At 42.4% G+C, this 288,358-nt stretch overlaps 2 protein-coding genes and 1 pseudogene across 9 annotated transcripts in view; 1 reads left to right on the forward strand and 2 right to left on the reverse strand.

Moving 5' to 3' along the window:
• Window positions 1-290: 290 nt before the first annotated feature.
• Taf4b (TATA-box binding protein associated factor 4b) lies at window positions 291-149,595 on the forward strand. Of its 3 annotated transcripts, none has more exons than XM_076554765.1 (15): window positions 291-645; window positions 14,436-14,584; window positions 17,191-17,298; window positions 19,587-19,727; window positions 19,826-19,948; window positions 21,931-22,020; window positions 28,459-29,067; window positions 41,670-41,787; window positions 42,349-42,460; window positions 59,761-59,930; window positions 64,275-64,405; window positions 69,975-70,100; window positions 74,215-74,271; window positions 86,705-86,809; window positions 149,448-149,595. In XM_076554765.1, the coding sequence occupies exons 1-15, from the start codon at window positions 306-308 to the stop codon at window positions 149,505-149,507; spliced, it is 2,439 nt and encodes an 812-aa protein (XP_076410880.1). In that variant the 5' UTR covers window positions 291-305; the 3' UTR covers window positions 149,508-149,595. The 3 variants fall into 3 exon arrangements, with proteins under 3 accessions (XP_076410880.1, XP_015857086.3, XP_076410881.1); XM_016001600.3 differs by lacking the exon at window positions 149,448-149,595 and adding an exon at window positions 120,186-122,247; XM_076554766.1 differs by lacking the exons at window positions 17,191-17,298; window positions 149,448-149,595 and adding an exon at window positions 120,186-122,247.
• On the reverse strand, window positions 35,771-37,441 carry LOC102908248 (claudin-6-like; annotated as a pseudogene).
• Window positions 149,596-223,239: 73,644 nt separating the features above from the next.
• Kctd1 (potassium channel tetramerization domain containing 1) overlaps window positions 223,240-288,358 on the reverse strand; it is a 208,493-nt gene continuing 143,374 nt past the window's right edge. For 5 of the 6 annotated variants that reach the window (XM_016001598.3, XM_076554768.1, XM_016001599.3 and 2 more), the window contains exons 2-5: window positions 274,897-275,075; window positions 244,141-244,285; window positions 228,020-228,325; window positions 223,240-223,826 (exon numbers count right to left, since the gene is read on the reverse strand). In XM_016001598.3, coding sequence (XP_015857084.1) covers window positions 223,668-223,826; window positions 228,020-228,325; window positions 244,141-244,285; window positions 274,897-275,075 — 789 coding nt within the window. In that variant the 3' untranslated portion in view covers window positions 223,240-223,667. The remainder of the gene's footprint in view (window positions 223,827-228,019; window positions 228,326-244,140; window positions 244,286-274,896; window positions 275,076-288,358) is intronic. The other variant, XR_013045977.1, reaches the window with a different exon arrangement.

Genomic DNA, 288,358 nt, shown 5'->3' on the forward strand with positions numbered 1-288,358 from the left:
CTGGCGGGGAAGCAAGCGCAGAGTTCGAGCTCCCCCGCGGGTGGGAACCGAAGTGACGGCCCGAGGGAGCTGCCGGTCCGGGCGCTTCTGCGGCGGGACCGGCCGGGGCTCGGGCGCGCACGTGCGGGCGCCGCCGAGGGAGTGCCGGGCGGTGTCGCCGGCGGCCGGGCCCGGAGCGCGCGCGTGTGCTGCGCCCCGGGATGCTGCGGCGCCCGGACTGCACCCGAGTCGGCCGCCGCCTGCCCCGGCTCGCCTGGCCTCAGCTCCGGCAAGGGCAGCGCCGCTGCCGCTGAGTCCCCGAGGGGATGCCGGCGGGCCTGACGGAGCCGGCGGGCGCCGCTGCTCCGGGGGTCGCCAGCGCCTCTGGGGCCGTGACCATGGCCCCCGCCGCCGCGCTGCCCGTGCGGGTGGAGAGCGCCCCGGTGGCCCTGGGCCCTGTGACTAAGGCTCCTGTCAGTGTCTGCGTGGAGTCCGTGGCGCCCCAGCCCCTGCCATCCCCAGTGGGGACTGTAGTGACCAAAGTGGTTCCTGTCACCGCTCTTCCTAAACTCGGCGGCCCGAGGCTGCCCGCTCCTCAGATAGTCACCGTGAAAACTCCCGGCACCACGACGATCCAGCTGCCTGCTAATTTGCAGCTGCCTCCAGGTATGTGGATCGCCTCTGCTCGCCTGAGGTGACTCGGGGACGTGGCAGCACCCCTGTAACTCCGAGGAACTTAGAGCCAATTGATGTTGCGGCGAGCGGGCGGGCGGTGATTTGGCCTTACCGTTCCTGTAACCTCTAGGTTCGTCACTGCATTTCGTATTTAAGAGAACGCTCTTTCCACCCAAGTCACTTACACAGTCAGATCTGGAAGACTCACTTTCTAGAGGGCCCTGGAGGCATTGCCTGGTACCAGGGTGGGGACATGGGGATTAGCTGAAGTTAATTTTCACGTGGAAAAAGGACCAGTAAAGAGATGACTTTCTTAAAAAAAGTTTTTTGAAACTTAAGGCAAAGAGGTTTTATTTATTTATTTATTTAAGCAAGTTAGAATAAGTTCACAGCAGAAGTGATTACTTTTTTTTTTTTTTTTCATTTTATTTTTCCTTTGAGACAGGATCTCTTGTAGCCCAGGCTGGCTTTGAGCTCCCTGTTTAGGGGAGAATGACTTTGAACTTCTCTCGTTTCCTTCCAAGGTGCCACTGCACCTGACCAAATGCTGTTTCTACACCGTCTTAGATGTGCAATAAATGTAATTTTAAGATTCCTTCTGGTAGGGAGCAAGTGCCCAGGTTGACAGATCTGAGCTGTGCAACTGTTGTATTTGACACGATGTGCCGAGTGATAATGATTCTTTGGTTGCTTTTTATCCACTGGAGGCTTCTGTTGGGCTGTTTTGCTTTGTGATAATTTATGTGTTGTAAATCTCTGACTGTTGGGTTGTCATGTTTTCCTTAATTGAAAAATACCTTGAAATTTGTCTTCTATTAATTTTGCTAAGCAGAAAGTGGAAGTCGAACAAGTTGGTAGTTAGCCCTCAAAAACTATCTGGCAAGAGAACCAAGATTCAACCAAGAGTGGTGGTGGTGGCGGCAGCAGCGCATGCCTTTAATCCCAGCACTCAGGAGGCAGAGGCCAGCCTTGTCTACAGAGCCAGGGAGTTCTAGGACAACCAGGGCTACACAGAAAAATCCTGTCTCTACCCCCTCCTCTCCAAAAAAGAAAGAGAACCTTGATTTGGGTGGTAAAGAAGTGGAAACATTAATCGAAAAGATTTCTTTAGTGTCCCCTAGCAAAAGGACAGGGACTCTTTTTTTTTTTTTTTGGTGGGGTAGGGGTAGGGGGCTGTGTAAGAATAGTTTTGTGTCAACTTCACACAAACTACAGTCATCTGAGAGGAGGAAGCCTCAGTTGAGAAAATGTCTTCATACGATAGGGCTGTAAGCCAGGCAGTGGTGGCTCATGCCTTTAATCCCAGCACTCGGGAGGCAGAGCCAGGCGGATCTCTGTGAGTTCGAGGCCAGCCTGGGCTACCAAGTGAGTTCCAGGAAAGGCGCAAAGCTACACAGAGAAACCCTGTCTCGAAAAACCAAAAAAAAAAAAAAAAAAAAAAAAAAAAAGATAGGGCTGTAGGCAAGCCTGTAGGGCATATTCTTAATTAGTGATTGATGCGGGAGGGCCCAGCCCATTGTAGGTGGTGTCATCCCTGGGCTGGTGGTCCTGGATTCTATAAGAAAGCAGGCTGAGCAAGCCATGAGGAGCAAGCCAGTAAGCAGCACCCCTCCATGGTCTCTGCATCAGCTCCTGACTCCAGGTTTCTGCCCCATGGGAATCCTGTCCTCACTACTTTTGATGATAAACCCTTTCCTCCCTAAGTTGCTTTGGTCATGGTGTTTCATCATAGCAATAGAAACCCTATTTAAGACAGGGAGCTAATGCTGTATTTGGTTATGGACATGCTGAGCACACTATGTTCTGCACATTTCACAAAGCTCTTTCAGTACAAGTGAGTACACGAGGTACCTCCATTTGTAAAAACCTGTAATCATTGGATACAGTGTTTGCCAGTTCTAAATTGCTATCCTGCCTACAGTCTTACAAAGTAGTGGGTGAATATATTTGAATGAAATTACCTGCTGATTTGTTACAATATACATTCTTGTCTACTCATTGAATTTTTTTTTTTTTGTTTGTTTTTGTTTTTCAAGACAGGGTTTCTCTGTGTAGCTTTGCGCCTTTCCTGGAACTCACTTGGTAGCCCAGGCTGGCCTCGAACTCACAGAGATCCACCTGACTCTGCCTCCTGAGTGCTGGGATTAAAGGCGTGTGCCACCACTGACGAAATTTTTTTTTTAGAAACAGTCAAAAAAGTATTAAGATAGAAAATTGCCAAGGGGGAAAGCTTGTTGATAAGTTGTAGCAAGTTATTTACTGAGAGCTTGCCATGGTCGCCACTTTTAACGCATTATTTATGTTCTTTTATTCTCTCCTCATAGTGGGCAGCTAGCAATAAGGAAAAGAAGCCTGTAAGGGTAGACCATTGCCCAATGCCAGGCAAGAAACTCATAGAAGTCAAAGGGGATCTGAACCCAGGTCTTTTTAGTATACTCTGTAGACAGTGCTGTGTTTACTATATAAATGTGTACAGAATACTTCATGGAACATCAGTGCTGAAAGGTAACTTAAAGATTTTGTAAGTAAAAACTTGTATTTTCTAAATCAAGAAACTCAAACTGAAATGTCCTTGAGTTTCATTATAGCAAAATAAGATCACAGCCTAAGTCTTTGTAAGAGTTGCTTGGGGGAATTTTCTGTTGGTGTGTAGCATACAAACCAATAGAATGAAATGACATTGACTTACTGTAGGTTATAAGTTCTATACAGTTCAGATGTATTGATAATTAATAGTTGGTTACTCAAGAATGTGTATGTCAGTTCTTTTTTTTTTGTTTTTTGTTTTTTGTTTTTTGTTTTTTCAAGACAGGGTTTCTGTGTCATTTTGGTGCCTGTCCTCGAACTCACTCTAACCCAGGCTGGCCTTGAACTCACAGAGATCCACCTGCCTCTGCCTCCCGAGCGCTGGGATTAAAGGCATGCGCCACCACCGCCCGGCTTGTATGTCAGTTCTTAATTTACTGAGGTAAATACTTTTGAGTACTTCTTTCAGATTTTCTTTTGACTAGAACTTGTTTTTAAAAATACAAATATTTGTCCAGGTCTGAGGGTGCACAACCCTGTAATTTGAGCACTCAGGAGTTCAAAGGCCATGCTCAGGCCTATAATCCCAGTGAGGAGGTTGAGGCAGGAGGATTGCCTCAGGTTTGAGGCCAGACTGGCCTTCAGTGCACTCTGAGACCCCACCTCAAAGCTAGGAGCTGGGTAAATGACTTGGCTGCTAAAAGCCTAGCAACAACAGCCTGAGTTTGTTCCCTTAGAGCAGTGTCTCAACCTTCCTGATGCCGCACACCTTTCATACAGTTCTTCATGTTGTGCTGACACCCAACTGTTACATTATTTTGTTGCTACTTCATAATTTTGATTCTGTTATGAATTGTAATGTAAATATCTGCTATGCAGGATATCTGATATGTAACCCCGTGAAGGGTCATTCTACCCCCAAAGGGTCACAGCTGTCACGTTGAGAACCACTGCCTGAACAGAACCCATGTCTGAAGCTGGACGCAGTGGTATACGTCTTTAATCCTTGTCATCCTAAAGTGAGATCAGAGACAAAGACAGGAAAAGAGACGCTACTTCAAAACAAGGTGGAAGGAGAGTAGTGACCCTGAGAGTTACCCTCTGCCTTTCCATACATGCTCCTCTCCACACTACATAAGGAGTTACCCTCTGCCTTTCCATACATGCTCCTCTCCACACTACATAAGGAGTTACCCTCTGCCTTTCCATACATGCTCCTCCACACTACATAAGGAGTTACCCTCTGCCTTTCCATACATGCTCCTCTCCACACTACATAAGGAGTTACCCTCTGCCTTTCCATACATGCTCCTCTCCACACTACATAAGGAGTTACCCTCTGCCTTTCCATACATGCTCCTCTCCACACTACATAAGGAGTTACCCTCTGCCTTTCCATACATGCTCCTCTCCACACTACATAAGAGAACCTTAAACACATCCAACGACAGGGTCTATAAACAAAAGATAAAGGGGCATTTGTGGGGAAAGAAAAGGTTTCTGTCTTCAGTGTTTTCTTTAGTAAACATGTAGGACTTTTAGGTCCAGTTGTGGCCATTTCTGAACCACTTTAATCATAGTGTAGTGGCATGGTTCATTTTTCTTTTGTATCTGTAGTTATCCTTCCAGAGAAAGTGACAGCAATCAAGTTTGCCCTAGTGTGTGTTCCCAGTCCTCCACTATGATGGTACTTACACGCATGAGTGTTACTGCTTGCTTGTGCTCTAGTTCTGGCTACCCTAAACCTTGCTGCAGCCGTAACACACTCTTTGTAGGCTAGGCTGACGTTAGCTTCCCTAGTTTTAGTATTACAGGCATTCTGGGATTACAGGTGTGAACTACCTCCCATTCCTAGCTTCCTGAGTTGTGTGTATGTAGAGATGCATGTAAGAAGTTTTAAAGGTTTCGGCTGTGCTGGGGAGTGAATACAAGGCCTTGTGTGGGCTAAGCAAGTGGTCTACCACTGAGCATCCCAGGCTCCTTAATTTTTAAATACCAGCTTCTAGGCTGGGCATGGTTGTGCACACCTTTAATCCCAGCACTCAGGATGCAGAGGTAGGCAAACCTCTTGAGTTTGAGGCTAGCTTAGCTACATAGTGTGTTCCAGGACAACCAGGCCTATGTAGAGAGACCTTGTACTTAAAAAAACAACAACAACAAAAAACCAGTAATAGAAATAATAATAATATCAGCTTCATTGAAATGTAGTTTTTGTAATTATATTTCAAAATTAGAGCCTATTGCTGGGCACTAGTAGTGCATGCCTTTAATCCCAGCACTCAGGAGGTAGAGGCAAGTGGAACTATGAGTTTGAGGCCAGCCTGGTCTACAGAGTGAGCTTTAGGACAGCCAGGACTACACAGAGAAACCCTGTCTCAAACAAAACAAAGCAAACAAAGGAACCCATTTGCAGTGTCTGTTAAATTTTGATTTAGCCACCTAAGATGTGTAGTCTTTGAAAGAAAATACATGTATACCTTCTCTGTTCTGTGATGCCATTTTTATGTCTGCTTTTCATTTACCATTATAGGATAACAAGTTTTGTTATAAACTCAAAAGCTTAATATTTATTCTTTTCTCTCTCGCCTCTGGAGACAAGGTGTTAATATGTAACCCAGAATGGTTTTGAACTTGTGATCCTCTTGCCTCTGCTTTCGGAGTACTAGGATTACGGGTGTGTTCTCCTATGCCCAGCAAGAGCTTACTTTTAGTTACTTATACTTTGAGGGGCTGTGCTCACATGAAAGTTAGAAGACAGCCTGTAGGAGTCAGTTCTCTATTTCTACCATGTGAGTTCCAGGTCTTTAGTTCATGTTCTTAGGCTTGGTGGCAAGCTCATTTACCTCCTAAGCCATCTCAGTAGCCAAAAAGTTTAATTTTTAATGGCAGCATAATTTCTTATTTAATAATTACATTATTGTTCATATAGATTGGTTTTGTTGTTGTGGGTTTTTTTTTTTTTTTTTTTGGTTTTTCAAGACAGGTTTTCTCTGTGTGGCCCTGGCTCTCCTGGAACTCCTCTGGTTTATAGACGAGGCTGGACTCGAACTCACAGAGATCCACCTGCCTCTGCCTCACAAGTGCTAGGACTAAAGGCATGCATCACCATGCCTGGCTGGTTGCTTATTCTTTTTTATTATTTACTAAAGTAGATGTTTTTGCATTTAGGTTTTGTTATGCACTATGATTTTTTTTGGTTGGGATAGGTAACATGGCCAACAGCATATTTGGTTATTACTGATAATTGCAGTATAAGCTGGAATATGAGCTTAATACTATGAATACAACAATAAGTGAGGTAAACATTTCTCTCTTGAAAATTCCAATAGATTTTCTGGGTTTCCATAGATAACTTTGGCTTAATTATTCTCTTAATACTGTTATTTCTGAAAAGTAATCATTGCATGCATAAAACTAGCAACAAATATACAAAGTAAGTCACTTGAAGTCTTACATGTCTGATTTTTTTTTTTTGGTTTTTTTCGAGACAGGGTTTCTCTGCGTAGCTTTGCGCCTTTCCTGGAGCTCACTTGGTAGCCCAGGCTGGCCTCGAACTCACAAAGATCCGCCTGGCTCTGCCTCCCGAGTGCTGGGATTAAAGGCGTGCGCCACCACGCCCGGCACATGTCTGATTTTTAAAGATGAAATTTAATAGAGAGAAATAAAACCTGCTTTGGCAAATCAAGCTCTGTTTTGACCAGTAAAGAGTGGTGATTTAATTTTCTTTTTTATTCAATTTAGGAAATGAGAAGAGGGCAATATAAGTGGTTTTAAACTCTGTGTAGGAAATTATCATATGAAACATTGGAGGAATTTGACCCATGGTACCTAGAGAAGAATACAACTTAGAGATACGTATTTACAGGACTAAGTGTGAAAATGTAATTAAGCTAATTTTGTATGGTTGTAAAAGTAGCCATTGTGTCTTATGGATGCTAAAGGGAGATGCGTCGTTTTGTTTGCACATTCAGGAGGGCTTTGTGCTCCTAGTCGGCCTTTGGAAGAGCGACTGTTGTGTATCTCGTTTTTCCTAACTCTGGTTATCTGAGAAGAAACTAGAAGGTCAAGAGTTTTTCTGGATCTTGATTTTTATAGATCTGCTATTCTTTCAGGGCATTATTTACAAATGCCGAGAATATGAAAAAACCAAAGGGCTTCCATCCAGATCAGACTATGCCGTTTGAAACAAAAGAGTTCATAGGGTAAAAAAATAGATCTTAGATTATGTGTGAGGGAGAGAATAGATACTAGTCCATTTTAAAATCTTATTATTTATAGAGGAAAGGTAATCTGTTACCCAATGTATGATTTCTTTTTCTTTAGAAAATAGAATATCTTTTATCCCTTGGCAATATCTTACAGGGTAAACAATGTGTCTTCATCATATCTACCCCAGTACCCCTTCCATTCCCCCAGGCATCCCCAACATGCCTACCCTTCCGTTAATGTCCTCATTTTTTTTTAAAGCAACCACAGTTGAGTTAATTAATGCTACCTGTTTGAATATTGACTGATGTTGTTAGCTTGCTCCTGAGCAGTTCTTGTGCAGGTGACCTGCACTCACTCCCCTCCTCTGACTTACATCCTATTCACTCCCCTTCCTTGGTGTTCTGTGAGCCTCGGCAGAGGCTGAGGGTGACTTAGTGCCCATTTAGCACTGAGCGCTCAGCAGTCACGTATTCTCAGCACTTTGATCGCTTGTGAGTCTGCATTAACTGCTGCCCACTGCAGAGAGAAGCTGTTCCGGCCCAGGTCGAAGGCGGCACTGATCTGTGTGTAAACAAGTATTTAGAAGGCAGTTTGACAACTTGGGGGTTTAGGAAGACAGTAGTAGTAGAATACCTTACCTTAGGGCTTATGACCTCTAAAGCTGTGAGTTTTGACAGGTTTACAATTCCAGGCATGAATTCCTTCCTGTGGAATTGGCCTTTTAAATTCAATCCCAAAGTAATTGGTTACCTTCAGCTGTCGTATCTCTGTTGCCATGGTGGTACATCTTGTCTCATGTATGGCTTGACTCTGTTACCATTGACTTCTCCCCTGTGTACCTTCTGGCGCTCTGAAAGTTAGTCAGCAGGGAAGATGTTTTCAGGTCAGTTCTAGCTTAGTTTCTCTGTGTCCTATAACCAAAGTGTGGAGTATCTTCAGCAATAGGGTCTTGCCGGCTAGTTCTCATGGGCTACCAAGAATAATGGCATTTGCCTGTGTTGTTTGGAGGGCCTCTTGGGGCCTCAGTGACCAATAACTTCTTAGGGAGATATCTCATACATGGCACTTTAATAATTGAGGGAAGCATTGTCCACTCATGCAGGATAACTGTATTTAAACTTTCTGTTGCAATTATATTTTAAAATTAGCTTTAAATTAGTGGATTTTTAATTTTTTTTATAAATACATTGTTATTATTATATATTTCTATTTTGCTTTCCCTATTAATTAATTAATTTATTTATTTATTCTCGAGATGGTTTCTCTGTAACAGCCTTGGGTGTCCTGGAACTTGTTCTGTAGACCAGGCTGACTTTGGATTCATGGAGATGTATGTGCCTGTCTCTGCCACCCAAGAGCTGGTATTAAAGGTGTGCACCACCACTACCCAGTGGATTTTTAATTTCTTTTTGAGACCAGGTTTCTCTGCATTACTGGCTGTCCTGGAACTCTTTGTAGATAAGGGTGAACTTGAACTCAGTGATCTGCCTGCCTCTGGAATGCTGCGGTCAAAGGTGTATGCCACCATGCCTGGCCTAAATTAGTGAATTTTCCTAAGAGTTTTTCATACTACCTCAGTTTAGATTAATCCACCCTGTACCCTCTCCTCTTCCTTGTTCCCTGTCCCATTACTACATCTTTTAACCTCCAGTATTTTCCTTTTCTACTTGCATATGGTATGTGTTCTACTATTAATTTACTCTTTTTTCCGTCTATCTTATTTATTTATTCATTCATTCATTTTACATCCCAGCGCAGTTTCCCATCTCTGTCTCCTCCCAGTCCCTCCCCATCTCTCCCTTCTGTTCCCACCCCTCAGTCCACTCCTCCCTTTCTGTTCACCCCCATGGATTTCGACAAAACATGGCATATCAGGTTGTAGTAAGACTAAGCACCTCACCTTGTATTAAGGCTGGACAAGGTGACCCAGTGTGAGGAGTAGGATCCCAAAAGCCAGGAAAAGAGTCCTAGACAGCTCCTGTTTCCTCTGTTAGGAGTCTCATAAGAGGACCAAGCTACACACCTGTAATATATATGCAGAGTGCCTAGGTTAGCCCCATGGAGGCTCCCTGGTTGTCTGTTCAGTCTCTCTGAGCCCCTGTGAGCTCACGTTAGTTGGTTCTATGGGTTTTCTTGTGTCCTTGACCCCTCTGGCTCCTACAATACTTCCTCCCCTCTTCTACAAGATTCCTTGAGCTTGGCCTAATGCTTGGCTGGGGGTCTGCACATCTCTCCATTAGTTGCTGCATGACACCTTTCTGACACTTGGTCTAGGTACCAGTCTCTGAAGATAGCAGAATATCGTTAAGGGTGGACTTAACTCTCCTGACATGGGTTTTAGGCTAGACTAGTGATTGATTGGGCACTTCCTCAATCTCTAGGCCACCCTTGCCCCAGCACATCCCATAGGCAGGATAGACTGTAGGTCAAAGGTTATGTGGCTGGGTTGGTTACCCAATCTCTACTAGGAAGTCTTGCCTGGTCACATGAGATAGCCAGTTCAGGCTATGTATCTGCTATTGCTAGAAGTCTTAGCTGGGGTCACCCTTGTAGATTTGTGGGAGTTTCCCTTGCATCAGGTTTTAATCTGTTCCTGAAAAAAACCCCTTTCCAGTCATCTCTTTCAGTACTCTCCCTCTCCATCCACCCCCAACCCAATCCTTCAGGTTCCCATGTCTGTCTGCACCCAGTCCACCCAAGAGATCTCTTCTATTTCCCCTTTCCAGGGAGATCTGGAAATCCCCCCTTGATCCCTCCTTGTTACTTAGCCTCTCTGGGTCTGTGAACTGTAGTATGGTTATTCTTTATTTTACAGCTAATATCCACTTAGGAGTGAGTACATACCACATTTGTCTTTCTAGCTCTGGGTTACCTCACTTTTTTTTTTTTTTTTCTGGTTCCATCCATTTGCCTGCAAATTTCATGATGCCATTATTTTTAACAGCTGAGTAATACTCCATTGTATAAATGTACCACATTTCTTTATCCATTCCTTGGTTGAGGGACACCTAGGTTGTTTCCAAGTTCTAGCTATTATTACGAATAATGCCTCTATGAACATAGTTGAGAAGGTGTCCTTGTGGTATGATTCCCAGTTTTCTGAGAAACTGTCACACTGACTACCACAGTGGCTGTACAGTTTGCACCCCCACCAGCAATGGAGGAGTGTTCCTCTTGCTCCACATTCTGACTGATGTAAGATGGAATCTCAGTCATTTTGATTTGCATTTCCCAGACGGCTAAGGATGTTGAACATCTCCTTAAGTGTTTCTCAGCCATTTGAGATTCTTCAATTGAGAATTCTCTGTTTATGTCTCTACTTTATTTTTTAATTAGATTGTTTGTTTGTTTTTTGATGTCTAGGTTCTTGAATTCTTTGTTTTGGAAACCAGCCCTCTGCCAGATATGGGGTTGGTGAAGGAAGATCTTTTCCCATTCTTTAGGCTGCTGTTCTGTCCTATTGACGGTGTCCTTTGCCTTACAGAAACTTTTCAATTTCATGAGGTTTCATTTATTAATTGTTGATCTTAGTGTCTGTGCTACTGGTGTTATATTCAGGTAGTTGTCTCCTGTGCCAATATGTTCAAGGCTATTTCCCACTTTCTCTTCTATCAGCTTCAGTGTAACTGGGTTTATGTTGAGGTCTTTGATCCACTTGGACTTGGGTTTTGTACAGGGCAATAGAAAAGGATATATTTGCATTCCTCTACATGATGACATCCAGTTATGCCAGCACCATTTGTTGAAGATGCTTTCTTTTCCATTGTATAATTTTGGATTCTTTGTCGAAAATCAGATGTCTATAGGTGTGTGGATTTATATATTGGTCTCAATTCAATTCCATTGGTCACCTGTGTGTTTTTATGCCAATACCATGCTATCCATTTTCTCTTTAAGATCTCTTGTTCTTCTCTCATGGGCCTTTCTGGCTGCCTGAGCCCTATAGACACTTCACATTTAAATAGACAAATCTAAAACTTCAATTAGAATCCACATAAGAGAGAGGGTATGCAGTGTTTTTGGGGGAATAGGGAGCTCTGGGATACCTCACTTAGTGTAATGTTTTCAAGCTTCATCCTTTTTCCTGCAAATTTCCTAGGTCCATTTGCTAAGAATACTTCTATCAGACCCTATTGTAGTATCTGTCTTTTATGGTGAGTCTGGTTTCTTGGAAGTAACAAACAGATGATTTCTGCTTTTTGATCCAATATACGAGTCTGTGTCTTTTGATTGAGGAAATAAGACCTTCAATAAAGAGGCAGGTGAATCTCTGTGAGGCCAGCCTGGTCTACAAAGCTAGTTCCAGTCTTGCCAGCGAGACCTTGTCTCAAAAAGCCAAGCCAAATCAAAGCAAGCTAGGTGTGGTGGAGCATATATTTAACACCAGCATGATCTATGTGTCAAGTTCCCAAGACTGCCAGAGCTACATAGTCAAACCCTGTCTCCAAACAAAAACTCATAGAAGCCAGTTGGTGGTGACAAATGCCTCTGATTCCAGCACTCTTGGCAGAGGCAGGTGGATCTCCATGAGTTTGCAGGTCTGGTCTACAGAGGAAATTCCAGTACAGCCAAGTCTACACAGAGAAACCCTGTCCTTTATGTGTTTTTAAAAAGCAATTTTTACCATAAATTTATCTGATTTATTGATTTACATTTGATTAGGAGTCTTCTCTGTGGTTAGTTCAGAAACAGAGAATGCCTGTTGAGCAGCCACTCTTGGCTCTGAGGTCATAGTGGGGGGAATAATAGGCCACATTGACTGTACAGCTGGGTGCTGAGGCCAAGTTGAAAGGACTGCCCCTCAGTCTTTTCACATGTTAGTCATTTCCGAGTCTTCTTTTTACCTAATTTTTCAGGGTTTTTTGTTTGTTTGGTTTTTTGAAACAGGATCTCACTATGTAGCCCTGACTGTCCTGGAACTCAAAGAGATCCTCCTGCCTCTGCCTCCCAGTCGTGGTTAAGATTAAAGACTTGTGTTACACCACACTCTTCAAGTTTGTCAGTTTTGATAATCTTTTCAAAGAGCCAAGTTTTAGGTTCATCAATTTTTTTGTTCCATATTATATTTGTCTTTGTTCTGATCTTTATCACTTCTTAAGTGTAACTGTATTTATTTTGCTCTGCTTCCAGTGTCTCAGATGTCATTGTGTGTCAGAAAGACATGTCATTAACCACAGCTGGCCATGTTGCTGCGAGTACTAAGGACCTAAATATTTGTGTGGGGCTTCCTTTTGCAAAGAGGGGTCTGGTTACTAAGGGATTCAGTTTTGTTTTGATTGACAGACTTGGATTATGTCAGTCTTCACTCACTGTGCATATCCCTTTTCTTGGTGAATGTCTTAGTTAGGATTTCTGTTGCTTTGATGAAACACAGTGACCAAAAAGCAAGTTGGAGAGGAAAGGGTTTTTTCAGCTTACACTTCCATATCACAGGTCATCTTTTTTTTGTTTTTGCTTGACTCTGTTTTGTTTGATATTATGACTTACTTTATCTTTCTTCTGGTTGCTGTTGTGTGATATTTTTATTTCTTTTCTCTTCTCTTTCTTGAGAGTAGGTCTTCATATTTAGCTTAGACTGTCCTCAAACTCACTGTATACATCAGGATACTCTTGAATTTTCAACCTCCCATGTGCTGAACTACTATCATACTGATAGTAGTTTAAACTTTCTGTGTTTCTAAATCTAAGTCTTAGGAAAATAGCAAATGATTGGGTATTTGTTTTATGTAGTCCTATACTTTTGATATAGTTAATTTAGCTTTGATATTTTTGTTTTCTATTCCCTTGTTTCATCCTTTTGTTTGTATTAAGAGGATTTTTTTAGTATATCATTTTTTTCTTTATATAATTTTTCAGCTTTTTAGGGGGCATCAGTTCCTTGAAGGAGATATTTTGGGTGGTGACAAGATTGTGGCATACTTCTCTTGGAGTGACATCTTTACTATTTAGGGAACAGACTACTGTGTGGACCTTTCCTACTGTTTTCTCCTAATAGAGATATACCTTATAAAAACACTGGAGTTAGGTTCCTTGGGGTCCAACTGTTCTTTTAAGGGATACCACTGGGGAGTGGGAATTGTGGGAAGGAAAAGTACTTTATCTTATGGTGAACCTGCCTTCCTATTGATGATCCCTTACCAGATCCTTAATCCACCCAATGGAATTAACTCTGAAGGGAAAATGGCATGCCTCTATCTAGAGTAGATTCCATTCTTCACTATACAATGTCATGCTTGGAATGTTTTGCATTTTTGAGCATATTGGCTTTCATTGCTTGGGGTTAAAGATGTTCTGGAAAAGTCTAGGCAAATATTCTAAAAATCTGCAGAGGCATTTTGGATGAGGGAAGCTCTATCTGTATGACATGTCTTCTGGGGTTTTTCTGTTCTGTCTGTTTGGTCAGCTTATGTAGTTGTTGGTAGCTTATGTGCTGTTCCCATACCATCTTTTAAAAAATGTTTTATGTGCATGATTGCTTACCTGCATGTATGTCTGGACCACTTGTGTGCATTGTCCTCAGAGGCCTGAAGAGTGCATTGGTCCCCTGGAACTCAACGTAAAGAGAGGGTTGTAGGCCTCCACATGGGCGCTGGAAACAGAACTCCAGTTCTCTGCAAGATCAGCAAGTGCTACTGAGTCCACATCCATCTTAATATAGTTTTATAATATCAGTATCATCGAGGAAAAGTATTTTTGCCTACTTCAGGAATATCTTTTCATATGCTTATATTAAAAATATTTTTGTATAGCTTATTCTTATTTTTTTAAGACAGGCTCTTACTGTGTACCCCACTCTGGCCTTGAGCCTATATTCCTTTTGGCTCAGCTTACTAGGCCTAGAATTACAGGTATGTGCTGCATGCTCAGCTTAAATAGCTTTGAATGAAAACATTTTTGCCATCTTATGGTATTTAGTGAACATGGAGTTCATTATATGTTAGGCATTTATTCAGAGCATTTCCCAGTGTTGGAATGGGAAACCAAAGTATGTGATGCTTGTGTTCATTTATCAGCTTTAGTCACAGTTGTTTTTCTTTTAATTATAGGAACGGTTTTGATCAGAAGTAACAGTGGTCAGTTGATGCTGGTATCTCCTCAGCAAGCTGTAACAGGAGCCAAGACCCCAAGTAATGTTGTAACTCCAAGGCCAGCAGTACCAGTCAACACGCCAACGGTCAAGATCTGTACAGTGCCGGTAATCTACCTGCATTTTCTTAGTCTCCAGCCACTATCTTCATATAAACGTGGACATGTTCGCCAGAAAAAATTTGAGATAATTTTGCCCAACTTTTAAAATCAAGTGCCAACTTGGTTTTGATACTTGGTAATTGCTAAAATAATGAACTGTACCTTCATACTCAGTGATTTCATTATCCTCAAAGAAATTGTTCAAAGAGGCAGTATGCGTCTGCTGAAAGAAAATAACTATTCTGAGTCAGGGTTTTGGAATGTGTGTATATGTGGTTGTGTGCCTTATGTGTTCCAAGTAATATGGGAATCTGCTTTAATATTTTGTTTTGCCTTGTTTGAAGTGATTTTTGTATATAGATGTTGATCTTTTTATGTAATTGAAATTTAGTTTGTGTCAGTAAATTTAAAAATATTCTTATGAGGCCCGACAGCGGTGATGCATGCCTTTAATCCCAGCACTCAGGAGACAGAGCCAGGCGGATCTCTGTGAGTTCGAGGCCAGCCTGGGCTACAGAGCGAAATCCAGGACAAGTACCAAAACTACACGAGAAACTCTGTCTCGAGAAACCAAATGTGTGTGTGTGTGTGTGTGTGTGTACACACACACACACACACACACACACACACACACACATATATATATGTATATATATATATACATATATATATATTCTTATGAATATTCTTAGGGTTTCTATTGTGTGAAGAGACACTATGACCATGACAACTCTTATAAAGAAAACATTTAATTGGGGCTTACATTTCAGAGGTTTAGTCTATTGTCATCGTGGCAGGACATGGCAGCAGGCAGGCAGACATGGTGCTGGAAAGGAGCTGGGAGTTCTACATGTGGGTCCACAGGCAGCGGGCGGGTGACTAGCCAGACTTGAGTATCTGAGACTCCAAGTCTGCCCCAAGTGACACACCTTCTCCAACAATGTCACATCTCCTCCAACAAGGCCACACCTCCTAATAGTGCCACTCCTTATGGGCGTGTGGGGGCCGTTTTCATTCAAGCCACAACATCTTTATTTAACTCAGAAATTCTGGAGTTGGGGAGATAGTTTGGTTGGTAAAGTGCTTGTAGTCCAAGCTTGAGGATTTGAGTTTGATCTCCAGCAGTCACTACAGAAACGACTGCCAGGTGCTGTCACGTGCACCTGCAGTCATAACACTAAAGTCAAGAGCTTCCCAGGGCTGTCCAGCTGTTGGAGTCAAATTCAAGCTCCAGGTTTAGTGAGACACTGCCTCAAAAATTAAGATAGAGAACAGGTGAGGTAGACAGTGTCGAAGACTGACTGCCTTCTTGCCTGTGTTTCTCCCTCTCTCCCCTTCTTTTCCTCTTTTTAACTTCACTACATTTATTTGGTGTGTGTGTGTGTGTGTGTGTGTGTGTGTGTAGGGGATAATATTCATGCCATGGCTGCACTGTAGAGGTCAGAGCACAGCTTTCAGAAGTCATTGCTCTCCTACCAGGTGGAACTCAGGTCATCAGACTTGGTGGCAAGCTCCTTTACCCTTCATGCCATTTTGCTGGTCCTACTTCAGTTTTGATACTAGTTGCTCAACTGGTTATTTTTTCTGTCAGTAGTATGAAGCGTGATTCTGATTAGTCTTAACAATACCAAGAGGGAAAGCTGAAAGAGCAGAGCAGCAGCCACCAGACACCTACGAGTCCTCCAACTGAATGGACTGAGATCCCTGTCTCCACCTCTCTAGTGCTGGAATTAAAGGCTTGAGCCTCCCATGTGCTGGGACCAAAGGCATATTCCTCCCAAGTGCTGGGATTAAAGGTGTGTGCCACCACTGCCTGACCTCTATAGTTAAACTAGTGGCTAGCTCTGCCTTCTGATCTCCAGGCAAGCTTTATTTGTCCGAATACAAACAAAATATCATACAATAGTAGTACATTTTCCTTCTATTTTGGTTTAGCTATGGGTTAACAGATTTTTGTTTATAATTAAATAAGGAATCTGTATGTTTTCTGTATAACATCAAGTTTAAAATTTTATTTTTTTATTTTCTTATTCTGTGTATGAACCATGTGTGTGAGTGTGGGAGCACACATGCTGCAGTGCTCATGTGGAGGTCAGGACAGCTGTAGGGCTCAGTTCTGTCTTCACCATGGGTTCTGGGGTCACACTCAGAGTGTCAGGGTTGCACGGCAAGGGCTGGACAGTGTTCTGGGCCCAAGTTTAAGATGTTAATGCTGAATGTTGTAGATCTTACTTAATTGGAAAATTAACATAAAAGATTATTTCGTCAATCAGTTGCTTCCTTTAAAAAAATCTCAGCTGACCAGCTGACCACTTCGCTTTATAGTATTGAATGTTCATAAAATACAGTATATAGCAAATGCGTTTGTTGAAGTCTTTTCATTTTGTTCACAATACTGATTGATTTGAAGTGATAATATTGACTGGGCATGGTGGCACATGCCTTGAGGCAGAGACAGTTAGAGCTCTGTGAGTTCCAGGCCAGCCTGGTTTATGTATTGAGATTAGGCCAGCCAAGGCTACATAGTAAGATCTTTTCTCAATAAAAAACAAACAAAAACCAACCCTCAAAATGACTAGTATCAATAACTTTGTTATCTTGTCCTTTTCCCAGAATTCCAGCTCACAATTAATGAAGAAAGTGGCAGTGGCTCCTGTCAATAATTTGACCCAGACAGGAACTACTGTGGCCACCACTGCCCCTGGTGCTTCCTCAGGACAAGTGAGTGGTGTGTGTGCATGTGTGTGTACTAGCTGTTTTCTCACTACTGTTCAAGTATTTCTTGCCAGGTATTTAAGTGTCTAACTATGTGACGTTGAAGGCATATATATATGATGTTGCTCATCAGACTGAACCATTGGAGATGTAGAAACAAGAAACCAGAGTATCTTATCAGATACATAATACATAAATGCATTAAAGTAATATAAATACATCTAATAACCATGTATTACAGTCTCTAGAATGAGGTGCTAAAATAGAATATGGATAAGTTATTTTTTTAGGAATCAATACTTGTGAAGAGAAGGAGAGTAAGCTTAGGCTAGATTCATGATTGGTAAAGTTTTAGGCAACCTAATAGAGAATGTTAGAGCATATGTACCTTGTCAGCCTTGTCCCACTGTGAGTCATCATGAACTATCCTGGGAAATTTGTGCTTTGTGCAAGGTCTCTTTGCAGCAGAGACCAAATTAATGGAGCTGATAACTGAAAGTCATCCCATAGAGCAGCCAAGACATTAGAAATCTCTCCTTGCAATGGTTCATTGACACCTACATCTTATGTCACTTGTATATGTGCTTCTCGAACATGTTACAGACAACTGTCCAGGGATGCTAGTGGACTTCTTTCCTTTGGAAGCAAAGAGGTTAAAGAATAGACTATGTAGCCTTACTTCTGTAGCCTACATTAAATCATGTCAGTTCTCTGCTGTCCACCTTACATTACTCTTACTCTTGCTTACTACTATGCTGGTCTTGGGAGTTGCCTACTAGTATAATCAGATTTTCCTCTTAGGAATCTCTCTAGATTCCTCTGTGGATATGTTCCTGCCCTGTCTTGGGTTTTCTGTTTTTCTCCACTTGTAATAGATTAGCACAGATTGAGTAATTTATAATGAATAGAAGTTTGTTTGACTCATTATTCTGGAGATGGGAAGTCTAAGATCATGTTGTTGTGGAGGCCAGAAGAGGGGGTTGGATCACCTATAACTAGAGTTAGAGTTAGTTGTTAGCCACCTTGTAAGTGCTAGGAATTAACCCCAGGTCTTCTGGAAGAACAGCAAGAGGTTTTTAACTACTGAGTCATCTCTCCAACCCCCTAATTTTACCCAGAATTTCATCATTGGTTTTAGTTGTCATTAATTAATATTTTTAATTTACTTCCCATTTTACCAGAACATTATGTGTGATATAAGTACCAGTTTCTCTGAAGGGAAAATTTGGGTGTCCACTCACCTATCTTAACTTGTACAGAAAGGGTTTTCCTTGAGATTGCAGTCATGCTGCAGGTGTCTTCTCTGTGCATATTATCCCCCCACCCCGCTTTTCCTATGATGTGTAATCTTTAGTGTATTTGTTGCTTTATCTCTAGTTTTCTAATTTTGTACTTTAACTTACAGTTTTTGTGTTAAACTTTCTGTCCTGCAGGTGGTGCTAGAGTCACACCACCTCATTCTGATACCCGTAGAAATTAATGAAATTCCTTTCAAAGTGGAAATAAGACATCCCTCTCTCGTAATGCTATTATGCTTATTCTGATGGTCCACAGAAGATCAGTATAGCTCAGCATATGAAAATTAGTTGATAACTCTATTTTAATTTATACTTAAGAAACAGCAGAAAAGTGCATAAAAAGTATGAAGATTTGTTATTACAAGTACATTTATGTGCACTTGTGTGATTACCTGTGTACGCATGTGTGTTGAATAAAGTTTTCCTCAATTGATCTCTACCTTATTTTAGACGAGTCTCACTGAACCTGTCATTTGATCTACAGTGGCTGTTCAGTGAGGTATACTCCAATCTGAGATTACCTATCTCCACCTCACAAACACTGGGATTACTAGAGTGCACCACCATGCCCAGCTTTTATGTGAGCACTGATGATCAGAACTCAATACCTTATGCTTGCATTCAGCCATCTTCCCAGCTCCATTAATAATATATTTTTATTAACATTTTAATGACTTTTTTTGTGTGACACTGTTTTTCACAGACCACTCTAGATTACATTCCTATTTTTGCTTTTGTGTTTGGGCATCAGGATTAGAAGCTTAAGTAACTTGCTGGTAACTAATAGTGTAGTAAATGACAGTGAAGAGGAGAGTGGTAGCTGACAGTGAAATGCAGATCTCCTCTAGTCCAGACTTCTGATAAAGTGCCGAGGGTTTAGAGTGCCACTTGAAAGCAGAGATGTCCAATTTATTTGTAGTCTTCTCAGTGTGAAGTGAAGTTCCCACTAAGATGTCATGGCAGTACGTATTTAACTTTATGTTGACTTAATTTCAGTCTGTGGCTGTACCTCCTGTCAAGCCAGTGAATACTGTAACTATCCTGAAGCCATCAACTTTGGGAGCAGTATCTACACCCTCAAATGACTCCAGTCTCAAAGCAGAGACCTCAGCAGCTGCTCAGACTAGTCTTTCTCCGGTAAACTGTCACTTGTATCTTTTTTTTGTTTGTGTTTTTTGCTATGTGCTTTTTCCTGTAAATGTTTGTTAACATTTGTGATTATTTTTCTGTATTAGACAGTGCTAGAAAATGTGAAAAAATGTAAAAACTTCCTTTCAATGTTGATAAAACTAGCATGTAGTGGATCACAGTCTCCAGACATGGGGCAGAATGTGAAGAAGCTGGTGGAGCAACTTTTGGTAAGTTGATATTGTATAATTTTTCAAGCTGTGAGAGTCCATAGGACATGTGTCAAATGGGCAATGATCTTTCAATAAAATTTGTTTTAAATGTACTCGCTAAAACTTTTTGCTTCATTAAAGCTTCGTTTTGTAGTTGTCACTGCCATTAGAAAATAATCACTGCAGTTAGAAAATCACGGCAGTTAGAAAATCACGGCAGAAAATCACCGCAGTTAGAAAATCACGGCAGTTGGAAAATCACGGCAGTTGGAAAGTCACGGCAGTTGGAAAGTCACGGCAGTTGGAAAATCACGGCAGTTGGAAAATCAATCACTGCAGTTGGAAAATCAATCACTGCAGTTGGAAAATCAATCACTGCAGTTGGAAAATCAATCACTGCAGTTGGAAAATCAATCACTGCAGTTGGAAAATCAATCACTGCAGTTGGAAAATCAATCACTGCAGTTGGAAAATCAATCACTGCAGTTGGAAAAGCAATCAATCACTGCAGTTGGAAAAGCAATCAATCACTGCAGTTGGAAAAGCAATCAATCACTGCAGTTGGAAAAGCAATCAATCACTGCAGTTGGAAAAGCAATCAATCACTGCAGTTGGAAAAGCAATCAATCACTGCAGTTGGAAAATCACTGCAGTTGGAAAATCACTGCAGTTGGAAAATCACTGCAGTTAGAAAATCACGACAGAAAATTACTGCAGTTAGAAAATCACTACATACCAAAAAGTAAATCTCTAATGTGTTTAATTTTACCATATATCTAAGGTGGACATGATATTTTGAATATGTATTGTTTTTATGCCAATCTTTTTATGTGTATTTTGTGGACAGATAGCAACAGTTATAAACTCATCAAATAACCGTTTTAGTTTTAGATCTGTTTATCTTAGACCAACAGACAGCAGTTCTTAAAATTTTGACCTCAAAATATTAGGATACCTTAATATTCTTAAAAATAAATAACTCTTCAAGTTATATATAATTTTGGAATTAAAACTAAGTACTAAAGCTATTTATTCAACTAAGAATAACAAAGCCATTATATGTTAACATGTAAATTTAAAGAAAAACTACAATTTCCAAAATAATGAAACTGAGTGGGAAATGACATTGATTTGCATTTTGTAAATTTGATACTGCACTTAATAGAAAGCAGCTGGGTGTTCTTCCCTTATTCTGTTTTGTGATGGGCTGTTAGAGAATTTGTTGACAGAGTTAAAGAATTACTGTCTTACAGAGAGGTTGGAATATTGGGCATTTTAGTAGCCTTTTCTAGATCCATGTGGACATTGTTTAGTAGACTACTTAATTATTACACTGTTAATGAATCTCTTAACTCATGTATAATTTTTATAGTAGCATGCAATGCTTAAAACGGAATGCTGATTCTTAGAATTATGTAGCTCTTTCTAAAAGTTTCCATATATTTAATGAATTAAGGTAATTGATTCCTAATTTCTTCCAGCCTTACACATGTACATCTGAATAAAGCTATAAATCTATACCTCTGTCTACCTACTCGCCTATCTTCTTCTTCATGAGAAGAATATTGTCTTCACTGTATTCTCTGATTGGACATGTCTATGTTTAGTTCTCTGGCATGAGATAAAAGGCCTTGTAAAGGTGGTATTTTACCACTTAGGAAAAGTTTATCTTCAGTCATGAATTAAGTACTTTGCCTCTTCTTATTTTTTTAAGTTCATTTAATTTTTAAGAGACTGGCTCCCTGCTGTTTATGCTGGCTTACAACTCCTAGGATAAAGTGATTGGATTGCCTCATAGAACATTCACCACTGCACCTAGTTTTGTTTCTTTTTTCTTTTTTTGGTGGTGGTGGTGGGGGTTTCAAGACAGTGTTTCTTTGTGTAGTTTTGTTTCTTAAACTATTTTGTAGATTGGGGAGACTGCAGTCAGGATGTAAAAGAAAGAAAGAAAGAAAGGATATTTGCAGATCTGAAAGTATCTTCTTTCTCCCATTTCTTAGGATGCAGAAATTGAAGCAGAAGAATTTACTAGGAAACTATATATTGAACTCAAGTCTGCACCTCAGCCACACCTTGTACCTTTTCTTAAGGTAGGAGTGTGTTTCTTTGGAGAAACTGGGTTAAATTACTTTAGTTTAAAACCTGACTGTTTTAATGTGACTGGAAATCAATGGGAAGATACTACTGATTAGAGAAACTTTAACACTTTTGTAACGTTCTGTAAGACAACATTCATTTGAGCAGTTTAGAAAAACAGGCATAACAGTAACTTAAAAAAATTCACTGCGTTGAGTTACTTAGTGGGGTGGCTATGTCACATGTAGCCGTCAGAGGACAGTTTAAACGAATAGGTTTCCTTCCACATGGAGGTTCATGTATAGAGCTCTGTCTGCCAGGGTTGGTGGCAAGCACATTTACCCAATGAGTTATCCCACTGGTTCCCTCCAAGAGTAACATCTTACTCATGAGTATAACTTGATGACTTGGTAGTGTATAATGTTTGTATTGGAATACAGTCAAAGATTTTTGTTTTGAGAGAAAGAGAGAGAGGGAGGGAGGGAGAGGGAGAGGGAGAGGGAGAGGGAGAGGGAGAGAGAGAGAGAGAGAGTTAGTTTTGAAGCCAAACATTGTGGTTAGGCATCGCCCTAAATTGTTCTCCACCTTGTGTATTGAGACAAGATCTCTCACAAAACACAGCTCATGGATTTGGCTAGTTTCATAAGCTAGTTTGCTTCAAGAATTCCTTGTCTCTGTGTCCCAAAAAAAAAAAAAATGCTGGGTTTCAGGATATTTACTTGGGGGCTGATTATTTTTTTCCAGATTCATAAGTGCTTTTAAATTCTGAGTCATCTCCCTACTCTTCTTAGTTTTTTTGAGACAGGGTTTTATTTATTTCAGGCTAGCTTCTACTTAGCATGTAACTCAGGAGTACCTTGAGTTTCTGATAATTCTGCCTCTACCTCACAAGGACTGGGATTATAGATGTAAGCCAACGTGCCTGTCTCAGAGAGAGAGAATATATGAGGTCTTGGTGATCCATGTTAAAATAATAAACCAAACATGGTTTATTAGAGTCAGATTTAATATAGTTATAATTTAGCTAATTTATTAGTAACAAATTAAGTGTGATTGTAATTGTTAATAATTTATAATATTGACTTTCCTCTTCTGAGTTACTGAAGTAAATTCATTTTTGATGAAGAACTATATCTTTGATAACAAGAACTTATTTTGACAGAGTAAAAAAGTTTCATTTAGATTTTCAGAAGCTAAAAAGGAATTAAATTGAAATTATAAAGTAATTAAAGACCCAGGACTATAGTGAATTAAGTTTGCTCTGTAAACATTGAAGTAATAGAATGAGTAGTTGCTTTTTAAGAATGTTGGGATAATGATCCAGGAGAGATAAAAGACAGTTCACAGGGAAGACGTGTTTTGCTTTGTGAAGGATGAGTGGGAAGGAGGTGGGAACACACCAGTTTCATAAAGGATATTTAAACAGTGGGAACTGTTTGTGAGTAACTGACCAAATTGGTTAGGTGGGCACAAATCATGGTAAGAGGAACCAAGGGAACTAGAAAGTATTAGCCAGAGACTTTGTATTAGGGTAAGAAAAGTTGAAAGATGAGCACAGTACCAAGTATTACATTTAAATAAGGTGAAATATTTGGTCTTTGTGCATCTGGAGCCATAGCTAGGATTGGGCAGATTTGTCTAGAATATGAAGTTCTGTTTGTAAAAATCACCCGTGGACATGGTCTGGATTCCATGATCTACCACTTACTGAGCAGTAGAGGCATTACCTCCCAGACTCCTTCGTTCCTAACACTTTCAGTTGTAGATGCTGTTCATAGCAGTGATGTCCTTTGTCCTTTGCTTTGCCCTGTTGTATGCTAGGGGGGAGAAGGAGGAAAACTGATGACAATCTGCTGTGTCACAGCAGATGATGTCAGTCAGCTTTCAATTGTAATATGGTGAGGTGATAAACTTCTTAAGAGAAAGGCATATTTTAGCTCACAGATTTTTAGAGTCTCCTATTTGTGATTGCCCAAGGTGTTAGCTGTATGACAGCAGCATGTGATAAAGTCAAACTGCTCCTCACATGGCCTGGAAGTGAAAGAGAAAGAGACCAGAGTCCTACAGTCCTGTAAATGGTATGCCCCTGTGGCCTTGAGATGAGGGCTTACATTGGGCCCCATCTCCTACAGACGTCTACTAGTACTTTTCCATGGTGCCAAGCTGGGGACCAGCCCTATAACATACAGCCTTTGAGAGGCACTGGAGATCTATCCAAACCGTAGCGCAGATGACACAATGTGCATTGTTTGCACTTGCTTGTCATATGACCTTTTGAGAATAGATGCCAGATAGTGTTTCCTGTTTTAGAGAGAACAAAGCCATTCAAATTGCCATTTTTTGTTCTCCCCCAGGATTTATTTTTATTTTATGAGTGTTTTGCCTGCGTGTATGTAAGTGCACAACATGTGTGTCTGGTGGACCAGGAGGTCAGAACGTGTTGGATGCCCTCTAACTGGAGTTATGGATGGTTGTGAGTTGTTATGTGGGTGCTGGCAACCAAACCTGAGTCATCTACAAGAACAGAAAATGCTTCTAAACACTGAGCAATTCATGCAGCCCTTTCTCTTTTTGCAAAGGTTTACATTGTGTACATTTGAGTAAATGGGGTGTGTGTGTGTGTGTGTGTGTGTGTGTGTGTGTGTGTGTGTGTGTTTTACCCTCAGAGGCCAGAAGAGGGCATCTCATACCCTGGAGCTAGGGTTACAGATGATTGTGAGTTTCCCAGTGTATGCTGAGAACTGGAGTCCTCTGGAAAAGTAGCAAGAATTCTTAACTTCTGAGTCATCTCTTTAGCAGTTTTTTTTCCCTTTTTAAATGTTTTTATTAGTTATATGTAGTAATGGGTTTCATTATGATATTTTTAACACATATATGTATTTTGGTTATATCTAGCCCCACTAATCCTCTCTTGTCTCCCTCTCATTTCTGATGATCTCCTTCACACCATCTCTAGTATTTCATGGGTTTGGCTTGTTTGTTTTGATTTGTTTGGCTTTTGATGACCAAATGAGTTTCATGAGAGTGGCTTACAAGAACATGAGTTAAGTAAGCTCTATTTAAATGAAAGTGGCGCACACCTTTGATCCCAGCACTCAGGAGGCAGAGGCAGGGGGGGGATCTCTAAGTTCAAGGTCAGTCGGGTCTACAGAGTGAGACCATGTCTCCCAGAAAACAAAACAAGGTGGTACCTTACCAGTGGCCACAGTGAAAAACACAATTCTCCCTCCCCCATCAAACATTAATTCCAAGGAAATCTCCCAGAGAGTAGTGGGGGTCCCTGTGCCCTTCCCCTCCACTACAGAATGTTGAAGGGACAAATTTTGTGCAGATCATTTTCTTAAAACACGCCTTTGTGTTTTGAGAATTTCATCAATGCGTACTGTATGTTTTGATGGTTTTCACCGTGTGCCTCCCATCCATAGTTTGATACTGTGTTCATTTTGTAGTCCCTGTTGCCTACTCTTCCCAATTTCATGTTCATCTTCTTTTTGTTTTATAAAGCCCAGTGAGTTCGGTTAGTGCCACCCTTATGCTTATGGGTGTAGGACAGTCTCTGTTGTGAGGCCATCTTACCAGGGGCCACACTCCTGCAGAGAACTGACTTTCCCTCCCCCAGAAACCATCAGCTGTCAGTAATTCCTCAGTTAGTGGTAGGGGCTTGGGAGCTTTTCCCCACTTTATGATGGGATGTTGATGGCCTTGATTTTGTGCAGGTCTTGTATAGGCAGACAGAGCTGCTACTTGCTCCTGAGTGAAGTGGTCCTGCCATGTCCAGAAGACTATTTCAGTGCAGTCCTCCTGACCTGGTCCTTATTCTTTCTGCTCATTTTCTGAGATGTCCCTTGAGCCTTTGAGGGAAAAGGTGGTTATGTAGATGTCTCATTTGTGTCTGAGTACTTCACATATTTGAAGTTTTGATTTTCTGTGCTGTCACCCATTGCACAAAAAAACTTTTCTGATGAGGTCTGAGAGCTACACTAATCTGTAGTTTAGAGATAAAACATTTAGAGAGTAGTTTGATAACTATGTTCATTTAGCAGAATAATAGTAATAGGGTCACTGCTGGGGCATATGAGCTCCTCCCTCAGACATTGGCTCCTGGCCAAGGTTACAGTGTTATTCCTGTAATATCCTTGCCAGTATTGCACCCCAGCCACTTGTTACTGTAGTTCATAGGGTACTCTAGCTAAGATTGTTGATGACTTATCCCCAGCAGCATGCACAGTACCTTCCAGTACTGTGAAAGCTAGCCAGTAGTGAGAGGTACCTTCCTGGTCAGTACCAACTTGGTTTCTCCAAGTCCTGTGGCCAAAGTATGTGCTTTAGGGTCTTATCAAATGGAAATAGTCTATATTATTGCTTTAGGGGCCTCTGGGACAGCCTTGGCCTTGGATGTATCCCTCATTTACTGTTTTTTTAATTATTATTATTTCTTCATTTTACCTTCCCATTCTTCCCACTAAAATCTCTTCCCATTCCCCCCCCCCTTCCTTTTTTTTTGGAGACAGTGTTTCTTTGTGTAGCGTTGGCTGTCCTTGAACTAACGCTATAGACCAGGCTGGCTTAAAACTCACAGAGATCCTCCTGCCTCTGTCTCCCAAGCCTTGGGATTAAAGGCGTGCCCCCCCCCACTGGCCCCATTTCTCCCTCTTTTATGCACATCTTGTGAAGGTAATCACAGCTGGGATCTATTTTCCACATGGGTCCCCTTCCTCTGGTGCTGTAACATTCATCACCCCACTTTTGTGATATTCCCTGAGCCTTGAAGGGGTTGATGTGCATGTCTCAGTTATAACTGGCCATTCAATGGCTACTTATTCTTGGCACATTGACCAATTATTAGTCTCTTCAGACTACTGACTACTGCAAAAAGAAGCTTCACTGACCCAAAGCTAACTGCAGCACTAATCTAGGAACACAAATATAGTTATTTTGAAAGCAGTTTGGTGGGTATAGAATGCTCATTTAACAAAAAACAGCAATAACATTGTTACTAGTGCCTACCTCCTCAGCCAGAGAATTTTGAACAGGTTTACAGTAGCAGGGCTCAGATCTAGTCAGAAAGCAATTGATCTGCTCTGTAGTGGAACTGCCACTGGTGCTCTGATGGCTGCATCTTGCATGACTTGGTGCATGCAGAATCCACAGCTGAATTAAACCTTTGGTGACTTTTCCCTGGAGTGGCCTAAATGGCACATCTGAGAACTATGAGGGAGGAGCCTCCAGCCCAGTTTCAATTTGTGACCCAAGCATATGGCCACTTCAGCACTAGGGTCTTATCAGATCTAGGGAGCAACCAACAGCAGCGGCAATTGCCTGTATTGTTCGGAGGCGTTGGGACTCTCTGGCCAACAGCTTGGAGCAGTAGCCCACTGCTGGCAATGAGAAGTTCGTTTAATGGCCGCTGGCTGCTTTCTGCAAGCAGCTTTATCCACCACACCTGTACCTCCATTCTAGCGCTTACTGTTTTTCGATAGCTTACCAAGCATTGGGTTTTTGTTTTCCTCATACTTTGCTAGTTTTAGTTGACTCTCTCTCCCTCCTCTGGCTTCTCTCTTTGTTCACCTCTTCACTTAAACCTTTCTACCCCTAGCATTACCTCCTGTATCATGTGTTCTAATATGTGCCCCTCCCCCCATAAAGAATCTTTTTTCTTTTTTGCAGTATTAGTAATTGAACCTAAGGCTTTGAACTCTAGTACTCCAGCTAAATTCACCATCTTTTCTTCCTTTTTTTTTCTTTTTTTCCCCCAGACAGGGTTTCTCTGTGTAGCACTGGCTGTCCTGGAACTCAATGCTGTAGACTAGGCTGATGGTGAACTCAGATATCCTCCTGCCTCTGCCTCCAGAGTCCTGGGGTTAAAGATGTGCACCACCACGCCCGACTGTATCTGCTTTCTAATGACCTATGAATCCTCCTTTTCCTGTTTTTTTTTTTTAAAAACAACACTTGATATCTCCTGGCTTCATTGAAAGAGCTTGGTAGTTAAATGCTACATAGAGAGGATAGATTTGGCATTTCAGCTTAATCCTGGCCATGATTAAGAAATAATTAATTAAATATATACATATTGTTTGTTTAACTCTCATTACTTTAACATTTGTTTCCAATTAGGTTTTTCTGAGAGCTTCCTTTTGCATTTCCTGTTGAGACATAATTAAATCCTTTTTTATTTTGATATAGAGGCTTTACATCTAATGTTTGAAAGCTATTTAGCAATATAATCTAGATTCTTCTGTGTTATAGATACCAAAGTAATAATCAATCTGCTTGGACATAGATGAATAGAGAGATCAGTTTTATCAAGTTTATCATTGACATACCTAGAATAAATTTAATATTGTCTCACTCAGAAAGTATTTTGGCCTTTTTATAACTGCTAAATACAAATTTTGCTTTACTTTTGGCTTATTTTGTGACCTTTGTCTTCTTTCCTCTACTGTTTCTAGAAGAGTGTGGTTGCCTTAAGACAGCTTCTCCCTAACTCCCAGAGCTTCATTGAGAACTGTGTTCAGGAGGTCTCTGGGGAGGTGGTCATTGCCTCCTGTTCCACAGCAGCCACAACTTCTCCTGTGCTGACAAGTACAGTTGCCCCAGTCCTTGTCTCCGGAGCAGCAGCGGCAGCAGCCAGAGCACTGTCTGTCCAGACTCGGAATCCCCTTTCTGGTCCCGGAGGAGCAAACGCTGGAGCTGGGGCACTGCGCCCCGTGGTCCCCGCTGCGGTGGCAGGAGGAGCACCTGCCACTGTTGTGCTGCAGACCTCCAGACCACTGACAACACCGGTTCCCAGTGCAGTGACAGCCGTCTCCCTGCAGCCCGAGAAGCCAGTCGTGTCCGGGGCAGCAGTTACCCTGGCCCTTCCTCCAGTGACCTTTGGAGAAACTTCAGCTGCACATGCTCCTCTTTGTCTTCCGTCTGTGAAGCCTGCCGTTACCTCTGCTGGGACCCAACCTAACACACCCGCCATTGGCCCTCCAGTCCAGATCAGACTTGCACAGCCAGGCCCCCTTCTTCCACAGGCAGCCGGCATTCCACAGGCGGTCAAAGTCAAGCAACTAGTGAGTACCGTTTCATTTCTTCCCCAGCTCCTTACGCAGAACACTTCACACGTTCAGAAGCCTGGCAGGACTTCGTATGCTTCCCAGACTTGACTAGTTGAGATCTTTTAGCCTTACCTGTTCATTCTTCTTCCTATAGTGGCAGAGAGAGAAGCTCACACATAGTGTTTCCTGAGCTTGTGAGAGGAGTTGGGGGAGTGGGGACTGTGTGTGTTCCTCTCTCCCTCCCTCTTTTCTTCCCTCCTTCCCTTTCTTCTTTTCAGTGCTAAAGATGGTGCTAAAACACTTAAGTATTCTAGGCGAGCGTTCTACTACTGAGCTGTAGCACTGGTCTTTCTTTAACTTATTGCCAAGTTGTCTTTAAATGTGTAGACCTGGGAACACATGATTGTACGATCATGTGATTGTGTCTCCTAATGAAAAGGGTGGCTTTTAAATTAACGTAGCCAAACCTGTTGTCACCCCACCTGTTGTCACACAGGGGCATTGATATATTTATTAGTTGTCCCAGTATTAATCTTAAAAAAAATTGTTTTTAACATTTATTTGCTTTGTTTCATGTGTGTGAGTGTTTTGCTTGCATTCATGTATTCGTGGAACTCATAGACCCTCTTCCCTCTGATTGCTAAGTGTTGGGATTACATTAAAATGATGATTTAAGTGCCTAGTCTAGTTATTTGATAGAACTCTCTTTGTTTTGTATTATTGCTTCAATGTTACCTTAAATCTAAATATTTTTGGGAGCTATTACATAGGTAATTATGATGACCTTATTAGATTGAAGCTAGGGCATTGTACATTCTGAGCAAGCGTCCTATCATTGAGTTGTAACTACAGCCTTTTGTAGCATGTGCTTGTTCGTTCTCTCTCTCTCTCTCTCTCTCTCTCTCTCTCTCTCTCTCTCTCTCTCTCTCTCTCTCTCGTACACACACGCACGTGTATTTCTGTATATCTACAAGTATGTGGAAGCCAGAGGTTGACATTGGATTTTTTTCTTGATTTTGGTCCTACTTATATTTATTTCTGTTTATGTGCGTCTGAGTGAATATATGCCACCTATTTTCTGCTGCCTTAAGAGGCCAAAAGTGGGAGCTGTAATTACATGAGGTTGTGAGCCTCCTAGTGTGGATGCTGGGAAGGACCATGTATCCTCTGGAAGAGCAGGAAGCACTCTAATACAGAGCTATCTCTCCATCCACTTCACAGTTGAATCCTCCTCTTTCTGCCTCCAGTATTGGACTTACAGGCATGCTCTACTATTCCCAGCTTTGATGTGGGCACTGGGAGCACTAGCCATTGAACTTATCCTTTCACATTTTAAATTTTTTTTTTAAACAGGGTCTTGGCTTGGCAGTGGTGATGCACACCTTTAATCTCAGCACTTGGGAGGCAGAGGCAGGTGGATCTCTGTGAGTCCCAGGCCAGCCTGGTCTACAGAGCAAGATCCAGGACAGGCACCAAAACGACACAGAGAAACTCTGTCTTGAAAAACAAAACAAAAAACAAACAAAAAAATGCTAAGGAGTAAGGGAGTGCATGTAGGAAATTATACAGGAGTGTATTTTTTCTTATTCCTGGTATGTGGAATAGATTCTTTGGTTAAAAAAAAAAAAGGAAATTTTAGCTGTTTGATTAGACATTGTTTAGAATTTACTTCATTAAGGAAAAGACACTTTATTTACTTATCTATCTATCTATCTATCTATCTATCTATCTATCTATCTATCTATCTATCTATCTATCTATCTATCTATCTATTTTTCCAGGCAGGCTTTCTCTGTGTAGCCCTGGCTATTCTCCAACCCAATTTGTAGACCAAGCTGGCCTCACACTCACAGACCTGCCTTCCTCTGCTGCCCAAGGGCTGGGGTTAAAGACGTGGTCCATGACCAACTGGCAGATTAGATACATTTTATCAGAAGACTACAAATATTGTTAACTCATGGAAGCTACTACATGGTGAATTAGCTTAAAATCGCTTTTAAGTAAAGTGTTTTTTTTTTACAAGACAGGGTTTCTCTGTGTTGTTTTGGAGCCTTTCCTGGATCTGCTCTGTAGACCAGGCTGGCCTGGAACTCACAAAGATCCGCCTGCCTCTGCCTCACGAGTACTGGGATTAAAGGCGTGCACCACCACCGCCCTGCTAAGTAAAGTTCTTAACACAGCTTGGTGTTCTTTTGATTATTTGGTGATGTTCTCTTTTGTAAACTTTTGTGATAGATGCTGTGTTTTGGATCTTTTTGATTTAGTTCACTCTGTTCTATGCATGCCTTCTAACCTTGCTTGTGTGAAGAGATAGAGGCTGCATCTGCACATGATTGTCTTCTAAGGCAGCTTCAGGCACAGCAGGTGGCCAGAACTGAAGGGCAGTCTAACTGTTGGGTGGCTGAAGGAATAGTCATTTAGAGAACTCTCACCTTTTTACCCCTTAACACTGGGTTTGAATTTCAAGTGGAGAAATGTACAAGCTGTGGTAAGATTTCACTGGGTACCTGAACTTAAACCGAGAAATGAAACATTCTTTTTTGTTTGTTTGTTTTGTTTTATTTTGTTCTGTTTTTCAAGACAGGGTTTATCTGTGTAGCCCTGGCAGTCCTGTAACTCACTCTTGTAGACCAGGCTGGCTTTGAACTCACAGAGATCTGCCTGCCTCTGCCTTCTGAGTGCTGGGGTTAAAGGTGTGTACCACCTCCGCTGGGCATGAAACATATATATCCAGTGATTCTTCAGTATTGTTCTGGGCAGTGAGATTGGGAACCAAAGAATTGGAGGAACTGATCCAGGCAAAAGTCTCTTTGGTAGAACTGAGGGCAATTAGAACCTTCTGTACTGGTCATTACTAGTTCTTCAGTCAGTGCTAAGCTTATTGATGGACTGTAGCATAAAGGTCCATGAGCTTAAGTAATACTTTGTCTCTTGCATACATTAAAAATATATATTTAATATATTGAGTTTAAAGCTAACTTTATGATGAGGAATCCAGACATCGGAAGTGACTCATCTAGTGGTAGTCCATTGGGTTAGGTTTCTAGACTGTCCTGAAGCAGAAACATGTCGGCGATAACATCTTGACAGCATTGTAGGGTTGGCATATTATTCACTGGAAATCATCACAACTGCAGAAAAAACATAACTGAAAAATCTAATGATAAATTTTAAGGTATTTTTTTCCTTCCTATTTTCATTCTTTAAAGTAAAATTTCTGCTTTTTTGTATGTTTTTTAGGCGTCTAATTTGATGTTAGCCTTAACCTGTTAAGTAGGAAGAGCCACAGTGGGAAAGATAGTAAAGTTGTATTATAAATTTATTTTATGACATTTACTTAGGACAACTAGAATCACAGTGCTCCAGATTGAGCTAGGACATGCTTTTAAAAACTTACCCTGAAAATTGGTATTTTAAGTCCAACTATTGAAAATTTTTGTTTTTAGTTTTTTTGTTTAAAGACTTACATCTAATTTTATGAGTATTTTTTCCTTAATTTATGTGTGTATACTATGTGGGTGCCAGTTGTCTGTAGAGGTCAGTAGAGGGCATAGGAATCCTCGGTACTAGAATTACAGATGTTTGTGAGCCACCATGTGGGTGCTGGGCATCAAACCTGGGTCCTTTGTAAAAGCAACAAGTGCTCTTAACCATTGAGCATCCTTTGTAACCCTAGAAAATGAAATTGAATTTAAAGTTAAAAAGTAATTAAAGAATACATTGAGTCTATTATAAACCATAATCCAGTTTAATCCCGTGTTTAGGTAAGGAATAGAATGCTTAGGAGAGCTAAAAAGAAGCAAGCAAACACTTCTTTATGGTTTATAAGAAATACCACACACACGTGGTTATTTAAAAATGAAAATCTCCACATTGGATCATATCTGTGGTCAAGCTACTCACTATGAAGAAGATGCACATTTTAAAGAATATGCAGATGAATATCCTGATTAATGTCAGGATATTTCCTTTAATAACTGTTTGGCGAACTGTAACTTTGTTAATTAATTCAGGGTATGTCTTGCCTGGCACTGCCTTGAAGTAAGTAAAATTCCAGCATCATTAAAACCATACACACACACACACACACACACACACACACACACACACACACACACACACATTTTGACAGAGTATGACATAAAGTCGATTGTTTATGATGTCTTACTTGTATTCACTAAAAATCTTAAAAAGACCAAATCCACCTTTTATCAATTATCTTACTTCAAGAGGAAAATAGAGCATAATTCCCTCAGGGTTTTGGAACAATGATTTGAGAAGACTTGGCTTTGAAAGAGTAAGGTTTCCTACAAATCCAGTCACATGTGGACTGTACTACCTCCTGGGCCCTGGAACTCCACTTAGCCCCTCTCTATTACTTTTCTTTAATAAACTTAACATAAATAGCATCTTTTTACATCATAAAATGTTTTATCTTTTTGGCCTCCTGATACATAAATGTGGCATTGGTGAGATATCCAACAATACTGCTAACCAAAAGCTTTATCTCCTTCAGCTTCTCTTTGCCAAAATAGCCAAATCTTTATACTCTTTGAACTGCAGTCAGCTGATCAATGACTGTGTCTATTCATACCATTATCATTCATACTATGATAATTCTTTTAATAGTTGATCAGGAGCTTAAGATGTTCTTTTGTTGTTGTTTTTTGTTTGTTTGTTTGTTTTCGAGACAGGGTTTCTTTGTGTAGCTTTGGAACCTGTCCTCGAACTCACTCCGTAGACCAGGCTGGCCTTGAACTCACAGAGATCCACCTGCCTCTGTCTCCCGGAGTGCTGGGCTTAAAGGCATGTGCCACCACCACCTGGAAAGATTTTCTTAATATTTATTTTTGGTTAGAATATTGGACAATTTTATACCTTTAGGCTTTTGTATAAGATCTCTAACTATACTTCAAGTTGTGAGAATTCTTCCAAACTACCATTACATGGTTTCAATTCATATTATTTTATGAAATTATACATTTTACCCACCACCACTTTAAAAGAAATTATTACTGCATGCTCTCTTTTCTTTATATGCTACATTTTTTCCTTGTTGACTATTTATTGTATATTATAGTCAGGGGTTCTATGAACTAAAATTGTTCAGTTTCTTTTAGGTGTAAGCTTTTTATTTTGTACTCAAATACTTGAAATGTGAACCTACTTGGTAGTTCTGGGAATTTTTGTAAGAATTAAGTTCTTATAAAGGCTAATGTTAATGGCTCTTCATTTTTCCTATAGTAATTATACGCTCAAAGTAAATACTAGGCTTATTATTTTACGCTTAACTCTTTTGTATAGAAACAATCAGATGAGTTTTGTTACCATCTAGGGATTTTGATCTGGTTCATTTTCTCCAACAGTTAAGGATTTGAAGGGCAGGAAACCTCTCCAGTGAAGCAGGTAGCAGCAGAGAACACTTACCACAAACAGGAACAGACAGAATCAGCAGTTGAAGAAAGGCTTTCATTAAGGGTGAAGAAACACATACCCGTAAACACACAGAGAAAAGACCCCCTGCAAAGCAGAGGAGGCACACAGGAAGCTGACAATCCAGTCTGTAGGAGCTGAGGGTTTTACATCTCTGAAGAGACCTCAGAGTTGGTCAGTTGGAAGTACAGGATGGCAGATTGAGTCACAAATGTTGTGTTACTTTGCCTTGCTTTGACCCAGTTGAGACAGTGCCTCTGCATGGGGCCTCCTGGGAGAGGAGGAGCCCAGGAGGCCTTTGTTTAAGGCTGCCATACTTTTTTGTTTACCTAGGGTCAGGAGAGGAAGAAGCCATACACTTAGAAGTTCATCATCTTTTTACCTACCTACCAGAGAATCTAAGTCCTGGTCTCTCAGTTTGAAAGTTCTCTTTTGGATATTTGTGTGAAAACAACTTTATTCATTTGAACAAAAGTTAAATTTCAATTTTATTAGCAAAAATAATTTAATTTAGAACAGCAAAATTGTAATTTCAGACAGTTCATTTTTAAAATTTAAATTTCTATAATTAATTTTACCAGATAAAATTAAAAGTAAAATCACACAAATCCACAGCATTTGCAAACAAAATTCAAGAATAGAAAGTTAATTAAAAATCCCTGGCCTCTCCCCAGAAAGGCAGATAATTTTAGAGAGTAAACTATATATTGTGTGGAGATGGAAAAGTCAGAAATAAAGAAATTTATTGTTCAAGTCTTAGATGGTGTTATTAATAGAAAACCGAGAGCCAGATAATGGAGTGAAAGCTGAAAGAAAGATCAGAGAAGCAGAGCAAGCCACAGCTACCACCTATTACCTCACCAACTCCACAAATCCTCTGACTGAAATCCTCCAAGTCTTCACCCAAAAGGATCTCAGCTAAACTGCTTTAGTTCCTGTTTCCTCACACCATATAGCCTTTCTCCACCCAGCCATGTCATTTCCTTCAATTAAAGTTGTGTGTGCTTCCCACTGGGATTAAAGGTGTGTGTTCTTCCCACTGGGATTAAAGGTGTGTGCCACTACTGCCTGGCTGTGTTTCTGGTGTGGCCTTGAACTCACAGAGATCCAGATGGATCTCTGCCTCCGGGTGATAAGGTTAAGGGTGTGTACCACCACTGTCTGGCCTCTATGTCTAATCTAGTGGCTGGTTCTGTCCTCTGATCCCTAGGCAGGTTTATTAAGGCACACAATACATCACTACAGATATCCTATTTTTTTTTTTAATTTACAAAGTAAAGCTCTATGTGGGCAGGGAAATGTGCAAAGTTGGAGGTGTCTAAAGCACAGCTGAGACCTGATTTTGGGGAGAGTGCATGGTAACTTTGGTAATGGGATGCAGAGACCAAAGGTTGGAAGACTTTGGGTAGAAACTTAATTAATACCTGCCCTTCCAGGACTGGAATGAAAAGTCTGACCAGGAAGAGTGTGTCTGTCCTGAGTCACCTCCAGCAGCAGCTGTAGCGGCAGCAAGAACTCTTTGGACAGACCATCTTGAGGACGACAGAGGCCAGGTTCACAGGCAGTCTCAAAACAGGTTCCACAGAAGATGCCCAGAGTAAATAAAGACACTAAAAGTATCACCTCTTCCGATGCACAATTTAAAAGTGACAAATGCCAGCAGCAGAGCTAGGTGAAGTCTGGACTTAGGTTGATGCAGGGAAACTGGAGCTGGAGGTCAGTCACAGCTGCATGAGAGCCTGTCTCAAAAAACAGATGGAACCCAGCTAGGGGCAGGGTATCATACAGCTCATTGGTAGAGTGCTTGCCTATCAAATATGTGGGGCCCCAGGTTCAATACCCAGTATTGCAAAACAAAAACAAGAAACAGAAAACAACCCCCAAACTCTTAGACATATTTTCTTGATGGCTCAGCTCAGGGTCCTGAGGTTCCCTGGCCAGTAGAGCCTCGCTCCCCAGTGAGTATTGGACATAATTCTTGGTGGGGTATTTGAAGGGTCCTGGAGAGGCTGAATGTGGGACAGATGTAGAAAAGGCCATGTAATGGCCAGGTTCCCTGGGCCCTCCAGATGAGCAGGCACAACACAGCAGCCTGAGGCTGCCCAGCACAGATAGAGGGAGGTACCCTGTTCTCAGTTTTGAACATCAGATACCAAGGAGTGGTAGAAGTCCTAGATGATGGAGTGGGCCATCCAGCATACAGGAATGAGGGTCAGGACCACAGGGATGACAAAAGATGATCCCAGAGATGAGCACCAGTCGATACTTGGAATTCTTGTCTTCCACACAGGTAGTGCGCTTGGCTCCAGCAAGGTAGACCAGCAGGCCAAGCAGGCCAAGGAGGGTGATGACACCGAGGGCTTTTGCAGCTTGTAGGTCCTGGGGCAGTGCCAGCAGTGAGTCATACACTTTGCACTGCATCTGGCCAGTGCTCTGAACCACACAGAATGTCCACAGCCCCTCTCATACCATCTGGGCCACAATGATGCTGTTGCAGATGAAGACTGTCACCTTCCCCATGGGCAGGGCACAGGACACCAGGGCATTGACACAGCCAAGTGGAGTCAGGATTATCCTCAAGATTGCAGACTGGTAGAGGCCAAGATTCCTAGGTCAAAAGAGAGATTCTTTTCTTGATTGTCAGTCTTAATGCATAAAGGTGCATTCATGAACTTGAAGGCCTGGCCCTAGTACTTCAGAATATGTATGTGATCTCAGATCTCAATTTATATCTGAATTGAAAAATTTATTTTTTTAAGAGTTATTTTCTAGCCTGATTGTGTGGTTCAGGACTATGATCCTAGTCATTCAGAAGGTTGAAGCAGAAAGATCACACACTTTTAAAGCCATCCAAACTAGTTAGTTTTGATACTGTGTCTCAAAAACAGAACAAGCATATAACACAACTTTTATCAAAGAATGATGGCAAGTGAATTATTCCGACTTACATCTCCATTGCTAGGAAGCCTCTTTTACCAATAGTGACAGTAACTGAATTATTTCATCCTATGTTTATTCTCAGTGGAGACACTGGAATGTGCTGTGGGATAATGCTTTTGGACACTGGTTTAAGAAAACACTGATTGGCCAGTAGCCAGGCAGGAAGTATAGGTGGAGTAAGCAGACAAGGAGAATTCTGGGAAGAGGAAAGCTGAGTCAGGAGTCACCAGCCCGCCGTCCAGGAAGCAGTGTGTAATGGCACACAGGTAAAGCCATGGAAAACGTAGCAACATATAGATTAACAAAAATGGACTGAGTTTAAGTGTAAGATCTAGTCAGTAGGAAGCCTTAGCTAATGGCTGAGCAGTTCTAATTAATGTAAGCCTCTGTGTGTTTACTTGGATGTGAGCGGCTACAGACTAGGTGGGGCACAGGAAAACTTTCAGCTACAAATAGTGCCTAACATGGGGCGAGAATTTCCACCTAAACCTGAGAAAGCTTTAAAAAATATGATTCTAAAACAGCTAAAAACAGCTTCGTAGTTGTGTGTCTCAGGCAAGCCCTGAACTACAACATGGTGAGTTTGCAGCAGTGTGTGGGCTTGAATTGCAGCGTAGTGGATTTCTACCACAGTACACAGAGGCATCTCCAAACTGTGCACTATGCTTAGTGGTGGATATAGCTTCTGCTAATACAGACAAGGAAAAAAAGAGAAAAAAGAAAAAAAGGTATCTGGGCTACACACTGCTTTAATGGAGGCCTAGGCCCACTGCTTCTGAGAGTTTAAAAAGTTTTAAAAATAAAGTCTTTAAAGAGAAAGTAAAGGTAATATAAAAAATAAGCCATGTAAAGATAGAAATCACACAGAGTCTGGATCATGTTGTCTTTAGGATTTTTAACTGCAGAGAGACATTTGATTTTAAAAGCTGTTGTGTTAAATTAATATGTATATTTTAAAGGTATCTCAATTTCAAAATTTATGTCTAGGGTACCTTGCTTTGGAAAAGAAGTTATACTTTTGTTTCCACAGAAGATTAGAAACTATGGATTGTTTCCAGGCTAATATGGTTTGACCAGCCAAGACCCCCTGAAAGGTCTCCGATGACACCATGGCCCAGATGATCCAACATCCAGAATGGTTTCAAGGCAGCTGGCTCAGTCAGTATAGCCTCACATACTATTTCAGTCAGGACTTGACCATAATTCTTAATTTTCTCAGGATCCCCATAAGAATACAGTGCCCTTTTCAGCAGGAAGTAGCCTAGAAAACTATGCCCACATTCTCAAAAAATGGATTATGAATGTTTGTCTTTGTTTAGGTTGTTGGTTACAAATTGTTATTGGTCATAGTCAATGTCTTTCTAAAAGAAGAAAGGATATGATATAGAAATATAGGATATAGATATGATATGGTGAAAGGGTAGATTATTGAATCTACTTTAAAAGAGCAACAACTTGTTTGAAATGTTTTACATTCCTATGGATTTTAGTTTATTGACACAAATTTAAAGTTAATTTTGTTATACTGTATGTATATTTCTGCTCTTGTTTAAAGTATTTTGTTTGTGCAACTCATTTGAAATTGTAGTGTATAGTTGAGAAATACAGATTAATAATTAGTTATGATAATCAAACTTATAGCTATGTTAGTTATGTTTTCTAGGTATACATAGATATATTTCAATTAGGTAGGTAATCTTCAAACACTGATTCAAAGACCTACAGAATTTTTAAAATGTTTTAAAAACTTAGATTTTAGCCGGGCGGTGGTGGCGCACGCCTTTAATCCCAGCACTTGGGAGGCAGAGCCAGGCGGATCTCTGTGAGTTCAAGGCCAGCCTGGGCTACCAAGTGAGTTCCAGGAAAGGCGCAAAGCTACACAGAGAAACCCTGTCTCAAAAAGCCAAAAAAAAAAAAAAAAAAAAAAAAAAAAAACTTAGATTTTCTGGACAGTGAGACATACCTGCTCCTAGCAGCACCAATTTACTTCAGAAAGAAAGATAAGCATTGAAGACACTCCATATGGAATTTATCTTCTTGGCAAAAATAGCCATTTGAGCAAGAAACTGCTCTTGCCTGGACTGCTTGAGAAAATGTTATATTGACTGGACATGAAGTACTCATGAAAAAAGTAATCACTGAACTTTGCAAGGCAAAATGGTCCATCAGATTCCTGCTTTGCAAAAGAAACTGCCAAACATTCTACAGGACACAGAAAAAAATGACTAAGAGACTCTAGGCCTATATGGCTGAAGATAGATGCCCCAAAGTTACAGAGGAACTTTGGATGACTGTCTAGGCAGCCAGCTGTCTCTGTCATTCTAGATTTTTGGAAGTTGCTTACAATGCACTTCCTGTTGACTTAGGTAATATTATATCTTTCTGGGATCTTTGATGAAGTTGAATACTAGATAGTTATAATTATAGTTTTCCTTGGTTATGATAAGAGATAAAATAGATATGAAAATTTAGACTCACAAATATCGGATAAATAGAATATCTTCTTTAATTTTACCAAATACAAATAGACTAGATATTGTAACTGTAATTCTTGCTTGATAACTGTTCTATTATATGTAATTTCACTATGTTAAAGTTAAAACCTTCCTTTTTAATTAAACAGAAAAGGGGAAATGCTGTGGCATAATGCTTTTGGACACTGGTTTAATAAAACACTGATTGGCCAGTAGCCAGGCAGGAAGTATAGGTGGAATAAGCAGACAAGGAGAATTCTGGGAAGAGGAAGGCAGAGTCAGGGAGTCACCAGCCTGTTGTTCAGGGAGCAGCATGTAATGGCACACGGGTAAAGCCCTGGAAAACATGGCAACATATCGATTAACAAAAATGGGCTGAGTTTAAGTGTAAGAGCTAGTCAGTAGTTAGCCTGAGCTAATAATGGCTGAGCAGTTTTAATTAATATAAGCCTCTGTGTGTTTACTTGGATGTGAGTGGCTGCAGACTGGGTGGGACACAGGAAAACTCTCAGCTACAGGAATGCTTTGTGTTTCTTATTTTTTGAGACAGGTCTTACTATGTAGCCCTGGCTGGCCTAGAACTCGGAGAGATCCTCCTGCCTCTTGAGTGCTGAGATTAAAAATATGTGCTACATGCCTTGCTTGCTACATTTATTTATTTTTTTTAGTTGCATACAGTTGATTTGTACATTTTTATTACAGATAATTATACAACAAATTGTTTTGGTAAATTTTTACTCAGAAGTATGTATCTTGGGCAGACCTTCACCCTCTGTAATAAACATAGATATATTTAAGAACTTCTAATTATCTTGTTATCAGTAGCTGGCTCAAATACATGATGACTTTTTCTTCTTTGAAGTGAAAGTATTACACTCTGCTTTTCTGTCTGTTCTTTGAAGTTAAAAGTACTAATCTTTGTAGCACTTTAAGTTCTGTTTATCCATAATCATTACTGTATTTCTGTAACTATTATTTGGGAGAACAGTACTTTCTGAAGGGTTTAAGAATGAAACTTTTTAAAAATAGTACATAAAAGTCCTTATCTTTTATAGATATATTTTGAAATATTATGAATAAAAAGGTATTTCCTAAGCAAGGTGGAGGTGGCGCACGCCGTTAATTCCAGCACTTGGGAGGCAGAGGCAACAGATCTCTGTGAATTTGAGGCCAGCCTGGTCTACAGAGCAAGCTCCAGGACAGCCAAGGCTATACAGAGAAACTGTGTCTAGAGAAATAAAAAAACAAACAAACAAAAATTTCTTATATTTGCTATAAAATTGGGAAGTGAGTAAAAGGTATACGTGAAACATGATTATGCAAGAATTAATCATTGTTTAATCTGGATAGTGGTATAAATGGTTTCATTTTCTCTATACTTTTGCATATATTTGAAATTTTCCATGGTAAGTTAAGAAATAAAAACAAGATTTGTATGATTATTTTCTGAAATTTGAATTTTTCTGTAAAAAACAATATTTAATGTATGTGATAATGTTTTACAGTTTTGAATGAGATAATTTTGCTGCATACAAATTAAACTGGGTATGGTGGTATACATCCAAACCCTAGCTAGCATTTAGGAAGCTGAGGCAGGAGATTCCCCATGTTTCAGAGGCCACCCTGGAGATAAATTTTAAGTAGGCATTCTTTCTGTGATAGAGAGAGGTATATATAGCTAGGTAAGAACGAGCTATTACAAATGAAAGCTCTTGCTCATTGCTAAAGCGGGCTTCCTTGGGTGACTGTGATGAACCCTTACTGTTTCAGGTAGTCCAACAGCCTTCAGGAGGCAATGCAAATCAAGTGACCGCCATTTCCTATTCCTCACCATTGACCACTCAGAAATGTGGTCCGAAGACGCCAGTGAACGCTATAGTGCCTACTAGTAAGTTTCCTGCATGTCCATGCTGGCATTCCAGCTTCATCACAGTGCATCTGGAACATGACAGGGCTTGTACCTGTTGTATTAAGAGAAGACTTAATGATTACAGAAACACTATTTTAGGGGTATATATTGTTTTGAAATAAACAACTGCTTATGATATTGTATTGTTAGATAAAACATTCTAGTAGTAAATATGTGTTAAAAATATACCAATATAAATAAAATATTATCAGCATTTTTCTGTAGCTTTTTGTGCATGATGCTTTTTATAATGATGCTAATTCTAAAGACAATTTGAGACTACATAAAAACATAATGTAGAGATCTTTATAACATGATTTCTTATGCAGTCATTACATTCACAAGCCTATTATAATTTAAACACAGTTCTATGGTAGTTTAAGATAGTCTTTGATTATTTCATCTTTACTAAAAACTGCCCTGGATTTTCCTAATGTGACATGATTGTTTTTGTTTTTGTTTTTGTTTTTTTCAATTCTATTTTCTTTCTTTCTTTCTTTTCTTTTCTTTTTTTTTTTTTTTTTTTTTTTTTTTTTACAGCTTCCATCATAAAGCAAATTACTCTGCCTGGAAATAAACTTCTCTCACTTCAAGCTCCAACATCATCTATTCAGAACAATAAAATAAAAGAGAATGGAGCATCATGCTTCAGGTAAAGGAAATCAGCAGTTAAAACTGGGTCTGATGTACGGAGGTAAAATTTTAGGGGGAAAGATGGTAAAGAATAATGTCTAAATAAACAGATAGGAATGCCCTTTAAAAATCCTGACAGAGAGCCATGGTTTGATTCCTAGCACCCACATGGCAATTCCTAACCTTGTGTAACTCCAGTTTCAGTAGATCCAGTGGCCTGGTCTGGCCTCTCTGGGCACAAGGCATTCATGCAATGCACAGACATAAATGCGGGCAATGTAGCAATATACTAATTAAAAATTACTGAATGTAACTTACAAATAACAGGCACAGACCTTCCCTGCTTTTTGCAGTGGATTGACAAACCTGGGAGTTGTCTAGGCTCAGGCACTCTGAGCATGTCCATTGTCACTGCATGCACCCTTCAGGTCATGCACCTCTGTCTCCTGCTTCTGCCAGTCCCTCTTCTTAAGCTTGTCACTGTAGGTACAGGTCATTTTTATTTATTCTTGAATACAAGTCGAATATTATTACTGTTGTCTTCTTTTATTTCCAGTTTTGCTTCTGTAGTTTCACATAATGGCAGTTAGGAATGCTCTGAAAATATTAAATGTAAAATTCTAGAAATAATCCATGTTTTTAATGTGTTGTTCTGAATGGCATGACCAAGTCTAGTGCCATCATGTTTAGCAGGTGACCCATCCCTTGTCTGGTGTGTGCAGAACTGATAAGCTGCCCACTGCTTGGCCAGTCAGGAGGCACCTCAGTTATCAAGGAGTCCGTTCAGGTAGTCTGGGCTGCATCCCGTGCCCTTGTTTCTCTCTTCGCTTTGTCACCTTGTGTAGGCATTGTGTCTTCCATCCGGGTTCTCCAAGGATGAGCACAGGTTAGTGTGAGGACTGAGAAAAACACATAAAACTCTTATTGAAGGGTATTGTTAGAATTAGTACTGATTAGCCTCCCTGTGCCTAATTTACAAACTAAACTTTATTCTAGATTTTTTTTTTTTTTTTTTTTTTTTTGGTTTTTCGAGACAGGGTTTCTCTGTGTAGCTTTGCGCCTTTCCTGGAACTCACTTGGTAGCCCAGGCTGGCCTCGAACTCACAGAGATCCGCCTGGCTCTGCCTCCCGAGTGCTGGGATTAAAGGCGTGCGCCACCACCGCCCGGCTTTATTCTAGATTTTTTATGTGTAGGAAAAAAACATCCTATTCGTATGTAGGGCTTCGTTCTAGGACCCCTTGTTCAATTCCAAAGTCCTTCAATGTTTATCTTTTTATGGGCTACATGTTTTTGATAAAGAGTCTTTTTATTGTAGTTGGTAAACTTTATTATAATAGTTTATGTATAGGAAAAAAACATTATATACGTAGGGCTTAGTTCTAGGACCCCTTGTCCAGTTTCAAAGTCCTTTTGATGTTCATCTTTTTAGGGGCTAGATGTTTTTGATACAAGGTCTTTTTATTGTACTTTTTCTTTTTTATTGTAGCACTCTGAGTTTTTTCTAACTTTAATCTTCAAAAACGGTGTTTCTCCTTTTACATTTCTCTTGCAAAGAATCTCTTTCCATTTATTCTCTAACTTGGACTGTGTTTGCCTTTCTCTGATAGTGTATTTTGTCCTTATAGCAATTGCTACCTCTCCTTTCTCTTTCCTGAAGCCTTTGTTCACCACAAGGCTTGAGGTAGATGCCCATGGCATGTGGGGCAAATATCAGGCATCATAGATAAGTAGCTTTACATTGAGATTTATTTCTCTTTTTCATTTAGGATAGTTTGTAGGTTGAATATTCTGTGTCTTCAGGCTGTGCAGAGGCTGTAGCTATTGTTCTGCATTGGTTTTGAAGGAAACATTGGAAGACAATGCATTTATGCAATAGTGTTTTCCAGTTCAGTGAGTTTTGACAAAAGGCTAAACCCGTGTATGAGGTGCCATAATCAAGATAAAAAGAATATTTTCAACAGCTCAAAAAGGTTTTTGTTCTTTTTTTTTTTTTTTTTATTTTATTAACTACCCAGTCCTCACATTCCACCCTGGGACCCAGACTACCACTGATCTGATTCTTAACATAGGAAGTTAGATTCAGGGTCAAGGTGCTCCCATGTCCTAGCCTCTAAAATTGGAAACTTAGTTCATTAAATCAGTTTTTTCTTGATCTAAATATTTAAAAATGCCAAATTTCCCCAAGTACTGAAGATGAAGAGTTTTGCTTTCCTTTTGCTCTCGTCAGTACTCTGCTTCTTATTTAGTAGTGAGGTTATCCGAGACGATTCTACGTGTTTTGTTTTTCCTTCCCAAGCAGTCTGTGATCAGAGAACATAACCTGAACATTTTCAGTCTTTATAAATTTGCTAGGAAACCTCATTATGGTAAGTCTTGATGACTGTCTCATGAACATTTGGTTTGGGTAGGTTTTTAAATGTTATTTTGTTAAAGGTGGCCAATGCTACCAATGTGATCTGCATCCTAACATTTGTAAAGACTTTTGTAGCTTTTTCTATAACTTACTCAAAGTGAATAATAAAATACCTAACTGTTTGTCAGCTTGCTTCTTTTTCTATTACTCTTGTCAATTTTTACATCATGTATCTCAACTTTTGTTCTTCGGATCCCTCAAGGCACTAGGAATGTGACAGCATGCATAAATGGAGTGGTCAGATAACAAACAGGAATCCACCTGTTTCACTCAATCTGTTTCCATCCCCCAGGGGTTGACATCCTTTCATTTTTGCCTACATTGTTTGTTTGTTTTTAAAAGTGTTTTATAATTGTTACTAATTAAACATTTTGCAACTGACAAAAATGGAAGCCCTCTTTCTTTTTTTTTTAACAGATTATTGTTTTGAGGTATAGTTATTCATCTTTCCCTCAATGGGAATAATTAATAATTAATCAAGTTACTGTAAAGCCAGTGCCTACTTTTTCTAATACTCAGGTTATTTGGAAAATTTCTTATTTTTCTATTGCTGTGAAGGGATGCCATGACCCAAGCAGCTTATAAAGAAAGCATTTAATTGGGGACTTGCTACAGTTTCAGAGAGTAATTCCATGACCATCGTGATGGAGAGCTTGGCATCAGGCTGTATGTCTGTCTGTCTGCCTGCCTTGGTGCCAGAGCAGTAGCGGAGAACCTACATCTGATGCAAAAGAGGAGGCAGGAAGAGAGCTGGAGATGGGACCTAGCATAGGCCTTTGAAACCTCAAAGCCTGCCTCCTGTGATCTGCCTTCTCTGACAAGGCCACACCTCCTAGTCCTTCCTGAATAGTCCACCAATTGGAAACCAAGTGTTCACACATAGGAGCCTATGGGGGCATTCTCCTGCAAACAACTACAGGAGGGTTTTGTGGTTTCCCTCTAGAAAGAATTAATTCAGAGGCCTGAAGGGAACCCTAAGGGGTCATCTCAATCTAAGCTGTGAAGCAGCTCCTTTGAAGCCACTTGTCAACTTTCTAAGACATTAACTTTGGTGACCCCCATCAGGTAGTCCCTCAAGATTTCAGTGGGGACGTATACTGCTTTTCTTTCCTTGCTGGACTGTGAACCCCAAGTTTCATTGCCCTGGTACTTTAAATTTATTGTACTTTGCATAGAACTCCCTCCTCTCCCCACCAGGGGCTTGGCTTCTTTAATATTTCCTTGAATGCTTCATTAGTAAACAGCTCACTGCTTTATATGGTTCATAGCCCATGCCTTGGACACTCTGAGTTCTAACTTTCTGTCTTTGTCTTCACAGAATTACCTGGTGCTCTCTTTGCTTTTCTGCCCCTTAGCTGCTGCTGGTTTTGTGTCTGTTTAGTGTCTTGTCCATATCATGAATTTGCATATAATCAAGGAAAAGACTAGATTGAGAAATGGATCTGCTTCAGTGAGGCTCTGGGCTTGGAACTGATTCCTCAATATCTGGGTCCCTTTGCAGCTTCCTAATTAATCCCTTTACAGAAAACATTGAAGAATAGTTGTGCTTTATCAGTTTTTCATATGTATATACATATGAATACACACACACACACACACACACATATCCTGATAAGATACTAGTCTACAAACAGTCAGTTGTGTTTTAGCATATGTAGATTGTGTATAAACCTGACAGCTTTCATAGTTTTTGTTCAGATATACAGTTAGTGTTTTACAGGTCATGTTTATATGGTATAGTTTGGTCTGACATTTTTAATTTTAAAGTAATTGAATTTGCTAACTTTTTGAAGTCCTTAGACATTGTTTAAGAGAGCCTCCAACTAGAGTGTGAGTAGTCTTTACTGTTGCCTTTTCCAACTTTTACTTCTATTTAAATATTTAAATATTCCTGTCAGCAGGATTTGTTAAGTTTTCTTGTGTTGTGGACTAGGGTTCCTCTTTCCAATTTGGAGAATCACTGACCCACACCATCTCTTATATGTATTTCAGGGGGCATTTAAGGGCTTAAATTTTCAGTTAGCAAATAACCCACCTGGCGTCTTTCCTCCCATCCTTGTTATCATGCCTACTATTGGGTGGGGGTATGATCTTGCACTCTGTAGCCCACGCTGAAGAATAAAGTGCTGTGCAGAACACAGTGCTTTTGGGGCCCTCTACAAGTGCCAGGTAAATAGAAAAAAACACTTGCAGTTCTCCTGCTGTGGCCTTCTGATCTCTGGGGTTTCTGGCACCTGATACCATGCCTGCTGCCTCTGCCTTCTGTCCTTGTCTTCCTTGTTTTCATTCCTCTCTCCCTCTTCCTTCTTTTGGCTGTACGTAGGCTTTTGCCATTCCCTGTACACTGAAAGCTCAGCTTGTTGAGTACCCCAATCTCTGTAGGGTTTTAGTTGGCCTGACTTTGAGTTCACAGGTCTTTTTAATACCTTTAATAAAGTTTTGTCATTTATTTATATAGATGTATACGATTTTGTTGTAAATATCCAATAGATGTGGTATTTCTAAGTACCTTTTTGTTATTGCAAGTAATAGTTTTGATAATTGCCTTTTCTTTTACTAATATAAAGAAACTCATGGTTGTAAAAAGATTTTACCAATGCTCTTTCTTATCATTTCCAATATTCTAAGATTATTTTAGGTTATGTAGACTGATGTCAGGAATAAGATTTTAATTATGGATGTATGGATGACATTTGTGGGGCTTTCAGCGCTTTAAAGATGTCATTACATTGTTTCATGGTGTTCATGTATGTGTTCACATTTAGAGATGGGGATGTACAGCAAAGTCATCCTGAGTCACATTATAGGGGGAAGCAACATGGTTGGAATTTCAGTGACTTCAACCATTGCATGATCAAATGTTGGATACTAATATTTAAATCTGAGTATGTATTAATGCAATGATTATCTAAGGGGAACATTTAGAAATGAAAACTGTAGTTGAAATTTTAACTTTAGTGTTTGGGTAAGTCAGAATTGACCTGAGGATCTAAATTTGGTTTTCTTAATTCCATACAAGATTTATCATTGTGGTAGGAACCAGAGACGAATGGAGGCCACTTTATTCCAGTTCTCATCCAGACAGCTCAAGATACTTCTTCCCACTGTGTCAGAGACTTGTATTAGCCACAGGGAATTGCCTAGGAGGCCGTTCTTCAGGATGTGCTCACTGCTGGTTTTCATGGTGCTTTAAAAATGTTTTTTGACGGATTCTGTGGCTACAATGATGATTTACGCTGAGCAGTCTAATTCTGGTGTTGTATAATTGCTCTTCAGTAAATCTAGTCCACCTATATGCAGAAATGTAAGAACAAGAGGTTTCTAACCTTTTGCTCACTTTTGTTTTGATTGCTTAATTCCACATATGTGTGTAGGCAGTGAGCAGTAATGCATTATTATTATGTTGTAAATTTCTCCCAATCTTTTAGCTTTAACTTTGTTTATAATGTCTTTCATATAGGGAATTTTAAAATCATGTTATGACTTTTGAATTCTAAAACATCTTCCCTATTTTGAGCTCCTAGTGATGTGCTTCTGTGTTTTGTTTTTACTTTTACACCTTCAGTTCTTGATAGTAACTTTTCCCAATGGATTTTTGTCTTCAACATTAGTCACTAGGAGTGCTTTACCTTTCTGATTTGAAATGCCATCATGGTCATAAATTTGTTTTATATGAAGGCACATTTCATTTAAGTAACACTACTTTAATTTTATTTTATGTTACTATTTGGATGTTTTCAATTTTGGGGTTTTGTTTTGTTTTTGTTTTTCAAGACAAGGTTTTTCTGTGTAGCTTTGGAATCTGTCTTGGAACTCAACCCATAGAATAGGCTGGCCTCGAACTCACAGACATCCACCTGCCTCTGCCTCCCAAGTGCTAGGATTAAAGGCGTGTGCCACCACTGCCCGGCTGGATGTTTGCAATTTTAAATTGATGGGGGGGGGGGCGCGGCAGCATGTGTGGAACAGCATGTATGTAGAAGTTAGAAGACAACTTTGTAGAATTGGTTCCCTCCTTCCACCTTTACATGGGCTTTAGGAATTGAATTCCGGTGGCTAGGCTTACATTGTAGGGCAGCAAATGCCTTTACCTGATGAGCTATCTTATGGGCCCTCTTACTGTTGTTATAGCTGATCTCCTCACTGGGGCTTTTTTTTTTTTAAGTTAACTCCCTTACTCTGGTACTTTTTTAAAAATCAAAAGTACCCTGGTATTATTTGTTCTTTTCCTCTTGAACATGAATTTTAGGATCAGCTTCAAAGTCCCATGAAAATAATATATTGAGATCATTTGATTAGGTTAATTTAGGAAACACTGACTTTTTGATATTTAGAGGATTTTGCACGTAGATCCATGGTTATATTTATTAGATTTTTTTTTCGTAGCTAGAAGGAAACCTGTTCACAGTTACATAAGTAATTTGAAAGGTTATTTTCCATAGTCAGGGAAGTTAATCAAGAGTGTTAGTATTAGAGTCCCAGTCTCTAGGTTTAAAATTTTGTTCCCACAGTGGTTGTAGTCATGGAATATACCGAAAGCTGCCCCTAGTCTTCATACAGAGGCCTGTACATTTCACAATCCTTTAGAGAGACTTTACCTAGCCAATTACTATAAAGTTACTTCTTCAGACATCTGTGTTGTGTCTGAGGTATTTACCTAACTTACCCATTTGTTTGTTTATCCTTCTGTGTATATTTCCCTCTCTCCTTTATTATCTATGAACATTTACATTATTACTTGTGCATGTGTGTGTTCGCTTGAAAATTAGGAGTGTTTATAATCTTACCTATTTTTAGATACTTTAAAAAATTTTATGAGTTCTTTTGTTCAGCTTCTATTTAAAACATTTATAAATTATTATATATTTAGTATTTATTGTATGTGCAGTGTGTATTTGTGGGTGTGTACATGTGGATGCACGTTTATATGTATGAATGTGGGCACAAGTGCCAAAGTGTGAGTGTAGAGGTCAGAAGACAACCATACATGTCAGTGTCTACCTTCCACTTTGTTTGAGATGGGGTTTCTTTATTGTCTATCCAGTTAGCTGTCCTGAGATTCTGGGGATTCTCTTGTCTCCATCTGTCATTTCATTATGAACCCTGAGATTACAGGTGCTTGTACTACACATGTGGCTTTTGTGTGGGTTCTGAAAATTTGAATCAGGTCTTCACACTTAATGTGGCAAGCACCTCCACCCACTTAGCAATCTTCTGAGAGTCCCCCCCTCTTTAAATATACTTAAAAATATTTTTCAATGAATATATTCATTATATATAATGTTGTACTATATAAAAGTATATTTATATGTATATATTATATATTGACCGTATTCCTCTTATGCCTACATTTTCCTTTCTTCTAGTAATCTTTTTTGTACCCTTAGAAAATTTTGCCACTAATTTATTGTCATATATTTATAAATGATTTTATGTAGTTATAATCTAGGAATCATAAAAAAGAGAAAACATATTTGTCTTTTTGAGACCAGCTTAATTTGCTTAAAATGATTATCTCCACCTGCATCCATTTTCTTAAAATGATAAAACTTCTTTCCTTATGTCTGAAAAATATCAATTGCATTTTTCGTTTCTCCTCTTCAGTTGTTGGCAACCTGGGTTGGTTCCATAATACAGCTATTGTACATGCAATAATTTGATGTGCATCTCTGTGATGTGTTGAATTTGGAGTCCTTTCTGTAAATACTCAGCTGAGTCATATTGTAACTCCATTTTTGCCCATTTCAGAAACCTCTATATTGATTTCCATAGTGTCTGGACTAGATTGCATTCTCGCCAGCAGTGTATAAAGTTTCTCCTCTATTCATGTCTTTGCCAACATTTTTTATTTACTTTCTTCTTGACTCTTATTTTGACTGGGTGACATGAAATCCTATTGTAGTTTTAATTTATTTTTTATTCTTTGAGAAATGTCTTTTCATTTCATAAGCTAATTTATTTATTGGGTTATTTGATTTCTTTTTGTTTAGTCTTTGTATGTTCTAGATATTAATACTCTGTCAGATACCTATTCAGCAAAGATTTCCTCTCATTCTGTAGGTTGTGTTATTACCTTTTAATGCTTTCCTTTTCTGTGCAGAAACCTTTCAATTTCATGAGGCCCCATTGGTCAGCTGTTTATATTATTTTCTGAGTGTTCCCCTACATTTTCCTCTAATGATTTCAGAGTTTTAAGTCTTACGTTAAGGTCTTTGATATCCTTTGAGTTCATTTTCTTAGAGGGCAAGAGGTAGAGATCTACTTCCATTCTTCTCTGTGTGGATATATTAGTTTTCCTAGCACCATTAAAGTATATACTACAGTGTTTTATTTTTGGTGTCTTTATTTAAATCAGCTGTCTTACTTTGCACTGAGGTGTGCTTTAAAAATATTTTGTAGTAATTTGGATCATATGTAATCTTAAACATATTGCAGTGTGTTTAAGAAATTTGTGCTTTTTTGGAAATAGTATTACTGCTGCTTATTCCAAATGAAACTAAAAAACAGACCCTTAATGTTGACTTATATTAAGTAAGAAAGAACAGTAGTATAATGCCATTAGAACCAGTCTTAACTAAACTAGATTGGATTTAGTAATACAGACTGATGTCTTCATTTTTTTTTGTTTTTTTGTTCAGAGGTATCTCATTAATCTAAATTTATGTTGTGGATTTGTGACTTTTTCACTAGGAAATCCTATTTTGTATTTAGTTTCTTGGTGTATCTGGGATGATTTTTAGAGGTCATATAGTGTTTAAAACACCAGAGGGCACCAGAGATTCAGGTTTCATTTAGAACAAGATGATAATGTTATTTCATAGTTTGTATTACTGCTAAATCTGATACTCAGTTTTTCCATATTGCAAGGGTAATCAAGTTCTCTAATATATTTTAAATGTGTTTAAACATATGCATCTTGCCTTGTGTATTGTGTGTTGTGCATACAAATCCATTAATAGTATGTATTGTTGATGTGCTGCTGATATAGTGTCATTTCAGGCTAGTGATTTTTTTTTAAAGGAGGGAAAACAATGTTTGTTGGAGCTCCAAACAATGTTTGAAGCTAGTAAGGAGGCGGAGAAAACACATTCATGTTAGCTAAGCCCACTTTAGATTAGACATGCTGTTAAAATCCAACTAAAAGATGGAAGCTAGACGTCTGACATACTGACATGGAGATGAGACCATGAAGTCTTTCAAAGCTGTTGAACACTATTCTGTACAGAACACTATCTACAATTACCATACATTTGATATTGAGTGAGTGAATTTATTGTGCACATGGCAATTAAAAGAACATAATAAATATCAGCTAAATACCACCATCAAATCAGATATTTACAATGTTCAGAAATAACTGGGGAAGCCCTGATAACAGTCGTGCTGGAGTAACCATTTGAGAGTCCTAAGCAGAACAGAGAGTTCTCTCCTTGAATGAGCTTCCAGCTTCCCATTCTACTGTAGGGATTTTTATAACATAGGATAGCAAATTGTAACTGCCATTAAAAATTCTAGGTGCAATTTCTTAACGCCTTAGCTGCTGTTGTGTTTCTTTCTTTCTGTCATAAATAGAGGGAGTCAACCTGCCACAACAAAGGGTCTTGAAGGCACTCGTGATAAACCTGCTTGAGTCTGAGATTAGCGGACCTGTCTTGCTTTCAGAAGCAAGTACAGACAATACATGGCAATTTACTAATATGATTTGTATTGCAAACTTAGTTTATCATGGTGAATGATGTTTAGGAAAAATTACTTTTTTGCTAAACACAAATATAACATAAACATAATGAACTGATGAAAAACCTTAGAGGTGAGCACACCATGAGCAAAGGTTAAAGCTGTGTGGGCTGGAGTTAGTTTTGTTGGTCATGCCTATCCCTGAGAAAGATCAAAGACATTGATAATGCTGTTGTTATTCATGCTACAAATTTCTTAGCAGAACTAATGTAATAGGTATAAATGTAGGAAAAGACTAACAGATACATTTTGAACTGCCTTAACATTTGCTAGTATATCATAATTTCAGAATTACCTAAGGAATTTGAAGAATTTTTTATTCCAGGCTTACCCAGAATGAAATATCCGGAGACTAGAATAACTGGAATCTGTTTTAACAACATTTTAGGTTTGTCTGCTAATTGCCACAGTTTAATAAGTACCTACTGTTCATTATTAGCCCTTTGCACTGTATAAGCTGTTGATGCTTCTAAAATGATGGCGGTGAAGCATCTGCTTCCTCAGAGACTAGCTGTGGCTAGCTTGTGCCACCTCAGCGTGTTAGCGGCCACTTACTCTTTATCCTCGACACATTCACTTACATTAAATAAAGAGAAAGGAAAGGGGTAATTAAAAGAGAAAGATTGTTCTTAATGAGGTAGTACAAACCGTTTTGTCAGCCCTTGACACTGGGGACATACCTGTTTAATAGTCAGGGTGACAGAACCCTCTGCTGTATGTTATGGTGATGTGATTTTCTCAATAGTTTCTTGTGCTTGCATTTGGATTGTGAGCTCAGTTGACCACTTTTTATTATACACCATTTGACTGAAATGGACAAATGACAGACAAACTACTGTTATGCTTACTAGAGGATTTAGCATTTTAATGAAAATGAATAAAATAAAAATTTTTCAATAATAAAGTTTGGGGTTTTAAGCAAAATTAAAATTTTGGAAAAAGTATGTCTACCATCATAAAATTGATAGCTTATCAGCACTTACATATTCTAACATAGTTGTTGGAAATGCTGGTATGAGTTTAGTTTTGTATAGTAATCTTAATTTAAATAACTGAATGAACAGCTGTTTTCCAGTTTGCGAGTACATAATTTTACTAATGAGTGTGAAAGTATAAGACTCAAAGTGTATTTTAGGGAGGTTTATGAAAAGAGAGGATGGCACTGGTTCTACTCTTTTTTGCTCATTTTTAAATTTTATATTGCTTACATTTAAAGTTATTTATTTTTATCATGATAGGCTTATTATTTTATCCTTAAATTATATACATGTTTAGTTTCTAATACAGTTTTAATTTCTAATGGCTTTCATTCAAGCACACTTAAGAGATATGGTTTCATCTTCATTTTTTAGATGGGACAACTGATGAGTAGAGATGAGAACATTCACACTTACCATTATAGGGCACCTTACCATTATAGGGCAGAGTCTACAAACCTTGGTGTCTCTAGCTCTAGAACCAATACTCTTAATTTTTATAGCTTGGCGCGTTCTTATCATACAGGTGTGCTTTTTAAGGAATAAAACAGGGCTGATGATGAGGTGACTGAGTAGATAAAGTGCTGGTCGTTTGAGTCTGGGGACCCGAGTTGATCACAGGAGTAAAGATGGAAGGAAGAAGTGACTCCACAGAGCTGTTCTTTGACCTTCATGTATGCCTCCTCTCTCCTCACTCCCACTCCCACTCCCTCTCCCTCTCCCTCTCCCTCTCCCCCCTCCCTCTCCCCCCTCCCTCTCTCTCTCTCTCTCTCTCTCTCTCTCTCTCTCTCTCTCTCTCTCTCTCTCTCTCTCTCTCTCACACACACACACACACACACACACACACACACACACACACACAATTTTAGAAGTTAATCTTTAAAAATCACAACATCTTTAAACTAAAAACCTCTTAGATTTCTGATTTTCATGATACTGATTAGAAACCATGAGTGCTGTATATGGGGATTTCTGATCGAGTGACCTTCATTTTAAATATTCTTTCTAGCTGATCCTAAAAACAATAGTTGCCTGGAGAGATGGCTCTGCACTTAAGAGTACTTGTTCTTGCAGAGGACTTGGGTTCAGTTCACAGCATTTGATTGGCCCACAACTCTGATTCCAGAAGGACCCAACACCCTCTTCTGGCCTCCACTGGCATCAGACAGTCACGTGGTATATATATAAACATACATGCAGGCAAAAATACTTATACACCTATAATAAATAAATTTAAAAACATTCAATTCTGAGAAATATTTCAGTATGTGATGCTACATTTTAGTTAATAAAAAGCTGAGGAGAATTTCCCGTGTGGAAATTAACTTAAATCTGTATAGAGAAATGTTCAAGTTTATGTGAGTGTTTATAAACATGTCATAGTTGAGCAGAATGACTACTGGGGAGGGAACTTAGAAGGCCAACTAACTTCACAGGCAAGATGCTGAGGGGCTGAAACTAGGTGTGGACCACGCTCCCTAGCTTACTTTGTTGGTGGTTAAAAAGATACTTATTTGACTCCTATATAAAGCATCTTACATACTACTTAGCACAAGACTCAAAAGGTGATACAGCAGGAAAAGTTAGACCCACTCATGCTTTTGCTCCACTGCCCCGGGTGCTAGCCCAGAGCCTATTACCATTTTCCTGGGCCTTTCTGTAGTCTCTTTTTTTGTTTCCGTACCCTCTCATTTTATGTAGTTTTTGCCATAGTATACTTTGCCTAGCTATAGAAAAGTGGAAGTGTTCTGAACTGTTTACAGGAGGCTAAGCTAACCTATGATGTGTGGTATATTAAGTTTATTTCCAATTTATGAAGCTTATAGTTTACAAAGGACTTGTTGGGAGTGCCACCTTCATAATAAGTTGAGAAGCATGTGGACTCACTGTTTGTGTGATATAAATTCCTTCTTCAGTCCCCAGTCTAAGGGTAGGAATTAGTATTCTACCCTTTTACCGAAAGTACAGTTTCAGAGAAGTTAAACCTTAGTTTACTTAGTAATTGGCAGAGTCAGGATAACAAAGTAGACAAAGTCATTCAGAGCTGCCGTTTTTTTACTCATCTCTGGTGCTCATTATATTATCCTAGGCAACCAGCACATTATTGTAAGGCACATAAACATTCTTTAAATATCTATGTGCAAGTTATATACTGCTTTGTTAGGAATATGACCAATAAGGGTAGTTTTGTTGTAAATTGAGGCAAATACTTTGAACATTAGATTAGATACCATAGTAAGATCTATTGTAATGGGCCAAAATATGTTCTCAGAAGTTTAAAAGTTGTGCCAATTTGAGAAGTAATTGAACTATTTAAAGACAAATTGAGCAAATGTTTTTAAAATATGTAATTGAAGTTGAACCTAGCATATAGATCAGGCTTTGGCTAAAAATAAGAGAGCAGGACAAGCTGAAGATTAGACAAGAATCAAGACTAACAGGCTGGAAGCTTACTGACAGAAGATAGAGGGGAAAACCAGGGTCCTCACGTGGACTAAAACAGGAAAGGAATGTAATTCTGTCTCCAGAAGAATTCCGTCTAGTGCTATTGCAGAGCTTAGTAGTAGAAAAACTTTAAGGCAGTAGACACTGGGAAGTATTTAACTTCATCAAAAACACGTCAATTAGAGGAGTTTCAGAGGACAACACACGGCAAGTGGGTCTCACCTAATCTGTGTGATGTGCTACTCCACAGACTCTTGACAGTGTTTCTACTGAACTACTCAATTTTCTTTCTTGGGTGTCTTTTAAAATAATAGATTATATGGCATAATACCTTCATTGGAAGACCTTGTGTTACACTGGAAGACTTGGCGCTGTGGCTTTTACTTATGACAGTCTTGCGTCTGTCCCAGTCTGTCTATCTTTTATCAACAGTGCTGCCCCCAGGGCTGCCTTTGTTCTCCTACAGTCTGCCCCCTTCGCTGGAGGAACTTTGAAAAGGCTTGAGTACTTTGACTGTGGCACCTTCTCTTCTTCCAGTTGAGGGTCCCCTGCTCCTGTGGCAGTGCTCACTGTTAGCTGTACCAGAGGAACTGTGGTTAGGTTGGGACAAGGTGGGCAGAATGTAATTACTGGGTATTTAGTTTCCTCTTTGTCAGGAAGAGCTTCTCATTGAGTTTTCTGGTACTGGTTTTTGAACTTGTAACACATAGGCCTGGAACTGATCTCTAAAGCCTGTTTGAGTTTCCAATAGGAGCTATGCAGGAACTCCTTACAGAAAAGCAAGATGCTATTCACATGGGTCTGCAAACAAATCTCATTTATAAGCATTCAGTCTCAGTTGTTTCTATGTAGTGATTTTTATTTATTTTGAAAGATTCATTTCTTTTTATTTTATGTATATGAGTCTTTTGCCTGCATCTAAGTAAGTGTAACACATGCATACAGTGTTCACTGAGGTGTCTAAATCCCAGACTTGAGCCAGAGACGGTTGTAAGCTTCTATGTGGGTGCTGGTAACCAAAGCTAGGTACTTTTCAAGAGCAGCAAGTTCTCTTAACCACAGAGCCATCTCTCCAGCTTCATAAACTTTTAATTTATTTATAATTTTTATTTTTTGAAATTATATATCATTTAACTCCTTTATTTTTCCAGCCCTTCCCACGTGCCCCCCCACAGCCTTGCACTATCTCAAAGTAATGAACACCTTTTCTTTGTTATTATACACACACGCATACATTCCTAAAGACATAAATATAACCTGTCCAGTCTGTATAATGTTACCTGTATGGATTATGATCTCAGTGCTTATCCTACATGCCCCAGCTCTACCAGTGAAAGCTGTACTATTCTCCCTTCCCAAAGAGATCCCTTGGATCCCTCCTTGTTATTTAGCCTCTCTGGGTTTGTGGGTTGTAGCATCGTTATCCTTACTTTACAGCTAATATTCACTTACAAGTGAGGACATACCATGTTTGTCTTTCTGGGTCTGGGTTACCTCACTCAGGATGAGGTTTTTTTCTAGTTCCATCCATTTGCCTGCAAATTTCATGATGCCATTGTTTTTAATAGCTGAGTAATGCTCCCTTGTGTAAGTGTATCACATTTTCTTTATACATTCTTCAGTTGAGGGACATCTAGGTTGTTTCTGATTATTATGAATTAAGCTATAACCATAGTTAAGCAAGTGTCCTTGTTGTAGGATGGGTTGTCCTTTGGGTTTATACCTATGAGTGTTATATATAGTTGGTTCTTGAGGTAAATTGATTATATCTTACACCTGTCAGAACAACTAAGATCAAGAGCACAAGTGACAGCCCATGTTGACTAGGATGTAGAGCAAGGGGAACACTCCACCTTTGCTGGTGAGAGTGCTAACTTGTATAAACATTTTGGAAATCAATATGGTTGTTCCTCAGAAAACTGGGACTTGATATACAGTGTTACACATTTATGAATACTGTGTTATGTTTTAATAATACATACATAGTATAATGTTCAAATCAGAGTAATGTATTCAATCTTAATCAATTGCCATTTCTTTTTGGTGAAAACATTCAAGATCCTTGTGTTTTTGTTTTGCAACATATATTCATTCTTGTTTTCTGTTGTCACTTAACCATACAGTAGAACATCGAAACTCATTACTCCTGCTTACTCGTAATTTACTAACTGGGATGCTAGGCTCTACTTAGGCCTTTTTAAAAGATTTTTTTTTTTTTTTACTTAGAATCTGATCCTTGTTTAGGTAATTATTTTTGCCATTCTTATTCTTTGTGTTTAAATATTTAAATCTGGAAATTCCACTTGATTTATATCAGTTGGAAGTCGATTTTTAGAGCCATTGAGAACTTTGTGACATTTAATAGATGGAATCTACTTTCTTTATTATGAATGTGTTATTAGTAGTTTGTGACATTATTTATTCTCTTTTTCTTTTCCCCTAGTACAGACACACTTTTAAATGTTGAGCTGTTAGTGGGCTGCATGATAAAGCCATTGTTCTTTTTTTTACTTTAAGCTGTGTGTCTGGCACCTTTCTTTCATTTGGCTCTCTTGTGTATGTTTTATGGTCATTTTTTTCCTCCTCACCTTTAATGTGCTACTTTTTAAAAATGTACACCAAGGGCCTTCATTTCTTGAGTGTTTGACAAATTTAATTTATTCTCTACACAAATGCATCATCACCAGGGGATATATGATTTAAATCTATTTGACACAGACTCTTGATGTGCTATTTGCCCACTTTTTATGGACTACTCTTTAATAATCACTTTTGTATAATTAGTATATGAGTCATGATCAGTAACTAGACTTATTACATATGGTGGAAAGGATGCTCAGCGGGAATTTTATTGTGTTTCTTCTTTTAAATACTATCCTATGAGATTAATTTTACTAGTGTGAAACAAGGAACCCCAACCTATTGCATGTTTGTTTTGTGTGTGCATATATATGCATGTGTGCATTTTTATTTGTATTTTGAATATAGGTCCTTTGTAGCCAATCGCTTGTGAGTGTGGTTTAACGTATTCATTTGGTACAGAAGTATACAAAGAATGTGAATCATAAGAACAAAATTAATTTAAAAATTTGATTGCAGAATAGCTAGGCAGATAAATAGTTTCTTAGGGGACTTTATATAATATGACTTTTTATGATCTAGTATTTCTGCTGCCATTAAGTGGAATAGTGGAGTGCACAGGGGAAATCTTGAGGAGCTTTTAACAATCCTGGATGAAAGCAGAGTCCGTTTTCATTTCCTTGTCTTTCATTGTAGAGGATTTGTGGATGACTGGGCTAAGTCCCATCCCTCTTGGTGTGTCTCACTTAGCAGAGAGGAAAAGATAAGCTCTGGAACACAGTGGCTCCTGATCTCTCTTCCAGGGAACTTACTCTTCTGTGAGTGATGCCAGTTTAATTTTAAAAGCTTAAGGAGAAGGATAGCGTTCTTCAGCTCACTTCATTGATAGACTCAATAACATAATACTAGTTATAAGAGAGATCTGTTTATGTCTGACCTTGAACTGGCGGTGTAGCCAAGGATGACATTTAACTCCTGGTCCTCCTGCCTCTGTTCCCCAGATACTGGGATTACAGTGGGCACTGCCATACTTGGCTAAGACCTATGTTTCTTTGCACCCTGAAATCACGTATACACACACATGCACTTGTACAGGCATTCATGTGCGCACACATGCACACACAGACACACACACTACCACAAACTATAACTTTTTGTCCCTTTAGAGGTGAAGATGATATCAATGATGTGACTTGCATGGCAGAGGTCAACCTTGATGAAGAAAATGCCTGCATCTTAGCAACACATTCTGAATTTGTTGGCACACTTATTCAGTCATGTAAAGAAGAACCATTTCTTTTCATTGGAGCTCTACAAAAGAGAATTTTAGACATTGGTAAGTATAGAATCATGATTATTGACCTGATAGGAATGTTTGTTGAGGGGAAATGTTACCTAAAGACATGGCCAGACTCTAAGGATTAGGTAGGGCTCTAGAAATATTCTGAGATTTCCTGAGTATTACATAATGAAGCATTTTATTTTAAAAATAATTACTTCAGCCTTTTGTTTCTGGGATAGATAATAGAAGTTAATATTTTTTCGTTTTTTATGATTGAGTAATAGAGATACATATTTCACATGAATATGTGTATTTTTTTTAAAAAAAATCTTATTCCTTATTGGTTCTTAGTAATGTGTGTATACAAATGGAAGTTATTATTAAATGTTATATTTGTAAATTATAGGAATATGTAATAAGAACCAATCCCGTTTTCCGTCTATCAACCCTAAAGTTTAATTCCACTCTTACTGAAGAAAACTGAGCTAGAATATTAAGATTTTTCTGTAGGTACAGGGTGATTTTTAGGTGGCTGTGTGAATTTAAGAAAACGAAAGAGAATGTACTCTTATTTGGAGCCAGATTTCAGTATCTTGTGAAAGACTATATGACCCCATATTAAGTGGAATGAGAGACAGATAAGAGGTTTTGTATGAATTATACCACATTTGATCTATTTCACAATTAATACTTTAGCTGTGAAATGTTGAACACTTTTATAATTAAAATTAAGGCCATGTTATCTTTTTTTTTGTGAGCAACTACGATTAATAATAGTTTTTCCTGGCTAGGTTTTTGTCAGTTAGGCACAAGCTAGATTATCTGGGAAGAGGAGCCTCTGTTGAGAAAATGCTGCCATCAGTTTGCCTGTAGTGCCATGTTATCCAGAGCATTGGCTCAGTTCTCTTCCCCTTCCACATACTTTATCCAGTTTGACTTAAATCTTTATTAAGTAATATATTTTTAAAATTAAATATTATTTTTAATTCTGTGTATATTGTGTCCTGTGTATGGGTATATACACTAGTGTGAGGATGCCTACAGTGGCCAGACATGTAGAGTCCTAGAGCTGGAGTTGCTGGTGATTGTGAGCTTTACAGTGTGGGTATTAGGAACTCCATTGAATCCTCTCCGAGTGCAGTGTTCCTAACTACTGAGCCATCTCTTGATCTCTATATGACCATTTTCTTACGATTTGAAGACATCGTAAGATAGTCAGCAGCAGCTTTTTTCCACATAGGGACAGATGGTATTTGCCACTTGGTGCCCTGTGATCTCTGTCACAGATGTTCAACTCTCTTGTTCCAGGTGGGAAGCAAACATGAGCAACATAAGAACAAATGAGCAGGACTGTATCTTATTGGGTTCTGGCTTCCATAACAAAATACCATAGCCTTGATGGGTTCAGTGACACGTACTTATTGTCACAGTTCTGGAGTGGGGGCCTCAGATCTGGATGCTCATCAGGATTTCTGGCCAGGGCCTCCTTGGTGTTCTTTGGACTGCTCTCTCTATGTTGTCCTCGTGTGATCTACTCTTACCTCATTTCTTATGATTAATTATTCCCAAAAGCCTATACTCCAGTTGTCATAACCAAGTGACGGACATGCATTTTGAGGGAGAAACAAACTTTTAATCCATTGGTTGGATTCCTATAAAATTTTGTACTTAAAAAGAGATGAGTTTTGACCTGTTAGCTGTAGTTTGGCAACCCTGTTTTAGGGGAATTTGAGAAACTATTTGTTCTTATCAGTTCTTAATGATGAAACACAAACAATATAATAATACAAAATGTTAACTGTAAAAATTCTCTGAATTATCTAAGCTTTAAGGAAACAGCCAAATGTTGAATATTCATTTATTTCTAGAGATGTTTTCTGTTTATGATAAAATTCCTTCCTACAGAATAGTTACCAACTGAGGGCATTCCTAAAAATAGAAATTACACATTTTCCAAAAGAATTTTTTAGACATAATATTTTTCCTGTGTGAAAATTGGCTTAAATGTCAGTATTCTTCATTTTTCCTCTAATTACCTAAATTAAATTGCAGACATTCAATAAAGTCAATAGTAAGCAGGCAAGCACTAACTAGCTCTCCTTAATCAACTATGTTGGCTTTGTTTTAAAGTATTAAAAGTGGGAATTAATCTGTAGTTTTTAACTTGTGCTTTAAGATTTGCTGCTTAGTGAAGATACGTTTGAACATTTGCTATTGCATATACTTAGGAATTATGAACACCTGTTCATTTCTTTTTTTTTTTTTTTGGTTTTTCGAGACAGGGTTTCTCTGTGTAGCTTTGCGCCTTTCCTGGAGCTCACTTGGTAGCCCAGGCTGGCCTCGAACTCACAGAGATCCGCCTAGCTCTGCCTCCCGAGTGCTGGGATTAAAGAATATTTTTTTTTGTTTGTTTGTTTTTGTTTTTTCAAGACAGGGTTTCTCTGTGTATCTGCGCCTTTCCTGGAACTCACTTGGTAGCCCAGGCTGGCCTTGAACTCACAGAGATCCACCTGCCTCTGCCTCCCGAGTGCTGGGATTAAAGGCATGCGCCACCACGCCCGGCTTCACCTGTTCATTTCTAATGCTTCAAATATATTACAGATTTTTAAAAACAAATACCATTTTTTTTATCTGTTTCACTGAGCATCAACTCCAGAGCCTTCTATTACAATATATAGCTTTTCAAATAAATTACTTCATCTTTATAAGTACATAGTTATTTTCAAATTCTTCCTCCCCAAAAACTAATTTTGAATGCTCTTTTTTAATTTAATCTTAAAATAACTTGACTTCCCCTGCCTACCCTATGTTTAGTTGTGATTTATATTTATTTTTTAAGTTTGTATATGTGTGTGTCTGTGAGTATCTGCATGTGAGTGCTGGTGCACTTGGAGGTGGCTGGAGTTACAGGTTGTGAGTCACCTTCAAGTGTGCTAGAAATTGAGTTCAGGTCCTGGAAGAGAGTGCACATGCTCTTAGTTACTGAGCTATCTTCCAGCCAGTGTTCAGTTACAATTTTAACCATTTGATTGTTTGGAAATTTTGCTCTTCCTCGTATAGAAGGCCCAACTAGTTGTTTATGCTGAGTGTTTAGAAGTAGTTGTGCATTTGTAGTGGGTTTTTCTTTTCCCTTCGTTTCATTCAGAAATTGAAAATGAGCTCAGTTTGCCACAAAGCAACGAATTACATTTTGAAGGCTTAGTTTAAAAGAAGTCAGATAATTTTAAATTATCTCCCTACTTAGTTTACTTAGACTACATTTTAAATCAAAATTTATTTTGTAGTAATGTCAAAGTATATTTGACTTGTAATTAAATTATGATTTTTGCTGTAGTTTAGCCTTTGAAAATATGAGTATGTATGTATTATATGAATTAGCATATAAAATCAAATAGTATTTTAAAATTACTGAATATATGTGTGTGTGTGTGTGTGTGTGTGTGTGTGTGTGTGTGTGTGTGTGTGTGTGTGTTGAAACAACAGAGACCTGGGGAAATGGCTCAGTGGATAAAACACTTGCCCTGCAAGTAGGGGGACTGGATGCCTAGCACTGCACACACACGAATACACAACCCCACAGGAGCCTTCACAGTCCATCTGCCTGCGTTCCTTAGCTGCCTGCATCTGAGGTTTGCACATGTGCTCCTGCAGACGGTTCTGTGGTCCCTGGGAAACGCTGTTGGAAGGCGGTAGGATTGTTTGTAGGGGAGCTGCTGCTGTTGTCGGTCACGCAGATTCTTTCCCTAAAACTTCCTTTCTTACTACAACTTGGATAAAACAAGTTTCTTTTATTTGTTCATAAAAGAAACAAGTTATTGAAGTTGATGGTGAAATGAAGAGGTTTTGAGCATATTCAACTTGTAATTTAATAGGTTAATTTATGAAAACATGAGTAGTGCAAAATATAATTGGTAACAGAGAAAAAGAATATAGGTTTTTTTTATAGACAAGGAATTAAAAGATGTATAATTTCAGTTCACTGAAATAAATGTCATGAATTGTTAACAGTGTCAAACAGGATAAAATGTGACTTTCCATTTTTTTTTAATTACTAAAATTAACAGAATATAGCACTAATTTCTGCAGTTACCATTTTCCTCCCTGAACACTAAACTTGATTTGTGTTCTTATTAACTTTGTCCTATAAATGACCTTGCAAGGAGAATGATTCTAGAGGCTAAGGGAAACAATGTCTATATTTTCTGAGGCTCCAGGCTAGGTTTTATTAATGTAATGTCTAAGATCTTTGAAGTTGTGACTTTACCAGGAAAATCATAATCTCCAAACCTTTATTCATAATGGGTATGACTTCCAGGGGGAACTGAATACCTGCTGTGCTAATTATTTCAATTATAAGCCACTACTAAAACATGTAATGGATTTTCTCTGCCTCCACAGGTAAGAAGCATGACATTACGGAACTTAACTCTGATGCTGTGAACTTGATCTCCCATGCAACACAGGAGAGATTACGAGGCCTTCTAGAGAAACTGACTACGATTGCTCAGCATCGAATGACTGTTTACAAGGTAAAGGAAATCATTAAGCAAGTACAGACTGTCAATTCCTGAGCAGTGTTTAAGTAGTTTCATGGACAGGGGTCCATATCTGGATTTATTTTTAGAAGAAGGACTGAGACTTATATTTCATGTAAGTAGGAAAACGGTTCCCTTAATTGCTTTACTTGAATATGCTTACATACTAAGTCAAATTAAAATAGGATTTGAAGTAGTATCCAAAGTAGGTTTTTGTTGCATATCGGCATATGCACCTGTTTGACTTGAGGTGGCTCCTCAAGGCTCGAATAGGGAGGAGGTTGTGTTAGGATGGAATAAGGGCTGTGTGTTCTCTTTGGTGGTCTGATGCTGCTAGATATGGACCTTAGTTACATGATGACAGTGAGTGCTGATACTAGTGTCACTCACTGCTGTGCTTGGCTCCTGTTGGGAAAGACCAAATGCAAGAAGAACCTGTCTAATTCCTAGTGGTGTAACAAAATGACATGCTGTTACCAAGACAAAGGCACTTAGTATATTTGAATTATAGTTTTTCTTGCTTCTTGGCCTTTAGGGTATGATCAATTGTGAATTGTAGTTTCAGAGGCAGGCAAATAACTGAATGATTATGGATTTTAAGAAAAGACAATGGGATGAAAAGGAATAACCCTTTTCTTTATTAAAAAAATGTTGAGAGTTAGATTTCCAACATGTTGGTAAATAGGTAACTTCATGAGGTTTTAAGTTTGCAATAGGATCATTCATTGCCAAAGCTTCATAGCCAGCCATACAGATGAAAGGAAATCCAGAATATCTGCTGCTTGCTGTCTTCCTAGTAAGCTTGATGGAGAAACCATCTTACTTGCATTCTGCTTCATTTGAATTTTCGAAGACCTATAGCTATTAAGGTCCTTACTTTTCAAAATTTTTTGTGAGAATTTTTCAGACTGACTTAAAAAATCTGCAATCAGCATCATAAGAAGCTGTAGAAAACAATGTCAATATTCCATTTTATGTGAGTCTAGGAATTTTGTCCATTTTTGTAGCTTATCTATTATTTATGTCAGTTCAGTAGGTGGTAGTAGTTGTACCTTTGTTTCTGATTCTTGTGTCTTCCCTTTTCTTTTTTTCTTCATTATTCTATCTAATGGTTTCCCTATTTTATTAGTCATTGCAAAGAACCAGACATTTTTGGTTTCTCTAATGATAGCCAAGCAAGATAGCAGAATATCATTAGGAGTCATTTTATCACTACTTTTTTTTTTTTTTTTAGGCCAGTAGTATTTGGCTTTACCTAAGTCACTGGGCTGTCTAGTCTCTGGTTTTTGGTCACCCAAGCAGTGTTTAGGTACAGGTTTCATCTCGTGGAGTGATCCTTAAGTCAAATCATAGAACATCCCAAATTTTAAAAATCGTAGTCTTGAAAAGAGCCCATCACCCAGAAGTCTAACTTTTCTTTTAAAGTCCAAAAACTCTCATCTGTAGACTCCTATAAAATAAAAAAATAAATTATATACTTTCTTACTTTGAGAGGAAAGAGTCAGAGCACAGTTACAATCAAAGCAAAGCCCAAGTAAATGGCTCAGTGTGGCCATTTGATCTTCTGGGCTCCAAAGGCTTTCCTTTCTCCAGCTCTGCTCCACAGATGCCACTGACTTCTGTTGTCATTGTGTGGTCCTGGCATCTCCCACAGGCTGGGGGCTCCATGGGCAGCACCTCCATCAGTGGCCTCCTGGGCTGTCTTCAGAGACTGACCATGTTACCGGTAGTCTTTCTCCGTGACCCCTGAGGTCTCCACTGCAACTGAAACTCTCTACCTTTACTAGTGGCTTCTCCTGGCATCTTGTTAGGGACACCAGCCCTTGTAAACAGACCTTTTTACTCTGTGACCCTTCATACCTGAATCTTACACACACATTATCAAGTTTGGCTGTCAGCATGAGACACCACCTTGGCCTGCTGTGGACCACAGCTTCTAATCCCAAGGAAATACTCAAAAGATTTCATTTCAGTGTGCTATTCAAAGCTTTTCTATCTAAAGGTAGAATCTTTTTATTGTATCAATTGCATGTGTTACTAGGATTTGATAGCCATAGAAACTGGGTAGTATTTACCTTATCTGGAAGACCTTAATCACTTAGCTTAAGGATAAATACCTTCTTAACTTCCTGTTATACCAGTGGTTCTCAACTTATACCAGTGGCTCTCAATTTATACCAGTGGTTGTCAACTTTCCTAATGCTGTGACCTTTAATATAGTTCCTCATGTTGTGGTGACCCCCAACATAAAATTATTTTTGTTGCTACTTCATAACTATAATTTTGCTACTGTTATGAATCGTAATATAAATATCAAATATATAGGATATCTGATATGCAACCCCTATGAAGGTTGTTCGACACCCCCCAGGGATCGTGACCGACAGGTTGAGAACCACTGTATTATACATTTACTATTCCTGTTGATTTATCCTGCACCCTTTCCCTACATTCATTCTTTAGCATAGCTAGTATTGCTGCCTGAATATTATGTAGTAAGAAAAAAGTACCCTTTTTTTTGGGGGGGGGGGCGTTTCGAGACAGGGTTTCTCTGTGTAGCTTTGCGCCTTTCCTGGAACTCACTTGGTAGCCCAGGCTGGCTTCAAACTCACAGAGATCCACCTGGCTCTGCCTCCCGAGTGCTGAGATTAAAGGCGTGCGCCACCACCGCCTGGCTAAAGTACCCTTTTTTAAGAAATAAAAACTACTTAATTACCTTTGAATTTACTTCAAAACTTAGCTTATTTTATAGACTTTAATTATAATAACAGTATTTGTATCAAAAATTTGGCCTGGTCCTTCTATCTCTTGGGATTTATTTTTATCTGTCCAATAAAGGAAATTCTACTACACAAACTATTTAAAAATGAGCCACCATTATTAGAAGCAAAAAAATCCCATCTTTTCTACTCTAGACATTAGTTATTTTTGAAAATCTTGTACTTGGTTACGTATAATGTTCTAACTAATCATAGGTCATAAACTGAAATTTAAATAAAAAAAGAAGTAATCTTTTTGGTTGTGAGCCTAGCCTTTAATGGCTGAGCCATCTCTGGCCGGGCGGTGGTGGCACACGCCTTTAATCCCAGCACTCGGGAGGCAGAGCCAGACGGATCTCTGTGAGTTCGAGGCCAGCCTGGGCTACCAAGTGAGTCCCAGGAAAGGCGCAAAGCTACACAGAGAAACCTTGTCTTGAAAAACCAAAAAAAAAAAAAAAAAAAAAGAAGAAGAAGAAGTAATCTAGTATGTAGTCTAATGCTTTTTTTATCCTGCTTGGTGGTGTTTGTTTGTTTGTTTGTTTTCTGGAGACAGGATTTCTCTGTGTAGCCCTAGCTGTTCTGGAACTCACTCTGTAGACTAGGCTGGCCTTGAACACAGAGATCCACCTACCTCTGCCTCCATAGTGCTGGAATTAAAGGTGTGCACCACCATTGTCCAGCTCTGCTAGGTATTCTGTACTGAAGCTGCAGTCAATGCTATGGCCGTGGAGAAGTTTCCTCTCCAGCTAAAAGGTACTGTGAGAGTTCCTTGAGATGGATTCACCTGATGGTGCTAATATCTGTTGAGTCTGGATATCTAGTGGCTTTTATACTTTTGGTACATGAAGTCTTTTAGTTGGTTCACAGAGACAGGAAGGAACATAATAATATTGGGGCTACCTATTACTTAACAAGGTGGTAGGGATTCAGTAGGTTAAGGAAAGGCACTCATTTGCTGTAGCTGAAAGAAAAAGGAGAAATTATGCCGCAGTCAGTTGTATCTGAATTGATTGGTAAAGGAAACAGCATGAGAATGTGATATGGTTAAAATTTAGAATGTCTGTGCTTCTTTTTAATTTAGTGTTTATTGTCCCTTTTAAATTAAATTTCTGTCCGTAAACTGTCTCCAGAGTTTGTGAACACAGAAATGGTAAAGATGAAGTAGTTAGGAAACCACTGTTACTGTGCTTAACCTCTGTGCTTGGCCTCTAATGTGCTCCACATTTTATCTTGTATTATTTAACTTTAAAGACCACTTGGGAATTCTTGTATTAAACTTTAAGTAAAATAAGTAGCACTAATACATCCTTCTTCCTTAAACCATGTAATACTCTTTTGATCTAGTTAAATGCCAACAATAAAAATTTAATTTAAAAAGAATCTTGGGCATATGAAATCTCTTAGTCTAAGCTAATTGAAGCAGCCATAAGCATGAGGATAAAGTGGAGACGGAGATGGAAATAGTGTGGTGCTGAGTTCCAAGCCAGACGCTTATGCTGAGCTCAGGCTTTAGTTGGTTTTGGCTGTAAGAGTCTCCCTCAAGTGTTGACTCTGAGATGAGTAGATGGCGGGGTAAGTATTGATTGGTTCAAACCTTCCTGCTTCACCCTTAACAACCCACATATATGGATATTTGTATTATAGAGGGAACTAGGTAGCCATAGGTAAAGAAAACTAGAAAATACTTAGATTTGAAAGCACTATTTTTGTATTCTAGCATACCCAGGTAAGTAAGACATTTTTAATTGTGTCATTTTGTGGAATACTTAAGATAAGAAATTATAGTTTTTTGTTACAGTTTTCATTTATAAAAGTTTCTGCTCTGGCCGGGCAGTACTTGGGAGGCAGAGGCAGGCGGATCTCTGTGAGTTCGAGGCCAGCCTGGGCTACCAAGTGAGTTCCAGGAAAGGCGCAAAGCTACATAGAGAAACCCTGTCTCGAAAAAAAAAAAAAAAAAAAAAAAAGTATATGCTTTCCCACTACTTGGGAGGCTATAAGGCAGGATGACCTCAAATTCCAGAACAGCCTGGTCTGTATAGTGAGAACCTGCTTATAAATAGATAAATGATAAATAAATTATACACAAAATTATTTTGAGTAAGGTTTCTGTCTAAATTTAGATTTCATAAGGGAATCTCTAAGCCAGACCTTCATGTTTTTGTTTTTGTTTTTTTGAGACAGGGTTTCTCTGTATATCTCTGGCTGTCCTGGAAACTTTGTAGATCAGGGTTGCCTCAACTCAGAGATCGCCTGCCTCTGCCTCCATAGTGCTGGGATTAAATCATGTGCCACCATGTGATTTTAATGTCTCCCATTTTATGTTCTATTAGGATAGAAGTGTTTTAGTTTATTTTAGTTAAGATTAAGCCAGACTACCCATGGTAGCTCATTTCCTTAGCTGTCTTTTTCAGTGAGGTGATTGTTTCTTGCTTTTCATCTAAGATTTAATTACTCATATTTATGTCAGTAGATAGGAAATAATTTGACTACAGGAGATTGAATTATAGGTAATGGTATATTCGACTGGATTCTTTTTCCAATGGTTAGGATTGGTTTGATTCAATTCCTTTTCCTGTTTATGAGTAGTAGGCTTGCTAAGGAATTCTTTCTGAAATGTAAATACTAATCATTTCTCAAATTTTAAGGACAGTTAAAGTTTCTGGCTTTTATTTTGTTTGCTTGTTTGTTTAAAATAAAAGAAAAATGTAGTTCCCTTAGTGTGTTGAAGTTACTCAGTTTTGTATTGTGTATCATAGTGCCTAATGCAAATGTATTGCCCAAAATCATGACTGTTTTTTTCCCAGGGAAGTGAAAATTACATTTTGTCTACTGATACCAGATCACAGCTCAAATTTCTTGAAAAGCTGGATCAATTGGAGAAACAGAGGAAGGATCTAGAAGAAAGAGAGATGTTACTAAGAGCAGCCAAGGTAAAGCACTGTGTAGCTTACAGGAACGTGGCCTGGCAATGTGATCGTAATCGGCTTCATCATTGACTGACAGTCTTGCTTTTATTAAGCTTTAGATTTCTCTTGAGAATATCCTAAATGAAATCACTGATAGGGTGTTTCATAACCAAGATGGTGTGAGGTGGTAACTTTTTGTTAATTTAGTCAATGAGTCATAATCTTTGTCTCCCCCACCCCCTCATATTCCGGTGTACCTAATACCATTCCTGTCCACCTGTCCCTATTCCCAGGTTAAACTTTTATACAAATTTTTGATTCTGAGATAATATTTGGTATATACCTAGTTGAAGTTAACAAGAACAATTTTTAAAAGAGAAGAAGATAGTGGTAAAATTAGGACTAATTTGGAGAATATGGAATAAAATATAAGTTGGTGGAAAGGGGCTGAACACACACACACACACACACACACACACACACACACATACACGCTCCCACTTTAGTCTTTCTACCTTAGTTGAGAGGTTTTTAGTATATTTAAAGTTACATATGACTGTCTTGTATCTACAGTTCAGAGAGTCTTTGGAAAGCAGTCCTGAGACATAATGACCCATCACCCTTAAACATTCTCGTGTGTATTTACACAAGTCAGGACATTTCGCCTTTTCAGGATGCTAGCAGTGTAACACTGTTGTGCGTTGCACAGATCCTATTCAACTTTCATCAGCGTTTCGCTTGTTTCTTTTCTTTATGTTCCATTTTTCTTTCTCAGAAATAAGTATTTCATTTAGTAGTTATCGCTTTTCACATTTCTTCTGGCAATCCCAGTTTTTCTTATCCACTCATTCCCTTAGCACTTTCAGGACCTTACCTTCAACTTACTTTCTATATCATGACCTTCACCTGCATTCATTTGGTATTTCCTTAGGGCTTTATGTAAGTCATGGACTCCTGGCAGTAATACACAGAGGTGAGGATACATTTTTCTGAGCTAATAATCTCAAAAGGCAACCTGATAATCCAGGCATGTAGCTGTCTGTGAGTTCTTTCCTTTTTAAATTGATCATCTTCCTTTGTAAGTTTTTAGTTTTTCACGGATTATTTTTATGTTCACAAATTATATCAACATCTTTCCCTCATCTAATTTTCATGCATCAGCCTTAGCAAGTTACTGGATCAGCCACTTCCGTGGGGATTGCCTGATACTAATTGTTTATTCCCATTAACTTTCCTTCACATATTAACCCTCTGTTGTATGAAAAGGCTTTCTTTTCTTCCCTGTTCATGAAAATATGAACCTGTGGGTTTCTGTTTAATTCAGCTGTCTGTACTACCTTACTCTGAAGATTTCTTTGGATGCTCAGTACACCTCTAGGTGTGAGACCCTTCCACATGGGCACTTTCTTGTCATGCCCCCGTCGCTCACTGAGCATGTCCTACTTCCTGCCATTAAGATAATCCAGAGCGCCGGGCGGTGGTGGTGCACACCTTTAATCCCAGCACTCGGGAGGCAGAGCCAGGGGATCTCTGAGTTTGAGGCCGGCCTGGGCTACATAGCAAAATCCAGGACAAGCACCAAAACTACACGGAGAAACCCTGTCATTCATTCATTCATTCATTCATTCATTCATTCATATATTCATATTCTTCGCCTCACTTCCTCCTTTCAAATAGTTGCAGAATTTTTTTCTCCAGGTGTCAGAAAGTTGGCTTTCAATATTATCCTTAGCATACTTAGTTTGTGTCCTTAGTCAGTGTACACATTTGATCAGTGAGATTCGTATCCCCACTTGACTCATTGGCCCTTGACTACTATGTCCTTCATGCCTTTTTTTGCCATGCTCCTTACCATTATGACCACTGGCCTGTGTCTCACTGAGACAGACGTCCCAAACCTCCACAAGGATGGGGGCGTCATTGTCACTGCCCTGCTGTCTTAGCTCCAAACTGACCCCTGTGCTAAGAAGGGCAGGGAGATGAGATAGGAAAATACTCTTTCTTGAACTAGAAATAGTATATACAAGAACTCAACTATTACAACAAGGGAGTTTACTGGTTCTGTTCTGGTTGTTATTTATTTAAGATATACTGGTTCTTACGGGGTTTCCTTCCTTTTTGAGACAGATTACTAAATACTGGGACACCCTGGGTTTCAGTCCTATGCCTTGTATGTGTTTGTGCTCCTAAGATTGTATTTCCAGCTCTGTCAACATTCTGAAACCTTTGGCATGTACAGTTTACTCTTGTTTGGTATCGTTTTCTGGCTAATAGGACTTTCAAATTGTATATGTCCAAACAGACTTCTGATTTTTCTCTCCTTTAATATGGCTTTTTCTAACTCAGTCAGTGATGCCCTCGTTTACCTCAGTGTCATCTTCGCTCCTTCCCTGTGCCCATGCCCAGTGTACTCTCCCTCTAGTCTACAGTGTCCACCCTCTCTTCACTACACCGTCACCACTCTGTCCTGAGGCCCCCTTTCCTTCTATTTTTATATGTTCTAACTGATCTTTTACCTTCCATATCCACTCATCAGAATGGGCTTCCTAATAAGAATGCATGGCTCATGCCTGAAATCCCAGCAGTTGGGAGGCAGAGGCAAGAGGATCTCTTTGAGTTCAAGACCTGCCTGGTCTATACAGTGAGCTCCAGCACAGCCAGGACTACAGGACAGACTGGGTCTCAAAGCAAAACAAAGCTTAGCTTTTAGTGATTTCTTGTTGGCTGTCCTTCCCCAGTCTTCTTACTGGACTTCACAAATGCCTTACATTGTCTAGTACCTGGCTCCCTCTTTGAGTTTGCCTCATGACACTCCTTCACTCAGTCCACTTCTCATACTCAGGCATCTGTTCCAAGTTGTGTCCACCTTAGGGCATTCAGCCTTTGATTGGCGTCTGAAACTGACAGTTGAAGTCCTTCTCCCTCGTTGTGTACTCTTGATTAGAACTCTGCCTACAGAAAGTTAGAATTCCTCTAGGTGGCTTAGGCCAGAATCCAGATATCAATCATTGTTGCCCCTTCAGTTTGTGCCTTGTATCATCTACCACAAATATGGTTGACTTGACTGGCAAAGTGGCATTTGAATCTGTCTGTCATTGTCATCATTGCAGTGCTGCTGTCCTAGACTGCTGTCATTGTTTTCTCAGTCACCCTCTTCATAGCAGTTGTTTGAGAGTAGTTTCTGCATTATATGGGCGCCAGTGCCTTGGGTGGTAGATCTGTGTAGTGAACCCTGCATGTCTGATGGAGGCTTTCTAAGGGCTGCTCCAGTGTGCTCTCTCTCTTATGCTGGGCAGTAGTCTTCCTCCAGTGGCTGACTGTTTAGACTGCACTTAACTCTTCTACTTCTTCAAATGGCTACAAGGCAACGCAACCTCCTTCTCCCCTTCATATTTTCTGTGTGCTTCAAACACATGGTCATTCTCTGTTCTCAGGCTTGCTATCCTTTTGAGGCCTTGGTGTTTACTGTGTCTTCTGTGTGAATGTGATTGCCTATTTCTTGTTATTCATCAGAGAGAGATGTCTAGTTAGAGAAGTACCTACCATATTCCTCATGCTCATTTTTATCACATTTTGTTTTATTTATAGCATGTATAGGTATAGTAGTATTAGTTTATTAAGTGCTATAGAGGACCTAAAACTCTAATAACACTATTAGGATGTGTTTCCTACTTGTATTTTCAGAAATTACTCTTTTAAGAGATTTGATTCAAGGCTAGTTGAGTTCTTGATTTTAATAGCTGTTGAAATAACATATGCTTTTCCAAAATGGCTTCACATAGAGATGAGCCAGTATTGTTTGTTTAAATTCATTTGAGCCCACACTTCTTTTCTCTCTCTTCTGTTCAGGCCAGTTTTCATTTTGCCGTGTTCCAGCAAGAACAATGTCATGCCTTGACTGGACCTGACTGACATTGTTAGCATCATTTTCAGTTGTGTTTCCTCCAGGCTAGAACTGCAGCAGCCGGCCCAGATGAGGAGGAGGAGGGGCCGGGGCTGGAGTGCAGCTAGACTGGATGGAGGCATTGCCCCTGGAGCTAGGGTTTTCAATCACAGGAGAAATCTTCATTTATTAAATATTTAACAGCAATGCTAGTGTTTAGATGATTTCTATTAAAATTTTCTTTTCCTTTGACAGAGCCGTTCCAATAAAGAAGATCCAGAGCAGCTGAGATTAAAGCAGAAAGCCAAAGAGGTAGGTAGGACTTTCAAGTTACCGTTCTGGTCATGTGTTTGAGGGAAGGTTGGCAGCCTCTCTCTTGGCAATTAGGTCAGGGTTTATTTTACTGTTGCATACCATTTGCAAAAGCCTTGGGGAAGGACAGGAACTGCTGAAGGCAAGGGCAGGACTTCAAATGAGGTCAGGGAGCTGTGTGCTCTCCTTTTAAAATTTATTTTCAAGGCTTAGGCCTGTCTGGAAATGGCTCTTTGTAAACTGAACCATATACTTGGAGGAATATAGTATGGGATTAAAAGAAAGAAAGAAAGAAACTTTGAGATTTAGCATCTGGGACTGTACAATAGGCTACATTTTTCCAGGGTAATTGTTCGTTTTGTAAATCTGATACTGCTTATAATTCTTTGGCTGGGAGGCGGTACTGGGATTTAGTTTTAAATGGAAAATGCCTCTGGCTTTTAATTTTCTGGGCCCAGCAGTTTTCTGTTCTGGAATGGAGCCCTTGTTTCACACAGTTCATGTTTAGCTGCAGGGGTTTTAGTTTATAGCTTAGACTGGTTAAGCTTTTACTCCCAGAGGCCTCTGCATAGCAACTGTAGAAATCAACAAATAAGTTCATTTATGTCTGCAGCCTCCTCTCAGTAGCTGACTTTTTACATTTCCCAATATCCATTTCCTGACTTCTCTAGCCTCAGAGAAAAAAGCTCCACTAATTGGAGCTTATTTTAATTGAGCCTTAATATTGGATCTCACTGGAGTTACCCCCAGAGCTACTGAGAACAGAATGAAATGAAAGTACCTAAGGTTGAAGGAGTGCGTGCATGTGACTGTGTGTGTGTGTGTGTGTGTGTGTGTGTGTGTGTGTGTGTGTGTGTGTAAGAAAAAGAATTTTCACTTGATCTACGGTTTCTTTTCCTTCCTGAATAAATCATCTAGCCTGTTCACATTCCTGGTTAAGAATCTGACAGCAGACGATAATAAAGACAATTGAGGTGGGAGGTGTGTGATATGGAGCTGAAGAAATCGGTTTCTATAGTTACTTGACTGATTCCATGCAATTTTTAAGCATCTTTGTGCTAAATAAGAGTGATTTCCTGAGCGACTTTTTCTTTCACCGTGCCTCTTGAACTATGGAATCTGTTGTCCTCAGCACTGCTGCCCTCCATGTCTGGGTACCAGCAGCAGCAGCAGCAGCAGCAGGTTATTTATTAATGTTCTAAAGACCCTTATTGTTTGCATTAATGTAGGAGCTGAAACAAAACACACGGAAATCTAGTAAGATGCTTAGCCCCAAATTGTTGTATTTTCTTTAACATAGAAAAAAAAAATACTCTGGGTAGAGGGGTATAAGGATCAGGGCAAGCACATTGAAATGTTAGAAACAGTCATTTTAAACAAAATGTTCTTTATTCTAATTTCCTTCCATTGGATATTTATTTAACACCGTTAACCTGAGAACCGTTTCTGGCATTCTTTTTAAACAAACCTAGATTAATGATAGGTGTTTGGAGCTGTGCCACTTGTCATTGCGGAATGCTGGATATCTCTTCTTTAATTAAGGACTGATTGGGTGCTTATCTCTTTCTTTGAATGGTTTCTCCTTTTGGAAAGTATTTCTCGCAAAGTTAATTATCTTACCATGGGTGTTGTTGCTTCATCAACGTGGGTACTTAGATTCTTTTTCCCTTTAGCTTTGAAGGAGATGGTTTTATTTGTTTCATATTGTTTGGTATTTTGTTTATTCCATGAAGTCAAGAGATAGACAGCAGTCTAAACAATACCGTGGGGTAGGGTGTGGTTTCTTTTACTGGAGATGAGTGATAGCAAACCTGCTTTTTTTCTGTCCTTTGCACCTCTATTTAGTATTCTTTTTCAAATAAGGTTAAAAGAAATTATAACTTCCTTCCAAACTGTTTTTGAAGTCTTAGTTGTTTTTTACTGTAAGTCTTCTATGATCAAAAAGGAACCAAATGTATTGTCCTGGGTCCAAGAAGAGAGCCATTATGTGTTATTTATTGGCTGCAAAATGGTTGTTAGTTTGAAAATTAAATATTGTCATTTTTGTCTTCCTTCTGTCCTGTAGAGATGTAACTTACTCTAAGTAGCTCTCTTTCAGAGTCACACACGGGTTACTGCATTTTGAATATAAAAATATTATCCCTGCCTTACTATGGAGTTGAAGTATTCCGAACTATAGTAATTTATGAATTTATGAACTTGTAGAAGTTGTAATACTGTGGTTTGTGCTTTTGGTATAAACTAGGAAGTTTTCTTGGTTTAATTGGGAAGATTAGTGCTGTTTTGTAGTGGTTGCTTTATTAGAACAGCTTTGGTTCCTTTTACAAACTGGTCACAGGAAGAGTGGGCTAATGACAGAAGTCCCAAAGAACTGCTTGGAGAAGTTGTGGGCTTTGTTTATGCTTGGAGATATGTCAGCAGGGGTGTTCATCGTGATGCAGATCATGCCTGAATCTGAAGTTTGGATTGTTAATGACTAGAGTTTTGATATTGATAGTTCTCTTAGGGTTTTTCATTGTTTTTTTTCTCAAAAATAGTTTTAGAAACTATTTTTTTATGTTCCGTGTATATGGGCAATCTGTTAAACTGGCAGGTTTTTTTTTTTTTTTTTTTTTTTTTTTGGTTTTTCGAGACAGGGTTTCTCTGCGTAGCTTTGCGCCTTTCCTGGAGCTCACTTGGTAGCCCAGGCTGGCCTCGAACTCACGGAGATCCGCCTGGCTCTGCCTCCCGAGTGTTGGGATTAAAGGCGTGCGCCACCACCGCCCAGCCAACTGGCAGGTTTTTATGAAGGTGTCTCTTCGGATGTTGCCATTCCTATCTGGCTGCCTTTGGTTTGCCTTCAGCCTAGTCTCAGTCCACAGCAGTGGCTCCTGCAGCACACTGTTGCCGTTGACCGACCGGTCACCCATTCGGAAGCCTTATTGCTGCCCGGCAGATGTCTGGGGCCATCCCTCTAACTCAGACGCTTTATTGTCCTTTCTCATTTTCAGTGCGGTCTTTGTTGTTGTTATTGTTTTCTTTTTGTTTTTTCTCTCTATAAAAACAATTTCATTCTGTCTTCAAACTTTAAATTTTAATACCTAAGGTTTTCACAGCTGCAATTTAGGAGTAAGTAGATACTTTTTCTAAATGTGAATAGTGATATTCTTTCATTTTACTGGTTGCCAAATTCTGATTCCAAATAAGGAGGCATAGTACAGCTGCAGACTTGTCTGAAATGTGCGCTGTGTATTGTAGAACAACATCTTTCTTACCCTCAACGTTTCTTCTTAGTACATCACCCCAAATTCTGCAGAGCAAGCACTCTGAAGTTCAGAGTTTGAAGTTCAAGCACTCTGATTTCTTAAAGAGTTTTAAAAATAAGTTTTTATGTCCTTATATCCATTTGGATTTCTTTTTTTCTCATTTGAGAAATAAGAGTTTAGTGGATCTGTGTAGAGGGAAGCAAAGAATTCATTTTTTTTAACACTTCAAGGCATTCTCGCTTTCATTTTTATATCAGACAATAAAGGGGAAGAAAAGGACTACAATAATGTATATGCTGGCACATTGATTTTGTATAGCAACCTATGGGGATTAAAATGCAGAACAGATTAGAAACATACTCTGAAATAGGATTATTTTTCTAAATAGATTATGGACTGAAAATTCAGGGTACTCTTTATAGGCCATTATTGTGTAATTAATCGAGTTTTGCATATAAAGCCTCATTTCTGAATAGAAAGTATAAGAAAGGCAGTACAGAATTTGTTGGTTTGGTCTTTTGCTGTTGTTACAATTTATTTTTTTTTTAATTTTTATTTTTTGAGATAAGTTCTCACTATTTAGCCCTGGCTACCTTGGCACATTCTGTATACATTAGACTGGCCTGGAATTCATAGATATCTTCCTGCATCTGCCTCCCAAATTCTAGGATTAAAGGTGTGTACCACTGCACCTGGGAGGACATTTTGTTTTGTTTTGTTCTGTTTGTTTGAGAGAGTTCCCCTTATGTAGCTCTGGAACTTTCTATGTAGACCAGGTTGGCCTCCAACCCATAGAGATCCACCTGCCTCTACTTCCTGAGTGCTAGGATTAAAGGTGTGTGATATCATACCCAGTTTTTATATGAGACAGGTCAGCCTAGAATTCATAATAATCCTGCCTCAGCCTCCCAAGTGCTGAGATTTTAAAAATAAACCTTTATGCCCAGCACTGACATATTTTTAAGTGGGAATTTAAAAGATATGAAACAATAAAACATGATACTTAAAGATAACTGTTTAATTGTAGTATTTTGTGTTTAATGCTAGCTTTGCATATGCCAAGGACTTGTGGAATATAGATCAAGGCAATCAAATTTTTCATTAAAAGTATATTATAAAGATACGTTATGTTACAGAAATCAAAATAATATGATGAAGACATTCTTAAAATGACAAATTATAAAGGACTTGTGTATGCCATCGCAAAGAAAGAGATTATTCAAAGCACTGACAGTCTCAGAATGTGGTTTTCAAAGTCTAGTGTGTATGAAAATTTTCTGGAGTGTTTGTACAAGTTGTTGGGCCCTGGATAAAGAAGTTTATGATGGAGCAGGTGTGTGGCAGGACCTGGGAATGTGCATTTCTGGAGGTTCCTGTGTTGCTGCTGCTATTCAGCATAGAGTCATTGATCTAGGAAGAGAAGAAGGATGTTTTAAAATTTATAACTTTCATATTCCCTTTTGAAGGTATAACATTGTGATCTGGGAATCTGAGATGTGGCATCTTGAACTGGCAGTATTAGATTATCATCCAGTGATTTTTCGGTAATTTCTCTGGGGACTAGGAAAGCCAGCACACAATTTTTCAAGTGATCTTTTTGCAGAAGATCTTTACTGAGAGTCGAGATTCACCAGAAGAATCCACAAATTCTTAATTTTGAGAAGTAGGATCTGTGTAACTTAGACATAGTGGTTTCTTGTTGGAAGAGGCAGGTACATTTCATAAAAGAAGTAGCTGTAAGATGGAAGTCAGGAGTTTCAAATTCCCTAATCAGCCTTCTATGTATCTAGTGCTCACTGTTGGTATGTTCCTTTACTTTGAACTTACCTTTGTTCTTTGTAGTTAAATGTAGCATAAGTGTATTGCTTATAACAGGCAGTCATAATCACGGGAAAGATGGGGCCTAAAAGGCTTAAAAACATGAGCCAAGGGACCATTTCAGATAATGTTATGCCATCAAAGTCTTAGCATTAAGCTTCAGACTAACCCTGGGTATTTTATTTAATTTTTCCTCAGAAGACATTTAAAAAAAAAAAAAAGCAAAGAAGAGGCAGGAGTATATGGATGAAGAGCTACGGGGAGGATGGGAGAGATAAGGAGATTGCTATCTAGGGTAAACTAGGATAACTGTATCGCGTTTTTACTCTGAACAGTTTGTAAGTATTACGTTTAAGTGAAGGTGACCTAGCTGTTGTAGTCTGACTTCTTTTTGCTCTGATCAAATACCTTAGCAAAACAATGTGTGAAAGGAAGGATGTTTTGGTCTTTGCATCTCTTGGTTCTAGACTCCTAGCAAGAAGAATATCATAATGGCAGTATATGTGGTAGAGGTTGCTCAGCCATGCAGAACTGAAAGCAGAGAGAAGGGTGAGGTTCAGGACAAGATTAGCCTCAAAGAACAGGCTAACTTTCTGGAGTTAGGTTCCACCTTCTTAAAGTTTCCAAACATAGTGCTAAAATATTCCAACATAGTGCCAAAAGCTGGGGCCTACCTTATCAACACCTTAGCCTCTTAAGGGACATTTCATATTTGTACTCTACCAATGTGTATTTGATTAATGTTTCATTCAGTGTTTTTAAAAATATATTCCCTTTTAAATTACTTTATTTTATATGCATTGGTGTTTTGCCTCCATGTATGTCTGTGTGAGGTTGTCAGATCCTGGAATTACAGTCAGTTGTGAGCTGCCGTGTGGGTGCTGGGAACTGAACCCCGGTTCTCTAGAAGAGCCGTCAGTGCTCTTAACTGCTAAGCCATCTCTCCAGCCCTGTTTTGTTTTGTTTTGTTTTTTCCCCTGCAGTTATTTTTGTTTCATTTTGAGCACTGTGATAAACAACTAAAGAGAGGAAAGTTTAGATCCCTGGAACTTAATGGCCAGCCAGTGAGAGACTTGTCTATATAAGATAATTGGCATTCCTGAGGACCCAAGATTGTCCTGGATTTTATATGCTCTCTACATATGTGTATACATGCCACATATATGTGCATGCATGAAATTTTTAAATGCTCAATTCAAATGCAGTGGCTTAGGGTATAGTTTAAAAAAAAACAGAAAAATGTTTCTATTAGGTCAGATGAAAGACAATTGATCTCAAGAACGAAAAATAGGGTATCACTGCAGACTCTGCAGATGTCAACGGATGAAGGAAGTACACAAAACTGCATAAAAATTATGGCAGTTTACCTGAAATTACTGAGTGGAAGGGAAAGGGAGAAGGAAAGGAGATGAACATGACTGCTCCTAAGTATGGTGGAGGAGAAAGTTTATTGTAGATAAAATGGAAAGCATAGCCAGAGGCAGGGGGATATCTGAGAGAGTCCAGAGTGGACATACCCTGTGAGGAGAGGGAAGAGAGGGTGACCAGGTGCAGCAGCCAGGAGCGACAAAGATACAAAAGGGATGAGTAACCAAAATGGTTGGATTATATAGGGAAGAACAGTCCAGCCTCCTGGGTTGGAGAGTTCAGGGTAGTGGGTGGGGTATGCCAGCTGGGAGGGTCTTGTAACTAGTAGGGTGAAACCTAACAATTACTAACTCAAAAATCTAGAACCCATAAAAATCTTGGTCAAGGCAAAATAAATAATCTCAAGTATTTTATAGTTATTATATCTTTAGAAGAATTAATAGCACTTTTATACCATTTCTTTAAAAAAATAAAAATATCTCCATTTCATTTATCAAGAAAAGCATAAACCTAATATTCAAAACCAGAAGGGTATTTCAGAACAAGAAATCCAGTATCTCCCTGGAGACATCAACCAAATAAGAGCTAGTCAAGTCTAACAACATGTAGAAAAGAATGGTAGACCAGCACCACATAGCATCAACCCTAGAAAGGCCAAGTTGTTTTAATATTTGAAAAGTAATCAGTATAATTGTCTTAGTTAGGGTTTTTATTGCTGTTAAAAAACACCAAGACCAAAACCAGGTTGGGAATGAAAAGATTATTTCAGCTTCCATGTTCCAATCACAGTCTGTGATGAAGGAAAGTTGAGACCGGAACTGAAGTAGATGGCGTGGAAGGTCACTGCTTACTGGCTTGCTCTTACAGCTTTCTTATAGTATCCAAGACCACCAGCCCAGGGTGGCACTGGCCCCAGGGAGTTAGGCCTTCCCACGTCAATCATCAGGAAAATGCACCACAGGTTTTCCCAGAGGCCAACCCAATGGGGCGTTTTCTGAATTAAAGTTCTCTCTTCTCCAATAACTACAGCTTCTGTCAAACTGACATAAACTAGCGAACGTACTTAACTCCTTGTCAGCTTGACATACAACTTCATCACTGTTAAACCATAACCATTTTTGTCTTGTTGTTCCCAAGATGTCATATTAATATCACAATATAAAGTATATTCCGAGCTTTTAAAATTTGTCCTTAAAAATTAAAACACTTTAAAGTTCTGTCTCTTTAAAACATCCAAAGTCTCATTTCAGAGTTCAAAGCTCTCTAAAACACTGAACATCTTTCCAAAAAAAATCCAGTGTTCTCTGAATAGCCAAAGTCTCTCTCAAATCCCAAAATCTCTCTAAAACTTCAGAGTCTATCAACTGTGGGTGCCTATTAAAAAAAAAAAAAAAGTTACATACTTTCTTATTCCAAGAGGGACGAACCAGGGCACGCGCACAATCAGATTATAGCAAAACTAAACTGTAGCCCAGTATATTACTCACTGTCAAATGTCTAGCATTCAAAACCTAGTCACACTTCTCTGGCTCTGGCATTCGTAACACATGCAGCTTGTCTTATAGGTTCAGAGCACTCCACTCCCAGCGCTGCTATCCTTGATGATTGTCCCATGGTGCTGGCATCTCCTAAATGCTGGGGTGTCTGCCACTGGACTTTACCTTCCCCAGGAGCCTCTCTTCAGGAGCTCTATACCTGCCACACAGTGCCAAGCCTTACAAGCCTTAGCTGCTCTCCACGACCCCTTCATGCCTTCAAAACCAGTGCCGTTTGAGTGATATTCTCTCTCTCTCTTCCCTCCTTCCTCCTTCTCTTCCCCTCCCTTCCTCCCCCCCCCCCCCCGTGTGTGTGTGTGTGTGTGTGTGTGTGTGTGTTTAGACAGGGTATGTAGCTCTGGCTTTCCTGGAACTCACTGTAGATCAACCACCTGTAGATCAGGTTAGCCTCAAACTCACAGAAATCCATCTGCCTTTCTCTCTTCAGTGCTGGGATTAAAGACATGGGCCACTACACCCGGACTATCTGAGTGATTTTTACACATTACCAAGTTTGGCTGCCAGCATGAGATAAAGCCTCAGCCACCAGTGGATCACAGCCTCCCTGTGCTATCCCTGAGTAAACACAGATTTACACGCTTCAGTGGTGCTGGTCTCTTGTTAATCATGGCTAATTCTTCAGCCCTGCTGACCAGAACTACAGATTCTTTCCAAATGGCACATAAATGATCCCAGCAGTCTGCACTTCCTCTGAAACTTGACAAGCCAGGCCTCCATCATCTGCAGTGCTCTCTGCATTATCTTCCCAGCTGCTACAACTGCCCATTAAGCTGAAGTTTTCATTGGCTTTTCCAGTCCAAAGTTCCAAAGTCCTTCTACAATCTTCCCTAAAATACACGGTCAGATTTGTCAGAGCAATACCTATTAAAAACAAAACCTGGTTCCAGTTTCTGTCTTAGGGTTTTCATTGCTGTTATTAAGACCATGACTATAAGCAGCAGCTTGGGGAGGAAAGGTTTCTTTAAGCTTATACATCCCAATCACATCCCATCATGAAGGGAATTTGAGGTAGGAGCTCAAGATAGGAAACTGGATGTCAGAACTGAAGCAGAGGCTGTGGAGGATTGCTACATACTGACTTGCTCTTCATGACTTGCTCAGCCAACATTTTTATAGCACCCAGGACCAACAGCCCAGGGGTGGCACCACCCACAGTGAGTGGGCCCTCCACATCAATCATCAGTTAAGGAAATGCACCACAGGCCAGTCTGGTGGGGGCATAAAATGACTTCAGCTTTCATCAAGTTGACATAAAACTAGCATTTCATTTTCTTAAATGTCTCTATCCCAGATCAGAGGACTTTAATTTTGATGGAGATTGGATTGTCAAGGCTTTTATGGATAGATATGCCATATCTAAGTCTTTGCTAGACTCCCAACTCATGAATATTTTCTCTGTGCTTTTTATGGAAATTTATGCTTTTCACACCTTCAGTTAATTTTTGTATAACATTTGAAGTTCGGGTCCCAGTTGAATGTTTTTCAACTTTATTTTATACATGAATGTCCACTTACTCCTCCATTTCTTCAATGGCCATAAGGTCAGACATTCAGGTAGTAAGGACAGATTTATTGTGTGTATAATGGAAAGGAATACTTTATTTTAAAGGGGAGGGGCATTTCCAAGGTAGAAGTGGATCAGTAAGCTGGAAAGGCAGGTATCTAAAGTCTTTGACAGGAGGTCTGACCTTTGTCATCATTTACTTAGCACCCAGCTTCCAGGAGGTCTCCAGGGCTCTATTTGTCACTTATAGCCTGGTGAGGACCATAGCTGCATTTACTTTTGCCATGCTGAGTAATTCCCATGTATGCTAAGCAAGTGCCCTCTCTTGAATTATAATTTGATCACCCATATAAACCTTAAAATCAATTTGTCCCTATTCACCAGAAATACTTACTGGAATCATGTCAGATACTTGAGTTGATTGTAGAAGATCCTTTGGTGTATTATAAGGTAGGGGTTGAGTTCTGGGGATTAAACCCAGGGCCTCCTCACACGCACTAGATAGGTGCTCGGGCTTTGAGCTGTGACCCCAGCTTTCAAACTTATCCAACTTAGCAAATCACCAACTTAGTATGTCTCTTCATTTGTTTTCTTGTGTGATTAGTCTGTGGCTCAAAGCATACAGATAGCTGTAAATAATTGATTTATTCCCCAGTACTTCATTTCAATGTGTCTGTTTCCACCTGTTTCTTACTGATTAATACTTGGGTAGATGATGATTATTGTTTGTGGGAACTCTACATCTTGCAATTTTGTTGAATGCCTTCATTAGAATTGGGGAGACTTTTTTTTCCCATTTTGTCTTACATTATTTGTATATGAGTGTGTGTGTGTGTGTGTGTGTGTGTGTGTGTGTGTGTGTGTGTGTGTGTACATACTTTCAAGCCACAGCTCACATGTGGATGTCAGAAGACAACTTGGGAGGCTGATTCTCTGTTCTACCATGTGGGTCCTAAGAATCGAATCTCAGGTCATCAGGCTTGGCAGCAAGCATCTTAACCATCCATGAGCCATCTTGCCTGCTGGCCATGATTTGTGTGTGGGTGCCACGGGGGTTATTGTTGTAGTTGTTTTCACAGATAATTTAGCTTTTCTGCATTGATAATCATGCAGTCCTCCTGAATTTCTTCTGAGCTTCATGCTGTCAACTATTTATACCAAACCTATATTAATGCCCAGAACTTCCTCTTGATCCAATTGTAAGTGTCTGAGTTTCTTTGCTTTGTGCTGGCTAAGCTATTTTGTTTTTGAGAAAGTATTAGAACTATAGAAGCAATTAAAACTGTGGTCAGTTTCTAGGTATTTTTGTGAGCGTGGCTTTTTTTTTTTTTTTTTTTGAAAAATTTTCTAAAACATGTGTAGAGGAGTTATTTACATGGTCAGTTTAAAAACCTTTCTTGCAGCCGGGCGGTGGTGGCGCACGCCTTTAATCCCAGCACTAGGGAGGCAGAGCCAGGCGGATCTCTGTGAGTTCGAGGCCAGCCTGGGCTACCAAGTGAGTTCCAGGAAAAGGCGCAAAGCTACACAGAGAAACCCTGTCTCGAAAAACCAAAAAAAAAAAAAAAAAAAAACCTTTCTTGCAGTGGGTAGGAGGGAATCCTAGTTTGATATGACTGTCTTTAAGATACCATATCTCTATAGGGAAGGTCTTTTTTTTTTTTTTTCTGTACATAGAAGTTTTGGATTGTGGCAGCATCAGACTCTTGACTAGTTTTTATTAAAAAGACCAGCAGCAACAAAAAATTTTACAACTTCTGAAAACTCTTATCTAACTATTTATAAGAAAGCCTACAGCTTAAAAAGGATTTCTGTCCAAACAAAACATAATTCTTAGTTTACTTACTTTGATTAATTGTTGTCTAAATATATTTATGCTGCGATATCAAAAAACCCTTAGTGAATAGCTTATATTCAACAGGATTTCTTTTCCACTGCTCTGGAAGCTAGGAAATCTAAGATGAAGGAGAGAGCTGATTTGGTGTTTGAAGAGGACCCATTCCTCATAGATGGACCAGTGTTCTCATCCTGATCTTCTCTTAGAGTGTGTTTGAAGTTTGGTTCATGTGGTCTTTCTTTTTTTCCTAAAGAATATTCCCAGTGTATGTTTTTCGTAGTGGACTGTCTTGGTGCTGTTGGCATGTGACTATCATTCAGTCTCAAGGACACTTTTGCCCTATGTAGCAGTAAGATTTTTATGAGTATTGAACATTTTTCCTCTTCTAGAAAAGCTGAGGGGGCTTATGCAATGGTATTTTATTTTTACTTTGTCTTTATAAAAAATACATAACTATTTTCTTACATAATCACCTTGATGAAATCCTTTTTCATAAAACATTGTTTGTAGTTAGTTTCTGTACTGTTGCCCAAAGACTGAAAAACTGGACCTTATAGTTTTGGCTATTCCAGACTAAACTACATCACTCAAGATTTTTGCTATGAAGACAAATACAGAGTAAATCCATGAGTCTTCTTTGTAGATGTTTGTAGTGAGATCATTTGTCTCTGATGACTGACTGGTTGTCCTGCGTCTTTGAGTGGCTTCTATGAAGTTGCCCTAATCTCTTAGACCCTCACTGTGCAGTTTTTGTCTGTGTGAGCAGTCAGTGAATACTCTTTCAGTGTGTCTATGAGAATTAGGAGAGTAATTTGTAAGCATACAGTATACTAGAACTGTGCTCTGTAATGACCAAGCGCTGTTCCGATTTCCTTTTCTTCTTCTGTCTGCACTTCCTCTTCCCTGAGCTCTGTCTCTTCTTATAAAGATTAGGGACTAGGATTAGTGGGGCTACGACATCAGGAATGTGCCCTTGGCTGCAAGGGAGTCAATATTTATTTTATTCTATAATTTTATTGGGAATAAATACAGAAACTGATTTCATGATCATTTTCTTTCTCCCTGAGCATCTGTGTAATCATGGACTTTCTTTTTCCCCATCTTCTAGTTGCAGCAACTTGAGCTCGCCCAGATCCAGTACAGAGATGCTAATCTCACGGCTCTTGCAGCTATTGGACCACGGAAGAAGAGACTGCTAGAGTCAGGAAACGAGGTACCGAAAACAGTGTTTGTTATTTAATTGTTTTAATGTCCAGAAAGTAAGCCAAAAAGAAAACAAAAGATGAAAGGCATGGACATAATCTGTCCTGCTCTACATGCTGCCAAGCTTTTCTTGAAATTCTTCTTTGCCACTTTTATAAAATGGATTTTGCCAGTTTTTTTTTTTTTTTAAACGTGTTTTTAGATCCATTCCTACATATTCTGTCATCCTTTCTAGTCGCCATCTCCAGGGATACTGAATATCACTATTTCCATTTTAAAAAATCTCTGTAGGTTAACATTGGCAAATATTTATTTTAAGTGTGTGTGTGTACACCTGTGAGTACAGATGACAGTAGTGGACAGAGGGTGTCAGAACCCCTGGAGTTACAGGTGGTTTTGAGCCATCTGACATAGGTGCTAGAAGTTGTACTTGGTTCTTGTGCAAAAGCACTATTTAAGGGCGGGTCCATCACTCCAGGCCCCTTCTGACATCTTTATATAATCTCTCTTCTATTTATCTAAACCCATCCCACTACTAAGACTGCACCTGCCCTCTTATACCTGAGCACAAAACGTGTTTATATGGCTTAATTATTGTCTTATTCTTTCCTAAATACCATTTTAAACATTTTAATTATTTGTGCACATTTGTGTGTGTGAGTGGGTTATATACATACTCTTGCCAAAATGCACATATGGAGATCAGAGAACAGCCAGCAGGACTCAGTTCTCGCTTTCCACTTTCTCAAAGCAGGGTCTTTCTTGTTTTTGTTGCTGTATTGCTTACTCCAGGTTATCTGGCCTGCAAGCTTCCAGGTGCTAATCCCATCTCCATTTCCCCTTAGGAATGCTGGGATTACAAATATGTACCACCATATCCTGAACTTTTTTAACATGGGTATATGCCAGTACTGCATTTAAATGAATCATAATTTACTCAACCGCTTGCCCTATAAATACTCAGGTCATTTTCAGGTCTTTGTTTTCATCACCTCTTAGGATTCTTTTTACTTAAATTGTGTAAGTGAAATTCTGGAAATACTTAGTTGGGTTAGAAAATGTCCATATTGGGAAAGAAATTGACTAGAAAAGCTCAGGCATGCACAAAGGTAGAGAGAGCAGCATGGTGAGCCCCTGTCCACCTTTCTTACCTGTCTACCTTACCTCTTCTGCTCTGTCAGCTGTCAGTTTACCTGCATGTTTTCTTCACGTCTGTACCAACTCTCTCAGGGAAGGAAGGTGTCAGTCCAAGAGACAGTAGCATTTTATTAATAAATACTATTTGTTGATTTTTGATTACTCATGATAGTGTAAATAAGAAATAACTAGACTGATTTCTTATCATTTGTCACTTTTCAATTTTTCTTTTTCCCACGGAATTCTGCTTCACAGTTTATTAAAGAAATAGAAACCTTTTCCCTCTCTTTCTGTTCTTCTGGTCTTTATTCATCTAAAGTGTACTTGTTTGTTTGTTTGTTTGCTTGCTTTACATTTGAAAATTTTAATTTTTTTTAAGATCAGGCATCTATTATTGTCTTTTCAGTTTAACTTCTCTTTAGGAATCCCTATATGTTTAGCTTCTTTTATTATTATGCGAGTTCTCACTGTATAGCTCAGGCTGGCCTTGAACTTGGATCCTTCGGCCTCAGCTTCTAAACTCAGGGATTGTAACCATCCTGCCTATGAAAGCCCTTTCTGATTTAGAATTACATTCTAATACTTTTAGCATTTTCACACTGTACTTTGTAGGTCTTTTTTTTTTTTTTAGCTTTTTCTTATGGTGCTGGGTATTGAACCCAGGGCCTCCCACATTTACCCAGTGTTTCTTTCTGGCTCAGTGTATCGAACTCTGCTCTACCATGTTTTCCCTGTCCTGATGAATTGACCTTTCTGAAACTGTGAGACTGAATGAATCTTTCCTCTCAAAACAAGATGAATCTGGTTTAAGTTTATTCCTAAATCTCTAAATAAGAGCTGAAGTGTAGATTAGCCATGGTAATGGTGTACACCTACAATCTCAGTGGAGCCAGAGTTTACAGCCAGCCTTGCTTCCATAGCAAGGTTGAGCCAGGTTTGGCTCTATAGTGAAACATTGTCTCAGAGGGTGGGGAAAGTTGTTAATGTATGTTTAGTTTAATTTCCTTGGTCCTAATAACTAGTCAACACTGTGTATTCGATAATTCTTAACTTACTGATTTGAAATGCCACCTTTACCAGGTATAGTTTTGAATTGAATCTGTCAGCATGAGTGTCATTATGCACATTGTGAACCTGTCCTAATAGAATTTGCTGTGAGTGTGAAAATTTTTTGTCTGTTGCATTTGTTGTTCTGAAATGAATCTAGCTACATAAGGGAGAAATTCTCAACTTTTAAATGAACATGAATTTTAGTATTTACTAGTGGCTACTGACTATTTTATTGGACTATTCAAAAAGACTGTTCTTCTGGCCTGTATCTTAGTTTGTTAGTTATTTTGTTAGTTCTGTGGATTACATTGAGAGCCTCACATAGTTTGCCAGTGAGATACATTCTTGCTCCTGTGTATCTATTAATATTTTATTCCTGAAACCTTTTTCAAATACCATTTGAACCATTTTAAGTGTGTAGGTAATTAGTATTGAACATATTCACATTATTGAAAGATTTCACATACTTTTACATCTTATAAGACTAAAACACTGTACTGATCAAACAATTCTCCATTCCCTAAGACCCTGTAAGCTTCACTCCACTCTGCTTCTATAGATCGGACTACTCAGATATCACACATAAGTGGGATTAGAGGATATTCTTCCTTTCACTACTGGTTTATTTGACTTAGTATAATGTCCTCAGTGTTTCAGATCCCAATATACTTAAAAATGTGATAAAACTAGTTCATGAGAGAAATTATTTTCTACTTTCCTAGCACTGAACAACTCACTACCCTTTGTTTTTTGTTCATATGTATGTAAATCTAGGTAAATATCAATATGTAGCATGATATTTCATCAAGTATATGACTGTGAACAGGCCTTCTTACCATACTTTTGCTTTTGTATCAAGAATATTATAAAATTTTTAAACCCACTTAGTAACTGTGTTTAATATTGTAACTCATTTAAGAATGGTTTCTAAGCTCCTGACCTACTTTCCTGTTCTAGTGATATTATATAACAAAGTCTGTTAAATACTCGTAGCACATGGGGTAATAAATAAGTACATGTACAGGTCTGAGCTTGATTCTTAACTGTGGTAACCTTTTAAATGTGGAGAAGTCCTTTAAGCTTCGTTCCTCAATTATCCCAGTCGGTTGAAATGGTACAGCACTTGCTTTGTCATGCTTTATGAATTGATTTTTATAAACTCTACTATCAAGTAAGTGCTTAATAGTTTATCTTTGTCATCATAATAGAAATATCATTGTTGCAGTTCAAATGGCTCAGAGTGAGTTTGAAATGCTGACCACTAGACTCTCTAGGTCAGTGGCTCTCAACCTTCCTAATGCTGCATCCCTACCCATACACCATAACATTTTTTTTGCTGCTTCATAACTGTAATTTTGCTACTGTTAGGAATCATAATGCAGATATCTGATATGCAAGATATATGGTATGCAACCCCTGTGAAAAGGTCTTTTGACCCCAAGGGGTTACAACTCACAGATGATCTAGGCCTTCACTTTAGTCACATTTGACTTTGTTGTAAATTTTAGAGATCTTAAATCCTGGTTTCTTGTAGGACTTATTTTTAAATTTATTTAGTATGAATAAATAGACACTGCGTGCCTATGGAAGATAGAGGAGAACCTTATAGAGTTGGCTCTTTCCTTCCAGCTTGTTAAGACCAATGAGCTTAGTGGGCTTGCTTACACAGCACAAGTGAGGGGCTACTTATAGGAGTCCTGAAATAGCTGCGTCATCTCAACCCCCCCCCCCATCTTGGATGGCGACCTTCTAGAAGCTGCATCATGAAGCCATGTTTTCTATTGACCTTACACTTCTGTATAATCTATTATCTTTTCAGATGTCCACCTGTGGGAGGGAGTAGTACCTGGAATTCCGGATTAGAGATCCATGACCCTCCTTTTCTCCCTTTACTAACTGTGGCAACAGGATAAAGTCCACGGTGGCAATATGCCATACAGAGGAAAAACCACTGTACAAACTATCAATATTAAAATGCAAAAATACTAATGTTTACTTTCAGAAAGATATTCTGTACCTTTTGAAAAATCTTATACCACAAACTTTCCTAGCACTTTCTGTTGTAGGTATTCAGATAGAACATTTTAGAATAATACTTAGGATTCTATTAATATTAGTGATTGTAGTAGCTTATTTTCCCCCTAACTCTGACTTATTCAAGTTATTTTTGAGTAGTTTGTTTGGGGTGATAGTAGGGAGAGGAGAAAGAGGATTTCCAAAAGTTTATGAATGAAGAAACAGCAATAAAATTAGGATAAATGAATGATGGTGCTATAAAAGAATCATGTTTAAGAATCCTTTCTATGCCGGGCGGTGGTGGCGCACGCCTTTAATCCCAGCACTTGGGAGGCAGAGCCAGGCGGATCTCTGTGAGTTCGAGGCCAGCCTGGTCTACCAAGTGAGCTCCAGGAAAGGCGCAAAGCTACACAGAGAAACCCTGTCTCGAAAAACCAAAAAAAAAAAAAAAAAAAAAAAAAAAAAAAAAAAAAAAAGAATCCTTTCTACATGTTTTCTTTGTCATTTTTGGGTCCCCATACCTGACTCCAAAAAACTCCAAAAAGTCATACTCTACTAAATAGCTCTAGGAATGAGGTGATCTTATTAGACTCTACTGTATTTTAAATTAAAAATACAAAGATACACCGGGGTTCTAAAGTCCACCAAAATTTTATTTTGCATCTGTTGTATGTTAAATATAATAATAAAGAAATGATGATAAAAACAACAGCAGTCAGTCCAGGGAAAGAGAAGCTGGTACATGACTTCTTTAAGGAATGGGGCTATTTGGAGAAAGGGCCTCCAGGCCGCGGTGGGGCTCCAGGCCGCAAACATAAATCAGGGGCTGCTGTTAGGACACAGGGCAAAGAACTTTCTTAACTCTGTGTTAGGGGGAGCTTTCAGGGAAGCATGGCCTGATCTCTGCAGTCTGTAGGACCTGTCTTAAAGGGGCAAGCATACAATTCTTTATATATAGGAAGTAAACTGAGCCTGTTTAAAGAAAAATTGAAAGTTAACTATAAATCAGTGTTGAAGTAATATAAAAGTAATAAAATGTATAGTATGTTGGACAAGTTTTCTTTAGTTTTATTAGTTCCTGACCCCTTGAGATAGCTGAATAAAGTAATAACATTGGTTTGACAAGTTAGTATTGAGTACTTGCTATTTTAAAATCTTTAATGAGTTAATTACTTTTTTGCTAGCAGTTGAACCCAGGGCTTTGTGTATGTTAGGCAGGCACTCTACCACTGAGTTACAACCTCAACCAGAAAAAAAAAATCAATTTTATTCTTCTACAAAAGAGAAAAATATTTGAAGTCCCATTAATAGCCCTAAATTTCTTATACAATAATTTTGGGGGAAAATTCTCAGAGTTATAATGGTATAAACTTCCCCATCATTTCCTTGTGATACTATATTACAAATCAGTATCTTAGCATGTTGTAGGCACTTACTAGAGAACTGCTGATTGGATTCCTAAACGACTGTGGCTTTGTGAAGAAGTCTGTGGAGTAGGTAGCTAGCCCCTACTCTGTTCATCTTTGCAGCCGTATTCCTTCCACCTCTCACTCCTGTTATTTCTATACTTTGGAACTGCAAGCCAGCTGCTTTAGTCCCTAGAATCATGCACTTCATTTTATTGATACAATGTTCAGCGTGGGTTTCCTGCTCATAACCAAAAAAGAATTCAGGAGAGGCTAGAAGTTGTGTCCTGAAAAGCCCTCGATGGTTCAAAGTTGGGTAGAATTCTCTTCAACATTGATCTGCCCATACTAGGTAGGGAACATCAGGATTCTTCAAAAACACATGTGTCATTTAACTTGAATACCATTGACATGAAAAGCCCAGATTGAATTTTTATTTCCTCAAAGGGCATAGATAGTAGGCGCTTTTTCTGCTATCTGTTTTCACTATGCTACCAAGACCAATTTTCTAAGTGTTCCTCATGTAGCTAAAGTTAAATAACTTGGGTAGTTAGCCTGGAGTACTTAAAGCAGCAGTGATGGGAGAGACCCTGCCTCAACAAGGTGAAAGGCTAGAACTGATGCCCAGAGACAGCCCTCTGACCTTCTCTGCTTGCACATACATGTGTGCATATTCATGCGCACGCACAAACACACACACACGCACACGCACACACACTAGTTTTTAAGAAATAAGCAATGAATAGGAGAGTTATGAATTTTAAAGTTAGGATAACCCAAAAACATTCAAGAAAGAAAAAGGTGAAGATGGTATGCTGACATTGTATTATATTATATTGCTATTGTTACTGTGTTTCCCAGAATTCCTTTTCTCATATAGCTTCTGGTTAGCATGGGCTATGAGATACTACCTGTATCATATTTAATGTTCTTTTACCAAGTACTAGTCAGAAATGTGTGCCATAAACAACTGTGAAAGAGTAGAACATTAAGGATAAGTTCTTGAGTTAATACTGGGTTTTATAAAATTGGTTCTCTGGTCTAATTAGACAATATTCACCCTGTTTTTAATGACAGCAGAGACACAGATGACACTCAGTGGCAAACAAGGTACATTTACACTGTGAACACTACAAATAAGGAATAAAGGTTTGTGGAGAGCCAAGTCTTCCCTAACAAAAACAGCGTTAATGACATAGATTGTTCTCTTCAAAATGTACTGCAGAACTTAAGGAAAAAGAGGCTTTAAATTCTGAGCTCAGAAACTGCAAAAGGAAATTAAAGCCCTTGTTTGCCCTAAAAGAAACTTTTACCGTTTGTAGCCAAGGGCACAGACTTGTTGAGACCAAATCCAAAGTCCACAAGGATTTGAGTTACAATTCAAATCGAATTTCCAGCTGTGTAGTGTTAACGTTTAACACTTTTGAGGAAAGGATGGGAACCTTGAACTCCTCAGTGCTGCATAAATTTAAACCAATTCTTCTAGCCCTGTGTGAAGGAGGTTAGTTTCCCAAGTAGTCTGTTTTGGCTTCTCTTAGGGTCTTGTAATGACTAACTGATCTTCCTTAGAACTAGCCTTGGCCACCTCTTACTGCTTTTATGTATTCCCAAAGGGGAGATGTGAAGTGTGACCCATGAGAAGATGGGATACACCAAACAGACTGCTTTTCTTTTTTGCCTCCCGTTGCCCAAGAGCTAGTGTGAGAATGGATCTGAAATGGTGGGGTCAGAGGAGAAGGAATATATAGATTGGATCAGGCCAAATTCATTGATAGAAGCTTACTAAGCACTGATTGCTGATAGGTTTATGGCAGTGGGCTAAGAGTGGCTTGAGCAGGTTTTCGGTTGGTTGACTTAAAAAGCTAGATGTGTAGGTAGTCTACACCATGCAAAACAGATATTCCAAGTACTTGGTTACAGAGGCTGGGGAGATTAAGATGCTGGAGGGGATTTACCATGTTAGAATTGATCACTTGTCTTCTGGGTAGATCTAGAGGACAGTTTTGTTGTTTGTTTGTTTAAACTTACTCCTTTATGTTATGTGCCGTGTGCATGCCGTGGCATGCATGTGGAGGTTAGAGGACAGCTTGTGGGAGTTGGTTCTCTTGAGAACACTCTTTTAAAAGTCATAGCTATGAGAATATACACTTGACAGAAGGCTCAACAGTGTTGAAAAGCTCTGTTGTCTCTTTGCTTTATGCTAATAATGATAGGCGTTTGCACTGTCAGACTAGATTTCTTGAACTTATTGGTAACTATGGGATTCCAAGTGATGGTAGAAGCCAGTAGTGGCTCTAAATTGCCAAAGACAGACAAATACAGTGACAGTAGTGGCCAGCAAAGCCAATACAGTAGTCACTTTAGTCTGAGCTACAGAGGTTCTGAGACTTCACAGGTAGGAAATCAATAAGCAACCTATGGAGTCTTCCTTGACTTTTATAAACAAGAGACTTCTAGGTCTCATGGCCACAAGTATGACTTGAATTAATTTGGTAAAGTCAGTCTACAGACATAAGCCAGTTATGTCTTCACAGATGTGAAGACCTTTAAGTGAAGGGAAAAGCAGTTTTTGGGGACAGACCATGCTACACAGCTAGAAGTTTGCACTTTAATCTCCTAGTCTTTTCCTCTGGACTTGAAACCATTTGCCAGTGTGAATGCGCATCAGCGAAGGAAATAATTGGACTTTTAAGGAATTGTTAGGTATTGGTTCTGAACCTTACATGAAATCTAGAAGATCCAAAGTAGTGATGTATTCCACCAGTGTCAGTGGAGTTTAGGCTTCAGTCATTGCACATTTCCATGTTTCTGGAATGCATAGGGTTTTTTTTTGTTTTGTTTCTTTGGTTTAGTTTGGTTTTTGGGGTTTTTTTTTATGTTATGTAACTTTATTTTCTGTGCATTGGTATGGAAGTGTCAGATCTAGAACTGGAGTTATAGACAGTTGTGAGCTGCCATGTGGTGCTAGGAATTAAAACCAAGTCCACTGGAAGAGCGATCAGTGCTCTTAACCACTAAGCCCTCTCTCCAGCCCCTAGAATGCATAGTTTTAATGAACAACTTGAACAACTTTTAAATTTTCATATTGGTTCACTGGCCCATGAAAATGAAGAAAAACAAGTGAAGCCACTCAACTACCTACTAATATGCTAAACTGTCTCCTGGGAGGATTGTAGAACCACCATCAGGGACCTGAGAAATGCAGTCATAATGCCTATTGAGAGTCACAGTGGATTGTCATGCCTTTAATCCTGAAGTCATGTAAATTAGAGTTGTCCCACATGTGATTTTGTTGGAGAAGAAAATGGCTGCAGCCCCTGGCTTTTAGCATGCTGGGCTTATCTGGCACATCCTTTTCTCCTTCACACCTCTGAGTAAAGATGCTAGAAAAATGTGTTTTCTGCAGCCAGGTCAGCAGTGTGCCTTCATTAGTCTCGTCTGCTCTCAGAGTTACCTGAAGCCTATGCACACACCCTTCCAAGGGTGTTCTGAACATACGTGCCAGCATATGGATACCATGTTGACTTATCTGGTAAGCAAGAAGTAACAACTCCTGTAGACATTTTCGTAAGGTACATGTTTGATAAATATTAAACCCACTAAAATTCTTAGTGAATTTCTCAGTGATTGAATGGTGTAGATCATGTTGAAATGCCTTTTCTAAGATTAATAATAATAATAATAATAATAATAACAATAATAATAAATCTAGTCACTGACATCACAAAGAAGAGGTGCATTTGGTCTTTTAAAGGCAGCATGCTCCTTCTGTGATAAAAAGAGATTGTCCTCTGAGCCTGCTTTTTTCTGTGGTGCCCCCAGTGACTCCAAAGCCAGCCCCTTTCTTGTTAGTGACTGTGGTAAATCCTGCCTTATTCCTAGCAAGCTATTCATTTTTACTTTTCCCAGAGCACGTTCCTTTTCTTGCCATATACCTTTTTAAGTCCTTCTTTGATTGCTGCTGATTTCACCACCGACAAATGGTGAAAGTAGTATGTTCCTTTTTAGCAGCTGACCATTAGATGCTAATGATTAAACTGAAAATTTATATCTTCCTTTCCTATTCCATTTTAATGTTTAAGTTAAAAATTTAATGTTTAAAGTTAAAATTTTTACTTTCATCTAAAAAAGTTGTATTATGAGAAATTAAGACTTATCCTTATTCTGTTAGTAGGGTTTTTTGTTTTGTTTTTTGAGGCAGGTTATCATGTAGCCCAGGCTGGCCTTGAACCTGCTGTGTAGGTGGTGGCCTTAAGCTTCTGATCTTCCTGCCTTCAACTACTGAGTGCTATAGGCGTATTTATACTACTACTGTCAGCTTCTGTTATGACTCAACGAGATTCATTTTGTTATGTTATCTTTGGTAGCCTACTTTTTTATTTAATGATCTAATCTGTACACTTCCCAAGTCATTAAATGCTACTTTATACATTTCGTTGTATAATTTATGCCTCTCTGTGTTGTTAAGTATGTTTAGTTTCTAGAATAATGTGTGATCCTTTTTGTAATGAAATTTTGGGCCATGGTTTTTGACTTTTTCCTTTCAAACTTCAAAAATAGAATTGATAGTAAAAATGAATGTTTTAAGCCAAGGAGATGGCTTAATAGGTAACTGTGACTGCAGTCAAACCTGATAACCCTGCGTTTAATTCCCTGGATCACATGATGAAAGAAGAGAACCTATTTCTGTAATTTGTCCTCTGACCTCCACAGGAACACCAGAGCATGCCCCTCTCCCCCAATGAATGAATGAGTAAATAAATATTATTTTAAAAATTGAATGGCTGGGGACTAACAGATTAACTCAAAAGGGAAAGATGTATTAGGTACAGTGATGAGAAGAACAGAACTAGGTTTCCATTTTCTTGGAGCGCAATCATCTAAAAGTTAGCTTTTTTTTTTTTTTTTTTTTTTTTTTTGAAGCAGTGCTGGATTTGTGTTCTAGCATTTTCTGAATTTTAATTCAGAGCTATGACGTGGACACAGACAAATGGTGAAAGTATTATGTTCCTTTTTAGCAGCTGACCATTAGATGCTAATGATTAAACTGAAAATTTGTATGATGTGGGGGGGGGGAGGCTGAAACATCTTGGAGCAGTCTATGAGCCTTTTAGGAATCCTTTCTACTCTTGAGTGTTTTATTGTTAGTACTCTATTGCTACATTAAGTGTTTTGGGTAAGGTTCTCCTGAGGGCACATGGTGTTTATATGTAGCATTTAAGAACTTACATTGTAATTTTTTCTTTGAAAGTGTGTTCATTAACGTTAACTTAATGGTAAGCTTATGCTGAGAAAGTTGCTTGCTTAAAATTGCATAGCTTTACATTTATTTCTGTGAGCTTTCAGGATCCCAGAAGCATTTCTTGAAATGTTGTGTCTATCTTATTATATGCATGTTTTTTCTGTAATTTAGACTAATGCTACTCTTATGTTGTAGCATTCTTACTTAACTCACTATATTGTTGCAAATATTCCTTAATGCTTTGTTTCAGACTCTTATGCAGCTACTTGGCTCAACTTTAGTGATTTTTAAAAAGGATGAATTGCTTGTTATATAGGATTATCTGTAATAAGTATTAGTCAGGTTTTAGAGAGCTTTCCAAAATGATAGGTAAGTACTAATTAACAACAAATCACATTGTCAGAAGATTACTACAAGTGGCTTTCCTTAATTGAAATAAATGACAGTTAAGTTCTCTGTGCTGTTTGCCCAAATTAGATGTTTGGGTTTTCAATTAATGTTACCTGTTAAGAAAAAAAAAAGTTAGCCGGGCGGTGGTGGCGCACGCCTTTAATCCCAGCACTCGGGAGGCAGAGCCAGGCGGATCGCTGTGAGTTCGAGGCCAGCCTGGGCTACCAAGTGAGCTCCAGGAAAGGCGCAAAACTACACAGAGAGACCCTGTCTCGAAAAACCAAAAAAAAAGAAAAAAAAGAAAAAAAAAGTTTCCATCAAAAAACAGTGAATCTATTTTAGATATGCTTATAGTAGTAACTTTGTGACATTAGAACTCCTGTTTTTACTTTATCCACAAGAATTCCAGAGTATTGACTAGGAGAATATAATTGATTTTGAAATGTTTATTTGAGCTTATTTTTTGTTTAGACTTTGCAGCACCTACAAATTTTTAGTTTGAGAGGGTTGTTGATACTTGATTTATAAACAGCAAATTCACCATTTCCCCTTTTTATTTATTCTTTATGTCTTTCACATCATGTATCTCCATCTCATTCATTTCCCCGTCCCTTTGTATCTACCCTCTGCCCTTGCAACCTCCCTCAAAATAAAATAAAATAAAATTTGAGAGAAGAAATGAATCTCATCATGAAAGCTGTAAGCAACACAGTCATTCGGTAAACCCTTTTATTCATTTTTATCTTTATTTGCAAGTGTTCATTGCAAAGAGTCATTGGTCTGGTTTGAGGCCTCTGGTTTCTGCTACACTATGGATGCTGACCCCTCACTGGGACTCCTCTTGGTTATCCTGTTGTCGATCCTGCAGCTTTAGGTCTGCAGGATAGGTCCCTTCACATGCTCCAGCAGATCATAGATGGGGTGGATATTGGGGTGGGCCAACTCATAACCCTGCTTCTGGGCCTGAGTAGTTAGTTGCAGGGTTGGTCAGCCCGCCAGCTCTCCCATGTCCTCACCACAAGATCGAGCTCTCCTGCACTGTCCTGGACAAGTTCACCCTTGCCGTGATGAGCAAGGGGCGGGGCCATTTCTCCTGCTTTCATGCCTTCAGGGTCAGATCTCCCGCACCTACACCTTCAGGGTCAATTCAGCTCTACTGTGTTGCTCAGCTGTGAGGTGATGTAGGGGACCACTAACTCTCCTGATTGCTGAAGCTGGTGAGGGGCAGGGCTAGATCTCCCATCTGCTTCAGAAGTTGATGGGGGATGGGGTGGCAGAGAGAGGCATCTGCTCCTTATGGATGCCACCACACGATAGATGGGTAATAGGGACAGCTCTCCCATGCTCACAACTTCGGAGTTGGCTCACCCACACCTCCATCAATGGGGTTGGCTCTGCTGTGCTGCCTACTCGAGGTGCAGGGCCTGCTCTCCTGAGTGTTGCAGCTGGTGGCAGGCAGGGGCAGCTCTCCCGCCTTTATGAACTCAGGGCCTCAAGTGTTGATGGAGGAGGTAGGGGGAGATTCACCATTTTAAACTGCACAACTCAGTCATTGTCAGTATTTTCACCACACGGTGCAGTTATCACCACTCTAACCCTTGAATAAACTTGTCACAACTAGTCATCAGCTTTGGGACTTTTTCTTAAAATTTTGTCTCTTTGAACTGGATATGTTGGTGCACACTTCTAATTCCAGCACTTGGAGGAAGATGCAGGTGGATCTTTGTGAATTTGAGGCCAGCCTGGTCTATGGAATGAGCTCCAGGGTAGCCAAGGATACACAGATAAACCCTGTCTCAAAAAATAAAAATAAAAATGTCTTGTTTGGAATAGTGTCCATATAATCCAAATGTAAGTAGAATTGTGTCATGATTTGCCTTTCATGTTCAGCTTTTTTCACTTAACATGTTTTTATGGTCTGTACATGGTGTACAATAAATCCATCAGCTGTTGTTTCTGGTTTTGTTGGAATAATCCATTTTGTGAATGCACAGTGCTTTGTTTATCCTTTCGTCAACTTTTAGACATTAGGTTGTTTGCACTTTTGGAGAACTAAGAACAATGCCATTCTCATTCATAAACAAGTTGATATATTCTTGGTTTTCCTTTCTCTTGGTATGTCTCTAGTAGACGTACAGACTCAAATGAAACCTGATGTTTGATATTTTGAGGAGCTGAAAAACTGCTTTTCATGGTGAATGTACATGTCATTTACAATACAGGATGGTTCCAGTGTCTCCTGGATACTGATACCGCTTACTATCATCTGAATTTTAAAACCATAACCCTCCTAGTGAGAGTGAACTGTATCTCACTTGTGGATTTGTTTGCATTTCCCTGATGACTAAAGATGTTAAATATGTTTTCATGTGCTTACTGACCATTCATCCATTTGTGGAAATAAAGTCCAGGCTAGTCTTGATTGTTTATGCTTTGAGGATCATAACTAAGAAACTATTATCTAATACAATTCTACAAAGATTTATATCTCTGTTTAACTTCTTAAAGATTAACACACTCTAGCCCTGATATTTACTCTATCTTTGATTTGTTTGACTTGTGAATCAAATCAAATTCATTCTTCTAGATGAGGGAGATGGCTCAGCAAGTGTGTTATGCCTGATGAGCTGTGTTCAATACCTGGGACCCACTTTGTGGAAGAGAACTCATTCCCCTGGAGTTGCCCTCCAGCATCCACACATGAGCCGTAGTGGGCGTATATGAACACACATAAACAGAATGAATGAATCAATCATCAATAATTTAAAATACTCTTTTTTTCTATTATTGAAAATAGCTTTTTTTTATATACTACATTCTGATTATAGTTTCCCCCTCTCCAAATCCTCCCAGTTTCTCCCCACCTCACCTCCCATCCAGTCCATGGACCCTTTTGGTCCGTCATCAGAAAACAAACAGGCATCTAAGGAATGATAAACTAAAATAAGATAAAACAAAAGCAAACAAGTTGAAATAGTACAAAGCAAACAGAAGAAAAAGCCAGAGAAACAAACATAGACACAGACACATTCACACAGACAGGAACCCCATTAAAAACACTGAAAACCATAATATATGCAGAGGTGCTGTAAGGTTTAGAAGAAAAAAAAGCCTGATACAACATTGTGTAACCAAGAACCTCTAAAGATGCCATTGAGTTCATTTTGTGTTTGCCGTCTCCTGCTGGGTATTGGGCCTGCTCCTAAAAGTGGTTTCCCCAGTGAGACTCCCTGAGAAAAATATTTCACTTTCACGTGTTTGTCAGTTGGAGCTAGCTTTTGGATTAAGGATTGGAGCATGTGTTCACTTCCCCTCTCAGCTCTGGGACATCTTCTGGTATAGCCCCAAGCATGCTGCTACAGCCTCTGAGTTCCTATGTGCATCAGTCCTGCTGGGTTTAGAAGGCCTTGTCTGCTGGTGTCCTCCATCCCACTGGCTCTTAACACTGTTTCTATCTCCTCTTCCTTAGGGTCCCCTGGTCCCAGAGGGGAAGAAGTTGATAGAGACATTCCATTTAGGGCTGAATGTTCCAAGGTCTTACACTCTGCACATTGACTGTGGGTCTCTGTATTTGTTCCCATCTGCTTCAGGAAGAAACTTCTCTGACGATGGCTGAGCAAGGCACTGATCTGTTTCCCTGGCCATTGGCATCCAGTTGTCTGGCATCAGTTTATAAAGACCATTCTTTCCCCGCTGAAGGTTCTCAACAACCTTGTCAGACTCAGTTGATAGAGTTACTTTTGGTCTGTCAGTTTTACTCCATTCATCTTTATGCTGATCACTTCATTACTGTAACTTTTATAGTAAGTCTTGAAATTGAGAAATGAGAATCCTTTAACCTTTTTTTTTAAACTTTGAAGTGTTTGGACTATTATGGATCTCTTAAATTTTCACATATTTTAGAATCAGATTGGTATTTTTATCCAAAGATGTGATATTTTGCTAGAAATTAAATTTAATATATAGATTAATTTGAATAATATTGCTATCTAAACAATATGAAAGATTTCAGTCAGTGAACATGGTGTGTGTGGCGGGGGTCTTTTCTCATTGCTGTGACAGGATACCCGGCAGAAACAGAGAGGGAAATACAGTTTTGATTACAGTTTCAGAAAATTGGAGTCTACTGTGATGGGTAGACATAGCAGAGGGCTTGGTCCATATGCCAGAATATACGGCTGTTGTTTTTTAAATGGTGCCTACCAGGAAGCGACCTGGGGTAAGAATTAGGACAGGCTACAGCTTAAGGGGGCCCCTCAGCGACCTAATTTTCCAGGTTGGTCCCATTTCACCTCCTAAAGATTCCTAGAGTTTCCTGAAGCTGTACTACCCAACTAAGGACCATAGAGAAGGTAATTTATGCTTGATTTAGTTTAGAATGTGTTATTCAAGGAGGTTTTAGTTTTTACCATGTACTGCTATCGAGGACTCTGGGAATACCATGTATGTGTTTATATGTTTGAGCCAGTGCTACACATACATGGGTCCTTCAGAAAGTCCTGTACATATATTATTTCACTCTAATCAATTTCATTGATTTCCAGTGGTATTTCTTATGTGTTTATTGGTTTTAATTTTTCTAGAAATACCAATAAAACCAATATTCCTCATTTGCTTGAGTCAGTCTTAGACATAGCAAATAAAAGTATGTATTTTTTTCCCCTTAGAGATTAAGCAAGTAATGCTGGGTAAGTCATCAATTTTAGAATTTGAATGGTGAGATAGATTAAGTCTACTAATTGGATTTTGTTTGTTTTAAATGCTGTTTGCATGTGCTTTTGGTTAGAGTATTAGCTCAGAGTATTCTCAACTATGGGCAGTACCTTCTCCTGTGGTGTGTTTGGAAATGTATGGAATGTCATTTCGACACTACAGCTCTGAGTGTTATTTTGTCATTGTGATACTGTGACTCCCTTCAAACATGTTATTAGAATTTGGTAGCTGGATTCCACTAATGTGAAGAAGCATTGAGCAATATGAGGGGTCAGGTCCACCCACTTAAAGCTACCCAAAATTCTGTTGTTATTCCCATTGAGAAGTAGATAGATTTCTCAATAACAATATGGAGGAGTTAGCCATAGTCTAGGTTGGATTTTTTTGTTTTGTTTTGTTTTTAAAGACAGGTGTCATGTAGCTTAGGCTGGACTCCAACTTGCTATGTATTAGAGGATGTTCTTGAATTTTGGATCCTCCTGTCTCTTGAGTGCTGAGATTACAGGTGTGCACCACCATGCCCAGTTTTATGCAGTGCTAGGGGTTTACCATGCAGGTATTGGAGTAACATGGGTTTTTGTTTGTTTTTGTGTTTGTGAATGTAAAATTCTAGCATCACCAACTTCTCAGACTTTTATACCAAAGTGCACCATACTATACAGCTGAGTTACTGTGTTCATTGGGCACATCTTGACAGAATACCTTTGAAATCTTAATTTTAAGTTAAAAATTCAACTGAATTTAGTTTGTTTTTTAATAGATTTGAGACATATTTTATATACAGTATAGTATGCTGTGTTTTATTATAATCATTTCTTAAAATCAAGATATAAAAGTTTCTGTGACCTTCCAGAAAGTTTAATCATGCATTCTTTCTGCAAACTTCAACCTCCTTTGCAATCACTGTTTTAATTTCTTTCTTTTCAGATTTATTTTTATTTGTGTGTGTGTGTGTGTGTGTGTGTGTATGTGTGTGTGTATACATTCACATGTGAGTGTAGATGCCCTCCAAGCAGTTTTGAGTCACTTAGAGTGGGTGCTGAGTCTGAACTCAGGTGCTCTGCAAAAGCACCTGATAGTCTGAGCTATCAACTGCTGAGTTTCCAGTGCCTTAACGCCGACCGCCACACCTTAGTTTGGCTGTTTCAGAGTTTTGTATAATTGAAAATCATGGAATAATGAACTCTTTTTTGTGTCTGAGTAGTTATATTCAGCACAATGTTTTTGAGTTTTATTTATACTGACCATAGTAGTAGCACATTCCTGTCACTGCTGAGTAGCTGTATAGTGTATGAAAACTATCATTTGCTTATGCATTGAATACTTGGTTGGTTTACAGATTTTGCATAGTGCAGATAAAGTGCCTATGAACATCCTTGCAAAAGTAATTTTGTGGATATGTTTTTATTTCTCTTAGGTAAAGTATTGGAGCATAGAAAAGTCATATACTTAACTTTCTGAAGAGCTCTAAGTGATTTCCAACTGACTATAGTACCTCATACTCGTTTGAACAATGTACTTTGATTTTGCTGTCTTGGAAGAAGTGAGGGCGATTATCAAAAAGTCTAACTCATGCTCTTTAATGATTAGTAATTTTTATGTGTCAAAATAAAAAGATTTGCTCCATGTTCATAAAACTTTACTATGTTACTGTTAGTTCCCCCCCCCCTTAGAAGGTTTATGATTTTAACTTTTTCCTTTTAGATCTTTGATATGTCTTGCTACTTTCTTGTCTGATGTTAGGTGTGAGTTGAATTTTTTCACACAGAGATATCCTTACTGTACCCTCCTTACTGGAAATATTTCCTATTGTATTCCATTCATTACCATATAGCTCATGGTAACAAATCATTTAATATATTAACTATAGATTGAATATCTTCTGGAGGCCCATAGATATGGCCTTCATCCCCAGGGTATATCACTGGGATGGTGGAGCCTTTGGGAGAAATGACCTAATAGGTGGTCATTAATGGTGTGGTGTGAAGGGGACTTGGGTACCCATGCCCCTCCTGACCACGAGATGAGAGAATTATGCCCCATCACATACTGCTGGCATATGGCTTTGCCATAGTGCCTAATTAACCAGTCCAACTTATCATAGATTGGACCCTCAAATTATGAGCCAATCAGACCTTTCCCTCTATATTAGTTGATTATCTCAACTGTGTTAAGGTGACAGAAGTTAATGCACATATATACACATATATTCTCTATTGGTGTGTTTTTCTATATCTGTTACTGTATCTCAGCTTTTCTTCATTAATTGACTTGAAGTCAACCAATATGGATCTTCTGACTTTGCTTTAAAAAAAAAAAAAAAAAAAAAAGGTGTTCCAGGTATTTTTATGTGAACTGTATGCATTTACATGAGTTAGATTCAACTTGTCAGTGTTATAAAAATGCCTGTGTGGGACTTTTTCCTCAATTAGGCTGGCATTGAATCAAGATAATTTGTGGGAAATGAACATCTGAGCTTTAAGCCTATGAGTATTGTAGATTTCTTGATTTATATCCATCATCATCATCATTTTAGTTTCCTTTAAGTCTGTTATGTCATTCAGTACACTTATACATAAGTACCAGTTGTTCTTTCTTTCTTTTTTTTTTTTTTTTTTTGGTTTTTCAAGAATGTGTTTCTCTGTGTATTTTGATGCCTGTCCTGGATCTCACTCTGTAGATAGGCTGGCCTCGAGCTGACAGAGATCCACCTGGTTCTGCCTCCGGAGTGCTGGGATTAAAGGCGGGCGCCGCCGCCACCTGGCAAGTGCCAGTTTTTGGTGCTACTGATAAGAGTATTTTAAATCCCAGCTCCCTGAGAGTCTGAGGCAACAGGACGGTCCTTTCAAGGCCTGCTTGGGCTACAGAGTAAGTTCAGAGTCAACCCTGATAACTTACTGAGCAATTACCGAAATAAAAAGTGGGCCAGAAATAGGACTGTCATATAGTGCTTGCTCGCCGTAGGTTCCGTCCCCATGAGACACACACACACACACACACACACACACACTGGAAATAGGATTGTCATATAGTGCTTGCTCGCCCTAGGTTCCATCCCCATGAGACACACACACACACACACACACACACCGGAAATAGGACTGTCATATAGTGCTTGCTCACCCTAGGTTCCATCCCCATGAGACACACACACACACACACACACACACACACACACACACACACACACACCAGAAATAGGGCTGTCATATAGTGCTTACTTGCCCCAGGTTCGATCCCCATGAGAGAAAGACACACACACACACCCCGCGGAAATTTCAAGACAGGGCAGCATTCATGTGGGGTGTAGTGACAAGGTCACTGCTTACTGCTGTCACCCAAGGAAAGGGGGGGGGAGGGGGGAGAGAGAGAGAGAGAGAGAGAGCACAAGAACAAAGTCTGGAACAGAAAGATACTAAACATGAGCCCAGCTCAGGTTGATTTCAGAAGGGAAGAAGAACTCTGCCTTGAACTGGGCTAGCAGCCATTTGTGTGACCTTCTGACTGTCTGTCCCATGTCTGTGAACTTGAGTGAGGCTGAATCCAGGAGTAATGGGCTGATTTCTTTGGTGTAGGAAATTTTAAGACTGGAGAGCATAGGCTATTGCTTACTTCTCTTATCCAGGTCTACAGAGATTTCTGTGTGGGAAAAATTCAACATTGGATTTTTCTCTTTATGTTGCTTGGTAAAAGCATGTTTCTTAAACAGTTTTTATACTTGTGATGATTAATCTTGATTGTCAGCTTGACGGGATTTAGAATCAATGAAGCAAATCCCCAGGCCTAACTGTGAGGGGTTATCTCGATTTGGTGAATTGAAGTGGGAGGACTCCTCTAAATTAGGCAATAATAGCTTTCCATGGGCTGGGTTCAAGATGAATAAAAAGGAAAAAGGAAGCTAGCTGAGCACACGTATTTGTTATTCTCTTCTTCTTGAGTCTGAATGAACGTTCGCCAGCACCTCCTGCTTTTGCCACTGTACTTTTCTGCCATAGAGACTGCATCTGAGTTGTTCAGGTGGCCAATAGGAAATTATTCATCGTATCTTATTATCTGCTTTAATATCTGTAACAATATATATTCTTTTTTAATTCCCAATGTTGATAAGTTGTGGATTGTATTCTCTTCCTCCCCTCCTCTCACTTCTTGGTTAGTTTAGATAAGGGCTCTTTGTTTTTTTATTAATCTCTCTAAATGCTAATTTACAATTTAGTAAACATTTTCTTTAGACATGATTTCATGTATACCAGCTAGCCTAAAATTCATTATATCATCAAAGATAACTTTGAACTTCTGATCTTTCTGCCTTCACCTCCCGAGTGTTGTAGAAATAGAAGCATTCAGCACCACACCCAGGTTTATGGGGTACTGGAAATTGAACAAAAGCTTTGTGCATGCTGGGCAAGCATCCTACCAACTGAACATTGAGTTTCTACTATAAATTTTCATTATCTATTCGTTTTGGCTTCACCCATACACACTTTCATATGTTGGATATAATTTGCTTGCAGTATTAATTTGAATTTCCTTTTTGATAGCTTTTACATACCAGCTCTTTGGAAGTGTGTTGTTACATTTCTATATTGGTTTTGTTTGCATGTGGCCAGAGAACATAGTCTATGATTTCGGTTCTTTTAAATCTATTGAAGCTTGCCTATTAGTGTTTAGTCAGTTTGGATGAGTATTTAGAAACTTAAAACCTGCCATTATCGGTAGAGTGTCTGTAATCCTGTTGTCTGACTCGTTTATTTTGGGCTGGAGGTGCTTACTCCATAAAGTTCTGAGAGAAGGGGGTGTGGGCTACTTTGATGACGTGCCCACCTATTTCTACTTTAATTTCCGCTTCTGTTATAAAATGGCTATATGTTGTGTTATGTCTTTCTGATAAAATGGATCTTCATTTCTAGAAATATTCTTTATCTGGAAGCCCGTTTCCTTTAATATTTTATAGCTAAGATAGCTTTCTTATGCGTAGGATTTGCATGGTTTGTCTTTTCTACGCATAGACTTCTAACTTAACTATCTTTATTTGTAGTTGGTCTTTAAGAATACCATATAAATTGAGCTTTTTTATTTCTTCTGTATGTTACCATTGGCCTTAGTCAACTCAGTATATTTAACAGTTTCACTCTGTATGAAGTCTTTCATTTTGTCTTTTTTACCTTTTTAGTTGTACCTGGTTTTTGTTTGTTTGATCTGTTTAAGCATTCAATATGTATCTTTGCCTGTTCCCAACCCTGAGGTAGTCTCCTCCATTTTATGTAGGCGCCTTCTGTTCTCGGTGCTGCTGCTCTTTGGCTCACCTCTGTAGTGCGAGATGTTGCTCACCAGTAGCTTGTCAAGCATGTATGGAAAGCACTGCTGCTAGTGCCCCCTCACCTCTCCGGCCAGTCCAGGTTGTTTTCTGGGAGCCTTTTCCATCCTGTATGCAGCTCCCCAGCTCTGTAACCCTGACTGTTGTGAAGCTACTGTTGATACAGTCAAAGCTGCTAGTACACCGCCTTTAGTTGTTCAGCACCGTGTCCTTCGTGGTTCTCCAGCTATGAAACTAGAGCTGCTTCTCCGTTAGTCCTTTGAAGAACTTTTAACAAAATGGAAAACTGATTTCGACACAGTTTGCTAGAGTTTTCTGATGGCTTGGCAAGTGCTTCTTAGGCAAGTCCTAAATTGTATTTTTCTGCTTGGCCACAGGAGGCAGTCAAGTTATGTGTTTTCAGAGTTGGCTGCTTTTTGGCAATTTGGTGCGTGCGTGCATGAGTGAGTGTGCGTGTGTGCCTGCGTGCGTGCATGCGTGCATGTGTGTGTGCGTGTGTGTATTTGTTTGTTTACTTTTGTTTGTACATCCCAGCCAAAGTTTCCTCTCCTCCCACTCTCCCCTCCGCTCTACCCCTTCGCCATCTACCACTCTTCTACTGTTTCTCTTCAGATACTTGTGGCACCCCATGGATATCAGCCCACCAAGGTATATCAAGCTGCAGTGAGACTAGGCTCCTCCTCTAACATTAAGGCTGGATGAAGAAATTCAGTAGGAGGAAAGGGTCCCAAAAGCAGGCTTCAGAGTCGGAGACAGCCCCTGCTCTTACTATTAGGAGTCTCACATGAAGACCAGTCTACACAATGTAACATATATGCAGAGGGCCTAGGTCAGTCCCATGTGGACTCCCTTGTTGTCAGTTCAATCCCTGTGAGCCCCTATGAGCCTAGGTTAGTTAGTTCTGTGGGTTTTCTTCGGTGTCTTTTTGCCCTCTGGCTCCTACAATTCTTCTTCCCCTCTTCTGCAGGATTCCCTGAACTCCACCTAATGTTTGGCAGTGGGTGTCTGCCTTGTTCCCTATCAGTCGATGGGTGAAGCCTCTCTGTTGACAGTTGGGCTAGGCACCAATCTGAGAATAGCAGAATATCATTAGGAATCATTTCAATGACTTTTTTTTCTCCATTAGTGTGGTTTTACCCTAGGTCTCTGGGCTATCCCGCCTCTGGGTCCTGGCCCTGAGGGGTGAGCTCCCTCGTAGGGTGTGGTTCTCCAGCTGGGCCCATCAGTCCCACAATGTCTGTGCCATCATTACCCCAGCACATCTTGAAGGAGGACTAATTATAGGTTAAAGGGTTTATGGCTGGCTTGGTGTCCCAATCCTTCCACTGTAAGTCTTGCCTGCTTATTGAAGATGGCTGGTTCAGGCTCTGTAACCCCCATTGCTAGGAGTCTTAGCTAGGGTCACCCTCATAGATTACTGGGAGATTCCATTGCTCTAGGTTTCTAGCTCATTCCAGAGATGCTCCAGAGTCCAGTTGTCTCTCCCAGTACTCTCTCCCTACATTCCCATCTGCCCCCAATCCCTCCTATTCCCATACCTATTTCCCATTCCAGGCCCCTCCCCCCTCCACTGGCAATGTCCCATTCTATTTTCTGTTCACAATGAGATTCTTGCAACAACACCCACCCCCCCAGCTCTCTTTGTTATTTAGCTTCTCTAGGTCTGTGGGTTGTAGCATCATTATCCTTACTTTACAGCTAATATCCACTTACAAGTGAGTACACACTATGTTTGTTTTTCTGGGTCTGGATTACTTCACTCAGAATGATTTTTTTTCTAGTTTCATCCATTTACCTTCAAATTTTATGTCATTGTTTTTAACAGCTGAGTAATACTCCATCGTGTAAATGTACCACATTTTCTTTATTCATTCTTTGGTTGAGGGGCATCTAGGTTGCTTCCAGGTTCTGGCTATTATGAATAGTACTGCTATGAACATAGTTGAGCAAGTGTCCTTGTGGTATGATTGAGCATCCTTTGGGTACATGCCCAAGAGTGGTATCACTGGGCTTTGAGGTAGATTGATTCCCAGTTTTTTGAGAAACCACCATATTGGTGTCCAAAGTGGCTGTAAAAGTTTGCACTCCCACCAGCAATGGAGAAGTGTTTCCCTTGCTCCACATCCTCTCCAGCATGAGCTGTCACTTGAGTTTTTGATGTTAGCCATTCTGACAGATATAAGATGGAATCTCAAAGTCATTTTGATTTGCATTTCCAAGGTGGCTAAGAATGTTGACCATTTCTTTAAGTGATTCTCAGCCATTGGAGATTCCTCTGTTGAGAATTCTCTGTTTATGTCTGTACCTCATTTTTTAATTGGATTGTTTGTTTGGTTTTTGCTGTCTAGTTTCTTTAGTTCTTTATATAGTTTGGAGATCAGCCCTCTGTCAGATGTGGGGTTGGTGGAGATCCTTTCTCATTCTGTAGGTTGTCATAGCAGCAGCACAGACTCTAAGATTGATAATTAATAAATGGGACCTCATGAAACTGAAAAGCTTCTCTAAGTCAAAGGACCCTTTCAAAAGATAAAAATGGAAAAAGATTTTCATAAAACCCACATCTGACAGAGAGCTAATATCCAAAATATATAAACTCAAGAAAGTAGACATTTGATATTCTTATATATTGTAGTACTTGGCCAGCTGAAGTGCCTTCTCACTATTTTGAAAATGTCCAGGGGAAAAACTTTAAAACAACCATTGTTTTGGATAAATTCCATCTGATGGTAGATTGGTGAGAATGAATAGATAAAAATCTTTTTAGAGGGCTAGATAATATTTTACAAATATACCATCTAAGAACTTTACATTTTCCTCCCAGACTTGTTTGGCTTAAAGCTGAGACTAGCAACACTATTTTGACTCAAAATTTCACTGCTCATTTGTACCAGTTACATTATTGTGTGATATTGGACCCTGCACAGGGATCAACCTGCACACACTGATCAGATCTTTTCTCAGTGACTGTAAAAATCTTCATAGGCCACAGATATCCTCTAAAGTTCAGTGAGTGATGGGTTAGATAACTGCACAGCAGGTTTGAAGTTTTAGGAAGACACCAGGAAAGTGCACGGGAATGCAGCAAGTCTAGAACTGGACAGGTTGGTGCTTGTAGACATTGGGGAAACATGGTACCAGTGTTGGGACTTGAGAATAGGTTAGCTGGACTGGAGAATGCCTTTCCAGGAAGAAGCATACTATTGGCCGTTAACTAGCTACAGCTAAGGGAGAAATTACTTCTTCCATGATGAGTAGTTTGTGATAGGAATAAAGAAATGAGAGACAAGACTGACTTTATTGTGATTGTAAATGACTGTTTATATCCTGTCTTTGTGTATTTGGATTTGGTCCTGTATATTTTTTGTCATTGGAACATTTTAATATTGTCAGATTATTGTTTAGAGCAGTGATTCACACAAGAGATAGACTGTGTAAAATTATTACTTTTTTCAAATAGTAGGTAATGAAAGTGAATGTGGAAAGTAGGTAGGATTGGTAAGAGGGGCAGTAGATCACAGTAGAAGGAAAGGCTGAGGGTCTCCTCCAGGGCTTCTGGATTGGGCATTTTATGTAAAGAAAGAGAAGGAAGGGAAGGAACAATGGTTCAAAGTGTGTTGAATGTGGAATGTGTGTAGTGCATTTATTTAGAAGCTTTGCTAGGAAACTGAACAGTGGGGCCGGAGGTAAAGATAAGGGCTATTACATATGACAACCAATGTATTTCCTTTGTGGCTGACATAATGAATTCAGAACTACGGTTTGAGTTCAGAGCCTGTGACTCTGTGTCATGGCAGTCTGTCTGTCTTTTGAAGCACCTGTCAGACTGCCTGGGCCCATCTTCAGCTCTCAATGATAAAAGCATGATGTAAGCCAGAGACCTAGAGCTTCAAAAGTTCTTCTTGTTGACCAGCAGAGGGCAGTCAGTCTTAAAGCTCAGTATGTTCTGCTGTGTGTGTTCCTTGAAGGCTTAGAAAGCTTATTCTTGTTTTTTTGATTTGAGTCAGGGTATTGTGTAGCCAGACTGGTCTCAAACTCACTGTGTCGATGTGGTTGACCTTGAACTCTTGATCTCCCTGCCTTCACCACCCAAGTGCTGACTTCACAGACCCCATACTTGGTTTATGTGGTGCTAAGGGGTTGAACCAACACTGTACCATCTGACTTGTGTCTCCAGCTCAGAGCTGAGACTTTGGCGTACTGTTACATTGGATCAGGCAGCAACTTCATTTATTTATCTGGGGTGGTGGTATAGACCTGTGTAGTTGTGTTCACCTGTGTGTGTGCACACGTGGAGACCAGAAGAAGATGATGGCTGGCTGTCACTCTACCTTCTACAGAGTCCCTTCCTTAGAGCTTGCAACCCTAGCAATCCTCCTGTTGCAGTGCCTCCCTCCAGTACTGGGGTTACAAATGTATACATGATCATGCCCAGCTTTTGGATGTGGCTTCTGGGTACCTGAACTTGGGTCCTCACGTTTGTGCACTTATTTATCCTTGCATCTGGGTCCAGGAGAATGCTGGGTTTCACTTCGCAGCCAGGTCTCATCGGATCCCTAACTCCCATATCTAACCTTTGTTCCCTCCTTCGAGTTTCAAAGACTGGGATCACTGTAAGAGCGGTTAGACTGCCTTGGTGCTGGGCCTTAGGACACATTGGACAGAGACTCTGAGAAATGTGGTGTACTTCCAGCTCCTGTCTATTAAAAATGCCCCAGTCGTTGTGCTTGCTAACTGGTAAGGGTCAGAGAGCATTTGTGTTTTCTTAGTCTTACAATTCAAGGAACAGTATGGAGTCAGCTAGAGACTGTCTGATAAGGTTACAGCAGCTTTTCTGTGGTTTATTGGAGAAGTATAGAAAAGATGTCTGTAGAAGTGTCCATTGTCCACAAGCTACATATGGAAGTGGCCATTAGTCTACATTTTAACTTTAATCACTGAAAGTTCCACTGAAAATTTAAAAGTTCACTGAGAAACAAGAGAAGCATAACAGTATCTATCATTTCTTTAAAGTTAGTGAGTTGGTGATTTAGTGAGAACTTGAATCGGGTACAGGTGGTAAAATTTGATTAGGAGGAAAATTCTGGAGTAAAGTTATTCTCTCCTGCTTGCAATCAGTGACTCCCAAATGACCAGTTATTTCATTCAGATGATAAAGGCCAGCATTTAGAGATCGTATACTGTGTGCCAAATGTTGTTTTTATTTAATCTACATATAGATCTTTGGGGGCGGGGGGTTGCTATATTACCCTTGTTTACAGTTGAAGAAACTAAAGCACAGGAAAGTTAGTAGTTTGAGATTGTTCATGAAGTTGACACTAGTGTTGTTTCTGTGCAGTATCTTGTGACATGATACTTGAACTGGATCAGAGTATGGGTTAGCATGGCACCAGGTTACTCTGGATGGTAACAAGTTTTTAGTGGAATATTTTTATAAATCCTTCTAGAAGTTTGTAAATTCTTATAATACGTTTTGATCAGATTCACCTCAACTCTTCCCCCTAATTCTTTCAGATTCATCCCCCAACTCCCTGCCTCCTCCCAACTTCATGTCCTCTTAATATCCCGCCAAGTCCAATTTGTGCTGCCCGTCCACTAATGTACGTGGGGCCGTCTATAGAGCATGGTTGATCACCAGGGCTACACCCTTAAAGAACACTGAGTCTCCCTTCCTCAGAAGCCATCAGCTGTCAGGAGCTTCTCAGCTTGTTGCCAGCAGCTTATGAGCCACACCCACTCCATGCTGGGATCTTCACTGGTTTGATCTTATTCAACTGTTTTGCTGACCAACACAGTAGCTGTGACTTCTGAGTTCAGTAGTCCTGTCGTGCCCAGAAGACACTGTTGGATCAAGTTCTCCCTGACCCCGACTCTTAGAGTCTTTCTTCCCTTCTGCAAGGTGGTGACATTTGGATAAAGGTCCACGTGACCTCTTGAAGCCACCTGGGTCACAGCTCTTGTTGTGGCTCCTAACTTGGTGTAGTAGTAATATAACTTAAGGAAAAGTTGAAAGGCCTTTAAAGATTTTATTTTATATCATTTGCTGTTTGTTATGTACATGGGAACGACTGGCTGTTTTTTAGTCATTGTTAAGTGGTGTTCTATCTAAAGCTGTTAACTAGTACTCACTTTCTCCTTACAAGAATAAAAGGATCCTGCTGTTTTGTTATAGATAGAAATAAGAAGCTTTGTTCAATGATACAATCTAACAAATCGGTGAAGCTAGTTTAATTGGTCTGTAGTTCTATAGGGTGCTGACACTAGATTTGGTTAGGTACTTGGTGAGTTGATTGTTCTCCATTTTACTCTTGCGTCCAATAAGAATCCATATAAAAGAATATCCTCGTGTGGAAAGTGGATTAGGAACCCCTGTTTCAGAAACAGTGTACTCTTTATAAAAGGCTGTTTTTCCTTGTCTGCTCTCCCTTAACTGATCAGTGATTCACCCTTGGCCCTGTAGAACTGAAGGAACTTTGGGGAAATGACCTGGTGGTATGGAGGACAAAGGAAAACTGGTGGGAAGAGGCAGGTTTGGTGTTGATGTATATAAACTGTCATCCAGGAACCAAGAATTATCTGATCATTGTGGCTTTGCTATTGTGAAACTAACCGGTCAGAATTGTTAACTATCCCAATTATAAGAACGATAGGAATTTATTTTACATATAGATTCAAGAATTTGGCTTTCTAAGTCAGTCGTGATTTGAGGAAAGTTGTGAATTATGGAAGGTATTTGTGATGGATTGTACACTGTCCCTTGGGTTTGTTTCATTTATAACATTGCCCCAGGCCACCTACTGCATCCTGTTGGAATGACCTCCTTTTCAACCCTGGGCTGCCAGCGATAATGCAGCTCTTCCCCTTGGATCCTTCAGGCTTATCACGTGACAGATGTGAACTGTGACCCCTTTGTTCCCTAGCCCAGATGATTGGGTCTCTATTTTCTTTACATTTAACAGTCGTGTCTTCCTTTTGTCTCCTTCTTACACTTGCCTTTTAATTTCCTATAGAGATGAGATGGGTTTTTGTGCTAGTTTAATTTTCTGTCATAATGCAATATTGGTGCAGAAGGAACAAAAATCAAATCATAAGCTGACTACATTTTCCTGTAGGAAACATGCCCACCTAACCAGAGGTCAGAATAAGATGGAAGCATCTTGGGAACTTTAGAAAACCACTCTGCCCTTCCAGCTCTTCCTTCGCTCCCCAAGAAGACTCTCTGCCTGACTCCTAAAACAGACCATACAGTAGCTGTTCCTTTGTGTCCTGGGTCCTCTTGGCTGTCACAGCTTACTTCAGTACATGTGACATTTGATAAAAATGGCATTTCTAAGTGTTTTCGTAAAGACAGAATTTCTGAGACATTTTAAATTTTCTGTAAGATGGTAAATTCGGTTGCATGAAGATGCTTGGTATAAACACTATTAAATATATAGAGATTTAGAATTTTCAACAATATATCATTTATGGCTGAAGCAAACCCTGCTCTGAGCTAGAAATGTTAGCTAGCTAGGTAAAGCCCTTGTGCAGCTTGTTGAAAGCCCCGGGTTTGATCCCCACCGCCATATAAGCCAGGCATGGTAGCACACATCTGTGGTCCTAACACTTTGGGGGTACAGACAGGAGGGCCAAAAGCCCAGTGTTTATCCTTGGCTGCAAGGCGATTTGAGGGCTAGCCTGGACTATATGAGATCCATCCATCCACCCTCCCTCCGTAAGGGAATTGGTCGGATTTCAATCTCCTTGAGCTTGGACAGGCTCAGATTGGCTAGATTTTGTGCTCAGGGATTGATTGGTTGGTTTCATGCTCAGTTGGTCAGGACAGATTTGGCCCTGGTTCCAGGGCCAATGTGTGTTTGTTTCACTGGCTCTGGTTCCAGGGCCAAAGTGTGTCTCTTTGACTGACCCTTTTACCCTACAGTAATAATTGACAGTGTTAAGTGCCATCTGTTGCACACCCGAGTAGCAAGGCTTGCAGAGAGGAAAGACACCAGATAATTCACTCAGGAAGCCAATGCTTGTTCAGTCATAGCTCGGTACTTGGAATGGACACACTCTACACCTGCAGGAACTCTGTAGGTGGTGCAGAGAACAACCCTTTTTTCCTCATGGGCTGTCTTATGAACAAGATTAACTTAATGAGAGAACAGATGTGGTTTAGCCCTCAAAAATTGAACATGTTAGAAGAAAACTGGTTTGACTATGAATATGCATGAAATTAGGCTGACTGTTTTTGACTGTGGTGTTTTGTAGACTTTACCCTTTTCAAAACAAAATATAGTTTTTAAATGAAATAAAAGGCAAAAGTTTTTTTTTTTTTTTTAGTTAAAAGGAAGATTTATTTAGTGGGTAACTTACAAATGAAGGGATAGGTAGGTCGCAGGGTCTGGGGAAGGTGTATCGCAGTCCAGTGGTGTTCTCTGGACAACTCTGCTCGGTCAACCTCCACTGTCCAGGGTCCAGGAACAGAGAGCTGGCCCATCCGGATCTTGGGTCTTCAGGGCCCTCCCTTGACCCCACCTTGTAGGCATGACAGAAGGCAAAAGATTTATATGATCTGGGAAGTCTCAGTGAGTAATTGTCTTGATTAGACTGCAGGATTGTCTTGATCATGTTATTGGAGATTAGAAGACAAGCTCAATGTGGGTGGCACCATTCCCTAAGAAAAGGGATCCTGAACTATGCAAGAGTATAATGCTTAGTGTGAGCTGAGGGAAGGTATGGACATATCTGTGACTCTCTTCTGTCTATGGACTTAATATGGCTATTTTTCTAAAGGCCCTGCTGTTGTGGCTTCCCTGCTACAATGAACCATAACCTGGAATTTTGACTAAAATACCTCCTCACGTGCAAAATGAAATTAAGAGTTGTGGCATGAATCTTAAAAGTTCTCATTAATAAAATCAAACCTGAGGCCAGGTATTGGGGTGAATGCCGGAAGATCAGAGAGACAGAACAAGCCACAGCTAACCTCACCTAGCCATCTTCTCAGCTGATCTTGTTTCCTCAGACTGGAAGCCTCTTGAGTCCTTATCCAGAATGAATCTCAGCTGAACTGCTGCTCGAAAGCCTGAAAAGCTTAACCAGCCAAATGTTGCTAGTTTCTGGTCCTCACGCCTTATATACCTTTCTGCTTTCTACCACCACTCCCTGGGATTAAAGGCTCGCTTTCTGGGATTAAAGGCGTGATGAATCACCATGCCTGTCTGTATCCTTGAACAGATGAATTTCTGCCTCTGGAATGCTAGGATTAAAGGCGTGTGCTACCACTGCCTATCCAAAGTATCTAGTGGCTTTTCTGTTCTCTGACCCCAGATAAGTTTACACAATATTTTGAGGAACACAAAACCACCACAAAAAGTTTCACTTTTATACAATTATCCTTCTACGTAATTCTTTGTTTGGGATGAGCAAGATGATTCTGTGAGTAAAAGTGCTTACTGTGCAAGTCCAGTAACTGTAGTTTGGTCCCTGGAACCCAGGATAGAAGAGAGAACTTACTCCTGAAAGTTGTCCTCCAGCATCTACACACTTAATGTGGTGTGTGCCCACCAACATACACACATATACACAATAACAATAATTTCAATTCCTTTTAAATTTATTCTTATTTTATTTATTTACTTTGTTTTTTGAGACCGAGTTTCTCTGTATAGCTCTGGCTATTGTGGAACTCACTCTGTAGACTAGGATGGCCTCAGACTCAGAGATCTACCTGCCTCTGTCTTGAGTGCTGGGATTAAAGGCGTGTACCACCACTGCTGGCTTCCTTTTTAATTTTTGAGATTATAATTTAATTATATTTCTTCCTTATCTTTCCTCTCTCCATGCACTCTGATAAATCCTTCCCTGTTCTTTTTTAAATTAATGTCCTCTTTTTTCACTAATTGTTTCTTGCATATATGTTATGCATATGTTATGTATACATTATATGTTGTATATGTGTTATATGTTATTTACATACAATATATATCTTCCTAAATATAGCCTGTTGAATCCGTGTATTACTTGTATATATGTTTTCAGAGCTGACCGATTGGCACTGGACAACTGATTGGTACTCTGTTTCCTCAGTTGCCTGTAGTTAGTCCTTCGCACTAGGTTAAGGCCTCATGGGCTTCTCCCCATCCAGTCTGGCATGTTCATTGGTGTCATCCCCCCTTCCCATTGGGGTGGTCATCTTGGTGAGGCTTTGTGTGTACAGATTCTGGTATTGATAGAACACAGTCTCACAGCAAACTGAATTCCTCTTTTGAAATGATCTCTGGCCTTAGGTGGAGCTGCAGTTGTATTGTGGATGTATCTGTCAGGACAGGGCTCTACAATTCTGCATTTTTATTTGTTGTGGTTTTCTATTGTGGTCTCTGACTGTTGCAAAGAAAGGTTTCCTTGATGAGGGGTCAAGACTACTCTTACCTGTTGGTATAAGGACAAATGTTTATGGATTGTGGTTAGGAATTACGGTAGTTTAGTAAAATAGTGGTTGTAGATTCTCCTCCAGTAATCATGATTTCACTAGTACTGCATAGTTAACTAGGTTTCCAGTACCAGGCATGGTATCCCTCTTGTTAAGTTCAGTTAGAGAACATTGATTACTGCCAAGGTGTGCATGGCACTACTGCACACACAGAGTTATCATGCCATGCTGGTTGCTGGTGTGGTTCATACATGTCATAGCTGGGTAAGACTGTTGGTTATCGTCTTTGTTTTTTTAAGTAGCATTAAGATGGCTTTTGCCCTAAAAGCCTGACAACCTGAGTTTGATTCCCAGAACATCCATATAGGAGGGAACCAGCTCCCCATCATAATCCACAAAATAATAATAATAAATAAAAAATGTAAAACAATAGTGCCTAGATGCCAGTGTTTAGGAAACTGTCTTGATGTAGGAGTACTGGGTTTCAGTTCATTCTTGGGTGAATTTGAAGCTTACATTGGTTTTTATGTTTATAATCAGTAAATTCAGTTAAGAAAATATTATTAGGCTGGGTGTGGTAGTGCATTGCCCTTAATGCCAACACTTCAACACTTGAAAGCAAGAGACAAGTAGATCTGAGTTTAAGACTAGCCTGATATACACATTGAGTTCCAGGCCGACCAGAACTGAATTGGGAGACCCTTTTTCTAAAAGAAAATACTATGGATAATTGTGCTGTTTCTTCACGATTTGCCAAGTTCTGGAGGGGCTATAAATAATAGTCATTGTACTTGGAAAGCTTCTGGTCTGGTAGGTTTGGTGATGGTACAGAAACATCTACTGCAGAGGAATATGTTGCTAAAGTCCTTTGTAAAAGAGGATGGGGAAGTGTATGATTGGAGACAACCAGAATGGTGAGTGCTTACCTGGCACCATCAGTAATACAACATAGCACAGTGGCTAAATTCAGGTGAAATTAAAAATAGAGTCCTCATCTACCTTGCTGTGAGACTTAGGACACATGACTTCACCAGGCCGGGATCATTTTCCTGTCTGGTCTGAGCAGTGGGAAACAGCCTCACAGATCTTGCTGCAATGGTGTGTGAAAGAAAGGAGACAGATTTTCAAGTAAAGTTCTGGCCACTCAGGAGCCATTAAGATTTTTTGGCACTGTGGCATGATGAGATCTGAACCATAATGGGCTTTTGTTATGTTTATTTTTACTGTTGATGCATAGAAGACTGTTGTCTTTTGAGGCAATGGATTTCTATGTATATGTAACCCTTCATCAGCACCATGATCAAAATAAATTCATCCATCACTTTGAAGTTTTTTGTAAAATCTTTCAAGTGGGAAGTCTAACCTGGAAGGGGCAGGAAAGTAGTAGAGCAAAGGAGCATCTGGAAGAGAAGAAATCATTTCAGAGGCTGCTGCCAGGCCAGGAGAGAGAAATGAATGATTTCAGGACCTCGGTGAATTGAGCTCTCCGTAATACCTCTTCCCAATGGAGAGTGGGCTCCCGTGTGCCACAGGAGACATGTTTTCCTTTATGAGAGTCCCTATTTTAAACTAACTAACTCTCTCTCTCTCTCTCTCTCTCTCTCTCTCTCTCTCTCTCTCTCTCTCTCTCTCTCTCTCTCTCCTTCTCCCTCCCTCCCTCCCTCCCTCTCCCACTCCCCACTCCCCACCCCCATTCCTATTTAGGGCTTCAAAGATAACCCTTCTGCTTCTGGGACGTCCAGCCTAACGGCCACCAAACCATTGCTTCGCCCAAGAATCACCAGAATCTGCCTCAGGGACTTGATATTCTGTATGGAACAGGAAAGAGAGCTGAAGTATTCTCGAGCCCTATACCTTGCCCTTCTGAAGTGATCACTCCATTCATCCGTCCAGACGCTCACTGTTTACTGCCAAAGAAGATATAGAGAGCATTGTTGCACTGTCCTGAAATCTACTCTGGAAAAGAGTCACCAGTATGGAAGACCACTGTTTACACTGACCAGCTTTTTCTTTTTAAACTGCATCTTGTCTGTATGTACTGTGGGTTCTTGAAGATGAGAATTCAAATACTTTCTGAAAGTCAGTACCAAGTATACATTATACGGAAGTATCACCTACCCACCTATATTTAATTACAGCAGCTAGGGGCTCCCTCTTACAACCTGTGTTTCTGTTTGTTTTGTTTTTTCACACCATAGCAATAAGGTGCCCCCTCTGCTACAGGCTGCATCTAAACATAGGAGAAAGGAAGAATCAGAATGTATCCTATACTGAACCTGTCTCCTAGTGTTAGATTTTATGTCTGCAATTAGAAGTTACTTAGCTAACTGTGACAGTTACTTTCTGGAATTGAAGTGTGACAAGCCACAGAGTAGGGTCAGTATCAACTTGGGTTAGTTGAGCTAGAATTACAAACACAGCCAATGGGACCATTTGTGCCTGAGGTTGCTGACTGTCTGGCTCCCCACACTGCACTGTCCTGATAGCTAGTGAAGGGCATCCTTGTCAGCTAAGTTTTAAAACTGAAGTTGCTACTGATATACCTCACTAAAAAATGGAAGAGCTAGAAAGTGCTAGAAGGAGTATGAGGCCTTGCATTCAAATTGTCAAAAGAAAAATGAAAATGCATTGTGAAGCAGATGTGCGCACCGTGTGCCCAAGGAGGGTGGCTGCACTTGAAATGCCAGAGCTGGTCTTTGTTTTGCTGATGGCATAAGCAAACAAACAAACAAACAAATACATAGCTCATAGGTCAACCAAAGAAGAAAACCTGGCAAACATTTAGTTACAGTATTTCAAAAGAGGACAGTTTGTTTTTATATTATTTTAATTCCCAAGATGGAATTTATTCTTTCTTTTGTAAAGAATCTCTCAGTTACCCTATGTTCAAGCATCTAGTGCTTTTCAAAACTTGTAACTGCTGGCCAGAACATCCTAGGACACCCTTGGAATTGTCTACTTACGAGGTGCTCTCAGTGTCTCACCCGTGGGGGTGTGGCTCTAAATGTGAACAGCACATTGTGCACCACTCTCTGAGGAAGCTGATGTTCAAGGCACCCCCCCACACACACACCGGTTTTTAAATCTACCTGTGCAGATAATAGCTGACAAAAAATAATAGTGGAATTGAAATCACATGCTGCAAGAATGCTACACCCTCCCAGAAGATAATTAAAGGAAAATGCTAGAGGAAGGATTCAGGGGAAACACCTCTAGTATATCACTCTCCATCCTGTTCTTCCCACAGAGTCTGTTATGGCCATATTCTATACTGTTGTAAGAGTTTAATTGGCCACAATTTTTGTTTTAGCAAGTTATGTAAAATGCCGTAAATTATGTATATGTTAAAAACGTAACTTAACAAGAAATCTATACCCAAAGTTGTTTTGTATATTTAAATGCTTAGCTTTATTTTTCTGTAAAGTGCACTGTGCTCCCACATTTATGTAAACTTATTGATCAGATGTTTAAAATTATTTCAGATCACCATTAAAGTAATTATTTTATGATTAAAAAAACAACAACAAAACACAAAAGCTTTGCTCAGTCACTGACTTTGCAGCAGTTTTCATTAGTTGCCAGTCCCCGAAGGACTCAGATCTGCCTGGCAGTGAGTCTGTTATTTATTTTGGACTATGAACGTTTGGTTCTGGAATCTCACTTAGATCTAGGTTGCTTTATTACTTCCTTTGCAATAGTTGTAAATTTGCCTGTTGTATGACTCACAAAGAAAGCTAAACATCGTTATTACAGAAGTTTTTCTTGACCCATTGAGTTTTTCTTACCAAGATTGTTTTTCAGAATTTTTAATATAAAACCTTTGTGATATATACATGTGTGGTATATGTATGGGTGTCTTCCTCTCTCACCTCTCTATCTTATGTTTGAGAACAAGGTCTCACTGAGTCTGGAGCTCACTGATTGGCCAACAGCACCCCTGGATCTTCCTGTCTCTACCTGTGAGCTCTGGGATTGCAGGAGTGTACCAGCATGGCTTTTCACATGGGTGCTGGGATCCACACTTGGGACCTTATGTAAGCTCATGCATCAGGAACTCTAGCCACTGAGCCAGTTCCCGGGTCCTTAATGTAAGTTTGAAACCTGTGTTGTGGAGTGTATATTACACAGAGAAAAACCAATGTGTGTATACAAAATATTCTTCCTACAGTTGACAAAATGGAGGCTTTGAGGTGGTTTTGATTTCCAGATGCATTGTCTTTAATATGCAATGTTAAGGAGCATTGATTGTTTTTTTTTTTTTTTTTTTTTTTTTTTTTTTTTTTTTTTTTTTAACAACAAATCCTTTGCTTTATTTTCATGCCAGGGGAGGATCAAGGTGTAGCTCCCATGTTAGCACCAGGACAACTAGGGAAAGTCAGGTGCAAAGGGTAGGGCACACTCAGCAGAATTTCACAAGGATAGTTTTGCTTTTCCCTTCTCATTCTTCACAGTGCGCACGCACCTCAAGAGCAGCCACTGCGGAACAGAGTGATAACTGCCTTCACAGCTCAAAATAACTAAACATCACCAGAGTTTGCCTCTGTTTCCAAAAACGTCTCAATCCTTAGAACTGTCCCTCTGACAAATGAATATTTGCTGATGCTGGCCAATGAGCCAGGTGAAAAATACATCCGAACCTCCGTTTGCCAAACCAGTCTTTGAACCAAACTCCACAGAGGACAGTACTAATGCAACTAGAGGGAGTGCCTCCAAAGACTGAGCCTTCATGCACAGACACAGAGCACAGAGGTACAGAGTGGAGTTCTTCTCCAATAGGATGGAAGTCCTATCTGGTATACTATGATCTGCTCTTTTCACGGTGGAGGAGAGATGGGTCTCACCATCACTTGGAGTTTGTTGTAATTATGCCTTTCTATTGCTGTTTGGGCACTTTGCACCAGGCAGTATTTATGAAATCATCATCTTGTGACCTCCAGGAGAGAACCTGGAGTCACCAACTCAGTGTGAAGCTTCCAGACTCTGGGTCTGGATCAGGACCATTACCCCAAAGTGAGGGTCTCTCCAGTAGAAAATCTCCTGCCAAATTCAAATTCCTCTGCTCCAGTCACATGGTACCAAGGAGGATTTCTCAAGACGGTATCTTTGAGCTCTGTGTTCATGAGCCATACCAAGGAACCTTCCAGACTACACCTGAAGCAGATCCTCCCTTCAAACCTGCTAAAAATGGACAGATCGTCTCCTCTGGCATTCAGCTGGAAGCCGTCCTCCAGGACAAGTCCTCCCCCGAGGACTGTGATCGACTTGGTAGACTCAGTCCAGGGAGGTCCAGTCCCTTCCTCCCAGACTGAGCCAAGTGTCTCTGCATAAGCTCCAGGTTTCAAACAGCCAACTCATGGAATGAGCACAGGACTTGGTCCCACTGCCTAAATGCCTCCCAAACTGATCAAGCCAATCAACTGTCTCACCTATTCAGAGGGCCTGATCCAGCTGGGAGCCCCTCAGTCTTTGGTTCATAGTTCATGTGTTTCCATTCATTTGGCTATTTTTTTTCAATAATTGAGTAAAACTGAAATTTATTATATGCCACAGTCGTCCTACGGACCTCCATGCTATATATATATAGCCTCTATGGTTCTATGGGTTGTGGTCTGATTGTTCATTTTATATCTAGAATCCACCAATGAGTGAGTACATACCATAACTGTCTTTCTGGGTTTGGGTTACCTCACTCAGGATGATATTTTCTAGTTCCATCCATTTGCCTGCAAATTTCATGCTTTCATTGTTTTTCTCTGCTGAGTAGTACTCCATTGTGTATATGTACCACATTTTTTTCATCCATTCTTCCGTTGATGGGCATCTAGGTTGTTTCCAGGTTCTGGCTATTACAAATAGTGCTGCTATGAACATAGATGAGCATGTATCTTTATGGTATGTATCAGCATTCTTTGGGTATATGCCCAAGAGTGGGATGGCTGGGTCTTGAGGTAGTTCGATTCCTAATTTTCTGAGAAACCGCCATACTGATTTCCACAGTGGTTGTACAAGTTTACATTCCCACCAACAGTGGAGGAGTGTTCCCTTTGCTCCACATCCTCTCCAACATTGGTTGTCATTGGTGTTTTTGATCTTAGCCATTCTAACAGGTGTAAGGTGGTATCTCAGAGTCGTTTTGATTTGCATTTCTCTGATGATTAAGGATGTTGAGCATTTCTTTAAATGTCTTTCAGCCATTTGTAGTTCTTGTTTTGTGAATTCTCTGTTTAGCTCTTTAGCCCATTTTTTAATTGGACTGTTCAGTGCTTTGATGTCTAGTTTCTTGAGTTCTTTATATATTGTGGAGATCAATCCTCTGTCAGATGTGGGGTTGGTGAAGATCTTTTCCCAATCTGTTGGCTGTCTTTTTGTCTTATTGACTGTGTCTTTTGCCCTGCAAAAGCTTCTCAGTTTTGAGAGGTCCCATTTATTAATGGTTATGCTCAGGGTCTGTGCTGTCGGTGTTTTATTTAGGAAATGGTCTCCAGTGCCAATGCGTTCAAGAGTGCTTCCTATCTTCTTTTCTATTAAGTTTAGTGTAACTGGATTTATGTTTAGGTCTTTGATCCACTTGGACTTGAGTTTTGTGCATGGTGACAGATATGGATCTATTTGTAATCTTTTACATATTGACATCCAGTTATGCCAGCACCATTTGTTGAAGATACTTTCTTTGTTCCATTGTATAGTTTTGGCTCCTTTGTCAAAAACCAGGTGTTCATATGTGCATGGATTAATGTCAGGGTCTTCAATTCGATTCCATTGGTCCGTATGTCGGTTTTTATACCAGTACCAAGCTGTTTTTATTACTATAGCTCTATAGTAGAGTTTGAGGTCCGGGATGGTGATGCCTCCAAGGGTTGCTTTATCGTATAGGATTCTTTTAGCTATCCTGGGTCTTTTGTTTTTCCATATAAAGTTGAGTATTTTTCTTTCCAAGTCTGTGAAGAATTGTGTTGGGATTTTGATGGGGATTGCATTGAATCTGTAGATTGCTTTTGGTAAGATTGCCATTTTTACTATGTTAATCCTACCTATCCATGAGCATGGGAGATCCTTCCATTTTCTGATATCTTCTTCAATTTCTTTCTTTAGAGATTTAAAGTTCTTATCAAAAAGGTCTTTCACTTGTTTAGTTAGTGTTATCCCAAGGTATTTTATATTATTTGTGGCTATTGTAAAGGGTGATGTTTCTTTGACTTCTTTCTCAGCCCTTTTATCATTTGTGTATAGGAGGGCTACTGATTTTTTTGAGTTGATCTTGTATCCTGCCACTTTACTGAAGGAGTTTATCAGCTGTAGAAGTTCCCTGGTAGAGTTTTTGGGGTCACTTATGTATACTATCATATCATCTGCAAATAGTGAAAGTTTGACTTCTTCCTTGCCAATTTGTATCCCTTTGATCTCCTTTTGTTGTCTTATTGCTCTAGCTAGAACTTCTAGTACTATATTGAATAAATATGGGGAGAGTGGACAGCCTTGTCTTGTTCCTGAATTTAGTGGTATCGCTTTGAGTTTCTCTCCATTTAATTTGATGTTTGCTGTTGGCTTGCTATAAATTGCTTTTATTATGTTTAGAAATGTTCCTTGTATTCCTATTCTTTCTAAGACCTTTATCATGAAGGGGTGTTGGATTTTGTCAAAGGCTTTTTCAGCATCTAGGGAGATGATCATGTGGTTTTTTTCTTTCAGTTTGTTTATATGGTGTATTACATTGACTGATTTCCGTATGTTGAACCATCCTTGCATCCCTGGGATGAATCCTACTTGGTCGTGATGGATGATTGTTTTGATGTATTCTTGGATTCGGTTTGCCATTATTTTGTTGAGTATTTTTGCATCAATGTTCATGAGGGAGATTGGTCTGTAGTTCTCTTTCTTTGTTGCATCTTTGTGTGGTTTGGGTATCAGGGTAATTGTAGCCTCATAAAAAGAGTTTGGTAGTGTTCCTTCTGTTTCTATTGTGTGGAACACTTTGAAGAGGATTGGTATTAGTTCTTCTTTGAAAGTCAGGTAGAATTCTGCACTGAAACCATCTGGTCCTGGGCTTTTTTTAGTTGGGAGACTTTTGATGACTGTTTCTATTTCTTTAGGGGTTATTGGTCTATTTAAATGGTTTATCTGGTCTTGATTTAATTTTGGTATTTTGTATTTATCCAGAAAATTGTCCATTTCTTCCTGGTTTTCCATTTTTGTGGAGTACAGGTTTTTGAAGTATGATCTGATGATTCTCTGGATTTCCTCATTGTCTGTTGTTATGTCTCCCTTTTCATTTCTGATTTTGTGAATTTGGGTGTTCTCTCTTTGCCTTTTGGTTAATTTGGCTAGTGGTTTGTCTATCTTGTTGATTTTTTCAAAGAACCAACTCTTTGTTTCATTGATTTTTTGTATTGTTCTCTTGTTTTCTATTTCGTTGATTTCAGCCCTCAATTTGATTATTTCCTGGCGTCTATTTCTCCTGGGTGAGTTTGTTTCTTTTTGTTCTAGAGCTTTCAGTTGTGCTGTTAATTCATTGGTATGGGATTGCTCCATCTTCTTTATGTGTGCATTTAGAGCTATGAATTTTCCTCTTAGCACTGCTTTCATAGTGTCCCATAAGTTTGGGTATGTTGTACTTTCATTTTCATTGAATTCTAGGAACTCTTTAATTTCTGTCTTTATTTCTTCCTTGACCCATTGATGTTTCAGGTGGGTATTATTCAGTTTCCATGAGTTTGTGGGTTTTCTATAATTTTTGTTGTTATTGAGTTCTAACTTTAAGGCTTGGTGGTCTGATAAAATACAGGAGGTTATTCCAATTTTTTTGTATCTGTTGAGATTTGTTTTGTGTCCAAGCATGTGGTCAATTTTTGAGAAGGTTCCATGGGGTGCTGAGAAGAAGGTATATTCTTTTGTGTTAGGATGGAATATTCTGTATATATCTATTTGGTCCATTTGAGTCATAACATCTGTTAGGTCCTTTATTTCTTTGTTAAGTTTCAGTCTGGTAGATCTATCTTTTGGTGAGAGTGGTGTGTTAAAATCTCCCACTACTAATGTGTGGGGTTTGATGTGCGTTTTAAACTTTAGTAGTGTTTCTTTTATGAATGTGGGTGCTTTTGTATTTGGAGCATAAATGTTTAGAATCGAGACTTCATCTTGGTGGATTTTTCCTGTGATGAATATGTAATGTCCATCCTGGTCTCTTTTGATTGATTTTAGTTTGAAGTCTATTTTATTAGATATTAGGATAGCTACACCAGCTTGTTTCTTAGGTCCATTTGCTTGGAAAACCTTTTCCCAGCCCTTTACTCGGAGGTAGTGTCTGTCTTTGGAGTTAAGGTGTGTTTCTTGTATGCAGCATATGGATGGGTCCTGTTTTCTAATCCATTCTGTTAGTCTGTGTCTTTTTATAGGTGAGTTGAGACCATTGATATTGATGGATATTAATGACCAGTGATTGTTAATTCCTGTTATTTTTTTGGTTGTGTTGTGTTGTCCTTCTGTGGTGTATGTTGGTGTAGGATTATCTATTGCTTGATTTTTCATGGATGTGTTTAGCTTCTTTGGGTTGAATTTTCCCTTCTAGTGCTTTCTGTAGGGCTGGGTTTGTGGACAGGTATTGATTAAATCTGGTTTTATCCTGGAATATTTTGTTTACTCCGCCTATGGTGATTAAGAGTTTTGCTGGGTATAATAGTCTGGGTTGGCATCCATGGTCTCTTAGTGTCTGCATGAGGTTTGTCCATGATCTTCTATCTTTCATAGTCTCTATTGAGTAGTCTGGTGTTATTCTGATGGGTTTGCCTTTATATGTTACTTGGTCCTTTTCCTTTGCAGCTCTTAATATTTTTTCTTTATTCTGTGTGTTTAGTGTTTTGATTATTATGTGGCGAGGGGACTTTTTTTTTGGATCCAGCCTATTCGGTGTTCTGTAAGCTTCTTGTATCTTCATAGGTATTTCTTTCTTTAGGTTAGGAAAGTTTTCTTCTATGATTTTGTTGAATATATTTTCTGTGCCTTTGAGTTGGTATTCTTCTCCTTCTTCTATCCCTATTATTCTTAGGTTTGGTCTTTTCATGGTGTCCCAAATTTCCTGGACGTTTTGTGTTAGGACTTTTTTGTCTTTATTGTTTTCTTTGACTGACGAATCTATTTTCTCTATCGTGTCTTCAGTGTCAGAGATTCTCTGTTCCACCTCTTGCAATCGGTTGGTTATGCTTGTTTCTGTAGTTCCTGTTCGTTTTGTCAGGATTTCTATTTCCAGCATTCCCTCAGCATGTGTTTTCTTTATTGTCTCAAATTCATTTTTCAGATCTTGGAATGTTTCTTTCATCTGTTTAATTGCTTTTTCTTGGCTTTCTTTGATTTCTTCCCATTTTTTGTTCGTTTTTTCTTCCATTTCTTTAAGGGAGTTTTTTATTTCCTCTTTAATGGAGTTTTTCATTTCCTCTTTAAGGGAAGTTTTTATTTCCTCTTTAAGGGAGTTTTTTATTTCCTCTTTAAGGAAAGTTTTTATTTCCTCTTTAAGGTAGTTTTTCAATTCCTCTTTAAGGAAAGTTTTTATTTCCTCATTGAGGGAATGTTTTATTTCTTCTTTAAGGGCCTCTATCATCTTCTTAATGTCATTTTTAGGGTTGATTTCTTCTGTTTCTTCTGTCATGGTATGTTTAGGTCTTGCAGGTGTAGAATCACTAGGTTCTGATGTTGCCATGTAGGTCTTTATGTTGTTGCCTGTATTTTTGCACTGGCGCCTACTCATCTCTTCCTCTGTGAGGTGCAGGTGGTGTCTGTGTCTGAGAGTGCCTCTCTTGTTCTAATTTTTAGTCTTGGTTTAGTAGGGGTTCTTGGTTAAATTGGTGCTATTGGGCTATTTCTTCAGGGGCAGCTGATTTCGATCGGTGAATTATATACTTATGATTCTGGTGATCTGGTTTGGTGTCTGGGTAGCGCCTTCTTCTGTGTTCTCAGGTCACTTTTTGTTCATTTGTCAACTCCTCAGCTGATCTTGTTTCTTCAGACTTTAAACTGTAGGCATCTGAATCCTCTCCCAGATGGGTTTCAGCTGAGCAGGGTAGTCTCACCAACACCTCCAAGTTGTTGGGTTTCACAGGATCAGCAGCTGGGCCCTGGGTTGTCCTCAGACGGAGTGTTCAGATTCGTTCTGGTTCTGACCCACGGAGATAGCTTCTTCCCCAGATGTTGGGGTTAGGGGCGTCCCTGTTCCAAGCTGCGTCTGCTTGTCTCCGTCCCTGGGCCTGTTTACCTCTGCGGTCCGCCGCCGGGCCTGTATGTCCCTGTCGGCCGCTGTACGTCTACCTCAGCGGGCTGCCGCTGGGCCCGTCTTCCTCCACAGGCCGCCGCCACAGGCCTACCTGCGTCTGCTTGTCTTCGCCGCCGGGCCTGTCTACCTCTGTGGGCCGCCGCTGGGCCTGAATGTCTCTGCCGGCTGCCGCCGGGCCTGAATATCTCTGTCGGCTGCCGCCGCTGGGCCCGTCTACCTCAGCGGGCTGCTGCTGGGCCCGTCTACCTCCGCGGGCCGCCGCCGCAGGCCTACCTGCGTCTGCTTGTCTCTACCGCCGGGCCTGTCTACCTCTATGGGCCGCCGCTGGGCTTGAATGTCTCTGCCGGCTGCTGCCGGGCCTGAATGTCCCTGTCGGCCGCTGCCGCCGGGCCCGTTTACCTCAGCGGGCCGCCGCTGGGCCTGAATGTCTCTGCCGGCTGCCGCTGGGTCTGAATATCCCTGTGGCTGCCGCCGCTGGGCCCGTCTACCTCCACCGTCCCCCGCCGCAGGCCTACCTGCGTCTGCTTGTCTTTGCCGCCGGGCCTGTCTACCTCTGTGGGCCGCCGCTGGGACTCGCTTGATCTTCTTATTAAGCTCTTGATCCTCACGGTGACCCTTCCTGCTTTAGCGATCCTCTTCAGCTAAGAGAGAGGAAACTCATTCTTATGTATGCTAACCCTTTAATCTCAGCACTGGGGAGGCAGAGACCTGATTGTTTTTTTTTTAATGTGAGTGCTATGGATCCTACTCAGGTTGTCACGTTTACACAGCAGCACTCTTACCCACTAAATCGTGTGTGTGTGTGTGTGTGTGTGTGTGTGTGTGTGTGTGTGTGTGTGTGTGTTTACAGGCATGCACGGGTGGAGGTCAGAGGACAACTTGCACAAGTTGGTCTTTATTATGGGGACTGGAGATCACTGCAGACCGTCAGGCTTGCCAGCAACCGTCCTTAACCTGCTGAGCCATCTCACTGGCCCGACAAGCACTTTTCAAACCGAGAAACCCCTTCAGATTTATACATGACGCGGTTTGTTTCACTAGAATTTGGTCAAGAGAAATTTCTTTAGAATTAAGACTTTATACTGGTGACACCATGGTTCGAGCAGAAAACACAGCAGTGTTAAGGCATTGTTTTTAGGAAAGTGCAGGACTCAGGTACGTGCCAACTTGGACCTTATTACTTTGTCTGTTGTAGAATGAATCAGTTGAGTGTGTCTGCCTACAAATTTGCCCTCAAAAGTTCCAGTTATATTCTGCAGGGGGAAATTCTATTGTGTCACACGTCTGAATATGACCTGGTAGAGAGCGTTTACATCGCACCGTTCCTCTTGTGATGGATACTCTGTCTCACCTGTCAGTGTCTGAGACGGGCTTCTGGGAAAGCGTGTGAAGGGTCATCTTGATCAAGTTTACTGCCTATGTTGCAACACACAGCTTGTCTCATAGGTTCAAGCTGGCTCCCCCCTACAGCAAGTTCTCGGTGGTCATCCCATGGTACTGACATCTTCAAAATGCTTCAAAATCTCTGCAGCTTGCCTGTAACTTTGCCAGTTAGCCTCTCGTGGCCTCTCCTCCAGGACTCTAATGCTGCCACATAGTGCCAGGCCTCCACTTCTCTCCATGAGACCTTCTGTCCTGGGTCTCTGCAGCACCTAAGTCTGTGCCTCGCCCGTGGCCTCTCCTCAGGGACTGTCACCCACCACACAGTACCAAGACTCAGCTGCTCTCCATGAACACTTCACACCTTTAAAACCAGTGTTACTGAGTGACTCTTACACTACCTACATCAGCTAACAGCATATGATACATCCCTGGATGCCTCTGGAACACAGCTTCTGTGTGCCGACCCAGAGGAAACACTTGCAGAAGATGTCACCTCAGTAATGCCTGTCTTCTCTTAATCACTGCTGATTTCTCAGCTCCAGTTGACCAGTATCAATTGTCACAGCAAAACAAAGGTTTCCCATTAGTGGCTCTGGTCTCTTGTTAATCACAGCCAATTCTGTTGGCTAGTTCTGTGTGAACTTGACACAAGCTACAGTTCTTTTTAGAAGAGGGAATTCCAATTCAGAAAGTGTGTCTACCAGGATTGCCTGTGGTGTACTTTCTTGAATGATGATTGATGTGGGACAGTTCAGCTCTCTGGGTGGGGCCACCACTGGACTGGCCCTGAGTGCTGTAAGAAAGCATGCTGAGCAAGTCAGTAAACAGCACTCCTCTGGCCTCTGCTTCAGCGCCTGCCTCCAGTTCCTGGCCTGTTCCTGTCTTGACGTCCCTCAGTAATGGACTGTGTGATGTGGAACTGTGAACTGAAATAAACCCTTTCCTCCTCCAACTTGCTTTTGCTCGTGGTGTTTTATCACAGCAATAGAAAACCTGCAACAGTTACCTTGGGCAAATTACTTTACTTTACTTTTGTTTCCTGTCTGGGAAAAAAAAAACAAAGTACTTGGCCTATGGGGTGGCTGTGAGAATTCAGTAAATGATTGTGATTGTGTGTAAACCACTCAGAGCAGCATATCACATATTATAGCAGGAAACAATGTGGGGGTAATGCTTGTTGCTTGGAGATTTTAAATGACCCAGCTTTACATCCTGCCTAACTGGACTTGGCTAAATGCACAACCCTTGGTGTATTATTTAAAATCTAAGATTTACAGATTCCTGTGTATGCCATTGAGACTGGTACTGGAAGCTATAAGAAGGCTGTGACTAATACAGAGGGCCATTCAACAGGCTGGTGTGTTCTCTCTCCCTCCCCCCACCACCTCTTTCTTTCTCTCGCTCTGTGTGTGTGTGTGTTTATGAGGACTGAACTCAGAGTCTTGCCATTTGAACACTGAGCTTCATCCTTGTATTAGCTACTTGTTCCTGCAACAAAATACCCAATCAGAGGTCACTTAAGGGAGGAGGGTTTATTCTGGCTCATGGTGTAAGAGATAAGCAATCCATCAAGGTTGGGAAGGCATGGCAGCAGGAATGTGAAATAGATGGTCATGTGGTATCTGCAGTCAGAAAACAGGTGAGTGCTAGTGTTCAGCTCATTTTTACTCAGTCCAGGACCCCCAGCAAGTGGTAATGTAGACAACATCCAGGATGGCTCTTCCCTGCTCAGTTTAAAACTTCTGAAAATAGTTTTATAGACACACCTAGAAGTGTATTTCCATGGTGAATAAATCCAGTCAGGTTGACAAGTTAAGATTAATTGTCACAATGCTTATCCACTGTTCTGGATAGTTTTATGTCAACTTGACACAAAAACTAAAGTCATCTGAGAGGAGTTGGAACTTCTATTAAGAAAATGTCTCCATAAGATCAGGCTGTATACAAGCTGGTAAGGCAATTTCTTAGTGATAGATGTAGGAGGGCCAAGCCCATTGTGGGTGGTGCCATCCCTAGGCTGGTGGTCATGAGTTTTATAAGAAAGCAGTCTGAGCAAACCAATAAGCAGCACTCCTCTATGGCCTCTGCATCATCTCCTGCCTCCAGGTTCCTGCCTGGCTTGAGTTCCTGGCTTCTCTCAGTGGAATGTGATTCTGGAAATATAAGTCAAATAAATCCTTTCCTCCCCAAATACTTTTGGTCATGGCGTCTCATCACAGCAGTAGAAACCATAACTAAGATTATTATCCACGAGCCGGGCGGTGGTGGCGCACGCCTTTAATCCCAGCACTCGGGAGGCAGAGGCAGGCGGATCTTTGTGAGTTCGAGGCCAGCCTGGGCTACCAAGTGAGTCCCAGGAAAGGCGCAAAGCTACACCGAGAAACCCTGTCTCGAAAAAACCAAAAAAAAAAAAAAAAAAAAAAAAAAAAAAAAAAGATGATTATCCACATTTCTGACTTTGTTTACTAAGTTTCCTGTAGGGTTGGAAGCAGTAATTGCCATTCCTTCCAAAATTTTAATTGAAAACATTATATAAACATATAGGGCACACTGAAGCAGTATAAAATGGCACACCGAAATTCTTCTGAAGGTTCCCCAGCACATCCATTCTCTTCTCAAGATCTGTCCACTTTTATCAGTTGCATACATACCACTCCACGAAGTTCCTATGTTCTTACTCTCTTATGTAAGCATGTGACAGCTTACTGACTTAACTGATTTTCCCAGTTCCATTCTTAATTCCACCTATCGTTTTCCAGACCAACTGTGCTAGTAAAATCTTGCTGTGATCTTTAGGGGAAAACAAACTTCCCTTGAGGGATTTACTTTATTTACTATTCTGTAAATAGTATGTGTTTGTTTACTATTTGTAAGTCACACTGTTTCATGAGAAAAATCCACCAAAATATGTCTGTGGGGTCCTCTATTCCTCCACCAAATGAGCACTGTCAGAGAAACAGGAGAGGAGGGAAATCCCGTGCATATTACTGGGGTGGGTGATGAGGAAGGAGAAAAGTCACTGATGGAAAGGACACACTATGTCGGTTGGTTATCACTCTGACGCTTCACTGGCATCATCCTCCCACCATGAACCAACCTGACTTCAAGATCACTCCCACTTCTCTGTGCAATTTATATTCTCAACTAAAAATGGTGAGTAGGTCTTGTGGGGGAATATTATTTTAAGGTGTGTTACTTTTGTTTCTGTTGCATTTGTTTAACTCTGTGAAGCTGTTACTGGGCCTGTCTAAAACACCTGATAGTCTAATAAAGAACAGCCAATAGTGAGACAGAAGAAAGAAATAGGTGGGGCTGGCAGGCAGAGAGGATAAATAGAAGGAGAAATTAGGAAGGAGAAAAAGAAGTAGCCAGAGAAGGAGGTGGATGCCAGGGTCCAGCCACCCAGCCACACAGCAAGCCATGGAGTAAGAGTAAGATTTACAGAAATAAGAGAATGGGAAATGTGCAGAGACAAAAGACAGATGGGATAATATAAGTTAAGGAAAGCTGGCTAGAAACAAGCCAAACTAAGGCCGGACATTCATAATTAGGAATAAGCCTGTGTGTGTGATTTATTTGGGACCTGGGTGGCGGGGCCCCCAAAAGAGCAGAACAAATAACAGGGATGATATAAATTTGATATTCCTAGGTGTGATGGTGGATGGAATTGCCAAGATCCCCAAACTACTCATCAAGCCTCTAGTAATCTTCTGTCAGTGAGGTAATATGCAGGACAAAGAAACAAGATGCAGTGTGTGTCCTGGAAAGGTGCTCTTGTCAGAAATACAGAATACCTGCACAAATGCTAACACATGGCCACATGCACTCTTTTCCAAAACTTATGAGGATAGGTTTCACAGCATCTTTAGGGAAGAAATATATTACTAAGTGGATCACTTATGTTCAGTGAGGAAATAAATATTGGTCTTGGCTTTGGAAAAGGACAATTTTAAAAATGTGTGCCACAGTAATCATGTCAGAGGGCAGCACCCAGGAACTCGTCCTTTCTTTGCATCTTTATGTGGGTTCTGGGTATCACACTCAGATTGTCAAGGTTTGCTTAGCTGAGCCACCTCACTTGTCCTCGAGTCATAGATTCTAGGGCTTTAGGAAACAGCATGAGGCATAAAAGCATGCCACTTGATCTTAAGTATAATTAAGATAAAGAAAACAATTACTCTGGCTAATTTTTGAGAACCGTGGAGAATAATAAAAATGGGAGATAACATTGGCAATGTAAGGGGGAGGCAAGTAATATTTTCATACTGTTCAAACTCCCAAAATTCAAAGAGTACACAAGACTGGTAAAGGATTCACTTTGGTCTAGATAAATTCTTCACAATTTGTTGTTTCAAAGAAATTACTAAAAGGGAAATTACTACAAGTGTCACCTGTAAGCTTTTCCTTTGCTTATAAGAACCATATAGTCTTAATTAGGAAATTTGGCAACAAAACTGTAAGGAAAAGGAGAACACACCCCTGTGGTGCATTTGGTGCATTTCTCTCCAGCCTCCTGTGCCAGCCATAGGTGTTTTCAGTCTATTGATGCCGCACTCCGTGCTTCTGAACATGCCACAGGAGACACCGGGGAAGGCTGAGGGACAGTACCAGCAGGAGCGAGAAAATAAAGCTGTGCACTTCCATCACTCAGGGTGATGTGGAGGCCATGTTTCTTGTTCCCTCAAGGAGCATGTAGATTTGCTTAAACTATTTCATCTTGCTGACCTGAGGGACAAGATAAATATATCCTTCCTGTCTCATTACTAACAGTGACCCTTTACATGCTGAGGTAATGTGGGAGAAAAATTACTGTAATTCTATGCAAATTATTTAGCAGATTGAAAGGTAGTATAGAAATGTAAGCCTTGAGGTAGATGCCATGGGACTCAGAACTTTTTCTGTTTGTAGTATTAATGAAGGCTTTTCATGAAAAGAAAAGAAAGAGACTTTCTAGTTGCCTTCTTGAAGCTTTTTGTGTTGGGACTCCAGTCCTAAGGCTGAGGGGGTCTCTCTGTGGTTGTTTTAATGAGACTGGCATGCATAGGCTCCTATGTTTGAATAATTGGTTCTCAGTTAGTAGAACTGTTTGGGAAGGCTTGGGAGGTGCGGCTTGTTGGGGGAGGTGTGTGACTAGGGACTGAGGTTTCAGAAGCCCGAGTCACTGAGTTTTCTTGATCTCTCTTCCTTGTGCTTATGGATCTGATGTAAACTCTTGTCTTCTGCTTCAGCACCATGTCTGCCTTCAGGTAACTAAGATGCTATCCAAAGAAACCTTAACTTTTAGTTGGTGATATAAATATCTCTCATCACACAGCTCTTTGTAATGTTATTCTTATAAAATTATATGTTTGCCTCTACTACTAAAGGGAGAGAGACAATTGATAAATGGTCAATAGTCTTTTCTGTGACTTCCTTCAGCCAGGCTCATGGTCCTAAAAGTTCCATAATTTCTACAATGTCACCAACTGATGACTAAGTGTTCAAACACCTGAGCTAAAGCAGACATTCCTCATTCAAACTACCACAGATGGTTGGTGCTGATTGTCAGTGTCATAGAATCTTGAATCACCTGGGAGATGTAGCTTGAGATATGCCTGTGGGGATCATATTGATTGCATTAATTAAGATGGAAAGACCCACCCATTGTGGATGGTACCATTTCCTGTGTGAGATCCTGGACCCTTGTCAAGTGGAGGGAAGGCACTGAGCATCACTCTGCTCCCTGATGGCGGATGGGATGTGACCAGCTGCTTTCAGCCACAGCCTTCTTGGCGTTCCTGCTCTGGTGGACTACCTCCTTGAACTGTGGACCATAATAAACTCTCTCGCTTAAGTTGCTTTTGTCAGAGTATTTTATCACAGCAACAGGAAACGAAGCTAAGTCATGCAGCAAAAGAAACTTATTCTCTCACAGTTCCGGAAGTCCAAATGCAGGGCTCCAAGCAGGACCACACTCTCTCCTCAGGGTCTAGAGGAAACACCTTCATTGTCTCTTGGCTATTGGTAGGGACTGGCTTGTGACAACAGAACTTTTCTGTCCTTACATGGATTCTCTGGGTCTTTATATCTTCTCTTCCCAAAAGGACTCTAATCATTGGATTTTGGTCTATGCTTAATCTGATATGACCTCATCTTGACTCTTAGAAATAACTTCTGTAAGTACTTTTTTTTTTTTCCTGTAATGTGTTCTGAGGCTCCAGTGGACCTGAATTTAGGGAGGACACTCTTCAGCCAACTATAGAAGCACACTATATATGATTTTTGTATCTCTAATGGGTCTTGTACTTTCAATCTCTGGCTTCCCAAATAAATAGTGAAATCTCAAGTTTGTTAAGACATGACTGGGCTAATGTTATATCTCCTTAGACCGGGAAATTAGAATCTTAAAGTATATAAAGATGCCGATCATTATTTCTCTCCCTTTCTCTTCCATTTCAACCTAGACCCAAAAGTCTTTATAAGTGGCTCTTCCTGAGAAATGTCTTTGCTGTGCTTAAAACAATGCTGCCATCTTGGTGTTCCTAGTCACATATACAAATGAACATCTTCAGAAAACTTTTCTATCTTTCATTAGCCTTTTATTCTTAAGGAAATTCTTTGTCAGTCACCATTACTATTTTTATAACCTTAGTGAGAGGGTCTTGTGAATTTTATAAATTTTAGGAACTTCCTGAGACTCAAGTTATTAACTGAGGTTTTTAAGTTTCATTTACTTCTGGAGTCTTAACGAGTCTCTCTTTAGGATGAAATATTTCAATTTAAAGGAGATTGCTACACAACACTACCTCTTCTATATATATTCTTTCTGTCCCACTTTCCATGATATTCCCTGAGTCTTGGAGGAGGAGATATAACTGCCTGGTTGTTTTTCTCCTTCTGTGGCTGAGCATCAGTGCCCTGGGTCACTGCAGCAGTCATATTTTCCCAGGAAATTGACTAGTTAGGAATATTTTCAGTACACCCTCCCACTGTAAAAATGTGGATTTCCTTCCATGACCAACTAAGGGTGGCAGCAGCGGTGACCTGTGGAGCAGTGACGCATGTATAGAAGGCAGTTTGACGGGTACATCACTTCCACTTACAAAAACAGCTATGGTCTCCCCACTGGGGCCCGTGACCTGAGTACAGTACCAGATGTGAGTTCCCTCCTAGGAAGCAAACCTTGAATCTAATAAGAAAGCTCTTGGTTTCCCCCAAGGCAGTCATGCCGCTGTCGTTCCACTGGGTACCTCTTGCCTGGCGTGATGCTGCTGTAGCCACACAGGGTCCACAGCCAAGCAGAACTGTTGGTGACGGTTCTCCCTGAGCAGCCTGCATGGAAGCCAGCCAGTAGGAAGGGAGGCTGATCTTTAAAATGTCCTGCAGCTGAGGCTGGTAGTACTTTCAGCAATAGGGGCTGGTCACCTAGTTCTGGCATGAATCTAGTAAGCAGTGTCAATATCTTTTATGATTTATGAATTTCCAGTGGGAGATAGTCCACCCCTGTACTAGGGTCTCCATCCAACAGCCTTTTCCCACTCCTAGGGAGTGCCTGTATTTAAACTCTTGAAATGGCTGTCCTTACTGTTCTTCCACATGCTTTACAAATGTGGAAGACATGCACAGTTAGCATTATTTAAAGAAACTTTCTAGAGACTGCGCAGCTTCTCTGAATGCTCGCCATCATCCATTCGTATTTGTTTTTGAATGGCTAAGGGGATACTAAAAGAATCAGTGTTATCAAGGCCCAATACAATCACATGAGCTAGGCTGTGACAGGCTCTTTCATTGCTTGTTTAAAAGTCTTTCTCAATTCAAGCAGTTCAGGTGCCAAGTATTCCCTGATTAACATAGTTTCTTGTATTGGGTTATTGCTAAGGCTCCTGTCTACATGTTCAATCATGGATTTCCCTTCCCTGTTAAAGCTGAGGCATCTCCTCTTTCAACTTTACAGTGTTCTCTTGCTGTCTGATTCTTGGTCCCAAGGTTTTGGGTCCCAGGAGGGGCTTCTTAACAGATCTAATTTGAGCTTTCTTTCCCATTCAGTTCCCCAACTGTAAGAAACAACAGCCCATCACCTCCACCGCATCCTCATTCAATTTACAGGCCAAATCGGAGGCTTCTGTGAAGAGTGCAAGGCACGTGTCCCACTGCCGTTGTGTCCCTCCCTTAATTGGTCACGTTCTTTCTGGCAGGACAGCGGAGCCTCCCTTGCATCTCCTGTTGCCCACAGCAAGGGCCATGCACCTGACCACAGCCTGCTTGTATTCTCAGCCTGTCTGTGCTACCATTAGGAAGTACAGTTTAGTCTTTATTCTATCAGATGTTTTCAAGACATCCCACTGTCACTGATGAAGACATCTGAGTTCAAGTTACTCAGGCAACTATGTAGGTCATTAATCCTCTCAGCAAAAGTTGTGGTTGTTTTGAGAGAGTCTCATGTAATTCTGACTGGCTGTAAACTTGCTGTGAAGCTAAGGTTGGCCTTAATCTCCTAATCCTCCATCTCTACCCTCTGAGTGCTAGGATTGCAAGCATGTCTCGCCATACCCACTTCAGCCTTATGTCTCCCAAAGACTTCATCAGCATGGCTTCTGTGTTCATCCTTGTCCATAAATGTGTAGAACAAGACAGGGCCAGCAATAAGACCACACGGCATGTCATTGCCCTCCGACATTAATCAGCTAATTAGCACTGCTGTCCCTTCGTGGCCAGCTGTGACTGTATCTAATTGACCATGCTGTTGCAGAGTTCACAAAGTTGTCATGGCAATTGCTGTACTGATGCCTAACAGTGGTTAACCAGCCCAGCAGCCATCCCAAAGAAGAACATGACAATGTTAGGAGCTGAACTGTGACACATAGCCATATTCCTATGTTGAATCGTAACCCCCAACTAACTCAGAATTTGATTGTGTTTGGAGGTAGAGGGTTTAAACAGTAGAGTTAAAATGAAGCCATGAGGATGGGTCCTAATATATTGTGACTGATGTTTTCTCAAGAAGAGATTAGGATGCCAACACACAGAGACAGGGAGGGGATGGCCACCATAAGCCTAGGACAATTGGGTTGGTTCATCCCAGTCCAGCTGGGATCTTAACTTTGGATTTCTAGCCTCTAGAACTGTAGGAAATTAATGTCTAGTATTAGATTGCCAGCCCTGTGGCCCTTCCATTCTTCCTCTATTGCTTTTTAGTGGCATTGTCCACTGTCTTAGGGTTTATGTTGCTGTGAAGAGACACCATGACCATGGCAACTCTTATAAAGGAAAACATTTCATTGGGCTGGCTTACAGTTCAGAGGTTCAGTCCATTATCATCATGGTGGAACATGGCAGGATGCAGGCAGACATGGTGCTGGAGAAGGAACTAAGAATTCTACATCTTAATCTGAAGACAACAGGAAGTAAATTAAGACACTGGGCATGTGGCTTGAGCATATATGAAATCTCAAAGTCCACTCCCACAGTGCCACACTTCTTCCAACAATGCCATACCTACTCCAAAAAGGTCCCACCTCCTAATAGTGCCACTTCCTATGGCCAATTGCATTCAAACTACCACAGCCACCCTAAGTGTGACTGGATGATCTGGAATGAAATCTTACCATCTCTGAGGTAAACATGACCATAAATGATACTACATTTAAACTACCTTTTAAATTTATTTTTTGCCCTATTTCCTGTAGAAAAATCCTGGCTAAACTAAAAGATTGTCCCAAAGTAAAGAAGCCCTTCATTGGGGCTGTGAAGCACAGTGGGACATGCAAGGACATACACTCATGGGATTTAGTGGAAGGTTACAGAACCTAACACTCTTGTAACAGTTTCCATACTTCTAAGCCAGACTTCAAGGAGAACAAGAGCCTTCCATCATAGAGTGCAAATTATAGCAGCTACCTGTCATGTTTTTATTCGTTTGTTTAGTGTATGATGAGCCTCACACACATGTGGAAGTCAGAGGACAACCTATGGGAGTCAGTTCTCTCCTTTCACAATGTGGGTTCTCAGGAGTGAAACTCAGGTCCTCAGACTTGGCAGCAAGTGCTTTTTCCTGCTGAGCCACCTTGCTGGCCCAGCTTGCTCACTAGCGGCCATTTGTCCCAGGAGTATCAGAATCTCTTTCTTTTAACTCTGGTGCCCCAGATGTTTGGCCTCTGTGTCTATGGCCAGCTTTTTGTGCTGCCTTTGTTCTGTCTCTATGGAGGTTTGCCTGTGTGTTGTCATCAACCTGGACCCATGAGACACTCACTCTTCCTGCTGAACACCCATGCCTTGGAGAATGCTTTTCTGCTAAACTATCTTTTGGGTATCTGGCCAGGCTAGAGTCCCCTTGCAGACAACCTGGCCAGATGGCAGTGTCACAGGCACAAGGAAAGGCTGACCACAGGCAAGAGCACATCTTGGTAATGTTTCGTGGATGGAGCCTTTTACTCAGTAGTCAGGTCACTTAGCATATGACCCATGGGCCAGCAGCATGAATATCACCTAGAAGCCCGTTACAAATGTAAACACTGGGTGGCTCTATCAGAATCTGAATTTTAGCAAGATGTCCAGGTGATTGGCATGCGTGTTTTAAGTGATAAGAACTTCAGTGCAAATACACTCTTACTAATTTATAGTAAATAAACTGTATTGGACTTCTCAGTATAAGAGAGTTGTTGATAACTACATAATTTCATGGATCAGACCTCGTCTAGGCTTAGGAATCCTCAAAGCACAAGTGAACTTTGGCCACAATCAGATTTCAGAACCAGAAACTGAAACCCAGAGAGATAAGGTCATTAGCCTAAAAATATAGAATGCATTTTGATTTATGCACAAATTCTAGAAACACGGGTACTATTTTTAAAAATGTATTGGCAGCCTGGCCACACAAGTCAGTTCCTAAGCCAGGTGTAAGCAGTGGTTCCAAACCTAAAGCAACTGGTGAAACAGCTGGCTGCATTCTTCAGCACACTGAAAGTGTAGTGAGGGCTGAGATGAAGGAAAGGCCATCTCACAAAGAGAAATGACGCCCACTGCCAGTTAGAGGGGCGACACTCAACCGTGCAGTCTAGTTCTCTTTGTGTCAGAAGAGACATTAGCAGTGTCTGCTTGTTTCTAAGCAATTTTTCACACATCTTTTATATTTTGAATTTCTGTTTTTCTCACATTTATTTGCATGTGTCTATGTCTATTTGTGTGTTTGTGTGTTTATTCATGCCATGACATATGTGTGGAGGTCAGAGGACAATCTATGGGAAGTGGTTCTCTCTTTCTACTTTGTTGGTTCCAGAGATTGAACTCGGATCATCAAGCTTGGTGGCAAGTGCCTTTACCCACTCAGCCATCTCACCTGCTCTATTTCCATTTTAATGTCCATCCAAATGTCTCTGGGCCTGTGTGGAGGCCAGGGGAAGACGTCCATTATCCAGCATTACCACTCGCTGCTCTTTCCCTTGAGACTGGTCTCTCTGGACCCGGAGCTCACCATTTTCAGCATGGCCCAGGGATGCTCCTGTCCCTCCCCATCGCTATCTCAGCGCTGGGGCTGTAGGCTCACACCACCGTGCCCAGCTTTTCATGTGGGTGCTGGGGATCTGAACACAGTCCTAACACTTCCGTCGCAGGCCCTTTATCTGTGGAACCATCTCCCAGGCCCTCAGAAATTTCCCTCACAAGTTTTTCATAGAAATCAGACATTGTGAAAATAAGCGTAGTTGTGATAGTAACACTGATAGTGATAATACTAACTAAAGATGTTCATTTTTGAATGGGTTTCTGAGGGAATTTATTAGCATGGCTTATGGTTGTGAAAAAAAATGTTACTATATTCTTGAGAATTTTCTCCTTGATTCATAAGTTGATCTTTTTTTAATTAATTAATTAATTTTTTAAATTACACTCATGATATTAATCACATTTGTGGTATTCATAGATTACATTCGAAGTATTCATTCAATTATATATATGTGTGTATATATATATATATATATATATATATATATATATATATATATATATATAAAATTTTAAATGTCGAATGTCATTTCTTGAAGAGGGTAGGAGGTCTTAAATACAGGCTTACAGCACAATGGGAGGACCCCGGAGGGCAGAAGTTCGCTACTGATGTTTTACAATCTTGCATCTAAGCTGTTAACGCCCATTATTCATGATACACAGACAAGGAACTTCCCTTAAGCATTCAGGAGGGTGGAACCTGGCAGGGAATTAGCATTGGGAGGATATCAAGGTCAAGGTTCACAAGCAAGGCAACAGTTACCCAAAACGGGGGCCAGGACCCTGCAGGTCCCCCTTTTATTAAAAAATGAGCTTCTGACTTGGGTTGTGTGGGACGTCAGCAGGTCACCTTACCCGTCATGGAGATGCCTGCCCAGGCCACACAGGTGCTCTGTCTTAGGTTGGTGAGTGCCCCCCAGGCATTACCCATCTCTGAATACTCATTATCATACCAGCTCAATCATGTGTGAGCTGCATGGTTAATTGCTGCCAAAGATCTCAAAGTGGCACTGGGCTTGCAATTTGTGTGTTCGATACAGAAAAGACCATAAGTTGATCTAATCGTTAAAAACGACTTTTCTTGTATTTTGTGGTGGTGCTAGTTATGCATGATTAGCCACAGAATTTTATAGGGCCTGTGAGGTGGTAAGATGTACACATATCCAAAGGAGTTTTAGGTATTGATACAGGTAACTCATTTTACAGGTGAACAATAATATCTCTGTGTGTTCACTTTGTAAGAGAATACCTAAGGTAATTCATGAAGAGAAGAGGTTTATAGTAGCTCCTCTTTCAAATTTTGGTCCTGATTACTTGCTCTGTTGGTTGGAGCTGGTACTGGGAGCACGTAATAGGAGCACTACTCATGTCATGATAGCCAGGAAGTGAAGAGAAATGAAATGAGGATGAGTGAAGTTTCTGTATTTCCTTCAAGGGTTGGTCCTACCACCTAACTTCCTCCCAGAAGGCCTGGTCTCTTAAAGACTGTATCAGCTAATCTCGTCACGTGTGGCAAACAAGCCTGAAGCACATGGGACTCTGGGGACAACGATCCAAGTCAGAGCACTGTATGTGGCCCCAACACAGCAGAAACTGGCCCTGCAAAGTCTGGGTCATCCCCTGGGGCTACTCACCTGCCCCTGTGCCCTCAGGACTAGGCCTGGAAGCTGCCTGAATCTGATCTGAGCATTTGTTCAAGTCACCCAGTAAAGCACTGATTTCCCCATTCCCCATCTACAGAGCTTACCCTCAGCAGCCCACCTTCACTTGCAGGCCATAGAGTTCTTGTTTGTAAGTTGGATCCATTTCACACCATTCTTCCACTCATCCTCTAGTGTGCTACCACTGTTCTCATGCCACAAATTCTCCTGTTCATTGGTTTTACATGCATGTGGCACACTCTGATGAGTACTGCGCCAGACGGTACATCTCATACAACATCCCAGGATAACGAAGAACAGAGCTTCCCTAGGAGCTTCTCTCACAGTGGATAAGGTCTCTGGGCAGGTGGTTAGAATAGAGTGTGCCCAGGGCAAAGCAAGGACCAAGCACTTGGGGAGATGTTTGCCTTGACTGCCATCCCTGCAACTGTGTCTTTTTTCTTTTTTTAATCTTCTTCAGACAGAAAAGGGTTTATTAAGCTTAGACCTGTGCTCAGTGGGTAAAGCTGCTGCTGGCTGCCATGACGGGTGACCTGAGTTTGATCCCTGGAACTACATGGCAGAAGAGGAGAACCAACCTCCTCAAGTTCTCCTCTGACCACACACACACACACACACACACACACACACACACACACACACACACACACACACAGGCACATGTGTACCCCTTCATATACACACTGAATCAACCAAACATGTATTTAAAAAAATAAAAATAGCTTAGGCCTTTTTTAAAATTATGACATGTATATCACATTCTGAGGAATACTCAGAGATGATTCCCACCAGGAAGACACACACACTGCTGAATTGCTACGTGAATGTCTCCTCATATGATAGGATGTGTAGATATATGTCAGGAGATCTGCTCTGACAGGCTTTTGTACAGCAACTAGAGGAACACAAGACAGCTATTAGGCTGAGCATGATTTCCTAGGCAGGACAAAGGCACCACGATATCTCCAGTTGGGGGGCATTCTTAGTTTACTAAGGTTGGGACATCTCTGGTGCTGTACGGAATGACAGCTTCTGTAAGCCATGCTAAGGAGTGCAGGAGCTAACTAGGTTGGTTATCAGAACCCCTAGTTATCGTGCACAGAACACGCATCTCAAATTCTCTTGATTCTGAACATTTTCACATCCCAGCATGTTGATCACAAAGAACAGAGCCAAGTGTCCCTTCTGTACTGTGATGCCAGTCATGCCATGGTCACCCAGTAGATCTGGTCTTTGTAGGGCTCAGTAACAACGGCAGGGCATTTCCTGCAGCCTTGCAGCCCGCCAGAAAGCAAGGTTTTGCTTATTCAGTGGCCTCAGAAGGAAAAGGGAAATAGAACACTTGACCAGGGCTGAAGTTCAGAGCTGCAGTCTTCCAGGCCACCACAGTAATGATGGAGAAGGAGATGCAGGGAGGTTTTAACCGATTCTGGAAGAAATACCGGGTCAAACAGTTGATGTGTTTTGAATTCTGTGTTTGCGTGTGAAGGTCGAATAAGATCGTACTTCTGTGTGAGGTGTTGGAAACACGGTGCTTTATGACACCCTTGGTGGTTTCGCTCTTCATCCCCTTCTCCATTTCCACCTCTCCCCGTCTGCCCTGTTTTTACAGGGGTAGTCTATTCCTGTCCATTCCTTGATGCTGATTCTCTCAACCATTGGAAGCATCTTCTCTTTCAGAAACAAACTAGTGTGGTTCCTTTGTTCAAGACGGAGTCTTTATGTGACTGCCTTCTGCTCCCACTTAGCATCCTCCATGATAATCATCCATGATCCCATCCCCAAGTGAGCCAAGATTTGAAGGGAAATCCTGCAGAGCCCACGGCATCATAGAAAGAACCCTTACCCTCTTTCTGGGACTCTTCCACCCACTCCGTCCTCTCCTCCTGGGTTTTTTCGGAGTTAGGGTGTAGATACAGTCTCACATGGGGGGTTGGGCAATTGATCCCCCAGGTGACTGGTGTTTGGTAACAAATAACGGGTACGTTTTCACTGCAACCCCACAGGAGGAGATGGGTAGACAGAGACTGTTCCCACGGAGTCAGAAGTCTTAGCATCTACAGGGTCGTCCCTCCCAGAGCTCTCAGCCTCTGAGTTGTCAGGTAGGGATGCTGACGTGGAGTCCATCATCAAGGACTTCATTACCTTTTGTTTAGCTTCTTTGCTAACTTCCTGAAGTCCCCAGGAGTCAAACCGGCGCAGAAGGGCCTGGCCACTGTCCTCTGACTGTTGGTGGCACCACAGGCCACCTTTGGAGTCACATGCCTGTTCCCCAGAGTGCCTCCTTAGCATGGTTGGGTAGAAACTCCAAATGCGAAACTGTTTTTATTTGCTTTATAAACTTCGCAGCCAGCAAGATCACTCGAGCCGTTTAAACCACGTTCCCTAGTGAAGGCTTTCCCAGTGAATTCCGTAGTGTGACTCCCCTGGCCGCCAAGCCCCCGTCAGTCACAGCAGTCCTTCCCAGAGCGTGGGCTGTATGGGTCCCCTGCTGTAACCCTTTTCTACTCCTCACACCCCACATGGCAATATGTCGTCCCAGTCCTCACCTACGTGGGACCGGATGTATCCACAGGGTAAAGGCTATCTTATTATTCTCCTTTATTCCCCAAGCAAAGCCACGGGGCCCAGAGCTAACATGGGCAGATTTTTCCTTTAAACCCTCCCTGCCCCAGACCCCCAGGCTTCCAGTTTGATCCTTCGGCACCGCAAGGGGCAATTATCCAATAGCTGGCTAACTTCGGTGTTGCCTGGGGGCTAACCTGTGGTCTAGAAGCCTCACCTGCCTCCTGTGGGAGTGGAGGTTGAGAGGAGGCATTTCTTCTGACTCCAGAGACTCCTGGCTCAGTGAGTCCCAAGGCTGTTATATACTTGCTGGCTGTGCATTTGTGGGTGTGATTGATGGTTAGTATCCATTTCCAGGCCTGCAGAGCCTGTACATTAGTGGCAGTCACTGTGCAAGTTGGTAGAAGAGGCCTGAGTGATGGTCAGGCCAAAGGTAACTCTGTAGAGGTCAGAGGCTAAAAGGGAACCAACCAGCTGTCCACCTTGGGGCATCTTCCAAGGGGTGTATGGACTTTTAGGGTGTGACTACTCCCAGATCAGCTGTCAGCCCTATCACTCCTGGCTCAGCCTTGTGAACCTGTAGTAGAAGAAGGTAAATAGGTTACTCTGTACCCATCTTGGGATGCGGCCCAAGTGGAAGCTGCTCTGGAGTGTGTTCCAGGAAGGTCTCCAAGAAGAGGACCCACCCAAAAGGCAGAGGGAAGGTCACTATAGCCACACTGTCTTACTGAGACATCAGCCTGTGTGACTTGATACCCGGAACCCTTGCTGCCATAGCTACAGTCTGAGATGTTTCCACCTGGGCAACATGTAGTTGGTTTTTGTTTTGTTTTGTTTTGTTTTTTAACTCTTCGGGGCCCACCACCCAGCTCCCAAATAAATACATGGAGGCTGATTCTTACTGCATTCATGAGTAATGTGGTCCTTTTTAGCCAGCATTTCTAAATTAAATTATCAAGTTTCTCTTTAACTACGTTTTACCTCTGGGCTTTTTGTTTGTTTGTTTGTTTGTTTGTTTGTTTTTCCCGAGACAGGGTTTCTCTGTGTAGTCCTAACTGTCCTGGATCTTACTCTGTAGACCAGGCTGGCCTCGAACTCACAGAGATCCACCTGGCTCTGCCTTCCAAGTGCTGGGATTAAAGGTGTGGCCACTGCTGCCCGGCTGCCTCTGGGCTTTTTACCTTTCTTTGTTCTCTATGTCTTTCCTTCTTACTCCATGGCTGGCTGGGTGATTGGGTGGCTGGGTGGCTGGGTAGCTGGGTGGCTGGGTAGCTGGGTGGCTGGCCCCAGACGTCCTCCTCTCCTTCTCCTTTTCTTACTCCTCTTCTCTCTCTCTCTCTTGAGCCTAGATTTCTCCTCCTATTTCTTCTCTCTGCCTGCCAGCCCCACCTAGCCATTGGCCCCTCAGCTCTTTATTAGACCAATCAGGTGTTTTAGACAGCTTTACAGAGTTAAACAAATGCAACATAAAAGAATACAACACATCTTTGCATCATTAAATGTTCCACAGCATAAACAAATGTAACACATCTTAAGCTAGTATTCCACAACAGCAGCACCTGTGTGTATGTATTGGGGGGGGGGGGAGTCACAATTCCTGGACATTCACACTTCTCATGTTTCACTGTCCTGGTTGGTAAGGGTCCCCAGGGAGGAGGTGGGAAAGAGTCATTTTGAGAAAGAGCAGGGAGGACCTATGGTAGGCATCTTCTCAGGCCCTGGGTGGCTGCACAGCCATGTTCTGGGCAGCTGCTGTCTGTCCTCTGCCATGAACCTGCATGGACAAAGATGTGACCTGTTTGCACATTGAGATGATTTGATATGAAATGCCCAGGGACATGCTGGGACAGATGAGGTGTTCAGCAGACCCCAAAGCTGTGAACAACCAACCTTGCTAAGCCAGCACCCTACACCTATTTCCTCCGCACAGAAGACAAACTTGGTTTCAGGAATTGCAACCCAGGGGAGGGCTATGGAAAGGAAGGGGTCATTCTGCAATGCAGGACACCTGCTGGGAACCTCACTGAAGAGGCTGCATAACCAAGAACAGACACACTTGGCCTGCTGTGAGCTCCCTTACAGGGCTAGTGCTGGGTCTGGAGGAACAAGGCCAGCCCATTATCTGAAGCAGAACCTGAGTCTCTTCTTCATCTTTGTTTTAACAATCTCAGACTTCCATCTGGTGTTTCCTCAGGAGAGGAAGGAGTGGGACCTTAATACAGCAGAGTGAGATGTCTTCTTTAGAGCTGAGGCCCCAATCGGGGCCTGGGGCTCTGAAGCTCTAAACATTTATTATAAACATCAGGATCGCCAAAACTCGTGCCTGGTGCTGTTAGTAGGAAGTGTGGATGGGTCATTTTTTTTCTGTCTTTACTCCCTAAGAGTTTGGGATTTGCCCAGCTGGTCCCTCTCATGAGTGAATGAGTTCCCAGCTTCTAAAAGGCCCCCAAAGCATAGGGAGTGAGCTCTTGCTTGGTGCTCCTCCAGATTCCTGCCAAAACCGAAGTAGGCGTGTAACTTGGGTAGTCCTATGGAATAACCTTAGGTTTCCTGGAGGTATTTATAATAAAGCACGTGGACACTGATTCTTGCTGATTCAAATGTTTTTTTTTTCTCCAGAAGACTAATGTAATAAAAACCAAGCAAAGAATCTCAACAGCTGGAGCTCTGAGGACATGAGTTAGAGTCACGGAGGCCCCTGCACCCTTGGTACAGATACAAACCCTGCTCTGAGGAGTCCAGCAGGCCTGGCTTCCCCGAGGGGCTGCACACACCCCCTCCCTGCCCCACTCCAGCCCTGTGAAGAATGAATGGCCTGGGAGGGGTGGGCTTGCCTTTCTGCCAAAAGAGAACAGATGCCAAGTTTTGCTTTCAGACGAATTAAGGCAAAGCAATGCCTGGCATTGGGCGAGGCAAACGCCCTTCAGACAGGCCCAACAGGACGGAGGCATTTGTAACTCATTCATGAAACTTGCCATGCTCTGAGGCTGGCAGAGTCGCAGAGCCCTTGATCTTTCCATCCCAGGTGCGTATCCACCAGGCATGCTCTGGGCACTGGAGGAGGGCTCTGCCGCCCCCCCACCCCCACCCCCAGCTGCTGGTGCAGTGAGCAGATCGTTTTCTTGGGGTGCGATGGTGAGCTGTCTCACAACTTTACTCATACTGGGCCTGGTCTTTGGGGCATTTATCAATGTCACCGCCCATCATCTTTCTGTCTCTCTTCAATCCTAAGCCCTTCACTCTGATACCACATATGTTCAAACACAAGTCATTTTTGAATAATCGGTGAGGGATCCTCTGAATGTACTTAAGGTGGAAAACTTGAAGAAAGGAGAGATGGAGAAGAAAGCAGAGAGCAAATGGGCCTTTTCTTGTTTCTGAGAGACAGAGGATACTGCCACCCCTGGCTCCCAAGGCTGCCTAGCTCCCAAGGCTGCCTGGAAATGCTGGGACCAGAACAGGGAGAGGTGGCCCGTAGTGGCACTTCTGACCATGCCAACTGCCAGTTCTGGGGGACAAAAGCATTCTGACTCAGTACACCTGAGTCATGTTGAGTATCCAGAATCCATTGTAAATACATGACCATTGCTTGTTGAAACAAGGTCTTGCTATGTAGTCTAGGTTGGCCTTGAACTTGTGATCCTTCTGCCTCAGCCTGCCAAGTGCTGACATTGCAGGTGTGCACCACTATGCCCAGAAGGGACACTTCTCTAACTTAACTTTGGATACCATGAGTGCCCCCCTCAAGTTTTTGTGTAGAATATAAATTTATGTAACAAAAATAAAAACAACTAAACAAAAGAACACTGTGTGCTGGACATAGTGGCACAGGAATATAATCCCTGAACTAGGGGAGCTGAGGCAGGAGATGGTGAGTTTGAGTTCAATCCCCACAAACGCCTAGAGGTGATGAGAAGTCAGGAGGGAAATGTGTGTGGATTTGCAAATACTAAGCCATTTTATTTAAGATTTTTTTTTTTGAGATGTGTCTTGGTATGTTACTTAGGTGGGTCTTGAACTCCTGAGCTCAAGTAATTCCCCTGCCTCAGCTGCTCAAATAGCTGGGACTACAGATATGCACTACTGCACCCAGTTAACAAGCCGTTCTCTGTAAGGGCCTTGAGAACCCATAGATTTTGGTCACTGTTGGGTGGGGAGAATCTTGGCACCAATCTCCCCAGGTGTGGAGGAGCAGCTGTGCTCTCAGTCTGGCATATTGTTTCAGAAGTTACTGATTTTGACGTTTCTCCAATCTACCCCTTTATAGTTTATGTGAATGCGTTTGGTTTCTGGGATCCTACCACACACAACTTCACACCATCTCTGTGTTTTCTTTTTTCTCCCATTGATTTTTATAGCTGGTGAAAATAATGGGTTTCATTATATCATTTTCATGCACATGTATCACTTCCCTCAAAGCCTTCCCCTTCCCCACCTCTTCAGCTGGTTCTCTTCCTCCTGACAAGTGGTTCTCCTGCATGTAAGATAACCATATGATGTTTTGTGTTTCTTACTCTTCATCACATTCTCATATTGCCTCTACCTCCTCCATTAAAAGGACCCAACTTCCACATAGTCCCCTTTTACTTTTGTGTCATCTATAATTCATACATATTTATTTAAATCTAGATTCTGCTCTGCATATGATTTATCTGAGTCTGGTTTGTTTTATAACATGGTTATTCTAGTTCTATTCATTTTCCTGCAAATGATACAATTTAATTTTCCTTTACAGCTGAACAAAACACTGTGTGTATGTGTGTGTTGTGTATGTGTGTGATTTTCTTTATCCACTCAAATGTCTTTGTACAAGATTTATTTATGTGTATGTGTGTGCATATTAATGTATTGTACATGTGTGGGTACCCATGTTGGCCAAAGGAGGCATCAGACCCCTGGAACTGGAGTTCCTGGCAGTTGTAAGCCATCTGGTATGAGTGCTGCCAACCAAACTCGGGTCCTCTGGCATGGCAGCAAGTTCTCTTCCTGAGCTGGCTCTCTATCCCTCAGATATCTTTCAGAAGTTCTGTAGTTTGATTTTTTTCCCATTTAGCAACTTAAGTAACTTGAAATTGATTCTATTGATTGATTGATTGATTGATTGATTGATTGATTGAGATAAAGTCTCATTCTGAAACCCAGGCTGGCTTGGAACTTGTTGGGGGAGATTTGTTTGTGTTGGTTGCTAGAAATAAAATTCTGGAGTAAACATTAGGGAATAAACCTGAGAGGTCCACAGAGTGACAGAGACGTGAACACCTGCTCTCTACTCCACTTCCAGAACTGACAAGACCATCCAACCTCTTGGCTCCTCCTCTTCCTCCTCTGTGTGTCATCAATATCTATTGAGGATTTTAATGGGCAACTGCTTTAAGTTCTGAAAAGTGTGATTTTGAAATTACACATTTATTAGGAGTTATGGCCATCATGGGGATACCTGTACCAATTAAGACTGACAATGCTCCAGCATATGTCTCTAGTAAAATGAAACAGTTTTTCCCTTATTATAATATAAAGCATATTACACAATCCTACAGGGCGAGCAGTCACAGAAAGATCTAATTGTACTTTAAAAGATTTGCCTTATAAACAGAAAGGGGTAATAAAGACCCCCCAGAGATTTATTATACAATGTTTTATTAACTTTAAATTTTTAATTTTATTTTATTTTACAATACCCTTTAGTTCTACATATCAGCCACGGGTTCCCCTATTCTCCCCCCTCCCCCCTCCCCTTACCCCCAGCCTACCCCCCATTCCCACCTCCTCCAGGGCAAATCCTCCCCCGAGGACTGTAATCAACCTGGTAGACTCAACCCAGGCAGGTCCAGTCCCTTCCTCCCAGACTGAGCCAAGTGTTCCTGCATAAGCTCCAGGTTTCAAACAGCCAACTCATGCAATGAGCACAGGACTTGGTCCCACTGCCTAGTTGCCTCCCAAACTGATCAAGCCAATCAACTGTCTCACCTATTCAGAGGACCTGATCCAGCTGTGGGCCCCTCAGCCTTTGGTTCATAGTTCATGTGTTTCCATTCATTTGGCTATTTTTTTTTATCAATAATTGAGTAAAACCGAAATTTATTATAAGCCACAGTCATCCTAGGGACCTCCATGCTATATATATAGCCTCTACGGTTCTATGGGTTGTGGTCTGATTGTTCTTTATTTTATATCTAGAATCCACTTATGAGTGAGTACATACCATGACTGTCTTTCTGGGTTTGGGTTACCTCATTCAGGATGATTTTTTCTAGTTCCATCCATTTGCCAGCAAATTTCATGCTTTCATTGTTTTTCTCTGCTGAGTAGAACTCCATTGTGTATATGTACCACATTTTTTCCATCCATTCTTCCGTTGATGGGCATCTAGGTTGTTTCCAGGTTCTGGCTATTACAAATAGTGCTGCTATGAACATAGCTGAGCATGTATCTTTATGGTATGAATCAGCATTCCTTGGTTATGTGCCCAAGAGTGGGATGGCTGGGTCTTGAGGTAGTTCGATTCCTAATTTTCTGAGAAACCGCCATACTGATTTCCACAGTGGCTGTACAAGTTTACATTCCCACCAACAGTGGAGGAGTGTTCCCTTTGCTACACATCCTCTCCAACATTGGCTGTCATTGGTGTTTTTGATCGTAGCCATTCTGACAGGTGTAATGTGGTATCTCAGAGTCGTTTTGATTTGCATTTCTCTGATGATTAAGGATGTTGAGCATTTCTTTAAATGTCTTTCAGCCATTTGTAGTTCTTGTTTTGTGAATTCTCTGTTTAGCTCTTTAGCCCATTTTTTAATTGAACTGTTCAGTATTTTGATGTCTAGTTTCTTGAGTTCTTTATATACTGTGGAGATCAATCCTCTGTCAGATGTGGGGTTGGTGAAGATCTTTTCCCATTCTGTTGGCTTTCTTTTTGTCTTATTGACTGTGTCTTTTGCCCTGCAAAAGCTTCTCAGTTTCGAGAGGTCCCATTTATTAATTGTTGTGCTCAGGGTCTGTGCTGTTGGTGTTTTATTTAGGAAATGGTCTCTGGTGCCAATGTGTTCAGGAGTGTTTCCTACTTTGTTTTCTATTAAGTTTAGTGTAACTGGATTTATGTTCAGGTCTTTGATCCACTTGGACTTGAGTTTTGTGCATGGTGACAGATATGGATCTATTTGTAATCTTTTACATATTGTCATCCAGTTATGCCAGCACCATTTTTTGAAGATACTTTCTTTTTTTCCATTGTATAGTTTTGGCTCCTTTGTCAAAAACCAGGTGTTCATATGTGCATGGATTAATGTCAGGGTCTTCAATTTGATTCCATTGGTCCATATGTCAGTTTTTATACCAGTACCAAGCTGTTTTTATTACTATAGCTCTATAGTAAAGTTTGAGGTCAGGGATGGTGATGCCTCCAAAGGTTGCTTTATCGTATAGGATTCTTTTAGCTATCCTGGGTCTTTTGTTTTTCCATATGAGGTTGAATATTTTTCTTTCCAAGTCTGTGAAGAATTGTGTTGGGATTTTGATGGGGATTGCATTGAATCTGTAGATTGCTTTTGGTAAAATTGCCATTTTTACTATGTTAATCCTACCTATCCATGAGCATGGGAGATCCTTCCATTTTCTGATATCTTCTTCAATTTCTTTCTTTAGAGATTTAAAGTTCTTATCAAAAAGGTCCTTCACTTGTTTAGTTAGTGTTATCCCAAGGTATTTTATATTATTTGTGGCTATTGTAAAGGGTGATGTTTCTCTGACTTCTTTCTCAGCCCTTTTATCATTTGTGTATAGGAGGGCTACTGATTTTTTTGAGTTGATCTTGTATCCTGCCACTTTACTGAAGGAGTTTATCAGCTGTAGGAGTTCCCTGGTAGAGTTTTTGGGGTCACTTATGTATACTATCATATCATCTGCAAATAGTGAAAGTTTAACTTCTTCCTTGCCAATTTGTATCCCTTTGATCTCCTTTTGTTGTCTTATTGCTCTAGCTAGAACTTCTAGGACTATATTGAATAAATATGGGGAGAGTGGACAGCCTTGTCTTGTTCCTGAATTTAGTGGTATCGCTTTGAGTTTCTCTTTATTTAATTTGATGTTTGCTGTTGGCTTGCTATAAATTGCTTTTATTATGTTTAGAAATGTTCCTTGTATTCCTGATCTTTCTAAGACCTTTATCATGAAGGGGTGTTGGATTTTGTCAAAGGCTTTTTCAGCATCTAAGGAGATGATCATGTGGGTTTTTTTTTCTTTCAGTTTGTTTATATGGTGTATTACATTGACTGATTTTCGTATTTGAACCATCCTTGCATCCCTGGGATGAATCCTACTTGGTCGTGATGGATGATTGTTTTGATGTATTCTTGGATTCAGTTTGCCAATATTTTGTTGAGTATTTTTGCATCAATGTTCATGAGGGAGATTGGTCTGTAGTTCTCTTTCTTTGTTGCATCTTTGTGTGGTTTGGGTATCAGGGTAATTGTAGCCTCATAAAAAGAGTTTGGTAGTGTTCCTTCTGTTTCTATTGTGTGGAACACTTTGAAGAGGATTGGTATTAGTTCTTCTTTGAAAGTCTGGTAGAATTCTGCACTGAAACCATCTGGTCCTGGGCTTTTTTTGGTTGGGAGACTTTGATGACTGTTTCTATTTCTTTAGGGGTTATTGGTCTATTTAAATGGTTTATCTGGTCTTGATTTAATTTTGGTATGTGGTATTTATCCAGAAAATTGTCCATTTCTTCTTGGTTTTCCATTTTTGTGGAGTACAGGTTTTTGAAGTATGATCTGATAATTCTCTGGATTTCCTCGTTGTCCATTGTTATGTCTCCCTTTTCATTTCTGATTTTGTGAATTTGGGTGCTCTCTCTTTGCCTTTTGGTTAATTTGGCTAGGGGTTTGTCTATCTTGTTGATTTTTTCAAAGAACCAACTCTTTGTTTCATTGATTTTTTTGTATTGTTCTCTTGTTTTCTATTTCGTTGATTTCAGCCCTCAATTTGATTATTTCCTGGTGTCTATTTCTCCTGGGTGAGTTTGTTTCTTTTTGTTCTAGAGCTTTCAGTTGTGTTGTTAATTCATTGGTATAGGATTGCTCCATCTTCTTTATGTGTGCATTTAGAGCTATGAATTTTCCTCTTAGCACTGCTTTCATAGTGTCCCATAAGTTTGGGTATGTTGTACTTTCATTTTCATTGAAAATGAGTTCTAGGAACTCTTTAATTTCTTTCTTTTTTTCTTCCTTGACCCATTGATGTTTCAGGTGGGCGTTATTCAGTTTCCATGAGTTTGTGGGTTTTCTATAATTTTTGTTGTTGTTGAGGTCTAACTTTAAGGCATGGTGGTCTGATACGATACAGGAAGTTATTCCAATTTTTTTGTATCTGTTGAGATTTGTTTTGTGTCCAAGTATGTGGTCAATTTTTGAGAAGGTTCCATGGGGTGCTGAGAAGAAGGTATATTCTTTTGTGTTAGGATGGAATATTCTGTAGATATCTATTAGGTCCATTTGAGTCATAACATCTGTTAGGTCCTTTATTTCTTTGTTAAGTTTCAGTCTGGTAGATCTGTCTTTTGGTGAGAGTGGTGTGTTAAAATCTCCCACTACTAATGTGTGGGGTTTGATGTGCCTTTTAAACTTCAGTAGTGTTTCTTTTATGAATGTGGGTGCTTTTGTATTTGGAGCATAAATGTTTAGAATCGAGACTTCATCTTGGTGGATTTTTCCCGTGATAAATATGTAATGTCCATCCTGATCTCTTTTGATTGATTTTAGTTTGAAGTCTATTTTATTAGATATTAGGATAGCTACACCAGCTTGTTTCTTAGGTCCATTTGCTTGGAAAGCCTTTTCCTAGCCCTTTACTCAGAGGTAGTGTCTGTCTTTGAAGTTAAGGTGTGTTTCTTGTATGCAGCAGATGGATGGGTCCTGTTTTCTTATCCATCCTGTTAACCTGTGTCTTTTTATAGGTGAGTTGAGACCATTGATATTGATGGATATTAATGACCAGTGATTGTTAATTCCTGTTATTTTTTTGTGGTTGTGTCGTGTTGTCCTTCTTTGGTGTATGTTGGTGTGGGATTATCTTTTGCTTGATTTTTCATGGATGTGTTTAGCTTCTTTGGGTTGGATTTTCCCTTCTAGTGCTTTCTGTAGGGCTGGGTTTGTGGACAGGTATTGATTAAATCTGGTTTTATCCTGGAATATTTTGTTTACTCTGCCTATGGTGATTGAGAGTTTTGCTGGGTATAATAGTCTGGGTTGGCATCCGTGGTCTCTTAGTGTCTGCATGAGATTTGTCCATGATCTTCTAGCTTTCATAGTCTCTATTGAGTAGTCTGGTGTTAGTCTGATGGGTTTGCCTTTATATGTTACTTGGTCTTTTTCCTTTGTGGCTCTTAATATTTTTTCTTTGTTCTGTGTGTTTAGTGTTTTGATTATTATGTGGCGAGGGAACTTTTTTTTTTTTGGATCTAGCCTATTTGGTGTTCTGTAAGCTTCATGTATCTTCATAGGTATTTCTTTCTTTAGGTTAGGAAAGTTTTCTTCTATGATTTTGTTGAATATATTTTCTGTGCCTTTGAGTTGGTATTCTTCTCCTTCTTCTATCCCTATTATTCTTAGGTTTGGTCTTTTCATGGTGTCCCAAATTTCCTGAACGTTTTGTGTTAGGACTTTTTTGTCTTTATTGTTTTCTTTGACTGACGAATCTATTTTCTCTATCGTGTCTTCAGTGTCAGAGATTCTCTGTTCCATCTCTTGCAATCAGTTGGTTATGCTTGTTTCTGTAGTTCCTGTTCGTTTAGTCAGGATTTCTATTTCCAGCATTCCCTCAGCATGTGTTTTCTTTATTGTCTCAAATTCATTTTTCAGATCTTGGAATGTTTCTTTCATCTGTTTAATTGCTTTTTCTTGCCTTGATTTGATTTCTTCCCATTTTTTGTTCATTTTTTCTTCCATTTCTTTAAAGGAGTTTTTTATTTCCTCTTTAATGGAGTTTTTCATTTCTTCTTTAAGGGAAGTTTTTATTTCCTCTTTAAGGGAGTTTTTCATTTCCTCTTTAAGGAAAGTTTTTATTTCCTCTTTGAGGGAATGTTTTATTTGGTCTTTAAGGGCCTCTATCATCTTCTTAAAGTCATTTTTAGGGTTGATTTCTTCTGTTTCTTCTGTCTTGGTATGTTCAGGTCTTGCAGGTGTAGAATCACTAAGTTCTGATGTTGCCATATAGGTCTTTATGTTGTTGCCTGTATTTTTGCACTGGTGTCTACTCATCTCTTCCTCTGTGTGGTGCAGGTGGTGTCTGTGTCTGAGAGTGCCTCTCTTGTTCTAATTTTTAGTCTTGGTTTAGTAGGAGTTCTTGGTTAAATTGGTGCTATTGGTCTATTTCTTCAGGGGCAACTGATCTTAGTCTGTGAAGTATATATACTTATGATTCTGGTGATCTGGTTTGGTGGCTGGGCAGCACCTTATTCTGTGTTCCCAGGTCACGTTTTGTTCATTCGTCAACTCCTCAGCTGATCTTGTTTCTTCAGACTTCCAACTGTAGGCATCTGAATCCTCTCCCAGATGGGTTTCAGCTGAGTGGGGTAGTCTCACCAACACCTCCAAGTTGTTGGGTTTTGCAGGATCAGCAGCTGGGCCCTGGGTTGTCCTCAGACGGAGTGTTCAGATTCATTCTGGTTCCCTCCCATGGAGATAGCTTCTTCCCTGGGTGTTGGGGTTAGAGGCGTCCCTGTTCCAAGCTGCATCTGCTTGTCTCCGTCGCTGGGCCTGTCTACCTCTGCGGTCTGCCGCTGCCGGGCCTGTATGTCCCTGTCAGCTGCCGCCGTGGGCCTATGTACCTCTGCTTGTCACTGCCGCCGGGCCTGTCTACCTCTGTGGGCCTCCGCTGGGCCTGTATGTCTCTGCCGGCTTCCACCGGGCCTGAATGTCTCTGTCGGCTTCTGCCGCAGGGCCTGTCTACCTCTGCGGGCCGCCACCACAGACCTACCTGCATCTGCTTGTCTCTGCCGCCCAGCCTGTCTACCAACTTTAAATTTTTTAAATGCTAATGAGAAAGAAACAACAGCCGCAGAGAGCCACTGGATAATGGAAAAACTGCTGAATGGAATCAGCCTGTATACTTCAAAGATGTGTTGACCTTAGAATGGAAACCAGGATATGTGTTACATTAGGGAAGAGGTTTTGCTTTTGTTTCCACAGGAGAAGAAAACTATGGGTACCATTAAAATTGGTAAAGATTAGATTTGAACAGGAGAGACCTCTTGATTAGGAGAAGTGATAGTTCATCAAACAGTGTAGCCATTCAACCTGCCAAAGGGGGAACTCCCCAAAGTTAAGACGGGGGCAGGGTTTTGTTCTTGTCTTTTCAGGAGAATAAAAGCATCCAATGAAGGACTCTGAAGACCACTGGACAAATGAGACATCTGAATAAGAAAGAAGGATGACTCATCCAGAGAAGATGCCCAAGAAAAAGAGCAAACTGGCCTAATGGTATAGTACACTTCCAATAGGATAGAATCTCACAATTCTTCCCAAATGTTTGTCTCTACTGTTCTCTACAGACATATAAGGCAAATGGTCTTTTTTGTAGTCCCAATTCAATTAAAAATTAAAGCTGGCTTTGGAGTTGATGCATGGCTCTCTACTTCTCTAAACCCAAGCATTCTTGTCAAAGGAAAATTCAAAATCTCTGTCTCATGTCAGAAGATCCACCTGGTATGGGACAGAAGAAAAATCAAAATTAGGGACTATTCTATTACCACTAATCTCATAATCCTTTGGTTTTATTTTGACTCTTTAAAATTTTTCTTAAGGTATAAATATTATCTCCAAATTTATAAGATATATATATATTTAATATATAATTTATATATTTATATATATTTAAATATATTTAATAAATATATATAATATATAATAAATAAATATATATTTATATAAATTTAATATATATATATATATATTTAAACCTTTGGTTGTGATATTAATGTTCATATAGAGTACTAACTGATCCTAGAAATAGGCTTCATCTAGCTTCCTGTACATGATTTTGGGCTTGAGTCTGAAGCAGGTAACTAGGAACTACGTTTGTGTGCCCTAGATGTATTTAATTGATTATAGTCCTTTAACCTCTCCAAGATCTGCTACATATGACATTTAAAATGTTTAAGGTTTCTGCAGTGAACTGTGATTATTCCTAACAGCTACCTTTGAAGTCTCCAAAAAGATGATGGAGCCCCACAATGATGATTCCACCTGAATTATGATAACACCACTAAGCTGACAAACACCATCCAAAGATCAGCTTTGGACTAAAAACTGCTCAGGACAATTTCAAGGAAGTTATCTAAGATGCTCCAGCCTCATAGACTACTCCAGCCAGGACTTCAGAGAAGCCTTGCTTTAATCCTATCACACCAAGACTGGACAACAGCTAACTTTCCCAGGACTTGACCATTACCTTAATTTTCTCAGGGTCCCCAAAAGATGTCATCACCCTCTGACAACAGGAAGTAATTTTAAGAACACAATGCACATATTACCAAGAGGTAGGGTGGTTGGTTTTGGTTGGTAGGTGGGTTATGGATGATTATCATCGTTTAAGTGGGTTGGTTACAAGTTGTTATTGGTAATGGTCAGGGAGGAAACTAAGCAGAAAGAGATTAGATTTAGGGATCTCATTCTGGGAAAAAAAGGGGGGGATATAGGATTGATAGGGTAAAAGGTAGATTGTTGAATCTACTTTTGTTTTGTTGTTTTGTTTTGTTTTGTTTTGTTTTGTTTTATTTTTCGAGGCAGGGTTTCTCTGTGTAGTTTTGCACCTTTCCTGGATCTCACTTGGTAGCCCAGGCTGGCCTCGAACTCACAGAGATCCACCTGCCTCTGCCTCCCGAGTGCTGGGATTAAAGGCGTGCACCACCACTGCCCAGCTGAATCTACTTTTAAACTAAAACAGCAAATACTAGTTATAAACAGTTTATATTGGGTACAATGGAAAAAAGAAAGCATCTTCAACAAATGGTGCTGGCATAACTGGATATCAACGTGTAGAAGGCTGTAAATAGATCCATATCTGTCACCGTGAACAAAACTTAAGTCCAAGTGGATCAAGGACCTCAACATACATCCAGCTACTCTGAACCTGCTAGAAGAGAAAGTAGGAAGGAGTCTTGAACGCATTGGCTTAGGAGATCACTTCCTAAATATAACACCAGTAGCACAAACACTGAGAGAAACAATCAATCAATGGGACCTCTTGAAACTGAGAAGCTTTTGTAGAACAAAGGATACGGTCAACAAGGCAAAGCGACAGCCTACAGAATGGGAAAAGATTTTCACCAACCCCACATTTGACAGAGGACTGATATCCAGAATATATAAGGAACTCAAGAAATTAGACATCAAAACGACCAACAGTCTAATTGAGAAATGGGCTTTAGAACTAAACAGAGAATTCTCAACAGAGGAAACTCAAATGGCTGAAAGACATTTAAGGAATTGCTCAACATCCTTAATTATCAGGGAAATGCAAATCAAAACAACTCTCAGATACCACCTTACACCTGTCAGAATGGCTAAGATCAAAAACACTGAAGACACTTTATGCTGGAGAGGATATAGGGGAACTCTCCTCCACTGCTGGTGGGAATGCAAGCTTGTACAACCACTTTGGAAATCAATATGGCACTTTCTTAGAAAATTGGGAATCAATCTCCCCCAAGATCCAGCTATACCACTCTTGGGCATATACCCAAGAAATGCTCAATCATACCACAAGAGCACTTGCTTAGCTATGTTCATATCAGCATTGTTTGTAATAGCCAAAACCTAGAAACAACCTATATGCCCTTCAACTGAAGAATGGATAAATAAATTGTGGCACATATACACAATGGAATACTACTCAGCAGAGAAAAACAATGACATCATGAGGTTTGTAGGCAAATGGATGGATCTAGAAAAAATCATCCTGAGTGACTCAGAAAGACAAATATGGTATGTACTCACTCATAGGAGGATACTAGAGGTAGAACAAGGATGACTGGACTGCTACTCACATCACCATTGAGGCTACCTGGAAAACAGAACCCCAAGAAAGACACGGAGAAATGGATGAGATCTACATGAACAGCCTGGACATGAGTGGGAGCAATGAAGGGCAAGGGTCGAGGGAAAGAGAGCGGGAGATCCTAGCTGGATCAAGAAAAGAGAGGGAGAACAAGGAATAGGAGACCATGGTAAATGAAGACCACATGAGAAAAGGAAGAAACAGAAAGCTAAAGAGGCCCACAGAAATCCACAAAGATACCCCCACAAAAGACTGCTGGCAATGGTCGAGAGACAGCCGGGACTGACCTACTCTGGTGATGAGATGGCCAAACACCCTAATAGTTGTGCCAGAAACCCCATCCAAGGACTGAGGGAACTGGATGCAGAGATCCACAGCCAGGCCCCGGGTGGAGCGCTGGGAGTCTAATTAGTGAGAAAGAGGAGGGTTTATATGAGTGAGAATTGTTGAAACCAAGGTTGGATAAAGCACAGGGACAAATAACCAAATGAATGGAAACACATGAACTATGAACCAAAGGCTGAGGGGCTCCCAACTGGATCAGGCCCTCTGAATAGGTGAGACAGTCAATTGGCTTGATCTGTTTGGGAGGCATCTAGGCAGTGGTACCAGGTCTTGGGCTCGTTGCATGAGTTAGCTGTTTGAAACCTGGGATTTATGTAGGGACGCTTGGCTCAATCTGGGAGGAGGGGACTGGACCTGCCTGGACTGAGTCTATCAGGTCGATCCCAGTCCTCAGGGGAGACCTTGATCTGGAGAAGGTGGGAATGGGGGGTAGGCTGGGGGGAAGGGGAGGGGGGCAGGAAGGGAGAGAACAAGGGAATCTGTGGCTATTATGTAGAACTGAATAGTATTGTAAAATAAAAAATAAAATAAAATAAAAAAATGATAGAAAATACAAAAAAAACAGTTTATATTGGTATTGATTTTTGTATATTGATACAAATTTAAGGTTATTTTTGTTATGCTGTATTATATGTCTTTATTTCTTGTTAAGGTATTGTACCTATACAGCTCATTTAAAAATACAATGTTAAGTTCTAGTCTTTGAAAGCTATTTAGGATAATAAAGAAATACAGGTTAGTAGTTAGTCATCTATAACAATCAAACTAATAGTCATGTTAGGTATATTTTCAAGATCAATCAGAGACATATGAGGTCTTCAAACACTTCAGGGGCAGCGCAGTGGCGCAGGCCTTTAATCCCAGCTCTCAGGAGGCAGAGCCAGGCCGATCTCTGTGAGTTTGAAACCATCCTGGTCTACTAAGCGAGATCCAGGACAGACACCAAAAGTATACAGAGAAACCTTGTCTCAAAAAACAAAACAAACAAACAAACAAAAAAAACAAAAAAACAAAAAAAACAAAAAAAAAAAAAACACTTCAGAGACCTACAGAACATGGCATTTTAATGTTTTAGTAACATTGGGGTTTTCATGACAGTGAGATATGTCTGCTCCTTACAGCACCAATCTACTTCATAGAAGGATGATGGGCATCAAAGAACCTCCATATGGGATTTGCTTTCTTTGTGGCAAAGCTATTCATTTGGGCAAGAAATTGCTCTTGCCTCAACTGCTGACAGTATGCTATACAAACTAGACAAGCAGGACACAAAGGAAAAAGACTGCTGAACTTTGCCAAGACAAGGTGGGACAGTCCTTCAAAAGTCTTGCTTCACAGAAAAGTGCAAATATAACAGCCCTGGAAGGAAAGGTATTCTGACTTGTTGAAGTCAGGCTATACTAGCAAGTGTAACAGCCCTGGAGGGAAAGGTATTCTGACTTGTTGGGAGGATACACCTGCAGCTATGAAGGGAAGGTGTCCTGGATACCTACAGCTGTGAGGAGAAAGGTATCCTGACTTGTTGGGAAGTCAGGCTATACATGAAACTGGGTTCTGATGGGGGGATGGTCTCCCCACAGGATGTGGCAACTCTGCTCCTCTCCGAGAGCGAGCCATTTCAGCTGAGCTCTGCTCCACTCTGCTAAGAGAGTTTCCCAGCAGAGGGGTCTGTTTCTTCTCAGCTCCAGTCCAAGTTGTTGCTTCTGCTTTGCTCTGCTAAGGGGAAACCCCTGCAGAAACGTAGCAATCTGCTCCAGCTCCAGTGAAAAGTTGTTACTTCTGCTCTGCTCCCCTAAGGAAGTTTCCCACCAGAGGTGTCTGTTGCTTCTCTCCTCCACTCCACTAGGGAGTTTCCCAGCAGAGATTCTGCTCTACCCTGGCAGCGAAAGAAGCTCTTCACCCAAAACTCTTTCAAGAGATTTATTTGAGAAGGAGGAATCTAGGAGAGTAGCTGCCTCTGCCAGGGTGGAGAAGGGCAGCTGTCAACTCAATAGGCACAGAGCTTATATAGGGCTTCTTAGGGGCGGAGTTTTTCCAGGGAGAAGATTTTCAGGGCGAGAATTGGTCAGATTTTGATCCCTTTGAGCTTGGACAAGCTCAGATTGGCTAGATTTCATGCTCAGGGATTGGTTGGTTTTCCTGCTCAGGGATTGGTTGGTTTCATGCTCAGGTGGTCAAGGGCAGATTTGGCTGTGGTTTTAGGGCCAAAGTGTGTTTCTTTTACTGGCCCTTTTTAGCCTTTTGGCTCTAGTTTCAGGGACAGGATGTGTTTCTTTAACTGGCTCTGTTTCCAGGGCCAAAAGTGTGTTTCTTTGGCTCTGGTTTCAGAGTCAGGATGTGTTTCTTTGGTTCTGGTTTCAGGGTCAGAGTGGGTTTCTTTGGCTGGCCTTTTTTACCCTACAAAACATCTGTCAGATATCCTATGCCTGTAGGCTGAAGATGGATTTCAATGTTGCAGAGTAAACTTGGGTGACTGTCCAGGAGCCAGCTGTTTCTGTCATTTCTTATAGCTTTGGAAGTTGCTTGCTCTGCACTTCCTGTGGAAGTGGGGCAATATTATATCCTTCTTGTTCTTTGGTGGTGTTGAGGCTAGATAATTATAGTTACAGTTTTCCTTAGTCATGATAAAAAGTAAATTAGGTACAAAACTTGGGGCTCATCAAGAGAGGACAGATAATGGAATACTGAGTTTGCCAAATACAAATGGACTGGACATTGTGAATATAATTCTTACTTGATAATTGTTCTTATTGTATATAGCTTCAGTTTGTTAAAGTTAATACCTTTCTATTCTAGACAATACCTGATAATTATTCTTATTGTATATACTTTTACATTGTTAGAGTTAAAACACTTCCTTTTTATTTAGACAAAAAGGGGGAAATGGTGGGGGAGAATTGTTTGTGTTGATTGCTGTGAGACCACCAATGGAGTCCAACCTCAGTTCAGAGGGCGGAGTCCACGTTCAGCTGGCCCAAGTGGATCATGGAGTTTCCTGGCCGACTCAGAGGGAGATAGAAGGACACATGGTGGAGTAAGAGAAGAAGCCGAGAGATTGAGCAGCCTTGTCTATCTGTGAAGTGGAGTAGGAAGCAGGTGTTCATGTCTCCGTTACTTCATGGATCTCTCAGGTTTATTGCTTTATATTTACTCCTGAGTTTATTTTTTAATAAAATGATAAAAAGAAATTGCAATAGGAACTCACTGTGTAGTCCAGTCTGGCCTCAAATTTCACAGCAGTCCTCATGCCTCAGTCTCCCAAGTCCTGGGGTTACAGATATATGCATCCACAACTAGCTTCTGAAATTAATTTTTAATTGGTATAAATTTGGGGTCCAGTTTTAATCAACTAATAATTGTTCCTACAATTTATAGGCCAGTCATTCTTTTCCATTGATCTGAGTGCTGCCAAATTCATGTGCATATTGTTCTATCTGAGGTTTGGGCTGGTAGTTTTATGTCAGCTTGACACAGCTGGAGTCGTTTTGGAAGAGGGAACCTCAGTTGAGAACACGCCTGTGGGCAAACCTATGGTGCATTTTCTTGATTGATGGTTAATGTAGGAGGGTCCAGCTCACTGTAGGCAGTGCTATCTCTAGGTTGGTAGTCCTGGGTGCTATAAGGCAGCAGACTCAGCAAGCCATAGGAGTAAGCCAGGAAAAGTGTCCCTCCGTGACGTCTGCATCAGTTCCTCCCTCCAGATTCCTGCCTTGAGTTCCTGCTCCAGCTTCCCGGCTGATGGACTACAAGCTGTAAGGTGAAACAAGCCCTTTCCTCTACAAGCTGCCTTTGGTCACGGTGTTTTGTCACAGCAGTGGAAACCCTAACTAAGACGAGATTCTTAATTCGAACGATCAGTTTACCTGTCTCTGATACTGTATTGTTTGACTTATTGTAGCTGAAGGTCAATTTTTTGGGGGGGGGCACTAAACAAGCATTTTATTACTGAACTACATCCCCAGTCCTTTTAAGATAAATGTTGCCATCTTTTAAAATGTATTACATTTATTTATGTGGGAGGCATGCCACTAAATGTACGGGGAAGTGAGAGGACAACTTGTAGGAGTGAATTCTCTCCTTCCATATGTAGACCCTAGGACTCAAACTCGGCTTGTTAGGCATGGCACCTTTATCCACTGAGCTATCTCAATGGTCCAAATAGTATATTGTTGTAGAATATTAGTCAAAGATGTGTTACATTCTTTTATGCTGTGGAACATTTGTTTAATGTTGAAAGATGTGTTGCATTCATTCATGTTGTATTTGTTTAAGTCTGTGAAGCTGTGTTCTTTGCCTGTCTAAAATACCTGATGATCTAATAAAGAGCTGAACAGCCAATAGCCAGGCAGGAGAGAGAAATAGGTGGGGCTGGCGGGTAGAGAGGATAAATAGGAGAAGAAGAAGACGGGGAGGAGTGAGAAAAGGAGGAGAGGAGGATGCCAGGGGCCAGCCACCCAGCCAGCCAGTTACATAACCAGCCATGGAGTCAGAAGCAAAGAAAGAAATACAGAATAGAGAAGGTAAAAGCCCAGAGGCAAAAGGTAGATGGGATAATTTAAGAAAAGCTGGCTAGGAACAAGCCAAGCTAAGGCCAGGCATTCATAAGTAAGAATAAGTCTCCATGTATTTATTTGGGAGCTGGGTGGTGGGCCCCCAAAGAGTATAAAAAAACTACAGTGTATCTTAAAATTTATGTTGTGCACTGCCCACATCTATATTCTTGGGTGTCTTGGGTTTTGGATTGTCCTATGCTGGCTGCACTGTGGTAAGAGAAGGTGGTCAGTAGGATGCCAATGAGGTAGGGTGCTCAGTGGTTACTGAGATAATGTAAAATATATAAATTGTTCATCATGGTTTTCTGTAAATGTTTGTTAGACCGATCTGTAACATAGAAATGAAACATAAGTTTTCCTTCTAATCATCACCATGTACCCTCAGTGTTACTACACATGATGTTGTGAGCAGCCCAACTAGCTGTTGTGAGCCCTCCTGCCCTTGGTGGCTCCTCACTCATGCCCTCCTGCCCTTGGTGGCTCCTCACCCATGCCATCCTGCCCTTGGTGGCTCCTCACCCATGCCATCCTGCCCTTGGTGGCTCCTCACCCATGCCATCCTGCCCTTGGTGGCTCCTCACCCATGTCCTCCTGAATGTGGTGGTTCCTCATCCATGCCCTCCTGCCCTTGGTGGCTCCTCACCCATGCCCTCCTGTCCTCTGGTGGCTCCTCACCCATGCCCTCCTGTCCTTGGTGGCTCCTCACCCATGCCCTCCTGTCCTCTGGTGGCTCCTCACCCATGCCCTCCTGCCCTTGGTGGCTCCTCACCCATGCCCTCCTGCCCTTGGTGGCTCCTCATCCATGCCCTCCTGCCCTTGGTGGCTCCTCACCCATGCCCTCCTGCTTCCTACAACCTCATCTCTGCTCTCAGCTCCTCTCTCTGTACGGAGCTTTCCTGTCTTTGGGACTTCAGTCATTATGACTGTGGCTACTCTTCCATCTTCATTTTCCACATGGTCTTCTAGAAAGCGATGTGTGCCCATCGGCTCTTCCCCACTATGTTTGGGGTCCTTGGTGCTCTCTCATGTATGCTTATATATTCATCTCTCCCATCACCTTGACCATTTAGACTCAGACAAATGCCTTGATAAACATCTCCCAATTTCTTCCTTCCTGCTCCCTCAGCCACTCCCAGCTGGTTCAACCTTCTCACTCTCTACTGACTCCAGCCGCTTTGCTCTGGCCCATGGCTCATCCTTTGGCCATGGGCTTCCCACTCTCTGACACCTGGCACTCTTCTGTTACCTTCATATTACTTCAAACAAGTCCTCAGACTGTGATGGAAGCCCATAAAAAACAACTGTGAATTTTGGGATCAAACTGGGAATTGAATCTCACTCACTTACTGAGCAGATAGATGCTATCTGTGTTCTCTATTTCTGTGAGAGTAATGTCACTCATCTCATAAAATTTGAGTAAGTATTAAGCAAGATAATAAAGTTACCTATATATAGATACACTATATATAGTGTTATATTTTATTTTATTCCAATAACAAAATACATTATACAAGCAACTTAAGAAAAAGAGTTTTATTTGGCTCGATGCTTGGGAGTGGTCTGTCATAGTGGAGAAGGCAGCGCAAGCCTAAGGCTTATACTGTATCCACGGTCAGGAGGCAAGGGTAACGAATGCTGGTACTCAGCTCAGTTCCTCCTTTTTGCTCAGTCCAAGACCCTAGTCCACAGGCTGCTGCCGCCCACGTTTACCGAGTATCTTTCCCCTGAGCTAACAGCAACAGACATGCTTGCAGATTTGTCTCCTACATCATTCTAGATCCTGTCAAGTTGACAAGTGATATCAACCATCACATACCTGATGCATTAAAAAGAAAAACTATAAAGATAGACGTTTTTATAAACCAATAAGCAGTCTTAGAGAAACTGAGTAATTTTCAGGATCACAGCCTACAAAGCGAGGAGGGCTTTCCACACATTCCACAGGGCAAGACAAGCCTGAGCTTTAATTCATCTATATTAACTAATGAAAGTTAATTAATGGCCACGACCCATTCTGGAATCACCCAGTTCTTTCAGGGCCAAGAGAAGAAAGACACTGACTACATCACTACATGGTATGTATCTGGGGTGAGCGTAAGGCAAGGCATGGAGAGCTGCAGGGGACTCCAGGAAAGCCAAGGCTGAAAGAGAACATGGGAGGAGGGTGTGGTGCCAAGGTCCCTTCCTTCATGGTCAGCACGAGGAGAAGGTGGGCGTGGGGCTGGTGTTCATGGGGTTGGGTAGATGTCATCCCTGTGTTTCCATGGAAATGCACTCTTAATGAAGGTCTCTTAAAGTGGGGTAGCTAAGAGAATGTCTTTGGTGATGCCAAACCCCATTTTAAGATACTGGCAACTATTACTCTCAAGCCATAAATCTTAGGGTTGGCATTAGAAGTTATTCTGTTTCTCTAAAACTGCTTATTGGTTTATGAAAACTTCATCTATATAGTTTGTTTGTTTGTTTTAATGCATCAGAGAGCATGCCTAGCAGTGGCAAGGCTCTGGGTTCAGTCCCCAGCACTGGGATAAAAAGGAGAAAATCAAGTCATAAATCTCATTCCTTAGGACATTGCTTTGAAAAACCCCCGCATGACAATGGTGAACCTTTGTCCTGGACTGAGGTGGTGGCTGAGGCGTCTGGTGACTTGAGAGGGCTAGTGCCACACACAGAGCTGGTGGGATGGAGGGATGGCAGAGGGCCCAGCTGCACACTTCTAGAAAGAAGGTAGGGAAGGAAGGGGATGCACACCTGTGCAGGACACACGCCTGTCACCTCGCTGCTTGAGGCCAAGTGTCCCTCTGTTTGACTCTGGGAGTGATGTGACTTTAGTCTAATGACCTTCAGGTCCCATGGGGCTGGGAGCTGTGCTTCCCCTTTGCTTCGGATCTCCTGGATCTGTGGTTTAAGGTGGCTTCTCCACCCTCCCAAGCAAAACACAAAGATGTTTATGTGGGAGTTTTCTTCCCTTCCTGGAGGCTCATGCTGAACACCAGCGGTAGAAACTGAGTCTGCTTTTCAGCAGATGGCTGTCAGAACCAGGCAGGTGGTTCTTGGGTTGTCCTTCAGGCCCATACTGTCTCTGAAACAGTCAGGCTTAAGGAATGATAAGCTCCTTTCTCCAGAGGGCCCCTCTTGGCATTATTATTGTTATTATTGTAGCTCACTACAGTGCAGTTGGCATATCTGCAAGAGAGAGGCCTTTTCCTTCCAGACTGCTCAGCAGCGAGAGGTCTCAGACATGCATATCTAAAATCTCAGTGTTTTTCTTCCCTACTCACTCCTCACTACAGTGATTGGGGAGTCCGTTGTTGTGTGTGGCTGGGCGCACCCCTGTCGTTTGACAATAACGTGAGGTCTGGTGAGAGCCGACCTGAAGCAGTATGTTTGGGAGCAGCTTCTGTTGCTATGCTTCTGTGGGGAGGGTGGATGGCAGGTACACTCTGGAGACTCCAACTTATCCAGGGCCAAGGACACAGACACATGGCAGTGTGTTATAGACAAAATTCTAAACGGTCTTATTAAATAAGAAACACAGAGCCAAATGCAGAGTTAAAAGCCCAAGAGGTCAGAGCATTAGTGAATAGCCTTTATCTTACCACTCACTGCCGTCCTTCCCCTGAGAGAGAGACCTTCTCCTGTGTGTCTGTCTTTTTATTGCCTTTCTGTTCTACCTTCTCATTGGCTCTAAACCCAACCACATGATTTCCTGGTCACTGCCTGTCTATACAGACCTCCAGGTAGGTCTGTCTCTATGGTTGGTACTGAGATTAAAGGTTCGGGTCACCGCTTGGCTGTGTCCTTGACCACACGGACTCTGTGTGCCACATGATCGGATTAAGGGTGTGTTGCCACCACCGCCGGACTTCTGTTAAATGGCTTGCTTTTAGCTCTGATCCCCAGGCAACTTTATTTATTAACATACAAATAAAATCACATTTCAGCACAAATAAAATATCACCATAATGTGTTCACAAGAAAACTGCCTCTATTAGCAGGCATCTCCCACAAGGGTTTGTGGGGGATAAGAAAGTAAACTGGCTTTTCTTACATACTATTGTTAATTTCTCTTCTGATGACATTTGCCTCTTTAAAAAAACAAAAACAGGGTCTCATGGAGTCCATAGTGACGTTGAACTTACTACATTTGAATACGGCCCAGAATTCTCAATCCTCACGCTTCAACTTTTTAAGTACTGGGGTTACGTAATAAGCTATGATATCTAGCTCTTTGTTCTAATTATAGAATGAGGTAGAAATCTCGAGTTAGCTGACATTAACTGTATTCTCCATGTGTGCTGGGCATGAGGCTATTAGGGATTTTTTTAAAGCATATGTGTGTGGGTGCATATGTGTATGAATGTAGAGGCCTGGGGTTGACATCTGAAGTATCTCTTGATTGCTTTCCAGTTTGTACATTGAGGCAGGTGTTCCTACGGAGCCCAGAGCTCACTGATACAGGTGAGTCTACCCAGCTTGGCACAGAGTCTAACTGGCCTGTCCCCACCGTCTAAGCACTGGAGTTATATGTAGGTCGCCATGCCACCCAGCATTCATCTGGCCTCTGGGAACCTGAACTCTGGAACTCATGCGTGCATGGTAAGCGCTGTCTGCTTAGCCATCTCCCCATTCTCTGAACGTGAGTTTTAAAGACTGAGTTTTCTTCTCCCCATTTCCCACACATGGCACAGCTTGATTTGTGGCAAGGGAGTGCTATCCACATGTTACAGATGAGCGACTTGAGGCGGAGAGAGGCTCTGTCCTGTTTTCTGTGAGGCCTGGTGGGATCCTCGGCCTGTGTGTTGAACCATCTCCCTTGCCCAAACTCTAGTCTCTCCTGGGTAATTTAGGGAGTGAATTTCTCCGTGAAGTTTTGGATAAATTTGGATTGCTTTGCTATGAAATAAGCAGAAACGGATTCTAAACGTTGGCTGCTACCACACTGCCTTACAGGTCACTTGGCCCAGCGGGGCCCTGCAGGTTGTCTTTTCCCACAGCAGGAGGGGCTGGCTCTCTGAGCTGACTGTGGTGCTCATTGTCTGGAGCATGGGTTCTGGAGCAATGGCCTGCGGAGCTTGTGTATGTCAGCTGACTGACCTGTACACGGAATGACATGCTAACAGTAAGGGAATAGAAATTCGGCAATACCAGCTTACTTAGTCTTATATTTGAAGAAAAAGTAAAATAGCAGCCATATAACAATGCAAGTAGACGTAAGGTCTGTGCTGGTCTGGCCAGTGGTGCCTTCCTGGGCATTCAGCCATGCAGTGACGTGGGCCCCCCGGCAGGACCCTGTTTTTGGCCTACCCTCTCACGGAGTGCTGGACTTTTTTATCAAGGCTGTATGGTTTCATTTGCTATGGGACCACGTGGATCACCCTTTACTGCGTAGACACACCCCCGTCTGGGGAGCCCATCTAGGCATGCTGGGAGGGCCAGCTGTCCTCATCCCATGTGACCCCCATGGCAAGAGTCACCCCACATGCACAGGACCTAGGGAGAACTCCACAGAGGCCTGCTGTCTGTCCTGCTAACTTGGAGGCTTCCTCTCTCCTTCTCACAGGCCTTCCTGACGTCAAATTCTTTCCCTAGCCCAGAGCGGTCAGCAAACACCAGGCTCCTGTGCCTGGGTGCACCTGGGCGTGTTCACAGGCACCAGTGGGTTTAAAGCATTTTATCTCAGCCCTGCCTCCTTCCTTCTTTTCTCTTGGCGTTATGTTTGTAGGGGAGCTTCAGTTGCTGTTAAAAGAGTCCATCTCTAGTGCATTATTTCAACCCTAGTAGGCTCTTGCACAGAGGGTTTCTTTTGGTTGAACAACTGTATACCCGAGGGTGAGTGGTTGGCTCAGTCTCAGAAGGACTGGCCTTGGACTGTGACTATTCCTAAGCACTTTGAGTGGTCTGGTCTCAGGGCCAACCTCTTCAGCATGAGCAAGCATATGGCTGAGAGTCTACAAAAAACTTTGTCCTAGTTGCTTTCCATCCTTGAAATAAAATGGATATAGTTCATATATTCAATGCACACCATGCCATAGTCACATTCATTCATATTCAGCACACGTGTGCTCACACATTTTTTTTAATAATTGCAGAAGGGCAAATTAGTAAAGATGGCCTGAGCTCCCAGAAGTCAGTGTGATTCGTGTGTGTAACATTACCCACGGCATAAGGCGCCTCATAACTTCTGCCTCAGGCTCACTGGCACAGAGCTAAGCTCAGCAGTGTTGAAGGCTCGGTAGGATGAGGTGGGAAAAGGGTCCTGTGACTCCCACCCCAAAACAACCCCGTGAGGCTGCTGCCTGTGCCGCTGCCGTCTCCTCCCAGGTGCGTGCCGCAGTGCGCAGCGTGGCCTGCGCGGGGCAGGCTGGGGTTGTGTTGGTTAGTGCTGGTTGTTAGCTGTTTCCGATCTAGCGTCCCTAGAGGATAATCCTTATGACCAGGACTGTGAAGAAGCTTCTAGATTAGGAGAGACAGCGCCATTCAGGGACTTGGGTCCCAGACCGCACAAAAACTAGACTGTGAGCTTGGCGAGAGCGTTCATCTTCCGCCCTGGCTGACGTGGATGGCGGCGTGACCAGTCACCTCACACTCCCGGGGCCATGACAGGCTCTGCCCTCCAGCTCTGACCTGCTAAACTCTTCCCTTCCTTAAGTTGTTTTTGAACCACACCAGCCTGTGGGAGAGGCACGGAGCAAGCACTTCTCTGCTAAGGAACCAAAGATCTCCCAAGAATCTCGGCTGGAGTGTGCGCAAGCTCCATGCCTCATCTTTGCACATATTTTTTTTTTCAGGAAATTTCTTTTTAACCTCTGGGATATTGAAATGAGAAGAAGGAGCTGGGTGGAGATGGTTCTCCATGCCTCACGGGTAAATCCCTTGGCTGTCCTGCACCCCAAAGTGGCAAATGCTTTAGGATAGATAAGAGGTTCAGTGAACAGAGCCAGCAATGCACTGGCACAAGACAGTCTTGTGTCTGTTGGAACTCCCGGCTGCTCCCTCAGCTATATGACCACACACGTGCAGTTCAATAGCCAAGCAAGGGGCCTTACTCCTATGTAATCCGTGTGCTGCGTGATCACACAATCTATGCGCATGCATGGAGTAGCTCCAGAAGCCCACATGCACATGTGCAGGGGAATCCTTAAGAAGCCAATCACAGACTCCTCCCCCTCTTCTGCTCTTTCCTCCTCCCCATCTCTCCCTCCTCCTCACGTGTCTTTCCAACAGGCCTGACCACATTCTGTCCTGTCTCTCCTTCCTCCTAATAAAACTCTGATAGTGAGTTTCATCGTGCCTTGTGACATTTCCTCGCAGAGTAAAAGTGCTGCATTAAAACCAACAGTGTCCCAAAGGGAGCACTGGATGAGTACCAAGCTGTGGTTGAAGGTCCAGGGTCAGCACATCCAGCTGTGGGTAGGACAGGACAGTCCCTGCATTAAGAGCTTCTGGGCGGACTCCCCATTGCCATCACTGCAGATTTCTGAGGGAGGCACTGGTGCACCCATTTACAGAGGAAACAGGAACTTAGGTATGCTAAACTAATTGTTCAGTGGATGACCCTCAAGTCGCCTGGGCAGGTCCACTTCTTTGAGAAGCAGCCTGTGTTTGTACTCAGACTGCCCAGTACCCTGCAAGGTTGTCTCTGTCTGGGATACATTCACGGCACATTGCCAGGCAGTGTCTTAAGCAGGATGCCAGAGAGAAGGCAGGCAGGCCCTGACACTCACTGACCCTTCTCTTTGTTATTCATTCGTTCGTTCGTCCGTCCATCCATCCATCCATCCATCCATCCATCCATCCATCCATCTATCTATCTATCTATCTATCTATTTATTTATCGAGACAGGGTTTCTCTGTGTAGCTTTGGCACCTTTCCTGGAACTCACTCTGTAGTCCAGGCTGCCCTTGAACTCACAGAGATCCACCTGCCTCTGCCTCCCAAGTGCTGGGATTAAAGGTGTGTGCCACCACTGCCCAGCGACCCTTCCTTTTGTGGTGCTCACTGGTTGCTTGTGTCCCTTAGAATAACCAAGGTCAAGCAGTGTTGTCAAGGACAAAGCTCTCAGGGACCCAGTGTAGACCCAGTGAAGCAGCCTGGAGAATCCTCAGCGGGCCTCTGGAAAGGCCTAATGAGGAAAGAGATGCAGAAGCCCTCTGTGAGTGAGAAGTACCGGTCAGGTCAGTCACTTCGCCCAGCCCTGGGTTTTGTTGTCCTGATTCATGGAAAAGCAAGTTCGGGGTTGCATGTCATCCAGGGACAATATAGGAAGACAGACTTCCGGCCTCTCCTCCTGCTCCCCTTTCTCCTCTGTGTTTCACTCTCTCTTGCCTTTCTTTCCTTCCAGAAAATACTCATTGAGCTGGCACTGTCCACACCACAGCATTCCATGGCACTGTTCCAGGGTGCCGTGAATGAAACAGATTAGGAAGTGTCTCTCAAATAGCCAGGCAAGAAGATCAGAAGTTCCCAACACATCCTCCCATCTGACCAGCCCCACCCCATACACATCAATGCTTATATTAGTTCATCACGCTGTACCAGAAAGACATGCGAACATTGCCTCTCAGTAAATAAGCAGGAAGCAGCCCCTCCCGTGAGGCTGGGAGGGTGGTGTGAGGTGAGCAGGAAGCAGCTCCTCTCGCTTGGCCTCTCACTCACATACAGAAGTCTGAAACACTGGCATGATATTGGTTTCTCACTAAGAACAGACTCTGTGTGTACACATAAGAGGGGAATATAAGGAGCAAAGGAAGATGATGAAAAGAGAAAACCACTAATAGATTTTTCCAGAAGGGCTCTCTGAGCTTATCAAACTGGGCTCTGGGGTCTCCTAAGGTTGGAGCCAGAATAGGGGTAAAAGATCATTAAGATCTTTTCATCCACAAAGGGGCCCTAGAGATGGGGGAGAATGAATTACCGTCCCTGCAGGGAAGCTGCCAGATGCAAGGAGGATGTCTTTGAAACAAATCTTGTGATTTAAAATGAGCCTAATCTCCTGCCTGCTACTCAGAGCAGACCTATTTGTTTTAATGTAAAAATTATCCCTGTAAGACCACATATGCATGATTCCATCTGTATGAAATGTTCAAAACAGAGAAATCTACAGAGGCAGAAAGTAGGTTCACGGTTGCTGTGGCAGGGAGGCTGGAAGGCACGGGGAGGTGACTGAGGAGTAGCAGCTCTGATCTAGAACGGATGGTGGTGTGGTGGTGACGGTCACAGAACTGGGGGGGTACTCAAAACCATTTGATTGTTTTAAATTATTGATCATATGAGATGTGAATTAGAACTCATAAAACTGTTTTGAAAAATGAAGAGCGGCTCCCTACCTCCTAACTCCCGAGTAAACCTGGCATTCTGGGAAGATGAGTCACCTGCAGTTTGTCACCACATTGGAAGCTGAGGTTAGGTGTGCTCATCGGAGCAGCCAGGTTCCTCCCCAACTCCATCAGTTTAGAGTTTCATAGAAGCCTGAGGAAGTGGTGTGACTTGGCCACCCAGGCTGGAGAGGACAGCTGGGTCTCTAAACTCTAGTCCAGACCCTAGCACAGAGCTCTGGATGTAGTCAGCACTGGCCTTGCTCGTGCCTTGTGCTTTCCTGAATCAGACTTAGCAAGTCACTGCAGCTACACTTGTCCCCTGGCAGCTGCCATTAGCCCTCTTTCTAGGGCATTCTCTAGTGCTCCATATCCTAGGTGCCCCAGGTTCTACCTGCACATCCTCATACCTATGATCCACCTTTAGGACTGGAGTGTCTGGCAGAAGCTGATTGTCACACCCTTCCCTGACTGGACCTCGCCCAAGCCAAAGGCCAGCTGTGCAGTAGAGAAGCTGTGGGATGAGATCTGCTGTCTGTCTGCTTCATCACGGAAGAACCTGTGGTATCTGGATGGACTCTCAGCCAGGATGCTCTCATCCCAACCTGCCCAGTGTTGAGCAAGCTGTGAGAGTGAATGGCTAGGGGCAGATGGGAGGATGCCAGGGACACCATAGGTGTGTCCAGAGACTGGCAGCTCCCTGTTGGGCATGTCCTCTCAGTGCCCCAGCTATAGGCAATCAATGGGGGCTGAGAGAGGGAGAATCATTCCCCACCCCCAGGATAAGCCCATGATAGACTGTCCAATCCCAAGTGGTCAGCCCTAGAAACATGCACATTTGAGAAATACTAAATAGACTTAGTAGGGTATGTGTGTGTGTTTATGTTTAAAATAATTATAGACAAAGAGATCGTGAACTTGAGAGGGGACACAGGAGTTGGAGAAGGTAAGAGAGAAGAGTAGAAACAATATAAACACAGTATTCATGTATGAAGTCTCAAAAAATAGAAATTTAAATTAAAAAATCTACACTATCCCTTTTCCCCCCATAATACCCCACCCTATGAATCTAAGGTAAATTGAACTTGTGAAGGGGCACATCTTTGAAGATGAACTACCTGGGTCTCCATTTCCTAATAGTTCTGGCCACCTTTGAGAATTCTGGAATTTCTATTCAAACCACTGATTTAGACTGTGATTTCCTGAGTCGGAAATGAAATAATAATAGTAATGAGGCAATATCTTATCACAGTTTCAAGATAGACTCAATGTTTATTCCCACAACCTTCTTGGATATCCAGAAAAGGAGAGTGAGCTTCAGGAAGGTTTAAAAACAAGCAAGCAAGCAAGCAAACAAACAAACAAACAAACAAAACAACCCAAGTTGCCCAACTTCTGTCCTTTTCATGCCCCTTCTGCACACACAGAAAACACATACAGAGATAGACAGACACACACACACACACACACACATACACACACACACACACACACACACACACACACACACACACACCTTAAAGAAAGTTAGAATATTTGAAAGCATTCTGCCCAGTATCCTGTGTTGTGGGATAATTGTACACTGTGTGAAGATTGTTGTGATTGGTGTAATAAAGGGCTAAATGGCCAGTAGCTAGGCAGGCGATATAGGCAGGACTTCCAGACAGAGAACTCATGGAACAGGGGGAGTGGCCAGCTGAATGAAGAAGAAGCAGGACATGCAGGAGGAGAGGTAAAAGCTACAAGTTACATGGTAGGATATAGAATAATAGAAATGGGTTAATTTAAGTTATATGAACTAGTTAGAAACAAGCCTAAGTTAAGGCCAAGCGTTCACAATTAGTAAGACGTCTCTGTGCCATTATTTGGGAGCTGGCTGGAGGGACAAAGAAAGACTTGTTACATATGGCACCCAATGCGGGGATCGAATATCCAAACATGCGGCCTGAGAGAGCTAGGAAAAGTTCTGGACAAGGAGTTGGATGTGCAGGTTATCTAAATCTGCAGGCTATCAGGTGGGCTGGTGCTCAACAGCATACAAAGGCGCAGCCACCGGTTGTTGCCTGCAGGCTAGAGCCAGCCACCAGTACCATGCGCTAAGCTGAGCCACATGGCAGTTTAAGATTTGTCTCACATGGTCAGCTTTACTGCAGGTGCTTAGGAAAGCCAGGTCCAGGCACAGACAACCTCTAAAAAGGTACGGTATGTTTTAAAAATGTGCTTAGGTGCTGAAGAAAGAAAAAAAAGTGTATAGACAGTCATAAAAAATAGTTTACAAGTAAAGTCTTTAAAGAGAAGGTAAAGTAATATAAAAAAATAAGCCATGTAAAGATGAAAAATACACAGGGTTTCTGGATCATGTATGGTGCTTTGTTGACTTTAAATTTTTCAAATGCTAATGTAAAAGGACAATAGCTGTTGAGAGACATTGGGTTATAGAAACTGAAAAATTAAACCAACCTATAAATTTTAAGACTGTCTTAACTTCAAAACGGAAGTCAGGAAATATGTTGTATTGGGGGAGAGGTTATGCCTTTGTTTCCACAGGAAACAAAAAGTTATGTTTCTCTCCAAAATAAGTAAAGATAAGAAAGATCAGATTTGATTGGAGGAGACCTCCTGAAAATCTTGACTACAGACATGAAGAAAGAGGAGAGGTGATGTGTATGCTGATCTCTCTACTATGGGAACATCTCTGAGACATGATAAATCTTGTTAGCTACAGAGTCCTCATGACTTAATATTACATGACATCCTTTCATATGGCATGGACAGAGGTTTGGGTATCCAGTCCAAACAAACTTCTAAAGTTAACAGATGCCTTTTACCTGCTCAAACATTTAAAAAAAACTTTAGCTGACTTGTGTGCACTGCATATTCCATACTTGTGTTAATGCAGATGTATATATTACCTTTAAAAGTTTATGTGTTTTCAAAACAAAAGATCCAGACACCAATGAAGACAGGTAACCCAGGTAATCCAGACTCTCAATGCCTCTGTTGTAGTTTCCTCAAAATTCTGCACTCAGAACAACTTCAAAACTGCTAGCTGAGATGGTCTAGCCTCACACACTAGTCCAGCCAGGGCTTCAGATAGGTTCTACACTTTCCTATTGCACAGAGACTGGGCAACAAATGATACAGCTAGCTCTCCCAGGACTTGACCGTTATCTCAATTTTCTCAGGGTCCCCTGTAGATGCTGTCACCCCCCAGACAACAGGATGCAGTCTAGAGAACACAATGCCCACATTCCCAAGAGGTGGGGGTGGATGGATTTTTGATCCTTCAATGGATTATAGATGTTTATCATCATTTAGGGAGGTTGGTTACATATTGTTATTGGTAATGGTCAGGAAAAAAGCTGAACAAAGAAGATTAGATTCAGAGATCTCTTTCTGAAGGAAAAAAGGGGGGATATAGAATAGAAATGATGGGATAAAGTGGTTGATTGTTGAATCTACTTTTGAACTTAAAAATAACTATTTTACATTGGTATGGGCTTTTATATATTGATACAAATTTAAGGTTATTTTTGTTATATTGTATATACATTTCTACTCTTGTTTAAGATATTATACCTATGCAGCTCATTAAATAATGTAATGTAAATTTCTAGTCCTTGAAAGCTATTAGGATAATAAAGAAATACAGGTTAGTAGCTAGTCATCTATAACAATCAAACTTGTACTCTTTTTAGGTATGTTTTCAGTCAGAGAGGTATATTTTAAATAGAAAGATGATCTCCAAACACTTCAGAGACCTATAGAACATGATATTTAAATTTTTTTATAATTTATTTATTTTAACTTTATGTGCATTCGTGTTTTGCCTGTGTATATATCTGTGTGAGGGTATCAGATCTTAGAGTTACAGACAGTTGTGAGCCGCCATGTGGGTGCTGGGAATTGAACTCAAGTCCTCTGGAAGATCAGTCAGTGCTCTTAACCACTGAGCCATCTCTCCAGCCCTAAAATGTTTTAATAACAAGGCTTTTCATGATAGTGAGACATGTCTTCTTCTGGAAGTAGCAATTTACTTCAAAAAAGGATGATGGGCATCAGAGAACCTCCATATGGAGTTTGCTTTCAATGTGGCAAAGTTAGCCATAAGAAGAAACGGCCATATCCTTGACTGTGGACAGTATGCTCTACAAACTGGACAAGCAGGACACAAAAGAAGGTGACTGCTAGACCTTGTCAAGACAAGTTAGGACAGTCCTTCAAAATTCCTGCTTCACAAAAGTCTGTCAGATATTCTAGGCCTGTATGCTGAAGATGGATGCCCCAACATTACAGAGGAATTGTGGATGACTGTCCAGGCAGTCACCTGTTTCTGTCATTTCTATGGTTTTGGAAGTTGTTTGCTCTGTGCTTCCTATTTACTCAGGTAATATTATATCCTACTCGGGTCTCTGATGGGGTTGAAGATTTTTTAGTTATAGTTACAGTTTTCCTTAGTTATGATAGAAAGCAAATTAGGTATAAAACTTTGGACTCATCAAGATAAGATAGATAATAGAATATTTTCTCTGAATTTGCCAAAAACAAATGGACTGGATATTGTAAAAATAATTCTTTTTTTTAGATTTACTTGTTTATTTAATTTTTTTCATTTTACATATAGCCCACTGTTCCTCCTCCCTCCCCTTCTCTCCCCTCCCCACCTCTCCCCGTCTTACCCCCACCCACTCCTCATGGGGGTAAGGCCTCCCTTGAGTAAATGTAATTCTTACCTAATAATTGTTCCTATTATATATAGTTTTACTGTGTTAGAGTTAAAACCTTTCCTTTTTATTTAGACAAAAAGGGAGAAATGTTGTGGGATATTTGTATACTCTGTGAAGATGTATTGCTGTGATTGGTGTAATAAAGAGCTGAATGGCCAATAGCTAGGCAGGAGGTATAGGTGAGACTTCCAGACAGAGAGAGCTCTGGGAAGAAGAAAGGGGAATAGCCAGCCAAACACTGTGGAAGCAGGACATGCAGGAGGAGAGGTAAAAGCCACGAGCCTCGTAGCTGCATGTAGATTAATAGAAATGGGTTGTTATAAGAGCTAGTTAGAAACAAGCCTAAGCTAAGGTTGAGCTTTCATAATTAATAAGAAGTCTCTGTGTCATTGTTTGGGAGCTGTTTGGTGGAACAGAGACTCATTGTGGTCCTGGTTTTATAAACTTAAGGAAAATCCTGTAGGAGGATGTAGATAAAAGAAAAGGAAAGGAAAGGGGAAGAAGAGGAGAGGAGGAAGAGGAGGAGGGAAGGGCAACCTGTCCTAGTTTTCATGAAGCTGCAGCAACATGGCACTTGCTTTCAGGAGAGTGTTGCCCATGGTCCACTCGGGGACTGTCAGTGAGAACCTTACCTGTGTTAAGCAGGGTTAGCCATGTGGGCTACAGATGTGATGTAGTGGGTAGCCATTCCAGCTTTGATCTGAAAGTTCCAACCCCCATTGAGACTTTGGCAACTGTCACGCCTACAAGGCGGGGCCAGGGGAGGCGCCTGGAGACACGAGATCTGGATGGGCCAGCGCTGTCTCTGTTCCGGGACCCTGAACGGTGGAGGTGGACCAAGCAGAGCTCCAGAGAACACTGCTGGACTGTGATACACCTTCCCCAGACCCTGTGACCTACCTGTCCCTTAATTTGTAAGTTATGGCATGAAATAAATATCCTCTTAACTACATGGAGTGGTCTTAATAATTTCACCAATATCTGGCACTCACGTGGAGCAAATTCCAAAGGCCTGGGTGGCTCCCACCCTCTCCTCCCTGGCTGGTGGGTACCTAAACCCACCTGCAAAGTTCCATATAACCAGGGAATGAAACCTACATGGTTTCATTCCTGAAAAAGGGAGCAGCTAGTCCGGTCTCAGTTCCCTAGCTTAACCCCGAGACCAGCGAAAGAGGCACTCCCTTGCTCCCTGGCCTGATTCCTGAGTGCTGGCTCCAGTTTCCACCATCTCAACTCCAGCCAAGATTGCCAGCAGGTCCTGTTTTGGAGCTGTACCAACGCCACCTGCTGGCTGAAAACTGCTACTACATGCCCCAAAACCATGAAAGGTAAGCATATTGTTTCAAGTAAAGGTACTTGATAATTTTACACCTTAAAATTGACTAACAAATTTTGAGTAATTCTTGTAATATGGCTGACAACATTACCTCACAAGAATTTAAAAACCTTTTTGCCTGTATGATGAATGACATCTTCCTGGAAATATATGACATTCCTAAGGCATATCTGGCCTGTATCATTTTGGCATTCATCGTAATAATTCACACAGTGTTCAAACACCGGTTTAAGAACAAAGATGAGTCATTATTGGGACTGATACAGGCTTTAAAAGATAGCAATAAAGGCTTACAGAAAAACATTCTTTCTCTGGAATGTGCTGATCAAGATTTACAAAACAGGCTTGTACCAAAAATTGATCTTATTGATAATAAATGTGAATATCTAATGGACAGAACACTAACTGTCCAGACACTATATAAGGAAGAAAGATTATCATTAATTGATAAGATAAGGTCCATGGAATCATGTGTTTCTGAGGAACATAAAAACTTCTATGATTCCATGAGAAATCTGGAGTCCCTTGCCAGAGAGGAGGTTCACTCCCTAGAACAGACCCTAGGTGCTCGTTTGCAAGCCCTAGAAGAAACTCTCAGTAAACATGACAAGGGACCTAATAAGCAGAAGGGCAAGACCATAGAGGTTGTAACATCTCCAAATGGCTCCCATACAATGGCTTATCCTGTTATCATCCATGAGAAGTCAGCAGATGACACACACCCCGAGCCATATATGACATATACATTACAACCAATTTCAACAAGGGACTTTAAAAATATAAAGGAAGCAGTAGTTACATATGGGATACACTCCACATACGTAAGACAGATGTTAAATTCATGGTCTACCTCACATAGAATCATTCCAGATGACTGGCATCAGTTAATTCCAGCTGTTCTAGAATATAGCCAGCAGTTACAGTGGAAAAGCTGGTTGAGAGAAGAGGCAAAAAATTTAGAACAACAAGGTAAAATCAGAGGTTTTGTGATCTCCCAAGATCAAATAATAATTGGTGAGGGATGTTTCGCTGACAGGAATGTACAAGCCACTTAAGATGAGCATACAATATCCCTATGCCGTACAGCAGCTCTAAATGTTTGGGGAAAAATTCCAGAACCTGGAAAACCAACTGACATATACACAAAGATATTTCAGGGACCGCATGAACCCTTCACTGATTTTTTACAAAGACTGAACACAGCTATAACAAAAGCTGTATCAGATAAAGAATTAAGAAAAGTATTAACTGAGTCCTTGGCATTCGACAATGCTAATGCAGAATGCAGAAGAATACTTACACCATTAAAGATCAGATCAGCTCCTTTGGAAGAACGGATTCAATATACTAATGACGTTCAATCTCTTAACTACAGTAATGAGGCTTGGATAAGAGAGACAAATCCCAGAGGTGAAAGAAGGCCCCGTAGTACCAAATGTTTTAAGTGTGGTACACCAGGTCATATAAGTAAAAACTGTAATACTCCTTCTAGGAATAGCCTAAACAAGAGATCCCAACCACCTCCTGGATTACGTAGAAGATGTGGCAAAGGTCGGCGTTGGACCAGTGAGTGCAGATCAAAAATAGATATACAAGGCAACCCTTTATTGGTGGGAAATGCCTCAGGGGGCCTCTTGCAGGCCCCCAAATCAAATGTAGTACAAACATTCCCAGCCACTGTGGAAGAAATTCCTCTCCAGGACAACTGAATAAACCAATGTCTAATGTAAAAACCGATACTGCAATGGATGATAAAACAGCTTTGATAGATGGATCAGTTTACAAAGAACACTATAAAATAAACATTTTGGCATACTTCCATAAATGAACAAAGACCAAAGCTTAGAATTCGAATTAATGGCCTGGTTCTGGAGGGCCTGGTAGACACAGGTGCAGATGTGACTATAATTACACCAAAATCATGGCATCCGAATTGGCCTCTTCAAGAGGTAGGTGTCCTTCCCAGCACTCGGGAGGCAGAGCCAGGCGGATCTCTGTGAGTTCGAGGCCAGCCTGGGCTACCAAGTGAGCTCCAGGAAAGGCGCAAAGCTACACAGAGAAACCCTGTCTCGAAAAACAAACAAAAAAAAAAAAAAAAAAAGAGGTAGGTGTCCAACTTTTAGGGATTGGCACCCTATCTCAGATATCTCAGAGTTGGAGATGGGTTGAATGCATAGGGCCAGAAGGACAGAGAGGAAGGTTGAAGCCATATGTAGCAAATGCAGCAGTAAATCTTTGGGGACGAGATCTGTTACAACAGTGGAATACCCAGATTAAAATTCCTACACTTTCAGAAAAGGAATACAGACCAATGCATGTTTCTAGGAATAATATCATGACATGCTATAAAAATCAGTCACTAACCATTCAGGCTGTTCACAAACAGAGAATGACTGTTCTCTGAAATACCAACTGCCTTACCTTTAAAATGGCTAACTAATAAACCTGTCTGGGTTGGACAATGGCCTTTGACAAAAGAGAAGCTACAAGCTTTAGAACAGCTGGTTCAAGAGCAGTTAAATACTCAACACATTGAAGAATCTACCAGCCCTTGGAATTCTCCTGTATTTGTTATTAAAAAAAAGTCTGGTAATTGGAGAATGCTGACAGATCTGAGAGCTATTAATAAAGGAATTCAGCCTATGGGCTCCCTACAGACTGGGATGCCCTTGTCCTCTCTGCTACCCAAAGAATGGCCTGTAATAGTTATTGACTTAAAAGACTGTTTCTTTACCATACCCTTACAAAAAAATGATAGAGAAAAATTTGCCTTCACGGTACCTAATTATAATAATTCTCAGCCAGTCAAGAGATATCAATGGAAGGTCCTCCCACAGGGAATGTTAAACAGCCCTACTTTGTGCCAATACTTTGTGCAGAAACCATTGGAGATAATTCATGTAAGGTTACCACAATCCATAATTTATCACTATATGGATGATATCCTGTTAGCTGATCCAAAGTTAGATACATTAGAAAGCATGTTTGAAGAAGTAAAAAAAAAGTTTTGCTTCACTGGGGACTGCAAATTGCTCCTGAAAAAATACAAAGAGGAGATTCTATTAATTACTTAAGATAGAGCTACAAAAATTAGATGCCAAAAGTTACAACTAAGGAAAGATCGATTGAAGACTCTTAATGATTTTCAAATGTTATTAGGAAGCATTTCCAACTTACTGGGTATCATGGGAATACTCAAAGATGGACTACAAAATTTGGCTAATACTCTAGAAAGGGACAAAGAATTAAATAGTCCAAGAGAATTATCAGCCGAAGCTGAGAAGGAATTGGCTCTAGTAGAAAAGACAATTCAAGAAGCACATGTGGATCATGTCATACTTCCCTCCAGACATTCCCCAACAGGTATTTTGATGCAGAGGGAAGATATTATATTGGAATGGATATTCCTACCATGTAAACCAAATAAGAAATTAAAGACATATAGAAAAGATCTCTGATTTGATTCAAAAGGGTAAATTAAGACTTTGCCAGTTGACAGGAATGGACCCAGCAGAATTGTAGTACCTTTAACTAATGAGGAAATTTCATCACTATGGAAAGATAATGAATACTGGCAGAGAGCCTGCAGTAACTTTTTGGGAGAGTTAACAACCACTATCCCAAAAGCAAGAGAATAGAATTCATAAAGAAGACTGAATGGGTCCTTCCTCACATTGTATGACAAAAGCCAATTTCTGGAGTTCTCACATTCTATACTAATGCATATAAATCAGGGAAAGCAGGATATAAATCAGGAGATTTAAGTAAAGTGGTACAAAGTCCATATAGCTCTGTACAAAAGGCAGAACTGTATGCTATTCTTATGGTACTGATGGACTTCACAGAACCCCTCAATATAGTCACTGCCTCTCAATATGCAGAGAGAGTTGTTTTACATATTGAAACTGCTGAATTTATTCCTGATAATACAGAATTAACTTCATTATTCATACAATTACAGGAAATCACCAGAAAAAGGGAACATCCTATATATATATAACACATATCAGATCCCATACAGGTCTGCCAGGACCTCTAGCACAAGGTGATGATGAGATTGATCAGTTACTAATAGGTAATGTGCTAGAAGCCTCAGAATGTCATAAGAAATACCATGTAAATAGCAAAGATTTGAAGAAGGATTTCTCCATCACTTGGCAACAGGCTAGGGATATTGTAAAAAACATGTCCTACTTGTTCTGTCTATAACCAAACTCCATTACCTGCAGGGAGCAATCCAAAAGTTATACAAAGAAATGAAATTTGGCAGATTTTGCATAATTTGGAAGATTAAAGTATGTACATCATACCATTGACACCTATTCAGAATTTCAATGGGCAACTCCTATGAGTTCTGGAAAGGCTGATTCTGTGATTACACACCTATTAGAAGTTATGGCCATCATGGGAATACCTGTACAAATTAAAACAGACAATTCCCCAGCATATGTCTCCAATAAAATGAGACAGTTCTTTGCTTATTACAATATAAAGCATGTTACAGGTATATCACACAATCCCACAGGCCAAGCAGACATAGAAAGATCCAATTGAACTTTAAAGGATATGCTAAATAAACAGCAACAGGTAAGATGGTCTTTCAGAATTCCTGCTTATGAAAATGGTCTGTCAGGTACTCTAGGCCTGTAGCCAGTTTTGAATGCACCAGCAATGCTGAGAAACATTAGGTGACTGTCCAGGCTGCCAGCTGTCTTGGTCTACTCTTGCAAGATTCCCAAAAGTTGCTTGCATCCATCTACCATTTCTCAGGTACCATTATGTTCCTTCTCAGGTCTTTGATGGGATTGAAGACTAGCAGTTATAGTTACAACTTAGTATATATAATATCTTAGATAGAACATATTAAGTATTAGATCCAGGTTCTTTAGGATAGGACACCTTTTGGAATGATCTTTATAACATGCCATTTACCTATGCTCTATACTTCTCTGAATTTTAGTATGTGTTTCTTGCTTGATATTGTTCTCATTGGTTGTAGTTCCATCTTATCTAGGTCATTATCCCTCATTATTCCTGAACAATATTTGATAACCATTTCTTTGTATATAGTCTTGTATTAGTTTAGAACCTTCTTATTTAGACCAAAAAGGGGAGATGTAGTGGGTAGCCATTCCAGCTTTGATCTGAAAGTTCCAACCCCCATTGAGACTCTGGCAACTGTCATGCCTACGAGGCAGGGCCAGGGGAGGTGCCTGGAGACCCGAGATCTGGATGGGCCAGGGCTCTTTCTGTTCTGGGACCCTGAACGGTGGAGGTGGACCGAGCAGAGCTCCAGAGAACACCGCTGGACTACAATATACCTTCCCCAGACCCCGGGACCTACCTATCCCTTAATTTGTAAGTTACAGCATTAAATAAATATCCTTTTAACTATGTGGAGTGGCCTTAATAATTTCACCAATAATGTGAAAAACACATGAGAAGACCTTTGACTCAGACTAGAAGAATAATTTGGAAATAAGAATATAATCCCTGGCTGGGGCTCTGTCCTAAGAGGTTTGCTTAGCTTGCACAAAATCCCAGGTTCCATCCCCCACAGCACCACATGGGTAAAGCAAAGAGGCACACAGCACCACATGGGTGGGGCAGGGAGGCACACACCTATAATCTCTGTCCTGGAGAAGTGGAGGCCATGGGATAAGAAGTTCAAGGTCATCCTCAGATACTTGGGGAGTTCAGGGCCAGTGGAGAACACATCTGTCTAAAAATCATCATTAAATGGTCTTCAAATCTGTAAGGTCAGTAATTGGAACGTAGTTGCCCAAGAGCTTACCTTATAAGCCCAGGGTTTAATCTCTAGCACCACATATGTATATTTACAACACACACACACATATATGTACACACATACATACATACATACATACATGTATACACACATACACACACGCCTGTAATCCCAGCACTCCTGAGGCACAGGGTCAGCAGCTCATGGTCATTTCAGCCATGTATGAAGTTCAAAGCCAGTCTTGGACATATGAGCCTCTGTCTCAAAAAAGTTTGTAAATGATGCAACATGGAGGGGCATTGTTTTAATGATGTTCCCCAAGGTGAGTCTCTTTGTTTCTAAATTATATACATGCGTTTCCTTATTTGTCTCTTTAACTAGATTAAATATATGTTTCAAAGTAGGAAATATTTTATAAAAAATACATATGGAATTTCTAATTTTTCCCTCTTCCTAGTTGAATGTGTTTGGGAGGCTGTCTTTGGAGAACTCCGGACCAACCACCCTACCAGCTTGACTTTAAGAACTCCACAAACTCTGCGGACAGATGTTCAGTTCGGGTCATTTATAAATTCAGAACCATAGCCCTGTTTTTTAAATGATTGCTTATTCAGTTTTTTTTCCTGTGGTAAAATATCCAGAAGATAGAACTTAATTCCAATCCCTTTAAGCAGGAGGCTCATGGCATTAAAGCTCACTTGCCTAATTGTGCGAACACCCCCTTCCCATCTCCAAAGCTTTATCCTCTCTTACTGAAACTGTGTCATTAAACAATAGCATCCCCCCTCCCTGGTCTCCCTAGCCCCTGGCAACCCCCTTCTCCTTTCTGACTCTGTGAATGGGATGCTGATGCTGTTGTTACCATCAAGCTCCTGTGATGATCCCCACACGTTAGCACATGAAGCTCAGTGGTGAGCGAGGCACATGGAGTTCCTGTTCCTTCACCATAGCTGCTAGCCTGCTCTGACTGCAGCCTAGCACAGCTTCAGGCTTGTGCTCTCACTGAGGCAAAGAGGTTGATTGCACCAGCTTGTGATTGAGCTTAGAGACCTGAAAGCCGTAGCAGGTGAGATGCCAGGCATGGGAGAGCCGAGCCTGGAATTGAGGGAGCCATGACAGGTGGCTACCAGAGAAAAAAGTAAATATCTTCTAAGGAATTCTAAAAAATTTGGAGGAGATGGGATATTCCTGGTGAAATGCTTGCTTTAAACTTTTAAAATTACATTTAGTTATTTGTTTTGTGGAGGTGCACACATGTCACAGTGTACATACACAGGCCAGAGGACAACTCTTTGGGAGTTGGTTCTCTCCTTCCATTGTGTGGGCCCCGGATCAAACTCAAGCCATGAGGCTTGACTGCAAGTGTTTCACATACGAGTCCATCTTACAGTAGTATATTTACCTTAGCTAAAGATTATCAGAAGAGAAGCTCCAAAAGCCTGTGTGCAGTAGTATGGTGATATTTTAATTGTACTGGAATGTCATTTTATTTGCATGTTAATAAACAAAGTTGCCTGGGGATCAGAGCTAATAGCAAGCCATTTAGCAGAAGTCTGGTAGTGGTAGCACATGCCCTTAATCTGATCATATGGCAGGCAAAGTCTCTGTGTGTTCAAGGACAGAGTCAGCATGGTGACACACACCTTTAATCCCAGTACCAACCATAGAGACCTGGAGGTCTGTATAGATAGGCAGTGACGAGGAAGTCATGTGGTTGGGTTTAGAGCCAATGAGAAGGCAGAACAGAAAGGCAATAAAAAGACAGGACACAGGAAGAAGGTCTCTCTCTCAGGGGAAGGATGGCAGCGAGTGGTGGTCTTAACTCTTGGATACTGCTCTGATCTTTGGGCTTTTAACTCTTTATTTGGATCTGTTTCTTATTTAATAAGACCATTTAGAATTTCATGCACAGTAGGGTATCACCATGAGCCTCAAAGGGACCAAGCATGCAAGGCTTGGGAGAGTCGGGCTCCAGGGCAAGGGTGGAGAGGGAGAGGGGCTAGCCTGCCTGGGAAAAGCTTTGCCAGAAGCTGGGATCTTCCCGTGTTGCCCTGATTCCATTGTGCTCCCCTTAGCCTGCAACCTTAGGATAAAATCACACACTTCTAATTATGGGTCAGGTTAAAACACCAATGCAAAGGTGGGGTAAAATCATTTTCATCAATTTTTCATTACTGCTGGCTTGGCTTTGCTCTCCATCTCTGGCAAGACTATGAGGTGCATTCAGCATTGAGTGTGCTTGTTGATCCAAGAGAAACTGGCAGATGAAACCGCTGTTGACTGCTGGAGGCTCCTGCCTATGGAACAGGCTTAAGTGACTGTTCTAACATCACCGTGTTAGTTAAAATGTGCTTCGAAAGATGTTTCCATTGCCTGAAGCTAAGTTCCAGTTCTGTTGTGGAAATTGTACTTTTAGGACAAACACATGGCGAACGTCCATTGTGTGTTTTCAGGTGTAGGGTGAGCTCTATGGATGCTTTTGGCGTTGCTTGACAGTGCAGTTCATTGGGTTGTGTGCTTTGTGGGCTCTGGGACTTGAGATCTTGGAGAGGAGTTTGGGCAGGGCCTGTTTCCTGTGTTGGCACGTGATCTGCCCGCACCCTGCACGTGATCTGCCCGCACCCTGCACGTGATCTGCCCACACTTTCAATGTGATTGGTTTATCCTTGATCTCCTCCGGGGGCTCCTGACCTCAGCTGCTTCATTCTCTTAGAAGCTTCAACATCTCAGTGGTCCTTTCTCCACAGTTGCTGGGATGAGTGTTCTCAAATGGTCCATATATAATGACTTCATCCCCAGGGCAGCAACACTGGGAGATACTGTGGACCACTGGGAGGCGGGGCCTGCTGGGAGGTCCTGAAGTCACTGACGATGTGCTCTGAAAAGGAATCATGGGGCCTGTTTCTCCTTTACCTCTTTCCCTTCTTTCTCCATTTATTCATCCCTCCCTCCCTCCCTCCGTTCTTTTCTTTCTCTCCCTCTCTCTTCCCCCTCGCCCTCCCCTCCCCTTTTTCTCCTCTCTGGGTCTCTCTCTAACCATAATCTATGAGTTACTCCATCTTGTTCTCTCACCATAAAGTAGTGCAGTTGCTAGAGTCCCAAACTAATGGGACTGCCTGACCCTGGACTCAGTTCTCCAAAATTGTGAACTGTCTTCTTTTCCCCGTAAGTAGCCGGTTTCACAGTGGCACAAAGCTAGGTAGTGTGGAGTCACACAGCAGAACTGCTTCCACACTGACTAGTGTAGAGTCCACACAGCAGAACTGCTTCACACTGACTAGTGTAGAGTCCACACGGCAGAACTGCTTCACACTGACTAGTGTAGAGTCCACACGGCAGAACTGCTTCACACTGACTAGTGTGGAGTCACACAGCAGAACTGCTTCACACTGACGTTTTCACCAGTAAATCTTAGCCGCCTCTTCTCCTGTTTTTACACCAAGCTCATCGTCTGTTCATACGGGTCTCCCCTCACCTGGAGAGCTCTGAAACCAGGAACAGTGACTTTTACTCTTTGGATTTTTCAGTGCCACAGAGCATTCAGCAAACAGAAGATGACTCATTAGTGTTTATTAGATAAACAACGATGGCGGACCCTGGAGCCCTGGAAATCATTCACCTGCTTTGCATATTGAGGATAAGAGCCCCCATTAGTACTGGAGTAGGGTGAGGTGAACAGGACCACATGTCAGAGGAGGAGCCAGCACGGGTTGACTCCTCTACTCATGTAAGGATGCACTCCTTCCTCCGTGTCCATGGATTCTGTAGTCATGGTTTTTTCCCATCCATGGGTCCAGCCAGCTACAGATCAAATACATTTGAAAAAGAAATGTACTTTTCTTGTTGAGCAACTTAAGGTAGGAAGGGTTCACCGTGGCCTTAGACAATACAGTCTATTGTGGCCACGAAGGCATACCAGGTAGCTGTCCCACTGTGTCTGTAGTCAGGAAGCAGAGAACACACCATAACCATCATCAGGCTTTCCTGCTCCTTTTCACACTTATTCACTCTGGACACCTGGCTCATATTTAGGGTTAGGGTGGATCTTTTTTTTCCCCTCAGTTGAACGTCTCTAGAAATGTTCCCACAGACACACCAAGAGGTGTGTCTCCTAGGAGATTGCAAATTAATCCAGTCAAGTTGAAAATGAAGATTTGCTATCACACTATCAATATGTAAACATCATGTAGGCTCCCTTATAATCCCAGAACTGAATTTTTTTACTATAAGAATATGAGATGGCATAAATAGATATGGTTATTCTCAAATGTTCAAGTTGAAGAAGCATGGTCATCCTAACATGCTGAGGTCATGTTCTCTACAATTACATTATTAGAAATTTTCAAAGAAGTAAATATTTATAATACCTTTTGATATATAGAATATAGAAAATGACAACTATATTTAATAACTCATGTTAAGGCATGGCATTTCTATAAAGTAAAATGTTGAGGGGGAGAACAGACCCAACACATTTCCTTGTGCTGGTTCCTCTGGCTGCAACTCTGGTTCTATTTCTTCACCAGTTAAAATCGACTGCAGTTGCTGCTCTGCTTTGGTCTTGGCCTCTGATCCACATCTTAGCCTACTGGGGTCTGGACCTAAGCAGTCCACGGTGCCTTCTTTAGATTGGCCAGGGCCTTGAAATGGCCACATCTGATGGATTTGTTTGTCCTCTCTCTATCTGACCATCCTTTTGTGTGTCCATGTTTGTGCAAGTACAAATGTGTGAGTGGGTGTGCATTTGTGAGTGGGTGCACACACACGTATGTGTGAACATCAGAGGTCGAATTTGGGTATCTTCTTTAGTCTCTAACTACGTTTTTTGAGACAGAATTGCTCAGTTGAACCTGGGCCTCATTGATTAGGCTAGGCTGGCTGGTAAGTGAGCCCCAGGGACTCTGCACGCCTCTGCCTCCTCAGTGCTGGCACTGCAAGAGTGCACCATCCCAACCAGATTTTTAATCAGTGCTAGGGATTGAACCCTGATTATCACATTCATATCTCAAGTGCTTTCCTGACTCGGCTATCCCCCTGCCCCATCGCTTATGGGCTGGGCATTGTCATTGTCTCCTTGAAATTCCCTGCACCTCAAACTGCTACCTATTCCACACTGTTTTTCTCCCCGTGCTTCTCAGATGATCCTTCTGGGTCTCCATGTTTGGGGTTGGCAGCCTCCCCAGGCACAAATGCCTCTTCTTCTGCTCTCTCCCCGATGCTTGTCTGTCACCAAGTCCCCGTAATTAACCACCACTCCTCCACCCAGTGCCCGCACCTGACTCCCTGAGTTTCTTCACATCTAGTTGTCCACAGCCTCGTGTGCTCTTCAAGCCACATCCAATGGAGGATTCTCTCCACCTGCCTGCAGGGGCCAGCTGCTGCTTGCACTCTTTTCCCACAGCCGGTCCCAACCATGTGAAAGCCAAGCAGCTCCAGAACCCTTCTCTCTGTCACCACCCACATCTAATTGTTCATGAAAGTGCTGTTTCTACCCGGAAATGTCCCATGCATTCACCCTCCTCCTCCTCCTCCTCCTCCTCCTCCTCCTCCCAATCGCTTCCATTTATCATCTCTCTGTAAGACGGCTAGAATAATCTGGTTCACCTCTCCTTCTGTCTGTCTGCTCTGCTTCCTTCCCCATTCTATCACAGAAATAGTGTTCCTTATAAACAATCCTACTTACATCACACTTCTGCTTTCAAATGCCCAGGGTTCCTTATTGCCAGTTTCTGCTTTCCATGCTGGGCCTACAGGGTCTCAGGGTTAACTGGGTCTCAGCTCTCTGGGTTGGACCACAGGATGCTAAGTCTGTGGGCCGAGTCTAGAAATCTACATTCAAAAAGAGTTCCCTTCAGTTGGGCATGTGGCATAAACATGCAACCCCAGCACTTTGGGAGGCTGAGGCAGGAGGGTCATGAGTTCAAGGCCAGCCTGGGCTCCCTTCTGAACTTCTCCCCATAGGTTTCCTGCTCCTGCCCCACGAGGAACTTGCTATGGGCATGCTCAGCACTGTGCTTGTTCAAGATCTGTGTTCTGCATTTGCTGTGGTCTCTAAACCCTCTGTTCCCCAGGCTTCCCTTGTCCTCTGGATAGATTGTTCTAAGATTCAACTTTAGCCCCAGCAAGGCCTTCTCTGCCCTCCTCCCCTCGGTCCCTGGAGCTGTCTGAACATGCCGCTGCCGAGGTTTGTTCTGTTGAGGGATTTTCCTTGGCGAGTTGTGGACGTACATCTCTTTACTCCAGGACTCCAGCTAGGGTACTGATGGTAGACCAAAGAAGTGATTCCCTGCAAATCTAGTTGTAAACTCCCCAGTGAATCTGCTGGAGTCACTCACAGGAGCACGGGCGAGGGTTTATTTCAGGAGACCCGCTGAGTCCAGCAGCGGGATCATGAGGAAGCCCACCCAGCAGCTGCATCACCAGCGCCTGCTACACAGTTTACGGGCAGCTCCACCAAAGAGCCCTCCCAGGCGTTGTTTACTGTGTGGATAAGCTAGGGATGGGCTTTGTGAAACTTGTAACTTTCTAGTGAGTTTGTGGAACTCTGGCCTGGGTGTCTGTAATTGCTTGCTACAGAAAGCAGGTGTTGCAGACTTGTGTAAGAAGACCTTCCTTCCGATAGCCTTGCTAAGCAGAATGACCTAGGCATATTAATTAGTTTTTTGTCATGGTGACCAAATACCTGATGAGAAACACCTTATAGGGAAGAGTATCCTTTTACACATGTTTGGAGGGTCAGTCTGCCACGATGGGGAAGGCATTGTGACAAGAGTAGTTGGCAGTTGTGGCAACAGTGATGTGAGGTTGATGCTCACACCTCAGTGAGCCAGAGAGCAGGGAGAGAATGCTGGTACTCAGTTGCATTCTCTTTTTCCCTTTAATCCACCATGGATTAAAGCTGGATTCCAACAACAGAAACACAGAAAGCCTACAAACTCATGGAAACTGAACAGCTCTCTGCTGAGTTACCTACCACTGGGTCAAGGAAGAAATATGAAAGAAAAGAAAGGCCTCCTAGAATTTAATGAAAATGAATGCACAATGTACCCAAACTTAGGGGACACAATAAAAGCGGTGCTAAGAGGAAAGTTCATAGCACTAAGTGCCTATATCAATAATTTGCAGAAATTTCACACTACTGTATAACAGCACACCTGAAAAGTTCTAGAACAGAAGGAAGCAGACACACCCAAGACAGCACAAAATAGACAAACTCAGGGCTGAAATAAAATAGGAACAAAGAGAACAATACAAAGAAGCAATGAAACAAAGAGTTGGTTCTTCGAGAAAATCAACAAATGCATAAATCCTCATCTAAACTAACTAAAAGGCAGAGAGAGAGTATTCAAATCAACAAAATCAGAAATGAAAAGGGGGACATAACAATAGACACTGAGGAAATCCAGACAATCACTACATCATACTTCAAAAACCTGTGCTTTATAAAATTGGAAAATCTAAAAAAAATGGATGAATTTCTTGGTAGATATCACATGCCAAAATTAAATCAAGATCAGATAAACAATTTAAATAGACCAATAGCCTCTCAGGAAATAGAAGCAGTCATTAAAAGTCTCCCCCAAAAGCTCAAGGACAGATGGTTTTAATGCAGAATTCTACCAGACTTTCAAAGAAGAGCTAATATGAATACTCTTCAAATCATTGCACAAAATGGAAACAGAAGGGAGATTGATAAATTCTGAGGCCACAGTCACTCTGCTACCCAAACCACACAAAGAATCAACAAAGAAAAAGAATTACAGACCAATTTCACTCATGAATATTAATGCAAAAAATACTCAATAAAATACTCGCAAACCAAATCCAAGAACACATCAAAAAGATCATCCACCATGACCAAGTGGGCTTCGTCCCAGAGATGCAGGGATGATTCAACATTTGTCAGTGTAATTTACCATCTAACCAAACTGAAAGAAAAAACACATGATCATCTCTTTAGATGCTCAAAAATCCTTTGACAACATCCTTCATGATAAAAGTCTTAGATCAGGGATACAAGAGACATACCTAAACATAAAAGCAATATGCAGCAAGCCAACAGCCAACATCAAATTAAATGGAGAGAAACTCACAGAAATTCTACAAAAATCAGGAACAAGACAAGGTTGTCCACTCTCTCCATACTATTTATTCAATATTCTACTTGAAGTTCTAGCTAGAGCAATAAGACATCTAAAAGAAATTAAGGGAATACAAATTGAAAGGAAGAAGTCAAAGCATCATTATTTGCAGATGATATGATTGTAGTTGATTGTTTTACTCTTTTGGATATTTGTGGGAGCCCGTTCTGGGGTTCCTCGTGGCTTTACACAGCAGGTCCAAATAGAGGATGATCAGGACCACGGGCCTGAGTGCAGGTGTCTGAGATGGTCTGCACTTGGCTGTGCTGGGGGAGGAGGTCTTTTGCTCCACCCCTTGGCGTCTCTATAAAAACCCTGGACCAGAGACAGTCGGGGCCCGTTGGAATAGGTTCCAGGCCCTCTCGAGGCTATCCTTTATTTTCTATCTGTTTATCTCCACAAGATTCTCTGCTATAAATCCTTCTATCTAATATTTCCTGCTGATCGCACTCAAGAAAACTCTGGGAAGCTGTGGGGGTGGTGGGTAAACGCCCCACAGAATGGCGCCGTGAACAGGGACTAAAGAAAAAAAGGGACTAAAGAGAAAAGGGACTAAAGAAAAAAGAACAAAAAAGAGGGGACTAAAGACAAATGAACAGGGACTTAAGACAAAGTAATAGGGACTAAAGATAAAGGAAAATAGTTTTATTACAGAGTTTTTCGTGAAAGTGCTGAGTCAGCCCTGCCAGTGGAAAGGCATGCCGGTGTTATGGAATATATATATTTTTATATTTTTTGGTGAGGCAGGGGTTTTATCCTCGAGAGAAAAGGAAAGCGGACTGGAAGGATGTCCGATGCTGCAGCGAAATTCTCTTCTGTCAAAATTTTCTATCTTCTATCCCTTTCTCAATTTCTATCTGTGAAAAATAAGTATAAGGTATAGGGTAGTAATATAGTTTAGGAAAAACTTAGAAGTGTAAGATTGTGTAGGAAAAAATAAGTAAGGCAACTAGACAGAAAAACTCTTCAATTTTCCAACTTTGGGGGCTTTGAAAGCAAACTGGGAAAAAAAATCTTTCTTTGGGCTTTACGGGTAGTAAAAAAGCTCCTCTTTGAGTTTATGGGGAAGAAAAAGTTTCCTATGGAAGCTTTTGACCTGGGGACAGCTGAAATGCTAAGTCCAAGCGGCAGGAGAAAGTAATTTCTCCCTGAGGCAAAAATGGGGGTGTAAGAAGTCAAAGTTTAAAGGTGGGAAGTTTTGGGAAAAGTTGGTCTTTCTCCTGGGGGAAAAAAATCTTTCTCTTAAACTATAAAGCTTTTCTTGGAAAATTTGGGGGGAAAAATCTCTCTAAAAAGCCTTAATCTTTCTCAAAAGCTCTCTTAAACTTAAAAACTAAATTTGTCCTGAAAGGACAAAAATTAGAATCACCTGAAGATAGACTAGTATGGGGACCACCTGTGATTAGCTCTAAGGGAAAATAACTAAACCTCTTAAGACAACAAAACCTCTAAGTTCTCTTTCAAGCTTTAAAAATCCTCCCTGCAATGCAGGAGGCAAGGACAAATTCCTAAAAACCCCTTCTAAGCTCTGTCTCTTCAAGCTAGTAAAAGACAGTGGGTCAGAGTACCCTGAGGGAAACGCTTGGGAGAGTGTGGGTGAAGAGCTACAGAGAGCCCAAAAGGGCCGGAAACTTTACCTGAGAAAAGCAAAAAAGTCAAGCTTTTCAGTTACAGCTGAGTTGAGGCATCAAGGGCTTTGTCTAAATGAGCATTTCAGAATGAAAAGGTGCTGCTAATCCTCCTAATGCAAAGATCCCCTGAAGCAATGCAAACTGTTAGCATTGAATCCTCGCTTCTGACCAAAAACCCAGAGGTGACTGGCCAGCATCTCTGAGTTGGAGTGCATTTCGGGGATACCAGGGTTCCTGCAGTGGTAAACTTCCTGGAGCACAGAGCTGAGGCAGGAAGGTGCAGGACCCAGGGGAAGATTGCTAATGAACAACCAAGGCTAAAGCCAGTGGGAACGGCACAGTTGTCCACTTTCCTACAAGTCCCGGGTTTGATCGGTCCACAGCTGCAAAAAGAAATCTGAGAAAAAGCTTTCCTGTCAGAGTAAGGACCTTTCTGGGAAAACAGTAAAGCTGAACTGTGTCTGAAGCAGTTGTGCTGCTGAGTCAGAACGCTGTCTGGGGAAAGAGCCCAGCCAGGGCAAAACAGAACTATCCAGGAGTAAAGCTTTCTTTTCTGTCAGAGAAAGCACATATTTGAGAAAAGCTTTGTTTCAACTGACTCCTTGAGATGAGGGAGTGTAGCCCTAAGGGGTGATTGCCTCTGGCATAAGCTCTGTCCTTGAGCACCCAGACAAGCAAACACAACCCACTGGGGGACTGGGCCAGGTGAAGGCCTGATGAGGCAAAACACCTGTCCTAATGGGAGTTTAGAAATGGCAAAAACTTCCCTTGTTAGATTTTCAGTCTGTACGCAAACCACACAGACCCCGAAAACAGACAGAAAACCCCTACCTTCAGTAGCAGGGAAAGCCGCCACTGTAGTGTCCGAAACTGTTTCTGGGGTAGAGGGGATAAACTGAGACCAAACTGGGAACTGTCTGGGAGAAAGACTCTGAAGAAACAGAGGGGACAGATTCCTCCCCAGAAAATGCATGACCTGACAAAGCTGCTAGAGTTTGAGGCAGATTTGGGGGGAGAAAAAGCCCCTACCTCCAATGGCAGCTAGCAGAGGTACAGAGCCGCAGAGAGATACCTGAAGCTCTGCATCTGGGGAAGGAAGGAACAAGCAAAATGAGATAAATCAGTGGGAGAAAATCTCTCTGAAGGAGCTATGGAAAAGCTCTGTTGCAAATGTTATTTTTCACTGACTGGCTAAGGCAAACACAAGCCCCAAGGAAAGTTGCTATCAGAAATGCCAGCCTCAATGCCGGCTAACGAGGCAGGTGTGGATCTGATTCGGAGGCCAGTGTCTGATGAAGGAGAGACACCTGTTGAAGCTAGCTGAGAGACCAGAAACCTCCCAATGTGCCATAGCTGAAAATGTAAAATGCTTGTTCAAATCTCCGGTTGCAAAGACTTTGTTCAAACCTCCCGGGCAAGAATTTGTAAGCAAGTCTGGTAAAAGAGAACCAGTTGACTCTCAGACCCAAAAAGAACTATGGGAAATGACGGATATAAGGGAAATGATGTAAGGGACTGATATGGGACTGATATTATAGACTGATATAAGGGAAATGCATTCTGGGAAAGGTAGTTTTTCCACTAAAGATGGCGACATTGCCCTGAAACACTTTTGTCAGCTCTAAAATTAAAATACAGCTTTTAAAAATAAGGAGATAAATCATCTAAGGGTTTAAGTGTGTTCCAATGAAAAATTGAAAGGATATGAAACTAGGTGCTTCGTGGTTTGGGGCGCCGTTGGTAAAATGCCTTATTTACCCTAATAGCTGTGCAAAGTTTTTACGGCAGTTGGGTGACAAAAAGCTACCTATAAGAGCAAACAAGTCACTTTAAAATCCTTAAAATATCACCTAGTAGCTGTGCAGTTTCTGGCGAAGAGCTTTACAGCAGCTAAATATGATAATTTCACCCTCAGCGTAAAGTTTTTCAGTAGAACAAACCAAAAGTAGTGCTGTGATAGAAACGTTTGTTTGAGTTGAAGTACTTAGGGGAGCTATTATGAATTTGGGTAAAGGGACAGCCTCTAGTTAAAAACTGTCTACCGCTGACAGTGCATCTCTGCCGGTCCTGAACGGCTGAGAGAACTGGCAACTTTGGAGTGTGGCTTCGTCCTGAGAATGTTACAATCCCCTAGCAACAAGTATCACAACTCTATAATGACAACACTCACTAAATCCTAGTGCTTTATAACAAAGCTGACTATGAACTCTAAACTTTAGAAATGATGTACGTACTTCCTGTCTAGTTAAGAGAATCTTTCTGATAGAGATGGTGATAATAATTAAGAGTAAGAAGTAGAAAGACGAAAATAAGATATGTGAGTTTGTAAAAATTCTGTCTTGTTAGATCTGTGTTAAGAAATCTTTAGGTGTTTGCTAAGTTAGATATATGTTAATGGTAGCCTATATAAGTTTGTAAAATAGATCTATAGAGTTCCTTTAAGAATATAAGCTTGTAAGAAGTATCTAAGGTAGTCTTAAGACATGTAGTAATAAGCTTGTAAGATGCTAGTTGTAAATGTAAGTTTAAATAAGAAATAAGATGGAATGAATATAAGTATGTAAGAATTAATAAGAAATATATTTGCTAAAGTAGTTCTATAGTTTCCTTAAAGTATAAATAAGTAGATGTTAATATGTGAGTTTGTAAAAATGTGTAATGTTGAGTGAGTTTATGCTTAAGCACATGTTATGTGGGTTTGTAAAGTGTAAATGTTAAGTGTGAGTCTATTCTTAATGTATATGGTGAAAACACCTGAGACACAGGAGATAGTGTCCTAGTAGACTGCAAAGTAGGCGGTCTGAATGGTTTCAAAAGCTCCAGAAGCCGCTAAGAAGCTAAGAATGGCAGACGCCAGAACCAGCACAAGGCATCCGCAGCTGAGATCCGTGGAATATCAACGCAGTACAGAAAAACCTGAGCTAACAGCAAAAACGGTGCGGTTTAAAATATTACTATAACTAAAAAGGTCTGTCTGTGAGAACAAAAGTTGAAGAGACGCTTGTTTGAACAAAAATTATTAACTGCAAAAAGTTTTGGTTGAAAAACGTCTCTTCATATTTGAAAGTGAAAGCCTGATACCAGAATTTATTTCTTGTTTGAACTTTTTGAACTTAAAATGAGATAAAATTGCAAAAACATTTTGGTTATGGATTTCTTCAAATTTGGAAGGCTAGTACCAATATTTATCATTTGAATTTTGGTACTTAAATGAAATGAACAATAGAGATTTCATTGCAATGGGACAATTTTGAGCTTACTTATAGTAATGACCTAGGAACGGTTTTCTGGAATTGGGTTAAAAATGGAACTGTTTAAAGAAATGTATTTCTACCTAGAATCAAGATGCAGTTTTGTGTATGCATATATGCTTTATTAACTGGTGATTTATGAATTGTTCTGTGGAACTATTTATGTAAAAATGAAATTACTTATGGAACTGGTTTTGTGTTACAAATGGAACTGTTTAAACAGAAAAGTTTGGGTTTTCTAACTAGGCTTGAAATTTTGCTTAAAAATTATAAAGAAAAGGAGGAGCTATGAGATTGAATTATGTTCGCAGAAACCTATTGATATTAATGCACCCTGGCTTTGTGGAATTGAGGAAATGTTTAAGTTTGATAATACATCGAAGTTTTTCCTATGTTCTGTTAACAAGAAAATTCAAATGACTGAGTTAAAGTTGTAAGACGGAGAAAATTGTTAACTATATATAGCACCATATATGCTAATTCTAATGGTTCTGTTAAGAGTTTGCTTTGAGTTGTAAGATTGAGAGAATTGTGACTATGTATAGCAATATTTATGTTAACCTGTTAATGGTAATGATGAAGCTAAGGGATTCTTTAAGTTTGTAGTTGCCTTAAGAGTTTTGGTTTAGAAAGGGCTTGAGGCAGCTAAGACTGCTGTGGTCACCTTGGACCTAATTCAAAAGAGAAATGCCATCTATATCATCCTCTACTCCCATACTGGGAGGTGTAACAGCTATGGAGATTGCTGTAAGCCATTAATAGTTATTTTTTTATATATTAAGAAGGGGGGACCTGTGGGAGCCCGTTCTGGGGTTCCTCGTGGCTTTACCCAGCAGGTCCAAATAGAGGATGATCAGGACCACGGGCCTGAGTGCAGGTGTCTGAGATGGTCTGCACTTGGCTGTGCTGGGGGAGGAGGTCTTTTGCTCCACCCCTTGGCGTCTCTATAAAAACCCTGGACCAGAGACAGTCAGGGCCCGTTGGAATAGGTTCCAGGCCCTCTCGAGGCTATCCTTTATTTTCTATCTGTTTATCTCCACAAGATTCTCTGCTATAAATCCTTCTATCTAATATTTCCTGCTGATCGCACTCAAGAAAACTCTGGGAAGCTGTGGGGGTGGTGGGTAAACGCCCCACAGAGATATTTTACTCTTTTGGTCTTTGGGTGTCTGCCACCTAGCTCTCAAATAAATTACATACAGGCTTATTCTTTCTAATGAAGGCCCAGCCTTAGCTTGGCTTTTTTCTACCCAGCTTTTCTTATATTATCTTGTCTCCCTTTGCCTCTGGGCATTTACCTTTTTCTATTTCTGTATGCCTTTCTTTACTTCTCACTCTGTGTCTTGCTGAGTAGCTGGGTGGCTGGCCCCTGATGTCCCCCTCTCCTTCTTTTCTTGCTCCCCAGTTTTCTGTTCCCAGATTTTCCCTATTTATTCTGTCTGCCTGCCAGCCCTGCCCATCCTTTCTCCTGCATTGCTATTGGCTGTTCAGCTCTTTTTTGGACCAATCAGGTGTTTTTAACAGGCAAAGTAACACAGCTTCACAGAGTTAAACAAATACAACATAAAATAATAAAACACATCTTTGCATCATTAAGCAAATATTCCACAGCATAAACACACAGAATATAACACATCTTAAATTAATATTCCATACATATGATAGTATATGTAAATGACCCCAAAAACTCTACCAGGGAACTCCTGCAGCTGATAAACACCTTTACTTAAGTGACTGGATACAAAATCAACTAAAAAAATTAGTTGCCTTCTTATATATAAATGGGCTGAGAAATAAATCACAGAATCAACATCCTTTACAATAGCCTCAAATAATATAAAATATTTTGGTGTAACTCTAACCAAGAAAGTGAAAGACCCACATGACAAGAACTTTTTTGAAGAAAGAAATTGAAGAAGATATCAGAAAGTGGAAAGATCTCCCATGCTCAAGGATCAGTAGGATTAACATAGCAAAAATGGCCATCTTACCAAAAGCAATCTACAGATTCAATACACTCCCCATCAAAATTCCAACAGAATTCTTTACAGGCCTTGAAAGAACATTACTCAATTTCATATGGAAAAACAAAAACCTAAGATAGCTGAAACAATCCTGTACAGTAAAATAGCTTCTGGATACCACTATCTCTGATTTTAAGCTCTACTACAAAGCTATAGTAATAAAACCCACATGGTATTGACATAAAAACAGACAGGTAAAACCAATGGAATCAAACTGAAGACCCAGATGTAAATCCACACATCTATGGACACTTGATTTTCGACAAGGAAACCAAAATGATACAATGGAAAAAAGAAAGCATCTTAAACAAATGGTGCTGGTCTAACTGGATGTCAGCATGTAGAAGAATGCAAATAGATCCATATCTGTCTCTCCGCACAAAACTCAAGTCCAAGTGGATCAAAGACCTCAACATAAACCCAGATACACTGAACCTGATGAAAGAGAAAGGGGGAAATAATCTCAAATGCATTAGCACAGGAGACAACTTCCTGAACAGCACACCAATAGCACAGGCACTGAGATCGACAATTAATAAATGGGACCTCATGAAACTGAAAAGCTTCTGTAAGGCAAAGGACACTGTCAATAGGACCCAGTGGCAGCTTACAGAATAGGAAAAGAGATTCACCATCCCACTTCTGACAGAGAGCTGGTTTTAAAACTATATTAAGTACTATATAAAGAAACTAGATATCAACAAACCAAATAATCTGGTTGAAAAATGGGGTACAGATCTAAACAGAGAATTCTCAACAGAAGAACCTCAACCGGCTGAACAACACTTAAGGAGATGTTCAACATCTTTCACCAGGGAAATATAAATCAAAATGACCTTGAGATTCCATCTTACACCTGTCAGAATGACTAAGGTATAAAACACAAGCAATGGCACATGCTGGAGAGGATGAGGAGCAAGGGGAACACTCCCCCGTTGCTGGTGCGAGTGCAAACTTGTACAGCCACTTTGGAAGTCAGTGTGGCAGTTTCTCAGAAAACTGGAGTCAATCTACCACAAGACCCAGCTATACTACTTTTGGGCATATACCCAAAGGATGCTCAAACATACCACAAGGACAGTTGATCAACTATGTTCCTAGCAGCTTTATTTATAATACCCATAACCTGGAAACAACATAGATGTTCCTTACCAGAGGAATAAAGAAAATGTGGTACATTTATACAACGGAGCATTACTCAGCTGTTAAAAACAAAGACAACAGGAAATTTGAAGGCAAATGGATGGAACTGGAAAAAATCATCCTGAGTGAGATGTAGCTAGAGTTTTCCTGCCTTACCCACACTCAGGACAAATCTTTGTCACCTGCCAGTCCCACAGCTGCTCAGACCCAACTAAGTAAACACAGAGACTTATATTGCTTACAAACTGTATGGCCGTGGCAGGCTTCTTGCTAACTGTTCTTATATCTTAAATTAATCCATTTCCATAAATCTATACCTTGCCATGTGGCTCATGGCTTACCGGCATCTTCATATGCTGCTTGTCATGGTGGCGACTGGCAGTGACTCCTTCTGCCTTCCTGTTCTCTCAGTTTTCCTCTCTGTTAGTCCCGCCTATACTTCCTTCCTGGCCACTGGCCAATCAGTGTTTTATTTATTGACCAATCAGAGCAACACATTTGACATATAGAACATCCCACAGCAGTGAGGTAACCCAGAACAAGAAAGACAAACATGGTATGTAAAATTGGATATTAGGTATAAAATAAAGGATAACTATGCTATAATCCAAAGACGTAGAGAGATTAAGTAACTAGGAGGGTTCATGGGGGGATGCCCAGATCTCCCTGGGAAAGGGAAATAGAAGAGATTTCATGAATAGACTGAGGGTAGGTGGGGATGGGAACATGAGTGATCAGGTTGGGGAGAAGGGGAGGAGGAGACTACTGAAAGAGACTACTGGAAAGTGGGTGGGGGGCATTTCAGGATCAGGTAAAATCCTGGCATAGGGGAATCTCCCAGGAATCTACAAGGATGACTCCAGATAAAACTCCTAGCAATGGTGGATACATAGCCTGAACTGGCCATCTCCTGTGACCAGATGGGTGCCCAGCCCATTGTCATCAGAGAGGCTTCATCCAGCAACTGAAGGAAACAGATGCAGAGGCCCACAGCCAAGCATTAGGGGGACTTCAGGGAATCCTGCAGAAGAGAGAGAGAAAGGATTGTAGGAGCCAGAGGGGTCAAGGACATCAGAAGAAAACCCACAGACTCAACTAGCCAGGGCTCATAGAGGCTCACAGAGACTGAACCGACAGTCAGGAAGTCTACATGGGACTGACCTAGGCAATCTGCACATATGTGACAGTTGTGTGGTTTGGTCCTCTTGAGGGACTCCTAACATTGGAACAGGGGCTGTCTCTAACTCTTTTACTGGCTTTTGGGACCCTTCTCCTCATACTGGGTCACCTTGCCCAGCCTTAATATGTGGGGAGGTGCTTAGTCTTACCATGACTTAATATGCCATGTTTTGTTGATACTCATAGGAGACCTGCCCTTTCCTAAACAGAAACAGAGGAGAAGTGGATTGGTGAGTGGGGAAGAGGGGGGGATGGGGGAGGGGAAACTGTGGCCAGGATGTTAAAGAAATAAATAAATTTAAAAAACAAAAACAAAAAAATCTACTCCAATAAATAAACAGAAAAATAGAAACATAATAAATGTATCACAAAACCATCTGCCAAATGACAAAATAACGAGATTCTTTAGACATGTGTTGCAGGGAAACATTGGGTTGAAGTGTGTTAAAGTCATCTAAGTGGTAGGGATACTTGTGTGGACCAGGAAAACAGTTTAAGTCAGGCCTGGCCTGGTTGTCGGTCTGGCCTGCCTTCCCGAATTCCCAGCAACCCCAGTGGCTCTGGGCTGAATAGCTGGCCAGGACTGGGTTCCAGCAGGACTCCATCTGCTCACAGTTGACTCAGTCCTCTACACACACTCCTTCTCCCTGCCACACACACCTGTCCTCTGACACACACACCGCTGGCCCCTGCCACACACACTTCTGTCCCCTGACACACACACACACACACACACACATACACACACACACACACACACACATACACACATACACACACACACACACCCCTGTCCCCTGCCACACACACCCTGTCACACACACCCCTGTCCCCTGCCACACACACTCCTGTCCCCTGACACACACACACACACACACACATCCCTGTCCCCTGACACACACACCCTGTCCTCTGACACACACACTCCTGTCCCCTGACACACACACCCCATCCCTTGCCTTTTTCCTTTGCTGTTATTGATGCCTCTGATTTTATCCAGGTCATCATCACTCTTCTACTTTCCTCTATTTTTAATACATTTACTGATTTCCATTATAATCCTAGTGGATGGAGTTCTGCTTACTGTGAATTTCCATTCTGCTTCTGTTTCTATTTTCTTTTCTCTCTTTTTTTTTTTAATTTTAACACCATTTCCTTATTGATTCTTTGGAAATTTCACATCACGCACCTCAATCCCACTCACTTCCTAGTCCTGCCATATCTGCCCTTCACCCCTGCAGCGTCCCACACACAAGAAAATGTAAAAAATCAAAACCAAACTGAAACAAAACAGATACACAAATACCAAACCACTTTGTCCCTCCTGCCTGTCCTCCTCTCCAGCACGGTGTCACTCGTCCTGGTGGCATTGGGGGCTCGGTGTGTCACGCAGTGTGCCCTCCTCCTGTCAGCTTTGCTAGCAATGTTCATTGCAGTGAGTCGCTGGTCGGGTTCAGGGCCTCTGGTTTCTGGTCCACCATCATCACTGGGCTCTCACCGAAACTCCTCTCGGATATCGTATAGCCACCCTGGGTCATGGACATCCTACCAGCAGGTATTGTTCAGCAGAACCAGTCTCTTTACATGCTCCAGCAGGTTATAGATGGGGTAGATGTTAAGGTGGACCAACCCAATGGGCCTGGGTGGTAGCTGAGTTGGTCACACATGGCCGCTGTCCAGGGCTCCTGCTCTCCTACTCCCAAGCCTGTGGTTTGGGGTGGAAGTGCAGGTCGTCGGCTCTCCATGCCTGGGTCATTGGGGCCAGCTCTCTTGAGGCAGTGTCCATTGAAAGGCAGGGCCAGCTTTCCCAGGGCCAGTGAAGCGCAGGGCTGCCTCAGTCTGGCCCTCAGATTTCATCATGTGTGGTTCCTATGGCCCCCTGTGGTGACATGGGCCACAGACATCAACACAGACTTCAGCTGCAGCAGGACCACAGACGCAGACCTGGCCCTTGGCAGCAGCCTGGGCACTGAGGTTACTATGGCCTCTGGTGGCAGTGCAGTCCACCCAGATCAGCATGGCACAGCTGCAGCATGGCCTCAGGAGGCAGGCCAGGCCCTGGGCAGCCCCATGGTCTTTGGTGGTAACAGGAGCCACAGACATCAACTCAGACCCTGGCTGTAGTAGGGCCATGGACACAGACAGGGCCCTCAGCTGCAGCTCAGTCCCGGACATCACCGTGGCACCGGGTGGTAGTGCAGACCCTCAGGTAGGTAAGGCCCCTGGGCTGCATGGCCCTCCAGGTGGCAGCCCAGGCACTGGGCATTGTAGTTGGAAGGTTTCTTAGTTCCTGCCTGGCCCTACGGTTAGGATGAATCTCTCCCTCTTGTGTCTTTCAGCCCTTTGATCCCAAGTAAACATATAGAGGTTTATATTATTTATAAACGGTATGCCCTAATGGCTCAGGCTTTTTGATAGCTAGCTCTTATATCTTAAATTAACTCATTTTTTATTAATCTATATTTTGTCATGTGTTTTGTGGTTTACCAGTCTGCTGGCATATTGTTTCTCTGGCGGCTGCTGGCTTTTATCTCTTTTCTTTTCTTTTTTTCTGTTTGTATTTCCTGTTTGCCTCTAAGCTGCCTTGTCATAGGCCAATACAGCTTTATTTATCAACCAATCAGAGCAACACATATTTACAGCATACAGAAAGACATCCCATGATGGCACTTCCCCATTTCTGTCTAATCAAAAAGGAAGGTTTTAACTTTAATGTAGTAAAATTATATAGACTAGAACAATTATCAAGCAGGAATTACAATTACAATATCTAGTCCATTCATATTTGGCAAAATTAAAGAAAATATTTTATCTATCCTATATTTGTGAGTCTAAAGTTTCATATCTAATTTATCTTTTATCATGACTAAGGAAAACTATAATTATAACTATCTAGTCTTCAACTACATCAAAGACCTCAGAAGGATATAATATTACCTAAGTAAACAGGAAATGCATTGTAAGCAACTTTCAAAATTTTGGAAATGACGGAGACAGCTGCCTGCCTGGACAGTCACCCAAAGTTCCTCTGCAACGTTGGGGCATCCATCTTCAGTCTATAGGCCTAGAATTCTTTAGTCACTTCGAAGTCTCCTCTGTGAAGCAGGAATCTGAAGGGCCACCTTGCCCTGTTTTGATCATCTTCCCATGGGTCCTGTATGTCCAGCTTATCAGTAGTCCAGGTAAGAGCAGTTTCCCGCCCAAATGGCCATCTTTATGAAGAAGAAGATAAATTCCATATTGAGTGTCATTGATGCCCATCCTTCTCCTTGAAGCAAATCAGTGCTGTCAGGAGCAGACATGTCTAACCATCCAGAAAATCTAAGTTTTTGAAATACTTTAAATGCCATATTTTGTAGGTCTTTGAAGTGTTTGAAGATTACCTACCTAACTGAAATATATCTGTATATACCTAGAAAACTTAACTAACATGACTATAAGTTTGATTATCATAGAAGACTAATTTTTTTTTCTTTTTTGGTTTTTCAAGACAGAGTTTCTCTGTGTAGCTTTGCACCTTTCCTGGAACTCACTTGGTAGCCCAGGCTGGCCTCAAACTCACAGAGATCCACCTGCCTCTGCCTCCCGAGTGCTGGCATTAAAGGCATGCACCACCAACGCCCGGCTAAGACTAATTATTAATCTGTATTTCTTAATTATCTGTTACAATCTAAATGAGTTACATAAACATAATACCTTAAATGAGAGTAGAAATATATATATATATATATATATATATATATATATATATATATACAGTATAATAAAATTAACTATAAATTTGTAATAAACTAAAATCTATAGCAATATAAAAACATTTTACACAAGTTGTTGCTCTTTAAAGGTAGATTCAATATCTATGTCAGGACATCCTGTGGCCTTTGGTGCCAACATGGGCCATGGATGTCAACACAGACCCTGGCTATGTTAGAACCACAGACCCAGACATGACCCTTGGTAGCAGCCCAGGCCCAGACGTCAGCATGGCTCTGGGTGGCAAGCAGGGCCCCTACATCAGTCTACTCCTCGCCGCCTTCACTTGTCCAGTCTACCTCTCTCCACAGCACATGAACCACTCTGCCTCTTTCTCTCCCATTTCTCCACCACACATTTGCTCATGATACTGACACCCTCCTGCCCGGCACTGCAAGGCAATGGCCCGGCCTGTGAATGGCTTCAGCCAGCCCAGGCCTTAAGGACCCAGGCTAGGCTGTGGGTGACCTCCATCCGCCTGAGCCGAGTGGCATCAGGCAGGTCTCTGTTTCTATTTTCTTAAGGTAGAAGCTGGGGCCATTTATTTGAAAACTTCTTTCTTTTCCTAATCTGGACATTGGTTCTGGAAACCTTGCAAAGATACTGCCTTATCACAATGCCACTCATTAATTTTCAGATTAATTTTTAGACCTATTTCATTTTATGTGTGCTTGCATGTATGTCCAAGCACCACATGTGCGCCTGGTACCTGTGGAGGCCAGAAGAGGGTGTTAGCTCCCTTGCAGCTGGAATTATGGATAACTGAGAGCCAGTATGTGGGTGCTATAAACCAAATCCAGGTCCTCTGCAAGAACAGAGACAGGATCTATGCAGACCAGGCTTGCTTCAAACTCAGAGAACTGCCTGCCTTTACCCCCCAAGTTCTGGGACTAAAGGTGTGTGTCACCAAGCTCAGCCATTATATCATATTTTAATCCCATTCAAAATACTTCCCATCTTGGTTTCTCTTGTTGCTCTGATGAAATACCTGACAAGAAGCCACTTGAGGAAGGAGGCTTTCCTTACTCACTGGTAGGTTTGAGGGCGCAGTTCACCACAGCTGGGGAGTCAGGGCATGGGAGCCAGTGGTGGCTGCTGACATTAACTCCCCAGCTGGTGCTCAGCTTGCTCCTTTTCGTTAAGTCCAGGACCCCTCAGTCCATGGTCAGCCCGCACTTAGGCCTTCTCAGCTTAATGAACATAATCTAGACAATCCCTCATAGATAGGCATGCAAAGATCCTGCCAAGGTGACAATCAGTCTTGACTATCATTCTTCCTGTCTTGTTAATTTCATCTTGAACATGAAAGTCATTTGGAGTTGCATTATTTAGTTTTAAATATTTCGATCTCATTTATTGTTTATTTACTTTTGTCCCAGTATCTTGCTGTGTGTCTTAAGCATTGGAGTTTAGATGTGAAATGTTCTTCATAGGCTTATGTGTTGGAATACTTTGTTCCCCGGATGTGGGGTGGTGGTAGTGGTGGTGGTGGAAGGGAGGAGGCGGGTTTAAGGTTACTTAGCCCAGCCCCACTTCCTGTCCTCTTTCCACTTCATCACAGCTATGCTGTGTTCCTGCTTCTGAGTCCTCCTCACCAGGACAGGCAGGATCCTCCTGAACTGGAAGACAAAGTAAGCATTTTTTTCTTAAGTTCCTTCACATGAGGTATTTATTTGATCACAGTAGTGAGAAAAGGAACTGATAGCCCAGGCTGTCCTCAGCCATGTTATGTATCATGGATGGTCTTGAACGTACACTCCCCCTGCCTTGACTGCCTAAGTGCTGAGATTACAGGCGTAGGCTACTGCCACCCGCGAGATACCAGCTACTGCACACTTTACCACGTTGGGTGCTGCATGTGTGTGTGTTCCTATAAATAGTCTCCCCCCGTCTTTTGGAATAAAGCTTTGTTTAGGTGAACCCAGCGCTGTGTATAGTCCAGGCTAATTTTTCCTGCCACTGTGGTATTCTGAGTTCTCTAGTCAATGACTGCAAATTGTGAACTTTTTCACTTAGCCCAGTAGGGAGGAGACCAATATGGGTATCACTGTCCCTCATTTTTCTACATAGTTGTTTGTCTAACCTTGGGCCATTCCCATGACTGGGTCAGTATTCGCTGGAGGCTCCTGGGAGATGCTGTTCAATCCTTTTGTCTCCGTTCTCCTGTGTGGTTCTCCATTTTCTATTGCACAGCTGTTATGGTTTGGATGTCTGTGCCCCAGGTTCATATTCCTGGGCATGGTGCTGCCTTGGAAGGTTTAGAACCTTTAGGAGGTGGAGCCTGTCTTTTTTGGCACTTTTCTCATTGCTGGGACCAAATGCCTGGTAAGACAGAGCTAACGGAGAAGGTTTGTTGGGCTCATGGTTCCAGGGTGTGCTCCATCTTGTTAGTGTGAGCGGCTCTGCTTCCTGGTCCGCCCAGATGTGCATGAACAACTCACATTCATGCTGCCACAAAGGGTGGTTCCCACTGCCATGGCCTCCTGCTGGGATGTGAGGCCTCTTCCAACTGTCACAGCAATGAGAGGAGCAACCAATGCACCTGTCCTGTGAACTCAAGCTGCCTTGGTCTCTCTAGAGTCGCAGCTTTGACTCTGTCACATAGGGAATCTCTCTGCCTGGCTTATCTCTCTCTGCACCGTGAGTGGACACGTCCTCCGGTGCAGCTGGCCTCAGTTACAACTGAGGGCTCACCATGTCTGCTGTCTGCCCGCCCCTCTGAGGCACCTCTCCTTTGGTGTCTTATAGCCAAGGTCTTGAAAACCACTAGCTGGTGTATTTTGCCAGGTTCCTAGTTATTTCAGTGGAATGGGAAGTCTGTTATTCCATGTTACTTAAATACGGGAGACTTCTCTGACTTTTTTTTTTTTTTAATGTGCATTGGTGTTTTGCCTGCATGCATGTCTGTGTTGGACCCCCTGGAACTGGAGTTACAGACAGTTGTGAGCTGTGATGTGGGTACTGGGAATTGAACCCAGGTCCTCTGGAAGGGCAGCCAGTGCTCTTAACCCCTGAGCAATCTCTCCAGCCCCAACCTCTCTGACTTTTAATTGGCAAAATCCAAAGTAATTACAAGGCCCAAAGTGTAATTATTATTACTAATAAATGGATTCCCTGTTGTGTGCCTCTTGTTTTAAATTTATTCTTGCTTAAACAGTTTTTTTTTTAGATTTATTTATTTTGTTTTATGTGTGTGAGTGTTTTGCCTGGTGCCTGCAGAGGTCAGAAGAGGGGTCAGATCCTGGAACTAGAGCTATGGATAGCTGCAAACTACCAGCTGGGTGCTGGAAATAGATTCCAGGTTCTTTGCAAAAGCAACAAGTGCCCCTAGTCACCGGGCCTTCTCTCCAGCCCCAAAATTTATTCTTACTTCTTTAGTGCTTAAGGGTGTGAACAATCAAGCCAGGCTTAGTTGCGCACGCCTTTAATCCCGGCACTCAGGAGGCAGAGGCAGGAGGGTCTTTGTCAGTTTGAGGCCAGCCTGGGCTACATAATAAGTTCCAGGACAGCCAGGAATACACAGAGCAATCCTGTCCACAAACAAACAAACAAACAAACAAACAAACAAACAAAGGAGTATGAACAACTCACGTAATGGAAAGAGAAACATGACTCCCACACTCTACCCAGCCCTGGAAATAACATCTCGTTTCGTCAGTTCACCAACAAAAACCTTTGCAGGCCTTTCTAATTCTCTTCAGCCCTCACTTCCTGTCTGAACATCTTGTTCCTGTTCCTCAAAATTCGAAGAAATGGAGGATTTTCTGCCCACATCTGGGCAGCATGATGCTGTACCAGTCAAGATCTAGAAAAGCAGGGCTACTGTGAAGTTTAAGTTTGACGGAGAAGACACCCATGTGCGTTGGGATTTGAACTCCACTGCAGAACTGCGAAGTAAAAGCAAAAGCAAAACAAACAAGCAAACAAAAACCTGTTTCTTTAACACACGTTAGGTACTGAAGGTAAGCCAGATTTCTCCCACTGAAGATCTTAAGGGTGGCTGTTAGATTAGTAAATATACAACACAAACAGAACGCTTCGAAGGGTCATTTTGCTAAAAGGAAGTGGAGGTCTGGTGACAGGCAAAGGGATCTTGGAGGATGGCCGGCAGGTGATCAGGCAAATGAGAGGAAACCTGTGTTCCAAGACACTCAGGCACACGTGGGACACTGTGAAACACCAGTGATCATGTGGTCACCAGCGGTCAGAGAAGAGGGGAGGGTCTGCGGAGTTAGTTAGGTTGGGTGTATGTAACTAAGGCCATGAGCCGATTCCGAAAGCCAGGGAGAAACAACTTGGCATCTACGTGGCTGGGCTGAAAAGCAGGGGAAGATGTTAGGGGGCAGCACTCCACCTCTCACCAGCCAAATGACTGGAGAGTGCACAGAAATGGCCTGTGGGGGAAGAATGGAGTGGGTGTGATGTCATGGAACGTGCTAGTAGGGACAGAGGGACGAAGGCTGGAGAGGTGTTTAGCAGACGCTTTCTTCAGGAGCTGGTGCCTTAGTTAGGGCTACAATTGCTACGCAGGGACAGCATGACCAAGACAACTTAGAACAGAAAACATTTAATCGGGGGCTTGCTTTTAGTGTCAGAGTGTGACTCCATGACAGTCATGGGGAGGGGGAGCACAGAAGCAGGCAGGCATGGTGCTGCTAAGAGCTTAGAGCTTATCCACAAGGTGGAGGCAGAGAGAGATGGAAAAGAAAAGCCCAAGTGACACACCTTCTCCAACAAGCCCACACCTCCTAATCCTTCCCGAACACTTCCACCAAGTAGGGGCCAAGTGTCAAACCTATGAGCCGATGGGGGTCATTCTCATTCAGACCACCACAGCTGGCGACTGAACCACGTGCAGGAAATGGTCCCCACTGTGGAAGGAGGGTGCTGTGAACTGAGAGCAGAGACCTGAGAGCAGCGAGGGAAGATGGGGGGGGGGGGGGCAGGTTCTGGGCACTTCATGGAAATGCTTGGCAAACTCTACACGTGCCATTGCTAATGCACAAGAGATTGCAGTGGTGCGATTGTGTGCCTTACCCTCTTGCCCGCCTCAAAGTCGGATGCCAAGGCTGCGTGAATCTCATCTCTGTATCGTCAGGATGGGTACCATGCCTGAAGCTCTGGGGGCAGTTTGGCCAAAGCACAGGAGATGGGAGGTCTCAGATGCAGGAGATCACCCAGGGAGGGAGTGGGGGATAGGCTTTGAGATCAAGAAAAGACATCCACACGGGAGTAAGAGTTTGAGAAGTGAGTGAGCCTGTGGCCTCATGTTCTCATGTTGGTCTACATAGGCTGAGTTTGCCTGTGGCCTCATGTTCTCATGGAAAGCTCACCCTTACTGCTTTGCTGGGTTGTAGAGATTGATTTATTATACTCTGGACAGAGGCAGATGGCTACTGGGAGGATTCAGGGTGTGTGTGTGTGTGTGTGTGTGTGTGTGTGTGTGTGTGTGTGTGTGTGCGCGTATGCATGTGTACCTGTGTGTATGCATGTGTGTCTATGTGTGCATGAGCTTGTGTGTGTACACATATGCATGTGTGTGTATGTATGTTTTCAGTGTTTTCCCTCCCACCTAGAACTATGAGAAAATCACCCTGATTTTGACATTATAAAGGCAGTAGAGAAAAGTTATGCAGGTCAACATTCTGTTACAGATCACCTCTACTCTGCTTAAAGTAAAAGCCATAACTGAGTTGTTTTCACAAATATGCAGCTAACTTAAAATTTCAAATTCTCTGTATGTACATCCTAAAGAGGCCAAACAGTTGAGGATATGACTTCCAGAACAATGTCTTTTTTTTTTTTTTTAGTGATGGGTATCACTATGTACACCAAGCTGGCCTCAACTTCATAGAGATCTGACAGTCTCTGCCTCAGGCGTGCTGGAATTAAAGGTGTGTACCACCATGCCGAGCCAGAACACTATCTTAAATACTGAAACATTTTTTAATAAAAATCGGCAATAGTTAAAAAATACTACATTTTTATGTAATATACATTCCTGATCCACTGCATCCTGCCATTTTCTCCTAGCAGCTACTCATCACTGCTGACTAATAATGACTCTTGCTGTGTTGGCCGAGTTTCAGACCTTTGATGAGTCTTTAATTCCTCTTCACACTCGATGGAGTCAACTGCCCCTACTGGTCTTACTTCTCATCCAACTATTTCAATTCTTCTGTGACAAGGGTTTGATCTTTGGCTTCTAGGACCTGCTTTCCCTGTTGCGTTCCCAGGTTTACACAGAATGTACTTCGGGTTTTCTCTCGCCTTTTCAGTTCTATTAGTCAGCAGTGATTTAGTGGCTCACACTCTGTTCTTTCTCCTGACAACTGTATTGGGAATCATGACAAATTGCTGTGTGAATCATGCTCGGAGTTGTGGGGAATGGAGAGGCTGAGACAGAGTGAAGGTGGACCTGGGTGAGATGAGGGGGTGGAGCACTCTCATTCCAATGTGCATGAAAGCACAGCAAAGGAGTCTGTGGTAAAAGTTTAGGATTGTAGATTTCTATTCCCCTGCAAACTCTAAAAGTTTGATGTAATATATAAGTTTCAAAGAAACCCAAATAGTTGGCACTAGGCAGATCCCTGCTTACCTACTGTTAGGTGGTAGAGGCATTTGGGAGTCCTTTCTATGCTGTTTTCCAAGCAGGTGGGATAATTCTGCAATGAGGCTATCACCTCATGATCAGTCTGCTGTCTTCCTAGTTTGGAAAAGATGAAGGCTCTTGGGTTAAATTTTGGTTGAGTGCTCCCCAAAGCACGCCCCCTACCAAACCCCCCTTGGAAACACTCAATTCAATATGGCCTTCAAAAGAATGAAGGAGACCAGCTGATGTGAGTGTTTCCCCAAAGGCCATGTGCTGCTGACTCAGTCACCAGTCTGTGGTACTGTTGGGAGATGGTGGGGGCATTTGAGAGTTAGAGCCTGGTGGGAAGAAGCTGGGTCACTGGAGGAATACACTTGAGGGAGATGTTGGGCCACAGTCTCTTCTTTGTTTTTGCTTCTTGGCTGCTATCAGATGATGAGCTCCCTCTATGATGTCCAAAGCAGGAGCAGGGCCAAGCCCTATGAGCTAACACCTCTCAACTGTGACACAAAGTAAGTCTTTTCCTTCACTTGTCTCAGGTATTTTGTTACAGTGGATTGTCTCTGGTACTTTGTTACAGTGGATTGTCTCTGGTACTTTGTTACAGTGGATTGTCTCAGGTACTTTGTTACAGTGGGTTGTCTGTGGTACTTTGTTACAGTGGATTGTCTCTGGTACTTTGTTACAGTGGATTGTCTCAGGTACTTTGTTACAGTGGATTGTCTCAGGTACTTTGTCATAGCCACAAAAAGCCAGTGTACCAAGTATTGTCTAAGGAACATCAATGATGTCAGGAAAAAGGCACATCACAAAAGTACCTGAGAAGATCCTCACAGACTCTCCATACTCTAAAGGGGCACAGTATTGGTTGTTGGATTAAGGCACGTAGTTAAAAAGGAGGTTTATTTTGTGGGGTAACTTACAAGTAAAGGGATAGGTAACAGGGTCTGGGAAAGGTGTAGCGCAGTCCGGCGGTGTTCTCTGGAGAACTCTGCTCGGTCTACCTCCAGCGTCCAGGATCCGGGAACTAACAGAGCCAGCATATCCGGATCTCGGATCTTAAGGGCTCCTGTCTCAGCCCCGCCTTGTAGGCGTGACAGAAGCCTCAATGGGGGTAGAACTTCTAGGTCAAAGTTGGAATGGCTACCACTACAGCACAGTGCTGCTCTCCAGGTCTTCCCACACTTGCCTGATCCAAACATCACCATGCTTGGTGGTTAAGAGAATCTCTGGCTGCTTTGAGGCTGGGATTCAGGAACCCATGAGCTGGGGTGCTGGTGGTGCCCGGCTGGAACCTAGAACTCTCCATGTCTTAGACATATCACTTTGGAACACTCATATACCTTTTGTAAGCCAACAAAGATAGCTGCTTGACAAAGTCCACGCCAAGTCTTTTCCAAGTTTGCATTACAGGTTCACATTTATTGGTGAAGGATGTAATTCTTATTCAGACATTTTTGTCTAGTGTGCATACACCAGAATTGCCAGCAAAGGAGAAAAATCACCTTTGCACAATTTGGGAAACCAAAGTTAAGTCCAAGGTGCTACTCAAAAGGTGTGTGTGTGTGTGTGTGTGTGTGTGTGTGTGTATGTGTGATATGTGTATGTGTATGTGTGTGTCTGTATGTGTGAGTATGTTTAAGTATTGTTCCAAGTTTCTTGTGGATTCTGGCAATTTTTTACATACTAATGTTCTCATGTATGAAATTGAAATAATAAGGCTAAAGTTCATGGGATTCCTAGGAAGACTGAAGGAGCACAAATGTGCAGATCCCCTAGACAGGCCTTTCATGGCACACAACATCTATTGGGGTGGCAGATTATTATTGGTGTCATAGTAGGACAAGATTCAAATCTTTATGATTACGCAGCATGATAAAAAGTTAGCATCAAATTTTCATCTTTTTATGAAACGTACGCCTTTAGACAAGTTAGTTCTTATGCTATCACCAGGCAGTTCCACTGAAATGGAATTTTTATGGAATGTCTAAAATTGTTTTTTTATTTCATAACTCTGAGTTACAAACTGGTAGTCTGCAGATGTCTTGCTTGGCCTGTGTATTTTAAAGGAGAGTTCTTTCATATATTTACTTATCTAGATATTTCACACAAAAATAGATTTCTTGGTTTTAAAAAGTATTTTGGGGGATTTTAATATTTTTATTTTGAGTTATGGGTGTTTTGCCTGCAGGTTTGTCTGTACCATATGTGTGCAGTTCCCATGGAGGCCAGAAGAGGGTGTCAGGTTCCCTGGAACTGGAGTTACAGACTGTTGTGAGCCATCATGTGAGTGCTGGGAATCAAACTTGGGTCTTCTGCAAGAGCAGTCAGTGCTCTTAACCACTGAGCAGTCTCTTCAGCCCTGATTCCTAGGCTTTGCAGAAAGGCAGTTTGAAGTGCACCCCCAGTTCCCCTATAGCCATGGCTTCCTGGAGTTGGGGAGGTCCTGACTCTCTGAATGAGGGCACATGCTGCAGGTTTAATAGTTGATGTGGTTTGCCTGGCCCCTGCAGGCATCTGAGTGTCACCCTGATGTTCAAGGTAATTATTTCTTTTCTCCTAACTAACTAATCCAACTAAGAGTTGCCAGCTCTTAGTCCGTTTTGTAGATTCTAGGAGAATGGATGGAGAAGGCCGCCACCTAATTGTCCTTCCCATCAACAGAATTCCTAGCCAATTAGGCCTGTGGAGGCCCTAGAGAAATATCTGTAGAGACACCTTCAGGGACTCTCCAGCAAGTGAGGTCTGGGCTCAAGTTCAACTCCACCTCTCCCCGTGGAAGGACTTATCTTTTCTAGCATATGTGTTTTGTGTGCAGTACAGCCGAGCTGTACCCCACAGTGTTTTATCCCAAGCTCAGAGACAGCTCTCCTCTACGCCCTTGGCAAATCCTGCTAGAATACACTTCCCGAATGGCACCTCCCTGAGGATGTTTTCTCTGATTTCTTTCTCCTAGATATGACCCCTGATAATCTGGCACTCTTCTAGTCGATGGTTTGTAAAAAAAGAAATTATGCATATCTCAGTGTGCTTTGGACTATGGTTAGATACGTAAATATACTGCCATATTGTATGTAAATATATGTAAATGATATGTAAATGTCCTCATTCTGCCATTGGATGTGAGAACCCTGCTCATCACACCGCAGGAACCCAGGGTAACCATGTCATAGTCATCAAACTCTGACTCAAACCAAGGGACCAGTGGGATGCTTGAAGTATTTGTCTCTAGGAACTCATTTCCAATCTAGGGAGTGGGTGTATTGATAATCTACTTCAGGGCCTGGAGAGGTGGCTCAGTGGTAAAGGGTGCTTTCTGCTCTTGCCGAAAAGTCGAGTTTGGTTTCTGACACCTATGTTGTGTAGTTTACAACTGCTTACAACTCCAGCTTCGAGGACTCCTTGGCCTTTCAGGGCACCTACACACACACACACACACACACACACACACACACACACACTCAGAGCACCTACACACACACATACACACACACACACACACACACTCAGGGCACCTACACACACACATACACACACATACACACACATACACACACTCAGGGCACCTACACACACACACACACACACACACACACACACACACACACACACACATGCTAACTCTTAAGGAATCGACTTTAAGATCAGAGAGTCAGATCAACAGACAAAGGCACTTGCCACCCAGCCTGACAACCCAGGTCCTGCTCAATCACCAGGACCGCCATGGCAAAAGGCGAGAACTGGCCCCCACAGTTTCTCCACCAACCTCCACACAGCATGGCACAACAACATACAAATAAATACACATAGTAATTCTTTTAAAGAATCTGTTTGTACTTCTTTGCTGTTATAACTTGAGACTCATTTTCCCTCAATAGTGTGGTTATTTCCACCTTCCTGTAAAAGCTTAAGGGGACATTAACTTCCACTTGGCTGCTTAGTTGATTTCTCAGCATCTTTGTTACTTGAGGAACAATGTAACACCTGTGTGCTCATGAAGATGAAATGAACCAGTGGGGTTAAAAGGCTCAGCACATTCCTGGTACACAGTGCCTGCTCAGGGCATGGCTCTTATTCCTATGTGGAAACTCACCCACGATTTGGAAACCAGTTTAGGCTTGCTCTGTTTTTCCAAAGTATTTCTTAAGAAAGAGCAGGTCAGAGATTGTGGCTTGTCTGCCCCAAGCTGAACAAATGTCTTTTTCTTTGAAAAAAAAAAGTTATTTCAAGAATGAATAGTTTAGCCATTCAAAGAAGAACACTTTTAAGATTTTTATATTGTAACCAACAAGGTAAAAATTGAGGAGAACATTGCCAATGAATGGTAAAACCATCAGACATGTATGTGGGCAAAAAACTGGCCAGCCATGGTGGCACATGTCTTTATTCCCAGTACTCAAGAGCCAGAGGCAGGCTCTACGTAGTGACTTCCAGGCCAGCAAGGGCTACATGGTGAGGCTATATATATACTATAACAAGAACAACAACAACAAATTGTCGTCATTCACACGGACCAAGGCTACTCTTGTGAGGTGAGGCAGTAAGGACCCAACCTGAGTGACACAGTGTTCCTGCAGAAACAGAAAATCACCTTCTGTGACTACCGACAAGGGGCCAGTTAGGCAGACCCAAGCCTTTGTGCTGTGTTAAACAAGTGGGCTACACTCTCTAGAGGAGTCCAGGCGGGGGCACCCTCCTCTCAAAGGAAAGCTTCCCGGAAGGACTCCGAAGAGATGTTATTGATCTATTGATACGCAACCCTTGATCAGATCCTCAGAGGGAGGGAACACAGCTGTCCAGGTTGCTATAAGCACAGCTGGTCACATGTCATATGAACTATACATTGGATGGTGAAAAGGCAGTGAGAAGTCGAGGCTGTGGCGTTTTGATTGGCGCACTGTTTCTGAAGTCCTTTGGTGTCTGGACATGGAGATTTTTACAAAAGGAATCTTTGTTCCACTGAGCTGATCAAAATAGTTGCAGTCAGGGCCACAATTCTGTGGGTCATGCATACTTTTGGGGGACAGCACAAAGGGGGTGCTGGGTAAATATCAACTCTCATGTTCATGTGTGTGCAGGTGCACGTGTGCCCTGTGTGTGTCAATTCTCAGGCACCTTCTGCCTTTGGTTTGAGAGCAGCTCCATAGCCCGGAACTTCGCTGCGTAGACTAGACTCACTGGCCAGCAAGCTGCGGGAGCCGCCTGAGACACTTCCCATCTCACCGGCGCACGCTGTCGCCGAGCCCAGCTTTTTGCATGGGTTCCAGGGCTCAAACCCATCCTCACGTTTGCAAGGCACACATTCCTGACTGAGCCGTCTCCCCAGCACTACATGTGAACTTGATTGTAACCGGTGGAATCCCAGAGTAGGGTCCTTGCTGTACTGATCTGGGGATATCTTGTCTAACGAAAACCGATTGCTAGTAAAAAACCATGGCAAACTTCTTCTTTTGGTAGGACGGGGGTGACACTGTGGCTGGCATGGGCAGCCCTGGCTGTCTGCACCGAATTCTGTGCTTTATTCGTCTCCTAGGGGACATTCTGGCAGCATGTGCAGCCTGGCTGGCAGTCACTACAGAAATGAAGCGTTCGGGCTGCCTCTGTGTTTCGGAGACGGGCAGCACACATTAACGGCTTAACTTTTAGTTCCAGCAGCAATGATATTTTCATTACTGGTGTCCTCAGGCACCGACTTTTAATTTAAAACAGGAAGGTGAGTTCAGGATGGAAATAGCCCTTCACCACAGGAGCATCGCTGCACCGCACACACATTGCACCTTACCTGCCAATCTCAGCAGCATGCTGGGTGGTTTGGGGGTGTCTGGAAGGATGGAAGAAAGGCATGGGGAAAGAGGGACCAGAGTCACCAGGGCCCTGAAAAAGCTGAGGACTTAGTTCTAAAGTAAGATGGACACCTCAGGTTTCATACCTTTCTGACTGGTAAGAAATCAATTGTTTTGGCACCAACATTTCCCTTATTACTTGTAAAAAGTTATAACATCTCTTCGAAGATCTTCTGGCTGATACTGTAGTGGATTTAAGATGGCCACGAATTTGTTGTTATTGTCCGGGTCAGGTGGGTTTTATGAACTTCTCCTCGGTCTGAACTGGTTATGTCTGTTCAGAAAACAGAACACAGCCACAGCACAGGCTGGGGTGTGGCCTCTCACGGGCTGCACTTTCCACTGGTGGCCTCTCAGGGCACTTACAGTGGCACCTTGCTGAAGGGGTCTTAGCCACAGGGAGATTGACAGCCATGTGATTGGCAGCCACCTGGATAAGCTGCTGTGGACACCACAGCCCTGCTGTCCCCTGGATGGCATCATAGAACAGGAGCAGACCAGCCAAGGCCAGCATGCACTTGAGGATTCCAGGATCACAAGCCAGAACATGTGTTAAGCCACATAATATTGGTCTGGTTCCTTCTGCAGCAAGATAATCTAAGTGTCACTGAAAAGTCTGTAGGAATAAAGACTGGAGTCCCTCCAGGCATGGTGTGCAACCCTGGAATCCCTGAGTGTGAGGGGAAGAGAGTCCTCCAGGCCTGGTGTGCAAATCTGGAATCCCAGGGTGTGAGGGGAAGAGAGTCCTCTGGGCCTGGTGTGCAAGCCTGGAGTCCCAGAGTGTGAGGGGAAGAGAGTCCTTCAGGTATGGTGTGCAAATCTGGAATCCCAGAGTGTAAGGGGAAGAGAGTCCTCCAGGTATGGTGTGCAAGCCTGGAATCCCAAAGTGTGAGGGGAAGGCAAGAGGATAGAAGTCAGGACCTTGATGGGAACTCAGTGATTCTGAGCCCTGCATGGGCGACATGAGACTCAGGGAAGTTTGTAGGGAGGGAGGGCTGTGGGGAGGGAGGGCTGTGGGGAGGGAGGGCTGTGGGGAGGGAGGACTGTGAGGAGGGAGGACTGTGAGGAGGGAGGACCGTGAGGAGGGAGGACCATGAGGAGGGAGAACTGTGAGGAGGGAGGACCGTGGGGAGGGAGGACCGTGGGGAGGGAGGGCCGTGGGGAGGGAGGACCGTAGGGAGCCTGGCCTGGGAAGCACCAGCTTTAGAATTCACGCTCAGCTTGAATGAGGCCCCGGTTTCTGTCATCACCCTCCTCATCAAGAAGAAACAAAGTGATTTATCTTATTCAACAGGCAGAATAACGAAGCACAGGTGGCATTGTGAGTTGGGAGAGAACTGTCGGGACAGACCCACATCCCTATCTTTTCCTGGGCTTTGCCTTTAAAGCTGGCGCTCAACACAGGGAAAAAAAAAAGGAAAACTTTCATTTTAATTCGTCCTTATCCCAACACGTGTGTTCTACACAGAACCCATTTTTTTTAAACAGCGTTTATTGTATTTAATACATTATAAAATCTGAAAAAATTGTAGGAAAGCAGCAGACTGAAACTGGAGATCTCTAGCAAGAAATAGCTCTGGCCCCTCTGTCAAACGGTCAGTGGTAAAACAAAGGAAAGGTCACTCCTGTACAAACTACAGTGCGAACGGCCTGTCCACATACATCCGGTGCAGTGTGCTCTTGAGCGGTCCTCTGAATTCCCTCCTGGTCCCTACCTGATGAGACATGAAGCCTCTGCTTGCAAAGAAAACACCAGCCGAGGTGTTTTGTTTGTTTAAAAAAAAAAACAAGAAGAAGAAAGAAAAGGAAGAAAGATAAAGGAAAAAGAAAGAATGGATGGCTGCTGGCGGTGGACAGTGTGAGGAGACTGCCCTCCCTGCTCATGGCTTATGTACTGGACAGAGACCTCAGAGGCCAGGACACTCGTGGCCTTCGCAGCATCCACCCTAGCTCGCTCTCTCTTTGCATTTCCTACCTTTTGACATATATATTTATATATTTATATATATTTTTTTTACATCTTGAGGATATCATGATTCCAATTGTTCCCATATGAATACAGGTGTGATTTCTAGTGGAGATAAATGTCTTTTATTCAATTTTAGGTTCAGAGCTTGGCTTACTGTCCCAGCTGCACACAAATGTTCCTTCTCGCATATTGTTATTGGTCGTGTGTGTTTTCTTTTTGCATAAGAAATATGTCCGTTTAGTCCAGTGGCTCCTGTTTTATCCGGATGACCGAGGGTACTCGGGGTGTCCGCCTCAGTTCCCGTCGGAGGACATATTCACTGAACTGGGACGAGTCCACGCCTCCCCCACAGGAACCCACAATTTCAAATCCTCTTTGCTGTAGCCGCTCGAGGACCTGTGAAAAAACAGGACAGGTGTTTACTTGGGGGCGGGCGAGTTCATCAGCCATATAAACCCACCAAAGATGCTGCCAAAGCTCAAGCCACGTACATTCAAGAGGGAAAGGAAGGGTTTCCATTAGAAAGCACGCCCCAGATTGAGCTTAGCTCCAGCTGGGGTTGCCACTCGGTTGTAGAGTTATCGGCTAGCATGTACACGGCCCTGGCTTTGACCTCTTGCCACAAACAAGCAAGATGACACTGGAAAGGTCTGGTGTAGCCTAAATGTTGTTGAATTAAATGTTTCTGAATTCCTAAGTCAAATGCTAGCCAGATCCTTGCATTTGCTATGTTGGGCACTTCGACACAGGAAGCCACCCCTGTGACTCTGAGACAGGGAGACAGGATGCTAGCTGAGAGCACTCTGTTTCTTTGGCAATCCAACAGATAGTTCACTAGATAGAACCAAATCCCATACATCTCTAAAGGAAAGGGACACTATAAACCATAACTTTAAAAATAAGCTCGCTTCAACCTTTTTTTTTTCTTGTTCCTTTTTTTTTTTTTTTTGAGTGAAATGCTGTTAAATAACTCAAACTGTCAATAATAAAGTGGACCACGTGTGGCGTCACACTCAACACTTGGGAGGCAGAGGCAGGAGGATCAAGAGTATGGGTCCAGCCTGGGCTACACAGTGCCAGCCTGGCTGAAAATAAGCAAGCAAAGCCCTAAATATAACTAAGCAAGGCAATCCTAATTATAATTAACTGATTAATTAAGTGTAGTGCTGAAGGTTAAACCCAGGGTCTTGTACATGCTAGGCAAGCACTCTACCACTGAACTACATCTCCTCTGGCTTCTTAATTATCATTTCTTATCACCAACTTTTATACAGAATATAGAAGCAAAACAATGTACTAGAAGAGACAGGAACAACAAGAGTATGCACTCCAAAAGTACGAAGCCCAGACTGAGAACAGTGGCCAGCTCTGTCCACAGGTGAACTCACTGTACACATCAGTGCGCATCGGCCTAACGACAGGGTGACAGACCCTTCCCTAAGTTCTGGTGAGGACAGTGGTGAGGACAGCGCTTTGAGCAGAACTCTCTAGCAGAGGAACCATCGGACAGCAACAAACTGTAGTCTGATGCTGATTTCCCCCGGGGTGTTATGGACACTGCCTGTCTTCCTACCTAGAGGTTACCACACCATGACAAGATTCTGGTGTGACCTAGTGCAGCTTGTATGTGGTCAATGCCGTGCAAACAGCTTAGCAAGTCATTGCTTTTTTTCCTAAGTTTTTCTTTATTTATTTACATATGTATTCTCTCTCTCTCTCTCTCTCTCTCTCTCTCTCTCTCTCTCTCTCTCTCTCTCTCTCTCTCTCTGTGTGTGTGTGTGTGTGTAAGAGAGAGAGAGAGACAGAGAGTCACCTCTCTCCTTCTACCACATGGGTCCCAGCAACTGAACTCAAGTCATCCGGCTTGAAGGCAAGCACCTTTACCAGCTGAGCTAACTCACAGGTTGGTCAAACACCCAGTCCCACCTCTACCAGGTGAGCTAACACACAGGCTGGCTAGACACACAGTCCACGGCAAAGTTCCTCCAGTTTAGAAAACTTTTAGGAACTTGAGTGGATTCTGCAGGTATCTGATGCCCTGTCCCTAAGTCTCTGTGTACTGACAGACAGGTGTCTACCTCTTGGTGATGAGTGGAGTGGGAAGCAAGAATGGTTGGGGCCGTGTGAGTGATGAAGGTGATACAGGTGAAATTTTCACAGCTGATTTGGTCAGTGAAAACAGGCATAGGGAAGGTGCTCACTGGCCAAGGCTGAGACCTTCTTCCTCTGGCTTTGGATGCTGTGGTTGGCTCTATGGACACCTGGCAGGGTGTGTGGGAGGAAAAAGGCTTTGAGGATTCACAAGCATTTAGAGACAACACAGCCTGTGTGTGTGTGTGTGTGTGTGTGTGTGTGTGTGTGTGTGTGTGTGGCCTTGTACGACCACCTCACACCTTCAGGGGGCACTATCCACAAAGGTGAGAATGCAGCTCTTGCCCTCTTGAACCCTAGTGAGACTGGGTGCCTTTCTCTTGGTGCTGGCAGGGTTCATTTTTCTGAGTTTCCTGATGTTCTGCTCAGGGACAACTGCTCACACATTTGAAAACTTATAAACGGTGTGTAACAATTTCCCCGAGGCAGCCTGATCCCGTGTTTCTAGCCTTTGAACTCTTGGAGAACGCTGCAGACGGAACATGGATGGGGTTGCATTTGCTAGGTAAGCACTTTGCCACTGACCTACGTCTAAGTAGTGAACAAAGTCACGGGCCAGTTCCAACTACAGAGGGCTGGGGGCCCTTCAGCCTGCTGCCTCTGACAGAGTTCCGTGTGGCAGGGCTCTGGGGGAGCTCAGGCGTGCCTCTGCCTTCTCACAGCCAGGCAGGCGCACCAGCAGAGCTTGCCTGTTAGAGCTGGTGTCAGAGGACAGTGACCCGCTGGCCACAGCCCTGGAGGGCAGAACAGGTGTGCAGCACACTGGGGTAAGCTCAAACAGCACCTATCAGCATCCGAGCACACAGCAGCACCTCACATGCTCTAAACCAAATCCTCAGTCCCACCCCAGTGTTTTCTTCTCCCAAAGCACTCAGAGACCATCCACTCTGTAACCTGCCTCCTCATTTCCATTATCATCTACTGTTCAGGTTTTTTTTTTTTTTTTTAAAGACAAGGTCTCCTGTAGGCAAAGCTGGCCCTGGACTTGCTAACTAGCTGGATGACCTTGAATTTCTTTATTTCATTTTACTTATTTTATTTATTTGTATTGGCATGTCTGCTTGTCAGATTGTGCATCATGTGTATACAGTTGTCCAGGGAGGCCAGGAGATGAGATCCCCAGAGCCGGAGTTGCAGGCAGTTGTGAGCCAACCAAGGTGGATGCTGGGTACTGAACCCAGGGGGTCCTAACCACTGAGCCATCTCTCAAGCCCTGACCTTGAGTTTCTGATCCTCTTGCCTCTACCTCCAAAGTGCTAGAATTATAGGCTTGCACCACAGTTCATGGGGTACTAAGAATCAGATCCAGTGCATGCTGGGTAAGCCCTCTATCAACTGATCTACATTCTTGGACCCTGGAGTATTTATTTTAGAACAAAGTTACAGCAGCTTCCCCTTCTGTTCAAAACCCTCCACTTCTTCCACTCGGTCTCACACAGGCAAATGAACCTAACGCCAAACACAACAACCTTTCTCCCAAAAAAACCCACTAGTCATGAAAAGCCCGAGTGCTGACCACTCTCTCTGAGGCTCACCAGGACTGTCTCCATCATCCCCAACCTCGTGCACTAGCACAGGCTCCCTCCTCCAATTCCTTTTCTTCAAGTGGCGTTCCCGAGAGCACTCCACATGCTGAGGGCACTGCCGCTGTGGGCTCTTTCCAGCTTGATCGTTCCTCCTGAAGACCCCTAGGGGCTGGGTATGAGGTGCACCCCACGAGGCTTGGGCATAGAAAATCTGTCCGCCAGCTGGTGGACTTGGTCATCGAGGACACTAACTGAATAGACTCCGTGATTCCCTGAGGACTTCCTGATGAATGGCTGTCAGAGGTGGGGCCTGATTGCAGAAAGTAGCTCACTTGAGGGTGTACTTCTGAGGGGTACATCTTGCCTGGGCCACTTCCTGTTTGTTGCCCTCTTTTTTTTCCCTGGCCACCATAAGGTGAGCAGTTTGCTCTGCCACACCCGCCAGTCATGATGTTCTACCTCAGCACAGCCCAGGAAACAGTGGGGCCAAGTGATCATCCCGAGACCAGGAGCCAAAATCAGTCCTTAAGTTGTTTCTCTCAGGGATGTGTTACAGAGACAAACACTAACACCAACACTGTGCCTCAGATGTCCTCTTACCACTACTGGGCAGCATTTACATTGGCTGATGTCTGCCCCACCCCACTTCTGAGACACAGACTCCATGAGCACAGAACTGCTGTCTTGTTGTCTTCTGTATCACCCATACTCATAGTAGGTATACATAGTGTTGAGCGCATAGTAGGTGCTCAACACAGACTTGTGGATTTATGGGATGGATGCTGTGGAGGCTGAGAAACCACCTACCCAGTGTAAGCATGGCCCACGACAGTTCCTCCGCTCCCTGGAGGAACCGAGCTTAAGCGACAGCCGGAGAACGGCCTCGGTGCCAAGCGGCAGAGGCTGACATACCTGGACTGAGTTGAGGTGACAGTAGCCGTTAAGTGGAAACCTGATGACGTGCGTCGAGTCGTGATTCCAGCCTGCGTTGACAGAGTTGCACATCACATCGCCAATCTCCGGAAATACTTCTTCTATCAAGGACTTGTCCCCACTGAGTGTGATCCTCTCTCCAAGGTCCGGGGCCACACGCACCACGAGGCACTCACAGGGCCGTGAAAAGCGGCCACTTTCTCTGTCCTGTTTCCATCGCTCCATCTCCAACAACATTGGCTGAAGTTGAAAATATTTTGCCTCTTCATATAACAAAGTGTAGTCCTGGGGGGATAAAAAGGCATTTCACGGTGGAAACCACACATATACGGTGCCCCAAACAGCCATCTATGCTTGCTTTGTTTTTCTTTAGGATCTTCCTAGGTAACCTGGGTCGCCTTTGAACTCATGGTCCTCTACCTCATCCCCTCCCCCGTCCCAAGTGTTGGGACTACAGGTGTATGGCCTTGAACTCATGGTCCTCCACCCCTGTGCCCCCACCTCCCCACCCCACCCCTGCAGGTGTGTGTCATAGCTCTGGACATGACGACACTGTAGTCTTGAACTCCCAGCAGCTGTGACTGTCTGCACATTCTAGCAAGGAACGAGAAGGGCTCAGGAGCCTCCCACCCTCCAGCTGAGGGGCTGTGACAACGGACGACTGCAAGGAGAGTCTGTCTCTTTAAGGGTGGCCCCGTTGGCTGACCCCGCCCCCTGGATGGTCAGCTGGGCAGTAGTTATGGCTCCACGTTCATGAGCGTATGGATAACACGGACTGCACTCAGCGGGTTATTAAAAACGAGGACATGAAATTGAAGTAGGGGGTAGGAGGTGGATTGATGAGGAGCTGGGGGAAGGAGTGGGGATCAATGTACAATCTTGTATGCATGTATGAAATTATCAAATAACAAATTTTAAATGTTATATTAAAAAAGAAATTGATGTTTGCTCACTTCTGTGGTACTTCAATAATCAAATCTAAATGCAAACACTTCACTTACAACACATTTGCAAAGACTCAGTTTGCACTCACTCACTCATTTATTCATTCATTCATTCATTCATTGTGCTGGCTAGATTTATGTCAACTTGTCACAAACTATAGTCATCTGAGAGGAGGGAACCCCAGTTGAGAAAATGCCTCTATAAGACTGGGCTGTGGGCCAGCCTACAGAGTGTTTTCTCAATTAGTGATCAATGGGGGATGGCCTAGCCCATTGTGAGTGGTGCCATCCTTGGGCTGGTGGTCCTGGGTTCTATAAGAGAGCAGGCTGAGCAAGTTATAGAGAGCAAGCCAATAAGCAGCAGCCCTCCATGGTCTCTGCATCAGCTCCTGCCTCCAGGTCCCTGCCCTGCTTGAGTTCCTGTCCTGACCTCCTTTGGTGATGAAGAATGATATGGAAGTGCAAGCTGAATAAACCCTTTCTTCCCCAAGTTGCGTCGGTTCTGGTGTATCATTACAGCAGTAGAAACCTTAACCAAGACTTTCATTCATTTTGTTAATGATACAGGGGATTAAGGGCTAGCAGATAGGTCTGTTTAGGCGCTTTTCATGAATCAAGTCCTCAAATCACCTACGAAATCAGTCACCATGATTATTCCCATTTCACAAATGAAAAACTGAAATGTAAAAGGATTCACTTTCTTCTTTCAGTTCCAAAATACACCTGGGCATTTCAAGCTGGATGGTGTTGGTGGGAATCCAAATGTAATCTTCTCTGATGGAACTCACATGCGGTTAGGCTCAGCTGCAGACACACTCACAGGAGCCTTTAGTCCTTGCCCCCTCCAGAACTCATCCTGGGAAGGTGTAGGAAGCGACACAGCCTGAGGACAGGCTTGGGTGGGCGTCTAGAAGATGGGCATGTGGCTTTGACTTAAACTTGGGTGTTGGTCTGTGATGGTTTAGGCGAGGCCGATAGAGATTTGGAAGGTTCTCACCCTGCCCCTGGCCACCTGTCAGTGGTGTCTTAAGCACAGATGTCAACAACATGCAGCTCTGACTGCCATGAACTGGGTAAGAGAGGGGACTTTTCATTTCTGAAAGGCTTTTCCTCAAGCCGCACACAGATGGCCAACTCTACGGAACAGGTACTGGAGTAGACACGGGAGTGACTGAAAGAAAAGACAGAATGGGGCCAAGGACGGGATGGAGACGCAGTCATGTTGACAAGCAGGTCAATATTATGTGTCGGCGTAGCCATGGTCACAATCATCCCTGGGCGTGAGATAAGTGGACACTTGTCCAGACATGTCGATTGGGAACACTTTAATCAACTGACAAAGTCATTTCTGCCTTCCTTCCGTGAGCTGACAGGTGGTGCTTGCCATTCACACGAGAGCCAGCTCTGTAAATACATGGCCTTGTGTCTCTGAGAGCAAGGGACAGCCCAGAAGCAGAGGATGGCCCAGAACTACATGGACAGTTCTCTCTCTCTCTCCAAGAAGCAGTAACCATGGCAGCAGCTTCGTTCGTGTCTTCCTGAGAGAGCAGGGGATGGTGCAATGGTCGGTGCCAGCGGGCCTCTCACTGGACAGTCCACTTTCCATGTCGGGAAACAAGGGCCAGGTGTAAGATGCTGTCAGGGATGCTCATCTCCCACAATCTGATGCTTCTCTACTCTGCCTTTCACCTCCCCAGCAAAGGGAGCCATGACTCTGATAATCCTCCTGCATGTGTTTCTATCTGCATGGCCTCCTGACCCTGGGGACACAGTTTGGTTTTAAGATAATGAGAATTAGCTGAGATGTGCCCACTCTCAAAACAGGGCAGAATCAAGCTGGGTAAGTTTACACACCTATAATCACAGGATCTTTGAGGTGGAAGCAGGAGGATCAGGAGTTCAAAGCCAGCCTAGGCCACATGAGACTCTGTGTCAAGACATAAGAACAAAAGAACAGGGTGGGTGTGGGGAACACACCTTTAATCCCAGCATTTGGGAGGCAGAGGCAGGGGGCTCTCTGAGTTCAAGGCCAGCCTGGTCTACAAAGCAAGTTCTAGAACAGCCAAGACTACAACAAAGAAATCCTGTCTCGAAAAAAAACCCCAACCATTCACAACGGACAAACAAACAACTGGACAATGATGACAAAAGCTCGGCCCCCATGCCAGGCCTTCGGGGCAGGAGACAGCAGGCCTAGCTCTCTGCCTGCCTGCCCAGGCTCTCCACTCTGGAGCGCCGTCATTTTTAAATTCTAATGACTGCAAGATACTGACCTAAAATAACTTATTAAGGTGAACATTCTCAACGAGATTTAAAAACAGAGCGGAGGGCTGGGGAGATGCCCAGTCAGGGACGTAATGGTTGTGTCAGTGTGAGGACCGAGTTCATTCCCGGGGCCCACGTAAATAAGCTGGGCAGCGTTGTCATCCAAGCTCTGGGCATGTGGAGACAGGTGGGTCCCTGAGGCTCACTGGCCAGCCAGCCTAATGTCAGCAATTTCAGGAAGTAAGATCCCTGTCTCAATGACAAATACAGTGGATGGAGTCCTGAGGAAAAACACCCGAGGCTGACCTCCGGCCTCCAAGTGGTATACATGTATTCCTGTGCATGCACACACATGAACACATGTACACACCCCCAAAACAAAGCCCAGAATCAATAATAGTAGCAACTTCGGAGGTTGAGAAGGAGGATTGAAAGTTCAAGGCCAGCCCAGGCAACTCAATTAGATTCTGCCTTAAAAAAAAAAAAAGGAAAACTTAAGGAGTAGGGATGAAACTAAGTAGCACAGTAGTGCCTAACATGTGTAAGGCTTTGGGTTCAAGCCCTAGCATTGACACGCACACACACACACACACACACACACACACACACACACACACACACACGAGAGCTGTACAATTAGAGGGGAGTGTGGTTTGCTTGAGAAAGGCTCTATTAACGCACATGGGCTTCCTAGAGCCATCAGGCCTTCCAACCAAGTGAAGATGCTGGGAACAGCCTGCTTGCCCAGATTGACCCCGGGAGAATTCTGTCCCACACCGCTGGGCCTCTGGCTGAACGCTTGAGCCACAGGAAGTTGACTCCAGTAAGTCACAGCACTTACAGGTGCTGGCAGCTTTGATTGTTATAAATGGCGGCATTAGAAAGCCCTGAATTTTCCCATGCTACCAACTCATTTTTTTCTAATTCTCTCTGGAGTTAGGGTGATTAAAGAAAATGTTTTAGTTTAATAAGTAGTGGGCTGGGCAGTGGTGGCTCACACCTTTAATCCCAGGTGGTAGCAAGGGGATCTCTGTGAGTTTGTGGCTAGCCTGGTCTACAAAGCAAGTTCCAAGACAGCCAGAACTATTACACAGAGAAACCCTGTCTCAAAAAACTAAAATAAGTAAGTAAGTAAGTAAGTAAATAGTAAATGAAAAGAAAAAGTCATGGGCTTCACTGTGACACCTCCATGAAGATGTTTCACTGCACTGGGCTTTTCCTCCGCCCTGCATTCCCGAATTTCCCTCTGCACACAGCATGTCCTTCCTGCTGGTCCCCTTCCTCCCTGACAAGCGGGGTGCCCCCCCTTCCATTTCCCTCACAGGCCCTCCACTCCATTCAGATCGCCTTCCTCTCCCAAAGTCCCTCTTTTATTTACCTCCTCCCCCCTCTCTCTCTTACACACACAGCCCTAGAGCCTGCATACAAAAACTGTGATATTTGTGCTTAATTTCTTTAACATGATGACCCCTATTTCCATCTGTTCTGCTGCTACCTACATGATTTTGTGTCTCTTTCAGCTGAATAAAATTCCATTGTGTCTGCACACTATGCTTTCTTTTTAAAAAATGAATTATTTATTATTGTGTGTACATCATGTATGTGTACGGGCCAGTGTGTGCCATGATGTGTGTGGGGATCAGAGGACAATTTTTGTGGAGTCAGTGGGTTTGAGGATGGAGCTTTATCAGTTCTGTGATGGGCATCTGGGCCGGCTGTGTATCTTGGCAACCGTGAAGCATTAAACATGGATGAACAAGTCTCTGTGGTAAGCTGACTTGGATTCCTTTGGCTGCTTATGCAAGTCCGGTGCTCGTATTTTTCTTTTCTTCTTTTCTTTTTTTAGGCACCCACACAGTGATTTCCACAGTGGTCACACCAGTGTGCCTTCCCGGCAGTATATAAGGGCTCCCCTCTTCCCACAGTCTCACCAATATTTGTCATCGTTAGTTTTCTTATTGACCCGCATTCTGACAGGAGTGAGTTGAAACTGTAAAGCAATTTTTAACTGTATCTCCCTGACAGCTCAGGATGTGGAACAGGATTTCCAAAAGAATATCTTTTCTCTTGTCTCTTGTAAAACTTCATTAAAATGCATGAAATCTGACTGCAAGACCTGGAACTCTAAAATCGCTGGAGGAAAACACAGGTAAGAACCTTCAAGATATGCACAGGGAGGACTTTCTGAACTGACCAATAGGAATGCATGAAGCCAAAGGCTTCTTACAGCCCGGAAGACAGCAGGGGCAGCCATAGAGTGGGAGAAAACCTTTGCCATCTATACATCTGACAGGGGATTAATACCTAGAATCGGTTAAAAAAAAAAAAAGACAAAAATTAAATACCCCAAATCCAAATCAACAAATGGGCCAATGAACCCAGTACATAGTTCTGAAAAACAGAAAACCGAACGGCCAGAAAAGTAGAAAAAGTGTTCCCCACCCTGAGTGGTCCGAGCTGTTGTGATTTCACCTTCTGCCGACCTCCCTTCTGACACTGTAGCCTGGCGTCACACAGGCTGAAATCAACCTCCAGTCTTTCGTGTGGCTCCAAGGGGCTTCATCAGGACTTTACTCGACGCTGTTGACATGCTCCTAACACCCCAATAGCGCACCACACTGAAGAAGGTGTCACCCAAGAACACACAGGACAGCCTCTGCTCAGTGGGAGTAAGGACACCGTGGTTCCGGTCACCGCTGGCCGGAACGGACAGGTGAAAGGAAAGAGCCAGGCGGCTGGCAGTGTCCCCTTTCTCCGCTTCCCAGCTGCATGATGGGAACAGGACCATGCATTCCCCATCACACTGGATGCAGCCTTCTAAACCTGTGAGCTAAAACACTTCCTTAACAAAAATAACAAACATTGTAAGTAAGTAATTCTCATAGTCCCGGTCAAAGGCTATGCTGGAATCCACAATGGCTTATTAAGGTGAGTCTTCCCAGAGGCTCTGGCAGAAACCAATTTCTTCCCCCTTGCCAGCTTCCGGAGGCTGCCCACAGGCTGGCTGGTGGCCTCACAGTCACTCCATCCTCTGCCTTTATTGCCACACATCTTTTTCTGACTCTGACTTTCCTGCTTCATCTTACATTTTTAAGAACCCCTGTAACAGCCGGGCGGTGGTGGCGCACGCCTTTAATCCCAGCACTCGGGAGGCAGAGGCAGGCGGATCTCTGTGAGTTCGAGGCCAGCCTGGGCTACCAAGTGAGCTCCAGGAAAGGCGCAAAGCTACACAGAGAAACGCTATCTTGAAAAACCAAAAAAAAAAAAAAAAAAAAAAAAAAAAAGAACCCCTGTAACACAGCACACCCAGGTAATATGGGTCAACTCCCCAACTCAAGGGTCTAGCTTAATCAAACTGGAAAGTCCTTCTTTGCCATGTACAGGAGTTTGGGCTTGGCAGTCAATGCTGCTGTTCTGCCCCCCCCACCCCAGCGCAAAGGTCATCCTCTTGGCACCCCATCTCTCTGTTTGTTTGCCTTCTGCTTATAGAGGGTTCTCTGAGCCTCCTTCACAAAGCTGCTGTGGTCCTCATTTGGTGTCTGGAGTGTTCTGAGAGCCTCCATAATTTACCCCACCCTAACTTCCATGCTGTGGGGCTTTAATTTTTTTCTACCTGAAAACTCTGATTCCCTCATCCAACACCCTGTGTCACTCTGAACTGAGCAGTCTGTTCCTTGTGAATCACTGTGCAAAATCTCCAGACAGCAGGGCCAGCGCTTTGTGGGGTTCTGGCGATAAATCAAGGCTGGACTTTGGAAGCCATCATTCTAAGATCTTGAGCTTACAGTAACGGCATTTGGTAGGGGTCTTGTTGGGATGCTACAGTTTAGAGTAGGGTTTTGAGGGGACAGATGGCATTCTAGAATGGGGTCACGTCTCCACATTGCCCCAGGCTTCTCCTGCACCATTCAGACCTCAGCCTCTGTCTGAAAACTGAGGGAAACAAATTATATTACAGCTTCTTCCCACCCTAAAACGCTGCATCTACAGCAAAACCATGATAGGATAGAGATCTTTTAACCCAAAGGTGATAAAGCTGATGGTGTTTGGCAGGATGTGACCTTGGGTTCAACACCCAGCACTGTAAATAATAAATACACACATAAATAAAATCAAAGGTAACGAGGCTAGAAGGACTTGGGGTTAGAGTCCCTCCTTAATCACTGAGCCCTTACTTTTTTTTCTATAAATACACAAGTCACATATTTTTAAATGACTCTGCAGCCTGGCCATGGATGGACTGCGCATCTCCATGGACAGACAGCACATCTCCTGTTCTAATGCTTGAATTCATCATTATCATCTTCTCTTGGAATGTTAGAGAAACAATGGCTGTTTTGAGACTCTGAGCCTTTCCTGGTAACTTCTGTTGCTAATGAAGGTCTAGGATGTCCTCTGCCCCTTCCTCTGGGGCCCTAGATGGCATCCTGTGGGCCTCGCATTGAACTGTGCCAAGGCACCGGGCATCTTTCTCCCTCCTTCCCACCCTGGCTGTGCTTTCCTTTATCCCACCGCTCTGTCTGGTTCCTGGGGAAGATGAGCTCTCTGTGCTGCGTGGAGACAAAGGGTACCACTGGGAAGAGCTGAGCATATCGATGGCTCATCACGCCAGCATGCCTCTGGGCACTGACCAGCCTGATCACTGCACAGGTCCGCTCACTGGGCCACCATTTTCTGCACGGTTAGGATTACTCTGGCCATTCATTTTCTCAGCAAGCTCTTGTTTGTCTATCTGTCTGTGTTTGTCTTTCTGTACTTCCAACCAAGCACACAGTTCTAGTTTTGACGCACCAGAGAACTCCCTATAATGTGGAGTCGGTCCTGTTGGCTTTTTCTTCAGAAAACTTGGCCCCATTCTTTAGCAGGCCTGTTTAATTCCGTGATTTCAACTTCCTGCTTTGAGAGTTTTGTATGGCCATTTTGGGGTTCTCTGGTCCCAGGGTCATCCCCCTGTTGCCTCTAGATCTTTTGAAATATTCCTTAGGACCCTTTTCTGATTTGACAATGTCCTTTCTTTGCCTTGCACAGACTCTAAATTACTTCTCTCTTCATCTCAAGACTCTTAGTGGAAACAGGCAGAAGATGACAGAGCCACAGCGGACTGGGCTCCTGCTCCTCTGAGAAGATGTCAGAGCCACAGCGGACTGGGCTCCAGCTCCTCTGAGAAGATGTCAGAGCCACAGCAGGCTGGGCTCCAGCCCCTCTGGGGAAGATGAGCCCACATCATCTGCTTTTCCTCACCTGTGAGTGAGAAGTTTTCAGTACAGCGACTGGAGACTGGTGAAGGCTGACACAGCAGTGAGAGCCCAGGGCCCCAGGGCCCACTTCCTCACTGGCAAAGGGCAACAGTTTTTCACCGACTTCGCATGTTTCAGTGATTTGAGCTTCTGAGAATATGCGTTTAATTTTTTGAGATTTATAATAAGTTTTTGAGATAGAAAGAGGGAAACCTCACTTTATAGGGGAGCTTCCCTAAGACCTGAAGACAAGCACACAGGAGAACATGTAAACATGGATGGACTCCAAAATGCAAATAAATCAGATTTTAAAAAAGTATTTCTTGGGCTGGAGAGATGGCTCAGTGGTGAAGAGCACCTGCTGCTCTTCCAGAAGACCCAAGTTCAGTTCCCGGCACCCATGTGGGAGGCTTACTACTGCCTGTAGCTCTAGCTCCAGGAGATCCAATGCCCTCTTCTGGCCTCTATTGGTACTGCACATACACAGAGCAGGCACTCGTTTGCACAGAGCAGGCTTACACACACACACACACACACACACACACACACACACACACACACACACACAGAAATAAAAATAAATCTTAGAAAAAATGTTTTTGTTAATTACACATTTCGGGGGTGGGTAAATACACAACACACTAGTTTCTTATTGCTGCTATAAGAGATGACTGGAAACTTGTGGCCTAAACCAACAGAGACTCATTCTCTTGTGAGGGCGGAAGTTAGAAATGGATGTCACTGGGCTGCAACCAAGGGTCAACAGGACCCCTCTCCCACAGATGCTTGAGGCAGCTGTTTCCCGGTGGCCGGCCATCATAGCACTCTGTTCAGTCACAATCTACCTTTGAGCCTCTTGTCCCCTTTTATAAGGTCCTAAGGGCCCACCTGGGTTCTCCAAAAAAATCTCTTCTAACCCTGTAACCTAACCTCCTCTGCAAAATCCCGCCTGGCACAGAGGCAGCATGTTCACTGGACCTGGGCCCTGGGACTCAGCTCTCCACAGTCTCTGTCTCCTCAGAAGCCCTCAAAGTCTTGTTTGGCTCCTGACGCGCTTGATGTTTTTACAGTGGTTGACACATCCTTCTGCTTACAGGGCAACTAAACCACTCACTCATTCACCTTAAAACCCGTGTCTGTGCCAAACATCACACAGGGCCCCAGCAGCACAGCAGATCGCCCACAGGGAATGCAGTCAGTCCTCAGGACAGTGGGATTGGATCCCTGAGGTTCTGGGGAATGCTGGCTCTCAACAGCAGGACATCACAGGGATGTCATAGAGGGCACCATTCTTTGCTTTAAAACGGTGCCCTGAGCAGCCATCAGAAGTGACAGACCTCTGCAGGACTTACCTTCATTTAGTTTTAAGGACTTTCTCCCTACAAGGGTGGCGTGGCCACCATGGTTTTGCAGTGTTTGGACCCATAAAGTTAATCATTGTCCTCATTCTGCAACTCTTTCTTAGGCTGGCATTCTGGTGTTTTATTCTCTCTCTGTGTGTGTGTGTGTGTGTGTGTGTGTGTGTGTATGTGTGTGTGTGTGTGTGTGTGTGTACACGTGAGTGCACATGCATGCATGTGCTACCACGGGTATCATTCCTCAGTTGCTCTACACTTGTTTTTCAAGGATCTCTCATTAGCCTAAGCCAGGAAGGCTAGGCTGGCTGGCCTGTGAGCCCCTGGAATCTGCATGGCTCCACCCCCACAGTGCTGACATTGCAAGTGCATGCTTGGCTTCTTCATGTGGGATGGAACTCAGGTCTTGGTACATGCGTGACCAACACGTTAGCATCTTACGGAGCTGTCTCTCCAGTCCTGGGCAGTTTTCTGCTTCTCTGTTTTCGGAGCCTGGGCAGTTGCTCATCTGTTCCCGTTCTCCTGTTCTGACCCACGGCTTCTTAACAGAAGTCCTCTCCCCTCACCAGTGGAAGGGGACTCCCAGCTTCTCCTGACGGCTCTTGGGTTTGGGGACCAACGGCACCCAGCTTTGTATTTATCTTTGCTGGCTAATAAAGGAAATGGAGACAGCAATGTGTTCCTTCTGTGCTTTGCTGGGGTCCCCACCCTGCAGAAAAGACTAGACCAAATCCAGCTAACAGTGACCGGATGCTTGATGACAGCCCTGAAGGCAGAGACACCATCAGGCTGGCAAGTCACATGGACATGGCGCTGGAGGAGTCGGGCCTGACTGAGGATTTGGTGAAGGGAGGGACTCCAGGCCCCGTCTCGAGAGGGCTGAAACTGGGACTGGCTGCCTGGTCCTCTTTGTCCTCCTAGGTTGCTGCAGCTAGTTTCCTGCCTCTGAGGGAGCCTTCTTGTGGGGGAAGAGGTAGGCATGGGCAAGAGGAACACGGTCTCTGGAGCGGGGAGCAGCGTGCAAGGTGGCAGCAGCTGAGTTGCCTGGCGCAGGCACCCTGAGTGGGAGTGAGGTCCCTCCGCTCTGAGACAGCTCTAACAACTGGAGTAACCAGAAGCTACGCTTGTGGTGCTGGAGTTGACTGAAGAGTCTCTCGATGGGACCGGATGCGAGGAGAGACTCTGGTCACTGGTGGGTGGATCCAGGGCAGTGACAGTGATGTAGGAAAACTCAGAAAATCCTAACAGCCGGGGTCCTCACAGCTGTCCCACTGTTTCTACCCGTGACAGAAGGCTTCCATAGTTCCATGAGATAAACTAGCAAAAGTCTCTCCCCCACCCCATAAGGACTCTTTCCATAAGTGAGAGACTGCTGGTTCTCAGCGGGCCGACTCTGCTGCTTGAGGGCACTCGGCAATGCTTAGAGACGTCTTTGTAGCTATAACCGGGGGGTGGGGCACTGTTGGCTCTCGGTGGGGAGCGGCCAGGAAAACTGATCAAAGTCTTACATTGTACAGGACAGCCCAACCCCAGAGAATCACTTGGCCGCAAATGTTGGCCAAGCAGAGGTTGAAAAGCAGTCTTCACAGAGCTCATTTCTCCGGCAGCCCAAGGGCATATGCCTCAGTAGCTGGCAAAGTTCAATCCTAGCATCACAGGCTGGCCACAGGCTCGTTCGTGTGCGGCAACACGAAGCACACACTGTCACGGGGCATGTGTTCTTGGTAAGATGTTGAACCTACAAGGTCTCCAGATATGACCTCCAGGTCAAATGAAATCAGGAGAAGACTGAATGAGCTAAACTGTCGGGACGGCAAACAGGCAAATAAATCCAGATGACATACCATTCTGTGGGGCAGCTGGCCCAGCCTCGTTGCTAAGTAAGCAGGAACCTTACTATAGAGTTCCGAGAGCGATGGACTGAAATTCTCACTCAATATCTGGCCAGCCAGTATCCCGGAAACACTACTTGTGCAGGGCATTTGGGGGACCAACCAAGTAAACTTCAGTGGGGTTATGGTATTACACGAAATACTGTTTAGTAAAAAGGGTGGTAGAAAATTGTTAAAATAAGTATAGGAAAAGTTCCAAGGGGGTATGTAAGGGTCTGTCATAGTTCTCTTTGGTAGCCCACTTGACATACCTGGACAGAGGGAGCATCACATGAGAAACTGCCTCCATCAGACAGGCCTTTGGGCTGGGGGAATTTTCTTAATTGCTAACTCATGTAAGAGGGCCCCCCCTCCCATGGCAGTGCCATCCCTGGGTGGATGGTCCTGGGGGTGTATAAGCTGAGCAACCTAGAGGAGGAAAGCCTGTAAGCAGCATCCCTCTGTGGTCTCTGCTTCAGTTCCTGCATCCAGCTTCCTGCCTTGACTTCCTGTCTTGGCCTGCCTTCATGATGGATTGTAACCGTGTAAGCCCAGTGAACCTTTTCCTCTCCAAATTGCTCTTGCTCATGGGTTTATCACAGCAGCAGAGAAGCAACCTAGGGCAGGGTTTAACTCTGGCGATCTGAGCAGGGGGAATACAGTGCATCCATGTTCTTTGCTTTTCATATTTTCAGTTTTTCTACAGTAGACACATACTTCTATAATATTAAAAAGCATTAGAGTTTTCGATACAGTGTAGACTGATAAGCTAGGCTGCCTGGTAGTGGATTTGTGTAAATCTAGGAAGGGTGGATATTCACAGAGAGCGATCACAGTGGGGCTGTTATCAAAGATGTTAAAAATAACAAGCTGCAGGGAGAGACTCTTATGGGTCCTTAAGAGCAGTCAGAGCAAAGTGTCAGGCTTCTGGAGTGTTGAGAGCTGCAAACACACGTTTGTGTTTGTATGGGGGACTGGAGTAGAAATGAGCAAATCATAATTGAGGACGGAATCAGACAGGAAGGGTAGTTAAATCCACATAAAAACACTCAGAATTTTTTTTTTTTATCAGAATGTACACTGATAACTGGCTTTCCGTGGAAGCCAGGACACAAGCTTCTGAAATATGAAATTATCATAATTGTTAAGTGGGTTTTTAGCACAGACAATGTGTTTGTGGACTTGGATGTTAATGGATGTTAATTGGAAGATTTCACACCCATGTCTGCTCACCAATGGCTGGAGTCAGAAGAAGCAATCAATAATCATTCTCCCTAGCAAACCTGGAAAGCAATTCTTTCCATGTGACAAGGCCGTGTCCCACTGCCAGGGTCAGAAGGAAAACTCTGGCGTTCTGACAGCTCACATGGGCATGTGTGGTTCCTGAGAACTGAACTGCTCTTCATGGTTTAATTCCATCAAGGGCCACGGAGCTGAATGGCCATCTCAGCTTCCACCCCTCTTCCCGATGCTCGCTCTAAGTGCCCGAACACTGTGATGTACAACCCATCTGGCTCTAAGTCCCCCAACACTGTGATGTACAACCCATCTCCCAGCAGCTCCAAAGGAAGCATTTTAAGGCCCCAGGATATGTGAGTCTCTTTTGACATTTGTTTTGGGCTATGATCAACTAAAGGTTGTGTTCTGTACTTAGAGTTGATGAACAACAGATATTTGGGGTTCAGGAATCTTCAGGGGACACCCCAAAGGTGTGGTGAAGCAAATGGCCCAGTCCTAAGTGACCTGGTGAGTCCCCAGGGCATGGCCTCTGGAACTGGCCATATCAGCATCTAATCTGAATGCTCTTGGAGACAGAACCGAGCCTCCCTTGGAAGTTTGTGACTGAGGGTAAAGCCAAAGTATGTGTTTAAAATACCAAGATCCTTTCTTGAAATATGCTGCCATTAAAAATAAACGACTATATTTATTTTCTAACAGTAATTCCCAATTTACTATCTTATGGTTCCCTGGAGTCACATCCCTGTTAGAAACGGGAGTTATAAACGATGACATCATATAGATGCAAGCTTTCTGTTTTCAGGTTAGTCCTACATGATTTTAAGAGACGTGTACTGTCTGCTGACACTCAGCATCTGGCCTCCTGTGGCTATTGTCGCTAAATAAGCAATTGTCACGGGCACAGTATATAATATCCTTTAGGAAAACACGTGTCTCTGTCTGTAAGAATATTACCATGCGGCAAGGTTAGGGTCAGACTCAGAGGGTTATATGGCTGGAATTTATTGGTTTACTTCCTGCTTGTGTGGGAGTGTACACATGTGGGTGTGCGTGTGGAGCTGTATATGTGGAAGGCTGAAGGCAATGATAGTTGTCTTTTATCAATCTCTACATTATTATTGTTGTTAGTTTTTGAGACAGGGTCTCTCACTGAACCTGGAACTACTCACCATGGTAGCTAGACCAGCTGGCCATCGCGGCCCCACCATTTACCTCTCTCCGGGCCCCTCTGGGCCTGGCGTTTATGTGGACACTGGGGATCTGAACTCAGGTCCTCACACTTGCACAGCAAGCCACCTCCCCAACCCATATGGCCAACTTTTAGGTCAACCAGCAGATCCCAAGTCAATAAGGGGCTCAGGGGCCTCTCCATCATCCTCTCTTTCCTGAACGTGAAACAGTGTGCATGTGCCAAGGATTATTAGTCAAATGGAATAGAGTACAGAAGTTACATCAGGGCATGTTTGCTTTAGATGAATAACAATGCACCTTTATAAGAGCATAGGAGAGTAATGGCTGCTGCTGGGATGTGCAACTCCCCTGCACCTCTGCAATGGACGTGAGGAGGATCCAGGAGCCTGCTGCTCACGGGCCAGCAATAAGTTCTGTGGTCTCCCAAGGGCACACACCTCTCTTTACACTCCAGACTCTAAAGACTTGGTGAATACATTGCAGCTCTGAAGTGTAAGTGAATTACAACTGTGTATTGAGAAGACGCTATTTCAAATATTTACAACATGCATGATATTTTACATAAGTAGAAACACATTGCATATCATTTTATAACTTGCTATTGTCACCAAATAATAAAAATTCGGGTTTTGCCCCATGTATCAACAGATACACATGAACCATAATCTTTAAAATTATTCCATTATATGGATAGTCTATATTATTTCCTACCATCTGCTGGTTTTGAACTCCTTTTAGGTATGTTAAGTTTTCCTATTATAAACACAAGTACCAGACATCCTATGTACACACATGTTTACATGCTCTTGTGAATATTTAGAGAAGATAGATTCATAAGCACGGAATTGCTAGACAGCGCGCATGTTTGAAATTTTAATAAATTTATTGCTAAATTGTCCTCCCAGAAGGTTTAGTCACCTTCCCTCCTGGCCACAATGTACACTCCCCCCGCACGGTGTCAAACGAATTTATAAAAAGGATTATATCATTTTATTTTTGTACCTTTGATACTAGAGGGAGAATGAATACCACTTTAAATATTTACTGACAAAATCTTTTCCTCCCTTTGGGAAAATCTTGTTTATAGTTAAAAATTTCCCCTAGATTGTTTATATACTTTTATAGATTTGGAGGAACTCTTTTATGATGGATATTAATCTTTTGTTGCAAATATTTCTTCTACTAAGACATCTTCTATTTGAATATGATCTTTTTTGCTTCACACAGATCTTTTTAAAAATTCCTGTGTATAAAAGTCTTAAATATACCCTTTCTGCCTCAAAATAGAAATTCCCTTTTTAAATACACTCTGTACACATCTCGTTAGGTTTACTGCTACCTGGACATTATAATTTCTGCTCTTATTTTTTCTGTTAGATGCTATGACTGATTCTTGCTATTCTGCAGGCAACACATTGGTTGTCGAGCATTGGTTCTGAATTCAGATGTTTTAGTTAGTTCTCTATTAGTTCTAATAGTATTCAGAATTAGTAGTTTTAGAAATCTTCTATTTAGAGAGACATTACCAGCCATAAAAATTCTATTTCCATGTATTCCCTTCTAATAAATTCCATTGCCTACCGAGATTCCCTTTCTGTGGTTGATGCCAATACTTGCTACTCCGTTCAAAAGGAACAATTCTAAAAGCATATTGCTAATATTAACCTTAGATTTCTGGGAGACAAATTTTGATTGAGTTAAGAAGTTCTCTTACTATCTAGCTTGCTAAGACATAGCAGAAATTAAATTTGAATTTAACCAACTTCTTTTCAGTTTCCTAAAATGAAGTATAATTCAATTATTTAAATAAAAGGTGAACGCTTCCTGGTCCTATAAAGCTTAAATGCCCATGTACTGTGCTTGACAAAGACAGGATAGCCAGGTTAGGGGGCTGATGCCACTGGAGTTGGCATGCTTGGCAGGGCAGGGAACTAGAAAGAGTTTTTTGGAGCACATCAAAACAAATCACAAATTTACTGTTAACATGGATTCCCTCACCTTGAAATCATCAGGAATGAGGAGTTTTGATGTTCGTAGAAAATTCAAGATATATCTGAACATCTGTCCATCTCTGTCAATGAAATAGTGCTGTTTGAGACTGTCCAAAACAATGGGTTCTGTACCATCAAACAGTCTTCCGATTCTGTGATAAAAAAAAAAAAAAAAAAAAAGAGGGAAGAGGGAAGACAATTAGTTGCTTGGCCACTGAGACTCACATCTCCAGCTCTGTGTCACTGTCCTGCATGCTTCCAGATAGCTGCGAAAATATCTACTCAGCAGTGACGGGTCTGAGAAGTGCTGCTCCTTACTTGATAAACATCTTAGGACGAGAAAACTCAGAATAGTCTCGGTCGGTCGGTTGAGGCACATGCCCGTATTCCCTGTCACCTGCAAAGGATCATGGCGAGGGCGTCACCGTGACGGGAGACCCTGCCTTTCCCCCAGTGTTCCTTGCTCTCTGCTTCTTGCAAAGGGTTCGTTCTCCCACGTGTCTTCTAAACCTCTTCGACTGAAAAAGGGGTTCTGTTTCTAAGAAAGGTGTTTCAGCGGTTTCCCCTCTTATGAATGCCAGGGTTCTAATGGGACGGGACGGCAGTAGAGCGCTAACGTCTAACTCAGAGCCAGTGAGGGCTGGCGAGTGACGAGAGGCACCAGGAAACTTCCCTCCTTGACCAGAGGCTCATCTGCCTTCTCATTAATGGTATGGGTGGACGGATCACCCCAGTTTTTAAATACAAGTTTTTAAACTGATCTCATAACTTGCCTGTCTTGGCTTTGGAATGCTGTTTATTGCTTTAGAGATTATTTTGAAATAATGCACTGTCTAATACTATGTTGAAATGTGACAAAGGTCACAGAAAATCAAGTATTCTACCTTAAAACATGACAAGTCATATTTTCCTCTCCTCTGGAATCAGTCCTGTGAATTTCTGTTTCAACAAAAATACTTTAAAGATAATTCTAAAACTCACCCTACCCAGAGGTGGGTCAAAGAAAACCATGGTGGAGTTGCATTTCTCAAGCTCAGCAAGTTTTCTGTTGAACTTTCCATGAACCAACTGTGATTATTTAGGGTGCAGATTACAATCACCCCAGGATTCCTTCACTGTGTGTAACTTCTCGTTCCTTTCTCCCTGACACATCAATCAGACAAATCCACTGCGTGACTTCCGTGTAGGCTTTCCAGGACAGCCTGCTGCAGGACGGGAAGGAACGAGACTTGTCTGCCTCTGACTGAAGCATTTTACTCTTCGCTACAAAATAAACACTTGGTTGTCAGGGAAAGAGTGGAGGCCGCATCGGTGAAGCGCTCTCCGGGCGTCTCACTGTCCTCAGCACTTTCTCCATGTGAACAAGTCCATTACCCTCATCTTAGCGGTGAAGAAATTTACTTTAAAACATGAGGAACTGGCCCAACTAGTTAAGTAGCAACAGGGATTTGACTGACTGCAAAGGGGCCTCCTTACCCTCATGGGAATGAAAAGAATTGCCATTGTGCAACCAGAGCTTTCGGCTTAGAGCTGTTCTTAACTGTATTGGTTAAACGAGAACTATATAATGAGATCCAAGTCCCGATACTGATAACCAGCGTCAATGCCTCTTATCACTCTATTAAACAGAGATGAAAAGCATTTTATTTTTAATTAAGTCCTATGCTCCGGAATCACTGAGTACTCATTTGCAAGCTTACACCTAGCAGTGCAAGGTCACAGGGTGAGTCACCAGTGCAGGGTAAGGTCACAGGGTGAGTCACCAGTGTGGGGCAAGGTCACAGGGTGAGTCACCAGTGCGGGGCAAGGTCACAGGGTGAGTCTCCAGTGTGGGGCAAGGTCACAGGGTGAGTCTCCAGTGCGGGGCAAGGTCACAGGGTGAGTCACCAGTGCGGGGCAAGGTCACAGGGTGAGTCACCAGTGCGGGGCAAGGTCACAGGGTGAGTCTCCAGTGCGGGGCAAGGTCACAGGAGTCGTCACCAGTGCGGGGCAAGGTCACAGGGTGAGTCTCCAGTGCAGTGCAAGGTCACAGGGGGAGTCTCCAGTGCGGGGCAAGGTCACAGGGTGAGTCTCCAGTGCGGGGCAAGGTCACAGGGTAAGTCACCAGTGCGGGGCAAGGTCACAGGGTGAGTCACCGGTGCATATGTGCCGAGCGGAGCCATAAAGGAACTGCTCACTCCTGTTCAAGGAGAGCGGCCGAGCAGTGTGGCCGGGCCAGTTACTACCTCTACTCTGGAAGCATGCCTTTCTTGTAGCTCCATTTCGTTTTTATAAAACTGTCTCATTTGTTTTCTAAAATAAGCTTTTCTTCCCCTCACAGTTGACGAGCACAACCCAAGTCATTCTTAGCTCAAAAAGTGCACAGGAATAGAGAGATTCCAGGGGAGCCAACACAAATCTGTTAATTTATTAGGCTCGATTGAAGACATTGTTGGCTTTTGAACTCTCCAAATTAGGAAAAAGGTGTCACTGAAATACTTTTTACGGTGTAAAAAGCTGAACGGAAAATGTGGCAAGTATTCACAAAAGGTACCCGGGCAACACGAGACATTACAGAGAGACGGGGGACTCCAGTCAGCTGCTGCAGACTCGGAAGTCAGCTGGGCCCTAGGCACGGCATGGGCAGAGAGAGCGTCTCTAGGGAGAACAGGAGGGGCTGACCACCGGGGCAGGAGAGGAAACCCAGCCAGGGCTGCAAGGGCCAAGGAAAAGATTCAAGTCCAGCACTATCATCCTTAATGAAACCTCCAGCAATGGTCAAGTCCCCTGATGCTGCTGGCTTGGAACCTTTATCCAGCCCTAGGACTGTAGTGGTATTTGCTCCGCCCATGACCTTGGGCTATACAGCCCAGAGGAGGCTTCCTGCCTTTTTATATGACCTCTTATAAGAAGTTGGAGAATGGTCCGGCATCACTTATCATCATCAATCCACGTGAGTCTATTAAATGGGTAACAGAATTTATTAAAATATAAATTGAGGAAATACAGTCACGAGTACAGAACGGAGTAGACACCAGAAGTCATCCTCTGATCTGACCCGGGAGCGAATTCACCTCACAGGCAGGAGCAGGGAGAAGGGGCATGTGACCCTTCTCCAACTCCTTATAAGAGGTCAGTGGTAGGAATCACTGCCTCCTTTGGGACTTAGAGCCCAAGGTCATGGGCAGAGCAAATACCACTACATATGACCTATGACCATGGAGGGGCACTGGGTAACCAGAACCCAAAGGGAATAGGACCGCTACTGAGAAGGACCAGGTAGGGCAGGGGTGACCCCAAAGAATAGGAATTAGTAAAGGCCAGGCTGATGGATACGCTCCCAGGAGTCTGGGGGCAAAGAAAGGCATGAACTCCTGGGTGGGGGAAGGTAATGGAAAGCCTGGGCTGCTTAGGGTAGAAAGCTTAGGGTGTAGAGAGAGGGTCAGGGCTGTGGAGAGAATGGGAGATGCCTGGAAAGGGGCCTAGGGCATCAATACACAGTCCTGACCGAGTGAAAGCTCTCATGAGAAGCAGGAAGTTCCCTGTCTGAGCAGCAAATGTTAGAAGTAAAAAGAGGTTGCAATGGTCCCCTTTCTGCCAGCCTCGAGGAGAAGGGGAGGAAGGGGTGCCAGCAACCATTAGTGTTGTCTCCTGGTGGGGTTGGTGATGGGCTGGGTTGTGCTGTGGGAAAGTATTGTTCGGCTAAACAAATAACGGGAGGAATCAACGAGGCTGTATTTCTCATGGACACATGAATGGGGCTACAAATCACACTGCAGTGACGTGAAAACGCTGCTGCCTGGAAACTATGTGGACTGATTACAGTGTACAGACCTTGGAGAACATTCCTGGTTTCCAACTGACCAAGACCAAGCTGGCTCCAGATGATGTATGGCTGAGGTTTTCCTCCTCTCCCTTTTACAAGTGTGTCTTCACTGAACCAAAGGGTAATGCTGAGAAAGACTTCCACGATGTTTCAAAGGCTAGTAACTATTCTAATATCTTATGTCTTCCTTAAAATCAACTTATTCTGAATAATTTCCATCACACACCAAAGCTGACAAGTAATGAAAGGAATCTCTTAAGTGAAGACCCCCGTTTCAAAATCTGAGTTCTTAACTAGTCTTGTTCCATGTCCACCTTCATGCCTTACTGCCCCTGACTGGGAGTTTTGAAAGAAATTTCATACAGCACATCATTTTATCTGACTATTTCACTAATTACTAGCATTAGAAAAGTCTGCTACAATCTGAATTAAGTATGTTGAGTATTACTCTTCTTTGGTGCTTTTTGACATGAACACTGTTGACTCCTCTTGCTTACTGCTCAGGGCAGAAACTGCTGTGGAAAGCAGGCTCCTTTGGGTGAAAAGTCGGTCTGGTTTCCTGTTACAATGGGCTCCCCTTTTACCTGGCATAGTGTGTTAGATACAGTGCTCACATGAATATGAAAGGGCTAAAATCAAATCTACCCGGCTCTGGATGAGTCAGTCCTGAAAAACTGTTCTCTTCTGTCTTCACTCATCTGTAAGCCCTGGGTTCTGTAATTTACTGAGTCGGTTTGTTAAGAATTTCCCTTCCCTCCATTCTTGTGTAATCATTTAGTTATTCATTCAATATCCACTGAGCCCGACTACACCAGAAACAGGTGTGAGTATGTGAAAAAGACACAGTCCTTGCTTTTGTGGAATTTAATAGTCTATGTGGCTAGAAGCGCAGGTCAACTGTAGCATGACAGAGTGAATCATTTTGTGTGGAGCGGACAGTAGAGATACAAAGGAGGTACACCCAACACATTAAACTCAACTGCGGTTGTCAGGGAAGAAAGAAAGGCTCACTGGAGTGAAGGAGAGGAAGTAGCTGAGCACAGGGGTGGGTGGTCAGGGTAGGAGAGGGCCCAGGAGATTCAGGAGCTTGGGCAGGAAAGCTTCCTATGCTGTGCTGAGTCAGGCTGACTGAAACTGGGCAGAGCCTGGTCCATCAGGAAATGGAGCACAAATTGGTTTGGAGGGTGATGAGAACTGATGGCAGATTGTTCTCTTGGGAATCTTAAGAGAAAGCAAATTTAGAAACGAGACAAAAGTGAGACACCATATTGGGAGCCACATCTCCTCAAGGCCGCGGCTCATCCAAACCCAGTCTCCTAGGCTCTTCACCATTTCCTGTGCATGGTGAGGTGGTTCTCAGCCCAGGCTGATGATAAAAAAAACCTGGTGAGCCTTTAAAAAATTACTGACCTCAGGGTCCCCTTGTTATTCTGATGCAGTTAGGAATAAGGCCTAAACAACTGTAGTTTAAAAAAGCTTTCCAAGTTTGTGTGACCATTTGTTTGGGAGACAGGATCTCACTATGTAGCCCAAGCTGGCCTTGAACACACAGAGATCTGCCTGACTCGGCCTCCCCTCCCAAGTGCTGGGATTAAAGGTGTGCACCACCACAACCACACTGGACAATCCTGAACTTTTGAACGTCCTTCCATCTCCCGAATTCTAGGATTACAAGTGTGCACACCACAGAGGGTCTCACCGAGCTAAGAATTAGTGTAAGGGGGGGGAGGGGCAACGAGACTAGAGAGTGAGTCAACCCACCGGCCTTTCACTTAGTCACGTGGCTAACGATGGCAGCCCCCACTCAAACAGCCAACTGCACTTTTAGAAATGAAAGACTTGACATCATTCAACCTCCTGTTTATAAATGTAACAATAATCATAAACATGCCCTTCTAGAGACACAGTTGGCTAGACACAGTTTCTCTAAATCTCGTCTCGCTGCCCTGTGGTGGCCAGCAGAGACAGCACATCCAGCCCTCAGAGGGCAACCGAGCCTAGTGACGTGGAGTGGGTCCCCTCACTCAATGACCTAATGTCTTAAGAGCCAGATCTTGGCTCATCTTGATCTCCACAGGTGGCCTCAGCTTCTCATCTTGCAGGTAAGGGGTAAGCCCACGTGTTAAGTCACTTGGCCAAAGGGGCCATATTGAAATGATGGAGCTCAGATGACAACCTGAGTCTGACTTGAAAGTTTTTCTTGATCATTAGATAGACTGCCTCTTCATTTATGCTAAAAAAAAAAAAAAAAAAAAGCCAACAGCTTCTTCTAGGAAATGTATAATTGTTACAGTTTGATAAAGCTTGATAGCACAAGATAATATGTTATCTGGTAATTACTGTGTAGGGAAAATAATTTACTTGATAGCAAGATAGAAAAAGCGGAGGATCTGGGGCTTCCAGTCAAGGTCAGTGGAAGAAATGATGTGCTGTGAAGGCACCACAATTGAGTCAACCCAAACCAAACGGTAACACCGAGACTTCTGAGGTTACCGTCAGTACAGCTGGTGGAACGGTGAGGGAGTACACGGAAGGATGGGAACCGAGGATGTGCGGAGCGGTGAGAACTCCTGGGACAGGGCACACAGCTGACTCATGACTCCACCTACTCTGTCACTACTATCCCCGACACACTGGGTCCTTACACTGTGTCTCGAACACTCCTGGGATTTACGGCTTTACAGCTGTGGACACTCAAGCTGGGGGAGGGGTTTGGGGAGGGGTGTTCCCATGCCTTCTGCAGCTGGCCACCTTCTGTCTCCAGCCCTTTACACCCTCTACTTCCCACAATGCCTGGTAGACACCTGATCATATCCTGTTTCCAGACATGGAAATGGACACTCGTTCTGTTGACCTAGGGACAAACGGAATGGTCTTCCCTGCTCTCCTAAGCCCAAGTGCCCTGGAAACTAGAGGACGTGGTTACCTGCAGCTTCTGTAGGATGGACATGAACAGGGAGGATGAGAAAACCCTGGGGAATGAAATGCTAAGACTGACCAAGAAGCAAGGGGGAGAATAGGAGGGAAGGACACCAGGTGGGCCTCTATACCCATGCAGGAGCTTTTTACCAATAAACACCCCCCAACTTTCCATTCCAAGGTAAACATGGCTTGGTCTTGGGGAAAAGACTCCAGTTTCTGGTCCAATTTTTTTTTTTTTGCTGGCTACCAGATTCAGAGGCAACTCTCAAATGATCTCGTTAGCACTGGGGGTATTTTTAAGTTCTAAGTGGTACCTATCAGTTGAAAATCGGGGAAGTATAAAGGGTAGAAATGAAGCTGAACAGAACATCTGTCACGAGTCTACCATCTAATGGGGCATTAAAAAACCTCACTTTGGATATGAAAAGTACTCCCCCTCGCACACATCCCACCAAAAGTTCATGTGTTGAAGGCTTGGTTCCCAGCTGGTGATATACCATTGAGAAGTAACAGGATGGATGGGCTGCTACTTCATCAACATATTAATGAGTTCACAGCTAAATGGGCAATTAGAGGTGGGACCTCGTTGGAGGAAACAGATCACTGGGGATGTGGCTTTGAAGTGGTATATGTGTCCCCGGGCCTTTCCTCTGCTTTCTCTGCCCCCCTGGGTACCATGAGGTGACCAGTTTTGTTCCATCACATGATCCTTGCTATGATTCTGTGCCTCTCCTCAGCCTATAAACAAAGAAGTCAGCTACTGTAAGCCAAAATAAGCCTTTTATCCTAGAAGATTTGGTCAGGCATTCTGTACCAGGCAAGTGAGGCTGGGAGCACCTGGTAATGCAGCTTTATTACTCTTTATGTCTTCTGTTTGGCTTCCCAACCACATTTCTTCCCTCATATTTGAAGTCTAAGGTAGATGGCAAACAGGGTAGAGGGGTGGATAAGGACACTTGTGTGTCCATGCACAGGTGTGTGTGTGTGTGTGTGTGTTACAGGTATAGGGAGAACTGTCACCACAGATGTTACCTGGCCTCAGAGCATCAGAGAGATAAGCACAGATGGGCAGAGACAACCTGTCATCAAAGGATTCCTTCCTGTCTTTTCTGCTGAGATTACAGAGGAAGGAAAAGGAGTAAATGAAGAGAAACTATAATTAATAATGAATATGTTTGAAATGTTACATTAGATTGATCGAGGGACTCCATGATACCTTCTCTGCCATGACAGACTATATTTCCTGAAACTGGGAACAAAAATAAGGAAGAAGAAGAAAAAAAAGTCCTGAATGGTCATAAAGAACATCCAATCTCAAGCAAACAGTATGTTGTTTATGACCACTCTGGGTTCTGGGATAATTCTTTAATGTTTCCAGTCTTGGGAAATTTCATGTTTCATGACTACAGATAAAAATTGATTTAGAGCTTGTTATAGAAATGGATAGAAGTAATTTAAAGGAAGAAAGAAAATAATTTCTTAAGTAAAAACGAAAGCAAATTTTATCTACGTATGGGGAGCTGTGGGCTGCCTCCAGCACCTCTCCCTGAGGCAGCATCATTTTCCGGGATAGATGGAACTGGAGTCAGTGGGGGGAAAGGAAGAAGCATTTCAAATGTAAACAACAGGGTGTGTGCAGGGCCAATACAGGAGCTCAGTCTGGACAGTTGGTCTTGATACTGATGGCTCAGGCTAGGCCAAGGCCACTGAGACACTACTTCATCTACAGGAAGTTTTTAATGCTTTTAGTATTGTTGTCGTGTGCCTGTGTTCACATGCGCATGCATGTGCCCAAAGTGTCCTCACTTGCAAAGTGGGGGTAACAGTATAAAGTCAATGCCAGGAGTCTTCCTCAGTTGCTCTTCACCTGACTTTTTGAGACAGGGTCTCTCCAGGAACCTTGAGTTCACAGACTTGGCTGGCTGGGGAGCAGGTTCCAGGCCCCTGCCTGTCTTTACCTTTCAGTGCTAGGACAACAGGTATGCACCACATGGATGCCCAGGCTCCAAATTCAAGTCCCCATGTCTGCACAAGAGGTTTTACCCACTAAGCCATCCTCCCAGCCCATTAGCTTGAGTTTTGATTTGGTTGTTGTTGTTCTAACTAGAGAAATGGGATCCTATCAGACAGTGAATTCTTAAAAGGAACACATGGACACACAATAAAACATGCACTGTTCTCTTTGGGGTACATGGTATCCAGTCTACACGACTGCTTGAGGCTCCCTACTGCAGCAAGCTGGTAAATAATGATGCCAAGACTCCCACAGGCAGCTGGACTACAGGGCCTGGCTTGGACCTTCTCCTGCACTACCCAAGAGTTGTTTTATCTCTCCGTAAAGCACCATGCCCTCCTGCCACAGACTCAGTAACTGCTGGCAGATGTTCATTCTCAGACAATTAAGTGCTGTGCCCCCAATCAGAATTCTTCAAATCTAAAGGATCAGGCTGAATGGGACAAAAAGAATTAAGACCACCTGGGCATACTCCTGGGTCAAGCAAGTGTCTGTTTTAAATGGTTTCTAGAACGAATGCCTATTTTTCTCAGATGAGCCCAGGACGAAATCATCCTGCCTTTTCCTGGAGCCCAGCTGGGTATTTTCAGTGAACATAGTCTCTTCAGGGTTTTATCTTGCTTTCTGTATGAGCAGGCAAGCATGAACATGTGTGCACGAGCCTGCCTCCGCAGCCACCCCCTTCCTCCTCCCAACAGTGGGTTCTATATTTAGAGGGATTTTTGACACACTGCTTAGGCTTTTCTCTTGATTTAAGAACTCTAGAATATGTTTTCCATTTTCGAGTAATAATCCCTATTCAGAGGGGGAAAATGCTATAATAGCTAACATTTATTGAGAGTGTGTTCAACACTCTGCTGGAAATTTTACAGATTATCTGCTTGAATTCTCACTATGGTAATACTAAGTATAAAAATGCCTAGTACAGGGAACATTTTGACTGAGGCAGTGAAGAAACTGGGTTGTAGTGCCATCAAGAAGCCTGCTGAGGATGCTGAGGAAGCTGAGGTCTGCTTTCCTGAGAGTGAGGGCCAGGCCATCTTTGAACTGTCCCAAGTCCCCCTGCTACTAAACCATTCAAGCACACTAAAATGTCAAGTCAGGGATGAGGATCCATGCTTGAGTCCTTGTCAGCATGTGCAAGGACCAGGGTTCAATTCCCAGCACTACAAAACAAACAGAAGACAAGAAAGAGCAGAAGCTTAGGCCTACAGCACTGTCCCAAGTCTGCCTGCCTGTCTCAGAGCCTTGCTCAGGTTGTCCACCTGCCATTTGTGATCTTGAGACTGTGGTTTCTCCTTCCTTCCTTCCTTCCTTCCTTCCTTCCTTCCTTCCTTCCTTCCTTCCTTCCTTCCTTCCTTCCTCCCTCCCTCCCTCCCTCCCTCCCTCCCTCCTCCTTTCTTGGACTCTCCATCTCTTCCCCCTCCTTTTTTCTCTGCAAATCCTCAAATCCAGCCTATACTGCATGTTAGCCAAGAACTCTACCACCACACTACATCTCTAGGCCTTCATATTTCTTGTGACAGGAAACTCCTGAGTGTGTTCTGGGTGAATCTAGTTGTGCCTGATTTCTACCCTTATTCCTGGGCTTCTTCATCATGACAAGCCTGATTGTCAGATTACAGAATGTGATAGAACATTCTCGAGTCTTCCCCCAAGTCTAGCAAGCCCCTGGGTCTGTCCAGGGACTGCTGTTCACAGGTGGCCGCTGGCCCGCGCTCTCCTCATACTTTGTGACCATCGGTGAGGACAGGCTGGGGAGTGGAGTATGCCCACGCCTCCTTTGTTGTCTCACTGTTCCAGACTGTTGGAAATCACTTACAATATGCCGCAGTCATTGCTTCACATAAACGCGCATTATATTGATCATACGAGAGGACGATGGCCAAGCCAGCATTTCTATTTTCAACTTCACAGTTTTCCCCACTTGCGATCATGCCAGCAAAACAGTGGCTTATAATGAAAGTATTTAAATCTTTCCTTAGTGTGTTTAAGTGAAAAACCTAGAAGCTTAACAGTTTAATGAAAAGAACATGAAATTACAAAAGACCAGGCCAATGCTTTTCTAACATCTTCAGGAAGATGGACAGAATAACTGAATCCACCCTGACCCATTTGTACTGCTTTCTTCCTCCCCCATGTTCACAGACACAAATGCACACACCTACCATATGCATTATTTCCACACATGTACACAAATGCATACATGTCACACATATCCACAAACATATACACAACACAAATACATACAAATTTATACACACCATATGCAAACACTTCACACATACAAAAATACATGCACATACACAGACACACACTCCATATGCATAAACACCACACATATATAAATGCATGTATAAAGACATGCATACATGCCATATACAAATGTACATACACACATGCATATATGCCACACACATATACAAATTCACACATATATACAAGTGTACACACACACACATACACACATACACACACACACACACACACACACACACACACACACACGCACACACGTACACGTACACTGTCTTAGTCAGGGCACTATTGCTGTGATGAAACACTATGACCCAAGCAAATTGGGGAGGAAAGGGTTTATTTGGTTTTGTAGTTCATCATCAGAGGAAGTCAGGACAGGAACTCTAACAGGGCAGGAACCTGCAAGGCAGGAGCTGATGCAGAAGCCATGGAGGATGCTGCTTTCTCAGCCAGGCTTTCTACAGAACCCAGGACCACCAGCCCAGGATGGCACCACCCACCATGGGCTGGGCCCTCTCATACCAATCACTAAATAAGAAAATGCCCTACAGCTGCATCTTTTGGAGGCATTTTCTCAAGAAGGTCCCTTCTTTCATATAACCCTAGCTTCTGTCAGGTTGACATAAAGCTAGCAGCGCACACACACAAATACACACACACCAAACTTCATTTACGACCACTGTTCTTAAGAGCTTATACAGCAACAGTCGCATCAAAAGGTGGTTGAATGAATGGAAATGAATTCATCCTGGGACTATGACTGCAGAGTGATGACGTTAAAAACACATCCAGAAACCAGGCTCCCCAAGGACACCACCTCAGGACTGGGAGTTGTGCCTCTTTAAAGGAAGAGAGAAAAGCCAAACACTGAAATTCATTCCACAGTCAGTCGCACATAGGCACATGGAAGGGCGCACTGGACATCTCTATCACCCAACAGCCTTCTCAGAATGTCTATTTCTTTGGATCACCGTGGGATGTGCCAGTTTGGCTACAAGCTCTCCGAAGCCTCCTGTTTCTAGATTATGCTCGCCTGTGCTTAGTAGTCACCAACCGAGAGTGTCACATGAACAGTGTGACCTGGAGAGCCAGGCATGGTGCCTCAGGCCTGGACGCTCGGCAGCTGGGAGGCAGCTTCAGGTACACAGTAACTTCTACTGGTGTTGACTATGAAGACCTTGTGTGAACCGCCCGGCTCATGAAAAGTTCAGACCTGTTCATGATTTAAAGACCACTCTTGCTGTTGTGTGTTTGAGAAACTCCCGAGAAGGCTGCTGACAGCTCTTTCGGCCTTGGCCACTGCAGGGCCAAGAGCAGTCACTCTGGAGGTGTCGGTCTCAGGCAATCAGCCCCTCCCTGCCGGGCTCATGCCTGGTTTACACAGTTCAAGAATTCCCCCAGAGGTGTCATGCAGGCCTTCAGCACACTGAAAACAACAGATGCATCTCTAGATGCTTCTCCCAACGCTCTCCAACAAAAAAACAGAACCAGGCCCCGACCTGCTAAAGAAGTGAACACTCCCAGCTGGGAACCAGAACATGTCACTATTCCATTCCTGCTTCGGGTGGGCACAGAGAGGAGCTGACAGAGTTGGTCCGTTGACATGACAGCATCCCTGACTTGTTCTCACACCTCCCTATGCAGAAGTCCTAAGGAAGAAGGAAGTACTTTTGCCAACCTGGGACTCTCTGAGGCAGATGAGCTCCTCAGGAGCCCACCCAGCACACCTTGTTCTTGGAGAGACAAGCCACTGCTCTTCTGTCTAGCTTTCTGACAATTGCAGACACCTCATGGTGGGAAGAAAGGAAGATGCTTCATTCAAAAAAAGTTTCATGAGTTAGCTTGGTTGTTATGATCTTTAGTCCAATAATTCAATGTATCTAATGATTCTCTTTCTTAATTCTCCTGCATGCCAGTTCATTCCTTACATGGTACATTAGCAACATGCTGGGGTTTTGGTGAGGCCTCTTCCTTAAAGCGCTTAAGATTATAGACTAATGGGCCAGTCTTAGGTTATTCCTTAAAGACAGAACTAGAGGAAAGAAAGGAGGGTCATTTAGGCATATAACTCAGTTGGTAGAGTGCTTGCCTAGCATTCCCAAGGGCTTAGGTTCAACCCCAGCCCTAAGCTGAGTATGTGGTGCACACCTGTAATCCCAACACTCATGTAGAGGTGGGAAGATTGGGCGGCGGGGTATCCTAGGCTACAGAGCCTGGTTTGTCTGAGATCTGGAGGAGAGAGGACCTTTCTTTTTTCTGTTCTATGGATTGAACTGTTTTGAGGCCAGGGGAGTGTTCAGGTTTGAAGCAAGCTCAGAAGTCTTCAGGGCCTTCTAAGTTGTTTTTCAAAGGTCATTTTTTGGGGGTGGGGCAGGGGGCATGGTGAGCTTAATGAGGTTGGAGGTGGATCCTAGAGCTCAGAGTTCAAATCAAAGAAACAAGATGGAGTGAGCTTGAGTTCACCTTTCTGTGGCAAAGCTCTCCAGCCTGTATGCTTTGCATTGTTCAAAAGCCCTGGTTCACTCATGAGGCACTCAAGTGAGCCCCTCAATACAAAGAATCAAAAGTGATAAGGTACAATGCCATTTCTAAGTCGCCTGACACTGGCGTTGATTAGCAACGTGAAGCCACTGTTCAGAGCCCATGTCACTTCCAGGGACATGGAGTTGTTTTTGTTTTGTTTCAGTGTGCATGTGGAGTGTGAGTGTGCACTGGCGGCCAGAGGCAGCCTTGGGCGTTAGTGCTCAAGTCCACCCTGTTTGAGATGGGGTCTCTTTGGGTTATCTGCTGCTATGTCCGCCAGGCTGGCTAGCTGGACAGCCCCTGGATCCCTGTGTCTGCTCTGCCTCTCCCAGGAGAAGCACTGGGATTAAGACACAAATTACCACACGTGTTTCAATGTAAATTCTGGGGACTCACACTCGAGTCTTCACGCTCACACAGAAAGCATTTTACCCACAGATCCCTCTCCCCAGGCCCCAGTGCACTCTCCTGGTTATATTCAACAACTCACTGATACTGGGGATCTCCCTTGGCATGAAGGTTCATGGAAAACATGTGATGTGGCAGTTTGAATGTAGTTGGCCCCATAATCTCACAGGAAGTGGCACTACTAGGAGGTGTGGCTTTGTTGGAGTGGGTGTGGCCTTGTTGGAGGAAGTGTGTCACTGTGGGGGCGGGCTTTGAGGTTTCCTGTGCTCAGGATACCGCCCAATGTCTTAGTTGACTTCCTGTTGCCTGTAAGATGTAGGATTCTCAGCTGTTCCTCTAGCACCATGTCTGCCTGCATGCCACCATGCTCCCTGTCCTGATGAGAATGGACTGAACCTCTGAACTGTCAGCCAGCCCCAATTAAATATTTTCCTTTTTAAGAGTTGCTGTGGTCATGGTGTCTTCACAGCAACAGAAACCCTAACTAAGACACCTTGTAAGAGCATGCCTGATTTCCCATTCTCTCAGGGCTCCCACAAGGGGCATGGAGGGCAATGTGTACCCACTTCTGTTAGCTGTTGGCACAAAGTGCTGCCACTTTGCAAGCATCTTGCAATTAATCTCTCAAAAGTAGAGCACTGATAAGGCATTCAATCAAGGCAATGCATTCTAAATTCTTAGTGAAATGGAGTTTAACAGGTGACATCCAGAACAGACACCTCCATGGCTGGTATAGTGGGGAGCATGCTTCGCTTTCTCTAGTTCACTCACAGCCCGTGTGTGCCTGCTTTGGTCTTTTTTCTTTAGTCCTTTCTAAAAGTTCTACTGTATACACCAATTTTGCATGGTACAATATTACGTAAGAACGCTGTCCACAAGGCTATGCTATATCCTTATTGAACGTATTCTCACTATCCCACACACTTGCCTTCCCCACACTCACCCTCCTGTTAGTACCCTGTGTTCCTCAAGGGTAAAGGTTTGTCTCTATTTTCCTATCATGCACACAAACAAGATTTTATGTATATAAAATCCAGAAAGCACAATGATGGAAAACATATGTTCGTCTGCAAGTGGAACACTCCGTTTACACCCTGCAGAGAACACTGACACACTCAGGGGACCCCTGAGGTGCCTTTCAATCTCACTATTTGATACCACCTATGGGAGGTTTCCTTTTGAAAGTAATCTAATTAATGAATGTGCTTATTTTCATGAGACTAGGTTCACTGTGTCGCAAAGGCTGGTTATGAATCTGGGCCATCTCAGCCTCGACAGAAGCTGGAACCACAGGCATCAACTCCATTCCTGACTAAGAAACTCAAATTTTCAATGAAGTTAAAGTTATGCTTGGATGTGAATAAGTGCTTCTGTTAAGAAATATTTGTGTTCTGCATGGATGTGAGACAAACTCGCCATGAAGACACGACACAGGTACTGTGTGACAGTGTGCTTGCTCACCCACAGAGGTCCCCTGTGTGACTGTGGTGGCCTGGAGGATGACATCAGGACTACCAGAAGACACAGAATCAAGGCTGCGGGTTTGATAAGTCTCACGTTCCAGGTTCCGATAGGACAGTTGGGTTTTTGGAAATCCATATAAATATTCACTATTTTAGTTACTGTTATGTGTGTATGTGATGATGTATGAGAGTAGAATAAGTACATCCATGTCACAGGATGCATGTGGAGGTCAGAGGACAGCTTAAAATTGTTTTTCTTTATTCAAGAATTTCATATATGTATATAATGAAATATATACCCCAATTTCTCTCCTCCAATTCCCCCTCATCTCCCAACATGTCCCCTCCTCAACTTTACCATATATTTTTACATATATTATATAATAGTTATAGACATGTATATGTTAAATATATTTGTATATAACATATGAATATGCATGTGTATAAATGTATGTATATACACATGGACACACACACCTATAACCCACCAAGTCCAGTCAGTGCTGCCCATATGTGCATGGGCATTGGAACAGGGCAGTCCTATCAGCAGCCACATCCTCAGGAAAGACTGGTTCTCCCTCCCTCAGAAGCTACCAGCTGCCAGCAGCTAGAGAGGACACCTTTCGGGAGTCAGCTCTCTCCTTCATTGCCGGTTCTGGGCATTGAACTCAGGTCATCATGACCTCACTGGTCCGAAATCCTTTCATAGTGGCCTTTAAAGAACAAAAACAAACAAAATAAACCACAAACCCTCCCCCAGACCACGTGTGTGGCTGGCAGAAATGACAGGGTTTGTAGGAACAGCAGTCAGTCCCTGAAAAGCAATGTCCAAAATCTGTGGGCTGAGCTGCATGAAGGAACCATTTAAAAACTGAGGCTCCTCTAATGGAATTGCTCTCACGAACACTGTAAAATGGAGCATAGTTTTTACTATTAACCTTGTAAGACATTACCCAAATGGATTAATTTTTCAAACAGATGAATAGATCAGGCATTTGTTATTGTCTTGTATGATGAGAAGAAACATGAAGATACTGAAAACTGTAAAAATAATCTTGGCATTCTCTGTGACACTACTCATCATGACAAACAAAAATGGAAACTGTTGTCCCAACCCGTATGATTCATGGCACAATTAGTAAGAAAGGCCTGGTTTTACAGACTGCATGTGGCCACACCAGAGCATGCACCGAACAGCCTGTGGACACTTGTACCTGTCATTGTACATCAGGTGCCCAAACTCTGAGATCCATGAGGATCCAGGGGCATTTACTCCGACGGGAGAGTTTGGGTGCTGAGGAGACGGCTTAGCTGATAACCATGTGACTCGCAAGCAGAAGAACCTAGGTTTCCTCTCCAGAGCCCACATCCAACTGGGCACCACCCACGTCTGCAGTTCCAGGGCTGGGATTCAAAGGGACGCAAAGATCTAAGGGGCTTGTGGGCCAGCCACTTGAGCCAAATTAGCCAGCTTCAGCGAGAGACCCTGCCTCAAAGAACCTGAGGCCAGATAGGTCATGGGCCCTGTGGGAAAACCTACTACCATTGCTCCCCTAGATAAAGAGAGCAACAAAATGACTCCTAATGACATTGCTATACGCCTCAGGGTACCACTCAACCTTACCAGAGAAGTTTCTTCTTGCAGTAACGGTAATTTAAGAGACCCACATGGTCAATGTACAGAGAGGAAGTCACTTTAGAATGGTTAGCCCTAACTGGGGTGTCTCCACCATAACTGTCTCTGAAAGGCTCAGGGATCTACATGGAAGAGGAGGCAGAGAGACTGTAAGAGCCACAGGTGGTGGATGACTCTGGGGGAAGTTTTGCAGACACCGTCGACAGATGCAGAGGCCATGGCAGCACATGGAAGACAGGCACAAGCCCAGCCCAGACAACATCACAGCACTGAATGGGAAGTAGGCATGCAGTCCCGCCCCTCACCAAGGTGCCCGCCCCTCACCAAGGTGCATTTGATCGCTGCTGGATAAGGAAAGTCAGTTCAGTGAAGAGACAGTTACCGAATTTCCCATGCTCCAGAGTGGGCACCACACCCAGAGTAATCAGCCAGCAAAAACTGGACTCCATGGTTTTTTGTTTTTTTTTTTTGTTTTTTTTTTTTTAAGAGAGAGGTAGAACATGAAGTTGGATAGGTAGGTGGTTGAGGGAGGACCTGAGGATGTGGGGGAGGAGAAACAATATGATCAATATATTGTATGAAATCATAAATAAAAATAGTATTAAAAATAATGTAGAAAGCAATAAAAAAAAGATATCCAGTATCCACCTCTGGTGTGTGTGTGGGTGTGTGTGGGTAACAGAAAGATGTTCAATGGGAAGCTGGGTGATTGACAAATTAGGACATAATTAACATACACAATATGACCCACAGTTCTGCCTGGAACCATTTTTCTCTGTTATTCCCAAGTGACTCTAACATGAGGGTGCCAGCAGGTGCATACATGTAAGGGGTCTGTGCCTCCTTCCAGGTCTAACCCGGAAGAATGAGGGGTAAGCTAAAGCATTATTGGCTTCCATGAAGCTTCTACACACATTTATCTCAACAGCTTTTCATTCACTACTTCAGTCAAAACCGAACAACTCCACATGTAAGACTGAAAGACCATGCTGGTCACAAAGGGCATTGTGGGTGACGGAGCAGTGAGGGGAGCTGCCCCATGCCCAGGGCCTGCAGTGCAGACATTCTGTGTGTTCCTGACCACTGGAACAAAGGGCCGATGCAGTGATTCCCCATGTGTCCTCTGCTGGATGCATCAAAGGACACAGGAGACAGTCGGATCAGAAAAGACTCAGCATGCCACAGTAGCAAAATTCTGCTTCCAAGTGTAAATTAAAATGCAAACTGGACTTTTGGCTTAATTTTACTCTCAGAAAAATGAAGATGTTTCTTGGGGAAAGAATTAACTATGTGAAAATAAAATCATCTTAGATTTAATACAGTGGACAAGTTAATTCCCCAGAGGGCCTATTTATCTTGTGCAGTACTCTTTTCTTAAGACAGTGTCTCATATAGCCCAGGCTAGCTCAAACTCATAGTGTAACAGAGATGGCCATAGACTTCTGTTCCTCCTCCTCCACCTCCCACGTGCTGGGATAACAGGTATGCCCCACCATACCCAGCTATTATCTTTCTTTGTAGTAATTAACTGTCTAGTGAATATTGCTTATTGACTGTTTTTCTCTGCCACCTCTGTCTGATAAGCTACAGAGGCCGTTGTAAGAGACTGAGGACTTCTGCAGGCCATTGCATGCTCTGGTGGAGAGGAAAACACAATAATCCATCAATGAACGTCAGCGTGTGGTTGGGAAAAGCATAGACACTGTAGTGGCCTTTCCTCTAAATTATACTTTAAGACAAGACACTCCAAGTCCAAACCCCACCGAAAGACAAGACACTCCAAGTCCAACCCCACCAAAAGAAAGCACGGCCCATCTTGCTCTCTTGTGACAGAGGAACCTGGCGGTTGTACAGTCCCTGTCAGTAAAGGATATTCTCCAGCACTAGACAGAGAAGCAGCTTCCCTGCTTAAACACAGAGGTCTCTTCAGTTGGTCACCTGCATCCCAGAGGAGTAACCGTGGGGAAGCAAGACGACTGTAAAGTGAAGAGAGGAGAGAGAAGGAAGAGCCCTCCTGTCAGCTCCGGGAAGCTCCACACCTTCCATTCCCAGGGCCTTGCCTCTCCCAAAGTCTAAGGCTTGGCCAGTCCTCGCTCCTCAGTCACTGGGTGGGTGTCCTCTCACAGCAGCAGTACGATCTCCCCTTCCTTCCTGGTGACATTCCACGGCTGACCTACCCTGTGATGCTTTAACACAGGCATTGGATTATCCAACACGCGGATCAAAACGCAGGGTATAACAGAACGGCTTAGTCACCGGCATGCTGCAACTTTATGCTTTTTGGTTTTGTTTGTTTGTCTGTTTGCATTTTAGACAGATTCTCTCTGCGCAGCCCAGGCAAGCTTCATCTGGGATCCTCCTGTCTCTGCCTCCTGAGACCTCAGATTATAGATATATACCACTGAGCCTGGATCCATGCAGCAATTCTGAAGAAAAGTTCAGTGAACCATTTGGCAAATCAGATGCATTCATTCTAGCAGCACTTAGGTTTTGTGGTCTTTAAAATATGGGCTTATGTGGTAACATAGTAGGACCCATGTCTAGGAGTGACAGAATTAAACTGGAAGCAGAAAGGCAGGAAAGGGGACGTCACAGAATCCCCATGCCTAACACGGGAGTCTAGAAAGTTCCATAGGCCAGGATACAAGTGGACAGAAATGCAAACACTGGATTTGAATGTCTTCAGAACACAGGCTTCAAAGATCTTTTTATCTTAGGGTTTTAAAAAATATTTATAGTACTCAAAATTATGTGTATATGTATGTGTCTCTGTGTATGTGTACGTGTCTCTGTGTATGTGTGTTCATATGTGAATTTAGGTATATTTTGGAATAGAGAAGAGGGTGTTGGATCCTCTGGTTATGAACTACCCAACACGGACATGAGTGCTGGGAACCAAACTCGGGTCCTCTGGAAGAGTAGGAAGTACTCCTAACCACTGAGCCATCTGTCCAGCTCCATATTTTAGGTGGTTTTGTTTCGAGACAGGGTATATATGTAACACAGAGTGGCCTGGAACTCACAATCCTGGCCTCCTGATGGTCTCCTATTACACTGACCGGCCTTCCCCATGGTGCAGCTCTGCTGCACTGATCCTGTAATGTCTAACGTGTGTGAGAGTGACGCATGCCAGATGACAGATCTCTGCTGGCCAGGCATACATGCATGGCTCCTCCATCCTGAAGCTCTGGACGTACACCCTTGGGTGGTCATGGGCATCAACCCCATGGCTGCAAAAAGGGGGACTTGAGTTTTGCAGTTACCTACATATCCCCGTGTGCTTAGTAACTCCACAGCTATTTTGGAGACATCCATTTAGCATAATCTGCTTACGTGGGAGTTAACTCATGTACCAGGTTTAAAATATACAAAAGCTTTGTCAAGCCTTCAGCTCAGCTGGCTTAGGGGACTGGAGCCTGAGCGCTCCCTGGCTCACAGTGAGCTCTTTCCACCCAGACCCTCCCTTTATTACCACCCAGTAGGTCCTATTGATTAGTAGTATCAGACCACTTCCCCGAGTGGAAATGTTCAAATCTGAATGAACAGCAGCATAGCACTACTAAAATTGCTTTTGCTAAAAGGGACAGTGATAGATGTGAAAGACCCAACTTTGAACTCAGATAAGTCTTTCTTATGGTGATATTTTATTTGTACTGAAATGTGATTTTAATTTTATGTTAATAAATAAAGTTGCCCTGGGGTCAGAGCTATTAGAGCCACAGCAAGAGCGTGGTGGTTAGAAGAGCTAGGTAGATTTCTGTGTGTTCAGGGATACAGCCAGTATTGGAGACATACGCCTTTAAGACCTGGAGGGTGGTACTTACAGGCAGTGACAAGGCAGTCATGTGGTTGGGTTTACAACCAATGAGAAGGCAGAACAGAAAGACTATTTAAAGACAGACAAACAGGAAGAAGCTCTCTCTCGGGGAAGCTAGGAGCACTGCAGGAGGTAAGATTTTAGCTCTGAGCTCTGACCTCTCCGCTTTCTCTTTTACATTGGCTCTGTGCTTCTTATTTTAATAAGACGATTGGTTACATCTACATCTGGCGCCCAACGTGACAAGAATCCATTAAAAACTGCTTGGGGCCGGCTCCTTAGCCTGAGCAGCTGGCTCCCTAGCCCTGGCCCAGGTCTGCTTGGCCTCAGGCTGGACTGTGAGCTGCTTGCTTAAAGCCAGTGCTACAAACAACTCAGGCCTGCCCTGCCAAACAGGGCCCCTGCCAGTAAAGCCAAGCCTTGACTCGGCTCAAGAGGGAATAAGTGGCTGGATTTAAGCTTTAGCCGGCTACACTTTCACTTTCGCTTTTGCTTTCTGTCTGTCTGTCTCCGGCTACACTTTCACTTTCGCTTTTGCTTTCTGTCTGTCTGTCTGTCTCTCTCTCTCTCTGGATTCACACCTAGGACACTAGGTGGCTGTTTTGAAATTCACTCGGATTTCTACTGTTCTACGCAGATTTGGTAAGTCATAAAGGAAACTATTTAAAAGACAAATTTTTTCCACATTTAAAAAAAATGGGTTTTCTGTGTACATTGATACTTATTCAGGATTTCAATGGGCAACTGCTCTGAGTTCTGAAAAAGCTGATTCTGTAATCACTCATTTGCTAGAAGTTATGGCCATCATGGGTATATCTGCACAAATCAAAACTGACAATGCTCCATCATATGTCTCTGTTAAAATGAAACAGTTTTTTGCTTATTACAATATAAAGCATATTACAGGAATACCACATAATCCTACAGGTCAAGCAGTTATAGAAAGATCAAACAGAACTCTAAAGGATATGCTAAATAAACAGAAATGGGTAAATAAAACTCCCAGAAATAGACTGCATAATGCTCTTCTAACTTTGAATTTTCTGAATGCCAATGAGAAAGGAACAACAGCTGCAGAGAGACATTGGATAATAGAAAAAAACTACAGAATTAAATCAGCCTATATACTTTAAGGATGTGCTGACCTCAGAATGGAAACCAGGGTATGTATTACATTGGGCATGAGGTTTTGCTTTTGTTTCTACAGGAGAAGATAAGCTGTGGGTACCATCAAAATTGATAAAGGTTCGATTTGAACAAGAGAGACCTCTTAATTAGAGGAGGTGATAGTTCATCAACCAGCATGAACATCCAATTTAAACTAACTTGTACCAGTAACACATGCCTTTTCATTTAATCAGATAATAACTTGTCAAAAGGAAACATCCCCAAAATTAGTCTTGGGGAAAGGTTTTTGTTTTTGTCTTTTAGGAGAATGAAGGTTAAGGAATTTGAAGAACACTGGACAAATGAGACAACTGAAGAAAAGGGACAAATCATCTATCCCAAGAAACAGAATGAAACGATGTATGGGTATATATTATCTAAAAAATTTTATGTCTTCCTAAATGTTTGTTTCTGCTTTTCTCTAAAGATTTAACACTATTGGTCTTCTAATAGTCCCAGTTCAATTAAAATTTAAAGCTGACTTTGGAGTTGGAGAATGGCTCTCTCCTTCTTTAAACTCAAGCATGTTGTTAAAAGGAAAATCCCTGTATCATGCCAGAATAAAAGAGCCATCTTCTGCTATGGTACAGGACAAAGGCAAAATTAATTAAGGGACTATTCTATTACTAATCTCAACTCTTTGATTCTATTCTGATTCTTTAAACTTTTCTTAAAGTATAAACTTTATATCAAAATTTACAAGATTAATATATATATATACATTTTAAACTTTGTTAAGATATGAATGGTCATATAGAGTACTAACTAATTCTAGAAAAAAGGCTAGCTGCATATATATGTCTTTGTGTTCGAGTCTCTTATCAGTTTTCTGCAGGAAATCACGGCCAGGCCTAACATCAACTGAAGTCTCCAGGAAGAAGATGGGGCCCCACAACAACAACAATTCCACGTGGACAATAATAATATCACTAAGCTGACAAACATCATCTACAGATCAGCTTTGAACTACAAGGTGCTCAGAGCAATTTTGAGATGACTAGCTGAGATGATCCAGTCTCAAAGACTACTTGAATAAGGACTTGAGATAAACCCTGAACTTTGGCATTATACACAGACTGGATAATAATGAAGGATATAGTTACCTTTCCTAGAATTTGACAATTAACCTAAAATTTTTCTTTCAGGATAAAGATAACTTCGCCCATACCCAGCAGGAAGCAATTTTAAGAATATGATGCCCACATTCCCAAAGAAGTGGTGTGGGGCAGGTGGTTTTTTGGTTCTTTTAATGGGTTTTGGGTCTGGGATAATTTTAATTGTTTAAGGGGGTTGGTTACATGTTGTTGTCAAGGGTTAGGAAAAAGGCTAAGCAAAGGAGATTAGATTTAAGGTTCTTGTTTAAAAAAGAAAAGAAAAGAAAAGAAAAAGACAATTACTAGTTTTAAATATTTTACATTATTACCAACTATTAGGATATAAAGAAATGAAAGTTAGTAGTTAGACATTACAATAGAAATTGTAGTCATATTAGATATGTTTTAAAAATTGAGCAGATATATTTTAGACAGGTCATCTTCAAACCCTTCAGAGATCTACTGAATATGGCATTTAAAATGTTTTAATAACTTAGAAATTTTTCTTTTTTGAGACATGTTGGCTCCTGGCAGTACCAATCTACTTCAGAGAAAATATGGGCATTGAAGAAACTGCATATGGAGTTAATTTTCATTGTGGCAAAAGTTAGCCACTGGACAGCAAAGTATCCTCGAATCAACAGGACAAAATGGACAGACAGAACACGAAACAAAGGACTACCGATTCCTGCCAAAACAAGTGTGGTTATGGCTTTATCAGAAGGCATCTTCTGAGGCCAGGACAATATGGCACTATCCCTGAAGTGGCCTTCACAATCTGGAAAAGGTACAATGCCCTTTTCTTCGAAGGCAGCTGAACAGGCAGTGGGCCGATGGCTTCTGTTGTGCAATGGAACAGCAACTGAAAGCTCACGCCTCTCAATAGTAGACTGGCATTTAATAGAGGGATGTGGAGAAGAAGGGGATGCTGAGATGAAGCCATATATACACAGCCAAGAAGAATGGACAGCTGAATTAAAAAAACCCGTCAACAATTTCCAGAATTTAAAATCCTGAATCATGACATGACACTAGTGGAATTCAGGTGATTCTGGTACATGGACTGCTCTCACCCAATGTGAGCTTGAACTGTTGACCTTGTGTACAACCTACTTCACAAATGAGTCTGTCAGATACGATAAGCCTATAGGCTGAAGATGATGCCCCAACACTGTGGAGAAACCTTAGGTGACTGTCCAGGCAGCTGGCTGTTTCTGTCAACTCACAAAATTTTTGGAAGTTGCTTTTGTGCACTTCCTGTTTTTATTTTTGTTAGCTAATATTATTTCCTTCTTGGGTCTCTGAGGGAGTTGAAGATTAGTTAGTTATAGTTGAAGATTAATTAGGATAGAAAGTGAATTAGATACATTTTGGACTTACTAAAATAGGATAGATAAGGGAATTATTTTCTCTGATTTGTCAAATACAAATGGACTAGACATCGTTTAGGTATTTGTTACTTGTATATATTGTATATAGTTATTGTACTTTTGTATATAGTTTTTCTTTTGTTAGTTATAACCTTTTGCCTTTTTTCTTTTTATTAAAATAGAAAAAGGGAAATATGGTGATATTTTATTTGTACTGAAATGTGATTTTAATTTTATGTTAATAAATAAAGTTGCCCTGGGGTCAGAGCTATTAGAGCCACAGCAAGAGCGTGGTGGTTAGAAGAGCTAGGTAGATTTCTGTGTGTTCAGGGATACAGCCAGTATTGGAGACATACGCCTTTAAGACCTGGAGGGCGGTACTTACAGGCAGTGACAAGGCAGTCATGTGGTTGGGTTTACAACCAATGAGAAGGCAGAACAGAAAGACTATTTAAAGACAGACAAACAGGAAGAAGCTCTCTCTCGGGGAAGCTAGGAGCACTGTAGGAGGTAAGATTTTAGCTCTGAGCTCTGACCTCTCGGCTTTCTCTTTTACATTGGCTCTGTGTTTCTTATTTTAATAAGATGATTGGTTACATCTACACTTTCTTAAAATGATTAGTGAGTACATGTTCTTCATACACATATGCCAAGAGCAGATCTTCAGGATGCCCTGTAATTTGGCATGGGGCTTAATAAACAAATTATTCCAATATTTACGTGTTTCATTATCAGTTGTGTTAATAAAGTGTCACCCATGTTTTTGAGCCAGTCATAATCAGCTCTACCCTTCAAATATGCCCAGGCCAGAGAAAGAATACAGCATCTACAACCACCTCCCCTCAGATGCTCACACTACAAATCAAGTGAGTAGACCTGTATCCGTCTGTTCATTTTCTTTCCTTTTAAGTGGTGCTGGGTTGGATCAGGGATGTTGGGGAAGTATCCTACCACTGAGCTATATTCCCAGAGCCCCCTACCCTCTTTAAAAAAAAAATTGTGAGACACAATCTTGGTAAGTTGCCCAGGCTGGCTTTGAACCCACAACACCCCTGCCTCTGTTTCTTGATGAGCTCAGATTACAGGCCTGTAAACATCTGAAAATATCTGATGGTGGCATATTTTTCTTGACTTTTCCTTTGTTGTTGTCTCTAGTAAAACTTTATTTGTAAAAACAGGCAGCAGCTCCATGAGTGCGCGTTTGCTGACCTCTGACCGCCCATCTTTACATGTACATGGCTGTCTCCTATCCCTGTACAGGTTTGGTTTGGTTTTTCCCAGAGTGCCTCGTTCTTTAGGCCAGTTTAGCCCCAAACTCAATATACCTCTACTTCAGCCTCCCAAGTGCTAAGATATAGTGTGCATGCTGTCCTTGGTCTGGTTTTTGTGTTGGTTTGTGGGGTTTGTTTTTCCTTTAAACTTCGTGGGTATAAACTCGTTATAGATCCAAACCAGGTGTTCTTATGGACTGCAAGGCCAACCAGTAGCCCCGGCTGGAGATTTAGAGCAGTCACCGTTCCTGTCAGTGCCTGGGCCAAACTCAGGCCCTTGTGCATGTATGTGCTGCACCCCAAAACTGTGTACCCACCTCACGCCCCACGCCCCACGCCCCACGCCTCACGCCCTACGCCTCACGTCTTTCAAGGCTGCTACTTACAAATCTTAACTACAAGTCTTCCCTGTAATCCTAGAAGTCTCCCTTCCCTCTGAACCGCTCCACCAGAAAGAGGTAGCTGGAGAAGAACCAGGGGCTCTAAGTGGGTAGGGCATGGGGAGTCCTTCAGGGATAGGAGGGTTCAAAGCCCCTAGAACCTACAGAGTGCTAACCAGAGTTGCTAATAATTCGAAGGTCATGGGTAACCCAATTGGTCTGTTGGGGCTTTATTGACAGAGGGTTGACTAGGTCGGAGATCTTCACAGAAATTGAAGGGACCTTTGACACCTATGGGAAATGTCACAAACACCTGTTCTTCTATATATGTCTGACTGCTAAACTCTGAGTGTGGGTCCCTTCCTGAATTTTCTTTGAGATGAATACTAATTACTTATAAAAGTGTCACAAGAACCAAGGAGAAGCCGAGCAGCACATGGTGGCCAACTGAACACTGAGCCAGTGTTATCTGAGCAGTGTCGCTTGTTTTAGGTATAAGCCATGGGGACAGAAGTTCCTTTGAAACTTGACATAAGCTTAAAGCTCTCTCCTGTTGGAAAGGCTGAGCTCAAGGCAGGGTATGTAAGAGAGGACACAGTACAGACACAAGGAAGGAGACCCCAAGGTCAGGCTGTCCCCTGGCTGCAGGGAAGGCAGGAGTGGGGTTCTGTTAGAATTAGGGAGGCAGTTTGAAAGGAGACCGCTGCTGCGCATGGCAGACTACTGTGCATCAAACGCAGGGCTAGGAAGTGATTTCTACAATCACATTAACGATTAGCTTTGCAAGAGGATGCATTTGTACCTGCTTCACAAGAGAGAAGGCAGGTGTTTGGCCACTGGGCCCTACCAACCTATCAAATAACTGCCAGGCGAATGGCAGACCCACATCTAAATGCAGGTGTACGAGTCAAATCACTTCCGCTTGGGCTGGAGGTGAGGCTTAGTGATGGAGCATGTGCTTGCCATGCACAAGGCCCTGAGTTTGACCTCTGAAACACCAAAAGAAAGGAAACAGTTCTTTGTTGTTGCTGCTGTGATACTAGGGGTGACGGGTGACTGGAAATGACAAGAAAACTTAGGAAGGCAAGCTGAACAATCCTGCCTTTTCTAATTCGGTTGATGGGAAATTTCAATTTTTGATATATGCAGGTATCAGGATGGGGAAAGGACAGGTTTAATTCTTTTCATAAAAACGTATATTCCTAGTTTAGGGCTGCCACACAGGAAAGAAGACACAGAAGCAATTTTACATTTTCTAGCAGCCACAAGGGCAAAGTGAAAAGAAACAAAACTTGTCTGAAACATATTTCTACATCACTAAAGATGTTATCATTCCAACAAGAAAAGGAAGTAATGTAAAAATCATTGGAATAGTTTAGACTTTTTTTTTTTTTTTGGTTCTATGCCTCAAAATTCAGTGTGTAATGTATGGCAAGAGGGGGTTTCAATTGGGAATGTCCGCTCTCTGGATGCTCACTAGCTACATGTGGCAGCTGGTTACTAGGAGACCAAACAGCTCTAGAGGGTGAAGGAATCTGGAAGCTGATGCACGTTTCAAGACATGAGCAATGAGGGTCAAAACATGGACTTGAGGAACACTCACAGAAAGGTAGACTAGGGAAGTCTCCTAATGAGACATTATATGAGGTCTGTTTCTAAAATATGGATCACCAACAGGAGGTGAATGAAAAATTATGTGAGACTGCAATAGAATAAAGAAGGGCGATCAACCTTTTAATCTGCCTCTACGGCCCAAGGTCTGAGCGAGTCCAGAGCTCTACAGAGGACTGAACCTCAGACTGCATTAGAACCTCCATTAGACTAGGGAAAGACCCACGCAGCTGCACTGAGCAACCAGAACACAACCAGCTGCCTAAGGCACGGGCCAATGGTCCTAACACCCACATCCAAAATGCTCCAAAGTCCAAAACCTTGGCATGGGCTTCTACTCGAGTGTGTGTACATACGTGTTCATGCATGTTTGTGGGGCTTGGAGGGATGCATGTGTGTATGGAGGCCAAAAGTCAACCTTGGGCATCATCCCTCAGGAGCTGCCCATCATGTTTTTGGAGACAGGGTCCCTTATTGGCCTAGAGCTTGCATAATTAGCTGGTTGGCCAGTGAGACCCAAGGATGCACCTATCTCTGTCTCCCTGGTACTAGTGTTCCAGCTGCGTTCTGTTGCTGGGATAAAATACCCTGACCAAAAAAGAGGGAACGGGTTTAGTTAGCTTGTGTTTCTAGGTCACAGTCCAGCACGGAAGGAAGTCAAGGCCGGAAATCAAGCATGATCCTTAAGTGGATACCCTAGGGAATGCTGCTTGCCAGTTGGCTTGTTTGAAGGCTCATGCTTAGCTAGCTTTCTTATTCATCCTGGACACATGCCTAGGGACTGTAATGCCTACAGTAGGCTGGAGTTTCCTAGATGCATTAGCAATCAAGACAATACCCCACAGGCATGCCAACCTGATCTAGGCAATTCCTTAACAGAAGTCCCTTCTTCCCAGGTGACTAGTGTATGTCAAGTTCACAATAAATGCTAAGTGGGACAGCTGGAATTATAGGGACATACCAGTTTTTTTTATGTGAGTTATGGGGGTTGGACCCATGTTTTTGTGGCAAGCTCCTTACCAATTTAGCTATCTCCCCAGTCCCCAAGACCTTCTCTGTAACAACGTAACATCCTACATGGAAAATTCCAGGTCATGAAACTTGGTTTCATCCACAGAATTATTTGAAATATGATACAGAATGATCCTTGGTGTGTGTGTGTGTATGTGTATAAAACATAAATCAATTTCATGTTCAGACTTGGGTCCTCTTTCCCCAGATTTTTCATTATTTATGGACAAATATTCTACAATTTGAAAACATGCCAAATCAGAAATGCTTCTGTTCCTATGAGCTTCAGAAGGAGGCCCCTCAAGCTGCATTAAGTTTCCCCTTATATCAGAAGTTTTAAAAGTTAACCAAAGCAAAGGCCACCAGACCAGACCACTAACCTACCCTACATTTAAGGACAGGACTTGGACCTTTGTATATATTTTTTACTTCACCCTGGATTTAATGTTGCATCTGAAGGGCCAGCAGCGATTTTCTGTAGTTGCATTTTGTTGCTGGGATAAAATACCCTGACCAAAAGAGGAGGAAAGGATTTAGTTAGCTTGTGTTTCTAGGTCACAATCCAGCACTGAGGAAAGTCAAGGCCAGAAATCAAGCATGATCCTTAAGTGGATATCCTAGAGAATGGTGCTTGGAAGGAATACAAATAGGTACACTTCAAAAATAATAATATTTATAAAGCCATATTCTTGAAAACTACAGCCACTGCGACCATGGGCTTTTGTAGCGCCTTCTTAGTATTTTTGAGTCACACCTGCCCTAATACCCGAGAGATGGGGTTGTAAAATGCACAGCTTTGTGGACACCTTATAAACTTCTATTTTAACCATTTCATTTTTCTTGTGGAAAGTAAAGCTGTAAATCAAGAGAACAAACTTTTTTATCCTTTTTACTCCAATTTTCAAATTCTTTTATAAAGTACTAGGCAGTCAAGAGAGATCTGAAAAGCTAAAATGCCGGTCTTCATAACGTTTTTATGGTATCTATGATTTTTATTCTATCTTGTCTATTTGGGCTATAAACATTATTCTCTGTTGGGGAATAGTATTTTAAGGTGTGTTACTTTAGTTTACATTGCATTTAACTCTGTGACGCTGTGTTACTGTGCCTGTGTAAAACACCGATGGTCTAATAAAGAACTGAATGGCCAATAGCAAGGCAGGAGAAAGGATGGGTGGGGCTGGCAGGGAGAGAGAAGATATAGAGGGAGAAATCTGGGAGAGAAAGATCTAGGATCGAGAGAAGGAGGTGGACTCCAGGGGCCAGCCACCCAGCTACACAGCCAGCCACAGAGCAAGAGTAAGATTTACAGAAGTAAGAGAATGGGAAAAGTCTAGAGGTAAAAGACAGATGGGATAATTTAAGTTAGGAAAAGCTGGCAAGAAACAAGGCAAGCTAAGGCTGGATGTTCATAAGTAAAAATAAGCTTCCGTGAGTGATTTATTTGGGAGCTGGGTAGCAGGTCTCCCAAAAGAAAAAAAAATAAACAACAACAATTTTCTCTGTCTGTCTCTTTTTCGCTCTCCATGTCTGTGTGCACATGTGTGTGCCCATGCATGCCACAGTACACATGTAGAGCTCAGAGGACAACCCTCTGGATTCTCTCCTTCCACTTTGACACGGGTTTGAACTGAGGCCATTAGGCCTGCTCCGCGCCATTTCACCTGCCCCCACCATTTTATTTTGAAATAGGGTCTCACTCTATAGTCCTGGCTGGCCTTGAACTCATTATGTAGCACCAGCTTGCCTTGAATTCATGATTCTTTTCCCTAGGGTTCCTGAATGGTGGAATTACAGGCATACACCATGGCACTCAGAAAGTGCCATTTGGGCATGTACTCTGTGCCCCAACTTGTGGAAGCCATGCAACCATAGCCCTGGATAGCCTTAGCAGGTCATGCCCTACACTTGGCATTGGCCAGGCCACATTGTTCTTCTGATGGAAGGAAACACAGTCAAGAGCATCAAAACACATGCACTTCTGAGAGCAACATCCCCACTTTTGTGATTACCTTGACTCGGGGTATTTGGTGAGGGTGGCCAGGCTGCTGGTGTACATGTGGCCGCCCACGTCAATGTGGACGGGTGCATTGGACTTGGTGAGCTGCGCTGGAGTTGGAATGCCTTGGTTGTTCAGTGGCGATGCAGGGGATCTAGTGATCAGGGGTCTTGACATATTGGGCCGACTGTCCTACAGAGAGAGAAGCACATTTAGATATGGTTTCTGTTGTTAATGCAAACAGAAAACATGGATCATAAGAAATGAGGAGTGAGTACCAATGATAACCACTTGGTAATAAAATCTGGAAAATCAGCAGGTTCTCTCACTTTTGTTTTAATGATTATAAGAATAGCAAACCCTGCCACAGAGAGAAAGAAAACCTCATGTGCTCGGGATCCAATTCTGATGACTCTGAGGGCTTATTATACAAATGAATTTTCATATTATGCAAATGACAAGTGGCTTGTGGAGAAATCCTATTCATTTCAAATGAAGAGATAATCAATGCTTAAAACAATACGCACCCAAACAAAACATGTGTGGTTTATACTTCTCTTTGAAAACTCCCTCATTGTTATGCAGAAGGACTAAAGCAGATCTTAGCCATGTGTGTTCTGTAAGACAGTTTCCTAAGGTTCTTTTTTTTAATCACAAAAGAGTGTTGCACAGTTCTAGCCATCCACAACACGGGCTTATCAGTCAATAGATTTAAAAAAATCAAAAGCCAGTTACTTGCTCCCCAGTTCTCTTCCTGGGAGTCTGTGGCTCTGGGATGCTTCAAAACAACAGAACCCTCAAGTGATGAATGTGTGCTTGCAGACCACAGACCAGCATCTGTGCCATATGCCTGACTTCTGAAGAGATCAAGTTTCCAAGGTGAAGAAGATGAGGCGGGTGCTGCTGCTATGATGTGTAGTCCCAGCAGCAGAAGAGGCGATATGAGCAACCAGATCAGAATGAAGGCAGTGTGTGGCAGCAGCAGGTACATGTTCAAGGAACTGCACTCCCAAGAACAGAAAAGACGCCAGTCGTCCCAGGATAGAGCATAAATGCTTAAACACCATGGGTGATTCCAAACCACAGGCAAGTCACGATGGGTTTCTGGCACTCCACAGGGTCAGCTATTCAGAGTCATCAATTTGATGACTCAGCTGATAAGCAATTGAGGAATATACCGAAAGAGCAGTCTGTAAGGCTGAACACACACACACACACACACACACACACACACACACACACACACACAAACACACACACACTCCATTCTCAGATTTGTAATTTAGTCAGAGACTGTTTTCAAACACACTCACCATATGTGCCAAAAATAGTGATGGGTTACATGAAAAATGCCTCTGATAGAGATTACAGAAGAAGAGTTGCTTAGTCTTGTGCCTAAAGTGCAAGTGATAACATAAATCTGCAAAGCATCATGGGTTTCTTGGTCCTGGATCAGCTTGAGGAGTTACCTGGAGCTCAACTGTTAGACTACTTAGGGTTAAGGCCAAGTCCAGCGGAGACTGCGGCTGGGCGAGCTTTCCCAGGCAGCCCCTAGAACAGTGAGGTGATGGGGCCTTGCACAAAATGTTTACCATCTGTGTGGCGCTCTTCTGCATGGCGCATGAAACAGAGCCCAGAAACTGTCACTTGAAGAGAGTTCATTTCTCAGTTCCTAAATCGGGTGGCAAATTCATGGGTATTCACTAGAGTATTCTTTACTGTATTTTTCAATATTGCAAATTAGAAATTAAGAACACAAAAGGGCCCTGGAACACACAAAGAAAAGGAGCTGAAAGGGTTATTAGGCAGTAGGGGTGGGGTGGGGGGATAACTCAGCAAAGTCACAGATGGTAGAACATATTAATGTTAAGTGCCAAAAGTAGCATTTTCCATTCTGGATGACAGAAAACATACTTTACCCTTAAAAAGTGATCAAGAGCTGTGGACTGGTACAGTAAATGAAATAAATGCTAGCAGTGTGGAGGTGAGGAATGGAGTTAGAATTCATATACACCCTGGCCCAGGAGCATGGGTCTGTAATCCCAGTGTTTCTACTGCCCAGTGAGAAGTAGAAGCAGGAGACAGCCCGGGAGCTTTTGGGTCAGCTAGCCTGGTGTATGAAGCACAGCTACGAGCCATCAACAAAGGGATTGTCCTTGTTAGCGTTACTATGGCTGTGAGGAAACACCATGACCAAAGCAAGCTGGGGAGGAAAGGGTTATTTGGCTTACACTTCCACATCATAGTCCATCATGGAGGGTAGGCAGGGCAGGAGTTCACGCAGGGCAGGGAGCTGGAGGCAGGAGCTGACAGAGGCCACAGGGTGCTGCTTACCAGCTTGCTCCCCATGGCTAGCTCAGCCTGCCTTCCTATAGAACCGCCAACCACTAGCCCAGGGGCGGCCCCACCCACAAAGTCCAGAGCGCCCCGCCCTGTCAATCACTAAGAAAATGCCCTGCAGGCTTCCCCGCAGCCCAGTCTTACAGAGGCATTTTTTCAACTGAGGCTCCCTCCTCTCAGATGACTAAAGATTGTGCCAAGTTGACATAAACTAGCCAGCACAACTGACCCCTTGCCAGCTTGACACACTAACACATCCCTGCTAAGGTTAAGCCACAACCTTTCCTTTCTTGTTCAATCCCAAGATCTCACGTTAATATTGATGTCACAATGTAAAACATTTTCAGACTTAAAAAGTCCCACAAGTCATACAAACTCACTTTTAAAAATTCATTCTCTTTTAAAGTCCAAAGTCTTTTATCTGTGGGCTCCTATAAAATAATAAAAAAATTAAATGGTTTTTCATTTCAAGAAGAACGAACCAGGGCACAGTCATAATCAAAGCAAAACCAAATTCCAACTGTGTAAATAATTCAGTATCCAATGTGTGGGATTCACTCACGATCTTCTGGACTCCTCCAAAAGGCCTGGGTCGCTTCTCTGGCTCCACCCTCTGCAGCACACACAACTTGTCTTCTAGGCTCTGGCTGGCTCCATTCCACTGCTGCTGCTGTTCATGGTGGTCCATCTCACCATACTGGTATCTCCAAAATGCTGGGGTCTCTTGCTGCAACCCAGCTGTACTTTCACCAATAGCCTCTCCTGGGCTCTCTTCAGGGATCCCAGCCTACCCCACAGTGTCCAAGCCTCGGCTGCTCTCCACGACCCCTTCATGCCTTCAAAACCAGTACCACCTGGGTGATGCTTACACTACCAAGTTCAGCTGCCAGCACAAGGTACAACCTCAGCTGCCTCTGGAATACAGCTTCTGTGTGCTGATCCTGATGAAACACTTCCCAGAAGATTTCGCCAAAATGACGCTGGCCTCTTCTTAATCACAGCTGATTCTTCAGTCCCAGCTGGCCAGCATCTATTGTCCCAGCAAAGCAAAGGTTTCACTTTCATGGTTCTGGTCTCTTGTTAATGGTAGCGAATTCTTCAGCTCCAGCTGACCAGAGCCACAGATTCTTCACACAGATGGCTTGGTAGAGTCTTTGTTTCCCTCTGAAAACTCACAAGCCAGGCCCCCAAGGTCTGCACTGCTCTCAACAGTCTTACCTTCCAAGCTCCTACAGAACAGTCCACTGAGCTCTCCACACTCAATGACTTTTCTAGCCCAAAGTTCCAAAGTCCTTCCACAATCCTCTCCAAGGCAACGTGGTCAAGTCTGTTACAGCAATACCTGCTGTGGGATGTTCTGTATGGCAAATGTGTTGCTCTGATTGGTCAATAAATAAAACACTGGCCAGTGGCTTGGCAGGAAGTATAGGCGGGATTAACAGAGAGGAGAAAAGAAAGAACAGGAAGGCAGAAGGAGTCACTGCCAGCTGCCGCCAGGACAAGCAGACTGTGACGATGCCGGTAAGCCATGAGCCACAAGGCAAGGTATAGATTTATGGAAATGGATTAATTTAAGCAATAAGAACAGTTAGCAAGAAGCCTGCCATGGCCATACAGTTTGTAAGCAATATAAGTCTCTGTGTTTACTTGGTTGGGTCTGAGCAGCTGCGGGACTGGCGGGTGACAAAGATTTGTTCTGATTGTGGACAAGGCAGGAAAACTCTAGCTACAAATACCCATTATCCTGGTACCAATTTCTGTCTCAGTTAGGGTTCCTGTTGCTATGATGAAACATCACAACCAAAAGCAAGTAGGGGAGGGGAGGGTGTATGTGCCTTCTATTTGCACATCGTGGTCCTAAATAAGGAAGTCAGGGCAGGGACTGGAAGGAGGAAATGATACAGAGACCATGGAGAGGTGCTTTCTTATAGAACCCAGGACTAGCAGCCCAGGGGTGGCCCCACCCACAATGGCTGGACCCTCACATATCAATCACTAATTAAGAAAATGCTATGTAGGCTTGTCTGCAGCCTAATCTTAGGGAGGCATTTTCTCAACTGAGGCTCCCTCCTCTCCGAGTACTATAGCCTGTGTCAAGCTTACATAAAACTCCCCAGCACAGGGACCCTTCTTCAAATAAGGCTGGAAGCAGAAGACCAACTCCCTACGTCACTCTCTGACTTCCACATGTATGTTGGGACTTGTGTGTGCACACATTCACAGACACACACACACACACACACACATCATATCCACACACATACATATCACACCCACACACTCACAAAGCAATAAGAAACCACTTTTAACAAATACCTATTGGGCCCAAGCTGCTGCTGAGGGTCCTGTCTGGGTCCATGGTCCAGCTGCAGTCGGGGGTCTGTGTTAATGTGTGTGGCCTGTGTCGCCTCAGGGGACCATAGGAACCATGCATGATGAAATCAGAGGTCCATGCTGAGCCACCCTGCCCCTCTCTGGCACTGTCCCTCACTGGACACTGCAGCAAGACAGCTGGCCCCGATGACACTCATGAGAGATGGTCCCACCCCTCACACGACTGAGGGAGAACTGACCCTGATGGCATGGCTTAGGGGAGCTGGCTTCATCCCCTCACCTGAGGTGGGTGGCCCCAGTGCCCGGACTGACCAGCTCAGCCACCACCCAGGCACACAGCTGGGCCTGGGGTTGGTCCACCCTAACATCTACCCCATCTAGGACCTGCTGGCGATGATGAAGGGACTGATCCTGTGGAATGATACCCACAGGATCTCTGTGACTTGAGGCAGCCACAGGATCTCTGAGAAGAGTTCCAGTGAGGATCCAGTGATGATAGTGTACCAGAAACCAGAGGCCTGGAACCAGACCAGTGACTCATCGCAATGAACACTTGCTAGTAAAGCTGACTGGACAAGAGTATATATACGATGTGACACACTGCGGCTCCCAATGCCACCACGGTGAACGGCGAGGTGCTGGAGAGGCGGAAAAGACGGAGGATCAAAGAGGTTGTTTGTTTGCTTGCTTGTTTTGATTTTTTAAATTTTCTTTTGGTGGGGCCCTGCAGGGATGAGGGGAGGATATGGAGAGACTGGGGGGTGAGCATGATATGAAATTCCCCAAGAGTCAATAAAGAAATTATGTTAAAAAGAAATGCCTAGTATGTGGCTTCCTGAATGATTTCCTGGCTGTATGTGCGCGCGCGCGCACACACACACACACACACACTCACACACATGCACACACCCCAGTTACAATTCAGCCCATCACTGCACTGCAGTCTGTAATAGCTTTTCAATTGGACACATTCTATATCCTGCCTGAGGGGGCTCGGCGGAAATGAACAGATTTGCAGGGTTAATACTGTAGTTAGTCTGTGACCTCATTCAGCGCAGCTCCAACACTGCCAGGTCTGCATAGAAAGAGCAAAAATTCAAAGCATAACTGATTGGTTGAGGAGTCCAGATACCTACATTTACTTCTCCAGATTGCTGCCATTTACATTGTAAATCATAAACGGATGGCTCCTGCTAAATTTAAAATGAAGCCAGCATTTCTTCGGCTGGACCTGGGGAGGGGGCAGGGCTTAGCCCTTAAGGGTAAGGACTAGAATTGGTCTCCTGAACCTTCCTGAATTTCCTTCTAGACTCTTGCCCCATCCTGATGCAGCTTCCAGCTTTTTGTATCTGTGTGTGTGCACACGTGTGTGCAGATACACGTAGAAGCCAGACATCACCCTGAGGTGCCATTCCCAGGACATCTTCCACTTCGGTTTCTGAGACAAGATCTCTCATGCCTGTGGAACTTGCCAGGTGGGCTGTGCTGACGAGGCAGTGAGCCCCAGGGCTCCACCTGTCTAGCATCCCTGGTGCTGGGTTACAAAATGTGTGCCACCACCACAGCGGGCTTTTTTGTCATGTCTGTTCTGGGGACTGAAACGCAGGCCCTCAGGCTTGCAAGGTAACTTCTTTACCAGCTGAACCACCTCCCCAGCCCCCATTACAATCCCAGGCAGCGGCGGTCTGTGGCAGAGTGGACGCTCCCTTCTCTTCATGTAGACACTGAATACTTGGAACTGTTGCTGCCCGCTGTCTCCCTCAATGCCTAGAGATGAAGCCAGGGTCCAGGGGCGCAAACCGAGGCCTGCAATCTGCCACACTGAGCTTGTCTCTGGACTGCATGTTACTCAGGTAAGTGAATTTCTGCGTGAGTCGTAATTTCTCTCGTGTGTCCTGGTAGAACACCTCCTTTCGAGGCAGGTTGGCCCTGGAGACTTGGCCTGCCATGCTAAGAACAGCTTCCTGCCACAGATGCAGGAGGATTCTCGAGCATCCTTCTTCAGTGCTATTTTCCATCTGTGTTTCTGCAGAATCACTCACCTGCCAGCCCCATAGTCTGTACATGTCTGTCAGCGTGACTTCTCCAGACAGGAAAACCACAAACTCGAACCAGAACGAGAGCACAGGACTTAGATGTACAGCGGCTCAGGGCACAGAAGCCTGTTCGGAAAGCTGGTCACACAGAGAACTGTTTCCAAAAACATCCTTCTTGGAGCTGCCTCCACCCCAAGATAAGAGGAGCTGCCCTCACTCTAAGCGAGGCAGTTACTGATCTGTCTTCCTGTGGCCTACAGCCCCTTCCTTCCTTGGTATTAATTAACATCTCCCAAGTGTCAGGACTGGTACCAGGGGCTGGACCACACGGCGAAGGAGAAAGGCTAGCCCCTGGGTGGGGGTCCCCGGGAGAGATCAGCAGATGGCTATGACTAGGGAACAAGAAGGCCAGATGACGTGGCAGCTTCACGGAGGGTCACTTAACCCTGACAGGGCTCGGGAGGGATGATGGGAGGTCCAGGAGAAGTCTGCGCTCCTGGTGTGGGCTTGGGGGGGGGGGGCAGTCTAAGCTGAGACCCAGTGGATAAGAGATTGACAAAAAGGAGAGCCAGGGGGCTCCACAGAGCTTCGCTAAGGTCCCAAAGGGGGAAAGGCACGTCCTAGAAGTTATCATTTCAGAACAGCAGAGGTGTAAGTCCTCAAAAAAAGCTCAATAAAGCATCCTTACAGCTGTCAATGTGGAGGAAGAGACAGGGAGCCAGTAGTTTGCTACACTGTGGTACCTGATGGCCACAGCTGGGCATCTGAAGCGTGTCTAGTGCCATGGAGGAAACAGATATTTTTTTGGTTTTTGCAGAGATTGGATCTCATGTATCCCAGGCTGGCCTTAAATTCACTAAAAAGCAACACCTGGCCTTGAACTCCTGATCTTCCAGCCTCAGGCTCCTGAGTGCTGTGGGAATACAGGTGTGCATCACCAAGCTCAGCTTCTGAGTTTTCAATTCTCATGAATTTGAATCCATTTGAATTTTAACTTAAATAACCCCTGCAGACACTGGCTATCATCTTGGGTAACAGAATAAAGTATGCTTGACATTTTCTTATTATTTGGGGAGGGCAGCTCATGATAAATCTAAAGGTATCTCCCTTGGGCTAGGGAAGCAAGGGCGTTTTGTGGCTTGTTTGTTAGTTGTGTTTAGCTTGGTTGGCTTTTCTTTGTCTTCTGCTCTTGATACAAGGTCCTAATATGTAGCTCAGCGTGGGTCTGGAACTGAAGATCTTCCAGATCTTCCACCTGGGAGTGCAGGGCCCTCCCATCCACCCATTTCTCCTGTTCTTTCCAACAGCATCTCGGCCTTATGCCAAAAAAAAAAAGAAAAAAAAAAAAGAAAAACCACATAGTGAAGGAAAAGGAGGAAAGAACGAGGTCTTCTGGATGGGACAAATGGTTATCAGACAGACAAGTGCCCACGCTGTGTGTCTGTCCATGGGGAGTGACAGGCACGAGGCATCGGTGACGACAGAGGTCAGGATGCTGGCAGTCTCTGGAGGCCATTCACTGGGAATGGAGAGGAAGGCCTCCAGAGGGCTAGAAAATTCTGTCTAATCTGGATGTTGCACAGGTACTCCTAAGACATATGCATACTCAAGATTTTTCTCTTTATCCTAGTTAAATGCAGCAAATTTAACCAAACATAAAATCTTTAAAGAAACCTACCCTAGTCAGAATACTCTCTTGATCAAATACTTAACTTTCAGTGCAATGCTGCCTAAAAACAGAACAAAAGAAAAAAAGAAACCAGCAAGGGCTGGAGACGCAGCTCGGTGGTAGAGCACCTGTCTACCATGGGAAGGCCCTGGGGTCCACTCTTAACAGCGGGGTGGCCAGGGAGAGGTAAAACGGCGTTTATTAGTTCCTTTCACAGAACTTGCTAAATCTAACTGAATACTCTGGCATGAAGCAACCCTCTGGGACTTCATTTCTAATTTTCCCCTTGCCCATATCTGGCCCCCACAGATTTCCCAGGCATGTCAATTGGTTTATCTCTACATTAGCATCTCCCAGCTGCTCCAGTTTGCTGCCTGGCAGTAGCGTAATCATCCATCTCACCTACCCAGCAATGGTTTGGGGGAAGTCGAATCCTTCAAGGGATTTCACTTGAGGCAGCTGCCCAGAGAAGCTAATGAAAAATTCGTCTCTTCAGTCTAACCTGGCTGTGTGCTGTTCAAACAGGAGCCCCCGGGGCACAGCCTCAAACAAATGACCGAAGTTAAACTGAAAGTCTGAATGACTTTATCTGTTAGGAATGCAGCCTCTGCCTTATGTTGCTCTCACTTTCGAGCTGGACTTTTCGAGCTTCCCAGTGACACCTCCACAAAGGTATGTGCAGAGGAAATTATTGCATTATTTTATGCTTTAATTTACAGTGTACAACAGAGTAGAAAAGGAATCTAGTGTAGATTCGAACCTTTCCCCAGTTTTAACTAAGGTGTATGATCCAGTCTCTGTCTCTCTGTCTCTCTCTCTCTCTCTGTCTCTCTCTGTCTCTCTGTCTCTCTCTGTCTCTCTCTGTCTCTCTCTGTCTCTCTCTCTCTGTCTCTCTCACATACACACACACACACACACACACACACACACACACACACACACACACACACACACACCGCTAACATTTATACACGATGTATGGCACGCCCAGGGAAAGCAGGATTCTGACTCACTCTTTCAGACACCCTGACAGCTATTCGTAGCAAGCAAACTATAATCAGAGTCTCATGGGCAAGGACCCGCTCCCTGTGATGGAAATCTGTGGTTGACTTGGGCATGTCATTTGAGGAATGACACAATCTACTGGACTCTCGTGATTCTAGTTAAAAGCACCACTGGCCAGCCATTGTCCCCTCCGCCTACCCCAAGCTTCTCAAACAGTCCAGCCCTGAAGGGTGCTCCTGCTCCCTTTCTCTCCAGCACTGTTTACCAGGCTTTCCCAGATGCTAACTCTGCTTTCTACTGACTCTAAATAAACAACAGAATGAACCTGAACCCAGGGAGAAAAACAAACAAACAAAAAAATCATTCCCAATCATTACACAGGTTTTAAAAAAAAGGTCAGCAAGCACCAGGGTGCTTCAAATTTGATGATTATTGTATTCATAATTTACTTAGAGGACTATTTCCATCAGTCTCAGTCATCTGGAAGACAGTGAGGAATTAGCCCCCCCAAAATCTTCTGAGTATGCACATTTCATGTCAAAATTTCCACTTACTCAACTCATGGGCTCCTTCTTCAAATTCCTAGGGCCCATTTTATTGTATTTTTAAGATTTTATTTTTAATTGTGCGCGCACACACACACACACAAGTCTGCACACACACGTATGCATGTGCCAATCTCTACAGCTCCTTGTTGAGTCTACTGACTCCGAGTTTACACACTGTAAGAATCTCAGGCCAGGCGGTGGTGGCGCACACCTTTAACCCCAGCACTCAGGAGGCAGAGGCAGGTGGATCTCTGTGAATTTGAGGTCAGCCTGGTCTACAGAGCGAGATCCAGAACAACCAGTGCTATACAGAGAAACCTGTCTCTGTGACGGGGGTAGGGGGTGTAAGAATCTCCGCTTTTGTAGCTCATTATCAGAACCATTTGAAAATCAAAGCCCAGACTGGGTGCAGACTTGCAGTATAGTTTAAACACATTTCCATACCCAAATTGCACTGAATCACTTTATTTTTAAGTAAAGGCCATCTTCATATATCTGGCAAAGCTCTGTGAATAGGGTATATTTAGTGTGAGAGAGAGAACCTATGTATCTGGAGCCTGAGGACCTGGGTTAGGCTCAGTCCAGTGATCAGTCCGGTGCTCAGCACGATTCTGGAGAAATCCAAACCATATGCTTCCAGCTTCCTCTCTGAGGTCAGGCAGGGATGACCCTTCCAACCTTTCAATAGGTAAAGATGGCAGGAGAAGCTGGGCATAGGAGCCCATGCCTGTAATCCAGCACTGAGAAGGCTGAAGCAGGAGGATTGCCACAAGTTCAAGACTCATCTAGAGTACATAGTGAGCTCTAGGCCAGGCTTGAATGAACCCTCCCCCTCCCTCTCTTACTGTGTGTGTGGACAGAGACAGAGACAGACAGGGACAGAGCAAGCTGAGGGTGTAGTTCAGTGCTTCCAAACACATGTAAAGCCTTGCGTCCCTCCCTATCCGTGCAGAAGCAGGTGTGGCGGCATACATCTGTAACCCAGCACTCAGAAGCCGGAGGCAGGAGGATCTGGAGTTCAAGGTCATGCATCATCAGCCACATAGTAGTGAGTTAGAGGCCACACTGGGCTACATGAGATCATGTCTCAAAAAACTGAAAAATATGACGGAAGATGAGATCGTGCTGCTGAAGAGGCACAATGGGTGCTTTGCATGGAGAAGGACAAACGGCAGCAGGTACAGCGCCTCCAATATCTGCCGTGACATACCCAGAGAGTGAAAGGAAGGTGACCGGCACTGTCTAAAATCCATACTGGCATAGACAGATGCTTTCCTCATCACCATCCCTTACAATATCGCACAGCTACTAGTAACATAGTGTTTACATTGTACTGGGGATAAGTAATTTAAAGTCGGTAAGAGGTGTACAGGTTCAATGAAGACATTATCATTTTCCATAAGAGGAGCCCTCCAAGGTGGAGGGATTCTGTCTTTCTTTCCTTATATACCCACCCACCCACCCACCCGCTCACCTGTGCGCGCGCACATGCGCGCGAACACACACACACACACACACACACACACACACACACACACACTGAATATTGCAAACCAGTAACCATGATGCCCAGATGCCCGGGCTTTCTGCTTTCTGCAGATCTAGCAAAAAGTACAGGGAACTTGTTAATGTCTGTGAGGCAGAGTTCAGGGAAAGGACTGCAGCCCTGAGTGTGGTGCTTCTGGCTGCAGAGGAAGAGGACACAGGACAGAGCATACCAAAATGCTACTAACCACACACTGGGCAAAGAGGAGCGTGTGGGGAGAGATAGGAGTCGGCCTGGCAGCTCCTGGAGTGAAACGGCCTTGCCGCTGCATTTTTTTCTTTTCAGATAAAAATCTTAATTTCACTGCAAGAAATAAATGAAAATATGGTGTGAACGTCAAAGTTGTTCTGAAATGACCTCTACCCCATTACACGAGCGTGCAGCTCTCTCCTAAGCTGAAGCCATGCAGGTGGCTCTTGTAGTGGCCAGGAAGAGGCCACTGCTGTTTATGTGCTGCAGGGCACAGGGTGTCTAGCAGACATGGACTGAACGCCCTCTGTGTGCCTTTCTTTTTTCTCTGGAATAGTGAAATATGTATCTGAAAGCTCTGTTATTAGATTACCACACTGGAGCCATGAAAAGCATGCCCAGTCGTCAATATTTCTCTCTCTCTCTCTTCCAAAAGGAAAATGAACTTGAGAAAAACAAAGTACTGATGGAATTTTGTTAAGTGTTTTTAAAATTATATTGGTTAGATATTTGTAATATACTTAAAATACAGTATTTTTTAAATGTACAGCTTCACCTGTATATTATTTTTTTTACAGATACAAATGTAGCACTAAAGTGGCAGAGTGAGCCCAGGGATAACAGTTTTAGGGAAAAGGCTGTTTGTTTGTTTGCTTTTAGAGTATATGAACAGCAAAGCACCGGGAATTATTGCATCAAAATATTAGGAGTTTGGGAATAGGTGATAATGTTACAAGTAAGCGTTAAGTGTATATGTATGCATGCATGTGTTCATGAATGTAGATGCATGTGTGAGTACATAGATACATGCATGCACATGTATATGGAGGTCAGAGACCTCAGGCATCCTTCCCAAGGCACCCTGACTGTTTTGTGTTTTTTTCAGACAGTTTTTCATAGGCCTAAAACCCACCAAATAAGCTGGACCAACTGGCCGGTGAACCTGCCTTTTTCCACCTCCCCAACAATGAGGTCACAAATGAATGTCCTTAGATTTTTAAACAAAGTCTCCATGGATCAAATTCAGGGCTCATGCTTGGAAGGCACTCACTTTATTGACTGAGCTATCTGTTGGCCTCGTTAAAAAAAAAATACTACAAGAAATGGACAACTATCACTTTTGGAATATTTTTTAAAATCCTCTTTTTAAAGGAGAGAAAACCAGGATGCTCCTGCTCCGTGACACCAGTTGGGAAGGCCTTTGGTGCACGCTGTAGCCTATCTCCACAACAGAGATTTTTAACAACACAGAAGGAACTGGAAGACGGAATTCAGAGATGGAACCCACTTCGGGAAACTGCTTCCTCCCCTTTATTTTCTCGCCAGACAGGAAATGTGCAGAACAGAAAATCAAACAGGGCCTCAGGTCACGGCAAGCTCATATCCAGCAAACACAGGGCCATTTAGTTTGATCCTGAAGGCTAGAGGCAAAAGCCCATGGTGCCCACACTCTTGGGGCCAATCTGGCTGTCTGGTTCCCCTTCCCAGAAGCCTGCCTTCCAGGCTCTAAGACCCAGGAAGGCCGAATGATTCCGACCTAGGGTGAGACCCAATCTCCCACGCGCCTGCGGGTCAGGGCTCTGCAGGCCTCAAGGGGAAGCTTGAGTGGCATCCAGGGTTTGGCTCTGTCACAGTGTCTAGCACAGAGACCTTCTAGGCTGAAACCAGAAACCTCTGTGAGATGTTAAGCATTATCGCCCTTTTACAGAGAAGGAAGTTGACTCTGAGGTCAAGTGGCTTAGCCTATAATTACCTAGTAATGAATTTACTGTGATATTTTACACGCTGGCCTTTGTATAGCGAGATAA

Source organism: Peromyscus maniculatus, chromosome 19 (assembly GCF_049852395.1).
Source record: "Peromyscus maniculatus bairdii isolate BWxNUB_F1_BW_parent chromosome 19, HU_Pman_BW_mat_3.1, whole genome shotgun sequence".
Taxonomy (NCBI): Eukaryota; Metazoa; Chordata; class Mammalia; order Rodentia; family Cricetidae; genus Peromyscus; species Peromyscus maniculatus.

Excerpts from the sequence above, each read along its gene's own strand:
- Taf4b (XM_016001600.3), top strand. The coding sequence starts at position 306 with ATGCCGGCGGGCCTGACGGAGCCGGCGGGCGCCGCTGCTCCGGGGGTC. Across the intron at positions 29,068-41,669 it reads CGGTCAAAGTCAAGCAACTA|GTAGTCCAACAGCCTTCAGG; the intron begins GTGAGTACCGTT and ends TTACTGTTTCAG. Across the intron at positions 59,931-64,274 it reads AAAGAGAATTTTAGACATTG|GTAAGAAGCATGACATTACG; the intron begins GTAAGTATAGAA and ends CTGCCTCCACAG.